Below are 288358 nucleotides of genomic sequence, written 5' to 3'. Positions count from 1 at the left end.
CAATTAACTTTGGAATTCGCACTCTGAGCGAGTACTTGTATTATAATCCCTCTGATTCCAAATATTGCCCTGAATGGTGATCCAGGAGCATCAAAAGCAGGTTTTGACCTCTTACTCAGTAGTGTGGCCCATAATATCTGACCTCAGCTCCCCTGATCAAAGAGGTTCTGTCTCATCATGGAGGGATCGCAAACAAATTCAAAGTTCATTATTATTGCTCTTTCAGAGCTATTTCAGCCTCCAGGCTAATTTCTCCTTCTCTTCTTGCTTTTCCAAGAGCACCAACTGTAAGCAAGAAGTCCCTTCAGATGCTATGAGAACCTTTTTCTTGTCCTACTAAACCAAATGTAGATTCTTTATTCCTGACTAAGTTAACATTAATTAATGTTATTTAATTAATTATGTTAGTTATGTTAATTAATTCCATACTTCCCACTTAGGCTTGAAATTTGAATAAGCTCACCTCCTAATTCTCCCCACCAGATCATCTCTTTTCCATCTTCCTTTAAGAAAGCTGGGATGGGCCATGCCAATTAACTTTGGAATTGATTTTAGAAAACATTGGAAAATCAAGAGGTGGGGATGGGAGAGTTGAGTATAGGGTATGGAGGCTCCCAAGGCAATTACCTGTGAGGGAACAATACTGCAAAATGATAGGGAATAGTACGATAAAGGTTATCTAATATATTCTAAGTTTCATGGTATAGACTCTTCTGTAGGCAGTCAAAGTAAACAAAGATCAGTGATGGTGGAAGCGATTAGGAAAAAGATGAAGTAGCCCTTTGGCCTGGCATCCCCCAAAATGAAATAGAATTGTGGGGCAGCTAGCTGACACAGTGGATAGAGGGCTAGCCCTGAAGTTGGGAGGACCAGAATTGGTCTCAGACTTCTGACGTGACCTGTGTGACCCTTGGCTAGTCACTTAACCCTAATTGTCTCAAAAAAAGAGCCAACTAAATAGGATTGGGATAAATGGTAGAAGGGAGAAATCAGACGAAGGATAAACATATCTCAGTTCAGTCAATCTCAACTTTGTTCTAGTTCCAAATCCCTCCCAGTTATCACCATCTCTTGGCTTTTGGAGTCTCCTTACAATAGAAAGCACATTGGCTGTGGAGTTAGAGGAGAGTGAATCCCAAGAGATTAGAAGGAAATTTCTTTTCTTACTTTTCTTGTATTTTTTTTCTTACTATATCTTTGAAATGAATATCTTATAGTAAAAACTAATTGATATTATTTGCTTAAACAGAATTGTCTCTAATTATTGTTGACTAAGAGTGTAATGATTGGGGGGTGAGGCTCACAAGGCATCTGAAATAGAGACTCAGGCCAAATACCCCAACCTCTCAGAGGTTCACCCGTCAGAGGGGTGAAGTAGCCAGCCTAGCTCTGGAATACCAAACCCAGAGCATATTAACAATAAAACAAACTACTAAGAGCCATAGTTTTATGAAACACCACAAGGAACTATTTGAACTGGTAAAATTTGGGACTAATTGACTTCCAGTTCTTTCTTGGATAACTTTATTATTTTACCTGGAAAAAAGCCAAAAGAAAGTCAAATTCTGTCTCATGAAATGGCCCCGCTTATGCCTCCTTTCCTCAGAGTGGTAGGGAACTAGAAGTCTGGGGCATTGCGTCCTCTGGCAGACAGGCTCACTATGTCCATTGGGTTTGTGATACTGCTTTTCTTTGTTACTAAGTGATGTTATAGGAGGGATTATATCTGGAAATGATGTAGAAATAAATAAGGTGGAGAAGAGAGAAGGGGAAGGGAGGAAGGGTAGGAGAGTAAGACATAGATCTGTACAGTTACCAGAGGAAGAGAACATATGAATTTTTATTTGTAATTATAGCAGTAATATTTAGTCAATCTAAGCTTTGATGACAGGGCCTCTAGATTCATCACCGTCTTCTTCCCTATTTTACGGGAGTTATCAAAGTCCTTCCACCTTTACCACACACATGTCCCAGCCTCTTCCCATTCCCCTTTCAAAATCCCCTTTATATAAGCTCCTTGTGGGCAGGAATTTCATTACTTGTGTTTGTGTCTCTAAATCTTAGCACAACACCTGGCATATAGTAAGTAATAATTTTCTCTTCTTTCCTTCATTCCCTTCCTTCTCTCCTTTCCCTAGAAACCTGCAGGAATCTAATGGAAGGGTGGAACAATGGGGGTACAAGGTCTATAGAGCCAGCTGTATCCATGATACTATCATTCCCTTTCACAAAGGTCCCATGATACTAAGAGGTCTGATACCATAAAAATTACCGTATTGGAAATGACCTTAGAAGTCTTGCAGTCCAACTTTCTATCCAAAGCAGAAATCTTTCAAGCAAAATAAAGCAGCTACTCCTTGTACTTCAGTAGCTTGTTTTTATTTAGATAGCATGTACAGGGTGTACAAAAGCAGCAAGAAGTTTATTTAAGGTTGTCCTTGGTTACTGCTTTCATTTCATAATGCATGCCTGCAACCAATACTGAATTTACAGCTCCTTACTGTTTACGGTTTAGAAATAGATAAGATTTATTCTTAATCAAAACAGTGTTACAAAATACAGTGTGAAATCTTGATTTTTACAACAGCTTTCTGCATAGTTCACATTATAATTATCTATCCAGAGAGTGGAAGGAGAATTTAGCTGGAAACTTGGACAGGGGCCAGTAGCCTAAGAGTGCTCCCAGACCTGTGGGTGGCAGTCTTGGAAAAGATGTATGAGAAGTAAAGTGATCCCATTTATCCATCTGATGCTAGATTAAATAGGGTGCAAAGAAACAGATTGAGAAATGATAGGTGATGTCTACAGCAGATAACCTTGCTGCTGTACAAATTTGAAGGTAGCCTACAGATCTTTGCTTCTATGTAAGTAGGGACTGCTTTTCAGAGAGGGAGATGCATTCCTTAGTGCAATAAACCACTTTTAAAAAATAATAATATCTAATTTTATCCTCTCAACCACCCGGGAAAGTAGCCGCTATTATTATCCCTGTCTGATAGATAAGGAAACTGAGACGGAGTGACTTGCCTAGGGTAACACAGCTGATTAATGTATGAGCTAATTACTGTGACTCCAGCCAGGTCCAGCACCTATCCATTTAGTTGCTATCAATAGTTCCCTCAAGGCCAATCAGTATGACCGAAAGGAAAGCATCAATTGTCTTAGTCAGATTATCTGAGTTTGAATGCTACACTAGCTCTGTGACCCTAGCCAAATTATTTGTTTCTCTAAATTGAAGTTTCCTTATCTGTAAAATGGGAATATTAAAACTTCCATTACCTATTTCCTGAAACACCTGGTAAGGAAAAGTGTTATATAAATTTAAACTATTATTACTATGTCTTATATAGTTTTTTTATGCCTTTATTGGGTGGCTTGTTCTCAAAATCTGACTCTATAAGGTGATGGCACATTGTTGAAAAGTGAAAAGTGTAGACCTTTCCTCACTTCTTTATGATAGCCATACCCCAGGGGATTGACTCTCCTTGGCAAATGGGAGATAAACTATAAAGTATTTCATTGCATGTATTAAGAACTGGACACAACAATAGAAAGTCAGTTATATGATTAACCTTCATTCTAAAAGCCAGTTGGCTCAGCTTCCAGCATACAGGTATATATAGGTTAGTAACTGAAAAGTTTAGCTGGCAGTTTTACATACACAAGTGCATACACAGACAATTCAATTAAATTCAACTAGCATTTATTAATGCCAGAAGCCCTACATCTTGGGCTGTGGAGAGCAAACATGAAATGAAACATCCTCCACTCCTGGGGAATTTATATTCTATTTGGCAGGGGGAAAGAGGAACAATAAATACACAATAAAACATATCCACAATTGAACTCATTATCTTTCCCTCCAAACTCTCTCTTCCTCCTTAATTCCCTATTACTATCAAGGGCACCATTATCTTTCCACTCACCCAGGCTCTCAACCTGTGCATCATCATGGACTCTTTATCATAGATTCTGCAGTCTCTCTTTTTCTCCACACTTAATCTGCTATCAAATCCTCTTGTTTCCATCTTGCCAATCTCTCTCTTTTTAATTTTTTTCTATTTTAATAGTTTTTATTTACCACATATATGCATGGGTAATTTTACAACATTGACAATTGCCAAACCTTTTGTTCTAATTTTTCCCCTCCTTCCTCCCTTCTCCCCCAGAGCAACTTCTTCCCTCTGGATGCTGACACCACTCTGATGCAGCCCCTAATTACCCTGGTCCTTTCAGTTATCTGTTTGGTCTTCCTGCCTTGAGTATCTCCCTACTCAGATGGCAGGTCTGAGAATGTCACTTCCTTATTTAATAAACTCAACTTGTTTCCGGTCACCTCCAGCATCAACTAAAGAATCCTATGCTTATTAAAGCCCAAATTAAATTTGACTCCTTCCTACCTTCCCTGTCTCCTTCCTTCCCTTTTGGGGCAACTAGCCAGCATGGTGGATAAAGAGCACTGTGCTTGGAATCAGGATGACTCATATTTCTTAGTCCAAATCTGGGCTCAGATATTTACTAACTGTATGATGTTGGGCAAGTCAGTTAACCCTGTTTGCCTCAGTTTCCTCTTCTGTAAAATGATCTGGAGAAGAAAATGACAAATATCTCTAGCATCTTTGCCAAGAAAACCCCAAATGGGGTCACAAAGAATTGGACTTGTCTGTGAACAACACAATACTCCCTTCTACTTACCCTACAATCCTGTGATATTGACTTCCATTGATGTTCCCTACACAAGTCTCGATCTCTGAGTGTTTTCATGGCTGTTCCCCATGACAAGATTCTTCTCCTCTGCTTTTCCATCCCCTGTCTTTCCCTTCTTCTTTCAAATCTCTGCTAAAATTTTACCTTCTAAAACTGAATCAAATTTATAAAAAATAAGTACCATTCTCTAATTAATAAATATAATCTATATTCAAAGGACAATAAATTCACACATATTCTTTGAACTAACAATAAGCATGAATACCAAAAGAGAATTTTTTAAAAAGGAAAAGTACTCTTCTCGGGACAAAAAGTTGGAAATTAAGAGGCTGCCCATCAATTGGGGAATGATTGAATAAATTGTGATATGTTTGTGATGAAATATTATTGTTCTGTGGGGATTGATGAGCAGGATGCTCTCAGAAAAAAACCTGGAATATCCTCCATGAACTCAAGCAAAGTGAAATATATTGTATACAAAATTTTTTAAAAAGTAACTGGGGGAAACTGTTAAATAAATAAATTTTAAGAAAATCTCGCCCTCTACAAGATTTTCATGATCCCTGTTAATGTTTGTACCTTTTCTCTGAGATGACCTTCAATTTATCCTATATATCTTGTGTGTACACAACTTATTTTTACATATATGTTGTCTCCCTTTAGCATAGGAACTCTCTGAGTGTTGGGATAACTTTTTCTTCCTTTGCATCTCCAGCACTTAGCATAAGGCCTGGCATATGGAAGGATTTAATAAATGCTTGTTGGCTTGACATGTTATTTCTAGCACAAGGCTAATATGTTTGTGAACAATAGAATAAGGGTTTCAGAGGGCACAGTGGAGGGGAAAATGACAAGAATGGATTGGGAACAATGGAGATATGACTGAAACAGATAAATATTAAGGAGTAGGGAGTGTTCAGAGAAGGTAGTTTCTCTCTATGCCTCAGAATTATAGAGATTCTAGTTAGAACCATATCATGGTAAAATGTCACACCTTTCATAGCAAACATAGTGCTGTTTGACTATTAATTCCCCTAAAAGAAACACAATCTTACCTCATTTTCTTGTGCTTTGCTTTATTGTGCTTCACAGATATTATGGGGGTTTTTCTTTTGTTTTTTACAAAGTGAAAGTTTGTGGCAACTTTGCATCAAGCAAGTCTTTTGGTGCCATTTTTCCAACATCATGTGCTCACATCATGTCTTTGTTCCACATTTTGGTAATTCTCTCAATATTTTGAATTTTTCCATTATGATTTTTATCTATTATGGTGATCAATAATCTTTGATGTTACTATTATAATTATTTTGGGATGCCATAAACCACACCCACATAAGATGGAGAACTTAAATGATAAACGTTGTGCATGTCCTAACTGCCCTCCAGCCTGCTTTTCCCATCACTCTCCCTCTTCTGGGACCTTCCCATTTCATGAGACACAGCAATATTGAAATCAGGCCAATTAATAGCCCTACAATGGCCTTTAAATATTCAAGTGATAAACTTCATTGTTGCCTTATTTTGAGAAATTTTCACAGCCACCCCAATCTTCCTCAGCTACTGACAACATGTTCAGTCAGCAGCCATCAACACTGAGGCAAGACCATTCATCAGTAAAAAGATTATGACTCACTGATGGTTCACATGATAGCAATTTTTAGCAATATAGTATTTTTAATTACGTTCATTTTTAGACATACTATTGCACACTTAATAGACTACAGTATAGTGTAAGCATAACTTTTATATGTACTGTGAAACCTAAAATACGTGACTTGTCTTATTTTGATATTCATTTCATTATGGTGGTCTGGAACAGAACCTGAAATATTTCTGAAGTTTGCCTGTAAAAGTGAAGGGAGACGGGATATGTGGATGGGAGTATGACAAACATCCAATTTCTTCCTGTAATTTTTGCTGAAAGCAAAAGTCAGTGGAAATCTGAGGTCACACTGGTTATGGATGTGAGGTATGTTTGAGGTCATCTCCAGACACATATATACATATTATTCATTACCAACTACTTCAGAAGCTCCACAAATATGAATGTCTTGGTCTGAAAGATTCATTCATATGACTAATCTTTAAAAATTCATCTTAGGAATGAAAGGGTATATCAGAAAAGTGCAGACACATCTGAGTAATCAGTAGATAAATCAATTCCTACCAGATGAGCTATCTACTCATTATCTTGCAGTCTTATTTTATCCCAATGGATTTGTCCATATCTTGTTAAGGACTACAAAAACCCACAGTTCTCTTTTATTATCCTGACTCAGTCCCACCTAGGTTTCCCTGCTTCTTAGTTCTGCCAAACCTCTCCGGCCTCTTTATCAGAATACTTGATAAGGATACAAGATCTTATGTTTTGGAATATCGGAATGCTTCTCCCCATCCCAAGCTATCCTATTGTCCGATGCCTCTCCCCATGTTGGGGTACCTCCTCCTGATTATGGCATCTTATCTCCGGAGGCTCGCCCCACCCTGTCAGAGTCGGTTCCCTCTCTCCGCCCCCTGAGTCCGCCCCGCCTCAGTTTATCCCCAGGGTCTGAGCCAAGTGCATATATGTCATTGAGAACTCTGATTGCTGGATTCTTGGAGCCCTGGGACCAAACCATGGATCCACTTTGGTCCCAGCAAATTTCTTCATTTGATAAATTATTAAATACTCTCTAATCTCTATCTTGCTCAGTTTCTCTGGCATTATAGTACATAGTCCCGAACTGACAACATCTCATTTTCCTTTCTTCTACCCTGTTTTCAAACAATTTATAACCTAAAACCAGATAAGAGTGGGAAGTGAATTATTACACCTCATTTTACCATCGCAGAAACAGACCAGTTTCCAGAGAGATTGAGAGACTTGTCCAAAGTCACACAGGTAGAAAGAAGCAGAGCTGAGATTTGAGCCCAAGTCTTCTCCCTCTCATTGCAGTTCTTATTTTACTTGACTGCCTGCCTCTGATTTTTTGTCATTCCAGTTCCTCATAGTAACAGTAGGTAATGTTTATGTAGCTCTTAGAGTCTGCAAAGCAAACTTTGAAAGCTTTTGAAAAATCTCACCAACCCTTTGAGGTTAGGCGCTAAACCCATTTTACACTTGGGAAAACTTCCCCAAGGTCACACAGTCAAGTATCAACAGCAGAATTTGAACCCCAAGTCTCCTACCTCTAATCATTATTCTAGGCTGCCATCCAATGCAACTTGTCCTTAGAACTAATCGCCCCTGCCTGGTTTTACAAAATAACCTGAAGAAACAAGTCCACTGGAGAGAAAAGCAAAAGCAGATGAGAGGTAGGGTTTTTTTTTTGTTTTTTTTAAACCTCTCACTCTGAGTGCCTGGGACTACATCAGTATTTTTAGCTGCTTTGAGATAATGTAATCTAACTCTATCCCTCTATTGTGAACTAATAGTATACTAACTTCTCTCCCTCCATGGAGTTAAAAAATTTGTGTTATTTCATAGGGGTCAAGATCCGAGTATTGGGTTTTAATACAATTGGGAGAGATGACCTCAATTAATTTATTTTTGCATATGGGGGAGTTAGAAGCACTTTAATTTGGTATGTAAATTTATGCAAACAGAATGCAAATCAGACCACTCTCAGATTAACAGAAGAAAAAAATCTGGTAGCCTTAGTATACACCATCTGTTCCCTTCCCATTCTCTTCCCACCATTCCCTTCACACTCCTTCCCTCCCTTCCCCAATCAACTTTGAGGCTTGTTTCCAGGGACTAAGGAAAAGGAGTCTTTTAAATGAAGAAAACACACCTCTAGGGTTTTTGTTGTTACAATCAAATGCATTTATTCTTCACGGGGACCAGACTAAAAGTAGGGAAGATAACAAAAGGTGGTAGCAGTGCTCATATTATACTCAGTATCTGAATATGGGAACGCCTGTGATGAGACATAATGAAGGCAGAGAAAAAGCTGTGAGTCTCGGTTGCTTATGGGAAATCCTTTCCCTAGGTCTTCCTAAGAGGCAAGGTAGAATAGTGCCGTGGTTTCCAACCTGAGGGCTACTGAACCGAGCCGAACACAGAGTTACTGTGAAAGGGTCCCAAAGCATCCATATGTAAATCTATCAGTAAGCAAACAATTTCTGTAGCCTGAACGTCTCTCCAGTAAATTTATTACTCTTTTTTTAAATGCATCTATGTTTCAATATGTAAAATGAAAATTCATTTTAAAGCACTATTCAATTCACTCTTATTTTTTAATATTTGTTTTCTCAATCCACCTAAACCCATAGGAGGAATCTGAAATATTCTTATATTAAATAAGAGTCCTTATTCTCAAATGAAGTAGAAAAGTAGAAAGAATTGGAATCGGAAAATCAGGTTCAAGTACTGATTCATCTCCTCCCCATGTGATGCTGGACATGAATTCAAACTCTCTGAGCCTCAAGTATTAGGGAGAACCTAGTGTTTGAATCAATCTATGGGCTTTTATTTGTCTGCCTCTGTGCCAAGAACTGTTCTGGGTATTGCACGTGCATAGATAAGAGGAAGATAAATCTTTATTTCCACAGAACTTATCTTCTAATGGAAGGAGAGACATACAACTTGCTTTACCCTCTAGTCTTACATTCAGAGGGAACTGAGGGCACTTGATGTGAATTTTAAAAGTTCAAGAGAGATAGTTTCTGGGTAATTTAATCATTTTATTAATCGGGCCGGCATGTTTATTGATAAAAAAAAAAAAAGAGGTCTGTAATGTCAGAAAAACTGAGACAAGATAGAAATTAAAGAGTTTTTTTAATATTTTATTTGAGAGGGAGAAATTGTGCTGAGGGCATGTTGTCCCAAGATTGATGTCTCAGAGCATCCAGCATCAAATGTGAATCTCAATGACATATATAAGGCTCTAAGCTCAGGTAGATAGACTAAGGCAGGGGTGGGTGGGTGGGTGGAGTCCAAACTCTGGTGAATGGGAATCTCCATCAATCCAGCTCTGACAGGTTGGGGGTAGGACCATCAATTCTTACAAATTGGGAGTTAAGGAGGTGTTCAGCTAGAGCCAGAAAGTCTGAAACTTAGAGATATAGACAATGCCAATTAGGTGTTTGAGATAGGACATCTGGAGTCTTATCTTTTGGAATGCCAGATCTCCACAGCCCTGATTATCTTAGTTCTAATAAGCAGAAAAGGGGAATTGCAACCAGGGGATTGAGGCAGAACAATTGGGGAAACTGAGGCAGAACAGTTTAGGGAAACTGAAACAGGACAATAAAAGGGAACTGTGGCAGGACAATAAAAGGGACATCTCGAATACTAAAAATCTTTCTAGGTAGTAGACTCACAGTTTATATGCTCTTGGAAAAGTAGGTGTTCCTGAGGGCAGCAATCAATTCTGATTAACAATTAATGGATGACTGAATGAATATTACACTTAGAGGCTGGACTGTATCCAGGGAAGGTCTTGGGGTGTGTGACTTGGATCACCCAAGTCTAGGTCAAAGAGACATCAATTTCTATATCTCCTTCCTGACAAAAGGGAGAATCACTATTTCCCCAGACCTCTCTGAGTGAATGTAACAAGCAGGAATCTACTCACTAAACTAAATTTAGAATTTCTTTTGCTGTCCAATTAGATCTTAGCCTGGGTAAGTCTTTGCCCTAGATTTCCCACATTGATTGATTTCTGGGTGAGAAAATAGAATAGAAAACCCATAGTCCTGATTTCATAATTAGTTCTAATACAAGAAAAAAAATTATCGTTTCTCTCAATGAGTCGTAGTACCAAAGCTGATGGCATCTTGAAGGATGAAGAGTTTCCTGATAGAGAGAATTACTGAGGGGCAGTCTAGAATGGTACATTGGAACCAGGTTATTAGGGCCTTTAAATGTTAAACAAAAGTGGTATTTTTTTTTCTTAAAAGTCTAGGGAACCCTTCCAGCTTCTCTGTTGTCACCTGTGTGAAGCACAGATAAAGAGGGAGGAGAGTGAAGGTACAAAGACCAATTGGGAGGCAAGTGGAATAGTCTAGGTCAGGACTTCTTAAACTTTTCCCATTTACAACCCTAGGTATATAGATATATAAAATAGGTATGAAAATCAAACATTTACTGATAATAAATCATCAAGACCCATACATTCAGTTATAAGACCCATGCCCAAAGAAGCTTTGGTCAAGGTGAAAATCACGACCTGATTTCGGATGATTTTGATGTGAGTGGAGAGAGAACAGGTGTAAGAAATCTTGAAATGGTCAAATAATTTGCCTCATTTTCTACTGAAAGGCTGAGCCAGTGGAAAGCTATTTCTGATTTGTCCTACCAGGCTGGAAGAGGTTAGCTAATTTTGGCCCCCAGGAGGGTTTTTATTTGTTTTCTTGTTTGTTTTTAAAGTCATAGCAACTCCTGAAGGTCCAGAGAAATTGTAAAGCACTACTGGTGAAGGGATTTACTTTGTGATCGATACCTACCTAATAGGATTAGTGTAAGAATGGTATGTCAGAGTGATTCCAGTAAAGTGACTTTAATCTTAGAGCACAGGTAGTTTTATGTGCATTATGCTAGGGAAAAACTGAATTACCTTATATATGTTGTTACCACAATCTGGGAAACAATGAAGTTGATTAGAACAGCTGCTGCAGATTGTCCTAATGAGGGCCTGAATCTCCTTCTCTCTCCCTCACCATAAAGCTGCTCATACAGACAGGCAGCATATAAAACCAGGGAGAGACTCTGAGATGGCCTTTTTTAAAGGCTTTCTGATGATGTCTTTTAATTCCTGGAAGTGAGAACACAAAAAGACAATTGAAATGTCTTTGTAGTAAAGCAGCCAGGCACACAGCTCAGGGGATTTGGGTTTTATAAGGTGGGTTTTTTTCCTGTTTTTTTGAGAATAGAAGTCAGATCTCTTTCCAACAATAAGATGATTCAGGCCAGTTCCAATGATCTTGTGACAAAGAGAGCCATCTACACGCAGAGAGAGGACTCTGAGAACTGAATGTGGATCACAACAGAACATTCTCACTCTTTTTGTTGTTCACTTGCGTTTTGTTTTCTTACTCGTTTACTTTTCTTTTTGATCTGATTTTTCTTGTGCAACAAGAAGATTGTATAAATGTTTATACATTAGATATAAAATTTTAACATGTATAACTTATATTAGATTGCTTGCCATCTAGGGGAGGGGGTGGGGGAAGGAAGGAGAAATCTGAAACACAAGGCTATGCAACGGTCAATGTTGAAAAAGTATCCACTCTATCTTTGACAAAGAGAAGATCTAATTCAGTTCCAATTGATCAATGATGGACAGAATCAGCTACACCCAGAGAAGGAACACTGAGAAATGAGTGTGAACTGTTTGCTTTTTTGTTTTTCTTCTCAGGTTATTTTTACTTTCTGAATCCAATTCTTCTTGTGTAACAAGAGGACTGTACGGTTCTGTACACAAATAATGTATCTAGGATATACCATAACATATTTAACATGTATAAGACTGCTGCCATCTAGAGGAGGGGGTAGAGGGAGGGAACGGAAAAGTGGGAACAGAAATGCAAGCAATAATGTTGTAAAAAATTACTCATGCATATGTACTGTCAATAAAAAAAGTTATAAAATAAAAAAGAAAAAAAAAAAGAAAAAATTATCCACCCATATGTTTTGAAAATAAAAAGCTTAAAAATAATATTTTTTTAAAAAAGGGAATAGAAGTCAGATAACATGGAAATATGTTTTGCATGATTACATATATATAACCAATATAAAATTGCTTACCATCTCAGGGAGAGGGAAAAGGGAGGGAGGGAGAAAATTTGAAACTCAACATTTTAAAAAAAGTTAAATTGTCTTTATACATGATTGTATAATATATACACATATTAATGTGTGTGTATCTATGTATACATATATATTATTTTAAAAAAGGAAAAAAGAATAAAAGTCACAAGTTGTTGGACCCTTGTAGCCCTTGGCTATAGGGCTATGACACTGTGCTTTATAAGGATGCTTCAATTGGAGCATTCCCTTAAAGCATGATTTTTGGTAGGATGTCCTAATTCAGGCAAAGCAGAGATGGATGCTCTCATGCCCAACATGGTTGTTGGCACTAAACTGCTACTCTCTTTCTGACTCCAGGGCCGGCACTCCATCCACTGCCCCATCTAGTTTATCCCTTCCTAAATGTCTTTCTCTTTCCCATGCCCTCCCTCTGTTTCTTCTGCCTTTTTTTATACCCACTTGCCTACGCCTATAACTGGTCAGTGCTGGTCAGAAGTACATGTAAATGCTTCTTGAAGCACTAGGGGATGAGAGCCTTGATTTCTGTGTTACAGCTGGAGGGAGCAGAGTCTTGTTTTTCATCATTCAATTCAAAGCATTTTCAAGCACCTGCATTATAACAAGGACTGTGCCAAGGTGCCTGGGATACATGGATGGAAATGAAAAAGACTCTGCTATGGAGTATGCTCCCTATTGGGGAAGTAGCAAAAGAAACATGTTCAAAAAGAAGTAAATGTAAAATAGATACCAAATAAACACTGTTTCAGAGAAGGAGTACTCACACCTCGAGGAATCATAGAAAGCCTAGTTTAGGAAGTGATATTTTAGCTGGACCTTAAAGAAAAATGGGATTCTAAGAGGCCAATGAGGAGGAAAAGCATTTTAGCCAGTCACGGAGATGAGACATATAATGTTCTATGTGGAAATCGTTAATTGCATCAGTTGGCTGGTGTACTGAGGGTATGAGGAGGAAGATATCTTGGAAAGATGCTATAAAACTGTATACCATTTGATCCAACAGGATCTCTACTGGATTTGTATCCCAAGAGGAACACTCAAGAGTAAAAAGGATCCACATGTGGAAATGTTTGTGCAGCCCTTTTTGTAAGGGCAAGGAACTGGAAACTAAGCCCATCGGTTGGGGAATGGCTGAATAAGTTTTGGTATATAAATGTAACGGAATATTATTGTTGTATGGCATTAGTCTGGTTTCAGAAAAGCTGGAAAGGTTTGCATGAACTGATGCTGAGTGAAATAAGCAGAACCACGAGAACACTGTGTGCAGTATAAACAGCAAGATTATATGATGATCAACTCTAATGGATTGGCTCTTCTCAACAATGTGATTTAAGGCAATTCCAATAGACTTGGGATGGGAAATGCCATTTGTATCCAGAGAGAACCATGGGGACTGAATGTGGATTTAAGCATGATATTTTCACCTATTTTTTTTTGTTTTGTTTCTTTTCCCTTTTTGTCTCTTTTGCACAACATGACAAATATGGAAATGTGTTTAAAAGGATTAGACATCATTTAACCTATAATCTAAGATTGCTTGTTGTCTTGGGGGGGGGGAGATAAGGGAAGAAGGGACAAATTTGGAAGTCTTACAAAAACGAATTTTGAAAGCTATCTTTACATGTATTTGGAAAAAATAAAATACTATTATGAAGAAAAAGGTGTTTGAGTCAATACTGTAAAGGCCTTTAAACCCTAAACCAAGAAGTTTCTATTTGATCCCAGAGGCACTAGAATAAGGGTTCTTAAATTGGCATTTGAACTTAAATATGTATATGTGTGTGTGGGGGGGTTCTTTGGGGATCACAGATTTAGAGTTAATGAGACATTTAATCCATCCAGGTCATAACTAATAAGTACCATAATCCCATATGTAGCCAAATAAGTTTCCCATAATTAGTGTCTAAATTTTACAGTTTATCCGGATTCTTAGCCTTAGCATAGATAAACCCTAGAGACAAACGTGGTTTTTTTCTTTTCCCTCTCCTTTCCCCAGATCCTCCTGAAATTAAACGGATTAAATTCCCTTTCCAAATTTCTATGATCTGTGATCATCCATCACACCATATGATTTAGAAGCGGGCTGGGGAAGAGAGAAGCGAATAGATTCATAAGCTGTGATAATTGCAAGATATGAAGGAGTGTTTGTAAAGAAACAGTTGCCTGCTATGGGTAATTGAATCAGCTTCTTTACTTCCTCCCCTTTTTCTTTGGGAGAAGGCCAGAAAAAAATCCTGGGCCAACTCCTAAAATAGGAGCTTTGAGCTAAATACCCTTTAACAAGCAAGGGCAGGGTAGGGTGGTAGAGAGAAGGGGAAAAGCAAAGATCTCATGTTCTGGTTCTCCTACAATCTCATCGTACTCCATCCATCCCTGGTGTGGGACAAGACATTCCCTAGCTTTCTAACCCCTATTGGGAAAAGCTCATGAGGGTTGTGGAAAAGGAGAAAGGGGGACCTAGACTTCTAGAAATTGGAAGAAAAGCTTACCTGGCCCATTTTGCTTCCTTTCTTGGGTGGTGAGAAAGATGAAAGATCTCATTTAAGAAGTCAATGAACACCAAAGTCAAAAAGATCACTCAAGTGAAAGCGAGGACAAACTATTTACCATTTCCTAACCTGTCATATTCCAGTGGAACTGAGCAGCCTAAATGCCAAATACCCTCTAGAATTGGAATCCTCCTCCTCCATGAATTCCTGGCACCTTACAACAGGCTCAAATTGTGTACATGGCTATGTGTTGGATAATCTTAGATTATCACAAAATGTAACAGTGAGATGAGACTTCCAACCTATTATGGTCCCCTTACAATATTTTTAACAAGTGGTAATCTAGTCTCCTTTTAAAGAGTTGTAGTGGGAGAGATATAAGATGTACTCCCAAGATAATCCCTTTTACTTTTGGACAACTCTGATTGTTTGAGAACTCTGATTCTTTCCTTACCTTAAGCCTGAATCTGTTTCTCTGTAACATCTACCCATTGCTTTTTGTCATATCTTCTGAAATAAAGCAAAATAAATCTAAACTCTGTACCTCAAATGATGAACAGATGGGATTTCAGAAAAACCTGGAAAGACTTATGTGAACTGATGCTAAGTGAGCAGAACCAGAACACTAAATAGAAACAGCAACATTGTGTTGGCAGTAATTAGTAATAGTAGTAATTAGTAGTAAATAGTAATTGCTATTACTATTTATAGCAACATTGTGTGATAATCAGCTTTAAAAGACTTTGCTTTTCTCAACAATCTAAGACAATTCCAAAAGACCCATGATAGAAAATGCTATCCATATCCAGAGAAAGAACTATGGAGCCTGAATGCAGATTGAACCAAACTATTTTTTACTTATTTTTCCCCTCTCATGGTTTTTCCCTTTTGTTGTGATTATTCTTTCATAACATGACTAATGTGGAAATGTGTTTAATAAGACTACACATGCATAATTTAGGTTGCTTATCATCTTGGGGAGGGGATAGAAAAGAGAGAAAAAAATTAGGAACTCAAAATCTTATAAAAGTAAATGTTAAAAAACTATCTTTACATGAAATTGGAAAAAAATCAAATCTATTAAGTGGAGAAAAATCTAATCTTTCTTTTGAATGACACCTAAGTCTACTCTAGTCTAGATATCTTCAGTTCTTCCACTCACTCCTTGTCATGGGATGGTCTCCAATCCAAATGTCATTTCCCACCATCTTCTGTATGTACTCCTATTTATCTGTATCTTTTCTAAAAAGTGTCTAGAATTGAACACAGTAGTCCACATATGGTCTCATAAGGACAGGACTATCACCTTAGGTTATTCTAGATACTCTGTTTTAATGCAACTTAGAAAATGAATTAACTTTTTTGGCCTCTATACACATTATTGGTGCACATTGAGTTTATAGTTCAATAGAATCATAGATTGTTTTTTCCCCCACATGAACTATTGTCTAGCCCTCTCTCCTCAATCCTGTAGTTGGGAAATTGTTTTTTGCTTTTAAGCTCAAATAAATCTATTGATACTTTCTCATATTTAAATTTCATGTTATGAAATTTGGTACCTCATTCCAATATGTTGAAATTACATATCATAGCTTTAGCATAGCAAAGGACTTTAAAGACTAGTTAGTTCACTCACATACACACACATTTTATAGATAAGAAATTGAGGCCTAAAACAGTTAAGTAACTGAGCCAAAGCCAGATTTCTGGGGTTTCTGACTCAGTCTCGGTTATCCCTTGCCACTTTGTGTCATCTGCAAAGTTGGCAGGCATGTTATCTATGCCTTCATCTAAGCAATTGATAAAAAAAAAAAAATGGAATAGTAAAGCACCATGGGCAGATTCTGGAGTGCTCCACTTTAGAACTCTCTCCAAGTTGACATTGGCCAATTGGCTGATGACTTCTCATTGGATCTAGTCATTCAACTAATTCCAAATCCATGTAACTGTACTATGTGTCATCTCATATCACTCTACTTTATCCAAAAGACTAAAAAAAAAAAAAGACTGTTAAATTGTGGAATACTTTTAAAGTTAAAAAAAATTGAACATTTACTTGGCAGTAAGGAGCCAATAAAGATGGTTGCACAAAAATGTGATATTAAACTATACAGAAGGAAGATTAGTCTGGCATTGATCAGAAGGATGGAAAAGTGATTCTAAAGGCTTCTCGGAGACTATTGCAATAACCTTGGCAAGAAATTAGTCTGTGTTTGCATTGTGGCAATGGAGATAAAGTAGAGGGAATGAATACGCAAAGTAGCACAGTTCCATAAGGTTTTTACCTAGTGTACAAAATAACAGGAGTAGGTGAGGTAAAATCAATCCCTTGATTTTCTAAGAGTAAATGAATGATTAAAAAATAATTTATTAAGCACTTACCATGTGTGAAGTACTGTGTTAAGCACTGGGGATACAAATAAAACAGCCCCAGCAGTCAGTGAGTGAAAAAACAAATAATGATTGTGGGTAGAAGTGGGCAGAAAGAGTTTCGGAGGCATAGACTAGGGTCTGTGAGAAAAAGGAGAAATTCTTGCAGTATAGCATTTATTAGGCAGAGGGACTCAATCTGCTTTTTTCATGAGAAATTTCCTGATGAAGCTAGATAGCTGATGTATTGGTATTATTCTAATCTGTGACTAAAACTTGATAGGGAAGACTTTTTCCTTTGGATTCTGGAGCAGATGCCTATTGACTTTCTATACACCAAGAAATGTCTACTTGGGAGTCACAGAATCCTGTCACTTCAGAACCGGAAAAAAATCTTTGATATAATTTAATCCAACTTTTTCTTTTTTATGGATGAAAAAACTGAGGCCCAGAGGAGGTCCTACAATTGTCATTCCTAAAGATACAGATTGGTTGAAACTAGCATTACTCAGTGGAAGCCACAGAATCAGGAAGAGCAGAAGCTGGGCTTCTCTGAGCTATCTTGGTTTGAGTTAGCAAAGTTATGACGTGAAACGCTGATGTGGGGGTTCATTTCCAGCTCTTGAGCAGATTTAGTTTGTCAATTTGATTGTATCCATTCTCTGTTCAGACGCCCCCATTTATAGAAGGCTAGAGCTTCTAGGCCCAAGAGGACTTATGATTAGGGAGAGAAGGATGATAGAGTTGTAGATTCAGAGCTGGAAGGAACAGAGACAAGCTACATTTTATATAGATAAGAAACCAAGAAAGAGAGACTTACTTGCTCGTGTCCCTATAATGAGTGTCATTGGCAATATTTGAACAGATTTTCCTGATTAAACCTGTTCTCTTCATGAAGGTGAAATTGGTAAAGAATCAGTGATCTTGAGGGAGACTGACAAATATAAAAGGTGTTATGGAGAGAGAATTTGTGCAAAGTGACACATACCCTTTGCAAGGGAAAAGTGGCCTGCCAGATAGGCTGGATGGACTTTTTCTGATATGCAAAGATACTTTAGCCCAGTCTTATTTCAAAAAGTCATCAGGTCACAGATATTATTATATTTGCCTTGAAAAGTCTGCCTCTCTTCCATCTATATTTGCTAATGGCATCATCCTTTAAGCTTCCTTTTCCTACTCTTTCCCAGATGATAGTATTTGAATTATAGGAAAACCAGTTATCCCAACAGATAGAATGCTGGACTTGGAATCAGGAAGACTCATCTTTCTAAGTTTAAATCCAGCCCCAGACACTTACTAACCGCATGATTCTGGGCAAGTCACTTAACTTTGCCTCAGTTTCCTCTTATGTAAAATGAGCTGGAGAAAGAAATGGCAAACCACTCTAGAATCTTTGCAAGAAACCCCAGATGGGATCACAAAGCGTTAGACGTGACTGAACAACAAGAACAAGAAGATTAAGATTTAAAAAGATCTTTAGAGGTCACCAGTTTAACTTGTTCTTATTTACATTTGAGGAAACTGAGGTCCTGAGAAATGAAATAATATATTGCCAAGGTCACATAGGTAGTAAGTGGCTGAATTCAAACTCAGAGCCTCCAAATACTTTTCCCTATACCATGCTATGCTGACCTTTCAGAAGAGAGAGCTGGTGTCATGAAATAAAGGTGGAGGAGTGTGTGTCAGGCCTTATTTATGGGGGTAGGAATTTGGGGAATTGGGCTGACAGAGGTAAAAATGCTAGCTTGGGAAAACATAATGGTTTCCCTGAGTCTAATATAACCAAAATTTCTTCAGAATCCACTAAAATCCAAAGCAAGAGCTAGAGCTTTTAACTAACATGATTTTTACTCCTGTGGCAAGCTTTATAACAATACTCCTTATGGCTAGCAGCACAAACAGGGTCCATAAATCACAGGCACATGTGGACAGAGTCCTGAATTCTATTAAGATGAGAGGAGTGCTCCTGGGTGGGGAGAGGGGAGGGAAGTAAAATGGTATCTTCTTATTTTAACTAATTCTCAAAAACTAGGTATTTAAAAATTAGGTTTAGTTTTTGTACTGTTGACAGAGTACAAATGTTAGTAGCATGTGTCTCCTCCACACATGCCAAATTTTAACAACTTGGAGCAAAGCCCTGGTCTTTTAGCCTTAGTTATAGTGCTGCTTAGAGATGACAAAGAAAGAAAGTAGTTTTTCCTTAGTTTGTTGCCTTAGGTTTTTTGTTTGTTTGTTTTGTTTTGGGGGGATTTAGGGCCTGGACACACAAACCAACTTGCCAACTTTTGGAATTGTTTCATGTACCTTGTAATGGATTAGGGAAAGAAGTGGCCCCAGGAGTTAAAAGCTGGACCATCCGCCCTGCATGGGTGACTCTTTTGCCTGCCTGGGTTACTGCCAGACTGCATGAGGAATTAGATTTTTCTAGTTTATTCTGTTGAATCACTGCCTGGTTATACTTCAGAAAACCAGTCCAGCTGGGCTGGTAACCTCCCCCTCAATAGGAGAGAGGCGTGTCTGGACAGGGCTGCTGTCAGTAACTTTTGCTCCCTTCTGCAGCTCTCCACACTGACTTTCCCAACTATAGCTCCATTGTCTGCCCTGGACAGGATGGACCAGGGCTGCCCAGAGCCTAGCCCTGGGAGAGCATATGCTGATACCCAGCCACAAAGCCCCACTTTGTTCCCAGAATGAGATGGCTTGTCATTAGCTGCGGCACTGGTCCCTGGCAGATCCTAGCATGTGGTTGGCGGAGAACTCTGGGGATGGATCCCAGTGTCTCAGGCTGCTGGCTCGACAGCCCCCATGTTCAGCTTTCTGCCTTGAGTGGAAAGGATGGCCTTTCATGATGTCCCTTGGGAATGTTGTCTCTCCATCCACAAATCTGACAGGTCATCAATCGATCCATATGTTAACTGAGAAGAACTCATTAAGCACCTACTATATGCCAGTCACCATACTAGGTGCTGGTGATAATGGGACAAAAATGTCCCCAACTCGAATGGGTCCAGTGGCAAAATTAATCTCTACTCTTTGATCTTTTATAAGGTAGGTAGAATTCTGGAAACAGGAGTACCCTGTCCTCTGTGGGCCCTCTAATGGTCTCCCCTCATTGCAATTTGTTCTCTCTGAGACATTGTTGTTTGTCCATGGACCACCACATCAGGAAAGGGATTCTATGACATGCAAATGACTTGGATTTCAATGAGCAAGGGCTTTGCAAATCTCTTGCCTCTTCCCCCCCCCCCCCCAGCCATCTGGGTGCAATGGTGAGATATAGATCAGAATGACAGGAGATGGAAAGCCTTCCCTGCTTTTTGGAAGTTCTTGTAAACATAAGATTCCAAAGCCTGGAAAGCCAACTCATGGAGGGACCATTGTCTAACTCGTTATTAACTATAGTTCTCTGCATCTAAAGAATGGTGCAATATCGATAAGAACAGTGACAAGGGCAGTGGAGCACTAACTGGTCCAGAGGATTGGGATTCAAATCGTGCCTCCAATACTTTCTAGTTGTGTGACCCTTAGTAATTTCTGGCATCTCTCCATTCCTCAATTTCCTTATCAGCAAAATGTAGGGTCCCTCTACCATGGACCAGATGTTCTTGTTTTGTGCACATTTAGGGTGTGGTTCTGCAAGAGAGACTTTAATTGCTCTTGGGGAAAGGAAGTCATAGCTGGCATCTCTCTGACTTGTTGAACTAAACCTGGATTAGCGCTTGGACTTGATCAGGAAAGAACTGTTCTCAGCAGAGACAAAATAATAATAATAATAATAATAATAATAATAATAACAATAATAATAATAATGATAATAATTCTGCTATTCCTCAGTGAGAAAGGGTGAAAAGGAAAAGTGTGGATGGAGAGATAAATAGCTGTCCACAGGAAGAACTTCCCAAGAACCAAAGCAAGGGTGGGGCATAGCTTTATGTTTGTGCCTCCTTCCTGCATATGTCAGGCCCTAGATTTGGAATTTATGAGTTAATTCAAATCACATTTTTGTGCATTCTCCCTTTGGCCATCAGTTTCCTCATTTGCAAAAAAAGACACAGAAGGCTGACCAGTTGGATTCTTTGGTCCCTTCCAGCTGCAGATCTAGGATCCTGTGAGCTCTTTAAACTCAGTTTTATAAGAGCCTGTGATCCGGTCAGCTAGTACAGTGTCCTGCACTTAATAGGTATTTATTAAAGAGCAATTAGGCTCTCTCTTGCAGAACCACTGCACATACATATGTCAGAGAGCCAGGAATGTATCTAAGCCTAATAATATCAGCCTGAGCCAAGACTCACACCCTAAATGTTCACAAAGCAAGAACAGCTGGTGTCCGCTAGAGGGACCCACCATAAGGTTTGTTCTCAGCTTTCCAATGCGTCAGGGAGCAAAAATGCAAACCCTCCCTCTCTGAAATGGCCTTTTATGAAAATGAAACTCACTGGGGAGTTTCTTTCTTGCTCTCTTGTATTGCCTTCTGAGATTCTAGTCTTTTTTCCCTTTGCTCCAGAAACTCAATGGGGAGAGAAGGAAATTTAAAGCTGAAAAATCTTTTTTTTTTTTAATTTTTCAAGGAAGAAGCATGCTTAGGGGCAGTTGTTGAGTTCATGACTCTTTCACCCAAGTGGCTGTGGAGGAAGGAAAATCAGGCACCATTGTGGGGAGGACGGCTAGTCATGTGGAGGAAGGAAAGTTGGGCACCGTCTATAAGTGGGCATGAGCCGGGGAGGAAGGCTAGACGCCTCAGTTCTGCATATGAGATGCCCTTTCCATTCAGGCCCATAAAAATGCCTTCCAAATATTCCTTTGTCGCAAAGTTGCGTCTTAAAGAGAACACTCAATGCTCATGTGCACGAGTACACACAATGACTAGAGTACATGCCATTCTATATTTATCTTCAGTAGAATAAGGTTGCAAGCATCAGAGAAGTATTTGCACTTACCAGCTATAATGACAAATGTGCTATTCACAGCAGTGGACCCTTATAACTTATTGCCTGACTGAGAATACAGTAGTGGGTATTTACATGAATTAGAAGGGACTCCAGAGGCCAGAGTTCAATTCCTTCCTTTTATTTTTTAAATTTAAATTTAATTTATTTTTAATTTAATTTTCTTAAAAACCATTTCCTTTTATAGATGACAAAACTAATTAAGGTCATAGAACTAAGTGACTTTTCTAGGGTCATATGATTGACTAGTTATCTGAGAAAATATTCAAACCAAGGTCATGTTGACTCAATGTTTGATGATCTAACCACTATAATATGTGTGGAAATTGGTGGCACTGGAGAAACTATTTATTTATTTATTTTTAACATTTTTTTTTAAATTTTAAGACCAAATTCCATCTTTCCCTCTCATTTCTTCACCCCTGGAGAAGGCAAGCAAAATAAATTATACATGTGAAATCATGCAAAACATATTTCCATTTTAGTCACATTGTCCTGAGAGAGAGACTGTTATATATAATTCAATATACTCAGAGTTCATTGCTTCCCTCTCTGAAAGTGGATCTCAAGTCTGAGCACTGTGTTGATGAGAGTAGTCATGCCTTTCACTGTTGATCATTATTACAATATTGCTGTTACTGCACACAATGACATCTAGATTCATTTGTCACTTCACTTTGTATCAGTTCATATGTCCTCCTAATGTTTTTCAGAAACCATCCCCATCATCTTTCTTCTTAAAAAAAAATTTCCCCCAATTACATGTTAAAAACAAATTTTAAGTTTTAAATTCTATCCCTTCCTCTCTTCCCTATCCTTCCCCTGGGACAGTAAGGAATCTGATATAGATCATACATGTGCAATCATATAAAACATTTCCATATTAGTCATTTTATACAAGGGAAAAAAATCGAAGAAAGTGAAAAGTAGTAAACTTCAGTGTATATTCAGACAATATCAGATTGGGTTTTTTCCCTCTGGAGGTAGATGCTGATTATCTTGCATCACTGTATTGCTGAGAATGGTCAAGTCATTCACAGTTCTTCATTATATCATATTGCTGTTGTTACAGTGTATAACTTTCCCCTGGTTCTGCTCACTTCACTTTGTATCAGTTCATGTAAGTCTTTTTTGCTTATCATTTCTTATAGCACAATAATAAATAGTCCACCACAATCATATATTACAACTTACTTAGTCATTCTCTAACTGATTCTTCTTAATTTTTAATTCTTTGCCACCACAAAAAAAGAGCTGCTATAAATATTTTTGTAGCTATAGGCTCTTTTAAAAAATCTCTTTGGGGCAAAGAGTTGTTGTCTTCATGGATGTTGGAATAAATTGTTCTCATTTTCCCATTCAGTTGTAAAGGCAGTTGAAGCAGACACTGGAGCACTCAGAATTTGATCAGACTTTGAAGACTCTACCAAGGTCATTCACTACATCTTGAGACAGCTTGGTCACTTAGAAGATGCCACAGTAATCCCCAGAAGCTCTCAGTCTAATAACTCAGCTCAAATCTAGTTTGTGCCTAAGTCAACAGACATCCCCTATCCTATTACCAGGGATGTACACTTGGATGATGAGGTTGATGCATGCATTGCCATAGCTAGCTCAGTGTTTGGGAGGCTCCAAAGGAAAGTACAGAAGAGAAGAGGTAGCACTGCCTATCAAATTAAAGTTCCCTAGAGCTACTGTGTTGATTGTTGCATACTCATTATTACATGCTTGTAAAACCTGGATAGTATGCCAGTGATATATCAGGAAACAGAATTGCTTCCATTTGAATTGTCTTAGGAAAATCCCCCAAAGTGTTGTATATTACACCTGTGGAGCTTCCCCCTTCCATGAAGGGGTGAATTGGTAGTGTCTGCTCGTATTTCTTCATTTGAATAATGTGGGATACTTATAATTTTGTTGCATTAACTTTTCTTTTCTTTTCTTTTCTTTTTTTTTTTTTTTTGTTGAGGCAATTAGGGTTAAGTGATTTGCCCAGGGTCACATAGGTAGGCAGTGTTAAGTGTCTGAGGTCACATTTGAACTCAGCTCCTCCTGATTTCAGCGCTGGTGCTCTATCCACTGTGCCACCTAGCTGCCCCATCTACTTTATTTCTTTAAATGTGTCATCTCCTGTGCTCATCTTAGGCTGGGGTGTTGGCTTCCTAATTTTTAAAAATGCATATTCAGTTCATTATCCACTCTTTGGTTTTGTTAAGATATGTTTGTAGAGAGATAATTTTCCTTCAAGGACAGAATTAGTTGCATCCCCAAAAATCTCATGCTGTTTTATCATTATAATTTTCTTTCACATACTTAGTATTTCTATAATTTATTTTTGATCTACTTGTAATTTGAGATTTCATTATTAAGTATACTTGGGGTCTGTGTTTTTTATGGTTCTTGAATCAGTGACTGTTTTTAATGCATTATGGTCTGCAAAAGATTTCTTTATCATTTCTGCCTCTTCCTGTTTACAATATCTTTGTGCTCTTATGCATGCTTAATTTTTGTAAAAGTTCTTTTTGGTGATGAAAAAATGCATATTCTATTTTGATCCCATTTAGAAGATGCCATTTTTATCTCTAGCTTCTACAGCAATTTGTTCAGTTCCATATTTTCCTTTATCTGTTAGACTTATCCAAAATTGAAGGAGGAATATTGAATTCTCTTATCAAGAATGTGTTACTGTCCATGTCTTCTTGTACCTTACTGTTAATGTTTCCATTATGAATTTGGACTTAACATGTTTGAAGCATATCAGTATATTATTGATATTGGTTTGTTGCCCTTTCAGCCCAATGTAGTTTTCTTATTTATTGATTTCATTTTTGAATTTTTGTTTTTGTTTATCAGATAATGTTGTTTATCAAATTATTGCAATTCCTGGATTTCTAAATTTATTTCTCCACCCCCATCGCTTCAGTGTTATTTTATTTGACTTTTAAAAATGTATTTGTTGTAAGCAGCAGTTTGTAGGATTTTGTTTTTTAATCTAATCTTTCAGTTTTTTATTACTTTGTTGGACTACTCAATTTGTTCACATTTGAAGTTTTGTATAAATAAAATCAATACATGTAAAATTTTAATGAAAGCAAGAAAGATAAGGAGAAAATTTATAGCAAATTTCTCCAAAAAAAAGTTTCATTTCTCAAATATTTAGGGAACTGAGCCAAATTTATAAATACACCAGTCATCTCCCAATTGATATAAATGGTAAAGGGATATGAACAGGTAGTTTTCAGAAGAAATCAAAATTATCTATGATTATATGAAAAAATGCCCTAAATCACTATTAGAAAAATGCAAATTAAAACAACTCTAAGTACCACCTCACATGCATTAGATTGAATAAAATGTCAGAAAAGAAAAATAATAAATGCTGGAAGGAATGGGGGGGAGAAGATTTGCTAATATACTAATAGAACTCTTCTGGAGAACAATTTGGAACTATACCCAGAGGGTAATAAAACTGCTTATCCTTTTGATGAGAGTTAGGAAAGGGGTAACCCCTTTTGGTTCGGTGCAAGGATACATAGTTAAATGCAGTCTGGTGATGGCACAGAGTCCCCTGTAAAGGAATTTATAGGCCCCAAAACCTAGATTAATAAAAGAGGTTTATTTGGGGTTTGGAAGGAAGGGTAAAGGTAGAAAGATGCCAGGGCCAGAGTTGGTCGCCGGGTAGACAGGAACTCTTGGCATGGCTGATGTAAGAATGCCATGTTTGGGTTCCTGCAAAGAATAGGCTTCAGAGTTGCCCCTTTTTATAATGGGGGCTCTTGGTGATCTTGAAGGTGGGTGGAGTCCCAGGCTCCTGCCTGGTTTCCACCAGGGTTAGTATTAAATAGAATTCAATGGGTTTTTAGATAAGGAAGAAACTGGTTGTGGGGACTGGGGAAACCTGAGCAGATAGTGGGGGGGCTGGGAAAACCCAAATTAGCTCAGATCCGGTTGGGGCTGGGAAAGCCCGATATCATTGGAATTCAAAAGGGTGCTTTTTGATCAGGATTTGTGAATCTAAGATCCTAACTTCTTCAGCCATGGGGGTAGGGTGGGTTGGGAATCAAAAAGGAATCTTAAAGTGACCTCAACCCACATCACTTTGACTCAAAAATACTGATGAGGTTGGAGTAGGAATTCCTAATTCAAAAAAACAAAAACAAAAACATGACAAATTCACAATGGCCATTCTCTTTGGCAAAAGGTAGATTTATTTATGGAAAGAAGTTACAGATTTAATGAAGAGATATAAATAAACACCAGGAATGGTAAATATGAAATAGAATTGGAAGAGCATATAGTTAGAAAGGAAAGAAATTTAGAAGAAGCCATTAAAGAAATATGCCATGAGACCCAGGCATCCTATTGGCTGGGAGGCTAGATCCACAGAAGAGTTTAGCAGAGTAACAAAAAGAAAGAAGAGTAACAAGCCAGAGTTAGGAGAAAGGCACCATAGAAGGCCTATGAGGAAGGAGACAGTAACCTGACCTTAGTCTAGAAAAGAATTTAGCAAAGATCTTCATCATAAGCAGATCTTTTATAGGGGAAATACAACCTTGGAGGTTTTTCTTGGGGAGAGCAGAGTAGCAAAGGCAGGACTGCAGAGGGAGGGGGTCAGAAGCCCCATGGCAACTCAGAAAGAGGGATCAGGAGCCAGAAGGAATGCACCTGGCAGACCAAGTCCCAGACCTGTCTAAAGATATGCTAATCAATATCTCAAAAGGTTGTTTGAAGATACCTGAAGGTTGTGAGATGAACTATGAGGTTGATAAAGAGTTCCTTTCTAGATAGTCTGGAAATTATCTGATAATAGAATTATCTGATAATAGTTTTTTCTTGATGGGGGAGGGAGGAAAGAGAGTAAGTCAAATCATTAGCATTATTAGGTTTGTACCCTAGAGATAAAAAAATAAAAAAGAAAAAAAGAAAAGAAAAAAGAAAGAAAGAAAAAGGGCCCATATATATGAAAATGTTTTTTGTGCAGGCAAAGAATGGGAAATTGAGGGGCTGCCAATCAGTTGGAGATTGCTGAATAAATTGTGGTATATGATGTGATGGAAAACTATTGTGCTGTAAAAAATGACAAGCAGAATGGTTTCAGAAAAACCTGGGGAGACTTATATGAATTCATGCAAAGTGAAATGATAAGAACTGAAACACTGTACTTAGTAACAGCAATATTGTAACAATAATTAACTGTGAAAGAAATGACTACTCTGATCAATATGATTCACAATTCTAAACAATTTATGATGAAAAAAATCTACCTCCAGAGAGAGAACTGATGCATTTTGAATGCTGATTGCAGCACATTTTTTTCCTGCTCTCTATGTTTTTGGTATTTTTTTCTCCCCTGCAACATGGTCAATGTGGAAATATATTTTGCATGACTTCATATATAAGTGGGAATCATATTTCTTGCCTTCTCAGTGGATCTAGGAGAGGATTGACAGGAGACAATTTGGAAGTAAAAATTAAAATTAAAAAATAAAGTTATGAAAGTTAGGTTTATATTTTCTTCCACTTAACACTTTTTTTTTTTCAAATTAAGATTCCCCCCCCCCCTTTCCATTATAAACGCAGTACTATGTTTCTTCAGTTATTTTAGTTTAATTTTTTTTAGGGTAGCCCTATTCTTACTGATTCTTTCCCTCCATCCTTTGATGTTTATTCTTTTTGAGATTTTTTTAATTATTAATTTCTTTTTTCTTTCCTGCATTCATGTGGTTATTTAATTCTTCCTTTTTTTAAACCTTAGTCAAGTAGATTCCTATTTATTCCCTTCCTTTTCAAACTCCACTTTATTAATTTTTTTAAAAAATTCATTTGTTTTGTATCCCATTCCAAAGAGAATTTTTTTCTCTCTTCATTATCCATTCTCTCTGTCTACTCTAGACTGTCATTCTCTGGTTCATGACTCTTATTATTATATAATCTCTCTCTATTTTCTTTCTTATATAATCAAAACTTCTGAGATATGGGCCTGAGAGGTAGGTAGATGGGGCCTGGATATAGGCTTTTGCAGGTGTTCCCCTCTCCCAGCTTCATCCCTGCCACACCCGCTAAAATAACGACTTTTACCAATCAATGTGATTCCTAACCTCTTCAGCATCTCCATCTTGTACTACTTCCTCTTCTCCAAGGTGATGAGGGAAGAGCCAGGAAGGACTCTGGAGGAGTACAAAGATGCTTCTTCTTTGTGCTCCCTCCCTATCTGCCATCTGCCTGTTTGTCCATCCTCAGCTTTCCAGTGACATACCCAGCCCTTCCAAATAAGAACATCTTCTGTGAAAAGCCAGTATAATGCTCTTTATGTTTTAAACTACTGCTATCTCTTCCCCATCTCAACCCCACACTTAATTTTGTTTTTACTTTGCAATATAATAGGGATGATCCTGATATAATACAGCTTCTAGGGGAGACAGCAATAATTTTGGGGTTCCTTGATTTTAGGGGGCTCTGTTCTAACAATAAGCCAGTGATTCTCTGGCTTTGGAATCTGACCCTGGGGACCCCCACATCCGATGTAACAATACTATTATTCTAACAATCTATCTGATTCTAAAGTCTTCTGGCCTCAGGATGGTCCCACAGATCAAACTCCTGAGACAATAGAGAATAGACCCCCTCCTTGGTTCATTTCTGACTGTCAGATCTGGCGGTCAGTGATAGCCAAACTCCAGAGAGCACTCCTTGGTTCTACTTCTGGGCCATAAAATGAGCATATACATAACACGAAGAACTGGACAAATGTGTCTTTCTTGCTTCTGTTTCTTTGCTAAATTCTTTTGGAATTTAGCTCACTTCAGTTGGCGTTACAATTACAATAAACTTTGTCCCTTGACTTGGAGATGGGATCAAGCCTGCAAATTCTTCTGAGACATTTGGCCACCCATCTGTGACCCCCAATCTTTTGGGGTTCTTTCCCAACCTCACCAATCCCATGTATTGTGATATTTAAGCAAATCACAAAGCAGTAGAAATGGGTATTAAAGAAACAAACCTGAAAACAAAACAAAAACCTGTAGTGAGTGCTGCACAGGACCAAGAGAGAGAGTTTTTGAATGGATATCCCTTTTAAAAAATTTTTTAAAGAAAAAATTAAATGAAGAGATTAAATGAAGAAATTTGGGAGAACAAAGACAAAACTCCTGAGGTCTCAATTCTGGATTCTCTCCTATAACCAATTTCTACCACTTTCTTAGAGAGCCTGCCTTTAGATCCACTCCCCCTCCCCTTTCCATTGTGCCCGTCCTGGAAAGCCACTTCGTGCAGGTGACAGAATTCACTGCCCCAAAGTTGGACCTTCTCACCCACCCATTAAACTACACTAAAATCTTCACCCTGGAGCTAGTACTGCCACTCCCCCAGGTCCCAGTTGCCTCCAGGACTTACAATTTTTCCCACCCCCTCCAAAAATAGGATGAATGGTCTTTTCCTGAATGAAGTATTTCTCAATATTGAGACTGTCACATGATCCCTATTCACAGATCTTGAACCCTGGGTTGCAGGGAGCCACATAGTCTCTGAAGTTCAGACACTCATGAAGTGACATGACCCACAAGAAGCAGACAGCATTGGTCAAGGATGGTTATGTCTTTTTAATGTATCCAATGAAAAGGCTTGGGTCTTTTCCTATTTAACTGGCTGTTCTATTTCCTGCTGATCAGGTTCCAGGAGCACATGACAGGAATTGGGATGGTTCCCTGGTGTGCTTGGATCTCTCCTTGCAAGGATCAAATAAATGCTTTCTCTTTGTACCTGAAGATGTGTCTGATTAGTTAATTTGGGAAAGGGGGTCTAGCACCCGTCCCACATAAAACTCCTACTATTCTCAAAGCAAGGCCTCCTTCATTCACTTTTCAATTCTCTTTTTCCCTTCTCCTCCTCTTCTTCCCTGCATGTTCTTTTCTTCCTGAGAGATCACAGAGTTACCTTCATTGCTAGTCCTCAATATAACTCATGCATCTCACATACTTTCTTTTTCTCCATCCTCTCTTTCACATACTGTCCTACTTGGTAATATAGTCTCCCTCCCTTTCCTTCCTTCTCCTTCTCTTTCTCCCTCCCTCCTTCTCTCTCCATTTCTCCCTCCCCCCTCTCTGTCTCTCTCTCTCTCTCTCCCTCTCTTCATTCTTACCCCTCTTTCCCTCCTCCCTTCCCCGGCCTCACCATCTGTCTCTGTCTCTCCCCTTCTCCCACTTTTCCTCCATCCTTCTCTGTCCCACCTGTCTCCATCTTTGTGTGTGTGTGTGTGTCTGTCTGTCTGTCTCTCTCTCTCCTTAATGTAGGTTGTGGTCCTTTAAGACCACAGATTGATTTATTCCTTTCTGATTCCCAGCCCCTACTAGCTGACACATTATCAATTCAAGAAGCTAGGACCTTTGATTCACAAATCCTGGTCAAAAGCACCTTTTGAATTCCAATAGGAGATATTCAGGCTTTCAAAACCCCCATCAGATCTAAGACAACTTGGGCTGTCCCAGACCCCATTCTAATGATCTGCTCAGGTTTCCCAATCCCCACCAAGCAAATTCGTGCCCTCACTGAAACCCAGCAAGGAACCAACTTGGGACTCCATCCACAGGCCCCTTTAGCTAAATCTTTCATTATAAAAGAGTCAAGCTCTCTTTACAGAGGTCCCAAACATGGCACCTTTACACCTGTCATACCAAAGGATCTCTGCCCACTGGAACCCTGGTTCCAGTGCCCTCCTTTCTTTACCTGACACCTTTTAACCTTACTTCCAAACCCAACAATAAACCTCTTTTATCAATCTAGTTTTTTGGGTCTGTAAATTCCTTTACAGGAGACTCTTGCGCTGCTACTAGACCTCATTTAACTCTGTATCCTTGCACTGAATCCAAAGGGGTTACAGGAGAACTCTATTTGACTCCCTGTACCCCAAATCTGCTACTAGACCTCAATTAAACCCTAATTTCATTTGGGGACTCTACTTCTAAACCTCATCATCCTCTCTGTCTCTCTCTCTCTCTTTCCCTCTTTCTTCCTACCCCTCTTTTTCCCCTTCCTCTCCCTGCCTCACCATCTGTCTCTGTCTTTCTCTCCCCTTCTCCCATTCTTCCCCCACCCCTCTCTGCCCCACTTGTCTCCATTTGTGTGTGTGTGTGTGTGTGTGTGTGTGTGTGTGTGTGTGTGTGTGTGTGTGTGGTTGTCTCTTTTTCTGTCTCTCTCTGTCTCCTCTGAGTGAATGTATGTGTCTCTCTCACCTTCCTCCATCTCTTCCTCTTTCTTTGGCTTTGTTTACATGTTGAAGTCTCTTTTCCTTTTCTCTGTTGTTATTCCATTGATGAATTTAACTGCTGCATTCATTCATACTGCTTTCATTTTTTATATTTGTCATGTTTGAGAAGCAAACATTTTTTTCTTTTTTTTCTTTTAAGAATGTTTCAGATGCCTTTTTATTATTGAAGGTCCATCTTTTTTCATTGGTAGTTAAGCCAGATTTTCAAGGTAGTTCACCCTGGGCTTCCTCTTGAACTGTACTGCATATTATTTTATTTCTTGCTGCATTTTTTGTTGACTGCAGAAATAGGTTTAGTTTATTCAAATTTCCTTTCTTTTGCATTTAAAGGCCTTTGCCCAAGTTAACCACAGAACTTGCAGTTTCTGAATTGAAGTGTTAAATTCAAATACTATACATTTTGGAGTTTGCAGTTTGGGGTTTTTCTTGGAGTTGATCTGTAAATTCTTTCAGTTGATATTTTATAGTCTATGTTCAGAAGTTCTGGACAGTTTATTCTTGCTTTTTGGTATTTTGGTTTTTTAGCTTGTCATATTCTTCTGGGAGACCTATATTCCTTAGGCAATCCTGAAGTGTCCTATTTCTAGATTAATATATTTTGGAACCTGATGTTCCCTTTTAGTGTTATTGGGTTTTGCTTCTCTTCTTCCAGATTGTTCTTCCTTTCTACATATTTGCATTCCCAATCTGTTACACTCTCTTTTGTTTCCTTAATGAGAATTTCCATTGCAGATTCCAGTAATCCTATTATGCCATTATTTTTGCTGTGTAGGCCATAAATTCTGCTCTCCTAATATTTATTTTTCTTTTAAATCGTTTAGGAAGTGTGTTGTATTTCCTTGTTTCCTCAAATTCTACAAAGTCTTCTGTGTCAAGTGTTGAATTATTTTTTTGTTTTGCAGCATTTTTTCCATAGACACCTGAACTTGTTTACTAGATTTAGAGTCCATATTTCCTTGTATTGTTACTGTTTTCTCTATTGATTTTTATGCTCAGATCTAAGGTTTTTGAGTTACCTTCTTCTGAGCTCTTTAGTGATTTCAGAAGTGGGGTTTTTTTAAACTGTCTTTCTTTCCCTCAGTCATTCAAAATTTTGACTCCTCCCTCTTTGACTATGTTTTTTCTGAAAATCAAAGCTTCTTAGCCTACTCCCACATTGGATAAGACTGGATCCCTGTCCCAAGTAACTTTTAGGTAACCCAGCCAGGATGTCGGATTCTTTACCCAAAAAGCTTTAAGTGTGCCAGCCACCAAGGAATCCTGCCTTGGAAATAGGGAAACAAGGAAGGGGAAATGGGAATGTAGGGCTGGATTTCTTTGCTGATTTGTGGGTGGGTCTGTAGGTCAGTTTGTGTAGCCCCACTGCCAGTATTATAGCATAGTGGGCAGAAGGGGAGGGAGTGCTACATGTTCAGAGTACATTTCAATTCATGGTTTTGTTTTGTTTTTTAACCTTTTGGGGGGTTTCTGGGTGTCCTAGACCATGAACACAGCTGAAAGTTGCTTTTTCTCTTTGGTACATAATTTCTATTTTGGACAGATCTGACAGGCCTGTCTTGTTGGTCTAGTAACCTGGAAGTGGCCGAGTATTTTTAATGTCTTTCTCCCATGCCTAGAATACTCTTCTTCCTCATCTCCACCCTCTGGCTTCCTTTAAGTTCCAGCTAAAATAATATCTTTTACAGAGTCCTTTCTCTTCCCTTTTAATTCTGGTGTCTTCCTTCTATTGATTATCTCCTATTTCTCCTGTATATATCTTATTTGTACATAGCTGTTTACATATTGTCTCCATTATTAGAATATAAGCTCCTTGACAGCGGATATTTTTGTCTTTGTGAACTGAGGGCTTAGTGCCTTAGTACCAGCACAAAGTTGCTCAATAAATACTTATTGACTGGCTGTCCAATGAGATGTTTGCAGGAATGTTGTACTAAGAGAAATTGTAATAGGGTAAATCTAAATGTAAATAATTGGAGCAGGTCCAGATGTTGGGTGTACATATATTGTCCTACTTTTCTGTCAGGAAGTGCTTTCTTTTACCTAACCCCCAGTAAGATTGAAAATTCTCTCATAAATGCCCAGTTTTAAAGAAATTCCATCTACCCTTTAAAAGTTAAAATTTTTGGAAGAGGAGTCTTTTTATGGCATTGCCCAAAGTTCCTTGTGGAATGCTGTGAGGAAACTGGGAAGGCTTCAAATGTACCTCCAGGGGATTCATAGAACTAGTCATTGATTCCATTTTTGTAGTCCTAATTTTTAAAAAAAATTTTTATCTTAGTGGCCATTTTCTATTAAGACATATCTAGCCAGGACATATATTTTTTCTCTGTCTCATTCTTCCTAACTTCCCACCTCTCTCAATCCTCAATTTAAAGGGTTTAAGTATATATATATATATATATATATATATATATATATATATATATATATATATATATATATATTTTTTTTTTTTTTTTTTTTTTTTTTTTGGTTTTTTGTTTTGGCCTACATGTACCTTCTTACCTCCCATCTACCCCATCCCCATTAGAAGAAAACAAAATCCATTACAAATAAATATAGTCAATCAAAATAAATTTCTACATTGGTCATATCCAAAAATGTCTTATTGCATTTTGATTCCATGGCCTCTTTCTCATAGCATGTTTCATCACAGAAATCCTCTTTAATCATTAAATGCAGATGTCTTTTTACTGTTATCGTTGAAGGTTTTTTGTTTCTTCTTAGACCCTTTCAAAACTGTCCCCATTTAACTGCTAACAAATCAGCTGTGCCTTAACAAATCCACTAAATTGTCATATACATTTATCAAGTGCCTACTGTGCTCAAGGCCTTTTATTAAGCACTGATGGTTCAAAGGAAAATACTAAACAGAAACAATCCTTGCATCAGAAGCCTCCATTCCACATTTTATGAATTGTGAGTGGAATGGGGGGAGAAGAGAACAGTATGTCAAGAACAATTCTATGTAGGCTCATTTCTGGAGAGATCAGGAAAGGTTACCCATTAAAGAAGGCAAATAATCTGAGCTTTGACAGTAGCTAAGAATCAATCAGAGAAGAAGGGTTGTTCTTTGGTGAAGAAACAGCAAGTTAGTTGGGCTACAACATATAGCATTGTAGTATGCAATCAGTCCAAGAAGATAGCCAGTGGCTCCATAGTGAGGGGGTTTTTGAGTTGAAGGGGTTTGTTGGTCTTATGTTTTAGGAAGATTACTTTGATTTACAGAACTGATGCTGAGTGAAAGAAGCAGAACCAGGAATAATACATTGTACACGAAAATAGCAAGAATGTGTGATGATCAACTAGGAAAGGCTTGGGAGTTCAGTAATCCAAAGCAATCCCAATAGACTTTGGACAGAAAATATCATCTGCATCCAGAAAACTAAGTAAGGAGATTGAATGTAAATCAGCACATGCTATATTCACTTTTTTTTCTGGTTTTTTTTTTTTAATCTCTCCCATGGTTTTTCCCTTTTGCTCTGATTTTTTTCTCTCCCAACATGATTTATAAAACAATGTGTATTAAAAAAAAAAAAAAAAAAAAAAAGAAGATTACTTTGTTAGCTGAGGAAGGAGGAAAATAGTCCCTGGAAAGCCAGGAGAAATCCTTGCCTGGTGAAGCTGTCAAAAGACCAGAGCCTTGAAAAGAATGCTAATATGGAATATTTTTTATTCCTTTGATGTGCCTGCCTATCTCAGTTTCAGAAAGGACTTGATGGTAATAATTGCTTTATTCCCATGCTACTATATACTACTCCAGTTGGGATGCTGTGGGGGACAGCAATGGAATTCAAAGTAGAGAAGAGGAAGGAATGATTCATGTTTCAGGGAAGGGAATTAATGAGCTGAAGAAAATGCGAAAAGCCCATCCTGATCCTCCTTAATGCTAGAGCTTTCTCTTTGTTGATTATCTCCCTTTTATCCCAAATGTATCTTATTTGTACGTAGTTGTTAGCATATTATCTTCTCCAGTGGACTGTGACTTTTTTGGAAGCAGGGGCTGTTTTTTTGCCTTTTTTTGTATCTCTAGAGCTGAACACAGTGTCTAACAAATACCAAACATTCAATAAAAACACGTTGACTGATCGACAGAAGTCCAGAATCAATTTGTTGTTGTCAAGTTGTTTCAGTCGTGCTCAGTTCTCCATGACCCCATTTGGGGTTTTCTTGGCAAATATATGGGATCAACTTGCTATTTCTTTCTCTAGTTCATTTTCTGATAAAGAATTTAGGTTTTTAGGGGGTTAAGTGATTTGTCCAGGGTCATATGGGTTACCAAGTATCTGATGCCAGATTTAAACTCATCCTTCGGACTCCAGACCCAGGGCTCTATCCACCACATCATCCAGCTGCCCAATCCAGGATCTATAAAAGGCATTAACAAAGATTTCTCCATGGCAACCACCTCCTTCAGGGGCTTGGCTGAAAGAGACTCTTTAATGGGCTCATCAATCATTCAAAAGATATTTATTGAGGGCCTGCCTCCTACTGTTCCTAGACATTATTAAGACCTCAAAAAAAGTTTTAGAACATGGTTCCTGCCCTCAAATAGCTTATCCAAGATGAGAATATTTGACTAATGTATTTGAGACAATAGCAAACTATACAAAATTTTGAATGCTGGATGCTAAAATACATGGGGCAGACAAAAGTGCCCTAGGAATATAGAAGAGGGAGATAATAAGAAAGACCAGAGTGATAAAAAAAAAAAAGGCTTTCGTGAAAAGAAAGGCCTGGAACTGGGCTTAAACTGATGGGTGAAATTTAATGAGTTGCATATGTCCTTTTTTCTCTATTCAATGCTGGCAGTCCCTTGGTTAAATCCTCACCCATCACCTACCTGGACTATTATAAGAGTTTCCTAATTGTTGCAACCCTTGGTCTCTCCCCTCCCTATTCAATGTTCTCTTTGGGTGCCCAAACAATCTTAAAGCCTGACCATAACACTTCAGAAACTATGAATGACTATAATGAATATAATAAGAATCTTGAGCTTGGTCCTCCCCAGTCTGGCTCCACCTTAATTCTTCCATCTCTGTTTCTCCTTCCCTTCATTCTTCCTGTTTTCCTAACTAATCCCCACCCAGAACAGAGCCTCTTCCACCTGTGTGCATCCTCAGACTGCGTCCCATTCTGGAATGCATTCCCCTACCTAGCTCTAAGGATCATCTCTGATGTTACCTCCATCACGGGGCTTTTCCTGATAATTTCAAATGAAAATGTTCCCTCTGGGAATGTAAATTGTTAGCACTAATATCTGTCTGCCCAGGTTACATGTACCTTCGGATTCTAATGTTTATTGTGCAACAAGAAAATGATATTCACACACATGTATTGTACCTAGACTATATGTCTATGTAAAATGTATGGTATTGCCTGTCGTCGGGGGGAGGGAATAGAGGGAGGGGGGGTAATTTGGAAAAATGAATACAAGGGATAATATTATAAAAAAAAAAAAAAAAATATATATATATAATAAAAAAAAAAAAGAAAATGTTCCCTCTGTCCTCATGGGAGGCAATGCAGCCTGGGGGAGAAAGAGCCAAATCTAGACTCAGATGACCTGAATTAAAATCTCAGCTCTCCCACTAGTATATGATCGGGAGGTGGTCATTTAAAATTTTGGGGTCTCAGTTTCTTGGACTGATTAAATATTTACTTTAAGAGGGTTGAGAGGAGAATGGAAGCCACTCCAGGGGATGAGAACAATAGGAGGCAGTGGCCAGAGGTTTGGCACAAGCTGGACTTTGCTAATGTCCACAGTGAGATTAGCTTGACTATAGTAGATTTTAAAAGATAAGTGACTCACAGTTTATCTCATAGTACTGTAGCATCAGGAGTAAGAAGGAGCCTTAGGAACTTGGTAGAACCCTCTGACTTTATGGAAAAACTAGTTAACTCCCAAGGAACTGCCGATTTGCCCTCAGGTCATTCAGGTGGACTAAGGTCCCATCCAGCCCAAACAGCTCTGCCCCCAAAGCAGTTTCCTGATGGTTTTGCCATCTCTCCATTGTTTCCAAGGGAGCTTGGCAAGGGTCTGGACATAATTAGCTTGTTCAGCAACTTCTTCTGATTGTTTCTTGTTAACCTGACCTTGACTGTGAATAAGCTAGTTCTAGATAAACTCTGCTTGCCACTTCTCCTCTGGGACTCCAGCTGGCAATTTAGAATCTTTGATTTTCTATGAACTGATGTTGAGCAAAAAGCAGAACCAGGAATACATTGTACACAATAACACCAAGAATGTGAAATGATCAGCTCTGAAAGACTAGGTTCTTCTCAGTGGTTCAGTGATCCAAAACAATCTCAATAGACTTTGGACAGAAAATGCCAGGCTTCAGTCTGCTCTGTCAGAATTTTAAAAAAAAAAATTTCTAGAGAACTGAAGAAAAACATGAAATGAAGCAAAATTACATACAGAAACATCATTGTCAGATTACAAGTTACATCACCATTCTCCGGCTTAACTCTAACTCCAGGGTGCTCTTCTTTCTCCTAACCCATTCTCTATTTATCTAGTAGCCTAAGATTGCCCCACTGATAGACACCTAAAACAAGCTTTTGCAAGTACCATGTGCCAAGAATTGTGCTAATCAATAGGGGTAGAAATGAAAAGAGGGGTGGGGGAGCAGTAAAGGGAGGGTCTGAGGGTAAGGTATGGAGAATTCCAGAGATTGAACTAAACCTGGAATGAAAGGAGCATTGATGGGACCCTTGATAGAAAGTCAGACTGAGCTAGATATCCACCAATCAGGAGAGATGTCAAAATTTGAGGGTAGGGATTTTTCTCCAATGTCTGAATGGGACTGTATAGTTCAACCTCATTTTGCAGAAAAATAAGCTGTAGCTCAAAGCTAGAAGTAATTATAACTAATAAACTGTTGGTGGAGTGTTGAAGTGATCCAACCATTCTAGAATACAGTTATGGGCCAAAGGGCTTAAAAAACTATGATCTAATTTCCACTACTAGGTCTGTACCTCAAAGAGAACAAAGAAAAAGGATTTATATGTACAAAAATATTTATAGTAATTCTTTATGGTGTCAAAAAATTTAGAAATTAAGGAATGTCCATCAATTAGGGAATGATTGAAGAAGTGCATATGATTGTATATATGTAACAATATATTATTGTTTTATAAGAAATGATGAGCAGGATGGTTTCAGAAAAAGTTTATAGCATTAGGTTGAATTGAATTGGATAGACACTATATAGTTCATCCCTCATTTTGCAGAAAAAGAAACTGAGTCTCAAAGTTTATAGAATTAAATTGAATTGAATTGGGCAGACATATATAGAATATGAGAAGGAAGAAAGTCCTAACAAGAAAGGGGATTAGGGAAGACTTGCTGTGGAAGATGAGCTGAACCTGGAATGAAGTCAGAGATTCTAAGGGGAGAAGAGCTTATATTCCTGTCATGGGGAACCATCTGTATAAAGATCTCATGGAAAGGGGGAGATGAAGTGGGGAATTAGGGAAACAACATATAAACAACAAGAAATGAATATATAAACAATATATTGTATATAGTTTGGCTGGAATTTTATTGCCTGGAAAAGTCAGCTGTGACCCAATTAGGAGAGCTTAAACAATCCAAGGGGCAGCAGATAGTAGGGGAATGGCATGGGACTAAATACAGTGGAGGAAGATTAATTTGGCAGCTGTGAGGAGGATGGTTTGGACAGGGAAGAGGCTGGAGCCTATAATTAGGGATCTTTTATAATATAATAATTAATAATCTAAGAGGAGTCGAAATAGGTTGCAAGGGGTTGAGAAATTAGAAAGAAGAAGGAAATATTGACAATGAGTTTAGGACTATACCTGGAAAGGGAGGAGAATTACAGACTAGTCTGAATAAATGGAAGGGTCAAGTAAAGATTTTTTTCTCTTGTTCTTTGAGCATAAAGCATGTTTAAGGAAACAGGAGATGAATCATTGAAAGTAAAGATATTGAATATTAGGGGCACGGCTGAGGATGAAATTCAGGGCACAAGTAGAAAATCTGATGATGTAAGAAAGATGACCTTTAAATCAGCCTGGAGCTAAGGAGGAGAGAATAGGAGATAACATTGAGGAGTTCTGAGAAGAGGAACTTTGTTTTGCAAGGCCTTTTTTGTGGATGAAGAGAGACTCTACATTTATAAGAAAGATTCTAAAGTTAGGATCAGTCATGATAGGGGCATTGATAAGAGTCAACTAGGAAAGAAAAAAAAAAAGAATATTATACAACAGTGAGATTAGATAACAAATTTGTGGTGAACCCACAATATTGTCCAGCTGTGTGATATTCTCCTATTTCCCTGTAGCATAAGTAGGAGCAGAAAAGGCAAATGGGAGGAAGGGGGTAAACCTGGATTTGGGGATTTGTCAATGTGTCATCTGGCAATAGGACAAAAGATCAATTTGAGAAGTGAGGAAAGTGTGGAGTGGAATTGGTTAATTTATGGTCAAAATTAGGAAGGGAGTAAAATGAGGGTGATGGTTAAATCAAGGACATAACCATCCCTATGTGATAAATAAAGTACAGTGGAGGGGCATGCTAATGAGGAAGTTCATTACTGGGAAGCTAGGATGTTTGAAGTGACATCAACATATAAACTGAAGACCTCCAGTATTAGTGCAGAAGCGGGAGTAGAGGGGGAAAAGATGAGTCAGGTTCTAAAATCCATGAGAAAGATGAGGAAATTATCCAACTATCATTACTGGGTCTGTACCTCAAAGAGAACGAAGAAAAATAACTTATATGTACAAAAATATTTATAGCAGTTCTTTATGGTGGCAAAAAAATTTTAGAAATTAAGGATGTCCATCACTTAGGGAGTGATTGAAGAAGTTTTGGTATATGATTGTATTAGAATACTATTGCTCTATAAAAAATGATGAGCAGGATGGTTTCAGAAAAAAAGTTTATAGGATTAGATTGAATTGAATTGGATAGACACTATGTAGTTCATCTCTCATTTTTCAGAAAAAGAAACTGAGGCTCAAAGTTTATTTTTTTATTTGTATTTTTTATTTTTATAATTATAAAATTTTGACAGTATATATGCATGAATAATTTTTTTATAACATTATCCCTTGTATTCACTTTTCCAAATTTTCCCCTCCTTCCCTCTACTCCCTCCCCTAGATGACAGGCAATCCCATACATTTTACATGTGTTACAGTATAACCTAGATACAATATATGTATGTAAATCCCATTTTCTTGTTGCACGTTAAGTAACCTGGGTAGAAAGACAGTAGTGCTAACAATTTACATTCACTTCCCAGTGTTCCTTCTCTGGGTGTAGTTGTTTCTGTCCATCATTGATCAACTGGAAGTGAGTTGGATCTTCTTTATGTTGAAGATATCCACTTCCATCAGAATACCTCTTCATACAGCATTGAAGTGTACAGTGATCTTCTGGTTCTGCTTATTTCACTCAGCATCAGTTGATGTAAGTCTCTCCAAGCCTCTCTGTATTCCTCCTGCTGGTCATTTCTTACAGAGCAATAATATCCCATAACCTTCATATACCATAATTTACCCAACCATTCTCCAACTGATGGGCATCCATTCAACTTCCAGTTTCTAGCCACTACGAAAAGAGCTGCCACAAACATTTTGGCACATACAGGTCCCTTTCCGCTCTTTAGTATTTCTTTGGGATATAAGCCCAATAGCAGCAATGCTGGGTCAAAGGGTATGCACAGTTTGATAACTTTTTGGGCATAATTCCAGATTGCTCTCCAGAATGGCTGGATTCTTTCACAACTGCACCAACAATATATTAGTGACCCAGTTTTCCCACATCCCCTCCAACATTCATCATTATTTGTTCCTGTCATCTTAGCCAATCTGACAGGTGGGTAGTGGTATCTCAGAGTTGTCTTAATTTGCATTTCTCTGATCAGTAGTGATTTGGAACACTCTTTCATATGAGTGGAAATAGTTTCAATTTCTTCCTCTGAGAATTGTCTGTTCATCTCCTTTGACTATTTATCAATTGGAGAATGGTTTGATTTCTTATAAATTAGGGTCAGTTCTCTATATATTTTGGAAATGAGACCTTTATCAGAACCTTTACTTTTAAAAATATTTTCCCAATTTGTTACTTCCCTTCTAATCTTGTTTACATTAATATTGTTTGTACAGAAACTTTTTAGTTTGATGTAATCAAAATCTTCTATTTTGTGATCAATAATGATCTCTAGTTCTCCTCTGGTCATAAATTCCTTCCTCCTCCACAGGTCTGAGAGGTAGACTATCCTCTGTTCCTCTAATCTATTTATTATCTCATTCTTTATGCCTAAATCATGGACCCATTTTGATCTTATCTTGGTATATGGTGTTAAGTATGGATCCATATCTAATTTCTGCCATACTAATTTCCAGTTTTCCCAACAGTTTTTTTCAAATAATGAATTTTTATCCCAAATGTTGGTATCTTTGGGTTTGTCAAAGATTAGATTACTATACATGTACCCTTTTTTGTCCTTTGTACCTAATCTGTTCCACTGATCGATTGGTCTATTTCTTAGCCAATACCAAATGGTTCTGGTGATTGCTGCTATATAATATAGCTTTAGATCAGATACACTTAGACCAACTTCATCTGACTTTTTTTTTTTTCATTAGTTCCCTTGAAATTCTCGACCTTTTATTCTTCCATATGAATTTTGTTGTTATTTTTTCTAGGTCATTGAAATAGTTTCTTGGGAGTCTGATTGGTATAGCACTAAATAAATAGATTAGTTTGGGGAGTATTGTCATCTTTATTATATTTGCTTGTCCTATCCAAGAGCACTGAGTGTCTTTCCAATTATTTAAATCTGACTTTATTTTTGTGGCAAGTGTTTTGTAATGTTGCTCATATAATTCCTGACTTTTCTTTGGTAGATGGATTCCCAAATATTTTATACTCTCAACATTTGTTTGGAATGGAATTTCTCTTTGTATCTCTTGCTGTTGCATTTTGTTGGTGATGTATAAAAATGCCGAGGATTTATGTGGATTTATTTTGTATCCAGCAACTTTGCTAAAATTGTGAATTATTTCTAATAGCTTTTTATTAGAATCTCTTGGGTTTTCTAAATATACCATCATATCATCTGAAAAGAGTGACAGTTTGATTTCCTCATTACTTACTCTTATTCCTTTAATCTCTTTCTCGGCTCTTATTGCCGAGGCTAGCATTTCTAATACAATATTGAATAGTAATGGTGATAGTGGGCAACCTTGTTTCACTCCTGATCTTACTGGGAAAGGTTCCAATTTATCTCCATTACCTATTATGCTTACTGATGGTCGTAAATATATGCTCCTGATTATTCTAAAGAATAGTCCATTTATTCCTATACTCTCAAGCGTTTCTAGTAGGAATGGATGTTGGATTTTATCAAATGCTTTTTCTGCATCTATTGAGATGATCATATGGTTTTTATTAATTTGATTATTAATATGATCAATTATACTAATAGTTTTCCTAATATTAAACCAGCCCTGCATTCCTGGTATAAATCCTACTTGATCATAGTGTATTATCCTGGGGATGATTTTCTGAAGTCTTTTTGCTAATATCTTATTTAAGATTTTAGCATCAATATTCATTAAGGAAATTGTGAGGCTCAAAGTTTATAGAATTAGATGGAATTGAATTGGGTAGGCATATATAGAATATGAGAAGGAAGGAAGTCCTAACAATGAAGGGGACTGCCAATTACTGCCAATAAGGTCCAGATAGGTTGATATATGGGAATAGAGTGAACCTTAAAGTTCAGGAAGTTACTAAATGATGGTGAAAGAGGGAAAGTTTGGGTAAGAGCCAGGGGAGCATGAGCACAGTTAGTAATAGAGGGATCAACCAGGAAGACAAGGGAGGAGAGATGAGGACTGGTAGAAATTACGACAAGAAAAGGTCCAAGATAAATAGAAATCTGTTAACAAGCAAACAAGGGCACCAGAGGGCACACTGGAAAGGACAGTCAACACACTGTTGGTGTAGTTGAGAACTGATCCAACCATTCTAGAGAGCAAGTATGGCCCAAAGGGCTAAAAATCTATGACCAAATTACCACTCCTAGGTCTGTATCTCAACCAGAGCAAATAAAAAGGACTTATATGTACAAAGATGTTTTTAGCAGTTCTTTGTGGTGGCAAAGAATTAGAAATTAAGGAATGTTCATCAATTAGGGAATGACTGAATTAGTTGTGGTATATGACTGTGTTAGAATACTATTGTTCTTTAAGAAATAATGAGCAGGACATCCAGTGAAAGAACTCTGGGAGATGACTATGAACCACTACATAGAATTTCCAATCCCTCTAATTTTGTCCACCTGCATTTTTTTATTTCCTCCACAGGCTAATTGTACACTGTTTCAAAGTCTGATTTTTTTTGTACAGCAACTGTTTGGACATGTACACATATACTTTAATATATAAATATGGAAAAATTAGAACAAAAGGTTTGGCAATTGTCAATGTTGTAAAATTACCCATGCATATATCTGGTAAAGAAAAACTATAAAAAAGAAGAAAAAGAAAAAGAAATAATGAGCAAGATGGTTTCAGAAAAACATGGGAAAATTTGAATGAACTGATGCAAGATTAAAGTGAATAGAGAGAGCCAGGAAGAATATTTTACACAGTAACCGCAATATTATACAATGATCAACTATGAATGACTTAGTGCTTTTTGGCAGTATAATGATCTAAAACAGTTCCAAAGAACTTATAATGGGAAAATGCTATTTACCTTCAGAGAAAGAATTGATAGAGTCGGAATGCAGAGAAAAGCATACTTTGTTTAATGTCAGTATTTTCTTGTACAACATGAATATTATGAAAATGTTTTGTGTGACTGCACAGCAATTATTTATTCAACTTGCTTTCTCAAGGAAGGGCAAAGGGAGGGAGGAAGAAAATGTGGAACTCAATATTTTAAAAAATGTTAAAAATATTTAAATGCAACTGAGATAAGAAATGTTGTAAAAAAAAATGATAAGGCAGTCAATGGCAGAAAACAGCTAAGGATAAGCAGGGCTGAAGTGTATAGTCATGGGAGATGGAAAGTGTTCTGGGGGAAAGATTTTTGCTTAGGTAGCCAGGTGAATATGGCCCAATAAATAACATGAATTAGGAAAGAAGTTTGCTGTTCATCATTAGTTCTCTATGAAGACCAACAATATCAGGAGGGTGATGTCTTAGCTTTTAAGAGAAGTGGATTTAAGTGAGGTAGGGCTCTGCAAAGTCACCAGTCTTACTCTCTCTCAGTAGTCTGAGTCCAATGGCAAGACACAGGTCAAGAAGACTGGAGACGGCCATGGATATAGTAGGAAACAGCTTTTTAAAATTAAGATCTTTCCCAGGTCTCAGTTTGTCTGAGATTCATGTCCCTTCAGTAATTAAAGGATAAGAACTGAGGCAAAATATGGTCTTATTTGCCTTCACAAAATAATCAATCTGGGAAAGAAAGACCCTCAGAGTTTCTGGCCAGAACAGAAAAAATTACTATTAACAATCTCTTTCAGACATCAAAACCCAAATCACTGCAGGGGAAAGGAAAAGAGGAAAGAAAGAGAGAAGGTGTTTCGGAAGCAAGGAGGGGAGAATGGAAAAGAATTGGGAGAGAGGAAAGAAGGATGAGAAATATGAAAAGAAATGGGGAAAGACTATTATGAAGGAGTCAAAGATGAAGAAAGGCGAGATGGTAGGAGTCCAATGGTTAGCCCTCATTCTCCTGGCCTTCAGCTTGCATCCACTCAGTCCTGCTTAGATGGAAGGCCATCCTGTCCCTTGCCATTGGTAGCAATGATAGCAAAATAGAATGCCAGGTTTGCAAGCCAGGAATCTTTCTGAGTTAGAATCTGGCCTAAGGGCACTCACTAGATGTGTTTGCTCAATTTCCTCATCTGTAAAATGAGCTGGAGAAATAGCAAACCATTCCAATGTATTTGCCAAGAAAACCCCAAATAGGGTCATGAAGAGTTAGACATGACTGAAATGGCTGAACTACTCAGGGAAGAACAAGAAGAATGCAGTTTAACAATAAGGGTCCAGTTAAGATTATATAACAGAGATCTGTAATGGATTCAATTGAAACATTTCCACATTTTTTCCAGTAGAGAATACAAATAATGGTATAAGTCCTAGAACAAGGTTCAGTAAGACATGACTGGAAATAGGACAGTGGGTCAAGAAATTAATAGAGAATATGGTGATACATATATAAATATATACATATATATGTGTGTATATATGTGAATAACTCAATAAAATGTTTAGAAATATAAAAGAACATGTTTCTACCTTATTAAATTTGATATATTATTTTGAAATTATACATAAGTTCATAGTTTCTTATATAATTTCTCTTATATGTTGACTGTTAATTCTTAAATTTACACACAAACAACAAGAAGAAAAAATAGAAAACAGTGCAAACACAGGGTGAAGGCTGAAAGGAGCAAAATGATGTAAGAATGGAGAGTTTAGAGCAGTAATATACAAACTGAACTTGTGTTCTAGAAATGAGCCTTGACAACATCTTCTCAAGAGGAGTAAGGCAGACATGTGATCAGAGAACAAATTTAGCGTTTTGAATCGTGGCAGTACAAAATGGTTGATGTGATAGCAAGGACCAAACTTTTGGGTGATTCAAATTGTGAACCTGAAAGATCTATTATTATTTTTTAAAAAAAACTATCCTGAAATGCTTTTGACCTGCTCAGAACTTAAGTTTTACATGGATGAGGATTTTGGTTTTTATTATTTAAAAAATAATATTGGTAATACAAAGGCATGTTATATAGGCCAGCCAAAGTTCCTTCTCTCATTCTGTGACTGCACTGCTTTCCCCCTTATGCCTGGAATGTAAGTACCTTGAGAACAAAGGTATTCTATTTTTTAATTTATATTTCCAGCATCGAGCACAATACATTGCACAAAATAGGCACTCCCACCTGCTCCATGGGTGACTAAATCTTGTTCCAAGTTGTCATCTTTAGAAGTATTGACATCAGAATTCTGATCTTAAAAAGGTTAGGATTGGGAGGTGTAGGGGTGACATAGGATCATAGATCTGCAGCCGAAATGGACCTTCATTTTACAAATGAAGAAATGGGCTCTGAGGTTGACTTTCCTGACATGTAACAAGTATGGATTTGAACCTTGGTCTCCTGGATCCCAATCTCTCTCTTTCCACTGAAATCATGATACTGGAAGATCTGTATCACTCTACTGGAAAGCAAAATGGAGATCTTTTTCTCCAAACTGACCAGGACAGTTACATAGCTCCAGAGGTCCGGCCCATTGTAGTGGATTGCTAGTCTGACGATCTACAGATTGTTATCACAATCCCTGGAGTGCTAGCAAAAGTGACCGAGATCACCTTGAGCAAATTATTTAAATTCTCTGAACTTCATTTTCTTTATGCTAAATGAGGTGGGATTAGATTAAATGGCCTCTGAAGTCCCTTCTAGATTGAAAGCTATGAGCCTATGACCCCCAGAAAAATCCCAGATGAAAAGTAGGCTCATGATAAATGTGGAAATATGTTTAAAAGAATTGTACGTGTTTAATATATATCGGATTGCTTGCTGTCTAGGGGAGGAGAGATGGAGAAAAATTTGGAACATAAGGTGTTGCAAGCGTGAATGTTGAAAATTATCTTTGCATGTATTTTGAAAAATAAATAAGAGATTGCTAAATCATCATAGATCCAGAAATGAGGATCAGAGTACTGAATGGTAGGAAGATTTTCCGTGTCTAAAACAAACTAGGAAAGGTTAAGTGGTTGCAAGTACAAGAAACAGATGTAGTTCCTTTAGTGAGTACAGGTCCCCAAGTTCATCCTCCCATTCACTTCTGGCACCACCTGCCACAACTTGGCAGGTATTCTAGCACAGTGAGCCAACTTGTTTATCAGTGGGTTACCTTTCCTTAATGCTAGCAAGAGACAGAAAGATATAGTCATAATATTGATGCATGGCCAGCTCCAAAGCAGTCAAGAACTGTCTTAGTGCAGAAAGCATGGCCTTACTATAGAGCAAGGCTTCTCAAATCTTTTCCACTTACGACCCCTTATTGCCTGAGAAATTTTTACATGATCCCAGGTATATATTTGCTGATAAAACATAATTTTGCAGTCCCTGAATTCAATCCCAGAAGACACGGAAGTTCATCTGGAGGGTCACTCCAGTGCACTTGCACAGGACATGGGAGAGACCTTCTGGTTTTAGTGTTATTTCTTGCTGCTCCTGCTCAGGCAGGTTGTTTTGGGGTTCATGTGAAAGGAGAGGAGTAAAATGATAGAGCTCCAAGTTTTAAGAAATAGCAACTTCAAGCCTTGGAATGGAAATAGCAGTCAAATGCTCCTTATTCAATCTCCTTTAAAATATTAGTCAAGACAAGGTAAACTGGACAATTTGGAACTTTTCACTACTTATACATGACAGATTCTCAGCCACCAGAAGTTTTACTGGGTAGGGAAGGGATAGGCCAGCCTTAAAGTGTGGTGCTAGTTTTTTTCCTCTACCTTCAGGGCAAACCTAAACTCTCAAATAGCTTTGACTAGCTCTAAAGAAACCCTGGTTTACATGCCCAAGAGGCTATCACACTGTGCACCCTTCATCCAATCGTGCCTATACTGGGCCTGTATCCTAAAAGATCATAAAAAAAGGGAAAGGGACCCACATGTGCAAAAATGTTTGTGGCAGCCCTCTTTGTAGTGGCCAGAAACTGGAAACTTAGTGGATGCCCATCAACTGGAGAATGGCTGAATAAGTTATGGGATATGAATGTTATGGAATATTATTATTCTAGACAAAACAATCAGCAGGATGATTTCAGAGAGACCTGGGGAGACTTACATGAATACCGATGCTGAGTGAAGTGAGCAGAACCAAGAGAGCATTAAGACACAGCCAACAAGATTATAAAATGATTCTGATGGACGTGGATTTTTTCAACAGCAATGCGATTCAAACTGATTCCAATAGTCTTGTGAGGGAGAGAGCCATCTACACCCAGAGAAAGGCCTGTGGGAACTAAGTGTGGACCACAACATAGCGCTTTCACTTTTTTTTGTTTGCTAGGTTTTTTTCTCTCATTTTTTTCCTTGATCTGACTTTTCTTGTGCAGCATGGTAATGGAAGCATTGAATGTTTAACATACACTGTATTACTTGTCCTCTAAGGGAGAAAAAATTTATAAGTTTTTGTAAAGGTGAATGTTGAAAATTATCTCTCCATCTATTTTGAAAAAAAAAAGTTTAAAAATATAAAAAAAAAGCTAATTGGTTTAATAAACTTCCCTTGTTTCAATGGAAACATATTGAAATAAAATGTTAATTATGAATACTACCAGATTCAGTAGGAGCCAAAGCTTCAGAGTAAGTATTCTGGAGCCACAGGAAGTTTATTTTACTTTTCAATGTTTAGCAAATCTTATTTTAAAAATTGTATTACTTTGAACATTAATATTCCCAATAGAGCATTTCCATCCATAAACTGAACATGAATTCCATCTCTGATTGCTTTTAAATGTGAATATAATACACATTTATATAATTTTATATATACATGAGAATTTTATACATATGCCTACATCTATGTATTTATAAAAAAAGTTGTTACTTTCAAAACTGTCCTGTGCTTCCTTCTATTCTTAACTATGTACTTTAAAAAAATATTTCAGTCCTCCCTTTTTTTGATGTTACTATTGCTAATGCTCTTCAAAAACTCAATCTGCATGGCAACCACGGGCAAAAAGTCACTTTTTGTCCATAACTCCTCTACCAGGAAGTGGAGAATGTACTCCATCATCAGTCCTCTGGAAACATGGTCAGCCATTTTTCCAATAAAGTTTTTAAGATGTTTTTGGAGGGTTGCTCTTGCATACGTTATTCTGTTCATTAAACTTGTCAGTTCACAATATACAGAATTCTCTGACATATCTGGTTTTTTTTACAGGGTAGAAAAGGGAACATATGAAAACACTAATGGTCATTTCAAGCTTCCATCTTTGACCTTTCATGTAATTAGGGCAATCAGTTGGATAAGACATCTTGCCTTCTGTTAATCACCAAAAAAGGTAAACCTGTGTAATGAATGGTATTTTAAAAATTAGAACTGATGAGCTGGGAGGGAGCTGTAGGAATAATGTGCAAGAAAATATAAGATATTGTCTTTTGCATTCAAGTTGACAAGTAAACTGGTCATACTATGGCTATTAAATAGGATCCTTTATCCCCCAATTGATGGGTAAGGACCAGGAGCAAAAAGTCCATAGTTCTTATCATTGGAAAACAAATTTTACAGATTGCTGGGAAAAGTAGCAGACCAAAATGAAGCTACAGATCTTAGTGTTTTAAACTTTCCTTATATGACACTTTGAAAAATAAGCATATAGCATTTTCTACCATCCTCCCAGAAAGAAAACACTAAACACACATGCATGCACACCCACCCGCAGAAAGTTATAGAGACTGCCAATGGTTGCCTAACCTTTAGATCTAGGACTCAATTTTAAAAATCTGAATTCATCAAGTTGATTGCATTTCTAAAAAAATTCTTTAGTTTCCAAATTCTTTGTTCTCTTAAGAGGAGGTAAGGTGGGTCACTAATTGCACAGAACTACTAAAATATTCTCATAGCATTTGGATACTCTGTGTATTTTCATTCTATGCAATTCTTACCCATGAACTCCAGAATCCCCAACATCTATCCAAATGAACCAGGGACATTTAAGCATTTTAATATTTTCCAGGTACCAGTAAGGTTGCTCATCTTCTATTTCTTGTCTCCTGAAGTTCAGTCCCCCATTACCAACTGCATATTTAAAACTGGATGTCTTAGATCTCAAAATCCAACTTGTCTAAAACTAAACTCTTTTCTTTCAAACCCTCTCTCCTCTAAATATCCCTACTTTTGTCAAAGGTTAGTACCTAGGTTTGAACTAGGTTTGAAGTCTGAGTACTTTCTTTCTCTTCGTTCAGAATGCAACTTAAGACATTAACCAGAAGCCTTTCGTTCTTGGTGCCTTCTCTCCCAAACTAATACTTTGTGTTGAGCTCCTTTTTCTTCATCTGTAAAGTGATGCTTTAGAAATTATAATTCCCCCCAAAAGAAATCAACTATAATTTTGAAAGTCTTTTGTAACTCTTAACTAGGTTATTAAGAGTGCATCTGAGCGGGCAGCTAGGTGGCGCAGTGGATAGAGAACCAGCCCTGAATTCAGGAGGATCCGAGTTCAAATTTGGCCTCAAACATTGAACACTTCCTATCTGTGTGACCCTGGGCAAGTCACTTAACCCTAGCCTCAGGGAAAAAAAAAATGAGAGTGCATCTGAGGTGAGACTTAAAACAAGGACTCTGAGAAGCATCAGAAGGAGTGTATACTCAGAATGTTACTCAGATTGAGAGCTGTAATTGGACCTTGAAGTTTCATTGTATAGATGAGGAAACTGGGATCCAAAGTGAACTAACTAAAGTAAAAGGCACAGCAACAATTTGAACTCATTTTCTGAACCCCAATTTGATGTTCTGGCCATGGCATGCTATTCTTTGCAGAACAAGAGGTAGGAAATGAAGTGCAATAGCTAATAATTTGGTCAGACTACAAGTTTAATATTACTAAGGCTGTAAAGATAGGTGAGAACCAGACCAGTGAGCTTTAAAAACCGGGTTAAGGATTTTCTATTTTATAATGGGAAGGAAGTAAAGATTTTTGAACAAAATCTGTGACCTAACCTTTATTTTCTCAATAGAGTAGGAGTTATGCATATTGGCTAAATAGGGAAGATAGTGATGTAAAGCCTCTGAAGGTGTTTGGGATGCAGTTTAAAGTCAATCAAAGAAAAAAAAGATTAATGAATTTCAGTAGCATAAAAGTAAAAGGCAGAAAAAATTGTAAACACAGACAAGATAAAAGGAAAGAAGCCACTATGTAACTGAACTAGGTGAAAACAAGGTATAATGATTCAAAGAAAAGGGATGGAGAAGAGGTTATGGTTTAAAAAAAAAAACAAAAACAAAAACAAAACTACTAATTTTAGAAGGAATGAGGTAGAAGACCCAGGATGACGAAAAAATTTTAATTGAAAAGAGACTAAGTTATAAATCATGGACCAAAATTTTAATTGAAAAGAGACTAAGTTATAAATCATGGACATGATAGTGACAATGAAGCCAGTGTCATCAATGTGGGTAGTTGAGGTTTTGGTTCATGAGAGCTGAAAATGTCCAATTATGAGCCCACAAATATTTGAATGGAAATACTTGAGTCTCTTCTAAGTAAAGAGGCAGGAGGAACCAGTATAGACTATGTATTAAGTATTTCTTGAAGTTTTTTTCTTTAAAGTGTCTTTTCCATATCATTTTTTTGGCTTCAGTAACAAGATGCAGCTTTTATTTATGTTCATTGTATGTCCCCCTTCAATCCTTTTGGGTCACTTGAAATCCTGATCCTTCAGATGTTATGGTGTTCCATGATTTATTTATATCTATATAGCATCACCGATAATGGTAATAACTTAATTTGAAAATATCACTAAATGTTCAATATTCAAATGTAACTGAAGTCTTATTTCTTCATTCAATTCTGAGTCAAGTGAATTGTCTATCACCAGTGACCGTTTAAGAGAAACCAGCTATATACGGGGATTCAAAATCTACGCCATCATCAATTTTCTTCTGCGACTGGATTTCATTGAAGAGCTGTAGTATTCTAGGTTTTGATGCAATCAATATAATACTATTTACATACAATATCTGGAGGACTTCATTATCTGTAGGTAATTTCTCTTCCCTTTGGACACCTTCAAAAATAGCCAAGTATCTGAAAATCACTGCAATATCAGTACATTATCACTGAACAAAATTCTAACTGCAAGTTTTATGACTTTAACATTACATGAAACCAATCATATAACTAGTGACACATTAGGGCTGTTTCTGCTCTTCAGAACAGATTTTTTAAAAATTGACAATGTAAATACCAGGATCAGTTTACATTCTCAACTGGAATCTTAACTGAAGCTCTGGTTTGCTGAAGAAAATCATTTGGAAAGGTCTGGTGTCATTGTAAGACATTTATATTAAAGATACCCTTTCTATATATATAGACCATTTTCATGAAGACTAAGATTAGAGAGTATATAGATTGATACACATCCATTAGTATCTATTATTTCCCCTCATCATTTCATAGGAAATGTTGACAGTAGGAATCAGATAATTTTCTTTTCCATTTGCATTACTTACTTGAATAGATCAGGTTGGAACTTTTACAAATGGTATCATCTAATATGATACTGAGCCTGACCTGCTCTAATCAAACAATCCGCACAGAAATTTCTGAAATAGTAACTTTCATAATTTCCCATCTGGTAAGACAATTTCATTTTTCTGAGATATCTGGTATGTGTCATATTTAGTGCACCTTCTGACTCTTAATATTTATAACATATATATGCTTCTTTGGCAGTTTTTTTGTATTCACATTCAAATTAAAGTCACTGAGTAGTAACAAAATATGGCTGAGGTTAGAATTTTTCTCCATGCTAATTTTGAGTACTAACATAAGAAGACTTAAATGTCCATTCTTCTGTTTGGTTACACAGTGAATCCAACTCTTTAACTCCTTTAATTGTAATTTCCTCCTACCTTGGTTTCATTAACAGTAAATATTACTATGTCTCATCAACAGTTCTCTTCATGTTCATTTAAAAACCTATGTCTTAACAGCTAAGTTACCATTCATTATGAAAAATCTGAGTTTTGGAATGCTGCTTACTATCAATGCAAAAAGGACTATAACAACATGAATGATTTAGGAATATTTTGGGTTTTTATAAATCATGATTTGCCAAATGAAATACTATCATTTGGTGACCAACTTAGTGATAATGATTCTCCCTACTTAGTTAAACAACATATTTCTAGGTCCATACCTAAAATCTTGTTTGAGAATAGCAGCTGAACCCAATGATTATATAATATTTAATGGATACAAAAACCTTTTAAATATGTATTATTTCTCAACAATCTTGTCAACTAGGTACTTCATGTGTTATTTCCATTTGGTAGATTAGGGAACTCAAGATTAGGGCTCAAGAGGGATGTAATGACTTTTCATGCTCTGAAAGCTAAACAAATAAAAGCCTGAATCTGATTCAAACTCAGAATTTCTTCATTCTAACTCCAATGTTCTTTTTGCTATACCAAATAGCATGTGTTCCAAGGACACACTATCTTCCAGAATTCAGGGACACCTTTATGTGGGTCAAGTTCTTATGTGCCTTTATCTATAAAAAGCAGAAATGAATCTTTACAATGGTACTGGGAAAGAGCATGGAATTATACTATACATGAAGACTTTACCAACTCTGTGCTGACTTTATTCCCTGCCAAAATATTTGATGAAATCAGTTTCAATTAGTTCCCCTTATGCCTAACAACATAAAATATTTTATGTAAGTACATACTAAGTTACTTATTGTAAAAATCAATTCACTCATTTTGCAACTTTTTTTTATTATTAAGTTGGCTGCATAAAAGACATACATTTCTCACATGGACAATTCTTGTCATGAATAAAGGCAACAAAAATGTGGCAACAGTGAGTTGTGCTTCACAAAGTAACAATTTGGAAGAAAAAAAATCTGAATTTCTGTACAATGCAACTATATAGATTAGCAAATAATATGAATGACTTATGCATACTCAGGATACAACCAAATATGTGTACAAAGAAACAGGCACCCATTAATTATGTAGCTCGCTCACTTGTGTTCCTTTGTTTACGACACATACATAATTTTAAAAATCATCCATTTATGTAGCAAGAATGAGAACATTAAGAAAAATGAAATTTGGATCTCGTTTCTTATTTTCATAATATCAGTGCTGAGTTTCCAATAGCAACTTCATTGACTCAACATTTAAATGCATTTTAAAAGTAAAAAAACAAAATTTCTTTTCTCCTCTGAATGGGTTTAAAAAAAAAAAAAAAAAAAAAAAAAAAAAGGAAAAAAAATTCTCCCTATACTTGGATTATCCCATTCTGAAACCAAGTAGCATGAGTAATAGAGGACAAATATTAATAAGACTATGCCTGAAGTTTTCAAAGTGTCTAGGTGAACCATATTTAGAGTATACTTAGTCTATACTTAGTCTATGAAACCAACCAGCATAATGTAAACACTTTGAATTGTAGAATTACCATATTAACTGTATCAAAGAACATTTATACACACTTGAAATTTCCAATCCCCATCCTCAAAACAAATTTTGTACAACTATTAAGTATTGAAGGTTATTTATTTTAAAACCCATCTCTGTATTCAGGAATTTTTGTTTAACATGAACAGTATTTAGATTTAAATTCTGAACTAAACATTTTTTTTGCTATGCTATTTATAATGCAATAAGCCTTTTTTAGACAAAGACAGGTCTTAAGGCATACAAACTGTACAAACTTACAGTAGTGTGTAATTCAAATGCAGTTTCTTTTGAAAAATAGGATAAAACATCCCCTTCCTGAATAAAGATACATATGTTAAAGCTTAAGGGGTAAACACTTTTGCTAGACAAAAAAATTTAGTGAAGAAACTCCACATTTTTATGTATATAATCTCATAATAAAGCCCTAGATCTTTGAGTCTACAAATTGAAACATTTACATCCAGAATTTGTATCTAAGGCACATATTTCATGTAAAAACTAGCAAAATTTTTAATCCATCAATTTATTGCAAACACCATTACTTTTATTAGAAACAAATTGCATTGTCTCTAAAGATGCTGGCAATATGTTGTAGAATAGATTCTTCACACAGTGTAGTTCTCTCCTTTAATTACATTCCTGAAGGAGATGCAACTGTTCCTGCGCCATGGGTAGAAACATTTGATTGACCGTGCAAGCTGGTCTCCTTATATACAAACCAAGCATTTCCTCCCCATAGTATCATGTTCAGAAAACCAAAGATCTATGGGAGAAGAAAAAAAAAAAAAAAAGAATTTAAAATCTCTCCCACCCTCTAAATCCAAGTTAGTTTTCCATGACATTTTAGAGGAATATATCTATTTCCCCACAAAATTCCAAAATACTAGAAATTTAATGTATTTCACAGTGAAGTAAAATTTGACCCCTGAACTCTCTTGAACATATGATTTAAGGAGATAAGCAACTAAAAATCTAGCTCTACATAGAGGAGTATAAGTCTTATGTACCTGGTGAGAAAAGGGGAATCGTGCTGTCAAGTCTTCTTTTCATAGCTATTTTATTTCCGAGTTTTTCTTAGAAAACCTCTTCTTCTTTGTTAATTCTGCCCTCATCTTTTTCCTCTTTCCCATCTACCCAAATATCCAAACTTACATCCAATCTTCAAACCTTGCTTCACTACCTAATTCTAAGGAAAAGTATATTCCCTCCCCCAAAATGTGTCAGAAGCAAATGTGTATTCACATAACTTAATTATCTGAATTAAATATTAAGACTTTAAAAGCGGCTACTCTTCTTAGTTATCTGGTAAACATTTCTAAAAAACATAACACCACCTCTGGAAAAACTATACATACCACAGATACATTCAGAGATCCCATACTGGTTACAGAGTCAAAGTAGCAATGTATTCCCTTTTCACTGCAAAAATCAATCTGACCAATAATATTTTCACCAGTGGTCATCTTAATGTCTGTCAGAGCTTTAGCCCAGGCCGAAGTGCTCACCAACCATAAGAAAGTAGCAATAAGAGTAATAAGGAAGTCCTAAAGAAAAAAAAAAAAATTACTTATATACATAATACATCAGTTAACTCTAATCACACTTTATTTTTTTAAGATCCCATTAAGCAAAGATACTCAGACTTGTCTAAGACAGTTTAAGAACAAAGCTGATCAACCCTATTATTCTCTTAAAATTTGTATATATAATTTCTTATACTTTCAACAGCCTATCAACTAGTATCTGTATTAACTAGCATTTTACTAGATCTTACCTTACCCACTCCCCATCAAATTTTTTCTTAAACAAAGCTCCTTTTCCAAAATTTTGATGATCTCTTCTTAATCCTCATCATTCTCCAACTATCTGCAACATGTGACACTCTTAACCATTCTTACTTCCTCTCTCCTGGTTTAACTCATCATCTCAATCTCTTTACTGGTTCATCAACCACATCACACCCTGGAAATGTGGGTATTCCTTAAGATTGTGTTCTGCTCTTCTCAGTTAAAAATCTTCTTGGTTGTATTAGATATCAACTGCAGATGACTCAATATTTATATATTCAGCCTCAGTTTCTCTGCTGAATTTTAAGTCCTATATGACCAAATACTTACTGGGCTTTTCAAACTAGAATGTCTCAATTCAAACTCATTATGTCTAAAAATAACTTTTGTCCCCCCATCCCAAGTTTTTCTCCCTCCTCCCTAATGCAACTGAAGATGTCTCTATCCTCCTTGTCTCCCTAATTTGTAACCTTGACATGAACTCCTTACTGTCCCTCACCATACATAGCCAAGGAAATCCTGTCATTAATTCTACCTACCTTTACAATATGTTTTGCATCTTGACTACTTCTACTAACACAACTACCAGCTTAGTTCAGATTTTCACTCTCTTCCCACTCCAATCTAACCTATATACTGCTAAAATAATTTTCATTAAATATAGACCCAACTATATGACTCTTATTCAATCAACTCTAGCGCTTTCTAGTGTCTCCTTGACAAAATTTATACTTTTCTGTTTAGCTTTTAAAAATCTACTAAACCTGGCTTCCCCCTTATCTTTTCAGCATCTGTAAATCACTTTGCCTCTGTTCCTCATAGGACATTCCTTATCTCCTCACAGTTCAGTGACTTTGCATTAGCCCTCCCACATACTTGGAATATATTCCCTCCTTACCTCTACTTCAGAGTTCCTCTCTTCCTGTAAGATGCAGCTCAAGTAAAATCTTCTATATGAATCCTTTCATGATTCCCAACTTGCTAGAGTTCTCCTCTCAAATTTCCTTGTATTTAAACTACATTATACCTATTTATAAACTTTATTATTTATGCTGTAAATGCCTTCATTTGTACTTGCAGTTACCCTATTAAAATGTAAGTTCCTTGTACTTGTTTCTTTTTTTTATTTATATATTCTTAAGTCCTAATATTAGTAGAAGTTTAATAAATACTTGCAGTTTAACAGATCAATGACCTTGAGGCACTGCAGGATTTTGAAAAGTCCCCATATCAAAGGATTATGTAACCTCATTATCAAATTAAATTATTTTCAGTGTAATTTTATAATTTGTACTTTATAGTTATTAATGTATGGCAGAATTCTTTTAACTTAAGAAAGTAAAAGAAACATTAGTTTTCAAGAAGAAATTTTACTAAAAGCATGAATAGAATGGTCATGACAATTACAAACCAGGCTTAGAAATAGCCCACAGATGCTACAAAGACTATTTAGAGAATTCTAATTTGCAGTTGCTAGCAAATAAGTACTTAACAAACTTTCTCCTAAATTCTACTTAAGATACAGAAGAATTTTTTAAAATAAGGTAACAGTACATGTGCAAAGATTCTAATGAAATCAGCAAATTGAAGTGACAAAAATATTTTACTTACCATGTGTTTTCTTGTTAGCCATGCAGCAAAAATAAAAATAAAAAATTTTACTGCTTGTTTAACCAACTGCTTCTGTTTTAGCAATTCCAATACCTCCACCTTTTTAAATTCTCTTTTTAAAAAAGGGAGTTTGAAATACTTTCTTTAAATTTAGAATTCCTGAAAGTATCACAGTGTATCACAGGTGGAAGGGGCCTTGGCCTGAAGAGGACATTTAGTCTAACCTATCTATAATGATTTCTGGCCTGTAAAGTTCCTTTCCAGTTCTAAATTTATAGCCAGATAAAACAGATCTTTGCTATAAGATCTCTATAAAGGGACAATTAACTCATGACTTCATGAGATATAGTCCATTCATTTTTGAAAAGTATTTTAATGATTTTATCAAGCCTGCCTCTTAAAGCCAAGTTCCAAAAGGTAAAACATGGATCTCACCAAGTCTCAGTAAAACTTGAGGTTACATTTACCTACCTAGAATATAGAATCTTTAGTTTATCTTCTACATTACAAATATTCCTTATTTAGCTTAAAATTTATTTGTAATATTTTTACACATCGTTTCTTGTTTTAGGGGCATGGGTAGATTGACTTGAAAGGGTGTTGTTCTCTAAGAATCGTAAAAAATATTGTATAGCCGGCAGCATAAAAGCACTTTCTGTTCTCCACTCCCAGAAACTCAGGGCAAATACTATTTTAGGACCTAAGACTAATTTTGGAGTTTGTCAGAAATGCATTTTCTTCCCTTTCTTTTGTGAGCCTATTCTACCTTTTATTCCAACAGATGAGTAAGTCAAGTTTACAGGGTACAATATTTCGGCTTACAGAGCTTTCTTCAGGATATTTAATTTTCTCATAAACGCGGAATTATTCCCTTATACACATTTTTCCTTCTTGACATTTGAAGTTCTTTATCCTGGCCATTTGCAAAATTTTCTAACAATGTAGTGGGGTTTTTCCCCCCTCCTTGAGACAATGTGTGAATTCTGTAAATATACTGTGTATGTTCATAAATTCTAAACAGTTTATATCTTTGTTATTTACTGTTTTAGAGCATTTTCTGGGAGCTCCCTGATCCTTAATTTTTTTTTTCTTCAGCCATATATTCTTCTTTAATTCTATGCTAAAAAGCTAATATCTGAGCTAAACTAATTCCTAATTTCTTTAATAAATTTTCTTGTTTTACTTGTGCTAGAGCTTATTAAGATTTTTCTCTTTCTACCTTTGGTGTTTTAGCTTTCTTTTGTCTATGCCATGGTAAACATTTTATAAGAACTAATAATCTCTGTAGTATGCAGTTGCCCTTCCTGCCCCCATCTAGGGGGCAGATAGACTGTCTCCTCTATGAATCACAATATTTCATGGAAGTTTAAGATACCATGCAAAAACCAACAGTCTCAGTACTGGATGCCATGGTTTTATGAACATATCAAAAAATTCTAATTTATGAAGAGCAAATTATAGATATTCTACATATGGGAGAGATCTACCTAAGTTTGCTATTAGGAAGGACTGGGATCTACTTTTGGGGCTATAGAATTAAGTTTTTTGGTCATGCTTCAAAGTCAAATCCAAATACTTTTGTAGCATCACAAACTTAGAAATATTCATAGATATCATATTAAAAATGTCTGGTAAGACTCCAAAGTTGGGAATTCAAAGATAGATTATCAAAGTCTTAGATGTAATAGAACTACAGGAAAAGTGGGATAGACAGGGAAAAATAGAACTATAAATGCTGCTAAATTTTGACATTCTTGGTATTTAAGCATTAAAAGTATACTATTTTAATAGCCTATTTTTTCTACCTAATAGACCAGGAGTTCTTAAACTATGGCTCGTGGGCCAGATGTGGTGGGCTGAGGACGTTTATGCTGCCAGTTGGGTTATGGCAAATGGGCTGAGGGGCGGAGACACAGTGTGAGTTTTTGTTTTTACTATAGTCCAGTCCTCCCACTGTCGCTCCCTATTTAAAAAGTTTGAGGACCACTGCAATATTTAAAATAAAAGAACTAAAATCTCTCCCTTTGGAATTGAATTATGTTTGCTGTACAGAAAACTGTTCAAAATATTAAGAGTAATCTGGTTACATAATGCAATTTCTAACCTAGTAGAATTTTTATATTGAAAAATTTAAGCTAAATATGTATCAGAGTTTGACTTATACTCCATGATATTTATAAAACAGGAGTCTTAAATATTCCATAAATGAGAACCTATATTTCAAGTCGAATAAACACATTTAGCAATTTTTTTTTACTTTTCTATAAAAAATAATAATAATAATAATAATATTAATGTGAAAATAACTTACGATAAGAGGAATTTTTCGACTATCCCGATATCGGTTCATATAACCAATATAAAGAACAAGTGCACCAATGCAGTATAGGAAGACCAAGACTGCAAATGTAACATAGAACTGGGCAGAAGAAGAGAAATCTCCTATAAGAACATAATCATTCCAAGTTTTATTACACAGAGTGTCATGAGTTGCATGAAGTGAAACCAGATTCAACCTAAAAACAAACAAAAATCATTTAAAAATAATTAGATTCATGTTCATTCATCAAAGGGGGAAGAAGGGAAGGGCTTTAAACACATTTTAATAGGAAGATGTAAAGACAAGAAAAATGCAGGCATACATTGAGGTAACAGCCCAAGCACCTTGTTTGAATATGCATCAATGTTTAATCTAATTCATATCACAGGATCACAAAATGCTAAAGTTAAAAGGGACCTTAAAAATTATCTAATTCAGTCTTATAAACTTTACAGAAGAAGCAACTAAAGAGGGGTGTGACTTGCCAAAAGATGGTCAGTGGCAAGGATGGAACTAAAATTCAGCTCCCCTAGACTGGTGTTCTTTCTTCACCAGAGTATCAGATAAACAAAATAACATTTTTATATGTGGCATATTGAAATAAAATTAGTTGGTAAAAATTTAGTTTAATTAAAGATATATAAGGGAAAGAAATATAGTTTATTTCACACTAATGATAATAAGTTCTGTAATCTATCCTTTTGGGAAATTTTATTTTTCATTTGTTCACTTAAAATAAGACAATTTAACTTCCCAAAGTACAAAGAATATTTGAATCTCAAAGCATTAATTAAAGAGCTAGTAGGTACTAGACACCATACATATAAACACAAAAATGAAGCAAATTTGTAACTGAAAATCTTGTAACTAACATAACCCCCCCCCACCCTCCCCACCACAGGCAGCAAAATATTTTTAAAGAAAATTGAAGATGAAGAAGAGAGAACGGATTAACACATTTACCTGAACGGATAGGCAAAGGCAGCTTCAACTGTCTCATTTTTAAAACCCTGACAGGAAACCAGGAAACTTGTTTTGCCTTTAAAACCTCCACAAGTGGCAAAAGAGAAAATGGAAGCTACCTACATGAAATGAGGACAAAACAAAGAGTTTATTCTTTTAACCTTGAAATCTTAACTATCAGAATAACGGACTAAAGAAAAAAAAATTGGATATGATTATGCCCTGTCATTTCCTAGTTGTGTGACTGAACAAGTCACTTAGCCTTTCCTAAATCTCAGTTTTCTCATATATATAAAATGGACACAGTACATGAACCTTACATTAATAGAAGTTTTGAAGAAAGTCTTTAAAAATTAAGTGACTTGGAAACTAGAGAAAATGGAATGCTTTAAGAGGTTTAAAATGCATATAAGAATTCCCAAATATGAAAAACATTGCAGAGACATTTTAAATCCAACTAATTATTAATACAGTAATCTTTTACAATACTTTGAATTAACAGTGTGCAGAGGTGATTCCTAAACATTTTGTGAAGTCGTAATAAAATCACATGAAAAATTAAATCATAGATCATAGAAGCAAAGGTCATCCAATAAGTAGTAGAATAAGGTCCCCTTATCTCCAAATCCAGCAATCTTTCCAATGCACCATAAGGATTCAAAAGCAATATTGCAACATCAATCTACCTTAACATTCTCCTTGGATGCCTCATTCTGGTATGGAGGTGATGTGAGTGAAGAACACGCCAGTGAGGCACAAGCTCTGGGCTGTCCTACTTGGCCTTTCATAACCTAGACCTTGCCAACCTTTTCCACTCTTCTTACACCTTGCTCCCCACTGTAACTCTTCAATCCAGCGATTGAAATGGCTGTTCTTTAAATCTGTATCTCTCAACTCTGGGCAATTTTTACTGGTGTCCTCCCCCACCTTGACTGGAATGTGCTCCTCATTTTGGTTTACTGACTGATTTTAAGTCCCAGCTACTATGCCATCTACAGGAAGTGTTTCCCAACCCTCTCCTAATTCTAGTGTCGTCCCTCTCAATTATTTCTTATTTATCTGGCAAATAGCTTGTTTGCTTGTCATCTTTCCCTCCCCGCCACTTATAAACTCCTTGAGCTTGTGGATGATCCTCTTTTATCTCCTCTTATATCACCAATGCTTTCATACATGTGTCTAGTGTGCAGTAGATGTTTAATAAAGGTTTACTGACAGGAGCACAGTGAATCTACTATGGATAGTTAAGTCACAGACTTTAGCACAATAATGGTTTCCCCCCAAAGATATGTTTTTTGCTACAAATCAAAAAACCATCTAGTAAGACTGGGAAGGCAAATTATTTGTGTCTACTTAAATAAAGAATAACATATACAGAATAAATCACAGATCTTTTAAAGTTATAACAATAATATAAAAGGGTAGAGGTAAGCAACAAGCATAGCTAAGGTATGGTGCTGAGATTACAAGAAATAGAATTCCTGTCATTCAGTGGCTTACTATCCAATTTGTGAGTTAAGACATATAGGCTTATTATACACATCTATGTAAACAAATGTACATATACATGGTAGCACATTTCAAATGATTACCAGGCCAGTGATCTTCAAACTACTATGATCATGTATTTCCAATACAAGTACAAATGGCAAAGATGTACAATGGCAAAGGATGGCAAAAGACAACAAAAAAGGAAAAAGGCAATTGTAGGAGGGGAGTTACCTTGGTAGAACCAGTTTGTGTGTGTGTGTGTGTGTGTGTGTGTGTGTGTGTGTGTGTGTGTGTGTGTGTGTGTGTCTTCTAACCCAATAATACCACTATTATAATAATAAACACACATGTCCAAAAGAACTAACTTTTAATTGTAAACATGTGGATGTCCACATTAATGTACTATTTGGTGGACCTGTGAACTGGTCCAGACATTCTGAAAAGCAATTTGGAACTATGGTCACAAAAATTATTAAACTATACAGAATCTCTGACCCAGTGATACCACTGCTGGGTATATAACCCAAAGAAATTAAAGAAGAAAAGGACTAAATGGACTAAAAATATTTGCAGAAGAAAGTTATAGTACATGAATGTGAAGGAATATTTCTGTGTCCTAAAAAATTACTTGGGAGAATGATTTTAGAGAAACATAGCAAAAAAGGCCAACAATTCTGAGACTTAAGAACTTTTATCAATGCAGTGAACCAACTACTATTCCAAAGGACTTACAATGCAACAATGCTACTCAATTCCTTTCAAAATTTATAGATATACTTTTTTTGTACATAGCCAATATGGGAATTGGTTCTGCTTGATGTGTATTATTTGTTATAATAGTTCTGGTTTTCTCTTTTCCCAATGGAAGAGGTAGAGAAGGAAATAAATGCTAACTGGGATATGGGTGCTGGGGGAATAGGGAAGGGAAGGTTAAGTGTCATAATTGGGGAACTCACTTATGTCAACCCCCATCCAATAAAAACTACAAAAACGACTATGAGGAAGATCATCTCAAATGAAAGGTACTGGGTAGGGGAAGGGATGCAGTATACCAGGAAATGCTTCTTGAAGAAAGTAGATTAAGAGTCTGATCTTGAAGGAAACCAGGAGACAGAACAGAAGTGGGTGGTAGTGAGATAGAAAGCATTCCACAGATGGAGGCCAGTCAGTAATCAGGTGTTGCTGAATTATAAAGTAGGTAGAAAGGACAAGCACAGTTCTAGGAGAGAATGCTAAGCCCTGGAGTCAGGAAGACATGTTCCTGAGTTCAAATCAGGCCTCCGGCATTTATTAGTTGTGTGCTTCTGAACAAGTCACTTTTTGCGTCAGTTCCTCATCTGTAAAATGAGCTGGAGAAGAAAATGGTAAACCGCTGCATTATCTTTGCCAAGAAAACATCAAAAGAAGCCACAAAGTATTAGACAAGACTGAAAGATGACTGAACAATAGAAAGAAAAGAAATGTAGAATTATATTTGTTTTTAAGAGGTCAAAAGGAGACAGTGGAGTTTATGGAGTAAGGTTAATAGTGAGAAGGTCAGAACTGCCCTTCAAGGAATTTTCTAGGGCTGTGTGGAAGAAGGATCATTGATCTCCCTGCCTCAGATCTTTTTATCTATCAGAACTTATCTCAATTGTCTAAGACAAAGGTAATGAAAGTGGCGGCTACATGTGGTTGGAGAAAAGGGCAAATGCATGAGAAATGTTTTATGAAGGTTGAAATGACAAGACACATCAATAGACTGAGTATGGGGAATATGAGAGGATTATAAGGATTACAAGTAAAGTGAAATGAACAGAACTATTTATAAATTATCTACAACATTAGAAATGAAAACAATTTTTAAAGACTTAAGACCTTGAGCAAAAAATCTTAGTAAATCATGACTCAAAGACAGATGAAAAAGACTACCTCCTAAAACTCAATGGACTGTAGGTACAAAATGAGACTTTTAAATAACCAATACAGATTTGTTGCGCTTAACAATGTTAGGAGAAGGGAAGAGCTCTGTAATATTTTTTTTTGGAAGCAAGAAAAGGACTGTCAATGAAACATTTAAAAAATACACAGAAGAAAGAACTAAGTTGAAGGGGATAAACTGACAGGAAGGACAATATTGGCACTAAATATGTTAAATCAGATATAATAGATGGGAAGGAGATCAAATAAGTAACTAGAAGAGCAGGCACAGGTAAGGTTTCTCTGAGAATAGAACAGAGAGAAAAAAATGGGAGATGAATCAAAGAATTTGGAACAAAAAACTTGTTTTCAAGGAATATGCTTTGTAAATTTATCAACTGTGTTAAATCAAAATTTATCAATAAGATAAACTTTAAAAAGTGGGTACAATGGTACAGTCTAAAGAAAATTAGTTCCCTTATGAATAGAAGTAGAGCATATATATATATATATCACAAAAAATTGAAGTTTACTAGACAGATAGTTTGGGGTCCCTTTTAAATAAGTAACATGCATATAAAGAGGCAAAGGTTAAGAGAAGAAAAACTAAGAAACCCAAGCCCAGTAGATTATAGAAATAAGGATGAGACACAAAGGAAGGGTTTGGAAAGCATATCAAGATATAAAACAAAGAAGCATCACCACTAAGTAAATATTAAGAAAAACATCTTGGGTTTGTTAAGATGGTAGTATGTTAATTAGACATTTAAGGTAAGGGGACTTTGTTAATAATTAGGTAGAAGCTGTTCCAGAGGGCATAGAGGAATAGGGAAAAGGAGAAAAGGAACTGAAAGAACAGGGTTGAATTTGAATTGGCATGAAATTTAGAATTTATATTAGGCTAATGGCAAAAAATAAAGATCTTTGTCTTTTTAAAAGGAATGTGTGTTAATGTTGTTTGTTTCTATTATTTTGCTTTTAAATTTTCTAGCATTTTTAGTCCAAAATTGTTTTAAATGAACTTTTGTACATTTCCAAATTAAGCAACTGTTTTGTTTCTAACACTGTTAGAAATATATTACAAAGGTGAAAGACTAGAGTGTGAATACTATTGCACTGTCAAACTGAAATGGAACTATTTCTCCTCCCCCGCCCCTAGCCAACTTTCTTTCTTATAAAGGGTGATATTTAGAGGGTGGGATGGAGTTACGTGGGAACATGAGGTAGTGTTTTTTGAAAAAGAGTAATAAAAATTGTTTTTAAAAGTATATTTTTCTTCTCTAATTGTTTTTCCTGAAAAAAAAATCAACAATAGATTTTAAATCCATTCATACATATACTTTTCTCCTTTATTCAGCCAGAAATTATTTAATGCTCATTATATTCCATGCACTATGAAAGGATTAAAGAAGGCTATAATCAAATAGCTCTAATTTGTCAGGAAGAGAAAACTAACATACACATTAAAAAAGTACAAGTCACACAAATCTTGTTCTTAATAGTAACCTAAAGTCCTGCTCAAAAGCTGATCCACGAAAACTGATCCAAAGTTCTCATACTTTACCATCAGTTCGTAAGATCTAGCAAGAAGTGATTACCAAGGGGAAAGTTTTGCACATAATCCCCAGGAATAGACTACCCTTTGTAATGAAGGTTAAGCACAAATTCTCATAGCTAGTGGAGGCTACTATATGAAACAAGGCAATCCATAAAACAAAGGAAAACACTTATCATATGCATGCTCTTGACTTTATTCCATCCCTGCTTCCTTTAAATCTTGCCTGACCATAGTTACCCACTATTTCCCAGTTATCTCCACAGCAAGCTTCCCTGCTCTCCAGCTTCTACCTCTCATCCAGACTCAGGTTTTCATTCAATGTGATATAGATCTCTGAGCCATGAACATTAATTTTATTTTTCTAGTGTCTAGAATATAACTTTCCATCTCTGTGCCATGTTTTACCTTTTCTTTTCTCAAACTCTAAGAATATTTCTGGAAAGGTTCAAGGCCTGCCTTTTGCCTTTCTTTGTATCCCTATTGCTTAGGACATAATAGGTGCTTAATAAACACTAGATGACTAATTCTGATTACCTATTCTCAGATTTCCTATTCAAAAACATCCCTCTTTAGTCAACCCCTCTTTTAAGTGTTGGCTTCCTCAATTAGAAGATGAGTATTGCTACCATCTTCTTAGCTTCTGAGTTTCAATTCCTTCCTTTCCTCATCTGTAAACAAAAACACAACTCCCCAGGTTTTTTTTTTTTTGTTTGTTTGTTTTTTTTGTTTTTTTTGTCAAGGAATAGGAAATTGAAGGGATGCCCAGCAATTTGGGAATGGCTGAATAACATAGTTTATACTACTATTCTACAAGAAATGATGAGAAGATTAGATTTCAAAAAACCTGGAAAGACAATGAACTGATGCAGAGTGAAGTGAGCAGACCAGGAGAACATTGTGCACACTAAAGGCAAAATTATGTGATGATCAACTAAGGCAGATTTAGCTCTTCTCAGTAATACAGTGATCCAAAACAATTCAAATATACTTATAATGGAAAATGTCATCCACATCCAAGAAAAGAACTATGGAAACTGAATGAAGATCAAAACATACTAGTTTCATTTTTAAATTTTTTCTTTCTCATGGTTTTCCCCTTTTATCCTGACTTTTCTTTCACATCACGGCTATTGTGGAAATATATTTAAAATGATTGTACATTATAACCTATATTACGATTGTTTGATGCTTTGGGGAGAGGGGGAAGTGAGAGGGAGGAAAAAAACATTTGGAACTCAAAATCTTACAAAAATAAATGCTGAAAATTATCTTTACATGTAATTGGAAAAAATGCTATTCATTCAATTGGGAAAATGCCATTAAATGGAAATAAAATAAATCCTTAGCTCTCTCCTAATGTCAAATACTCTCAACCCCATCATCTTGAAGCTCTTTCTTCCTTTCAAAACTGCTAAACATCTACGAAAAATTGCCCACAGTCAATTTTCACTGCCTTGCCAGTTAGTCCAGTGATCTGGATTCTGTTCCTATTATTACAATGAAACTGTTCTTTCTTTTTAACTACAAACCTGAAATTCCAATTACCTACTGTATACATCAAACAAATGTTCCACTAGAACCTTAAAATCAGCATAACCAAAATCCACAGCATTGACTCTTAAATTATGTTCCTCCTCTTCCTGACTTCTTACATCTGTCCATCATATCATTATTCTTCTGGCCAATCAGTAGCAAAATCACAATCATCTGATTCTTCTCCCTCCTTCACATGTGATACTTGGTTAAATATCACATCTTTATAATTTAGTCTATATACTATTATTATATATTTTAATTAAATACTATTTGCATTATTTCATATTTCTTGCCATCATCCCTATTCAGGACTTCATTACCTCTCACCTATAATACTGCATCTTTACAGAGACAGATCTTCAAATGATTTTGGACTCTGGGGATGCGCCTTTGTACTGTGACAAGCATTTTACTACCCATGCAGAAATCTCCAAGTGCCTACTAACAACACAGAAGACTGCTTTTGGGGGAAGATGACAAAATAACAAGATTTACTAGATATAACCTTCTATATATGATCAAACAATGGATACATATGACTGTAATCTATGTAAATTGTCTAGCAATACCTAGTATATAATTTATAAAGGTTAAAAAAATAACCAGATAGAATGGTAATAAACTTTTAAAATCCCCCTCCTCCCTTGGCAAAGTAGCCCTAAATGACAGATTATTATCTGGCTCAAATGCTCTAGAGAAAGATAGAAAGTGGAAAGACAAGCTAAAAGAGTGAAAACATCTAAAATATTCAGTGGAAGGTGTTAACTGAATGGGGGAGATACCTCCTAAATGCTGGAAGAGGAAAGGAGAGACAATAAAATGGAAAGAAACGTGGTTTCTAAGCTAGAGTATAAAAGTTCAAATCCTTTTATTGTTCAGTTATTTCAGTCATGTGCAATTGGAGATTTTTTTCCCACAGGTACAAAGTGGTTTGCCATTTCCTTCTCCAGCTCACTTTACAGATGAAAAACTTGAGTCAAAAAGGGTTAAGTGATTTGCCTATTAAGTGTCTGTGGTCATATCTGAATTCAAAATCCTCTCTCTGATAATTATTACTGTGTTCATCTTGGACAGATCATTTAAAAATCTAAGAATAAATTCCTATTACTTAGCATTGTGTGTCCTGAGGAAAGGAGTTTTGTAAATCTTAGCTACAATATAAATAATCACTCTCATTTCAAAACTTCTATTCACTTCCCACACTAGCCCCCCCCCCCTTTTTGACTGGACACCTATCAATTCTATTATGACCTGCCAGTAAATAAACTTCCTTTATACCACAATGCAAGTCAGCCCTGCTCTGCAACTAAGCCTGACACAGTATTGGGAAAGTTACTGAAAAAGATTAAGTTGACTTGACCAGAGTTCTGTGAATTATCTATATAATACAGAGACAAGAAGGCCAAGTATTCCTTAACTGAGGCTGGAATTCTATCACACAAAATTGCCTCTCCTTTTTTTTCTAATAACTCTCTTATCCCCTAATTCATAAACCTTAAATCCCTTACCCTTGAATTAAGTACTTCCAGGATCCAGCCACAGCTTAGCCTTTCCAGTTTTATCTCACACTGCTTCTTCTTCACATACTTTTTATCATAGCCATACTTTCTTTCTTTCTTTCTTTCTTTCTTTCTTTCTTTCTTTCTTTCTTTCTTTCTTAGGCAATTGGGGTTAAGTGACTTGCCCAGGGTCACACAGCCAGGAAGTGTTAAGTGTCTGAGACCACATTTGAACTCGGGTCCTCCTGACTTCAGGGCTGGTGCTCTATTCATTGCGCCACCTGGCTGCCCCCACAGCCAGACTTCAGTACTCATTGTTCCTTAAACACTTCCTTAACTTGCTAAGTTTAAGAAATGCTGTGAGTCAAGGCAGAGTTAAAAATGCTCTATCCTCACTCTTCTTATTCCAGCCAGTTCATCCTAACTCAAATGCCACCACTTCTTTGAGTCCTCTAATCATCCTGATTACTTTCCCCTCCCAAGTCAGAGGTGACAGCTTCTAGTGTAGAACTCTTCGAACTTTCACCTAATTTGAATCACAATTTATTATTACATCTTTCTCATTCTTCCCCATTCCAATGAAGTTAATTGACAAAGGGACAGTATTCAATAAATATAAGTTCAATTTAATAGAATTCATTCTCTCAAGTTACATATTATTATACTCCAGTATAATTGGATACTCCCCCTTCAAAGATGAAGGTTGTATTCAGCCCATCCAAGTCTGCCTATCCCCATTCTATACCAAGGTCCCCAAAAGGAGTCTGGTAGTCTTCTCCATATTTATCAGTAGATCACTTTTAAAGATATGTGATTAGAAAAAAAAAACTACAAATACTCAAATATTAAACTAGTATCTTTATTTAATTATATGTACTACGTTAAGTTTTGTGAGATACAAAAAATAAAATAAAATCATAAGGTAAAGCCTCTATTAAATTATTATCTATTTGAGAAAACTAGGCATCAAAAGTTAAACATAATCATATGATAGCCCTCATTAAGATGGCATACAAATTATCAAATGAGCACCAGATGGTGTTGAAGAGTATTTATAAAGATTTACAAAGTACTTTTCTCTACAAACTAGTAAGGGATATAATTGTCCCGAAGTAAAGATGAAAACAAATATAGACAGTCCTGGTCCATTACAGTTTGCAACTAAAAAGATAGGAATAGGAAATGACAAAAGGACAAGACAAGTACATTTGAATTAGACACAGTGGGCCTATCCTGGACTGAAACTGAGTATAGCTTGGAGTCCCTCCCAAGGTAAAAACAAAACTTCTAAGGATTAACAATTATTTACTAAATTATGAATGGGATGAATTATGGAATCAGAGTGAGAAAACCAGAAATCATTGACAGTGTGATGAATTAGAATATTTTAAGGGAAAGGGAGAGAAGGGTCTAAGCAAGATACTCCTAGGAAGCTGAGGTGGGAGCATTAGGTCTTTTATGGGGAATGGGAGTAATCTGTAACAAGAGATCAGGGAAAAAGAAGCATCTGAATTGAGCAAAAAAGGAAAAGGATTTCAATAGGTGTCAATATAGAAGTCCATTCCAAAATGATGGATTCCAAATTCAAGTGAAATTAGTTCATATTTGTTTGTTTTTTGACATTGCTTAAGAAGAATAAAGTAAAATGGTATGGAAAAACATGTGAAAGGCCTAAGTCCTGGTTCAGGTGAAATGTTTGGCATTTTTACAAGTAATATCTCAACTGCTAAAGGATGTTTGAGCTGAAGAATATACCTAAGAAATATTTTGTGATTGAATGAAGATTATGGGAAGGAGAGACAACAGAGGAGGACAATTATAATCATCCAGACAAGAAGAAATCAAAGCCCAAACTAGAATGCTAACTGTGAATGAAGAGGTGAATAGATTTAAACAGAAAGACTAATGATTCTAAGAAGGTCTACAAAAGAGTGAGGAATGTTACAGAAAAAGGGATGCAAACTAATAACATACATTAGTTATTAGGGTTTCAAGGAGCAAAATAAAATTCCAGATTTCAAAATCTAGTATTTATTTGTCTCAAATGATAATTTATATAAAATTCTTCAGAGATTTTTTTAAAAACACCTAGGAAATGCAATACAATTCTCTCTTCCACATCACCAGGGTTAAGGGTGGTGTCCCCTGTATCTAGAAAATCATGTAAAAAATTTTGGCCCTCTACTAGAGAAGTTTTAAATATTATAGTAAAAGATAAACTATGTTGATATTATATACTACTATACATATGTTTTTGTATTTCTGAGTTCTTAAACTTTTTCTCTGTCTATTGGCCTTCCTGTATTGTCTGCAGCTTCTGCAAAACGCCCACAAATTCCCATTTAATTTCTTATGCTGACCCATAATATAGCAAACTGCAATGGGGAAAATTGAAATGTATAAAGGACCTATAGAAAGATTTTTTTTATTTATGTCATACTGGACATAAATGTGACCTTGGAGAGAAAATGATAGCAGTTTCTTTGACTTAATATGTATGGCTTAAATAAAGGCATGGATTTCATACTTTTCAAATTTTCAGAAGGCAATGCTAAAGATAGCTAACACACTGATTATAATCAAAATCTCAAAGATCTCCAGACCAGAACATTAAAAAAGGAAAAAAAAAAAAAAAATGTCAAGTAAGATTAACTGAAACTACTGAAAAAATATAAAGCTATACTCTGGTGCTTCTTTTGTGACAGCACAATTATCCTAGAACTAGATTCTCAAGGAAGCACAGGCTGTGAAAAACAAAGTAGAAAGGACAATAAATTCTGACTGTTTTTGGAGAAACAACCCAGCTAATTCACAAGGAGGCTTATCACCATTAGAATGTCCAGTAAGTAGGTGAATTCCTTGGCCATGGCAATGCATTTAAATAAATCTGAAATATCCCATAGGTCCTAAGGACCCTTTTTTGAATCTACAATGACAATGTAGAATAACATGTGCTAAGATGTAGTTTTTGAATATTAACAACTGATAGGCACTTAACATGGGATCTTTGTTTAGTGATACATGGACATACAACAAAAAGAACAGATCAATCTGGGTATTTTCATTACAAATAGAACTAGAAAACAAATGAAGTTATAAAATATCAAGCGATGGCTCACTAATTCTCCTCAGATAGGACAAATAAAGGAGATAGCATTTAGTTTCAGAAATATTTCATAAGTGTAAGCACTCATATCACCTTGTAGATTCACTGCATGAAGACAAGAAATTTTATGAAGAATTCTAAATTAAATCCATTTATATATGTGTGCATATATACACTTTAATTATCAATGACATAAGCAAAAGTAATCATGAGGTAGGGTCAACAAAATTGATAGAAAAAAAATGCAAGATTACACTTGAAGAGAAAAGATGTCAAACACAGTTATAGACTGCACAGGACTGACATAACCAGTTAAGACCAGATGCAGATTAGAGAGTAATGGAGCAATATTTAACAAATCAAATATACAATAAAATAATAATAATAATAAATATGTGGTTTTCTAAGACTGCAGGGATCTTATATTCAGTTTAGCGACTTATTTCTATTTCTGAATGACACTTAGCAGAAGCAGTATAAAATTCAAAGCTAGCCAAACTCAAGTGCTAAATTTAACTCCAAATTTAAAAACTAAAAGAATTATTAGGGAGATTTAAAAATGGGAAATGGTCTTGTTTTCACTTTTTCATTTGTTGGATTGTTTATTCTATTCTCTCTCTTTTTAAAGCTTTTTATTTTCAAAACATGCACGGGTAATTTTTCAACAATGACCCTTACACAGCCTTGAGTTTCAGATTTTCCCCTCTGCTACATGGCAAGCAATCCAATATATGTTATAGATCTTAAAATATGTTATATCCAGTATGTGTAAACCTATTTATACAATTTTCTTGCTGCACAAGAAAAATCAGATCAAGAAGGAAAGTAAATGAGTAAGAAAACAAAATGCAAGCTAACAACAAAAAACGAGAATGTTATGCTGTAATCCACACTCAGTTCTCATAGTCTCTCTCTGGGTTGTAGATGGTTCTCTTCGTCACAAGATCATTGGAACTGGCATCAATCATCTCATTGTTGAAGAGAGCCATGTCTATCAGAATTTGCCATGTGTAATGATCTCCTGGTTCTGCTCATTTCACTTAGAATCAGTTCATGTTAAGACTTAACCAGGCCTCTCTGAAATCATCCTGCTGATTGTTTCTTATAGAACAATAATATTCCATAGCATTCATATACCATACTTATTCAGCCATTCTCCAATTGATGGGCATCCACTCAGTTTCTAGTTTCTTGCCACAAACATTTTTGCACGTATGGGTCCTTTCCCCTTTTTTAATGATCTTTAGGATACAGACCCAGTAAAGACACTGATGGATCAAAGGGTATGTACAGTGTGATAGCTCTTTGAGTTTAGTTCCAAATAGCTCTCCAGAATGGCTGGATCCGTTTCACAGTTCCACCAACAATGTATTAATGTCCCAGTGGGAAATGGTTTTGTAAATAAACCATAAATAAATACTATCATCATTTCCTTAGGAAATTTATTATTAGCCAAAAATTGAAGTTCTTTTGGAGAATGGCTAAACAAGTTTCTGAGTATGAACATAGTGGAATATTATGCCATTAGAAATTTTAAAATGGACAATTTCAGAGGAAGTTGGGAAAATCTTTATGAACTGATTCAAAGTGAACAAGGGCTAGGTGCAAAATTTATATATTGGCATTAAAGAAAAAAAACTTTAGAACCCTGATCAATGTAATGTCCAAAACAAGTCACTTTCCTCTTGACATAAGGGCTAATGAATTTTAAGAGAGACATACTTTGGGAGATGGCTAATACAGAACTGTTTTGCTTTTTAGAATTTGCACAATGGAGATGAAGAGACATTAACAGGAGATGAATAATAATTTTAAAATAATTTCTTGAAAACTTTTTGCCTTCAATTCAGTTTCTTGAATTTCTTAATAGGGAACCTGATAAGAATTTCGAAATGACTAAAAGCTTTTTAAATAAAAATCTTCAACTATTATTTACCAAAGTAGTAAAAGTATAGCTTTTAAGTTTGAAGAATATTAGTCTGGCAGCAAAATATAGAATGGATTCAGAAAGACAACTGAAGAAGATCAATTCAGAAATTTCGGAAAATGTAGGTCCAAATGATGAGGATATAGGTATATTAGCAGGGAAATGGAGGGTGATTCATAAAAGACATCTATTAAATACCTCTTGTTATTGTATTTTGTGCCAGATGTTATATGATCAATATAGAAAATTGATTGCATCTAAAAATTGAGATCCCATGGAAGGAAATTCTTATTACATATCTGCCTAATATGTTACATATTTTAAAAACCTTCAGAAATAATACCTCAAATTTTCTTGAAAGTAAATATAAATTTTCTTGAAACTAAATATATTTCCTTAGGGCAGAAGTTCTTAACCATTTTTTTTTCTGTCATGGACCTATAGTCTAGTGAAGCCTATATCTCAAAATGTTTTTAAATGCACAAAATAAAATACATAGAATTACAAAGAAAACCAAATGTTGAAATAGTTATAACTTTCTCTGAACATCAAGTTCCCTATTCCCTGGTTAAGAACCTCTTGCCTTTAGGTGTTCTAAGATTCTCCCCAGTACACATTTTATATCATGCTTCTTAAATTTACCCCTAAACTGAGTTAACTAATATGGTATAGCAGAAAGATTTTGGCATTTGAAAAAAGTGAACTAAAATTAAAATTCCCATCTTTTACACTAGCTGTAATACTGAAAACAAAACAAAACAAAACAAAACATTTACTCTTGTCTCTGGGTTCCCCTCATACAAAAATGGAGATAACTTGTTTTACTACCCGTGTCATAATGTGTTTATGATTAAATGAGAATACATTGAGAGAACTCTGGAAACCTTAAAGCCCCATGTAAATGTAAACTATGATTATTTTACTTGAATTTCTGGATTAATAGTGACAATAACAGTGCTAAAACATTAGCAATTATAATGCAAAATCTTCCAAAGGTCTTCTCTCCAAATGCTGTTGGCAATTTTCTTTTTAAGCCGGTTTGTGTGTTTTTGCGTGGCTACATGTTTTTTTGGAAGTGATTTTTAATGTCAGACTAATAATAAGCTGGGTATATAGTACTAGTTTTTGTCATAATGCCCACAGATTTGCTTTATTTGTCCCCTATTTCCTGAGAGGATTTGGGAACTCTTGAATCTGGGACATACTATTTAGATGGGAGTTTAGTAGTTATACTATGAAATATAACATGGCAATTAATAGCTATATTTTGAAGATGATAATTTTCTATTTACTATTACTGTCCAAAAGTGCGGATGATTCCTCAATTTCTATATCCAATGGACTTTTCTCAGGCACTCTTTTCTCTTTCTATTGTCTTTCATTTGGGAAAATCTGGGACTTGAGTTGTGTTTTCATTTATGATTTCTTCAAAGTATAGTTCTGAAAAAAAGTTGGTTTAAAATAAAATGATTCAAAGATGGGCTCTCCAGATCATCCCAGTGTTTCCAACAGAACTATTTAACTAAGCCTTTAAATCCAAATCATTGGCTTTCATGGCTAAAGAGAGTCCCCAGTCTTAAAACTCCAAAGCTCAGAGTTTAGGAATCTAAGGCTGAGTGAGTGTAAATAGCAATTGCTTTCAGTTCTGGCCAGCAAGTTTTCAGGTTCTTAAAAAGATATTTTTTGTGATAGTAAATTAGGCCATCTTCAGTATCTAGTCCTCGGTAATAGAATGGGTTTGGTCTTATGGGAGCTGAAACCTGGCAAAGACCTTAAATTACAAAGGCCAAGGTCATCCACTACATTCCAGGCCAAGGCCAGTAGTCCTGAATTTTGTCTGGCCACTGGACTTCTATGACTAAAGATGGGAGTGAGATTGAAGATTACATAGCTATGTCTCACTTAAAAGCAAGTCAAGGAAACTAATCTTAAAGATGTCACTGGTCCTCTATGAGAGCAAAGGATAAGCAATAAACTCAAACTATGGGGGTTGGATTAGATGACTTCCATTTTAAAAAAATCTTTACACCTCTAACTCTAAGATCTTATTATCTAATCAGCAAGAAAAAGATTTAGAAAATACCTCAGCAGAAATGTTTTTGAAATATAATAACTGGTTTTTAATAAAAACTGAATTCACACATATATTCAGAAAGTAAAACTCCCTAGCATTTCTGGTACCCAAAGTCACTATAAGCATTTTCATATTCTTTTAATATATTACAAATAGATTATGAGGATTGTCTCCAAAGAGTGAGTTTTTAGAAATACTAAAGCTTTATAACCTGTCTTTTAATCTTAATTTTAAAAAATGAAAATGGAAAAGCACAACATTTAATTATTACTATGGGAAAATCTACCCATTTCTAGTTATTATCAAAAATAAAGGCTAAAAATCACAATCTCAACTTTTATTTCTGAGGGGAAATATTTCAAATGTCAATGGTCAGTTATACTGGTTTGAGTCTAAGTGACCTAAAAACAAATTCCCACCTTTTTTTAGTTCTTTGTGCACCTCCCTCTTTTTCCCAGCTGTCTAAAAATCTAAATTGTGCAGTTAAAATACAAAAGATATTTAATATTTCAATCTATTTGTATATACTAACTCAAAAACTGGATCCTCTTCTAGACAACTGTCTTTTAGAAAATAAAAATAGTACAACTGTTTCCAAATCCCAAATTTATGAAGAGGCAAGTCTGAGAGTTTTATATAAAAATGATCCTAATGAAAAATTGGCTAATTACACAAAATGGTTAGAAGTCTTATTTTCAATCTGATAAAAACACTTAGGAAGCTGTATAAAAAAAGTCTCTTATGCTGAAATTTGGCCCTTCAAAAGCTTAAAGACACTGAACAAATTAAAATAATGCTCTTAAGGCTGCCAATATTTTGTGGAATACTAAATTATAGAATATCAGTAGTAGTTTATTGTCCATCTCCAAAAATATTAAACACATTTTAGCTTTATCATAACACAAGATGAAAAAACAATAGGACTCCATTTACATATTATGATCTAATACCTTGTTTTAAGAGCTCACTTAACCTCTTCAAATTTCAGATTCCTAATTTGAAACAGTGAAATATTATACATGCCTCAGATATATGTTGCAAAACACTAAAGAACTACACATTTAAAAAAATATATGCACACACATATACAAACATAGTTATTCATATTCATTATCCTAGAGATACTATAAAGTACAGCAAAATTTTCTAACAAAGGGAGGTGGGTCAAGATAGGAAGTTGTATACTGTATTTGTTCAGTCAGACACAAAAGTTCTAGGTGCTTGGGATAAAGGAGTTGTATGACAGCTCAAATAGAGTACTACCTAAGCATTAAGCTTAATAATAATAAACACTCTTGAAGGGGTATGTGCAAAACGGCTGCTTTTATTACTTTGCAATTGAAAGCACATCTCTATCTCCCCAAAGCAATAGGCATTTGAAAGGGACTGGCAAATAATTAAACAGTGTATTAAATAATAAAAAAAAAAACAGTCTTCCCATAAAAATTCAAACAGTTGTAATAAAATTCTTCTAAGGATTTCATCCACTTAGGTAACTTGAGAAAGATTGTTTCCACTGACAATAATACAGCCAACCCAAAGCATACTTAAAGAAGCAGTGGAGTGGAGTCAATTCTAGTCAACAGTGAAAGAATCCAAACTTGAATCCTGGCTTTGCCATTTACATCTAAGTGACCTATACCAAGTCACAACTTCTTTGGGTCTCTTGCTCCTCTCTTCCACAAAATTAGGGAGAGGGCGAGTTTGGAATATAAGACTCCCTGCCCCCAGCACTTTCAAGCACTTAATTTATATATGACCTTACTTACTATTGGTCCTACAATAGGTACTCTAAAATTGTTCATTTTACAAATTATAATGCTTATAAAACTTCTAGGAATCATGATTTTAGTAATTACTAATAAGTCTAAGTACAAATAATAACAGCTATTTCCTTATCTGTAAAACCTAGAAATGATTTGGAGCAAATTGATTCTATTTAGTATAACCATTATTTAACAGGTTAATCAAAAAAGGCAGTGTGGTATAATGAGAAAAACATCAAACTTGGAAGTCTGAAGCATTTCTTCTAATATCAAAAATTAAATATGTAACCTTGGCCAAGTCATTTCATTTCTCTGGGTATTTCCTCATCTGTAAAACCAAAGAATTTGAAGAAAATCTGTAAGGTCCCTTTTAGCTTAAAAAAAAAAAAAAAGTACTGTAGGTTTTTTTTGTTTTTTGTTTTTTAATTTTACATTAGATAAGCCTACTTAATTAACAGTCTGTGAGATTTTCCCCTTTTATTTTGGTATCAAGTGCTCTTCCCCCACCCCACCCCCCCTCCAAAAGCTGAGTTCAGTATTAAACACTAGGGGCAACCACATGGCCCGGCCTAGGAACATGGATCAAAGGAGTTCAAACTTGACTTCACACCGGCTAGCAGCGTGACCTCGGGGCAAGTCACTTACAACCTTCACCGAACACCAAAAAACCAAAGCGCTAACCACAACGTCAAAAGGCCAGCTCCCCAACGCTCACATCTTGTTTTCAAATTTCCTGAAAAACTCACTTTCACTAGCCTTTATACTTAAGTTTTTGTTTTGGAAAAAAAGAAAAATAATTTGGTGGATTACTTAAAAACAGCAAACATCTGCAGTAATCTATGATCTTCCTTCCTCTCGGTTTCATAGACAAATAGCTTTTCCAAACCAGCGCCGTTCTTAGTATTTTAGAAGCCCAATGACAGTAAATCGTTCAACGTGAACTCAAAACGCTGTGTTTCTTGGCATAATTTTAGTTTTCCTAACACTCACAAAAGCACTCAGATAGTGGAGGCAGCGCTCCTCAGTGCTCATCACCTTAGACCACAATAACACAAAGAATTGTTATGTAAACGTTATCTACACCACACTTATCCCACTGGTTACAAGAAGATGCTATCTGTAAATCAGCCTTGAAAAAAAAAAATCACACATTATTCCCAACTTTCTTTGGTGTCCAGCAATCTTCTTGCGTGTCAGGAAATTTGCAACGTCAAAACAGGGCAGTCTAAAAAATGAAAGCCGGAGGGAGTCCGAAAAGGCGGAGAAAAGCCGCGGTACTCCACACACACACACACACGCACACACACACACTCGATCAGCTCATCTAAGTAGTAATAAATCACAAGTCCTAGAGAAGCATAAAAGCGCACTTAGACCAAAACTTATTATTTCAAGTTTTCAGCTTTAATGGTTCAATATTGCACTATGGGGCACTCAGAATGATCCCCAAATTCTTAATGAAGTGCTTTATTAAATGCGGGGTGCATTTGTTAAAAAATACAAGGTATTTCAAAGTCTTAATGCAATAATTAAAAAGAAAAACCCTGTGTTTAGAACATCGCCTCTATGAAAACTAATGTAAGATTTCACAAACAATGGAAAGTGAATGGGCTCCGTCACTTTTGTGTTTGCTTCACGAAAGAATTTATTTCCAAGGCTAGTTCGGCTCCACTCTAGAGCGGCTTATCAAAAAAAAGAAGTTTGGTTCCGCCCCCTCCCCCCAAACCGCCAAACTTTTAGGCGCTTAACAAGTTCTTCGGACCTTGAAGCAGGTTTCTTAAGCTCGAGTTCTACCTGGATTCATAATTTCCGGGCGGTTGGGGAGTGGGGGATTCGGGAATGGAAGTATAAAGGATAGGGGCTTTCGGTTAGACCACGAAAGGTAGCATTCTCTTTCCCCTCCAAACGCCGCCCCCGGCCCTCAGGTGAAGTTCTGGGGCTCGGGAAGGGAAGGTACGTGGGCAAAGAGGGGCGCTCCTCGGTGCGGGGCTCATGGGGCCGCGCTCGGGCGCCGCCACACAGCGCAGCCGCCTCGTGAGGCCCTTTGACAGCCGCATCCGCCCCAGTCCCGGGGGCCCCGGAGGCCTTTTCCTGCTCCCCCCACCCCCTTCCCCCGCACCTCCAGCTCTGCTCTGCAGCAGGGGCGGGGCACCGGCCGGGCCTGCCAGGCCAGACACGGGCGGCCGAAGCCTCTCCACTCCGCCCCCACCCTCCTCCCCTAGGCCTCCAAAGCGGCAGGGTCGGGCCGGCGGGCCTTCTCTCCAGCCTCCCTCCCTCCATCTCAGTCTCCCCGCCCGAGGTGGGGGGGTGGGGAGCCGACGGCGACCACCAGCCCCCGGGGCTGGGCCCACAGTTCCCACTCACCCACTGGAGAATCTTGATGAAGCCGAGTGGCTCCTTAAGCGGGTTGAAATTAATCTGGAGGCCCGACATCCTCTGAGGGAAGGAGGGAAAGAGGGCGAGAGTCAGGGCGGCCGGTCGGCAAGGGTCGGAGCCAGACCCAGGCGGCCCAGCGCTGGAGGGAAGGAAGGAGGGAGGGCAGGAGGGAGGGTCGGGCGGGCCGAGCGAGTCTCCGGGAGGCGGGGAAGGGCAGGGCGGGGACGCCCTGAGGTGGGGCCTGGGAGACGGTTAAGCCGGGCTAAGCCCGGAGAGGAGGCGGGGCAAGGGCGGGGAGAAGGGAAGGGAAGGAGGAGGAACGGCTCCTCCTCGGCTCTGCACCTGGCCGAGCCGGCTGATCCTCTGGCGAACCCTATAGCTCATATCCGAGGCCATCTTGAGTGTACTAACCCCCCCTCCCCCTCCCCAATCCTGCCCCCTAAACGAGCCGCCCGAACCGGGCTCCCGCCCTGGGTCCGCGCGCGCCCTGCTCTGCCTCCAGCGCCGCGCGCCCAGCACTCTCCCTTCCGGCGGCGCTGCGCGGCTCACAAAGGCCTGGCGGGGGCGGGGGCGCGCGGCGCGGGGGGGAGGGGGCGGGGAGGAAAGGCATCGGGTGGGGGAGGGGTGGCACCTGTTCTCCCCGGTCTCGGAGGGGTTCCGTGCGCTCCGCCTAGCTGCTTAAGCTCCTCGGGAATAGGATCCCGGCCAGTCGATCGAGCGGCCACTACGGGTGCGAACGTGCTTCCTGTGCGCCGACCTGCCCCTCTTAAGTTTCACCGAACACACGAACTCTGCCCTTCACCCTCCAACACCCATACATACACACGTGTCTTAAATCGGCGCGACCCTCCCCTCTCTTCTGGGCTTGCCTAGGGGCGACCCGACTTCCGCAGCATTTGTGCTCCATATGTTCGGAGTCAGATCTGCACATTTAAAATTAGAATCGCGTTAGGGCATGTGCTAAAGTAAGCATGGAAAATGTTTGCTCACCCTATGATAGGTAAACATTTATTAATCACCTATTGTATGCGATATATAGTATATATGTATTTAATAAATGCTTGTGGACAGATTGATTAAAAAACTCCGAGTTATGTCTAATGGATAAGTGATGAGCAAAACCTCGGGGGTTAATCGTGGGTCGTTTCAGTTCATGAGCCGGATTTACCAAAAAACAAAAACCAAAAAAAACCTTTTAAAAAAGGAATTTGGTTCTAGAGCTTAGCATAGTACTTGGCACATAGGAGATTAATAAATGCTTATGTAATGATCATTTACCGGGTCAAAGTAGTCTCTCCTTACATAGATATCCTGCATATAATAATATTGAGGACAAGGACTACCTAACTTATTTCCCCGCCCCCTGCTGCCAGTTTCTGTACACAATATATCATTAATAAATGTGTTGTGTAAGAATTCTATTTAAGCACTTTATCAAACGTGGTAGGGGAGCAGCATACATTTGCTCTATTGCGGCCATCCAATAACTTCTTGAAAATAATTTAATTTCTTTTATGACAATTTTTTTTTGTTTTTTCTTTCCATTTAACAATTACCAGTAATTTCTATGATGAGTTTCTTGTCAGAGTTCATCTTTTTTTAGATTTCATTTTTGAGTAATTTTATTTTTTCCAATTATACATAAAAACAATTTTAACATTCTTGTAAATCAGTAAGAATATTTTTTTTTCTGTAGAACTAGCACCTGTGTCCTTACAACTTGAATCCATTGTTCCTAATTATAAGGATCCAAAAAAGAACAAATCTAATCTTTCTTTTAAATGCTCACCTGTCACTAATGCCCAGACTCAGAAAAGAGACAATAGGAATAACAGGGTGCAGGGATTCATCCTAGGGGTGAGCTGACCAAAGAGCCAGATCTCACTGTCAGGAGAAATCTCCAAAACAAAGTTTAGGGTAAGGCTGATGAGTAAAGATTTTCCTGAAGGGAAAGAAAAAAAAAAAAAAGTGGTACACAAAGTGGATATCAAGTATAGAATACCTGTTTTTTCCATTCAGTGTCAGGGAAATGTATAAACCCAGAAGACTCATATTAACAGCAGCTATGCCTTCTTGAAAGGTAAAGACCACTCAGAATTGCTGAACAGGTGTTTAACCATCACTTGGGATCTACATCATGTGAACTATTGAAGTTCCTTCAAGTTCAGGATTATCAGTGGTTAATCTAAGAGTAATTACCGGAATGCCTCCTGCTGGGCAGTAAACACAGATTCAGCTACCTAAGAATTTTCACAAGTGGCTGTTGCTAAGCTTAGAGGGAAAGAAAAGAAAAGCAGAAGAGGCAGCGGGGAACTTAAATCCAGTCTCAGGCTCCTCTAGGTTACACATCTTCTCGCTGCAATATGACAGCCATTGCTAGTGCAAGAGGAGGTGGTGGGAAAAAAGATTCCCTCCTTGCTGGAAACTCACAGCACAGCTGGGGATGGATGTGTCCTAAGAAGGAGCAGCTTGAAAGAGAAAAGGGAGTTCTGCCTCTGATGAGAGGTTTTCCCCGCTACAGTTTGTCTTGAAAGGTACTTTGTGACTGGACACAACACCCCGTCAGTCAGTCATTTATTAAGCACCTACTATGTGCCACAGAAACCAATCAGAAGTTCTCTCTTCTCTACTAGGTGAAGTGCCTGTATCTCAGCAAGAGACCAATGTGTGGTGAATTCTCCAACTGCTGACCTCCCTGGCTTCCTTTTAAGTCCTAACTAATAAAATCTAATCTTCTATAGGTCTAGCCCCTCTTAATTCCAGTGCCTTCCCTCTTTTAATTATTTCCACTTTATTCAGCATATCATTTGCTTTATATATATCTATTTTCTCGTCAGCTCCTCCCCCAGACTGTAAACTCCTTGAGGGCAGGATTTGGTTTTTGCCTCTCTTTGGATCCCCAGTTCTTAGAAGAACATCTAGCACATAGTGGATGCTTAACGTGATGGACTGAAGTGCTTGTTCATCCTCCTGGAGCCAGAGCCCATGGGATCACCCTGGCCACACGGGGCTCTTTGTCTAGGCTAAAGTGTAACACGTTGTTTAATTGATCCTCCACTTCATATTTGCTGTCATTTGCTAAGTTTCTAAATTTCTACCATCTCAGCCATCTCTTCTCTCACCTCATAGTCACTACCTTAGAAAAGTCCCTCTTCCTTTATTGCAATGGCCTCATTAGTGTCCCTTTCTCATCTCTCCTAATTCCAGTCCATCTCTATACTGCTGTCCAAGTAATTCTACTTGAGATTACCCACATCACTTCCCTACTCAATAAATTCCATGGAGACTCTATTGTCTGCCTCTAAGATAAAATGGATGTTCCCTATTTAGCTTTTAAAGCCCTACACAGCTTGGCTTTGACCAGCCTTTCCAGCTTTGATGTCTATTGCTCCATCTCCTGCATTGGAAGCCAGAAAAACTCTCCCTTTTTTTCCTCCCTGTTTCTCATATATGACAGTCCATCTTTCCTCTCTGCCTGAAATACATCACCTTTGAATCTCCTTCTTAGAGAGACTTCTCTTTGTCTGTGGTGTGGCTCACCCATTACGTTTTACATGTAGCCTTTCAGTATATGCTTCCTTAAGTATTTTAGTCTTCTCCATTAGACTGGAAATACCTTGAAGGTAGAGATTTATTCATTCATTATTTTTGTATCCTTACTGCTTAGCATAATGTCTAAAGTAGGAGTTAAATATAGGTGTATATATAGATATAGATATAGATATAAATATATGTACTATATATATATACATATGTATATTTGTACATATGGGTATTCTGATGTTTGTATATATTTTGATGTATATATATATATATAAATATATAGATATAGATATACTTTATAAATATATAAAGATATATAAATATTGCCTATTAAGCTAATGTTCCAAAGTTTAGCATTAGCTAATCTGCCACAGCAACAGAGTAGACTTGATGAGGGATGATGGGTGTGTCTTTGGAATGAAACTCACCAGAAATCACACTTTTAAAATTTTAACATTATAAAATACATATTATGGGATGATGAAGATACCAATTATCTATAAATCAACCAAAAACATCGATTAAACCAAGCACTGTCTTAGATTTTGAGAATGCAAAATCAAAACATGAAACAGTCCTGCTCTCAAGGAGTTTATATTCTATCAGATTAAAAAAACTTTTATGTGAAATACAAACAAAACATTAAAAAGTAAATTGGGGGAGGACTAAATGCTGAGAGGCTCAGTGAAGGATTGATGTAGAAAGTAGCATTTCAGAAGTGTTTTTTAAAAGGAAATCAGGGATTCTGAGATGCTGCAGTGGTAAGGATGGAGGTTCCAGGCATGGGAGTACAGAACCTATTATCTCCTTGGCAGCTGTATGAAAGAAGGATGAATCTCAACTCATCAATCAACTGAAATTGTATTCTCCAAAGTTATCAGTAATGTCTTAGTGGCCAGATCTAATGACCTCATCCTTCTTGATAGACTTGCAGCATTGCTGTTGGATTTCTCACTCCTCCTTTTAAGTCTCTTATTGGACTTTCACTCGGGTCCCACCCACTCACATGAGTGTCCCCCAAGCCTCTGTCCTGGCCAGATCCTCTTCTTCATTCCATTTCACTTGATCATCTTGGCTCCCATGGATTCAATTATATTTCTATGTTCATGATTTTAAATCTTCTTATCTAATTAATCTAATCATTCTTACCTCCAACTTCACCTTCCCAACTGCCTATTGAACATTTTGACTGAATATATGATAGACATCTTCATTTCATCATGTCCAAAAACCAATCATTTACCCTGACTGCCCCTTTCAGCTTTTCTTTCTTCCTAACTTTCCTATTATCAAAGCACCACCACTGTCCCAGTTATTAAATGTCTAGTAGGCATTTGGAGCTCAGGAGAGAAATGGGCTGAATATATTTGTCTAAGAAGTCTGTGGATTAATATCCATAGTAATGAAAAACTGTAAGAAGTTTCTACAAGGCAGTAATCTTTGGCACTGATGTCAACACTTTATATTTACCTATTTTTTTAATATTTATTCTGTATATTTATATATATATATATATATATATATATATATATATATATATTAGCATTCTTTTTCCTGATAGGATGTAAACTGCTTGAGAGAAGGGATTGTTTCATTTCTTGTATTTATATCTTCTGTACCTAGCATAGTATCTTACATATGATTAATAATTGCATATTGATTGAATATTGACAAGAATTTAGTGTAGGAGATGACAATGTGTAAATTGTATCAAAATATGAATGAAAATAATTGCACCAAGTATATGGGAAATAATAGTAGCCATATTCTAAATTTAGTGTTTTAAATTCAGATTCTGAGATTCTAATTAAAAATTTGCAAGCAGGCAACTCTTTCACAATATTCCCATAACAGAGATCTCTTCAAACAGATATTTTTGATTCTATAACTTCTAGTTTCTTGCTATGCCATCCTGGAGAACCCCATCTTTTTCTGAGTCCTCATGTGGGGCAAGAATTTGGCTAATTAGTAATTGCATCTGCATACAAATCTGCTTAGGGAATCTACCAAATATTAGCTAATAATAACCAACACCATATTCTCTGTTTACTACACAGAAGAAAGACATGTCTTCTATTCTCCCTTTATAACTAATGTGTAAACATTATTCCAATTCATGTACACTCTTCTTGCCAAGCTAGACTTCTGGTTGTTTGGTATTTGCATTTCATCTCCTCCTTGTGCACTTGCATAAATATGAAATGGAGTCCTTCCTCATCTCTGATTTTATCATCTTAATCATTCTTCAAAAATCAACTGAAGACCCACCTCTTCCATGAATTTTTTTCTGATTTCTTATCTGATGCCTTCAAGTCATCTGGTATTTGTATAGTTATTGCATCCTTGAAAGGAAGTTAGCTCCTTGAGGGCAAGTGCATTTGTATTTTTGTTTGGCTAGAGTACTTTACACTCTTGATAATGTTTGGCAAAGTGCAACGATCTACCAAAGTGTAGGAACTCTGTGGTACTGATGCTACTAACTAGGATCCACAGCAAAGCTATTGGCAGCACTGATCACTCATTGTTCCCTGCTCATTCTAGCCATGTGATGTGGAATATGCATTGTGTTTTCCTTATGAGGAGCTGGAGACAGATCCTAATATATAATCAGAGGTGCTGCACAGGACCTTAAAGACCAATTTTTTTTACTTTCTCTTAAGAACAGTGTCTAAATCATGTTTCTTACATAACATTATAGTCCAGAAAGCAGGACTTGAAGGATGTTCATTTCACTATCACATAGATCACTGCATTGATTATTCACAGATTTTTTTTCTGATAGTTCAGCCCCAAACTTGCAGCATATTATGTTCCCACCCCATACCACTGGGGGTTGTTGCTAACAATATTGTTTATAATGTGAAATTATCTTGTTATATCTTAGAATTATGGTAGTATTGTGGTTGTTGAGTCATTACAATTATTTCCCTTTTCATATTTGCCAACTCACAATATCTATAATCTAGGAATGTACTGTAGTTCTTAAGATATATTATCAGGAAGTCTGCTAGTAGAGATCTGTTTGCTTCAGTTCACCTTTCCTAGTGGGAAAAAGATTTTCCAATTATTTTATTAGGAAAGTGAGAACTTGACACCGGAAACTTTGAATTACCTCCTCCCACATTAGAAAATGTTAATACTTTAATACTGATTTCAAAACCTGGGCTCCAGCTCTATGTTCCACCAAACCAGTTCTCCAATTTTGCTGAACTTACCAGTTTAATAAAATTGATTCATTTTATCACTCATTCACTATATTTTTCATGGACTTGACCAATGGATTGTCTTAACTGTCCTTTAGTTCAATTGATTTAACTGACTAGTTAGTTAAGTCAATTCCCTGAAATTTGGTTTTGGGCCAAGATTAAGTCAAATTTATTATTATTTTTTAAAGTAACAAAATATAAGTATTTCATTTAAAGAGCAGTTAGGTGGCACAGTAGAGACAGTGTTGAGCCTGGGCTCAGAAAGATCTGAGTTCAAATTTAGATTCAGACACTTACTAGCTGTGTTACTTAATTCTATTTTGTCTCAATTTCCTCATCTATAAAATGAGTTGGAGAAAGAAATGGTAAAGCACTTCAATATCTTTGCCAAGAAAACCGCAAATGGGGTCACGAGTGAAACAACAAACCAACATCTTGTTTAAGCATATAGGGTAATTAAACAGTAGAAATTTAGAGCTTTATCCAAGTGATTTAAGGAAATGTTCAGAATGTACAAATGAAGGATATGTGTGTGTGTGTGTGTGTGTGTGTGTGTGTGTGTGTGTGTGTCTCCCTCTGTGTGTATGTAGATAGGTGGTAACTCCACTTTGGAGAAGATCCAAAGTTTTGCTGAACTTAAATCCAGAACAAAAACTGATGGCATAAAGATAACCAGCCCAAAGAGGAGAAAAATTAAATTTGTGAATGGAATACGGGCATATGAGAGAAGTATAATTCTGCAAAATAGGAAAGTTACTGCTATAATTTCCATTCATTTTCAATTTATCTTTAATTAAGTAATTAGTTTCTCTACAAAAGATTTGTGGGAAAACATATATAAGAATGCTCAGAATACAAAGATAAAAGAATTGAGTTCAAATTCTGCCTCAAACACTTATTAGCTATATAACTCTGGGAAAGTTACTTAGTGTCCTCTGGCCCTCAGTTTATCAGTGAAATAAAGGGGTTGGAGTCCATGACTTTTAAGGAATATTTTCAGCTCCCAATTTATGATCATATATGTAGGATTTATAACCTGTATTAAGAGAGGGATTGCCCAGAAGATGATAGATATTCCATAGGACCAAGGAAAACAAGAAAAAGTTTCTCAGAGTAGACAATAGCATTATGATCATCTCATGTATTTAGGCTGAAAAAATTCTTACAAATTTGGAGGAGGATTAAATTTTTAAAAAGCAAACCCTTTTTTTTTTTTTTTAATAAAGGGAATGGAGCTGATTACATCTTAATTACCTAGATTTGTACCTTTAATGGGATTGAGGACTTGTATTGTGTAAAGTACAATGGCTTGGATAGAAGAGTTGAGTTCTATGTATGGCTCCATAATTTACTAGTCGCATTACCTTGGGAAGTTACTAAATACTAGCTATGAAATGGAAATAATTATAATAAGCTTAAAGATGCTAGAAACTTTAAAGTCCAATAATGGAACCCCTAACCTTTTCAGTGAGAAAATTTAAATAAATTAAGTAAAGTAAGGAAATTAAGTAAAATATAAACAAAGAGAGATCGATATTTATCCATGGTCATACAGGTAGTAAGAGGCAAAAACCACAATTCAAATTCAGATTTTCCAATTCCAAATCTCACCATGAGATGTGGAAAACACTTCTGAAATAGAAAAGTGCTGTAAAAATTTAAGGTATTATTATTTATTCCCAATGACAGGGCATTTCTGGATTGCAAAAAAGTAAAGTGATAAAGTGAGTAATTGTTTTGTCTTTTTCTCTTTTTTTTCATTAGATTGTAAGCTTCTTGAGGTCAGGATTGTACATCTGGTGTTTAACACACCGTCTAACACATAGTAGGTACTTAATGTTTATAATTAATTCTCGGTCAGATTCTGTATATTTAGAATATATGAGAATATGTGGTTACCACTGTTGTGGTACCTCCCAAGTTTGAATTGAGGTACTTAGAAAGAACACAACTCTCCAGGATCACAATGCAGGCAGTTTATTAACCTTCATACACTTCAGTGTAATTACTGAATGGTGGTCAAGGTTCGAGGTATGTTTCAGAGAACTTTGAGTCTCCACCTTCATCTCAGATTGTTGTTATTGGGCAGATTCACAGGGACCATGTGGGCAGGGGACCTCAGTATAGTAGCTTGCCCCTTATTAATCACCAGGGCATTGTAGTTAGGAAAGTTCACTAACTTTGCATACCTGGATCAGATGGCGTTTGCCAAACTAATTATAATCAGAAGAGCCTTTCATTAATTACCTAAATGAAGCTAACAACCAGTTATTAGACCCATAAATGGGTCAATCAGTGGCCAAACATGAACTCTCTTTTTTTTTAAATAAAGCTTTTTATTTTTAAAACATATGCACGGATAATTTGACATTGACCCTTGCATAGCCTTGTGTTTCAGATTTTCTCATCCTCTTCCCCACCTCCTCCCCTATATGGCAAGCCATCCAATATATGTTAAACATGTTAAATATATGTTAAATCTAACATGTGTAGATATATTTATACAATTCTCTTGCTGCACAAGAAAAATCAGATAAAAAAAAAAAAGTAAATGGAACTTTCTTTTCTTAGCTGGGGCCTAGCAATAGTCCAGCCCTTTTAATTACCAGCATGGTGATAGTGAGCAACTTCAGGGAAGTATATATACTAACTTGTCTAGGGACTCTCCAGCTTCACTTTAACAAAAATATATGTTCCAGAGAAGAAAACTTACTAGTTCTTCCTCTTGTTAATTCTAATGTTGCAAGTGAGCTAAAGAATTTTCTTGGTCAAGAAATTTAAAACCCCTTGTGCCCTTCTGCTATAAAATGGAGCTAATAACATGGTAAGCATATTGCATATATATGTTAATGAGCAATAGCAAATGATTGGAAAGCAACAAGTGAATGATGCTATGTAAAAATATATCATTAGTTCTTGGACTTTTTACATCTCTCTGAATATCTCAAAACACTTCTTGGATATTTATTCTCAAGGGCTCATTTCAAGGCGGATATACTTTTATTATATAAGACACTATCAAATAATCACAGAATACAAGTTCTCAAAGGTAGAAGTGGCCATTTAGTTCACCCTATACTTATATGAACATTTTTACAACACCCCCAAGAGGTTCTCCATCCTCCACTTCAAGATTTTTGGTTAAGAGGGACCTACTATCTCTCAAGGAAACACATTTCATTGGAAGATAGTTGTTTTTTTTTTTCTTAGTGGAAGCAAAATTATCAATATTTTAATTTCTGCCTTTGGCTTTTAGTTCAGTATTGTGGAAACAAGTTGAGCCCAACTTTCTTTGAGCTAGATCAGAGAAATAATGGCTTATATCTGCATAGAACTTTAAAATATACAGAGGTACATAACCCAAATATAGCTGTTCTTATTTTATAGATAAGGAAATTGACATTCACATGTGACTCAGGGATATGATTTACATGTTGCACTATTCAAAGATCTTCCACAATTCCTTTACTGTCTCCCAGAAAAAAAGCAGCTAGGTGGCACAGTGCCAGGCCTAGGGTCAGGAAGACTCATCTTCCTGAGTTCGAGTCTGGCTGTAGAGACTTACTAGCCATGTGGCACTGGGCAAATCACTTCACCCTGTTTGCCTCAATTTCCTCATCTGGAAAATAAGATGGAGAAGGAAACGGCAAATGTAACTTTGCCAAGAAAACCCCAGAGGGGTTCATAAAGACCCCTACGTGACTGAAACAACTGAACAAGAACTCCCGGTAAAGGATAAAAATCCAAATATCTGGGCATAGGCTTCATGCTTAATAATAATAGGTAAGGGAATTAATAAAAGAAAATGCAAACAAAGGTGACCTAGTTGTACCAGACCTAAAACTGTATTCAAAACCATTTAATACTAGCTAAGAAATAGGGTGGTTGATCAGTGAAATAAATTAGGTTCACAAGACAAAATAGTCAATGACTATAGTAATCTAGTGTTTGACAAGCCCAAAGACTCAAGTTTTGGGGATAAGAATTCACCATTTGACAAAAACTTCAGGGAAAATTGGAAAATAAAATGACAAAACTAGGCATTGACCAACACTTAACACCTTATACCAAGATAAGGTCAAACTGTGTTCATTAATTAAACATAAAGAGTGATATTATAAGCAAATTAGGAGAACAAGAAATGGTCTACTCCTCATATCTGTGGAGAAGGAAGGAACATATGGCCAAAGAAGAACTAGAGAACATGATGAAATGCAAAATGATAATTTTGATTACATTAAAAAGTTTTTGTACAAACAAAACCAAAGCAGACAAGATTAGAAGAGAAGCAGAAAACTGGGGAAAACATTTTACATCTAAAGGTTCAGATCAAGGCTTCATTTCTAAAATTATAGAGAATATCCTTGAATTTATAAGAATATAAGCCATTCTTCAATTGATAAATGGTCAAATAATATGAACAATTTTCAGATGAAGAAAAGGGAGGGAGAAAATTTTGAAACACAAGGTTTTGCAAGGGTGAATATTGAAAACTATCTTTGCATATATTTTGAAAATAAAAAGGAAGATTTATCATTCTTTATATGATTATAAAAAGCGTTGATTACTTTGAAAGCTGCCTGCTTTTCAGGTCCTTTGACCATTTATCAGTTGGGGAATAGCTCTTATTTTTAATCTTAGTTTCTTCATATGTAAAATGGGAATGATAATCTAAGTGATCTACAAGATTTCTTCCATACTCAGATTCTAGGGTCTAACTTGAATATTGTTGAATCGCTCTGTCATGTCCAATTCTTTGTGATCTCATTTGGGATTTTCCTGCAAAGATAACAGTGATTTGCCATTTCTTTCTCCAGCTCATTTTCCATTAGGAAACTGAGACAAATGGGGTTAAGTGACTTGCCCAGAGTCATACAGCTCATAAGTTTCTGAGGCAAGATTTGAACTTAGGAAAATGAGTCTTCCTGCCTCCAGGTCTGGCATTTTATCCACTGTGCTACCTGGGTATTCTGATTTGGGTAATGTTATATAAACTGAGAACAGGTCACTGTGCATAATTTTCAGCAGTGAAACAGCTAGGTGGCCTAGTGGATAAAGTAACAGACCTCCAATCAGTAATAATTCAAATGAATTCAAATCCTGGCTCACAGACATTCATTATTTGAATCTAAGCAAGTCACTTAATCTCTTTTTGCAGTTTTTTGCAGCTGTAAAATGTGGGTGATAATAGCAATGCTTTCCAAGAATTGTTATGTGACTCAAATGAGATAATATTGGAAAAGTGCTTTGCAAACCTTAAAAGGGTATATAAATGCTAGCTCTTATTAGCAATCTTTTAGCTACATCCCTTTATAAGAGAGCATATATCCTATCTAATGCAAAAACAAATTCTTGAAACTTCAGGAGGAAGAATGTATGTAATGTAAATATTTGAGTTAGAGGGAGAAGTGGGAATAATCATTATATAATACCTAGTGAGTTAGGCATTTTTTATAAATAATACCTCATTTGATTCTCATAACAATCCTACCTGCCTTTAACCTGGTCAGGACAATTAACTCCTTGCTAATGAAATGTAGCAACACATATTTAATTAGAATAGCTGAAGCAGAACCTTATCTTTAATTCCTCTGAAAATCAAGGGAGAAATCATGTAATTAGCATGTGTTCACTTTAGACAACAGCCACATACTTGAAAAATTATATGGCATGGTAGGATAGTTCCCTGTGGATTTAGGGTCAAGATGGGTGACCTTAGACACCCTCTCTGGCCCTCAATTCATTTGTAAAAGGAGGTGGTTGAGACTGTATGACTTCTAAGGTCCCCTTCAGCTCTTAATTAATGATCCCATGGAATCTAACTTTTGTAAATAGATTTATGTGCTTAATTCACAGAATCATAGCAGAAGGGACCTCAAGAGATCATCCATCTTTTTCTCTTTGAGGTTCCTTTCAGTGTCTATTTTGAAGATGAAATGAGCCAGGGAGAGTCACAAAGTTAATAATAGCTGGGAGGAGCACTCACTGTGTAAAGGCACCCTTCAGGGAACTCTTTTGTAAAATCTTTGTAGCCACCTAACATAGCTATTTTATGTATGAATTTTTTAAAACAGGGAACATCTTATTGATAAATAAATTGATTTCAGGTTTCTAAAATAATTTATCTAATAATTCTTGATGAAGAACTAAACTGTTCTTTAGAACAATTGTTCATTAGAAACCTAAAACAATTTTAGTAGTTCTTCATCAAGAACTTCTTGATGAAGAACTACTAAATAAATTGTTTTAGAAACCTAATGCCAATTTGAAGGGGGGAATGTCTTGTTGCCAACAAAAACTCGTATTATCCCTTTATTTTTGCTGACATCCTGTAATGTCAAGATTAGCCAGGACCCTGAAGATCCACCCCTAACTTTGACACCATAGAACATCAGGATATTGAGGAAGTGGAAAAGATCTGCCTACTTTTATCATCTCTGTGCTAAATCCTATCTCTTCCTCTCTCTCTCTGCCTCTGCTTTTTTCATCTCTATCTCTGTTTATACAGAGGCATATCTCCTAAAATCATGCTACCAGTTTCCACTATTAAAACAGTTTCTTAGATCTGATGGGCAAAATTTTTAAAAGTAGAAATATCTCCCAGAAGAACTATTACATTAAGCGGTTCATGGTTACTGATACTTTAGAGTGATTTTTTTAAAAATCAGATTGTTTTGCCCCTGTCAGTTAGCAGAAATTCTAACATGAAGGAGATATCCTGCCCTAAGGGAACAGGAGTGCTAATGTTTGCCAGAATGATGAGCCACTGCTCAGGGAAGGTTGGCCTGAGGGAGAGAGAGTCCATCCAGTGGGCAGAGGGTTACAAGGGATGAGAGAGGTATAAAGAAAAGGGAAGTCTCATTGAACCAAATACACATTTCATAGTTCTGCCTGGCAAATAACAAACAAACTTTAATCTGTTATTTGAGATTAGGACAAGTCTGGGCGATTGATACCTAGGCAGTTTGATTATGTTTTCCCTCTTCTGTTTTTGATACTTTTACCTCTCCTTGTGATATTCATGTCAAAGCACTGAGATATTACAAGTACCACTTCATACTGGGAAATAACCGCAAGGGACCATTTGGGAACCCAAGACTCCAGCTAGAAAATCCTTTTCCTCCTCGTTATACTCCCTCCTCCCAGAATTCATATTTATGTTTTTCCTAGGAACGATTTCTGGTGCCCCAGCTGTACAAATTCTCACATTAGATTTTGACTCACATCCATTGCACACGAATGGTAATCGCCAAGCCCATACATGAAGACTTTCCGGTTTGGCAGAACCTGCCAAGGCTTGTGCTCTTCTGGTACAGCCTTTGTGAACCTAAAATCACCTCCACACCACAAGGCAGCCAAATAGGATTTTAATGGATGCATATCAAAGAAATTTTAATGTCAGCATTGTGATAATGGCACATACAGAAATAATATCTGTTAAATATCACTGCACAGTCCTGTTCTAGGTACAGAGGGGAATGCCAAGTTGCAAAAAATAAGTTATTCAGCTAGGTGGTAAGGTACATGGAATGGTAGACTAAAGAGTCAGGAAGATCCAAGTTCAAATCCTGCTTTTAATTATTAGCTATATGACTCTGGACAAGTTTGATACTTTTAGCCTTAGTTTTCTCATCTATAAAATGGGGCTTATAATAGCACTCACCTCCCAAAGTAATTGTGAGAAGCAAATAAAATAATAAATGTAAAGTGCTTTGCAAGCCTTGAAGTGTGAGAAATGCTATGAAAATTGAATTAGAAAACCGAAACCCACAAGGACATCAAAGAATAATCAAAGGTGGAGGTTACCTTCCCCCTTCTAGAATGTAAGCCCCTTTGGGGCAGGGGCTGGCTATGTAATGAGGGATAGAGATTCACATTGTGTAATTTCTGTAATATTCAATTAAGGGGAAATCAGGAGAGGGACTTGTGCTTCAGGAGAGAAAATAAAATGCTGCTTTTGGAGTTTCAAAGATGTGTCTACTCCTCTAGGTACCCATTCTTGCAAGAATGTAAAATAAATCTTCCCTGCATTCCTCAGTGGAGTTCTTGGTAGATATTTCGTTTCTTACAAATGGAGGCTCGTCCTGGATGCAGGCATTATGAGTTGGAGATGGCCCCAGCTGAAACAGGAGGAGATGGGTCTGGTTGATTTCAATGGCCTTGTGGCTCGACTCTGGGTCTCCCACTCATAGTCTGTCCAAGATGCCAGGTAGGTAAGACCTCTGATGAATCCAGGAAATCAGGAAGGGAATCAGAGTGGGTCCTGCAGTAACCAGGCAGCTCTGTGCACAGACCAAAGGTAAGAATATTGCTCCTACTCCTGGGATGTACCTCTCAAATAGTCCTGGAAAAGAGGGGATGCCAGGAAATCTAGAGCTGAGAAAATATTAGTGATCTGGGATCACTGGAGTGTGGAGATCTCCATGCTGGGAGCCTCTCCAAAGAATGGTAGTGATGAGGTATAAATGATGAGGTCAGTGGTGGTAGTGAGGAGGTACAAGAATTGGGTGGGAGATCCCCTCTGGTCAGAAGTGCAGGTCCCATGGAAAGAATTTGCAAACCCAAAATCTGTGTGGCAAGAAGGGATTTCTTGCACTGAGCAGCCAGCTTGCTGGAAGACAGACTTCTTAGCGGGCAAAAAGGTCCTGTTAGGAAGATAGCAAAAGTTAACACTGAGAAGATAATATCTTCACCAGTGGACAAAGTCCTGGTAGGATAGCTTGCTAAGAAGACACCTTTCTTGGCAAGCATAATCCTGTTTAGGACTTAGGCAAAGTTATCTGGGCCTGTAGCCCTAGATATATTGGGGCTTACTTTATCTTTGGCCTGGAGATAGGGGCCAACTCCTGAGAGACTGATTTTTAATTCAATTTAAAATTGAATGAGTTAGAAATAATTCAGAATTTTAGCAAAGTTGCAGGATACAAAATAAATCCACATAAATCCTCAGCATTTTTATACATTACCAACACAATCCAACAGCAAGAGATACAAAGAGAAATCCCATTCAAAATAACGCTCAAGAGTATAAAATATTTGGGAATATATATACCAAAGGAAAGTCAGAATTATATGAGCAAAATTGCAAAACACTTGCCACAAAAATAAAGTCAGATTTAAATAATTGGAAAGACATTGAGTGCTCTTGGATAGGCCGAGTGAATATAATTAAGATGACAATACTCCCTAAACTAATCTATTTATTTAGTGCTATACCAATCAGACTCCCAAGAAACTATTTTAATGACCTAAAAAAAATAACAACAGAATTCATATGGAAGAACAAAAGGTCGAGAATTTCGAGGGAAGTAATGAAAAAAAAAATTAAGTGAAGGTGGCCTCACTGTACCTGATCTAGAACTATATTATAAAGCAACAGTCACCAAAACCATTTGGTATTGGCTAAGAAATAGACTAGTTGATCAGTGGCATAGGTTAGGTTCACAGGGCAAGATAGTGAATAAAAATAGCAATCTAGTGTTTGACAAACCCAAAGATCCCAAATTTTGGGATAAGAATTCATTATTTGACAAAATCTGCTGGGAAAACTGGAAATTAGTATGGCAGAAACTAGGCATGGACCCACATTTAACACCACATACTAAGATTAGATCAAAATGGGTCCAAGATTTAGGCATAAAGAACGAAATCATAAATAAATTGGAGGAACAGGGGATAGTCTACCTCTCAGACTTGTGGAGGAGGAATGAGTTTGTGTCCAAGGGAGAACTAGAGATCATTATTGATCACAAAATAGAAAATTTTGATTATACCAAATTAAAAAGTTTCTGCACAAACAAAAGTAATGCAAACAAGATTAGAAGGGAAGTAACAAATTGGGAAAACATTTTTACAATTAAAGGTTCTGATAAAGGCCTCATCTCCAAAATATACAGAGAATTGACTTTAATTTATAAGAAATCAAGCCATTCTCCAATTGATAAATGGTCAAAGGATATGAACAGACAATTTTCAGATGATGAAATTAAAACTATTTCCACTCATATGAGTGTTCCAAATCACTATTGATCAGAGAAATGCAAATTAAGACAACTCTGAGGTATCATTACACACCTGTCAGATTGGCTAAAATGACAGGAACTAATAACGATGAATGTTGGAGGGGCTGTGGGGAAACTGGGACACTGATGCATTGTTGGTGGAGTTGTGAAAGAATCCAACCATTCTGGAGAGCAATCTGGAATTATGCCCAAAAAGTTATCAAAATGTGCATACCCTTTGACCCAGCCGTACTACTACTGGGCTTATATCCCAAGGAAGTACTAAAGAAGGGAAAGGGACCTGTATATGCCAAAATGTTTGTGGCAGCCCTTTTCATAGTGGCTAGAAACTGGAAAATGAATGGATGTCCATCAATTGGAGAATGGTTGGGTAAATCATGGTATATGAATGTTATGGAATATTATTGCTCTGTAAGAAATGACCAGCAGGAGGAATACAGAGAGGCTTGGATACACGTACATCAACTGATGCTGAGTGAAATGAGCAGAACTAGGAGATCATTATACACCTCAACAATGATACCGTATGAAGATGTATTCTGATGGAAGTGGATATCTTCAACATAGAGAAGAGCTAATCCAATTCCAATTGATTAATGATGGACAGAATCAGCTACATCCAGAAAAGGAACACTGGGAAATGAATGTAAACTGTTATTTTTACCTTCTGAATCCAATTATTCCTGTGCAACAAGAAATTCGGTTCTACACACATATATTGTATCTAGAATATACTGTAATATATTTAACATATATAAGACTGCTTGCCATCTGGGGGAGGGGGTTGGGGGAGGAAGGGAAAAAATCTGAACAGAAGTAAGTGCGAGGGATAATGTTGTAAAAAATTACCCATGCATATGTACTGTCAAAAAAAAGTTATAATTATAAAATAAAATAAAAATTAAATAAACAAAAAAAATTGAATGAGATTACTTAACTAGGAGTTTGAGACACTCAAGAGTTGTTTGTGGCAATTCATTGGAGGGTCATTGACCAAGATCTCCAATTGAATTAAACCACTTAACTCGGAGTTTGCAGGCTCTTCCCAGGATGTGGGAGTTTACATCCGGGGGCCCCCCAAGAGGTCTCAGTTTATGTCAGTAGGTTCCTCCAAAACTCCATACTCGAGTCAGTTTCTCTCTAGATGGGTCCCTATGTTCCTCAAATACCCTTACCAGAGTCCCAAAACTTTCAGAGGACTCTGGGTTCTGAAAAAAGGATGTGACCCATGTCCACATGGCTTGGAGAAATCTAGGGAAATGTACTTTACATGCTAAAATCCTCCCCCCCTTCTTAATGCAGCAGACCACATAAAGAAGAGTACAAATAGGAAGCATTCCCATTTTGCTCCTAGGATCCTGTGTCTCCTTCTCAGGTCTTAATAGTTTACTGCCATCTCAAAGATTTCAGGCAGTCTAGGAGAATGGAGTTTTTGAGGAGGAAGAGAAGTTTTCTCCCAAAAATGTGGCCTAAATTGCTATGTTTAAATTTTAATGGTATATGATAGAATTACTTTCAATTGATGACTTTGGAGAATAAGGTTTTAGAAATATGTGTGCATTAATACTGAAGTATTGCTATATTTGATTTGAAGTTTTATAAATGGGTATTAAAACAGTCCTCTGGTAACTAACTAAAGAGGTCACATGTTTATATCTCCTAATTAGATGAAATATAATAAAGGTACTATGTTGTTTGTTAAATTGTACATTGGGCAATTTATAACAATTATATGAGCTTTAAAATTTTGTCACCTCTGCTGGACATAAAGTATAAATTTTGTGAAATTTGGTCTAAAGTTATTTAGATATTACCTATATTCTGAATCTTAAGGTTTATCTTGCTTTCTCCAAAGTGTAGAATTTTTAAAATTTTTATAGAACATTTTTAAAAGATGGTTTTAAGAATAATAAATAATATTTAGGGGGAAATGTAGTGGGCATATCAGAAAGATTGGAACCTGGAAGGGAACAGACCAATTGTGTCTCTGAAGGGAGGGACGCGCCAAACTGACAAATATAAAGCTTCTCCCACTTCTGGGCCTAGGGCTCCCACTTCCCGAAGAGGAGCAGAGCCCGCTACTGGTCCGGAGTGTTAAGATGATTCCTTAAGATTCTTCTTGAATAAATTTCCCTCCATATCTGATTTCCAGTGTCTGGAGTGTATTTCTAACATGTTGAAACCTAAAATTGATAAGTACTCTTGATGTGGATTATGATGTGTGGGATGTTGGGCTGCCACCAAATGATGAGGTTCGGAGAGCCAAAAATCATGTGGGTTATGTAAACACCAGGAATGGTAAATATGAAATAGAGTGGGAGAGCACAGAAAGGGGTTTTAATAATGATGGAAAGGACAAGGTCCTTAATGGAACAGCGGAGTTTCGCGGCAGACAGACCCAAAGAAGGGCAGCAGCTGTGAGATGGCCCACAGGTAGATTTTATAGGGACAGGACTGGGATTCTCCCGTGGCAAGGTAAAACTGCTGAAGACCCCTACAAGGGGTGGGTCTCAGGGGTTTAACATAACTTGGATTTCAAGCTGAACCACCTCCCCAAAGTGGGGGCCATAGAGTTAAACTGATCTCTATTAGAGCCTTCTCCCTGCCTGCCTCAGGGACTCTAAGGGGGGTTGGACTGGCAGGGGAGGTAGACTCAGCCCCTGTTCTGGGCTCCATTTCCCTGGTTTGTGAATCTGTTGGGTTTGAAAAACTCTTGGTTCTGGGTGTAGGAGTTCCAGTCTCTTCACCTTTAGGTTTCTGAAGGGTTTTTTTTCTTTTTTATTAAAGCTTTTTATTTTCAAAACATATGCATGGATAATGTTTCAACATTGACTCTTACAAAACCTTCTGTTCCAAATTTTCCCCTTCTCTCCCCCCACTCCTTCCCTTAGATGACAAGTAATCCAATGTATGTTAAACATGTTAAAATATATGTTAAACCCAATATATGTATACATATTTATACAATAATCTTGCTGCACAAGAAAAATCAAATCAAAAAGGAAAAAATGAGAAAAAAAATGTAAGCGAACAACAAAAATAGTGAAAATGCTACATTGTGGTCCACATTTAGTTCCCATAGTCCTTTCTCTGGGTGCAGATGGCTCTCTTCATCCCCAGATCATTGGAACTCCTCAGTCACCTCATTGTTGGAAAGAGCCACTTCCATCAGAGTTATTCTTCTGAAGGTTTTTGATTGGAATTTTTGTTAATCTGAAATTTAGGATGGAAAACTGTATACTAGTTATTTGTATGATCTGATGGCTTGGGAAGGTGAAGGGCTTACTTAGTCCATCCTTCCCTCATTGAGTGTGGTTGCTCCTTAGAAATGAGGAAACAAACCCACTTACTGGTGCTCACCCTCCCAACCTCTGCCCCGGCCCCTGTTAAATAAAATTCCTTTGCCATTAATTGCTGCTATTGTTTAAAGGAATAGCTTATGTTTACACAGTGCTAATAACTTCATATTTGTTTTTATTTTTCAAGTCTGTGGTTGTTTTAAGCCAAAGTCATTTGTGATGCGGTAGCAAAGGTTCTACTGCTCAACATTGCAAGGAATTTTAAATGAAATTTGTTAGAGAATTCTCTGAAAATGATTACTCCTACTAAGGTCTCCATCTGTCTTCAGCAGAATTATTTAGCACTTATTTAAATGCATTCTGGTCTCAGTTAAGGAATATGATAACAAATATGATCTGTAGCTTTCTTGAAGTACCTAGAACAAAAATTCAAACCACTCAATTTTGGGCTGTGATCTGCAGGTACATGGGACAAATAGTTTAAGATCTAAAACCTCTGATTAGTGAAACTTGCTATTGAGATGGAATCTCTTGGGATTATAACTGATACTATTTTGAGTCTTGAATTTGGGAATGATTATGGAATCTCTTGGGATTATAATCGATACTATTTTGAGTCTTGAATTTGGGAATGATTATGGAATCTCTTGGGATTATAACTGATACTGTTTTGAGTCTTGAATTTGGGAATGATTGTGGAATCTCTTGGGATTATAACTGATACTGTTTTGAATCTTGAGTTTGGGAATGATTGTGGAATCTCTTGGGATTATAACTGATACTGTTTTGAGTCTTGAGTTTGGGAATGATTGTGGAATCTCTTGGGATTATAATTGATACTGTTTTGAGTCTTGAATTTGGGAATGATTGTGGAATCTCTTGGGATTATAATTGATACTGTTTTGAGTCTTGAATTTGGGAATGATTGTGGAATCTCTTGGGATTATAACTGATACTGTTTTGAGTCTTGAATTTGGGAATGATTGTGGAATCTCTTGGGATTATAACTGATACTGTTTTGAGTCTTGAATTTGGGAATGATTGTGGAATCTCTTGGGATTATAATTGATACTGTTTTGAGTCTTGAATTTGGGAATGATTGTGGAATCTCTTGGGATTATAACTGATACTGTTTTGAGTCTTGAATTTGGGAATGATTATCTGATACATTAAGTTAGAAACATCATTTGAGAGTTGAGTTGGCTAGAAGGTGGGATGGTCACTCCATATTTGGTTCGCTGCTGTGACTTATCGACGTCAGGCTGAGGCCCTGAAGGATCAGTTTTGATGCTATTATAATCATGCCCCTGCTTTTTCTTTTGAATAATTTATATGAAAACACCTGTGAAGGAAACACCTTATTCTGATGGGATTCCCCTTTCTCAAAATTGCTTTTGTGTTATAATGTAGTCCTTATTAGAAGAGATGATGCTTAACCAGCTATTTTCAGAATTTTCAGGGAAGAGATGAGCACAAGTCTCAAGAATTAGGGTCTGCACTTAGTGCTCTCTCACGCTATCTCTCGTTATCTTCCTCTAGGCTTTGAGCAATCCCCTTCAGATGTTTAGCACTAGGCAGCTTCAGAGGTCCCTTAGCTTTGGAGTTTGTCTCTCATGAGAGGGTGAAAGATTCCCAGACCTAGGGATCATAATGGCATGTACCTGAGTCTGAAAGCTCTGGCCATTTCTCAGGCCGCACTCTCAAACCTACTGTGTCTGGGAACCGAGTGAGCATCTGGGCACCGATCCAACTGGCTATGCTCTTTATCCTGGCATTTGATGAAGAAGATAAGACTGAATCAGGAAGAATTAAGTCAAGGACGTAACCGATGAATTGAAGGCTAGGATTCTAGTTAGTTCTGGATTTGGGTCATTTCTACTCTGGGGATAAATAGTATTGGATGTGTTCACCAGAGAGGCAGGGAAAGGAACAGCATAAGCAGTTAGCTGCCACCAAAAGAATAAATAGCATGAGAAAACAGAAGGATTCTAAAAAGGTTGTCCCAAAAAGGAGGAAGTGGTAGTTTTACTCCTGGTACAGCCCTGTCAGAAGAATTAGCAGAGAAATCAAAGATTAATTATCCATCCTATTGAATGAAGTGAATGGTGAAAGCTGTCTCACAAGATGGAGACGGTGCTCTCAAGATTGGATGAGGGGCAGCCAGGTGGCGCAGTGGTTAGAGTCCCAGCCCCTGAAGTCAGGAGTTCAAATCTGGCCTCAGACACTTAACAAATCTGGGCAAGTCACTTAATCCCAATTACCTTAGCAAAAAAAAAAAAAAAAAAAAAAAGATTGAATGAAGGTCGGTTGTGTCCCAGGCCCAGGTCTCTTTCTCCAGAGATCGCATGGTTTACAAGGAATAGGATCGTATTCTTTGTGAGATTAAGCTGGGTGGCATTGAAACTCCCAAATAAGGTAATGTAGTAATCCTAAAGATGAGGTTGGGTTAGAAGTTTTTCCTCATTTATGACTTAGAATGTGAGGTCATTTGTCCTGGCTAATCAGGAAAAATTCTTGTCTGTTAACTGGGCCCCGCCTCTCCTTGTCTGACTGCTTGTTGGGAGGGGGTCGCCCTTTCTCACAAGATCATAATAAAATTCCTTTGTGTTTTTACCTCGAGAAAGCTCCTTGATTTAATTTGAGCCGGTGTCTTACACAGTCTATGGGGGCTTGTCCAGGATCACGTGACTGATGAGTGGATGGGGTCTCCGGTGTTAGTAGGATGGTGCTCTGCCTTGCTTTCAAGCAGCCTTCCAACTTCTGAGACCTTTTCTTGCTTCCAAGGTCAAGTGACCCCAAGAGGAGAGACTCAGGGCAAAACGAAAGTCAGTAAATCTGCAGCAAATCCCCGGTGGTTGGGATTGGATGTCAGGCAGGCAGGCAACATGGGGTACCAAACAGTGAGTGACCTGTGAGGCCCTTGAGTGGAGGGTCACAGACTGGGGAGGGGGCTCTGACCAGAATAGGCCTTTGGGGCTGGAGGGAATCCTGCTGAATTGAATGTGGGAGAGCGAAAAGTCTCCACAAAGATTCAGAATAGGAGGGCTCAGCCAAAGCTTCCCTGGGGAAGATAGAAGGGCAAAAAGCAAAGTGAGTAAATAGTGTTGCTCTGTATGGGGAGGATGCTCCAGGGGCTGACTGAGTAGGCCCAACTATATGTAAATAGATTTGTGTGGGTCTGCTTTGCATTCTGTGTTTTCTGTTAAAAATGAGCAACCTGAGTGAGAGTTAAGGATGCTCAAAAATAAAAGAGCCACATAGCTAAGGTGGGAAGTAGGATCTGAACTAATCTCTTAATTCCACATTTTTCTTTTTACACCATCAGGCTAGGTTGCCTTTCCATTCTTATTAGATTTCTATGGATAGAGCAGGAACTTACCATGCATTGGTGAGTCAATCTCCTTTGAGGTGAGGCTTGTGTTGCTGCTCTGGTAAAGATAAGGCTGAATGGGAATGATAAGATCTTTGACTGATGAAGATGGAAATAGTGAGAAAGTTTAAGTATGAATGAGAAGAGCATAGATTGAAAGCCATTGAGAAAATGGAAAAACCATGTGCTACCACCTTAAAAAATGAAGGAAATGAAAAATGACATTTCTGTGGACTCAGAACTGGCCAATTTGAGTCTGCAGAAATAAAGTTATAGAAGTGTTTAAAAAAAATATATTTTAGCAGATTCTGGGGTTTCTGAGGATGGCACTATCAACTAAATTGAGTTGGTCCATTGTGTTTTTAAATAAGCCTAATTTACATAATTAAAAACTTTCTGAGGGAAACTGCAGAAGAAAAAATAAAAACAAAAACAAACTGCTCTTTGGGTTTTTCCAAGCTTTTCAAGTTCGTGGAATCTATCTTGGCAAGGGGGTTATCCCTGGCAGACCTGAGTTCTTCTGGGGTTTGCACAGTACCTCAACATCTTTGACATGGGCCCCCTCCCCAGCATTGCTGGCATAGAGAGTGAGACAGCCACTGGGCCACAGACCTGTAGCCAGACACCTGGGTTCAAATTCCTCCGACCCTCTCCCCCCCCAGGGGTCTTAGAGTATGTTAATTTTTTAAGGCCCTGTGGTCGGACTTGGAAGGGCAGTTCTTTGCTATCTTAAGTTTGGGGCTGTGTATGTGTGTGCTTAAACTGGAATTCTGATTCTGAAATTGTAGGGGAAATTACTATTAATTCATTTGTGCTAAAATTGTGAGCTTGTTGATTCTGGTACCAGCATTTAGAAATGTGTGCATTGATAATGAAATATTGTTCCTAGGAATTTAGATTTAGATCTGTATTTGATTTGATTTTAAGTTAAAAATTTTGTTTTCTGATAACTTACCCTAAAAAGGTCACATGTTGTATCTCCTAATTAGATGAAATATATTTAAACTACTATATTGCTTGCTAAAGAGAAGATAGAGTAATTTGTAAAAAATTGTATGAGCTGTGCTTTAACATTTTGTAGGCCTCGCTGGATATGTGGCATAAATTTTGTGAAATTTGATCAAGGCTATTTAGAATATTAATCTTGAGATCTGTCTTGCTTTCTTCTTGTAACAAAGAAGTAAAAGCAAGAGAATTTGGGGTATGGGGATGTGTGTAATTGCAGAACAATTGGTATCTGAAAGGTGGGTAACGTGTCTAAAAATAAATAAGAAAGTATTGAGGAGGTGTTCCCTGGAGAGAAAGGGAGCCAGGCCCCAGCCTATTTAGGGTAGGTTTTCATGAAATGACACCAGTGGGGAAACTGAGATATAGGAGCATGGGTAAAAGCTCTCCCCTGAGATCTGATGATTTAAGAGAAATTAGTGGAATAACATTGGAACAAATTGTACCTAATTATGGATTGGTAGAGATTATTGAGTCTGATAAAGGGACATATTTTACTTTTAAGGTTTTTATAAGAAATAATGGGGAAGGATTTCAAATTAAGTAGCAATTCCATACACCTGGGCATCTTCCCTCCCTGGAGGGCCTCAGGGTCAGCCAGAGTCAGGATAAATCAAAGATCTTGGTCTTTAGGGGGAGGAGTGAAGGAGGCAGGCAAACTGCCACAGGGCTTGCCAAAGATGTATCCTGGATCCTGGAGTCGGGAGTCTCCAGCCTCTCTCCTCCCAGTCCTGCAGCCAAGTGACCCTGATTTCTCTCCCTCAGCCCTCCAATCCTTGCCTATGATTACCTCACCACCAAGCCTTCTGCAAACCCCAATCATGAGGAGAGCCATCATCCAAATATATGCTTATAGAGCAATTATCTCACATAGAATAGGTGATTAGCCTTAAGTGCTCTCTTGTCTGATTCCAGCGGTACCTTTTCCAGAGTTTAAGCCCTCTACAGGAATTATATACTAGCAGTGTCTTCATCCCCTTTTAGCTCTTAGGAAACAAGGATCGCTGACCAGACAACACTTCTGTAGTTTGCAGTTTTCAAGAAATTGGGCCCTTACTAAATTCTGGAAGAAGCAGAGTAGGAAGAACCTTACCAGAAGTTAGAGATGACTAAGACTGCTGTCTGAAGATTGCAGAACACCAGACTTACAGGACCTGTGGAGAACTTCAAAAATGGGATATTAAGGACAATTTGTAATCTTCAAAATTGACTTTGCAATTGGGAATGTTTTGGTGGGAGATGGGAATGTTTGTGCTTAGAGGAATTTTAACAATACTGGTAATGTAGTTGTTATTTATATTTCCCCCCCAAAAAAAAGTTTAAAGGGACTCCTCAATTGGAGGAACTTGAATTAACATTTTTTTTAGGATGAAGGAATTATTAATGTTAATTCTGATAAGGTTCTTTTGTGTGAAATTAGGATATTCTATATTCTGTATAAGTTCTAATTGGTTGTATGGAGTCATCTTAAAGTTGTACTCATTATTTAAAGGGACTGAGAATAATAGTTTTTGCCTTTGTCCCTTTGAATATGTTTCTATTAGACAATGTGCAATTTAGAATTTCTCTATCGAGCATTTTAAAAGCAAAATGATTTGTGTAATACTGAACTCAAAACCATCTACTTGCATATGAACAATAAGCTGTGGACCTTCTAGGATGAATCTCTAATTGTTATAAATGTAAGGTCATAATACCTATTTAGAATATACCTGAGAGCTAAATTCACCTGAAGCTTTAATTGATGAGATTTGATATTGGAGATAAAATCTCTTGGGACTGTCGCTGATATTATTTGAAGTTTTAAATTCAGGTATGATCGTCTGATGCATCATCAAGCCAGTGATCCACCAGTTGAAAGAAATATGCCACAAGCTACTCAGAAGAATGTGATTCTGAATTGTTACAGGTGGAAGTTAGTATTTGGGCAAGAGTTGTGAGGATGATCTTGGCTTCCGATTAAGGTGGGATCCCTTTGACTCGGTTTCTCAATGGTGTTCTTTTGAATAAGAAGGACTTGTTTTTGGGACACTGATACATTGTTGGTGGAGTGAAAGAATCCAGCCATTCTGGAGAGCAATTTGGAACTATGCCCAAAAAGCTATCAAACTGTGCATACCCTTTGACCCAGCAGCGCTACTACTGGGCTTATATCCCAAAGAAATACTAAAGAGCGGAAAGAGTCATATATGTGCCAAAATGTTTGTGGCAGCTCTTTTTGTTGTAGCTAGAAACTGGAAGATGAATGGATGTCCATCAGTTGGAGAATGGTTGGGTAAATTGTGGTATATGAAGGTTATGGAATATTATTGCTCTGTAAGAAATGACCAGCAGGAGGAATACAGAGAGGCTTGGAGAGATTTAAATCAACTGATGCTGAGTGAAATGAGCAGAACCAGAAGATCGCTGTACACTTCAACAACAATACTGTATGAGGATGTATTCTGATGGAAGTGGAAATCTTCAACATAAAGAAAAGCCAACTCACTTCCAGTTGATCAATGATGGACAGAAATAACTACACCCAGAGAAGGAACACTGGGAAGTGAATGTAAATTGTTAGCACTACTGTCTATCTACCCAGGTTACTTATACCTGCGGAAGCTAATAATTAATGTGCAACAAGAAAATGGTATTTACACACATATATTGTATCTAGGTTATATTGTAACACATGTAAAATGTATGGGATTACCTGTCATGGGGGGAGGGAGTGGAGGGAGGGAGGGGATAATTTGGAAAAATGAATTAAAAAAAAAAAAAAAAAGGACTTGTTTTGATGCTATTATAATCATGTCCCTGCTTTTTTTTCTTTTATGGAAAGTTTTTATAATCAGAGCAAATAGTGAGTAGAAGCCATGAGCACAATTTTCCCCCTTTCCTCCCAAAATGTAATCATTATATCCTAAAGTATTTAAGTGAGTATTTGGTCTAGTCATCTGTCTGATGCTAGATGCATATGTTTGTCTATTTATTTTAGCATTTCTTTTGTTGCTGACTCTTGTGGTAGGCATCTTTATTTGTGAGGGACATAACTGGTTGGGATGATAGGTGGCCCCACTACCTGAGCCCAAGAAGAAAACGCCAATCAATAAGATGTCTGTGGAAGGCTATCCTCATAGCACTTGGTAAGATCCTCCTATTTCCAATCTGTATTATCCAAAATGATTAGAATGAAGGACCAGGAAGGGAGGAAATTATCTGGGTGATCTCATAGTTAATATTCCCATGAGAAAAGACTATGCTTCCAGGAGAAAATATTGACTATTGTCTTGGTAAAAAAAGATAATCAAAGGCATCAGAAAATTAGCACATGTTCTGATTCAAACTTGGACCTCCCCTTTTAACACCTCTTGGTGGGCTTGGTTTGGAGGAGCCTGTTGGAGACAGGCTTTATGGTTCCTCCTGATAGCTCTCAATGGAGTTATGTTCCCCATGTATGATGCAACTTATTGCCAATATGGTTCAGAAAACTGCAAAATCATTAGATAAAAGGTATAGTCATGGGATTAGCACCATCAATGGCGCTCAAGAGCCAAAGTGTGGGAACCCAGGCCTGGGAGGATAGGTCCGATCCTGAAAATGAAGTCAATCAGGGAGTTGAAGACATGTATAATCTTTGGTGTGAGAAGCTTTCAACTGATGAAAGAGAGGGGGGAATTGAATGAAGTGAGCTGTGAAAGCCATCTCACCAGAAGGAGACTGTTGTAAAACTTGAGTGAAGGCCGGCTGTGCCTCAGGGCCAGGTTTCTTTCTCCAGAGACCACATGGTTTAAAAGGAGTGGGACCACATAGCCCTTCTATTGTGAGACTAAGTTGGGGCCATCGTAACATCGAAACTCCCCTATAATTAATTTAGTAACCCTAAAGACGTGGTTGGCTTAGAAGTTTTTCCTCATTTCTGACTCAGAATGCGAGGGCATTTGTCCTGGCTAATCAGGGCCAAGATCCAGCCTATAGAGAGTGTTAGTCCAGACCCCCATATAACTCTTGTCTGTTAACTGGGCCTGTCTCTCCTAGTCTGACTGCTTGTGGGAAGGAAGATGCCCTTCCTCACGAGATCACAATAAAAGTCCTTTCTGCTTTTACCTTGAGAAATCTCCTTGATTTATTTGAGCCAGTGGTCCTTGTCCCATTTACTGTGTAAGAGATCTGTGCAGGAGGTTAATAGACTGTTATAAAGCGGGATGTAAAAAAATATTAGCCAAACTTGAGGGGTTAAAAAAGGATGTGGTGAACTGATGCTGAGTGAAATGAGCAGGACCAGGAGATCCTTGTATACTTCAACAACAATACTATATGATGATCAGTTCTGATGGACGCGGCCTCTCCAACAATGAGATGAACCAAATCAGTTCCAAAGAACTCTGGGAGATGACTATGAACCACTACATAGAATTCCTAATCCCTCTATTGTCTGCCTGAATTTTTTATTTCCTTCACAGACTAATTGTACAGTATTTCAAAGTCCAATTCTTTTTGTACAGCAAGACAACTGCTTGGACTTGTATACGTATATTGTATTTAATTTATACTTTAACATATTTAACATGTATTGGACAACCTGCCATCTGGGGGAAGGGGTGGGGGGAAGGAGGCAAAAAACTGGAACAAAAGGTTTTGCAACTGTCAATGCTGAAAAATTACCCATTCATATATCTTGTAAATTAAAAAGCTATAATAAAAAAAATAAAAAAGGCTGTGGAAAACTAAATTATTAAAAAAGAAAGGTGGATTTGGTTTCTACAGTTATGAAAATTACATTGGAAAAATGAAACTTAAATTAGAAACCCCCAATGACATCAAAGAATAATTGAGGGTAAAGGCTAGTTATCTTCCCCTCAAAGAGAGCATGCTCTTTGGGGGCAGGAACTGTCTTTTATAATCAATGGCCTGAGATTTGAAAAGAAGCTTTTGTTCTTTGCCCTTAGTTCCACCTCTGTTACCTTCCCCCTTCTAAAAAATAAAAAGGAGCCTAAAATGAAGGCTCCTTTGGGACAGGGACTGGCTAGGTAATAAGGTGTGGAAATTCATATTGTGTAACTTGTGTAATATCCAATTAATAGGGAGTCAGGAGAGGGACTTGTGCTTCAGAATAGGAAATAAAATGCTGCCTTTGGATTTCAAAGGTGTGCGTACTCACCTAGGCACCCATACTTGCAAGGATGTAAAATCTTCCCTGCAATCATCAGTGAGTCAGTGGAGTTCTTGCTAGGATATTTTATTTGTTACAGAAGTGTTCTATAAATGCTTATTATTTTATTCGTCCTGTCCTCGTGGAGCTTACAGTCTGATGCGAAAATGAAGGAACAATCATTTTGGAATTTAATTTTAAAATAGAATTTAAAAATTTAAAAATAATTTTTAAAAAAATTTTTAAAATACAATTTTAAATTTAAATCATTTTGGAGTGTAGAAGGGTGCTCCGGAAGGTCAGGCCTACAGAGAATCCGGTTACAATGCTAGTAAGGGACAGTGCCAAGAAAAGGAAGAAAGAATAAACTAGGCCTTCCTCCCACCACGGCCTAGGCTATAAAGATATATGTTTTATTTAAGCAAACTCTTGTGTGTTCAGCATGTTTAAAAAGGAGGGTATCTTCTAAGCAAAAGTGTTGCTGAACTTCATTTTGACCATCCAATTCCCAGAATTCCCCCCCTCAAAAAAAGGAAACATTTCAAACAGGCATTTCCTTATTTACTTACCAGATAGTCTCAACTCTGCATTTCCTTTGCAACACACCCACAGGATCTTGTATTTGGCTATTTATCAGAGAACAAAATCAAGGAAAAGGACCATTTTAGAAGTTGAATCACCAGTTGTATGTGACAGCTTTCTTTTAAACTCTTTAATCTATATTTAAAAAAGAAACAGACTTGTGGCTTCCTTAGGATAGTAGAAGTAGGGTAGGAGTAGAAAGGGAATTCCTCTCACTCTAAAAGCTCTGACTTACAGCGTTTGAACTTTGCCTGGAACTCCAGAGCTTAAACAAATTGCTCGAGGTCTTAGAGCTAGTCTGGGTCATAAGAGGCATTTGAACTTGGGCCTTCCTGGTCTCTCTAGGCCAGCTCTCCATTAGGGCAGGTTGCCTCTCTTAAACTGATTTACTCTGACATTATGAGGTGACCTGACCCATTCTCTGAGACGCCCAAGTGAGTGACCCTGGGCCAAGGTTTCATCATTGGAGCACCCATCCAACCCACTGGAAAGGTTCCACATTGTCTGAGGGTCAAGTGATCTGAGCTCAAAAGGCCTCATCCTCAGTCCCCACAGCTGGTGAGACTGTCTGCTGAGGGTTTTGCAGTCACAGAGTAGTCATGTGGATGAAATTAGGACTCTGAGGCACTGACTCTTGCTCATTTGTGTTTTTGCAACTCGCTGGACAAGCTTTAGGATTAGTCAAAGGGCTTACATGTGGTCAGCTTCCTATTTAATGTTACTACATTTTTGATAGCATAGCAGGAAACTTGGATTCTAGGAAACCAGGAAACCAGCATCGTTTTAAGCAAGTGTGAGTATTCTGTTCCTCTAGTTTATATTCTTTCCCCTTTTGCTGGCCTAGGTCCCTAGAGTCATGTAGAAAGTCCTGCGGTAGTGGAATTCGTTCTCCTGCCCTCCTCCTCCAGCCCACCCTACTACCACACATTCACAATATACCTTCTGAAGACTACTACAGCCTCTTTCTGGTTTGAGAAGCTGGTGGTGAATTCTGCAAGTTACATAGTCAAAATGAAGCCCAGCAACAACCAATTTCTGCATCTTTTGCTTAGGAAATAGTCTTCCTTCTTTGACTTTTTTTTTTTTTCTGAAGCCGTGGGGGTTAAGTGACTTGCCCAGGGTCACACAGCTAGGAAGTGTCTGAGACCAGATTTGAACTCAGGTCCTCCTGAATTCAGGGCTGATGCTCTATCCACTGCAGCACCTAGCTGCCCTGATACCCTTCCTTCTTAAATATCCTGAACATACAGAGTTTGTTTAAATAAAAACATCTATGTTTATAGCTTAGACAGTGATGGGAGGAAGCTTGAGTTTATTGTCTTCCTTTTCTTGGCACTGTCACCGGATCCTCTGTAGTCCTGTCCTTTCTACACTATCATTCTACACTCCAAAATGATTGTTCTTTCCTTTTCACATCAGACTTGTTTCCTTGTATTAATGATGTAAAACATTCCCCCCAAATATAAAGCAAATAGGAAAAAGGGAGAGTGCAGAACTAGACAAGGGATGGAACGGATCATACAAGATAAATGTATAATTTGGATTTTGCAAAATTTAAAAATTTGTACAAATCGAACACAATGTAAGTCTAATATGAAGGTAGTTCGATGATATAGGAGATAGAGGGCTGGCTCTGGAGTCAAGAAAGCTCATCTACCTGAGTTAAAATCTGGATGTAGACACTTATTAAGAAAACCTCAAATGGGGTCATGAGGAATTGGACAATACTGAAGAATGACTGAACAGCAACAATAATGTAGTAAAAATCAGAAAAGAAAGAGATTAACTTGGGAAAGAAATCTTTACAACATGTTTCTCTGATAAAAGCCTCTTTTCCAAGATTAAGAAACGGATTAAAATTTATGAGACTGAGAGTCATTCTTCAACAGATAAATGATCAGTTTTCTGAAGAACAAGGAGCAATTTTCTGAAGAAATCTAAGCTATCAACAATCATATGGAAAAATGCAATTACAGAAATATAAATTAAAGCAACCTTAAGGTTCTACTTTATAACTCTCAGAGTGACAAAGATGACAAAAAAAACCCCTAAATGATGAATGGTGGAGGGGCTGTGAGAATACAGATGCATTATGGTACAAAGCTTCTTAAACTGTGGGCTGCAACACCTCATGGGGTCACAAAACTGAATGTGGGGGTTGCAAAAGTTTTGGCAACAATGTATCAAATAATCTGCCAAGATTTAATTCTTTATATAAAAATTTAAAAGTACATCTATTTCATTAGCATGCAAATTTGTTTTGTATTTAATAAATGGTAAAATTATATGTATACCAAAGAATTATTTTAATATAAATTTCTTTATGACTTTTATCAGTAAATGTTAGACTTATATACCTATTTTATAGACCTAATACTTGGAATTATGTAATAATTTCTCAGGCAAAAAGGGGTCATGAGTGGAAAAAGTTTAAGAAGCCCCATAGTACACTGCAGGTGGAGCTGTGAATTGGTCCAGTTATTTTGGAAAACAATTGGAGTTATGCTTAGAAAGTTACTGTTCCTACCATTGTATCAAGAAAGAAGAAAATGATGTATCTGAATAGAAATCTGAACTCTTTTTGACAGCCAAAAGTTGGAAATTAAGAACTCCTGTTGGAGAATGGCTAAACAAATTATGATATAAATTTGTATATGTAATATAAAATGTAATATATGTGATATAATGTGACATAAAATATAATATAAAATTAGTGTATCATGAGAAATTATGAAATGGACAATTTTAGAAAAAAAATGGAAGATTTTTATGAATTGATGCAAAGTGAAAGGAATAGAACTAGGAGAACAACCTATACAACAAAACTATTAGAAAGAAAAACAACTTTGGAAGACTTTAGAACTCTGATCAATACAAAAGATAAACCACAAGACTAAATGAATGAAGACAAAATACACCCCTCTCCTGATAGAGAGGTAATTAACTTAAAAGATACAGGAGGAGACATACTTTTTTAAACCTGGATAATGTAGGAAATTTTTTTTTACTGAATTATATAGATATGTATTAAAGTATATTTTTTATTTGCTCAGTGGAATGGGGCTAGTTGAGGGACAGGTTTATAAAAAAAGAGAGAGAACAGAGGGCAGTTTAGAAGGACTCTCAGACAAGCATTAGAGTTTTGAAATGTATATTTTTAAAAGTAGAAACAACTGGTAGAAATTCACAGTTCCATACAATTCTATTTATATGGAAAAACTCCCTTTCTCTTTTTTGGGGGGTGGTATTTAGGTCCAAGATAAAAAAAAAATTTTGAAAAAGCAATAGCATTTATTAAGTATCTTTTATGTGCAAAGCCCTATATCCTAGCATAGGAGATAGATCTTTTAGGCTAGTCTTGTGGTCTGAGTATTCTTATAAAATTATTTTTTTTGACTACTTTCAGGATATTTCTGTTACCTGATAGTACCTGATTGCTGGTGCATCAATGTCTACTTTATGTTTTTGGTTTACAGTTTTGATTCTTTTTAATTTAACAATTTTTTAAAAATCACCTAATCTATATCTTTCTCTTTGTTTCTTTCTGCCTCTCCCTTCACTTCATCCATATATATATATATATATATACATATTCCATCCATCCAAATATGTGTGTATATGTGTATATATACATATATGTATGTATGTATAATGTTCCATTCATAGTCATCGCTTTTGCAAATAAAAGAAGCAAGTGCCTTCTTGTCTCTCTTTTTTGGGGTCAAACTTGGCTATTACAATTTCTTGGGCGTTTTGATTTGTTTACATTGTAGTAATAATCATTGTGTATTTTGTTTTCCTGGTTCTGCTCATTTCACTTTGCATCAGCTTATATAAGTCTTCTCATGCATCTCCATATTTTCAGACTTTGATTCTCATTAAAATGGAGACATCTTTGGGAAAGTCAATATTTTACATTAGCAGTTATTTGTGCCCAAGAGGAAACAGTTTAAAATGCCAGCAGGTAATAGGCTGAGTGACTCTGAATAACTATCATGACCCTTATGTGCCTCAGGAAACCTCTGAGGATTTATCTACAGGGTCATTGATAAGTTACCATCACTGTTAGGGGATTAGGAAGAGAATCCCTGCACTGGGAGTTCCCTCTTTATATATCCTAACTGTATTTTTTTTTAATCTATTTATTAATGTCTTTCTGGGAGAGCAGATTTTGATAGAAAGGAAACAGGAGAGAACCTTAGAATAGTGGACATTTAAGACAGGTGAAATAAGGTATCCTTGAGTGGGAGAAGGGAGACGGTGCAAGAAAGCTAAAGTTTACATCACAATTTTGAAGGCATTTGGTCCTGCTTATACTTTTTAAGAGAGCCTCCTTATTAAGGACAGGGTCCTTCCTTCTCTAGCATGATGTTCAGTTGTATGACCCCATCTAGGATTTTTTTGGGGGGAGAGTAATTTGCCATATCTTTCTCTAACTAATTTTACAGATGAAGAAACTGAGGTAAATAGGGTTAAAGGTTTGCTCAGGCCCACACAACCAGTGTCTGAGACCAGATTTGAACTTATTTCTTTCTGCTTTCAAGCTGAGTGCTCTAACCACTCCACTACCTAGCTGCTCATTTCCTAGCATAGTTTCCCCTATTTCTTTTGAAAGAGGGATATTGAGTTAGAATAACAGTGCAAACTAGAGTAGGAAAAAGCCTAATAGAGTGGAAAAACCATAGAAGAGTAATACAACAAATAATGTCAATAACTCATTTTTCTAGGACTTGTAGTTTAAATGTGATTCCTTCCCAGAAACTCTATAGACAAAGGTATTACAAATATTATTATTATTATATCTGTTTTATAGATGTGGAAACTGAAAGTCAGAGGAACTACTCATGATTAATAGCTAGGAGATGAACCCAGGTCACAGAAACAGAACCACAGGATCTGTATGGAAAGGACCTAAGAAGGCCATTGTGTATCTGAAGAAGGTTCCTCTTTGCATTTATCCCACAAAAGGAAACATTTTTCAATCAATCGATAAACATTTAATAAGGACCCACTGTATGCCAGGTATTTTGTACTATCCTAAGCACTTTACAAATATGATCTCATTTGATCCTCACACACCTCTCAGAAGTAAGTATTATTATTATCCCAATTTTACAATGGAAGAAATTGAGGTAAAGTGACTTGCCCAGAATTACACAACTACTACATGTTTGGGGAGAGATTTGAATTCCAATCTTCTTAATTGCAATTTGAGCACCTTATATCCACTGTGTCACCAATCTAGAGGAACAACAAACTACTTCTCAAAGCAATTCACACCAATTTTGAATTGATCTCATTGGTAAAATGTTTTATTTTCCCTTTTGTCAAGACAAAACTTACCTCTTTGCATCTTCTACCGACAGCTCCTAGCTCTGTCCTACTTTTCTGATTCCACTATAGGTAAGATGCTATCTTTCCTAATAAATAACTGAAAAATCTTCCCCCAAAAATAAGACAAGAAAATGAGAAAAGGGAGTAAAAAAGAAGGTACAATACAGCAAAAGCAACCTGGCTTTCCTTTACTTTTTTCCCCTTCCCCTCTCTTTTGCTGATGACTAGAAACTTTCTTGAAAAACTGACTTGCCATGATTATACGATGTTCAATTCTGAGGGACATGGCTATTTTCAACAGTGAGATGATTCAGGCCAGTTCCGGTGATCTTGTGATGGAGAGAGTCATCTGCACCCAGAGAGAGGATTGTGGGAACTAAGTGTGGATCACAAGATAGCATTTTCACTTTTTTTTGTTGTTTTCTGCTTGCATTTTGTTTTCTTTCTCATTGTTTTCCTTTCTGGTCTGATTTTTCTTGTGTAACATGATAATTGTGGAAATAATGTATAGAAAAATTGCACATATTTAACATTTTGGATTACTTGCTGTCTAGGAGACGGGATGAGGGGAAGAAAAGGAAAGAACATTTGGAAAATTAAATGATTTTGCAAAGGGGAATGTTGAAAATTATGCATGTTTTGAAATAAACAGCTTTAATCAAAAAAGAGAGAGAAGAAAGAAAGAAAGAAAGAAAGAAAGAAAGAAAGAAAGAAAGAAAGAAAGAAGAAGAAGAAGAAAGAAAGAAGAAAGAAAGGAAGGAAGGAAGGAAGGAAGGAAGGAAGGAAGGAAGGAAGGAAGGAAGGAAGGAAGGAAGGAAGGAAGGAAGGAAGGAAGGAAGAAGGAAGGAAGGAAGGAAGGAAGGAAAGGAAGGAAAGAAAGAAGAAGAAAGAAAAGAAAGAAAGAAAGAAAGAAAGAAAGAAAGAAAGAAAGAAAGAAAGAAAGAAAGAAAGAAAGAAAGGAAGGAAGGAAAGGAAGGAAGGAAGGAAGGAAGGAAGGAAGGAAGGAAGGAAGGAAGGAAGGAAGAAGGAAGAAGGAAGGAAGGAAGGAGGAAGGAAGAAGGAAGGAAGAAGGAAGGAAAGAAAGAAAGAAAGAAAGAAAGAAAGAAAGAAAAGAAAGAAAGAAAGAAAGAAAGAAAGAAAGAAAGAAAGAAAGAAAGGAAGGAAGGAAGGAAGGAAGGAAGGAAGGAAGGAAGGAAGGAAGGAAGGAAGGAAGGAAGGAAGGAAGGAAGGAAGGAAGGAAGGAAGGAAGGAAGGAAGGAAGGAAGGAAGGAAGGAAGGAAGGAAGGAAGGAAGGAAGGAAGGAAGGAAGGAAGGAAGGAAGGAAGGAAGGAAGGAAGAAAGAAAGAAAGAAAGAAAGAAAGAAAGAAAGAAAGAAAGAAAGAAAGAAAGAAAGAAGAAAGAAAGAAAGAAAGAAAGAAAGAAAGAAAGAAAGAAAGAAAGAAAGAAAGAAGAAGAAAGAAAGAAAGAAAGAAAGAAAGAAAGAAAGAAAGAAAGAAAGAAAGAAAGAAAGAAAGAAACCCCAAAAAACCTTGACTGTTGGAAGTATTCCAGAATGCTGAGGCTTTTTATAGTTATAGGCAGGAAAAGTAAATAGGAAAGCAATCGACTAAAACAAAAGAAGGAATCCCTTAAGTACATAAATAGCAACACACTCCCAGAACAGCTACATTTCCGTGCTCCTTGGCTTGCACTTGCTTTGGCCACTTTTCCACTGAACTGCGTGCTAAACTTGAAATTGTCCTACTGGGTTCATTCTCTTCTACCCCTAAACATATAGAATATGTTTGCTCTTATTATTATTTCCAGGAAATTGCCAACCATCTGCCATCCCCAGCATTCATTTCCCATCCTCCACAGTTCCTACCTATAACTACTCTAGGGCACCTTGCCTTCCCTATAAAGGAGAGGAAATGATAAATAAGCACTAGCATGTTAGTTATTAATAAGAAATTGTCTTTAAATAAATACTTCTTTATAGCTGATTTTATTTTTTGAGACTGGGTCTTTCTATTTCAATCAGTTTGGAAGTTCAGCAGCCACTCCTGGCCCTACCCCCACTCTAACTCAATGGGGGTATTTTGATCTGTTTCTGTTTCTGACTGTTTCTGATTATTAGCCCCTTCTTATACTCCCCTTCACCTTCCATTCCTACTGCCATATTAGTACTAGGCACTCAATTAATAGCCCACCAGCCTCAGTCTTCTCTAGTAGTAGGATTACAATATGCAGTCACCATACCTGGCATTCCTTGTATTTAAAAGATGACCATAGACCAAGATCATGAACTCGGTTAGTTGGAAGGATAGTAGTGCCCTGGATAGAAAAAGAAATTAGAAGAATGGAAGAACTGAACAATGATCAACTGATCCAACACAATTTTGAAGGACTTATGATGAAAAATCTAAATGTAAAATGGAGTATATATTTTTTTAAGTTTCTTTATTATTTTCTTTTACTTTACTATTCTTGTTTTGTTGTTTTGGCTTGTGTTTTCTTTTGTAATATGGTTATTATGGAAATGTTTTTCATGACTGTACATGTATATCAAATTGCTTGTCTTCTCAAGGAGGGGGAGAAAGAGAATTTAGAAGTCAAAAAAAAATTTAAATATGTTAAAATTTTTGTTTACATGTAATACGAAAACGAAAACATTTTTTTTTAATTGGGTCCTTTCTCAGGCCTGTCAAACATATGTTGCTGCTTTGCATTCTATCTTATATATCTATTAAATTGGGCATTAATGAAATTAAGGAATCCTGATTGATCAAAAATGCATTTATGGGAAAATTGTAAAAGATAAAATTCTTTCTTAAGCTTTTTATTTTCAAAATATATGCACAAATAGTTTTCAACATTCACCCTTGCAAAACTTGTGTTCCAATTTTTTTTCTCCCTCCCTTCCTCCCGCCCCTCCCTTAGACTGCAAGTAATCCAATATGTTAAACATGTGCAATTCTTCTATACATATTTCCACAATTATGTTAAACAAGAAAAACCAGATCAAAAAGGAAAAAAAAAAAGAAAAAGAAAACAAAAAGCAAGTAAACAACAACAACAAAAAAAGGTGAAACTACTATGTGGTAATCCACACTCAGTCCCCACAGTCATCTCTCTCTAGATAGGCAGATGGCTTTCTGAATCACTTCTCAGTTGAAAAGAGTCAAGTCCGGGCAGCTAGGGGGTATGGTAGATGGAACCCCAGCCCTGTAGTCAGGAGGACCTGAGTTCAAATCTGGTCTCAGACACTTAACACTTCCTAGCTGTGTGACCCTGGGCAAGTCACTTCACCCCAGCCTCAGGGGGAGGGGGGGAAAGAAAGAAAAGAGCCAAGTCTGTCAGAATTGATCATCAAATAATCATCTTAATGCTATGTACAATGTCCTCCTGTTTCTACTTCATTCAGCATCAGTTCATGTTAGCCTCTCCAGGCCTTTCTGAAATCATCCTGCTTGTCATTTCTTACAGAATAATAATATTCCATAACATTCATATTCCACAACTTATTTAGCTAGCTATTCTTCAATTGATGGGCATCCACTCAGTTTCCAGGTCCTTGCCACCTCAAAAAGGGCTGCCACAAACATTTTTTTACATAAACTTTTTTTGATCTCTTTAGGATACAGGCACAGTAGACACACTGCGGAATCAAGAGGTATGCACACTTTGATAACTCTTTACACATAGTTCCAAATTGCTCTGCAGAATGGTTGGATCAGTTCACAATTCCACCAATAATGTATCAGTGTCCCAGTTTTCCTACATTCCCTCTAACATTTGTCATTATCTTTTCCTGTCAGAAAGATCAAATTCTTAAAGGAAAATTTCATAGTTATAATACTTGTGGGACAGTGGTGTTGCATAGATATCAGGATACTTGATGGGTATTCCATCCCACCCAGGTGGGTATTTGAACCTTAAGGTGCTCAGGAGCAATAGCTGCCCATAACTATCTTGTATCTTATTTCTGCAAATCTACAGAAAAACAGGGCATTACTTCATAAAACAATTATCAAGATATTAGGAGGTACTCTGTTTCCCAGAAGTAAGGCCTAGCAAGCATATCCTGAACTTGACATAACAATCCTTAGGGCTCTGGAGGATCTCTCCCTCTGGCAAAGTATATTGCTTTGACTAGTACCAAGTGTCCCCTGAGGGATTATGATTTTTCATGTTACTCAATAACTATTTAGATTTGTTGAAGCTCCCCTTATTTCCCAGGGACCTGAGAATATTTCAAATGCTGCAGCCTAAAGTCATCCATCACATCTCCCAATATGCTCACAATCCCTGATTTTTGTAATTGCCAAGTGAGCCGAACTAGATGCTACTCAATTATTCCCACTACGCTAACTCTAGTTCTTTACTCCATTGAATTATCATAAGACTCGACCTTTAAGACTTCAGACCATGTTTTTCTTATGTAGCATGATGAATGTGGAAATATGCATAGAAGAATTGCACATGTTTAACATATTAGATTACTTGCTATCTAGGGGAGGAAGGTAGGGGAAAGGGAGGGAGAAAATTTTAGAACACAAGGTTTTGCAAGGGTGAATGTTGAAAACTACCTTTGCATGTATTTTGAAAATAAAAAGCTATTATTAAAAACAAAACAAAACAAAACAAAACAAAAAAAAACACCAAAAGAAAGAAAGAAAGAAGAAAGACTTGAGAATGAACTTGGGAACTATTCCCATAGGCCTGCATGGGAATTATTTACTCAAGACTTAAGAATGATTGTATTGTGGTCCAACTCCTTTGTGGTTTTCATGAATAAAAGTCCTACCCCTGCCTCTGCAATTTAAGCCCTCCCACTCTGTACTTATGCTTGCAAGTGTTTTATTCACTTTGAACTTAAACTTCTGTTTGATTTCTGACTTGCCTGTCTCTAGCCTGCTTTGCTTGGCTCCAGCCACTCACAGGTCAGGGGCCAGTTCGGGTCCAATTGACATAATTTCCCAGTTTGATGATATATTATATATATTTTTCCTATGGAAACTCAAATGTCCATTTTCCAATTTTCAGACTTTTATTTTTTAATGTCTCTTTGATGTGTCCTAGCCATTCTCTTTGTACATAATTTCTCTCTCTGTCCCCTGAGCCCCCATTTAATTTAGATAGTGTACCTTGAAATTCTCATACTTTTTAGAATGAAAGCTTTGTGAATAAATGTGGACAAATCCTCATTAAAGTCAATAGCAATAAATTTAAATCAATGTGACCTTTGGCATTTAAATACCTGTAGCTTATCATTATCGGGCCTTTTCAACACTCTTTCAACTATTTACAATCCATTTAGAAGCCAGAGACTCATAACCTTGAGTAGGACTTTTCCCTCTGAATCTGGTCACTTAACGGTGCATTTATTTATGTATCCTGTTTTAACTAGGTCACCTCAGTTCTTGATTTAGTCATTTGCTTTCAGGGCCCTGATGGCCATGGTGTTCTGACAAAAGTGTGGTAAGTGACTGGGGCAGGTGTTTAGTAGCCCAGGGACAGCTCCACGAGCCTCGCCTGCCTTCTGTATAACACAAGATTTCTGGCTACTTTAAACTGCGTGCTTGATGTGTTAGATGGAGTCACATTTTTCAGACACCACCTTGTGTGGGCTCTAGCGTTTGCTAGCTTGCTAAAGTAAACTGTGACAATTCCCAGCTGTGAGTCATGAAAACCCCATGGCTAACAAAACAGCATGTTTGCTTACTAGAAGATAGGCTTTCGGCTGTGTTGAATCACTGTACAGTGCTACCTGATGAGACAATTTTTTCTTGCATCTTTGATCGAGGTCTCTCATCTTGTCTCTAGCTTAATCACAGGAATGATCCTTTTCTTTTTGGTGTCGAGAGGGGTTTGGGTGAGGAAGATAAAACTTGAAACAAGTCTTGAGGAGAAATCAGTAAATGGCCAAGGGGGATGTTTGTTCTCTCTCTGCAGGCCCAAGCAAAAGAAGGACTGTTCTTTGGATCAAGGGCATCTGGCTGAGAAACTCTCCAGCGTGTGTATTCCAGCTGAGCCATTCCTTTAAGTTTCAGCACTTCCTGCCACTTGGTTTTCATGTGATTTTCTTGGGTAATCACAGACAAGTGACTCTTATGTGATCATCAATTGGTTGGAGATTTTCTTTTCTCCTTTCAAAGGAATGTAAGTTAGTCCCAAGAAGAGCAGGGCTAAGGCTAGATTAGATGGAGAGAAAATTTCTCCTTTCAAGCACTTGTTGCTTCCTCTCCTCTTACTCTGTGAACACTAAGCAGGTATCATTTAGACCTTCTAAAGTTCATCAACCACAACCTCTTCATTTGAAAATTAGTGAAACTGGGAACCAGAGAAAGTATAGGATTTGCTCAATGTCACAGAGGTAATAAGTGGCAGTCCTGGGTTTTAAATTATCATGCACTGATTTCAAATCCAATACTCTTCCTACTATCTCATTTAGTGTGGAAACCATTCTAGGGTGTGGGGGAATTTCTTCTTCCTTACTTTTTCCTGATAGTCCAAGTGTCTTGTGCATATTAAAGTGAGGAGGATATAGAAATGATAGCAGTAGGTTTCCCTGCATCTTTAAACCTCCACTATAGTACTTCCTGCATACCAGGGAGCAGGGATTGGCCAAAATTTGGAGTTATTTCCATTATATAGTGTATCAAGCAAAGAGAAAAGAGCCCCAGCTTTCCACAATTCTATTAGATATGGGTTGGAATGGCTTAGGACCTTCCTTCCCTTCCTTAGTGGTTCCCTAACCACTCCCTTAGTAGAAGGTAGGATTGGAGAAGGGATGGACCAAAAGTGGTACCCAGGTGTCTGACTGACATGGTGCAGGACCAGAAGGATGTTCATTGGATATCACAGACCTCACCCCTGTAATGCAGCCTCACAATAATGTTATTAAGTCTCTTTCCTCTCCCTTAACCTCAAGCAGGATGTACCACTTGCTGGACAGAAACAACCTCTCTAACCTGCTTAAGGTTCTAACCTTTTTCCTTCATAATCCTTATCCCCCACCCCCAACAGGGCCTTCCTAAAGAGTGAGGGGAAAGTTATGTCCCTTCTTTGCACCCAGACTGCTTCTGTTGGAAGGATTTCTGCTACCCACATATGGTGACAGTGAGGCAATGTGGGAAACCATCTGTTCCTGTCTAGTTGGGTCAGGTCTTCACATCTTAGAGGAAGACCTTTGTCACTCTCCGGCCCCCACCAAAGACCGAGTATCACTCACCACCAGACTTATGTCCAAGAATGTGACTAGTGTTAAAAGAGAAAGAGGAGGGAGAGGGCTTGAAGGGTATTGTACTCTGACATCTGCTTTTGGGGAGAGGGGAGTTGAGAGGAGACTATGGCCCTGACACATGTGGCCTAATTAGCAGATAGCTGACAGAAGTAATTGTTTAATTAGGCAGAGTAAACAAAAGCTGATCATATACTACACATATGATGATTATAATGATGTTAATGTTGGACTAGCGCCTGAACTTGTGATGGCATTGGTAGAAGGAGGGACAAGTGGGCACCTTCTTTGTAGCTCATAGTCTTAGAAAGCAATGTGGAGACCTGAGAGCATGAATGACATTTGACTCAGGATTACACAGCCAGTGTACATCAGAAACAGGATTTCTTCCTGGACACCTTATATAACCCCTTGCCTTTCTATGCAACACAACTATAAAGAACACTGAAAGAAAGCCAACCTTTGAATAATTTTAATAACTAATCTTGATTCTGGAGGAATTACAATATTATTTTATTAAATTAAATATACTTTTGCCCCCCAGCAGAGAAGTGAGTGGCTACAGAGTTAGAGTGTTACATACAGTATCAAACTTTGCCACTCAGTCCATTCTTTCTGCTTAACTTCTTTTCTTTTATACAAAGGAGAGTTTCAGAGTGGGGGGGAGGAGAAAGGCAAAATATGTACTGAAATGGCTTATTTAGAAACAAAAGGCATCATTCATTTTTTTTTTAAATCGGAAAAAAATAATTGGAATGGATGTTATCAGATTATCAACAGAGGTACCTCACTCCTCCTCTATAACATAATTTTACAAGAGTATTTCTACTCTTCAACCCTTCCCTTACACTGAGGGCACTTTTTTTGCCCCTTGCCCTTGGTGCCAACATTGTACCTACTCCCTGTTGGAAGAACCATACATTGACCTGAATTCTCTACCACTTTCTGAGAACTGCATGAGTTACAAAGGTTCTGCTTTTTTCTAGGTGGCTCAAATAATTCAAGTAGTTAGCATTGTGAGGTCTGTGTGTTTTTGCGTAAAGGTCTTATATTTGTTGCCTTTTGATGTTGAGGTATTTTGTTTGAGGTTTGGGGTAAGAGGAAAGGGAGCTGAAAATGGTTTCCTCCCACAAGTCCTGACCATACCTTCCAAATGTGATGATACCTTCCAAAAGTGGCCATAATGTACTACTTGCTGATGCTTTAGTTCTTGGAGAAAAGATGAATAGAGGGAGAGAAAGAGGAATCTGGAGAGCAAAACAAGAAAGGTGTGGTCTAGGTCACTTAGTTTATTTTATAGGGTATAGAAAGAGAAGAGTTAAGGGGAAAGATAGGGAAAAGGAAGTAATAATTATTATTGCAAAAGAAAAAGAAAAGGGATAGTTGAGAAGGGAAGGGGAAGCTAGAGTGATGCATTAATATAAATTAGATATCAGCAAGAGAATGGTGGAAATGTAGGAGACTTGTGCATGTGTTTATGTGTGTTTTGCCTGAGTGTGTGTGTGAGAGAGGGAAGGGATAGGAAGGAGGGGAGAGAGAATACAATAATACAGTTCAAAATTGTTGCTTATCATTCACTGCTCAGAAATAAACATCCAAAAAGGGGGAATTATCATTTTAGAGCACTTACTGTGTGCCAATGAGGTGCAGGATGTGTTCAGGGAAGTCTGGTGTGAGTAGCTGTGAAAAAGAGCTGCTTTCGGCCCTTGGTGTCCATCTGATCCACCTAATTTACTTGTGGGACTATACTATAGCAAACCACTTTGGCACGTGAGCTAAACTAGAGTGAGGGTAACTTGTGGCTGAGTTAGGAAGGTATCTAGCCCAAGCATGTGAGAGGTGGAGAGGCTAAGGAGAACAATTTGTTCCAAGGCCAGAAAGGCATCGAAGCTGGCAAAGGTAGGCCAGCTTACTCAGGTTAGAGCTGGATATGCCTTTTTCTAGAGTGGTCACAATGAAGGGGAGCATCATGAAATTGATATAGGTTTTGCAATTAGAGCTAATCCAGGCAACAAACCTGAATGCCTATCCAAAAAGTGCATGACAGGCTCATAACAGTGTGGTTGCCACTTGCAGGAAAATGCCATTCCACCATCATCACTGTGTACTCCCACCATGAGAATTCCTTATGAGGTCAAAGAAGAATGTTAGGAAGATCTGGAGACCCTTATCATCAAAGTGCCAAAAGAAGGCATGCTTATACTTTGGAGTGGCTTTAATGCTCAGATTACCAGACAGGTAATCTGACAGAGAGCCAGGGAGTCCTTAGAAGGAATGGAGTAGGAAGCAGCAACCACTGAAGGCTTGGGCATCTCATGACCTCTCATCACCAACACTGTCTTCTATTTACCTAACTGCAATAAAACTTCGTGGGTGCACCCTTGCAGCAAACATTGGCATTTATTAGACTATGTGATTGTAAGCAGAAGAGACAAACAGGATGGGAGAGCACGAAAGGCAAGGTGGGGGATAGAGTGCTAGACTTATCACAGACATCCTCTCCAAGCTAAATATTTGCATTCAACAAAAGCAATGACCCCAAGGCAAAAAGACTACTGGAAGACTTAATGACAACAGATTAGAATCCTCCTTTGAGTGGAAGTTGCTAACTTGGAAGGAAAGTTGAGCCACTATGGAGCAGAAAAGGAGTGGACAGCTTTCAGAGATTTGATGTACAGCATTACATTTGCTCCTCTGAATAAGAGCACATACAAACATCAAGACTAGTTTGATGAAAAGGATGGGGAAATTCAGGAACTGCTAAATGAAAAAAAAAGAGGATTCTGCATAGAGTACCAGCAGGATAGTTCATCTGTCTCTAAGAGGGCAGCATTTGATTTCATCAAAAGTAAAAGAGCCAGTTTGGTTTCAGGAAGGGTCAAGAACAGTGGATAGTGTTGCTGCCTGACAACTCCAGGAGAAATGCCAGGAGCAGATCAGAGGTCTGTATACAACATTGATATATCTGACCAGAACCTTTAATACTGTCAGTAGCTAGAGCTTATAAAAATTATATCAAATATTGGTTGTCCAGAAAAGTTTATTACTATTATACATAAATTTCACAATAGCGTTGCTGCCCAGGGTTCTGAACAATGATTGCTGCTCTTATGCTTTCCCAGTCACTAATGAAACAAAGTTGGGTGCTTGCTCCAGTACTTTTTAGCATGATGTTTTCAGCCATATTATCAAAACCTTCAGTGAGGGTGAACACAACATCAAGGTCAGCTGCTGCACTGATGGTAAATTCTTCAATTTGAAAGGACTACAAGCCAAGACTAAAGTGGAGGGAATATTGATACATGAGATTTTGTTTGCAGATGATGTGCTCTGTGCACTCTGAAGCTCAGATGCAACAAAATATGGATCAATTCTCTGCTGTTTGTGCTAATTTTGTCTTAACAATTAACACTAAGAAAACACAGGTGCTCCACCAGCCAGCACTATACCTTCCATATGTGGAACCATCAGTTATAGCAAATGGAAAAGGTTTGAATGCTGTGGATAAATTCACTTACCTTGGTAGCACACAGTCCTAGGGATTGGATCCCAGCATTGATGATGCATGTATTGCCAAAACTGGCTCATTGATTGGAAAGCTCTGAATGAAAGTGTGGAAGAGAAGAGATATTAGACTGACTACCAAGCTGAGCATCTACACAGCTCTTGTGCTGAGCTCATTGTTGTACACCTGTGAAACCTGGACAGCATACCAGCGCCATGCCAGGAAACTGAATCGCTTCCACCTGAATTGTCTTAGGAAGATTCTGGAGATCACCTGGCAGGATGAGGTGAGGTCCTTTCTTGCACTAAACTGCCAAGCATTTAAACTTGTTTCAGAGAGCACATCTCTGTTGGGCTGGCCACATTGTTTGAGTGCCAAATGTTCACTTGTCAAAGACCAGTTTATGGAGCTGGTGGTGTGAAATCTGATCCCGGGGTATATTTGTGATGGAGCATCCCATGGTTTATTGCATGCTGGAAGAGAATGGAACCAGATCAGTCGTTGAGTATGGGTAGGAATAAAAGTAAAATACTAGGGAACAACTGCGAGGGAGAATGGACATCTAAGTATGATCATTCAGAGCTGATGAGTTCATAATACTAGTAGTCATCTCTAGAGTGCTTTTTCTGAATATTGTTTGTGAGCAATTTAATCTTATAGAATGTCTCATTTGATCCTCACAACAACCCTGGGAGGCAGATGCTATTATTATTCCCATTTTGTAGATGAGGAAACTGAGGGTCTGACAGCAAGGGGATCAGACTGTATTTGAACTCAGTTCTTCCTGACTATAGGTCCAGCGTCCCATTCACAATACCATCTGGCTGGCACAGAATTCAGAGTACTCTTGAAATATGGATGTTAAATTATGGATGTCTAAGAATAGTGGTTTTTAGAACTGGGAAAAGATAGGGGTCTCTTGCCCATGTACCTAGATGAAGGATTAGGCAGTCCTAGGGTTGATCCCTAGAATGATTTCAGTAGTTTGGGAGATGTGGTGAGAGGGCACTTACAGATTTTATTTACCTCAATGTCATAATCCTGAATTCCTGGTGCTTTCATACAAGAAAAACTAATGATTAGGAGAAATCTACAACCCAGAGCATGAGTGTGAATGTAATTGGTGGGAACATGGTGAAGCCCTTTTGTAAATGGGATTTATAAAATTAGCGTTAACTATCTGATGGTGTATTTTTTTTTTCTATTTAAAGTGGAGTTTTTCTGCCCTCTAGTGGCATGAAGACTCACCTATAAGAACTTCTGACAAACAATGAGTATTATATTTATTTCTCTTGGCATTCTAAATGTGAGGAGACTTAGATATTTATAGAGACTTATTACCCAAATTGTATGGATAAGCAATAGAAGATAAAGGGAGAGATGGTTGGTCTGTGTCACAGAGAAAGTCACCTAGCCTCCTTTGTTTAGATTCCCCAGAAGACAAAGAGTTGAACGAGAAAGACTCAAAGAAATAGACAGGAAAAAAAAAATAATGGTTATATCATAGGGTCTTATGCTAGACTTTCACAGTTAATAGATTTATGATTTCATTAATGTGAGCACTTTAATGCCTCTTAACCCAATCCGAGAGCCTCCCCTCCACCATACAGTAAACTGACCAGAACTAGTTATGGAATGCCTGCATATGCTCTACCATCTCTCTGAGGCATCTCCTTTGAGAAATTTTCTTTAAGAGGTCCATGCCCTCTCATTTTGCACAATTCTTTTTTTTACATATTATTGGCATTCTTTTTTTTTTTTAATGTTGTTTGAACATATCTGTTTTCCTTAGTAGAAGAATTACCTAGGGAAGAACTTCATCTCAAAACAAATCTACACTTTTTCCACAATTTAGTCTTAGCAACTTTGGACACTGACAAGTTAAGTAGGTTGAGTGGAAGGTTGGGTTGAAGGATACTTTGGAACCAGTGGCTTGAATTTAGGTGTTCTTGATTCTCAGATCACATCTTTATCTAACACCCCATGATTCCTCTGAGGCTCATGCTCATTTTTGTACATATCCCTCTCTATTCTTCATTTCCTTCCAGGGCCCAGACTGTTCATGATAATTACCCAATGAGCTATTTCATTTTATTGCTCTTTCTGTGTCCATTGATCAAGTTGTTGTGTTGATTGTTTTATTGGTCCTAATTACTTTCCTCTTCTTCAGTTCTTATAAATCTTACTATATTCCTCTTGATTCTTTATGCCTCATTTCCTCCAGCCTCTTGTGCAATTCTTGTCCATTATGTCTTCCTATAAATCCTTCATGAAGGCTCTAAATAATCAACAAGCATTGGTTAATATATATTGTATTCCAGGCAGGCCTTAAGGATTAGAATATAAAAGAATATTTCAGATTTAGCTCCAAAGTTCTTTTTAGCAATACATACTCAATGGGTCCATATTTCCTTCTTTACTTTCATATTGGGTGATAGAAGGCTGTTGTCTCTGTGAACCCCAACAGCTTGTTCCCTAAATGTATTTTTTCCACATGGAGGATGTTAGGGAGCTTTCTGATGAGAGACACTTTTCATTTATTATTTTCCCTTATAGTTGGAGGGAGGGGAGCTGCTCTGATGTTTTGTGGACATGGTGGGCTTAAGGCTCCAGCTGGGTCTTTCAGGTAGCTCAGCATCCTTGCCCTCAGCAGCAAAGAACGATCTGGATCCAAGCAGTGAAAGTTGAGATGAAGATTCATCCAGCAGTCATGTCACATGGGCCATGAACTTAGTAGGATCGATGTTTCATAGGAACTGAACTAAGTATTAAGTCCAGCCCCCCAGATTTAGGTGGTAAAGGGGAAGATGTGACCTAGAGGCATTGGGGAAAAAACTTGTATGCTTGTTCTTATCTTAGAAGTGAACATAAATTTGTAAAGGCAAATTGATGTTAAATGATTAAATGAAACTCGGGCCTACTTATTATCCCTTAAAAATGGAGGAAACCCAACTGGTAGAGTAGGGGGCTGAGAAAACTGTGGCAGAGAGAAATGAAGGACACACGACTAGTTAATATATGTGAATCCAATGAAGTATCAAGGCATGATATTTCCCCTTTTATCCTTAAGGAACTTCCCTTCTAAGTCCTGGGGAACAGTCAATAATGTACAATGAATTACTGTACAGAGAGAAAGGATGGGAATAAACATGTATATGATACCTACTAAGTTCCAGGCAATGTGCTAAGTGTTTTGAAAATATTATTTCATGTGATACTCACAAAAATTTTTCAAGCTAGGTGCTATTATTATGCCTATTTTATAACTGAGGAAACCAAAGCAAAATAATTCTGAGATCAGATTAAAATTCAGATTTTCCTAACTCCAGTCCCATTGCTCTATTCACTGAGTCACTAAGCTCTGCCACAAATTTATCCACTTAATTTCCCAGCTACTTCATTGGATTCACATATATTAACTAGTCGTGTGTCCTTCATTTCTCTCTGCCACAGTTTTCTCATTTGTAAAATGCAGAGACTGGGCTCTGGCCCCTAAAGTCCTTTTCCGTTTTCAATCTGTAATGCTATAACATATTCTGGTCTTATCAAAAGGAAGTCAAGAAAGGATTCTTGTCATACAGCACCTAACCTTTCTTTCCTTGTAAGTGCTAAAATTTTGTGCACTCCTGAGTTTTGATTGTTGGCTCCTCTCCAGAGTCTTCTTCCTTTATTGACCCCAAAATTCCAGAAGATAAGGAATTGAGTGGACTCATAGATAAGAAAAGTGAACTAGGCCCCTGTTCTAAATGTACTATATTAAAAAACCACTTCCGCTATGGCCAAATGGCATTCACTCTGTGCATACCCTTTGATCCAGCATTGTCTCTACTGGGCTTGTATCCCAAAGAGACTATATGGGAGGGAAAAGAACCCACATGTGCAATAATGTTTGTGGCAACCGTTTTCATAGTGGCAAGAAACTGGAAACTGAGTGGATGCCCATCAATTGCTTAGTAAATGCTTGTTGACTTGACTTGATAATATGCTGTCCACAAGTCCAATGAGTTGTCCTGATCATCATTAGTAGAGTTAAATTGCATTCCTGTCATTTAGATAATGAAATAAACCAAACTTTTAAGATCTTTTAATTTTATGAAATACAACTCTTACCTACTCCACCTTCTTGATTTTCCCTTTTAAGTACTGCAGCCATTCTCTGAAAGCTCTAGCTACTTAAAAAGCAGCATTTCAAATGGGAAGAGAGGTTATTTTGGATCTTGCAATCTTCTGCAAAGAGTACATCTAGTTCCTTTACTTAAATTACTGCAGTAGCAGGGATTTAGAGAGCCTGCTGGGTCAGGTCCATGGAGAAGTGCTGCTGTGCCATCTAGAGGAAAACTGTGGTACTGTGGGAAACAGCCCTATTTTCAAAGTACTGACTTGTTCCTTTTATTTAAATCATCTTTATAATCCTATGTTTCTAGAGGGAGGGTCTGGTCCCCGGGTTTCAAGAAAAGGAAAGTTAAAAATTTGATCAGTAGTTTCCTCCGTGAGAGAATATAGGAAGTAATAAAAGGAGGGCTCTTTTTTCTTTTATTTTTGTCTGTACTCAATAAAGTTCAAACCATAAACAACTCTTGGAAAGCTAAGTGTCTGTCTTCCATGATGCAATATAAACTTTAAAGCAATTATAAGAACCTTCTAAAAATGTCACAAGCCAGAATGTGTCACAGGTGTTGATTTAAAACTAGGTCTTTGTTCCAAGGAAAGCTTTCTATCTACTACTACTTTATGTCTGTCTTACATAAATGGAAGAGAATATTATTGTATCATAAGAAATCATAGGAGTATAGATTTAGGCTAGAAGAAATCTTACGGGTCTCCTAGTCCATCCCTGTTCATTTTTCTCATGAGGAAATTCAAATTTATACATGTAAATAAGAGATAGATTTGCAGATACAGAAATCATCAGAGACAGGATTTGAATTTAGGTCCTGACTTTAAATCTAAGATTTTTGAACTGATACAGAATGAATTTAGCAGTACCAAGAAAAAACTATACACATTTATGTATATGTATAAACACACATACACAAACATACACACTTACATCTATATATTGAATATAATAGTGTAAACAAAAAATAGTTAAACAAATACATATGACTCTTTTAGCTAGAGAGGTAGGAAACTATAAAGATGTAGAATGTTGCATACCTAGTCAGCCAGGAGTAAATACTTTCTGTTTGGTTTTAGTTTGTAACAAGGCAAGACTCAGTGGGCAAGTTATCAGTGGGGCATATCCAGAAATGACAATGAAGTAAACATAAAATGCAGAAATACAACTTTTTAAAAAATAAATTTGGAAAATTAGGATATAAACACAAAATCATAGAATCTTACAGCTGGAATAGATCTCAGAAAAAATCTAGTCCAGCTGTATCAAACTCATAAAGAGATACCAATAAATCATACATGAGGATCCCCACATGTTAGCTTAAGTTAATATCACCTATGTTTTATTGCATTTTCATTCATTTTAATAAATATTTCCCAATTATATTTTAATCTGCTTGGAGCTGCATTTTAGTGCTATCAAGTCTATGGGTCTTACATCTGATACTTCTGATCTTGTATGATCCTAAAATATTCTCCACAACATACCCAACAAATAATTTTCTGGATTTTGTTTGAAATGGGAAACATTTCATAGAAAATGAAGCATTGGACCTGGAATCAGGAAGATCTGAGTTCAAATTTGACTTCATATACTTTCTAACTCTGTGACCCAGGGATAAACACTCAATCCTTTAGTTCTCTCATCTGTAAAATGAGAACCATAATAACAGCATTTATCTTTACAAGGTTGTTGTGAGGATCAAATTACATATATGTATGTGTATTGTGTGTATATATATGTACATATATATACATATATGTGTGTGCATATACACACACATAACTCACACATGTGTATATATATACATATGTATATATAATCTACAAATCTTAAAATGACATAAATGCAAGTCATTAACATCACCCCCACCACCACTATCATCATTATCATCATCTACAAAAGAATCTCATTCCACTTTTAGATAGCTTTGTTAGGATATTTTTACTATACAATTTCCATTTTAAAAATTCCCTCATTCCTTTTTTTATTGCTAATATTTCCCAATTCTGTATTCCCGATAAAAATTTCTCTTGTAACAAAGTGTAGTCAAGCAAAACAACAACAATAACAGGAACAAACATTGTTCATGTCTGCTAGTACATAACTCATTATATATCTCATATATATCTCACCAGTAATCTTCTACCTCTGAAATTGATTGGTCAATATATTGACCTATGTTTTGATATTTTTAGTAATGTTTTCTTTTATGTTATTGTTTTGCCCATTTCTCTTGCCTTTGGGATCAAGATGAAGAAGTTTCATTTCTTTTACACATGACATTTCTTCAAATTACTTGAAGATAGCTATCATAACTAAGTTTTCTCCTCTCTAGACCAAATGTCTCCAATTTCTTCAACCAGTTCTCATTTGATATAATTTTATCGTCTTTTATCATGTTGGTTACAACCTCCTTAGATTGCTCATTAGGATAAATAAAAGAAACAAATTATATTTCAATTGGAGTTTTAAATACTGTAGAACCCCATTAATACTAATTAATAATTAATTAGGTAGCTATATATAATTGTCTCATTCTGAATGGTTTTTGTTTGCTTTTTGCATTAGAATTTTAAAAAGATGGGCATTAAAAGACTTGTATTTGAAAATGCCATTCACATCCAGAGAAAGAACAATGTAGTCTGAGTGCAAATTGAAGCATACTATTTTCACTTTAAAAAAATTTTTTTTCTTGTGGTTTTTCCTTTTGTTCTGGGTTCTTCTTCACAATGACAAATATAGAAATATGTTCAACATGATTGTACGTATATAATCTATATTGGATTGCTTGCTGTCTTGGAGAAGAGGGAAGGAAGAGAAAAAAGGAAGAAAAATTTGGAACTCGAAATCTTACAAAAGCCAATGTTGGAAACTATCTTTACATGTAATTGGAAAAAATAAATAAGTAAAATACTGTTACATGAAAAAAGAGGTTAAATTTAAAAGAGTAAGTATTTTTCTTATGTGAAGTTAATGAGTTAATATGAATGATTTTTTAAATTTTAAAATTATTATATGATCATTATGTAATGTCACAAAAGGGAATTCTGTTTAGTTTGATCAGTTTGTTACCTAGAATTTACTTTGGCTGTGTACAAAAATCATTAACATCTGTGCTTTTACTAGATTTTAAACTCTATCACTATATAAACTGTGTGTTAAAATTTTAATCCAGAAGGAGAAAAGAAATAAAAGAAAAATATCAGAAAACCTTCTAGCAATGACAGAGAAAATAGACGTCAACCAGGAAAATGAGTGGTTTCTGTAAGTATGTTAAGCTTTATGGCTAGAATAGCCAGAAAAGAGAAAAAGAAGGAAGTTGAAAGAGAGGCATAGTGCTCCCTCAGATAAAACTACTCAAGAGAAGAGAGAAGTACTTTGGGATAAATGTTTTCAAATTTATTTTATCTTTGTATTTCTAATGCCCACTTATCATGAAGATTGGCACATAATAAGCTTTAATAAATGCTTTTTGAATTGAACTGATGAGTTTTAAAGAAAATATTTTCTGTAGTTCAGGAATAGGACAATAGGTTTAAAGTGGCTATCAAAAGAACAATTAATTATATTGAATGTAAGCTGCTGTATTCCCTGAAAGACAGGATCGCTCTTAACCACTAAACCCACAGAGAGACTGGAGGAGACCTGAGAAGGCTATAAATGGGATTTGGTAAGCTTTTCTGACGCCTGGCAGATGTATGACTCTGGAAGCATTACTGACAGGGATTGGACTCTACCATGGTGTATATAAAGGTCTTCAGCAGAAATAATGGAACAGAAAAGGCACAAGGAAGTATAGGTAACTTCTGGGGACAAGATCATGCTCTAAATATCAGTGGTATGTACACATTTTGGATAACAAACCAAACAGCAGCCTTAGGAGAACCTGCCAAAGGGACTGAGCAAACAAAGGGTCTAAATATAGAGAAACTGATTGTGTGTACAGATAATCCACTTGTCATTTAAGAGATGGATTGGAAATTGGAAGGAAAATGGCTGGAAAATGAGCTGAAATAGGAATACTGTTCACAGAGATTACTTTAGTCAAGCTGAATAATATGGAGAGTTATATTCCATGGCTATCTTTGGCTCTTTTTGATTCCCTTTTTTTTCCATGTACCTCCTTCCTAAAGAATATTAAAAAATAAGAATTGTTCACATTCACTAATAACCAGAGAAAAGCAGTTATTACTTCATCTATGTTAAGTCTAGCTAAACTCTGTCACAACACCTATCGTAGCCACCCAGAACCCATCTGGAGGTTTGGCTATTCACATCAATAATGGCTATTCAATCAATAATAAGCTATTCTAATAACATGGTTTTATTTAATGAATTTGTTAAGTCTTTGAAGAATTGTTAAAAGAATCCTATAATTCTATCCCTTCTGTTGAGAGGGAAGGCCCCCTCATCTTTACCATCTGTCTTGCTACCTACTGCCTCTAAGGTCTTCCTGCCCTTGCCATTTGCCTTTCCTGCATTGCCATCTTATGCACTCCATCAAAGGATGACTGGACCTTATCATCTAACCCCATTGTTGTTTTTTTAGAACTTCTCAGCTCTGCCAGCTTCCTTCCAGCAGAACTTTCTTTTATAGGTTGCCATCTCTGGAATATGAGATTGAGAATTGGGACAATCTTACTCTTTCTCTTTGTATCTCTAGCACTTGATACAGTTCTTGGCACTTAGTGTTTTGTTTTTTTTTTTCATTCATTTAAAAAGTTGCATATAAACTTCTGGAAGGGAGGGAATAGTTGAAGGGACAATCTTTGTATCAACAGTATATAGATTAATGCTTAACAATGTAAGATATTAATAAACGTAATAGGAAGTTAGGAAAATGCTGAACAAACTCAAATATAATGGAATTTGATAAATAGTGTGGTATAATGCAATGAGCACTTGATTAAGATTTAAAGGGCATGCATTCAAATTTTAGCTTGATTACTTATGTGAACATAGGCAAGCCACTCAACAGTTTACTTATCTACAAATTGAGGAGGTTTGGAGTAGGTTCATTCTATCTTTAGATTCTATTTTTTTCTTTCGTTTTTCTATTAAGTTCATTATGTAATGGGAGGACTAACCAGTGAACCATGTTATAAACATTTGCAGTCTTCCCTGAGGGTGTAATCTCCAAATGGACTTTAGAACATGCAAAGGTATTCTTTCTAGTCTGCTTAGCATATGAGCAAGAGGAGCCTCTTGGGTGATCAACTGCTGAGCTAGAATTGAGAGTATGTTTAAACACTTATCCAGCATGGTTTTTTTCTCTTTCCTTCCTTCTTGTTTTCAAGGGAGGAACAAACCTTCACTTGGGGAGAGAGACTGTGGTTCTTTAAATCTTCACCAGGTTCCTGCCAAGTGACTTATGAGAGCTTCCCCCATTGTGTCTGTTTCTATTGCATCTATTTTTTTTTCTTGCTCTTACATGAATATCATATAATCGGACTAAGATAAAAACTTTTAAAAAAATTATTCTAAACTTAAGAAGTAAAACAAGCATTTCTGTAACATGGTAGAATAGAAAAAAAAAAAGATGATTGTACATGAAACTTCAAATCTATTATGTACAACTTACTATTCCTTTTATATGTATAGTAAAGTTATCATATATATTTTCCCCTTATTTTCTCTCATCATCTTAGATACAAATATGTGTATACATATATATGTGTATAGTATCTATATATGTATGTATGTATAAATGGTTTTACAAGTATAATCTTCCCCCCCCCCCCTGAGGCTGGGGTTAAGTGACTTGCCCAGGGTCACACAGCAGGAAGTGTTAAGCATCTGAGACCAGATTTGAACTCGGGTCCTCCTGAATGTGTATAGTCTTTCTATACATATTTCCATTTATCCCTTTATACTCTGGATGCAGATAGCATATGCCTTCATACATCCCTTGTAATTAACTCAGGTACTTATAATAGTCAAGATGACTTAGTCACTCAATGTGGTTCTTAAAACGATATTGTTATTACTGTATACAATGTTCTTTTGGTTCTGTTCACTTTGCTCTTCCTTATTTAGTGCAAGTCTATCCAAGGTTTTCTAAGATCTTTGAGTTTATCATTTCTTAAAGCACAGTAGTATTCCATCACAATTATATACTACAGCTTATTCAGTCATTCTTCAATTGATGGGCATCCCCACAATTTCTAGTCCTACACCACCACAAAGAGAGCTGCTATAAATATTTTAGAACTCATAATGTCTTAAAGATTACAAAGCTATATTTAAGGATGCAAATTAAAAACAACCTTAATTTATAATGTTGTAAACTTCAAAAGGTTAAGAGAGGTAGCCCCCAGAGATCCTGGAACCAGACTGCTGACGAGGTTTGGCAGTCTACCAGCAGAGCCTTGAGAAGTAACTAGGAGCCCAGTACTTGGTTGACCTCAAAGCCAAGAGGCCAGGTCGTACAAGAGGAAGGAACTTGTCCGGCTATGCCTCATTTGGAAGTAAATTTGGTGGGCCAAATGCTTTATAGAAATCGTTTTGAGTTTGAGTCACCGTCTCCAGGTATTGAGTTGGTATGAGGTATAAAGAAGAAATGTTTGTACTTCTTGTATATTTTAGTAAATATTCTTTTGTAAAAGCAAAATGATGAAAATTGGTCAAATGATGTTGAAAAACTAATCAGTAGAGAATGATTATAAGGGAGTGGCAATCATTAACAGTTGATATTTTAACTAATTTATTTCACAAAAAAAATTGTATTTACTTATATATTTACTCAGAATTAAAATACTATTAGGATTTTTTTTCAAATACATGCAAAGATAATTTTCAATATTTATTTTTGTAGAACCTTGTGCTCTAAATTTTTCTTCCTCCTTCCCCCCTCCCCATATGCAGTCCTTTTAAACATATTTCCATGTTGTCATGAATCATAAAAAGAAAATGCAGACCAAAAGGGGAAAAAACTCACAAAGAAGAAAAAAGCAAATAAAAAGGTGAAAATACTATGCTTTAATCCACATTCAGTCTCCATAGTTTTCTCTCTGGATGTGATTGGTATTTTCTACCCCAAGTCTATTAGAATTTCCTTGAATCACCCCCTTGTTGAGAAGTCATGTATATCCCAGTTGATCATCACATAATCTTGTTACTGTGTACAATATTACTCAGATTCTGTCCCCTTCATTCAGCATCAGTTCATGTAGGTCTTTCCAGGTTTTTCTGAAGTCAGACTATTAGCAATTGATATGAAGAAGAATACACAAACTTTAGGTCTATAACCAACAGCATTAGATGATAATTACCAAGTCCCTTAGAGGTACCCCTACGACCCTCATCAGTATGAGTGCGAATTGGGATGAGGATGTTAGAGCATTAATAGGTGATGTTCATTAGTATATGAATATGATTCACAGGCTTTTAGTCACAAGGGACCTTATGAGTCATCTAGTGCACAACTGCCTCATTTTCTAGATTAGGAAAGTGTGCCCCCAAAAGTCATATGACATCCCCTTAGTCACACAGCTAGTTACTGGTGGAACAAAGCTTCCAATTCATGTCCTCTCCAAGTCCATTGTTCTTTAGACTTTACCAAGCTATGTCCTAGCAATTTAACTCACAGAAAACATATAAATATGTGTATATACATATATATGGGTTACTTAGAGAGCACAGTACATAGAGTCCTTGACTTGGACAAGATAAGACTAGGTAATTCATATCTAGTCATCTGGGTGATCCTGGGCAAGTCACATAATCCTGTTTGCCTTAGTTTCCTCATCTTTAAAATTAATCATAAAAATCATAAAAAATCATTTAAAAATCATAAAAGAAAATGGCAAACCATTCTAATATCTTTGCGGAGAAAACCTCAAATGAGGTCATGACGGGTTAAATACAACTGAAATGATTGCATAAACAATAGGTGTGTACTCACCTGTTAGCACAGATAACAGATCAAGATTATATTTCTGAGAAAAGTGGGATGTGGCAAATAATGGGGATGATGACAGAAAGCAAGACATCAGAAAGAAGAACATATCCATATATTTGCTTAGAACTACTAGTTTTGTGAAGTCCTGTATTTTCACTGGGTATAAATTTTGGCAGATAAATACCATACAGATAGGTTCAGAAAAGAAAATTCTGGACAGAATACTGAATCTTAGTGTAATAACCAGGTATTCCCCAAAACTACTATGTAGTCAGCAATGATCAAATGAAGTAGATAATAACAAAATGTCCTTTTCATTTCTACTGTGTAGATGTTGTCTTGGCATTCCAGATAGTATTGTATTATGGATGACCAATTTACCTCATTTTTCTTGTTTAACTGAGATTTTATTTTGATTTATATTTTTCATATTTGCCAATTTCCCTTCCTTTGCTTCCATAGCTGAGCATATTAATATGGCATTAGAGAAAAAAGATATATTTAATACTTGAAGGGTCCTGAGATGGAAAAGAGATTAGACCTGTACCACTTGTACCTTAAAGACAGAATTAGGAATGAATGAAATTTAGGTGGAGAAAACAGACTAATCATTAGAGCTGTCCTTTGTGTGAAATGGGCTACATTGGGCAAGTATTGGGTTCCCTCTTACTTGTAGGCTTTGAACAAAGCCTGAATGATCGGTTGTCAGGTTATGGAAGAGCATATTTTTCAGGGACAAGTTGCACTTCACAGCCTCTGAGGTTCTTTCCAGCTCTGAATTTCTGTGAGTCTGTGAAATCAAGCTCCTGCTGATCTGCTTGTTGTTATTTTTGGCAGCATAATCTGGGTTCTGCATGACTCCAGAATGGCAGAGGCATGTTAAATTAGCTGAAAAGAATCCCAGAATGTTAGGTCTTTTATAATCAGACAGAACTCCAAAAATAAACTGAAGGAAAACACAAAACATTGGAACAATGGACAATTATCATGGAAAAAATGGGAAACAATTGCAGTTGCAGTGTCGTATAACAAATATAGCCTACAAAACATGTGTAGTGATGTAAGTACTCCTACTCCTACTTTCACAGAGTAGTGGGGATGCAAGAAATTATAGGTATGCAACAGGGAATTTATTGGTTAAAGTTGAATGTGAGGACCTATCCCAGGCAGGTCCAAATTAGGAATTCTGTGCCAGAAGCAAGAAATCTGAATTCTCATATGAACTGATCCAAAGTGAAGTAAAAAGAACAAGGATAGAAGATCTAAAGCAAAAGTGGTATAAATGAAAAGAAGATAAAAATGAAATGGATCACAGTAATCATAATGATCCATCTTGGATCCAGAGAAGAGAAGGAAAGCTCTTCCTAATTTTGGTAGAAAGGTTGGGAAATAGTCATGAAAAGTTGCCTGCATTTTAGATGTGGTCATTGTTGTTGGCTGATTTTACTTTTTTTTGTTGTTGTTTGTTTTTTTGGTTACAAAGGAGGTTTGGTTATGGATTTGCTGGATATAAAAATCTTTCCTAACACAGATAGATCTCTAGTAGATGGGAACAATAAGAAACTTTGATTGAGGGGCAGTTAAGTGGTGCAGTGGATAGAAAGCTAAGCCAAATCAGAAAGATTTGAATTCAGATCTAGCATCAGACACTTAACTAAGGTCAGACTTACTGAGCAAGTCATTTAACTTTATTTGTCTCAGTTTTCTTATCTGTTAAAAAAAAAATAATAAAAAGGGTAATAATGACACTTACCTCCCAGTGTTGTTATGAGGATCAAATGAGGTAATAACTGTAAAGCTCTTACTATTGTACCTGGAACATAGTAGGCACCATATAAATGTTAGCTATTATTGTTAATACCTAGCAAAATGCTTTGAACATAATAGGTACTTGCTATATGAAAAATGAACAATTCCCACAAAGTGGTCCACTCTTCTACCTTTTCTATAAGATGTAATTGAAACAATGGATTAGATCTAATGGTAATGATAACCTGGGGGGGGGGGGAGGGAAGGTTTGTATCTCTCTTGCTCCTTAACTTGGTACTTTGCACATAGCAGGTGCTTAATAAATTGATTATTATTTAACATTGACCACAATGATTTCAATTATAGCTCAGCAATTTTTATACCTGTTGAGACATTTGAAAAATATTTTCACTTATTCTTCTCCCTTTTGGGGTTTGAAAAGTTGTGGATAGCCATCTAGGGGACAGAGGTAGGAGAAGGGGGGCGGGGAACTGGAATACAAGGTTTTGCAAAGGCTAATATTGTAGAATTATCTCTGAATATGTTTTTCAAAAATAAAAAACTTTAATAAAAAATAAAATAAAATAAAAAGTTGTGGATAAATAATTGAAATGGAAATGCTTGGTATGGGGTGGAGGGTAACTAACCTTGCCCTTATATACTGTTTTAAACTGTACTTTACAGACTTGGTTTTAGATCCAGATAGAATTGTGAACAAATTCTCCAGCTTCTCTGCTCTCTCTCTCCTTTGGTGACAGTCCCTTTTGATCTGCCCTCCTTTTTTGTGGGTAAGGGTAAGGAAGGTGTGGAGCTAGATCAGTTATTTCATTGGTGTAAGAAATAGCCAATGAAGAAACTCTCTTTGTGAATACAGATGGCAACTTTAAAATCCTGTTACTAGGAGAGAATGAAGCTGGTGGATGGTTTGAACTACACCTTTTCGAGCTGCAGGGAGCTAAAGCCAATACTAAAGTCAGTACTAAATCTGGCACCAATATGTTGAGGTGCTGAGAGCAAGGGGCCACCAGGCTGTCTCTAGAGGGGCCTCAAGATCCCTCAATTTAGTGGGGGAGACATGTGAAACACTTCACATATACAAGATATACATAGGATAAATTGGAGGTAATTATGTTGACAAATCAAAATAATCTAGCATATGTAAAATAAATACTAATGACATATTTATGCTTACAGAATAATTTTGTCATATTGAAAAAAATTCTAACAGGGCAAAATAATTGCAAGAATTATAAAAAATTAAGATTCAGTATGAGTAAACACTCATATGGGCCATTTTGAACAGTGGATAGAGTGCTGGGCCTGGAGTCACAAAGACTCATCTTCTCAAATCTTATTTCTGACACTTCTTAGCTGTGGGATCCTAGACAAGTTTAGATTAGTTTCCTCATCTGTTAAATGAGCTGGAGAAGGAAATGGCAAATCACTTCAGTATCTTTGCCAAGAAAATCCCAAATGGAGTCAAAAAGAGTCAGGCTTGACTGGACAACTAATACTCATATAGGATAAACATGTGAAGCTTCTTTTAAAATACTCTTATTCATCCCGCAGAAATGAATGTGCTTTGGGCTCTGGAGAAAGAAAACCTGAGTTCAAATCCAACTTCAGACTCTGACAAACTGTGCATCCCTTAGCAACTCACAACTGCTGCTTGCCTGAGATTCCTCATCTATAAAATGAGGATAATAGTAGCACCACTTCCCTTGGTTGTTGTAAAGATCAAAAATGCTTACTGAAACTCCTGGCATCTAGCTATAAATAAGCTATATAAATATTAGCCATTGTTATTTGTCATCATTGTTAAAACGAGACTTAAAATGTTAACATTGGCTTTTTATGAACCTCTAGTTTTAGAGAGTGAAAATGTTTAAAATAAAATTTTCCATATTCAAAGTGTCGCACTTGAGTTCTGTACCTCAGTTTTGTTCTCAGATCCTTTTTCCAGTGGGTCTATTTTAACTCTTGGTCTTTCCAAAAAGCTAGTTAAAAAATTTCATGCTTTTAGTAAAAAAAAAAAATATCCACAAAAGCACACTTAACATTTTCAGTTAAACAAGAGTGCCATCTAGGCAGACATGACAAGCCTGACTAAATTATGATAATGCTTTTAAGGGGAAGCATTAGAGTGTAAAATTGAGAATGAAGAACAGGCACAATAGTCAAGTTTGCACAGTTGTACTAGCTCTCTGAAAAAAAGGCTTTCCATTTTTAATTTGACTAAGTCAACTAGGAATTATGCCATTCAAGAGAATTTTGCTGTTCTCATTCCCTATTCTCATCAGATGACAGAACATGAGTCCCAAGTAGAAAAAAAAGCTGAAGTTTAAATTCTCCTTTTTAATATATCAAAATATTCATTTCTAAAAGGGCTTTTTAATATTTCCAAATATCAGTTTCCAAAAGGACTATTACATACAATCTAAAATAACCTTATCATTATTATAATTATTTTTTAAGAACCTTGATTCAGGTCTAGCTAGACATAAACACACACACACACACACACACACACACACACACAAGATTGTTAGGAGTTGATTCCTCTTCACCTTTAAATTATAAAGAGAGGCTTCTGTTTCATTGTCTATTTGTCCAAATTTAGAGTGTGTATGTGTTTCTCTACTGGTCCCATGAAGACACACCACTTATGTTCTCAGAGAGTATCTGCAGGATCTCTTTCTCTAGTTAGTGAAAGTGAAAGGCCTATAGGCACAAATCACCATAAGTATCATAGTAGCTAGTAAGATACTGAATATTATCTGGATATTATCCATGATTCTCCAGCAATATGACCTTATCATTCCTTGATGCCAGGGAAATAGGGAATTTAGGGCCTCTGCCAGCCCCAGTAGGAAGCAGTCCATCCAGAGCCCCAGCAGCAACCTCAGCTGCTATCCCTTCACCCATCTCTGTTGCATCCTGCTTGTTTCTTCTGCTTCTTTTTTTCTGGATGAATTTTTTTCCCTTAGCCTATGGGTTTTTTGGGGGAATAATTGGAATTTCAATACTTGAATTTCTGTGCCATTTAATTTTCCTTCATTAATGTAATGGCTAGCTTTGGGTTTAGGAACTTAAATTGTCCCAACATTTGAGACCTAGACTTTAGAAGTTCTAAGTAGAGCTTATTTTGAAATTGTATTGATCATTTTCCTCCCAAAAGACTTCAGTGTACCAAATTATCACCTAGAAGTTCTGTAAAATGGTTAGGCTTAAATCTAAATTTTCTTCCAACTCTAAAGCTTTTTAAGTATAGGAAACAATTGCTTATAGATTGTTGATCCTTATTCTGTCTCTGTCTCTCTGTCTCTGTCTATCCATCCATCCATCCATTCATTTATCTATCTTTGAGAATTAAAAAAAAAAAATCACATCTACATAATCTTTATATTTGTAAGTGGATTGATTTATTTTTTCTTCCTAGGCTTTTCCCTTTCAGAGTCAAGTCTGATTTATCTTTCAACATTCCTAAAATGATTTATTTTCGTATCTGATAGACCAACTAATGCATTAGGTACCTGCATATTGACCTTCCTAAGAGGAGTTAGACTTTGAAAGGGAAAAACAAATGCCTAATGCCTAGGAAATGGTGGCTAATGAAAGAACTTCAAACAGGATGATATATTTGAGTACAGAAAATTCCCTGGAGACCCTCAAATCACATTCCCATTGGCAATGCCTACTCTGCAATGCTGTTTTCTACCTATGATTATTCAATAAGTATTGAATCAGGCCTGTGCTGGGCGAAAAATCCTATGAGGTTTTAATTGATCACCACTTATATATGTCAAAATGTGATAGAACTACTAATAAAGCTAGTGTTGCATACACTTTAATAAAATATGCAGGACTTTGGGAAGATGATGGTATATTAGAACTTAGAGGAATTCAGATGCCCCCACAACACTCTAGTAAAGCTATTCAATTACCAGATTTAAAAGAAAATAAGTTATAAACTTTTCTACTTCTACAAGCCTGCACAAAAAAGACTTCCAGGATCTGTAGAACCTAAACAGAAATAAGGCAGGACTAATAGAAGATTTGCTGCAATGAGAATAGCCAAGTACCAGAAACAGGAAAAGAAAAGGGTGAAGAAGAAGAGTCCTGGGAAAGTTTCAGAGCAAGCCCAGCCAGGTATGGCCTAGGATTTCCATAACAATTGGAGAAAGGGAGCAGGAAGGTCCAGCTAGGGAGTGAATCCATCCATAGCCCATTTGGAGAAAGATCTGGAGAAAAACCTAGAGTCCCACACAAGCAGAGCCCTGGTCATAGAAGAAGAAAGTTTCTCTATCATCATGTAGGCAGCCTGGGTCTGAAGGATTCCAGCAGAAAACAAGGGAAAGCAATTTCTGCAGAAGATGATGCCTACTCTTAAGCACTGTACTCAAGGACAACCAAGTCTTCCAGACATCATCCAAGAATATAGAATTAGAATGTGATTCCTAAATAAAACAAAGTGCCAAGTACAATGAAGAAATGACTTGGAGAGAGAGATTCTCAAAGGATAACTATGAAAGAAAAGAAGCCAAATGAATCTAAAAGGAAAAAAAAAATTAAGTGACTCCAAAGTATCCCAGGATGACGCAAGGTAAAGGAGAGTCAATAAAGCAGATATGATTGTTTCATTTATAGATTACAAGTGTAAAGCAAACACTCTTTTACCTATTTTTTTTTTCATTTCTAAAGGGGGGGAATAGATACAAAGAGAAGAAAATGTACGAATATATGATGGAGGAAAATACAATTAATAAACCTAATTGTGAATGTGAATGGGATAAATTCATCCATCAAATGGAAGAATATAGTTGAATAAATTAGAAAGAATGAATTAGAAATTGTTTATAAGAAGTATATCTGAAAAGTAAATATTCATATAGAATTTAAAATGAAGGGTTGAAACAAAATCCATGCTTCAGCTGAATCAGAGAACAGTGATAGCAATCATGATCTCAGACAAAGCAGCAACACAAATAGACTTATAAAAGAGATAAAATAAAAAAGAATAAACAGAGATAAAGAGAGAAATGATTATGCTTAAAGGCACTATAAATAACAAATCAATGTCAATATTTATTATATATACACCAAAAAGAGTAGTATCTAAATATTCAGAAAAAAACCTCATCAAATTGCAGGGAGAAATATACAGCAAAATAATAATTGAGGGATTTAAATATATCCTTTTTTAGACTGAGACAAATATGAGTAAAATATAAATCAGAAAGCATTTAAGGACCCAAATACGACTTCAGGAAAATTAGAGGAGATAATCTCTGGTGCTTGTTAAATGTAAAAGAAAGGTATTTACATACTTTTTTAGACACGATCACTTTATAAGAATTGATACTATACTGTGGCATAAAGAACTCTTTGATGAGGTATGAGAATAAGGAGAGAAGTCTCCTTTGGTCCAGGCACAGGTCAGATGCGAAAGAATTCACAAACTCAAAATCTGTGTGGCAAAAAGGGATTTTTTTTTTTTTAAATCATTCATTAAGAAGGAAGCTTTCTTAGTGGGCAAAACTCTTGATTAGGAATTTGGCAAAGGTGGGTTAACAGACACCCTGATTATATATGTAAATCTTGGCCTGGGGCTGGGAGCTGTGTGGGCTAATCAATAGAGGTCCACCAGACAGAGATCTCCAATTGAATAACACCAAAAGGCTTTTCCTAGGGCCTGGGAACTTTCCCTAAGGGGATACAGTTTCCAGGCCCCCCAAAAGAACTGTTTATGCATCATTAAAAATTTTAGATAAGCAGAATGACTAAACACATAGTGAAAAAAGTGTAAAAGAAGAAGATCTACAAGTATCAAAACTCAAATTATTTAAATTATTATTATTTATTAATTAAAAACAGTAATCATAAAAATAATTTGGTATGATTTAAGAAATAAAGATGTTGGGGCAACTAGGTGGCGCAGTGGATAGAGCACCAGCCCTGAATTCAGGAGGACCCGAGTTCAAATCTGGTCTCAGACACTTAACACTTCCTAGCTGTGTGACCCTGGGCAAGTCACTTAACCCCAGCCTCAAAAAAAAAAAAAAGAAAAAGAAAAAAAGAAATAGAGATGTTGATCAATGGAACAGAAGAGGTTTATAACATCCAGAAGTGAACAAACAACAAGTATGGCATTGGATATATCCAAAGACCCTAATTATATGGATAAAGACTTACTAATTGACAAAGATTTCTGGGAAACTGGAAAGCAGTTTGGCAGAAATTATACCAAAGTAAGATTTGAATAGATATATGATTTTGACCTAAAAGATGATATCATAAGCAAAATAGAGGAAGAAGGAAGAATTTACTTTTCATATTTGAGGATAGAGGAACAGTTTATAATTAAACCAGAGATATAGAAAAATTTTTTAAATGCATTTTGATTATATAAAATTCAAAAGTTTTTCTGCAAACAAAACCAATGACATTAAAATTAAAAGAAAAAAAAAAAAAAAAGGAAAATGAGAAAAAAATCCCTGAAGCAAGTTTTTCTGATAAAAGTTTCCTGTCCTAGACATAGACCTGAATTCAAATTCTTCTCCAGAGATCTACTAGATGTATGACCTTGGGCATGTTCCTTTAAGACTGTTTCTGTCAATTTTCTCATCTGTAAAATGAACTGAGAAGAAAATAGCAAACCACTTCAATATCTTTGTCAAAAAGACCCCAAATGTAGTCATGAACACAAATGAAATTGACTGAACAACAACAACAAAATAGTTAAGTTGATCATTTGATAGCTTGGATCAGTTTGAATGAGACCAGATGAAGCTTTCTCAAAAAGTCTGTCTATGAGATAAACTAGGTCAGGCCTGAGGCCTGAGTCACATGGTCCCTATTCCCAGAAATCTGCAGAGCAGGAAGATCAGGTTTTGGGCTCAGATTGCAAGAAGTCACATGATCTCTAGGCCTAGAGGTCAGACCCTAAATCAGCCACAGGAAGCAGACAACATTGGTGACCATTGGTCAATGATGGTTACTTCCTTTTAGTTTATCCAATGCAAAGACTTGGGTCTTTTGCTATTTAACCAGCTTTACGGCTAATCAGGGCAGACACATGTTGGGAGCTGAGGTGCTTCCCAGGTGTGCTGGACCTCTCTCTGCAGGGATTAAATAAATGCTTTCTCTTTGTATCTGAAGATGTCTCTGATTAGTTAATTTGGGGAAGGGGGTCTAGCACTGTCCCACTCAAGATGAACAAATAAATCCATAGAAAATAAATTTGTTTAAGACTATTAGAGAGATGATTCTGGGAAGATGGGGAATAGAGCAGAAAATTCCCAGATCTCCCCCACGAAAAAGTGCTTTGGAACTAAAGTAGAATGCAAAAACAAATAAGAGTTAGGGCAGAGCAGTTGTCCTCCTGGGAAAACTGGAGAAGAGCTGAAAGAAGATACTAGGATTGAGGTTTGACCCCAATGAAATGTAAACACTTCTAAGCTAATTCCACTGAAAGGGCAACTAGTGAGCCCCAGGGACTAACTGGGTGTGGAAAGCAGCTCCCGCCCCAGCCACAGGAATTTTAAGTAGGGAGTCCTTATCTGAGTCCATAAGATCAGGGAATCTTCTGCTGATAAGGGTTCGGCTCAATTGTGCTCTATAGGCATGGTCCTGGGGAGGAAGAAAGTAGCACAATCCTGTGAGTGTAAAAACCCCTCTGGTAGGCCCAAAATCTGTGTGGCTAGAAAAGGAAATTTTATTGTTCATTAAGAAGGAAGCTTTCTTAGCAGACAAAACTCCTCATTAGGAGTTTGGCAAAGGTGGGTTAACAGACCCCTGGTTGTATGGGTAAATGTTGGCCTGGGGCTGGGAGCTGTCTGGGCCAATCAAGAGGACCATCAGACAGAGATCTCCAATTGAATAAAATCCCTTAACTTGGGAAGGGCTTGTCTGGGAAAGGTATACTTTTCCCAGAGTTTGAGAGTCACAGTTTACATCCAGCCCCCCCATCCCAAAGGTTACATCATTTTTTCCCAAAAAGATCTCAGTTTACATCAGAATGGTTACTTGCCTCAAAATATATATATATAACTGAAAAAACCTTTGAAAATCAAATGAGAGATAAGATGACAGGAAAAAATGATGAATGTTGGAGGGGATGTGGGAAAACTGGGACACTGATGCATTGTTGGTGGAGTTGTGAAAGAATCCAGCCATTCTGGAGAACAATCTGGAATTATGCCCCAAAATTTATCAAACTGTGCATACCTTTTGATCCAGCATTGCTGCTATTGGGCTTATATCCCAAAGAAATACTGAGGAGGGGAAAGGGACCTGTATGTGCCAAAATGTTTGTGGCAGCTCTTTTTGTAGTGGCTAGAAACTGGAAACTGAGTGGATGCTCATCAATTGGATAATGGTTGGGTAAACTATGGAATATGAATGTTATGGAATATTATTGTTCTGTAAGAAATGACCAGCAGGATGATTTCAGAGAGTCCTGGAGAGACTTACATCAACTGATGCTGAGTGAAATGAGCAGAACTAGGAGATCATTATACACGGCAATAATGATACTATATGAGGATGTATTCTGATGGAAGTGGATATCTTCGACAAAGAGAAGAGCTAATCCAATTCCAATTGATCAATGATGGACAGAATCAGCCACACCCAGAGAAGGAACACTGGGAAATGAGTGTAAACTATTAGCATTTTTTGTTTTTCTTCCCAGGTTATTTTTACCTTCTGAATCCAATTCTTCCTGTGCAACAAGATAACTGTTTGGTTCTGCACACATATATTGTATCTAGGATATACTATAACATATTTAACATGTATGAGACTGCTTGCTATCTAGGGAAGGAGGTGGAGGGAGGGAGGGGAAAAGTCGGAACAGATGTGAGTGCAAGCGATAATGTAAAAAATTACCCATGCATATGTTCTGCCAATAAAAAGTTATAATAAAAAAATAAATAAATAAAAGCAAGGGATATAAAAGAAAGAAAGAAAAAATCAAATGAGAGAGATTGAGGAAAAATTTAAAAAATTAAAGTGATCCAAGAAAAACAAGAAGATTATGAAAAGGAAAATTAACCAACTTGAAAAAGAGATCCAGAATCTTAAGAAGGAAAATGACTCCTTGAAAACTGGAATTTGGAAAGGAGAAGTCAGTGAAGTTATGAGACCAAGAAGTAGTAAAGCAAAATATAAAGGATGAAAAAATTAGAAGAGAATGTGAGACACTTTATAAGAACAATAACTGATCTGGAGAAGAAATCAAGAAGTGTAAACATATGAATAATAGGTCTACCTGAAAGCTGTGATTTAAAAAAAAATAAGAATTTTGATATAATAATATAAAAACTAACTAAAGAAAATTGTCATGAAGTGTTAGAACAAGAGGAGAAATTAGAAATAGAAAAAAAATCCACTGATCATCAGTGGATTCTGAAAGATACTCTATGAGGAAAACCCACAGCAAAGTCATAGCCAAATTCTGAAATTCCCATGTTAAGGAGAAAATATTTTGAACAAGAAGGGGAAAAAAGTTCAAATGTGGCAAAACAAAGTCACATTTGGAATCACACAAAACCTAACAGCAGCTCCATTAAAAGATCACAGGTCTTAGAACACTGTATCAAAGAGCACAATAACTGGGATTAAGGCAAAAATATCATGCCCAGCAAGATTAACCATAATCCATGAAATCCATGAAAAAAAGAAAGGATATTCAATGAATAGTCATATTTTTGGAATTTTGTTGTAAAAAGTCCTGAAGTTAATAGAAAATCTGATATAATAGACCCAAGAGAAATATCAAAGACTAATTACAAGGGGCTCAATGAAGACAAATAGTATACATTTTTTATGTGAAATTGTCAACTCTATGTCTACAAGTATCATTAGTAATTTGATAATTCAAAAGAAAGCTAGGATTATAGCTGAGTTCTATAAAGCAAAACCATAGGAAAGGAAACAGAGGAATTAAGAGGGCTGGAAATTCTGGAACCTTAATCTTATTGGGAATGTGTTAAAAAGGAAATGAAAAATATATATTTAGAAGGCAATAAAACTCTTCTACATTCAGAAAGAAATAAGATGGTAAGGGAATAGAGAAGGAGGAGAGGATAAGGGAGGAATTTTTAGAAGGAACCTTATTCACATTAGATCAGAGTTAAAGAGAGAACAGCATCAACATTTAGAAAAGCTTAAAAATCTTCTAAATTTATAAGGAAATAAGAGGGTGAGGTAATAGAATAGGGAGCAGTATAGAAGGGTGTGTAGATTAATGGGACAAGAGTTGGGGGAAAAGATAAAGAAAGAATCCTTGGTGAGGAGGATAAGTAATAGGAAGGTAAGGTACTGGAGGTAAAGGTAAAGCAGGGGAGTCAGAAGGGATAGAACAGGAGATACATACAAACATAGTAATCAAGATGAAGAATAGAATTTGTTAGGTTAAAAAAAAAGGAGTGGCAATGACTTCAGACAAAGTTAAAGCTAAAAAAGATTAATATTTTTTATATTATATTAATACTGTTTTAAACTAAAATAGATAGTATGAGGTTGGAATATTTCTATGGGACAGGAAATGATGAATTGACAGATATAGAAAAATATGAAAAGACTTGGACTTAAGAAGGAGAATATTATCCACTTCAGAAACAGGACAAACAATCTTAGTATAATTTTATATAGATACATATAAATGCATGTGCATATATATGCATTTGATTATAATACATACATAATAACATGTATTATATGTCTATATATATATAGATAGATAGATAGATATATAAAGCTATGTATATGCTTATGTATGTACATATATGTATTGTTTATATATGTGTACAAATGTGTGTACATACACGCATATATATGCTTAATTTAGCCTTCTTGGGGGAGGTAGAAAGAGAGAAGAAGGGAAAAAAAGAATAAAATCAAAAGTGTACAGCAGAGAATAAAAGAAACTTACAAAGAAGCAAGATGGACAGTTCTGAACACACTGTAATATTTATTATATAGGCTTTTTTGAAATGGAAATTTGTTTTATATTTTGAATCCTCATGTTCTACTGTGCATGACATTTTTTTTTCTTTTCTATTTTGCATTTAAGTTTTAAATTAATTAATTTTTAAAAGAGCATTAGTCTTTCAGCTCAATTGAAATCATATGCTTGTAGATAAATATTAGTATTTGGCAGTATCTGTGTGAAAAGATATTTTTGAAGATAAAACATGTAAAATCTCATTATAGAACATCAACAGATGAATATTTGTAGCCATTTTTGTTAATAAAGAAAAAAATCAATTCTTCTCATTAAAAGACCTGAATTTCACCTCCTCCTTGCCCCAGTAGTACTCAATTAGTATTACATTTTGAACTTCTTCACATGAAAATTTGTGGGAATTTGTTTTCTGTCTTATTACAAAAGTACTTATGTAATATCTTTGATTTTGCCTATTGGCTCACAAAACCTTAAATAATTACTTTGAATCTTTATAGAAAAAGATTCCCTAAGGGAAATAGATATTTTAATTGCCATTCTTAGAGAACTGAATTATTACATCAATGATTCCAGTGTTTTGGAAGTTTCTAGAGTTGTAGCTGTTGACTGAATTTTAATTAACAACTTATTTTTCCTTGACTTTGAAGAATGCACAGATGATTCTGGCTATGATCTTTTTAATATCCGATATATTGTTAAAATATTTTGTCCACATTTTTATTGTATTTGTTACAACCTTGATGGTCTAAGCCTATGAGTTTGGGATTTGAGACTGATAGAGGAGAAAAAGTGATGGGGCTCAGAACTGAGAATTATCATGAAAGATATTTTACTTTTAAAGTAATTTCTTAGGTGGTTCCAGATCACATTTTGAATCTGGTTAGTGAGTTAGCAAGATAATGGGTCGAATAGGTGACTGAAGAGCATGGAGTTCTGAGTTTGCCCCCAAGAGCACTAGAGAGATATTGTAACATACTTCTATGTCCATGGGATTGTTAAAAATAGTTTGGGGTGAGGGGTAGAGCCAAGATGGTGGAGAGTAGACAGGTCTTTGTCTGAGCTCTTCCTAGCTTCCCTCAAAATTAACAACTAGAAAAGCCTCTGAATGATTTTGGAGTAACAGAACCCACAAATATTTGGAGCAAAACAAATTTTCAGCAGAAGATATTTTGGGAGAAGTTCAGGACAGATCTGTCTCCATGGACCAGCAGGGGAGGCTACCTAGGATAGGGAAACCCAGAGTAGAACCAAGGGAATCTACTGGGAGCCTCTTAGCCAAAATATAGCAGTGTTGTCTACTCTGTCCTGGTTCAGAAACCAGTGGATCAGCAGACCAGCTGTAAGATCTCCAATGCAACTACTGAAGGCAATAGTGAGCCTCTGAATCTCAGCATAATAAGCCGGACTTGGTTACACCCACCTAGTTCAGGTAGGACACCCATAGCACCAGTTTCAGGATCGTGTGCAGCTGTAGTCAACCTGACTGTAGAGAAAGTTTGGGACAATCTTCCCTTTGCCCTAAAAGCAGACCTCATCCTATAAAAATGAACAAAAAAGTAAAAAGAGTTCTGAGTAGCTGTTATGCAGAAAAGGAAGAATAGACCTCAAACATTAAAGACACTAAAGGCAAAATTTCTTCAGAGGAAGTACCAAAGGGTGATATGAGTTGCTCTCCAACTCAAAAGGCTCTCTAGGAAGAATTCCAAAAGGGTATTAAAAAAAAGGCTCTCTAGGAAGAATTCCAAAAGGGTATTAAAAAAAGAGAAGAAAAAGCAGGGGTAGCTATCCTTATCTCAGATCAAGCAAAAGCAGAAGTAGATCTCGTTAAAAAAGATAAGGAAGGAAACTATATCCTGCTGAAAGGTAGCATAAATAATGAAGCCATATCAATACTAAACATATATGCACCAAGTGGTATAGCATCTAACTTTCTAAAGGAAAAGTTAAGAGAACTGCAAGAAGAAATAGACAGTAAAACTATAATAGTGGGAGATCTCAACCTTGCACTCTCAGATTTAGACAAATCAAACCACAAAACAAACAAGAAAGAAATTAAAAAAGTAAATAGAATATTAGAAAAACTAGGTATGATAGACCTTTGGAGAAAACTGAATGGCAATAGAAAGGAATATACTTTCTTCTCAGCAGTTCATGGATCATATACAAAAATTGACCATATATTAGGACATAAAGATCTCAAAATTAAATGTAGGAAGGCAGAAATAATAAATGCCTTCTTCTCAGATAACAATGCAATAAAAGCTACATTCAGTAAAAAGTTAGGGGTAAATAGACCAAAAAGTAATTGGAAACTGAATAATCTCATCTTAAAGAATGACTGGGTGAAAGAGCAAATTATAGAAACAATTAACAATTTCACCCAAGATAATGACAATGATGAGACATCATATCAAAATCTTTGGGATGCAGCTAAAGCAGTAATAAGGGGAAATTTTATATCTTTAGAGGCTTATTTGAAGAAAATTGAGAAAGAGAAGATTAACGAATTGGGCTTACAACTTAAAAGGCTAGAAAAAGACCAAATTATAAACCCCCAACCAAAAATAAAACTTGAAATACAAAAATTAAAAGGAGAAATCAATAAAATTGAAAGTAAAAAAACTATTGAATTAATAAATAAAACCAAGAGTTGGTTTTATGAAAAAGCCAATAAAATAGATAAACCTTTGGTAAATTTGATCAAAAAAAAGAAAGAGGAAAACCAAATTGATAGTCTTACAAATGAAAAGGGGGATCTTTCCACCAATGAAGAGGAAATTAGAGAAATAATAAGGAGTTACTTTGCCCAAATTTATGCCAATAAATTTGATAACTTAAGTGAAATGGATGACTTCCTCCAAAAATAAAGGCTCCCTAGATTAACAGAGGAGGAGATAAATTGCTTAAATAGTCCCATTTCAGAAAAAGAAATAGAACAAGCTATTAATCAACTCCCCAGGAAAAAATCCCCAGGGCCAGATGGATTCACATGTGAATTCTACCAAACATTTAAAGAACAATTAGCCCCAATGTTATATAAATTATTTGAAAAAATAGGGGATGAGGGAGTCCTACCAAACTCCTTTTATGACACAGACATGGTACTGATACCTAAACCAGGTAGATCGAAAACTGAGAAAGAAAATTATAGACCAATCTCCTTAATGAATATTGATGCTAAAATCTTAAATAAGATATTAGCAAAAAGACTTCAGAAAATCATCTCCAAGATAATACACTATGATCAAGTAGGATTTATTCCAGGAATGCAGGGCTGGTTTAATATTAGGAAAACTATTAATATAATTGACCATATTAATAATCAAATTAATAAGAACCATATGATCATCTCAATAGATGCAGAAAAAGCATTTGACAAAATCCAACATCCATTCCTACTAAAAACTCTTGAGAGTATAGGAATAAATGGACTATTCCTTAGAATAATCAGGAGCATATATTTAAGACCTTCAGTAAGCATAATATGCAATAGAAATAAACTGCAACCTTTCCCAGTAAGATCAGGAGTGAAACAAGGTTGCCCACTATCACCATTACTATTCAATATAGTACTAGAAACGCTAGCCTCGGCAATAAGAGCCGAGAAAGAGATTCAAGGAATTAGAGTAGGAAATGAGGAAATTAAACTATCACTTTTTGCAGATGACATGATGGTATACTTAGAGAACCCCAAAGACTCTGCTAAAAAGCTACTAGAAATAATTCAAAATTTCAGCAAAGTGGCAGGATACAAAATAAATCCACATAAATCCTCGGCATTTTTATATATCACTAACAAAATGCAACAGCAAGAGATACAAAGAGAAATTCCATTCCAAACAAATGTTGAGAGTATAAAATATTTGGGAATCCATCTACCAAAGAAAAGTCAGGAATTATATGAGAAAAATTACAAAACACTTGCCACAAAAATAAAATCAGATTTAAATAATTGGAAAGACATTCAGTGCTCTTGGATAGGCCGAGCGAATATAATAAAGATGACAATACTCCCCAAACTAATCTATTTATTTAGTGCTATACCAATCAGACTCCCAAGAAACTATTTCAATGACCTAGAAAAAATAACAACAAAATTCATATGGAAGAATAAAAGGTCGAGAATTGCAAGGGAACTAATGAAAAAAAACTCAGAGGAAGGTGGTCTAAGTGTACCTGATCTAAAGCTATATTATATAGCAGCAGTCACCAAAATCATTTGGTATTGGCTAAGAAATAGACCGGTAGATCAGTGGAACAGATTAGATACAAAGGACAAAAAAGGGTACATCTATAGCAATCTAATCTTTGACAAACCCAAAGATTCCAACATTAGGGATAAAAATTCATTATTCGGAAAAAACTGTTGGGAAAACTGGAAATTAATATGGCAGAAATTAGATATGGATCCACACTTAACACCATATACCAAGATAAGATCAAAATGGGTCCATGATTTAGGCATAAAGAGGGAGATAATAAATAGATTAGAGGAACAGAGGATAATCTACCTCTCAGACTTGTGGAGGAGGAAGGAATTTATGACCAGAGGAGAACTAGAGATCATTATTGATCACAAAATAGAAGATTTTGATTACATCAAACTAAAAAGTTTCTGTACAAATAATACTAATGCAAACAAGATTAGAAGGGAAGTAACAAATTGGGAAAATATTTTTAAAAACAAAGGTTCTGACAAAGGTCTCATTTCCAAAATATATAGAGAACTGACCATAATTTATAAGAAACCGAACCATTCTCCAATTGATAAATGGTCAAAGGATATGAACAGACAATTCTCAGAGGGAGAAATTGAAACTATATCCACTCACATGAAAGAGTGTTCCAAATCACTACTGATCAGAGAAATGCAAATTAAGACCACTCTGAGATACCACTACACACCTGTCAGATTGGCTAAGATGACAGGAACAAATAATGATAAATGTTGGAGGGGATGTGGGGAAATTGGGACACTAATACATTGCTGGTGGAGTTGCGAAAGAATCCAGCCATTCTGGAGAGCAATCTGGAATTATGCCCAAAAAGTTATCAAACTGTGTATAACCTTTGACCCAGCAGCGCTACTACTGGGATTATATCCCAAAGAAATACTAAAGAGCGGAAAGAGTCATATATGTGCCAAAATGTTTGTGGCAGCTCTTTTTGTTGTGGCTGGAAACTGGAAGATGAATGGATGTCCATCAGTTGGAGAATGGTTGGGTAAATTGTGGTATATGAAGGTTATGGAATATTATTGCTCTGTAAGAAATGACCAGCAGGAGGAATACAGAGAGGCCTGGAGAGACTTAAATCAACTGATGCTGAGTGAAATGAGCAGAACCAGAAGATCACTGTATACTTCAACAACAATACTGTATGAGGATGTATTCTGATGGAAGTGGAAATCTTCAACATAAAGAAGATCCAACTCACTTCCAGTTGATCAATGATGGACAGAAATAATTACACCCAGAGAAGAAACACTGGGAAGTGAATGTAAATTGTTAGCACTAATATCTGTCTGCCCAGGTTGCATGTACCTTCTGATTCTAATGTTTATTGTGCAACAAGAAAATGGTATTCACACACATGTATTGTACCTAGACTATATTGTAACACATGTAAAATGTATGGGATTGCCTGTCATCGGGGGGAGGGAGGGGGGGTAATTTGGAAAAATGAATACAAAAATAAAAAAAAAAATAAAAAATAAATAAAAAAGTAATTAAGCATAAAAAAAAAAGAGAAGAAAAATGGGAGCTTTGGAAAAAGAAACACAGAAAATGTCTGTAAAAAAAGTCTTAAAAAATAGTTTTGATGAAATGGAAAAAGAAGATAACTCCTTGAAAAACAGAATTGGTGAAATGGAAAAAAAAATCCAATGAACAAAACAATTCACTTAAAAATTATATTAGCCAGATGTAGAAGGAGGTAAAAAAGATAATTGAAGAAAATAATTCCTTAAGAATTAGAACTGAACAAATGAAAATTAATGACTCAATGAGACATTAAGAATCAGCCAAATAAAACAAACAAAAAATGATGAAAAAAATAGAAGAAAATGTAAAATATCTCATCAGAAAAACAACTGACCTGGAAAATAGATTCAGGAGAGACAATCTAGAATTATTGGACTACCTGATAATGAAGATGAAGAAAAGAGCCTAGACAATATGTTTCAAGGAATAATCAAGGAAAATTGCCCTGATGTCCTAGAACCAAAAGGTGAAATGGCCATTGAAAGAATCCACTGATCACCTCTTGAAAGAGATCCCAAAATAGAAACTGCAAAGACTAAATTCTGGAATTATCAGATCAAGGAGAAAATACTGCAAGCTGCCAAAAAGAAACAATTCAAATATTAAGGAGCCACAAATAGAATTGCCCAGGACCTGGAGGCTTCTACTTTAAATGATCAAAGAACCTGGAATATGATATTCCAGAGGGCAAAGGAGTTTGGACTGCAGCCAAGAATCAACTATCCAGCAAAAACTAAGTATTATCTTTCAAGAGGAAAAAAGATGGATATTCAATGAAATAGGGGATTTTCAATTATTTTTAATAAAAAGATCAGAGCTCACTAGAAAATTTGATCTTCAATTATGGTATGCAAGAGAAGAATAAAAAGGTAAAAAGAGAAGAAAAAAAACCTGTTTTTTAAAAGTTAAAATGTTTACATCCCAAATGGGAAAATGATAACTTTAACTCTTAAGAATTGTATCTCTGTTAGGGTATAGAGGGTGTAGGTATAATTTGATTTTATTGTGATGTTATAAAAAAGAAACTAGGGGTAGAAAAGGGAGTGAACTGGATGAAGAAGAAAAGGCAGGTAAAATGGAGTGAATTATATCTCATGAAGAGGCAAAAAAGACCTATTTCAGTTGAGGAAAAGCAGGGAAGGGGATGAGCTTGTTTGAACCTTAATCTCATTGGATTTGGCTCAAAGAGAAAATATCAGCCATATTTAGTTTGATATAGTAACTTGTCTTACCCTATAGGGAAGAGGAGGAAAAGAAAAGGAAAGGGGAAGCTAGTAAAAGGGAGAACAGAAGTAGAAGGGAAAAGAGAAAAGAAAAGGGGGGAGGGTCTGTAAAAGGATATACACAATACTGTGTTGTATATATCCTTTTACAGACCCTCCCCCCTTTTCCTTTCTGTGTCACAGATAAGAAAAGGGGGGAGGGTCTGTAAAAGGATATACACAATGTTGTGTATATCCTTTTACAGACCCTCCCCCCCTTTTCTGTGTCACAGATAAAAATGTTGAACAATAAATTGTCACATATATAGATAGACCTATTATACAATTAAATACACCAATAATAATAGCACAGCTCTCTTTTAATTATTCAAATTTCTTTGACTGTGGTTATTCAATCAGCTATAAATATACTTAGCTATACTATTATTTAACTTACATTTCTCCTTCTTGATTACTAGAACATTATGAAAGAATTTATCAATTGCCTCCTAAAATAAAATACACTATTCTGAGAATTCCATTCTTAAGTAAATAAGGTTAGTGTTCTTATAACTTATCATGGTCTTGTATATAGCAACTGAAAATGTTTGTTTTTTATAATCCATATTAGTTTTAACCACTAATTTATTTCTTAACTTTCAAAAACCAGTATTTTAATGTTCTGTACCTAAGTATGTGCTTCTTTAGGGAGGGAAATATGATTCGTTATTATTCTTCTGTAGCCAAGATTGGGTGTTACTTTTAAACTGAATTCTGATCTTTTTTAGTCTAATTTTTATTTCAGTTTTAGTCACAGGTTACTTGTACTTTTGGTTTTTCTTTACTCACTTCACCGAAGCTCACATTTTGCCTTGTAGAATCTCTCCTAAGCTACGAAATGCATATTTTGAATCCCCTAGTTTCTAGTAGTATCTCTCCTTTTGACTTCTTGGCTCAGGTTATGAACTTTATCTTTCTTGAAATTATTCTTATAGGCTGATGCTGCTGTTCAGGATTCATCCTTTTTTGTTTGTTTCATGTTTTGTCCATTTTCCTTTAACATCTATGTTGTTCATCATAGAGCTCCTTCTGCAACCACATTACTTAAGATACTTCTCTTTCCTTTTGCTTTGGTATCCTTTGTTGAAGGTCACTAGTTCAGTGACCTTGACATGGCCATTATATCTCAGACATGCTCTAGGATGATGGCACAATTCCAAATTAGCCATATTGGATCTATATATGACTAATTTTCAACCTCTTTTTGGAGAGTCACCAATTGCCATTAAATTTTTCTTCCTCCTGAGATTAGTAAGAGTTCTCACATTTACTAACTAATGCCTGTATCTTTTTTATTGGTATTGCTCCAGAAAACTCTGTATGCCATTTCTTCTTTAGCAGACTCCAGGATTATTTTTATACCATCTATTCATATCAATAGGCTTAGAAACGTGAGGAGGCAACATTTTGTATACAATAAAAGCTCATATTTACTTGGAAATTTAAGGCTTTTACAATGCTTTCTTCAAACAATCCTGTGAGATAGACAAATATTATGACCTCTACTTTATGAAGAAACTGAGACTCAGAGAGGTAAAGAATAACTTGCTTAAGATCAGAGCTGAGGCTTGAAGCCAAGTATCTTGAATCCATGGCTTTGGAGACTTGCCATTCTTATTATTTTTCTTGCCATTATTATGCCATTGGAAGAGAAAGTTTTCTGATCTTTGGATGGGCCAAATTCAAGGATAGGACAGTGATGAACCTCTGCATTGTCAGAACTGCTCTGCCTTATCTCAACTGGTGTAGTTGATAGAGAACTGGCCTCAAAGCTATGTAGTTCTGGGTTTGAATCCTATCTCTGTGACAAATATTGGCTCTAGGACCTTGGACAAGTAGTATCATCTCTTAATGCTCAAGATGACTTTCTAGAATTCTGATGCACTGTTTATTTGCATTGATATAGTTTCCTCATCCAGGAATTCTTATACCACTGACATCTCAGGTCCAGGTCCTACCCCTACGTCGAATATAAAGTAGTATTATGCCTGTCCCTAATTCGAATATAAAGTAGATATTATATCTACTTGTCCATTATTAAAGGCAATGCACTGACTAAGCACATTTTGACAATAAAAACTTCATTGTTTCTCTCGAAGCACAATTCTTTCTCTTAATATCTATTTTGTAAAATCCACTCATTTAAATAGTCAATCAATCAAAAATCATTTATTAACCACAGGTGTATGTACTGGTATTGCTTTATGGCAGTAGTTCCCAAAATTTTTTTGTTTCCTAAACCACTTTCAATTAAAAAAAAAAAAGGGGGGGGGGGGACTGAGACAAATGAAAAACCCAAAAGAGAGTTCCTGGGTAATTAATAATCAATTTGTTAATTAGGTTAGCTAATAATCAATTCATTGATGGTCAGTGGTTCCCTGGTAACCAAAGATACCTAATGGAGCTATTGAATGCCTTAAGTATTTTTCTTTTAAAAAGGGAATGCTCCTGAGAGAAGGAATCAACCCTGATTGGTGAACATTTAATGAGGAGGTGGGCTAACAGTCTTCAGTTCTCCTGCTGAGAATATGGCTTGGTCATGAGCCTCAATTGCCTTCAGCAATCTGGATAAAGGAATCCATCTCTACCTAGACCATGCTTGTTGGTTACCCTCTGCTCCAATGGAGTGCAAGTCCATGAATTTAATGCTTTGGGGATTAGATTAGATTCTTGTTACACTGTGCACAGAAATAAAGCCTCCTAGTTGCGTGGGGTCCTGCTCAAGATTGAGAAGCATGTTCCCAGAGGATTCCGGTAATCTCATTTATCAGCCATAACCTTCAGAGACTGGCTTACCAAGCTATAGGGGCTGGTTCCTGTATGAAAAAATTAAAAGCCTGGATTCTAATTAATAATAGGTTATTAAAATAATAGAAAATAATAATTTATCTCAGAGACTTTGTGGTAATTTAATTTAGGGTTAGCACTTTTAATTATAAAGTGTAAAATTTAATTATATGATATGTCTATAATTGTTTATTACTTAAGTTACTATTAAAGAATTTTTAGTGAGAACCCTTAGACTATTCTCTTTGGATTTTGTGAACCACTAAATGGAAAGTGTTGGTGATACAAAGAGCAAAAGTAAAATAGTCCCAGTATTAAGAGATTTACATTCTATTAAGGGAGAAAAATAGTTATACATTTAAGTATATGAATGGTAGATACAAGGTTCCCCAATATATAAAATAGTCAAAGGATATGAACAACAGTTTTAGAAGAATTGTGACTATTAACGATCAGATATTATCTCTAAATCACTAACAAACAATAAGGAAGGAACAAATTAAAAAGATTTCATACTTAGCAAACTGGCAAAAAAAATCAATAGATGGGAATAATCAATACAAGAAGAGTTGTGGAAAGATAGATTTAAGGTGTGTGTATGTCCTTGTAAGATATATCTATCTATATGGGATATTTAAACCTGTGTGTGTGTGTGTGTGTGTCTGTCTGTCTGTCTGTCTGTCTGTCTGTATAGACAGGTATCTCAAGGGGAGGCTCAATAGCTAATGCCTTGTTAGTGGAGCTGTGAATTGATATAACTATTTTGGAAAGAAGTTAGAATTATGCAAATAAGTAGACTAAAATATCCATACCTTTTGACCTAGAAATACAACTGCTAGTAATGATAAAATGAACCAAATTTTACTTGTACTTGTGATAGAAAGAACTAGAAACAATAGGTGGTCATTTATTGGAGATTTATGACTAAATAAAAAATTATGATACATGAATGTAATGGAATATTCCTGTGTGATAAGAAACAACGAACATGATAAATTTAGAGAAACATGGAAAGACTTCTATGAACTAATACAAAGTAAAGTAAGCAGAATCAAGAAAGAAAAAAGCACAATAACTATAACAATGTAGATGGAATGACAGCAGTGTAAAACAATTGAAACTGAATGTTGTAAAATTATGACTAAGCCAGAGCTCAGAGAGAAGATACAGGGAAACACTTTTTTCCTGGCTCCTTTGCAAAGGTGAGGGCTACAGGTATGGAACACTGCATATAATGTCAAACTCTTGGGCTAAGTTAATTGGTTTTTAACTTTTCTTTTGTTTATTGGAATGGCTCTCTCTATAAAAGAAGTGGGAGAGGAATTATAGGAGCAGTTGTAGGTTATGTAAAACAAAAAGGTATTTGTTTTTAAAAAATTCAGAGGTAATATGTTTGGGTGTTGGGTAACATACTAGTACCTTGGGAAATTAAGATAGTTTTTTAAATAGAAGGTACCACTCAAGCTGAGCTGTTTTTTTTTGTTGTTGTTGTTGTTTTTTAATTTAATTTAATTTTCAGTTCCAAATGTGAGCTAAGTCTTGAAGGAAACTAAGGATTCTAATAGTTAAAGGCAAGAAGTGGGTATATTCCCAGGCATGGGCAATGACCATTTTAGAAGCATGGAGACAGAGATGGAGCGTTATGTATGAGGAACATTAAGATGGATAATTTGGACTGGTAGAGTGGGAAGTAATGTGTAATAAAGCAAGGTAAGGTATAATTGGATTGTAAAGAATTTAGAAAGCCAAACAAAGGAGTCACCTCACCTATAGATGAAAGGACACACTTGGAACTGATTTGAGGCAGGTAGGTGGCCCTGAGGACATCTTTCTAAACTGGGAGTCAGAAAGACTTGAGTTCAAAACCTATGTCAAAATGCTTAACTTTTCTCACTTACCCTTTCTCAGCCTCAGTTTCCTTGACAATAAAATGAAGGTGATAATGGCACCCACTTCACAAGGTTGTTATGACGATCAAATAGGATGTAAAATGCTCTGCAAAACTTAAAACACTATACTAGCTATCATCAACATTATTGAGTAGGGAAATAATTTGGTCAGAACTTCATTTTATGAAAATCACTTATATTTATATGAATATCACTTATATTTTCCCCAATTATCCACCCATTATTTTTCTCATTAAAGCTAGACTTTATCAACTATTTATTCTTTATTTTAATTTTTACTTTTCCAATTAACCATCATTTATTTTCACCTTCTTCCATTTTTTCCACACTAGGAAAAAAAAAGAAAAACAAAGCTATTAACAAATAAACATAGTCAAGCAAAACAAATTCCCACATTGACCATCTCCAAAAATGTTGTTTGTCTTGGAATCACACGAGCAACAAGATGACAGACTAAACTTTCCCCCATCCCTTCCAAATCGCCATAACCACTCAAACCTCTCCAAAACAGAAATTATTCACCAAAGATTAAATTTCAGCTGTTGCCATGGCCTAGGATTCTCAAAATCCAAAAAGATGTAGAAAAGCAAACTCCAAATCCAGGTAGTGTTCACTGATTAAGCTCACTCAGTACTCTTCACTTGCTACTTTAGGAGCAGAAGTTACACTAGTAGATCCAAGGATATTACATAGGTTTACATCAAAATTCCTACACTCCAGTCCCCTCTTCCACTTTCTAATGTTGTGGAAGACCCCAGCTAGAGGCTATGGAAATTTGTTCAAGCTTCAAAAGCCAGGTTGGTCATCATCCAAGAGAGTAAAAGCTTTTGAAGGGGCTGAAACTCAGAATTACCAGTCCTACCTAGTGTTGAACTGGCGATATTTCAGAGAAAACAGACTCCCAACTGCAGAGAACTGGGAAACAGAGGGAGTAAGATGAGTCATTAGAAGAGGATTATTTTTTTTATCCTTCATCCTTGAAGAGGAATCAGGGAAGTGATTCTATTATATGTAAATGAGTTGGATTTAAGCAAAGGAGGGCTGTGCAAAACCAGTAGTCTCACTCACTCTCTTCTCCAGAGCCTTCTGGGTCCAGTGGCAAGATATGGATCAGGAGGACTACAAATGGCTGTGGATGCATCCTAGACCTTGGCCTTTTAAAGCTAAAGTCTTTAGCAGGTCTCATTTTGAGGGAGGCAACCACCTATTCAGTGATTAAGGCTGGGTAAGAAATGGGGCCTCAGGAACTGGAAACTGAGTGGATGCCCATCAATTGGAAAGTGGCTTAATAAATTATGGTTTATAAATGCTATGGAATATTATTGTTCTGTAAGAAACAATGAGCAGGCTGATTCCAGAGAGGCCTGGAGAGACTTACATGAACTGATCCTGAGTGAAATGAGCAGAACCAGGAGATCATTATATATGACAACAACAAGACTATACTGATGGACTGGCTCTTTCCAACAATGAGATGATTGAGGCCATTTCTAATGATATTGTGATGGAGAGAGCCATCTGCACCCAGAGAGAGGACTGTGGAGACTGACTGAGGATCACAACATAATATTTTCACCTTTTTTTGTTGTTGTTTGCTTTTTCTCTCTCTTTTTTTCTATTTGATCTGATTTTTCTTGTGCAGTATGATAATTGTGGAAATATGTATAGAAGAATTGCACGTTTAACATATATCAGATTACTTGCTATCTGAGGGAGGTGTGGGGGGGAAGGAAGGGAGGAAACATTTGGAACACAAGATTTTGCAAGGGTGAATGGTGAAAACTATCTATGTATATATTTTGAACATAAAAAGCCAGGGGCGGCTAGATGGTGCAGTGGATAGAGCATCAGCCCTGAAGTTAGAAGGACCCAAGTTCAAATGTGACCTCAGACACTTAACGCTTCCTCGCTGTGTGACTTTGGGCAAGTCACTTAACCCCAATTGCCTCAGCAAAAAAAATGAACAAACAAAAAATATGAAAAGCTAAAGGAAAAAGATTAAAAAAAATTTAAGAGATGAGGCCTCTTTTACCTAGTCAAAAAAAAAAAAAATCAATTTGGGAGGGGAAGACCCAAAACAGGAAAAAATGATATTCATATTTTCTGTGAGACATCAGGGTCCAAGTAGTGATCAAGTGGGGCTTGACCTGAGTCCTACTGTAGGTCAATCAAAAAGGGCCAGAGTGATTTGAGCACTGGGTGTAGGGGAGAAGGTGGGCAGCTTTCCATTAAGTCTGAGGAAAGAAGCACAACACCTAACTGGGGCTTACTCTAACCACCCAAAAGTCTTGTGAGGCAGAGACCTAGGCTAAAGAATTATTCAGTGTAAAAGGAGAATGTTGAGATATAGCCCCCTAAGGAAACTACCATTAGAGGGAAAGGCCTTAGGAAGTGAGTAATAAGGAAAATAAGGGAATAAAAGACTGAAAGTACTAAATATTTCAGGAAGAAGTCTCAAAGACCTTGAACCTATACTGAGATAAGCCAACAGGAATAACAGTAACAAAAGAAGGCAATGTGGCCTCCAGAGCTAGTAACAATGTCACGCATCTATGAATAAATACTGCAAAAAAACATGATCCAACACTTGATAAGACAGAGGATTTGAGAAGAATATGGAATCTCAACCTTCCTGAATGGTTTAAAAGAGAAATGAGAATTATGAAAGTAAAATTTATGTACTGCACAGCAAAAATATGAAACAGAGTAGAAAACTTTAATGTACAGAGGCATGCCTTGCCAAAAAAACCCAAAAAAACCAAGAGAGAAAAATAGATTGGGAATGCAAATATGTTGAAGTGAATTACAACTTAGAATAATAGAAGCAAAAAATATAGCATTAAAAGAAAATATCTTTACTATGAAAACATAACATGATCTTGAAGTCAGGATTCATAGAAACAACTAAGGATCACAGATCTTCCAAAATATGATGAGATAAAACCCCTTTAATTAAAAAAAAAAAATATTACAGCTTTTTAATTTTCGAAAGATATGCATAAATAATTTTTCAACATTAACCCTTGCAAAACCTTGAATTCCAATTTTTCCTCCCTCCTTCCTCCCACCCCTTCCCCTAGATAGAAAATAATCCAATGTATATTATATATATATATATGTATATATATTAACTCCAACATATGCATACATATTTATACAGTTATCTTGCTGGGGCAAAAATCTTTGACATCATAATGAAAGAAATAAGAGGACTGCTCAGAACTTCTAAACAGAAAATGAAATTCCAATTGAAAGGATTCACAGATCACTTCCAGAAAAAAAACCCAAAGCTTCAGAAACAAGTTCTATAAGCCACTAGAAGAAAATGGAGAGCAAAGAACATTTGAATAACACAAGTCTATTCTGTACTCACTTGAAAAAGGGGGAGGTAATGAAATGTATTCAGTAAAGCAAAGAAGTTTAGGAGGCAAATTTGAGATTAACTGTTCATACCCTTTGATCTGACAGTGTCTCCACTGGATTTGTATCCCAAAGAGATCATAAAAAAACATGCACAAAAATGTTTGTAGCAACTCTTTTTTATAGTAGCAAAGAACTGAAAATTAAGAGGATATCCATCAGTTGGGGAAAGCTGAATAAGTTATGGTACATGGATGTTATGGGATATTATTGTTCTAAAGAATCAGTCAGCAGGATGATTACAGAAAGTCCTGGAGAAACTTACATGAACTGATGTTAAGTGAAGTGAACAAGAGAACATTGTACAAAGCAATAAGAAGATTATGTGATGATCAACTGTGATAGACTTGGCTCTTTTCAATAATGAGATGATTCAGACCAATTCCAATGATCTTGTGATGGAGAGAGCCGTCTGTACCCAGAGAGAAGACTGTGGAAACTGAATGTGGATCATGACATAGTCTTTTTACCTTTTATTGTTGTTGTTTGCTTGCTTTTTTTTTCCTTTCTCTTTTTTTTTCTTTTTGATCTGATTGATCTGATTTTTCAGCATGATAAATGTGGAAATATCTTTACAAGAACTGTACGTGTTTAACCTATATCAGATTACTTGCTGCCTAGGGGAAGGATGTAGGGGAAGGGAGGGAGAAAAATCTGAAATATAAGCTTTTGCAAAGATGAATGTTAAAAACTCTCTTTGCATGGATTTTGAAAATAAAAAGCTATTATTAAAAAATAAAATAAAATGTTCATACCTTTGAACCAGAGAATCCATTATTGAGTGTATATACTCCAAAAAAGTCATTGACAAGAAGAAAGTGCCCATATACTCTAAAATATTTATAGTCTTTTTTTTTTTTTTTTATAGCTAGAAATGGAAAAAAAAAGTGAATGTTCATTAACTGACAATTTGCTAAATAAAATGTGGTACATGAATATAATGGAATATTACTGTTGATGAGGTCCTGAGTAACTGGGAGGGTTGGCAGGAAAGCCTGAAGTACTGATAAGATTACTCCTTGAGGCAAGCAGGGAAGGGCACTGATGGGGATCAGCTCAGTCTTAAAGTCCTGCCCCTGTGGAGGTCTTAGATAACTTTACTTTTACTGTATCCAATCAGAAAGCCAAGTTATGATTTCAATCCCCCAATATTAAATTTCCCCTATAAATCTGCTCATGGCCTACACCATCTTTTCTGACTCCCTTTTGGGTTAAGCCCATCACAGTGTTCTGCCTCATGATGTCTTTCTCATCCTTCTATCTAACTAACTCTTTTAGGATGCTAAATCTCTTTTTAGGATTTAGCCTGCCAGTTAATGGCATACTCCCACCTCCTGGGATATTCCCTTTCTCTTGGTTAGTTATGAGTTCCACTGAGGAACTTATCATTTCCACTTGGCCTGGGTGGCCAAGCCAAGATGGGTAGCCAAAAGAGGTAAGGGTTTTGGTAGTGAACACATGGGTCTTCTGACCAGGTGTTCACTAGGGAACCAACAAGTCAGAGCATCAGTTAGGGCATTATGTGAGTAGGTATAATAAAGGCTTTTAAGATTACACGTGGCTGTTCTTGAGTGCGCTACCGGTTATTAAGCTATAGATTCAAGAGATTGTGGCCAGAACCTTAGAAGGCCTCAGAGGAGGCAAGCCGGGTAGAGTTCACACTGCAAAGGACAGTGGTCAAAGGTACTCTGGTGGGTCTAGGACAGATAGTAATTGTAACTGCCAGGAGAGCACGTTACAAATGGAATCCAAGAGATATCTTCAAACTATCTCTTCATGGAGGTGGGGAGTGCACAGATATTACACTTTGTATATGTTTTAGAATTTTTTTAATGTATCGATCATTTATGCTGACCTTTTTTTCTCCCTAAAAAGACAATTATCATGTAGTGTAGCTCTCTGGGAAGGGAAGGACATTATAGTATATAACAATCAATAAAAATATAAAAAAAAACCCCAAAGTTATTTAGCGTTAAAATTTATTGTTTTATATAAATCATTCTTCTGGTTCAGTTCACATACTTCTTTCTAATTTTCTTTGAAACCTTCTTTTTTGGTCTTTTTATACCATTATATTCATATGCCATAATTTATCTATATATTCCCCAATTAACAAGAACCCCTTCAATTCTAGTTATTTGCTTCTATGAAAATAATTGCTATAAATAAAGTACATGCATATATTTTTTCTCTTTCTTTGATGTCTTCGGAACATAGACTTAGTAACAGTATTACTAGGTTGAAGAATATGCACAGTAGTGTTTTCTAGTAACTGTTCCAAATTGCTTTTTAGAGTGACCAGAATAATTTACAATTTTATTAACGCTACATTAATTTGACCTGTTTTCTTTCTCTTTCTTTCTTTCTTTCTTTCTTTCTTTCTTTCTTTCTTTCTTCTTTCTTCTCTCTCTCTCTCTCTTTTCTTTCTTTCTTTTTTCTTTCTTTCTTTTTTTTTTTTTTTTTTTGAGGGGGGGGTCAATTTTGCCAGTCTGCTGAATGTGAGATGTAACCTCAGAGTTGTTTTAATTTACAATCCCCTAATTAATTATAAGTGATTTGGAACATTTTTATATGAATTGATAGTTTGGAGTTCTTCTCTTGAAAACTGTTTATATCTTTTGACCATTTATCAGGTGCCCACCAACAGTCTTCTTTCCTCTGCCTCAGGGAAAGGTTTGCTACCTTTGATGCTAACACTGCCTTCTTTGCTATTGGCATCTCTATCAGGCCCTATGAAGCCAGGATGGTATAGAAATCAACTGGAACTGGTCAGGATTCATCAGGTTAGAATCAGGCTAGGAACTAAGAAGTTTGTCTGTTAAACTATTTTAAGCTTTGAAATGTGGTTAGATCTAATATTAATAATTAGTGTGATTATAAAGACTTAGATGGCTATTAGATATATTTGTAGTATTACTAATTTTTTCACATAAATTATTGATTATGAGTCCTATATTTTTCGATTCCAGACTTTAAAAATATCAGAGATCACCTAGCCCTATCTGATGTAAATTTTTTTTTTTTTTTTTTTTTTTACTATTGCCAGCAAGTGATCATTCAATTGTCCTTGAATACTTCTATTGAATTACAACTTAATACATTATAGTGGAATCTATTTCATTAAAAGACTTAATCTGTGGCTAAGAATGAGTGATTCTGAGCAGTTCTCACTGCCCAGAACAATTATAAATTGTCAAATAGTTGGAAATTGCATTGTTAGAGTTGTAAGCTTTTCATTGTGTTTTGTCTGGTATATTCTTTTCTAAATGACTTCTCTTTTTTCTGTTTGCTATTAGCTCATATAAACGGATTATTTTTTATTTGCCATACTTTGTGTAACGAACATTTGATGGGAAGGGGAGTCAAGACTTGGGCATATAATTTGGGACATTCATTCCCCATTAAGGGATAGCTATCAGGAGTGCAAATTAAATTTGAAAATTATTTGTCCTAGGTTAATAATATGAGGCTGATATAATTCTGTCCAAATACGTTTTCTCTGAAAGAGCATCTTCCTGGCAGTAACTAGTCTCCCTTAGAGAAGGATGAGCAGAGAAGATTGTATAGATATTTAATCATAGCACACTTCAAATTACAACTAAATAGATTCATATAAATATACATAACCTATATGCCCAATATATATATACACACAGAACATGTATATGCACACACACACACCCATTTTCTTAAAGTTCAATAAACCCCAAGGAGGTACTTAGAAACATTGGAGGAGTGGATCTGAGGTGGTGTCCTTTGCCTTGTGTTCTTGTTATGTCAGCAAAAGGTATTTGTCCCCTTATTTTTGTTAAGAGCTATTATTTTGCTAGATTTTAAAATATTTAAACATGATTTTAAATGAGGCATTGTAGCATTGTCTAATTAGCTAAGACTAAAGTGGAGTTGGTACATTATATTTTGTTTGCAGATAATTGTGCATTCAATGCAGCCTCTGAAGCTGAGATGCCACAAAAGTATGATCGATTCTCTCCTGTTCATGATAATTTTAGTATTAACAATTAATGCCAAGAAAACACAGGTGCTCCACCAGCCAGCATCACAACATCCATATGTGGAACCATCCGTTATAACAAATGGAGAAATTTTGAATATTGTGGATAAATTCACTAACCTTGGCAGTATACTTTCCAGGGATGTACACATTAATAATGAGATTGATGCACACATTGCCAGAACTGGCTCAGAGTTTGGGAGGCTCTGAAGGAAAGTGTGGGAGACAAAAGGTGTTAGACTGAACACCAAATTGAAGATCTAGATGTTAGTGAACATTTGTGAAACCTGGACAATATGCCATGCTAGGAAACCAAATTGCTTCCATTTGAATCGCTTTGAAAAGATTCTGAAGAACACTTGACAAAATAAAATTCCCGACACTGAGGTTCTTTCTGGAATTAAACTACCAAGTATTTAAACCACTACAGAGAGCACAATTCCAATGGGCTGGCCATATTGTTCAAATGCCAAATATATATACTTGTCTAAGAGACTATTTTACAGAGAACAACTCTGCTCACATGTTGGTCAGAAGAAGCAATAGAGGGACACTCTCATGGTCTCTTTGAAGAATTTTGGAATTGATTGTATGACTGCTGACAAAGAACTGCCCACTCTCATGTATCTGCATTAAAGAAGGAACTGTGCTCTATGAGCAAAGCAGAACTGAAGTAGTTTGAAAGAAGCATGAGATAAGCAAATTTAGAGAATCCTCTCCATATTTGTGACCAACTTGTAGTAGAGTCTTCCAAACTCATAATGATCTAATCATCTATAGTCAGACATACTGAAACATAGTGATGTCATTTTGGTTCTCTCTGAAAATGGAGGATTACAGTCAATTAACCAATCAATCAGCAGATAGTATATCGGACATGGAATAAGGAAGATGGGTTCAAATCCTACCTTTGATACATAAGGTCTTAGGTCATCAGAGGCATGCTTTGGAGCCTAAGTATTGTTTAAAACTTTAAATTATAGATTTTGTGATTTGTATCTATATCAGTGGAGGGAGTTCTCACATGGAAGAAATAATAGATTCTTAATATATTGATATATGATTTTAAGAATGGCATCCACTAGACAAATTGGATATGTATTATTTTCTCATTAGTCAAGAAAAATAACTGATAAATAATTCTGAGAGTACTCAGCCTAGTAATTTAACTATGTAAGACTCTCAAAGACAGAAGCACCAGGGCATTGTGGAAAGTTATTTTGCATAAGTCACTTAAATTCTCTGGAACTTAATTGCCTTACTTGTAAAAGAGATAAGATTTGATTGGATGATATCTAAGATCTCTTCTAAAATCCTCTTTTCAAAGCTTATGTCAGTTAGTCATTTAATAATCATTTATTAAATGCTTACTATGTGTCAGGAGCTATGCTTCATATTAAGAGCATTGTTTTTCTTTGATTTTCCCTTCTGCCTGTTCTATGGGAGAGAAGTCACTAAATAGCAAAATGTGGATGAAATTTATGAAAAAGAACAGCAAGGGATCTGAATAATGCAGATAAAAGACTATCCATCCATGACTGAGAGATTATCCCAAAAGGGCAGGTGGAGATGAGGTTCAGTGCAATGAGTTAGAAGGAGAAAGAATAATACTTCTGGAAATAAATAGGATGGCTGAACAAATTATGCTATATTATGTAATAGAATACTTATTGCATCATAAGAAATGATGAAAGACTCAGTTTCAGAGAAAGTTGAGAAAGCTTTTATGAGTTGATAAAGAGAGGAGTGCTGAGAATCAGGAGAACAATTTCTACAACAATAACAATGTAAAAACAAGCAATTTTGAAAGGCTTAAGAACTTTGAACAATTCAATAACCAATCATGATTTCAAAAGTTCTATGATGAATTATACTACCAAGCTCATGGTAGGAGAGTTGACAGATTTAAGATGCAGAATGAGAAATAGACAATGGAGAAATTTGTTTTGCTTGCCTATACATATTTATTATAAGATTTTCTTTTTCTTTACTTTTCTTTTTTCATTTGGAATTAGGAGGTCAAAAGAAAGAAAACAAATGCTTGTTACTTGAAATATTTTTTTTAAAGAAAACACCACTGGAGGGCAATATAGAGCTGTGCTGGCCTTCACTGGAAAGAGTTCTTTTTTTCTCTTGTAATTGTAAATTTGAAAAGAAGGAGAATTCTACTATTCATTCTGGGCCAGCAAAATTGTATATTTCCATTTCCACGATCTATAATTCCTCCCTCCTTTCTCCTTTAATTAATCATTTAATCTGTTTATGTTTTTTTTTTTTATTCTTAGTCTGAGCTTGCTATTAATTAAGATGTTATCCTATTATTTAGGCAATAGTTCCTAATCTAGAACACATCTTAGAAGTCTTGAGAAAAAAGATAAAGGATTCTTGAAGAGCCAGAAAAAAGGGTTTCTTATGGTGGAATGGAATTTTGGGGAGATTTTTTTCTTAGAGCTTATTTCTGCTTTCAGTAAATGTTTCAGTGAATCTGGAATTCCACTTGCTGGATGTGAGTTCAGACTACAAATCACACATACCTTCTCATTCTGCATAGATACTGTTCATAATTTTCCATAAAATGTCCATGTTCTACTCAAAGTAGATTTGAAAGTAATATATTATGTAAATTGAAGAATTTTATGGGCCTTTCTCCTTTCCTGAGTACTCTTGTCTTCTCTTGATCTGTTTCTTTCATGAATAATTGGATGAACTTCAGCTTGAATATCATGACTGTCTGAAATCCCTGCAGTGGGAAGGGGAACCCTTATCTTTGCAAGCCATAATTATGGTTCAGTCAGTCATATTTTTTCAGTTGAGTCCTACTTTTTATGATCCCATTTGGTGTTTTCTTGGCAAAGATACTGGAGTGGTTTGAACTCAAGAAGTTGAGTCTTCCTGACTCTTGGTCCAATACTCTTATCTATTACACCACCTAGCACAGAACATAGAATTGGAGACCTTGGACAACTCTCTGAAAGGGATTCTTAATATTTTCATGTGTCATAAAGTTCTCTAATAGTCTAGTGAAGCCAGGGATCCCTTTCTCAGAATGTTTTTAAATGTCTAAAATAAAACACATAGGATTACAACTAATTATATTGAAATAAAGATTTAATTTTTCTCCCTCCAGGGATCCATTAGGGTTCTGCAGACCCCAAGATAAGAACCTTTACTCTAAGACTTTAGATAGCAAACTCTTCCTACTTGGCTCTATTGATGAAGGCAGTTTCCATAATTAGCTATGAAATTCCAGTCCTCCCTCCATGCTCCCACCTCCACGAATTATTCCTTAAGTGAGGTTTTCCTCCTTTTTCTCTCTCACTTTTTATTCCTTTGCATTTTAGAATCCTTGTGTACATATAGGCAAGATTCATCAATGTGTACAATGGGATCATTTATAGTGTTTTACCAAATTTAAAGCCACAAAGTAGCACAAATTCATCCATCAGGATTTCTTGCTGGAAGCTAGATATTCTTTCCCCATTATTGGCTGGTCTACTACATAAAAGAAAATGGAAGTGCCTAGGTGGTAAAGTGGTTTGAACATTGTGCCTGGAATCAGAAGAGTTAGTTTCATGAGTTCAAGTTTGACTTTAGACACTTAATAGCTATGTGATAATTCTGGGCAAATCACTTAATCTTTTTTGCTTCAATTTCCTCTTCTGTAAAATGAGTTGGAGAAGGAAATGGCAAAACGCTCCAACATCTTTGACCCAAATGGGATCATGAAGAGTCAGGCATGATGTGACTGAACAATAATAAAAAAAAAGTGAAATCAGGTTAAATTGGAATATAAATAGCATCCAAGAAGGAGAGAAGTATCATGAAAATTAGCATCCACATGTAGACTTGGGAAAAAGGTTCAGGCTTTTGACTTGGTGAATCAGGAAAAATGGGTGAAGTTTGGGGGAAGGATTCTGTTGCTGTCTTGGAAAGAACTGGGTGTCCCTTTTAGTTCTGCCCAGAAGGATTGCTGCCTTATCTTCTCAATATCCTTCCCTGAGACTGTGTCAGTCTCTGAGTATTTTTTTCTGTCTGGAGGACCCAAGGTGTGAGCTGGAAAGGGAATTCTGTTCCCTTGACTCACAATCCTCTGAAGACTTTCCCATAACCCAGATGCTATTGTAGCTGCTTACTCTAGCCAAAGTAAGGGAGAAAAATTAATTCATGAAAATCTTTGGTTCTGGTTGTAGCTATAGCAGCAAGCGAGGACACAAAACACAACCATTGTTGTGGTGACACTATTTGGGGTTTTCTTGGCAAAGATCCTGGGGTGATTTGTCATTTCCTTTTTGGGCTGATTTACAGATGAGGAAATTAAGGCAGATAGGGTTAAATGATTTGTTCAGGGTCATACATCTACTAAGTGTCTAAGACCAGATTTGAACTCATAGTTTTCTGATTCCGGGGCTAGCACTATGTGACATCTAACTGCTAGACTTAGAGAGAAAGAACCCAGCTAGGAACCTTGATTCTGTCACTTATTAGCTTTTTGACCTTGATTAAATTATTTCATCCTCATGGTCCTCAGTTTCCTCATCAGTAAAATGAAAGCATTGTATCATTTGGCTTCTAATAACCCTTCCATGCTAAAGTTATGATCCTAAGATAAAAAGCTGTAAGAAGATGAATGTCCTGGGGGGAGGAGGGGAGAGAAGAAGAGAGGAAGAAAAAAGATGAGCAGGAGATGATCAGATGAAATTCTGAAGCCATTTTTCTAAGTATTTGGTACAGAATGAAAAGAGCTATCTGTGGGTACAGGAAAATCCATTTAATATTAACAGGCTAATTCCCTTGGTTCTCTCTTGAGCAGTCGATGGAGACCAGATGCTGAATTTTATGTGAATCCAAATGAAGCATGAACAGGCTATCCCCCTATGTCCCAATTCCTGACTGACCTATTTAAATCATTAATTTCCAAAGAAAAAAACCAAATAAATACAAAATTATAATTTCCAAAGCAAATACTTACATACATACATACTTACTTACATATATGTATACATATATATATATATATATATATATATATATATATATATATATATGTATAGCCATAGATCAAAAATTAGAACGCCATAGTAAGAAGGAATAAAGTCTTTAGAAATCATCTAGTACAATCACTCTTTTTAAAGATGAAGAAAGGGTAGCTTTGTCTATGACTGTCTTAAGGTCACACAACAGTTAGTTGCAGAGTTGGGTCTAAAACTCTGGTCTCCCAGTTCCCAGACAGATGACTTTTCCAGAGACTAGTTTCAACTCACACATGCACGTATGTACATATTTATTACCACAAAAAACAAGAGCTCCATATAAACTTCTTCTCTAATACACATGTGCACATGCCAGAAACAGCCTGTCTGTTTCATTTCTAATTTTTCTGTTTAAAAATTCATATTCCATTTTTTTTTCTGGAGTTATCCCATTTCTTACTTTTCTCAGGACATTGGATTTAAACCCTGTTTTCTTGGTCTCATTGGCCATGTTTTTGTTTGAAAAATCTCTTTTATTTTTCCTCATTTACTTCTTTCTTCTCCTACTATTGTGTATCATCATAGTGCCATGAAGGTAACCTTGGGGTGTGGTACAGATGAGAAAGCCACAAATATAGAACTAAAGGATCTGGGTGCAAATTTTGGTTCATGTCTCTCCTAAGAAGTTTAGAATTGATTGTATGATATGGGAGACTATATGATAATGGGGGAGGTACCTGAATGGGGATGACCTAATGGGGGGAGGCACCTAGGATAACAAGATGGAGGGAGGTACCGGAGAGGCTCCTGATATTCTAATGACATCTAAAATGGATAAAGACCTTTATCCCATCAAACATTAAGAGGGAATGTTTATAACCTGAGGCAGAATAACTGAATAGGACAATTAGGGAAACTGGGTCAGGACATTAAAAGGGAACTGTGGCACAACACAACCATAGTCAGAAATACTAACTTGACTTTAACTTAGTGATGTCATTTTGGAAGATGAAGGACAACAACCAGTAACATGAGCAGATATTATATGGGGGAAACATAACTTTCTGATTGCATACAATAAAGTGGGATTTCTAAAGACTTCCACCTGGGGTGGGACTGTAATCAAAATTCCATTTGAATAGTTAAGAACAAAAGGCTCACTTTAGGCTGAGAAGATCTTATCCGCCCTTTCCAGCTTGCCTCAGGGAATACTATCCTATCAGTGCTTCAAACTTTCTCTGATAAACCCATCCAGCTATCTAAGACCTCACCTTCCTAGACAAACCGCCCTGATCCATTCTATGCTAAGGGTTCTAAAAACAAAATACTCCACTGTCCCAGATGAACCCCCAAGATTTGTTGGCTTTCTTAAAAGGCATGTGGAACTTGAGGTTGGTGGTATCAACCCAAGTCCTTGTCACCAGATGAAAGAAATAATAATAACCATTTATTTCTCCCCTTTCCAAAAGTCCTCATTTCAAAAGCTCAGTCTCTGAAGGTTGAACTTTCTCCTCAATCCTGGTCAGATGCCATTCAAATTTAAAGAATTTAATCTAAGGTGAATTCCTGCCCATAGTGTTCCAGTCTGGCAAATTTGGGTGGAGGTAGGTCTTTTGTCTAGATTGCCCAAGAGTAGGGGTCATCGGGGTATAGAGAAAGTCTCTTTTTTCCTGCAATGAAGTGTGACACTCAGTGCCTCATTGAACTGATCACATTCTCTATGTAAAGTTCACCTTTCATTAATTGTTAACTAATTAATTAATTGCATTCTACTGGAACACCCACTTGTCCTAGGGCTGGTAAGCTGTAAGAAGTAGCCATGATTCCTAAGCTAATTCTTGTTAACAATTAGCCTTTTTTTGGTTAACCCTTTGTTAGCCCTGGTTGATAAAAATTAATTATAATTTTCCCCAAAACTTTGGTCTTTCAGATTTTTTTTTAACTCTTCACATAGACAAAAATAAAATCTTGGACTAGCTATCCTAATTTACTACATGATATAGCTAATAGTCTAGGTCCAAAAAGAGTCAAGAAAATATGTTTAACTTCCAAATTGTATTGGACTCTTTCAAAAAGTTAAAAAAAAATTCAGTCATACTGAATGAAACTCCATGATATAACCAATACCCTAGGACTCCTTTGTTTGAGTTATTGCTCCCTAATTGTTCTATGTTAGTTGACAAACCCCAATGTCAGAATTGGTTGAGAGTTGCTTCCACAGTTACAAAACTTAAATCAGAGAAATGTAGGGAAATGAAACTTGAATGAAAAGTGCCTATTCTATGGCATGTCCGCTGCTCCAGTTGTGCAATAAAATGGGACTTTTAACTTCATCCCTCCCAAGTCCAAGTCCAGTGGAGTTATTTCTCACACTAGGCAATCCTGTTTAGCCTGAATCATTACTGGGAGATTATATTAGTTCTAGATCCTCCCTAAGGATTCAGATAGATTCTAAATTCTTGTTTGTCCTTTGTTTTTGTATGGCATCAGGAAGGTGATGCTATGAGAGGCAAGTGACCTGCATTTTAGTGAGGGAGACTGTGCAAGGTCACCTGCCTCACTTTCTCCTCCAGAGCCATCTGAGTCCAGTGGCAAGAAATAGATCAGCAGTAAGATGATTTCAGAAAGGCCTGGAGAGACTTACATAAACTGATGCTGAATGAAGTGAATAGAACCAGTAGATCATCGTACACAGCAACAGCAAGGTTATCCAATAATCAACTCTGATGGACATGGCTCTTTTCAACAGCGAGGTGATTCAGGCCAGTTCCAATGGACTGGTGATGGAGAGAGCCATCTACACCCAAAGAAAGGACTGTGGGAACTGAGTGTGGATTACAACATAGCATCTTCACTCTTTTTGTTTTGTTTGCTTGCATTGTGTTTTCTTTCTCATTTTTTTCCTTTTTGATCTGATTTTTCTTGTGCAGCAAGATAATTGTGGAAATATGTATAGAAGAATTGATGTTTAACATATTTTGGCTTACTTGTATTCTAGGGGAGAGGGTGGGGAGAAGGGAGGAAAAAAATTTGTGATTTCCTATACAATCCTCCATTTTATTCTTCCAGAGAATAAAATTAAATACCCTGCAAATCATCTAAAATCATATACTACTTAAACATCTCTTTTAAAGTTCAAAAAAATAATCAGATGACCAAAATTAGATCTTTGAAAAGTACTTAGCACAGTGCCTGACACATAATCAATACTATATATTAGTTATTCCCAGATCTGGGAAAATTACCTGGTTTCCATGGGAAACTCCCACCTCCCATTGATCTGGGAATCCCTTTGGTCTGGGAAACAATCACCATCCTTGTTGATTTGAAAATTAGCCCCTTAATCAATCCCTAGCCCCAAACCCTAGAAAGCTAAATAAAATCAAGACTCTGTATCCCTAAGATCACCTGGCCTTGGGAGTGATGTAGTTAGAAATGATATATTTCTTCTCCTAAGTTATCCTGCCTCAGTTTATTCTATATTGCTGGTTGTCAGATAATAGTCTTTTGGTCAGTGATTAACAGAGTTTCTGAGACTAATGCTCAACAAAAATGAGCTGCTTAAAGTTAACACAGGTGCAGAACAAAATTGGGTGCTCTCCACTTAACCTAGTGACATTTCAGGCCTAAAACACATCTCCTGAATGTTCTCCTCTGGGAACTTTGTCCAGAGAATTAGGGGCACCATATCTGCACACAGTGAGTACCAGACCACAAAATTAGCAAAATCAGTGACATGAAAGACCTGGTTTCTCTAACTTTTTCCTATAAATTTACTTTCTTGCTCTTGGTCCTTTGCTAATTTCTTTTGAAAACTAGTCTGCTTTAATTGGCATCACAATTACAATAAATTTTGACTCTTGGCTGGAGATGGATATGAGCCTGCAAATTCTTTTGATACAGTTCCCAACACTGGTCTGAAACCCCAACATTTTAAGGGTCCCCTTAAATACCAATATTACTTATATTGCATAGAATCTAAAGGGAAGGAAGGAAGGAAGGAAGGAAGGAAGGAAGGAAGGAAGGAAGGAAGGAAGGAAGGAAGGAAGGAAGGAAGGAAGGAAGGAAGGAAGGAAGGAAGGAAGGAAGGAAGGAAGGAAGGAAGGAAGGAAGGGAAGGAGGGAGGGAAGAAGGGAGGGAGGAAGGAAGGAAGGGAGGGAGGGAGGGAGGGAGGAAGGAAGGGAGGGAGGGAGGGAGGAAGAGTTAAGTTTAACATTAACATTAACAAAGTTGAATCTGGTGAACAGTGAGATACACTATAGGCTTTGAGAAACCTTAGGGAGAGCCACCAATTACTTTTTGACATAAGCATTAGCCTGGGCTCCAGGGTAGCATGACTTGGTGGCTACAATATGAACTATACTCCTCCTAAATGGGCAATTAAATAGCTAATTAATTACAACACAGTCCACTGTTCTCTGTAGACTATAGAAAACAGGAGAATGAGTTAGGTGTGAAATGATATAGCTTTGCCATTCTCCAATTGATAAACAGTCAAAGGATATGAACAATTTTCAGATGAAGAAATTAAAACCATTTCCAGTCATATGAAAAAATGCTCTAAATCACTATTGATTAAAGAAATAAAAATTAAAATAATTCTGAGATACCACTACACACCTCTCAGATTGGCTAAAATGACAGGAAAAGATAATGATAAATATTGAAGGGGATGTGGGAAAACCAGGACACTAATAAATTGTTGGTGGAACTGTGAACTGATCCAACCATTCTGAAAAGCAATTAGGAACTATGCCCAAAGGGCTATAAAACTGTACATACACTTTGATATGTCTCTACTGGATCTGTTATCTCAAGAGATCTTAAAGAAAAGGAAAAATGTGTAAAATGTAATTGTAGTAGCCCTTTTTATAATAGCAAGGGACTGGAAAGTGAGTGGGTGCTCTTCAGTTGGGAAATGGCTAAATAAGTTATGATATGTGAATGTTATGGGATATTATTGATCTGTAAGAAATGACCAGCAGAATGATCAGAGAGGCCTGGCGAGACTTACATGAACTGATGCTGAGTGAGATGAGTAGAATGAAGAGAACATTGTAATGGCAACAAAATTATGCGATGATCAATTCTGATGGATGTGGCTCTTTTCAACAATGAGATGATTCAGGTCAATTCCAATGGACTTGTGATGAAGAGAGGCATTTGCATCCAGAGAGGACTGTGGGAATTGAATGTGGATCACAACATAGTATTTGTGCATTTTTGGTTATTATTTGCTGCTTTTTCTTCTTTCTTATTTTTTTTTTTTCTTTTTGATTTGATTTTTCTTGTGCAGTATGATAAATATGGAAATATGTATAGAATAATTGCACATGTTTAAACATATATTGGATTGCTTGCTGTCTAGGGGAAAGGGTGTGGGAAAGGGAGGGAGAAAAACTTGAAACAGTATTTTGCAATGATGAATGTTGAAAACTATCTTTGCATGTATTTTGAAAATTAAAAGCTTTTATTAAAAATAAAACAAAAACATGTTAAAAGTAATGATATGACTTTGGAAGCAATCCCACTTGCCCCTACTTATGTCACTTATGATAACTTGTGTTAGTGCTTTACTGGGGAAAGTCCATATATTGAGATTCCCAATTATATTGTAGAGTTACATACATGGCAATCATTCCAGTATCTTTGCCAAAATCAGAACATGGGGTCACAGAGCATTGAACACAACTGAAACAACATGACAACAAGAACAGTACTGACATTCATTTGTAGAATGGTCTGTTTCCTCTTCTCTTTAACCTATTTTACTGGTCTGCTTGGATAATGAGAAATCCTATTCATCATCTAAAATTCCTTGAAAGAGCAAAACAAATGTGAAATTAATTTTTTTTTTTTGTTTGTATAGGATGGGTGACTGTGATTTAACAGCAGTTGAACTGCCCAAGGCAAATAAAAGTTCTTTGACAATAGATTATGTCTCTCTTGATTAAATCTCATATTAAATCTCAAATCTGACATGAAAAGTGAGATGTCAATTCCAGAAACATTTCTAGCTCAAAAAGCTAGATCATTGCGAGAAGAATGATGTCTTGAAGGTCTTGAAGACCTTGAAGAAGTCACATTCATAGCTTTTCAAAAGAGAAAAGGCATTTCATTGGTTAACCAATGCTACCAACTTTCTCTGAGTTTGAGACCTTAGCAATCATACCACTCCTAGCTCTAGTCTCTGAAGAATACCAATAAATCATATCTCTCCTAGTCTCTAAGCATTTGTGTCTTTGTAAAGTGAATACTATCCAGTATAAGTTTATGGTCTCTGAGACAGCCTTCTTGTAGAGCTCCTATATAGCCTCATTGAGACTTACAAACCTGTATCTCTGGCTAAGTCAATTCTCCAGGGATAGCTTCACACAGGCCTCTTAACTGAACCAATGTAGAGTTAAATTCCTATAGGCCATGTTATACTTATTGGTCCTGAACTTTGCACTTTGATGCCGTTATATGCTTGGAGAAGATGCTTCTTAGGATACACCTGGCCAAAACAGTTGGGTAAGCTCCTGCTAGACTCTGGCTAATCAGAGGGAAGAATAGGTAAGTGGGATTCCCTTGTCTTTGTCAAGACTATTTGAATACTACCAGTGGGGTAACAAAAGAAAGTACAAGGTGTTCCAAAAATCTTGACTTAAATTTTAAAACTGTAAACTTTTTAAGTTTAAAACTACACTAAGACTTTTGTGATGCCCAGTATTCTCCAGTGACTATTGCTAACAAGTTTAATCTACCCAATACACATGGTAACAATTTTTAGTCATCTAATTACCAATGTTACTGCCATCTCTAAATGAGAAAGGGGAAAAAGAAAACTTGCTAATTTCCTGAGACTGAATTTTTATTTTCTTAAGTTATGAAAAATAATGATTTTTGGCTTGATAAGTTATAGTTTCCTTAGAGAGAAAAATGACAATCATGTTTGGGACTAGAAAAGAATGTGAATTATTTTATTTATTAAATTATAAATTAATGTAAATACTTGCTTCACACAATATGCTGATATATTTTAAAAATTAAAACAATAAGTCTTTCAGCTGTGCACCCTGATGGAAAATTGAGGAATAAGAAAAAAAAAAAAAAAAAAAAAAGAAGAGAAATTGAAAAGGAAACCTTACCAGAAGCAAATTTTGTCCCCTAAATGCCAGTGAGGAAATTTTTGAGCCAACAGACTCATTATCTGGCATTTCAGAGTTAAAGGAAAACACATTTCTTCATACACTGAAGCCCAGTTAGTTTCTCAACTAGCTGGGCATTTCTCCAAGACATGTGCTAATAAGCTAAGCTCCCTCTGATGAAGTTCTGTTCTAGTCAACCTCACCCTTAAGATACAGATCAATAGATTCATAGATTGCTAAAAACTGCAATGGATTTCAGTTTTGAATTTAGTTCCCTCTTACCTCTCTCCCCCACATTTTAGAAATAAACAAATGAAGAGATTAAGGGCCAGGAAAGCCAGAGAATTTGCACTGGGTGGTATATCCAGTGATTTGCAGTCTATTGCTCTTTCCATGACATTTAGAAACCATTTTGGTATTTATAGAGAAATCACTTTTCACCATTTAAAATTTGTGTTATCTTCTATTTAATTATTTTCTAAGCTTTTGGAGGTTAATAAAGACATCAATTCTTAAATTTTAGCTGCCTATTGAGAGCAAAAATTGGAGTGATTTAGAGACAAGTTCCCAAGGACCACTGATCAGAAAATCACCTCCATGGGTTTTTTGTATAGACCAGTGCTCCACACTTTGTGAAATGTTTTTTGCAATAAAGTAGAAAAGATACCAAGAAATCCTTGGATGGTCAATTAGGAATTGCAGGAAGATATGGAGGTCACATTTAGTGTTGAGTCAAGAAGAAGAAAGATGTAGAATTTGCTTGTGCCTCAACTCTTCCTAGTTAAATTAAATCCAATTAAAGATTGGAATACTATAGACTTAAGTCTAAAATTCAGAGCAAGTTGATACTATCCACCATCCCAGAATGCCCTCTCTCTGATAAATTATCTGACTTATATAATGGCTAAATAGAAAGTTCCTACAGGGGCTATATTGAAGTTTTAAAATAATAGAGCAATTATACAAGAAAGGGTTTCAGATATGTTAGAAGATTATTTCTACTTAATTCTATAGGAAGAATTAGGATTTGAATGTGTGGTGATTGATAATAGTTGAAGTTAAGGAAAAAGATGCCTAATTTTATATAGGTATTCATCCTGATGCTTTTGTCATCCTTTATACAAATTGTTTATATTATCATTTGTTTTGATGAAAAAAACCCAAACAAACAACTTTTTTTTTTTTTAAATGATAACGAGTGGCTCAAGGGAGTTCCCAAATCAATTTAATAAGATTACAGGATGGTGAATTTTTGTTTAGAATTGCTGCAAAGATTAATTATTTGATTCAGATTGTAGAGAGGATAGACTCTACCAGAAAAGTCATTTTTCAGTAGATCTGATCAGTCATTTTTGCTTCTAGTTTTCTACTAGACTAAGACTATACAAAGCATAGAAATATGGGATTTCCTTCTCAAATAGTAATGGTGACCTCAAGGCAATGGTTGAATATTGAGAATTTCTGGAGATGCACACAGCAGAAGTGTATGTGTGTTTGTTCATGTGATGAGAGAGGGGAATTCCTAGACAATTTACCCCAGAGAAGAATGGATATTCTGGGATCCTACAAATTCAAGAAGGCAAGAAGCAACAGATGTCAGGTTTGGCATTGAGTTAAGAAGGAGGGCAATACTTCCACTAGCCTAATTCCTCTAAGTTGAGTTATTTTAAAGATGAGAATAGTATAGATACCATGGTCTCAAATTAGAGCAAGTTGATAGTCTGCTAAATCAGCCTGGGATGCCTTTTCTATGACATTATAAGCAAGTAGTTAAAAGCTTCTTAAGATTAAAAAGAATAAAAGAAAAGAAAAGGACTCCTACAAGGACTCTAGGTGTCAAACTGTCCCTGAAGTCTTAAAAAGCTAGAGCAGTCTTATACTAGAAGGACTTTTATTCTAAGAAAGAATTAAAGTCCCAGCGAGAGAAACTTATCAGACTTATATAATGGCTAAATAGAAAGTTCCTACAGGGGCTATATTGAAGTTTTAAAATAATAGAGCAATTATACAAGAAAGGGTTTCAGATATGTTAGAAGATTATTTCTACTTAATTCTATAGGAAGAATTAGGATTTGAATGTGTGGTGATTGATAATAGTTGAAGGAAGAGATGGAGGTCACATTTAGTGTTGAGTCAAGAAGAAGAAAGATGTAGAATTTGCATATCCCTAGAAATACAAAGGGTCCAAGCTTATTCTATGTATTGAGTTACTTTCTTGTGTCTATAGACATTATCTCAAGTCCCCTCAACTATATTTTACTCACTTCACCTAGAATAGAGAAGAACAAAGAACAAACCAAGGATTTGATAGAATCACATTGTCTCAGAGGAGACAACTTCTCTTTATAGCATCATCTCTCATTGGACTCTATGAACAAAGGAGTCACCAAATGAAGCAAAAAGGAAGTAGTTAAAATTAATAGGCTTTTTTCAATAGCTTTGCAGCCAATTAAGCAGCATATGGTTGATTGGTTGACTGACCAGAATTAGTTATAGAATGTCTAGGAATAGTTCCTACTCTCTCCAAGGCACTCTCATTCTATGTCAGCATCCTTTCCCACACGCAAGCTCTCTAGCATCTTCAAATTCAGAAGTTTCCTTGTAGGTAATCTTAAATTTGAGAGTTTGGATTTCTAGCCTTTGATAAATAGAAGAGGAATATACTGGTATACTTAGGAAGTGCAGTGGATAGAGTTCAAATTTGGCCTCAGACACTTACTAGCTGTGTGACCCTGGGCAAGTCACTTAATCTTGTTTCCCTCAATTTTTCTTATCTATAAAATGAACCCAAAAAGGAAATGACAAACATATCTTTGCTAAGAAAACTCTAAATGAGGTCAAGAAGAGTTGGACACAACTGAAAAGTGACTGAACAACAAATATTGACCAGTATAACTTTTGTCAAGAGAAGCTAATTATATGTGACCTAAATGGTCTGAAGAGCAGTAGCAAGGTATCAACTCTATGTTGTGAAAATGCAAAGGACTGGAATTCACATTCAGCACTTAAAGTGAGTTATTTGTATAATATAAATTTAATGGAGAGAGGACTTAGCTTTTTAAAGAAGCTCAACATGTTTCTCCTCTGGGGGAAACCAAGATTTCAGAGCCTTAATTTAATGCTAAATGTCTATATGAGTCTGTGTGGAGTCCAAGAATGACTCACTAAAACACTGAGGTATTTCCTGAATAGGGGTAAAGGCTCTTTATAAGGAAATTGAGAGTTCTTGATATGTTTTCTGCATTTTTAAAACAGGTTCCTGTGAATCCTGTGTTCTTTCTTCATTTTTTTGTGGGTGAAATAAAGATTGATCTGCACACATTCGCATTGTTTGTTCAGGACTGAGGAGACTCTTCATTCACATCAGTGAAGACTCCGATTTCTTAATGTAAATTCTGGCTGGGGATATCCCCAAGATAGGAACAAGTCTACATCTGCCAAAAGGTTAAGAGTGCTAAGTCAAGGGTTACAAAATTAAAGAGCATGAAAATAAGACATGTCAATCTACACTCTCAGTTAATCATATTTATGGAAAGGATAGTTTTTGGAACCTCGAAGTCAATGTGCTATCTGTCTTTCCTTACCCAGAAGCAGATTATAGACATTATGAGCACAGTATTAAACAACCCTTTGCACTCTTAATCTTGTTAAGTGAAGCATGAAACATAAAGGCAAAGATCTCCCACTGAAAAGAAGCTTATGCTTTTCCTAGGAGGAGTTAATACTATGAAAAGGGATATGTAAGCTTGGGTCATGCTGCATCACTTGGGGAGAGAACATCTTTTCATGTCATACTTTCTGAACTCTAGAGAAATAACAAACAAGCAATAATACTTTTCCAGGAAAACTTAGGCAATGTTCCCGGTCCCCTTGAACTGAAAATTGTCATTCCTCCATCAGTTAAAAACATCTACTCATAGTCTTAACTCTTTGTTGCTTTTGGGGAAGACCAGTTGCAGAGATGGCCAAAGACATTATATTTTTTTGGTGAGTAAATCTTGGAAAATTTGAAGTTTTCTTCCTGGCACAATCATAGATCATTTTCATATTCCTTTGGTGACTCACTGGACTCTTCGCACTTTTATTTATTTATTTAAGCCAAAGCCCTTTATTTGGAGGATTTTTGCATTTGTCTCCGCCTCCCCACAAAAATTAATTCATACTTATATAATGGTGTAAGGTTGATAAAGGCACAAATTTTCATAGTTAGCTCTCTACTTCTATTTCCCTGGAAACCATACATTTGTACTTACTATCCCTCCCAGTGACTAAAAGTTACATTAATGTTGGCAGCAAAGCAGGGGTAGATAGCACGTGTGTGTTGTGTCTATGGTCATTGTAAACATGAAATCAAGCCAAGAGAATTCAGTAGAAGAGTGCTTCTCCTTGGGATTTTGTTTCTCTTGTCTAATGTAATATTTTCTATCACTGTTACTAATGCTATGTTCAATTTGCCTCTCTGTTTTTACTTAAGCTATTTTTCTCCTTTTTAGACCTCCTTTGGCATCCCCAACTGTCCAAGTCCAATTCAGCCTTCTAGGTCAAATAAATCCTGCATCCTCCACTGAAACCTACTTTGTTTGTGCCAGCCTATAATGATTTCTCCCTTCTCTAAATTACCACTGCTAGGCCCAATGGGAGGTAGCACTAAGCTCCAGATTGAGTGTATAGGGGAACAAAAGAATAATTTTATTTGAGCCTGAAGCTTAATTTGTGCTTCACATTTACTAGGGGGAGAATGATAAGCTAGGGCACCCACAGCTTTGGGGTGACACAGGGTAGTTTTGATCTTGAGGACCTTTCTCAAAAAGACATTCTCCTTAGATTATTATAGCCCCACAGTTTATTCAGGAAAAATATCCAAATATAGCTCATGTATAGGCTGCCACAAATGTGGACAAGTGAGTCACCAGGTTCCATGTAAACACTCAAAATGACAAATAAGGTCTTTATTTTATCCTTTAAAAAAATGCAGAAATCACAAAGGACTTACTAGAACATATAAAAAGATACAAAAAAAAAACAAAGTAAAAAAACCTCTACATAAAATGCTCACAGTAACATACAATCAATATACTTCTCCCTGTCTGATGGATACTATTTTTCTACTTGACAACTAAATTTTTTTTATTTTCAAATAGATAGATATTGTGTTATTCTTTGTATTGATAACTTGGTACCTTGGTAGGTACTCAACAAGTGATTGTTAATGGAGAACTCCTGATTCTATCTCCTCAAACCCAGCTGGGAAGGGGGGCTGTAAGGTGAATTGTACAAATTCAAACACTAGGATGGATTTGAACTCAATTTTTCTGACACCAGAGCCAAAGCTTCATGCTGTACCACATTGCCTCGTTAGGACTAATTCAATACTAGACTACTGTTTAGATTTCTCTCAGAAGGAAATGGAATTTAGGAGTTGCTTAAGGGGAAACATTCTGACATTTTGGTGACTCTATAGTTAGCTTTGTACACAATTCCTTCCAGTTTTGAGTGCCAACCTTGAAGTCTGAAATCCTGTTGGAAATTAAACACTGTGTGTGGTGATGGTGGGGAAATTATTCAACAGGCAACTTTTCCCTTCTCACCTGACCTGTCCTATTTAGTAATCTCATAATAATAGCAGGGAACAAAGTACAGATCTTGCACTTTTGATCCTTTAGTTATTCATGGGGGAAATTTAGGACTGGGTAAATTCTCTCTCTCTCTAAAGGTAGAATGCTTAGGCACTCCTTTTTTCCTCTGGAATTTGGGGTTGAGTCAATCCTGATGATCAACAGTGGTGAAGAAATCTCCTTTCTCTGACTAAAAGGTTAGATCCTGGGATTGCACCGCCTAGGAAAATCAATACCTCATATTCATATGCTGAGGTCCAATAGGATTACTCATAAACTCTGTGGCTAGGTGGGCCTACACATTTAGCTTTTATGCACTTCTCTAGGATACTCCATTTTTTCTGCCATCTCTTGGGCTGGAGAATCAGCTGCCAAGTCTCTGAATTTGACTTTAAAAACTGGGGGCAAACACATGGTGCCCATGTACTTCTACCCCAAAGTAGTTCATGAGGAAAAAACATGAGTATGTATAGTTTTCTTCCCTCCCATCCAGAACATAGGTCCTTCCTTAGATTTGTTGTTCTTTCAGGAGCATAAACCCAAGGTGAAAAAGGAGCCCCAAATGGCTAAACCATTCTGTTGGCACACTTTTATAGATTGGCAAAAAGGAATGGTTCCTCCCCCAACCATTCATCTTTTTATGAGACCCAGACAATCAATTTATCTTGGAAGTAGCCCCAGTCACTAACACTAACACCTATCCCTAGAAGATACCAATGGGTAAGTTCTTAAATCAGTCCAGTCTTGGTAGGTACAATCACTGAGATTTCATAAGTAGTTATCTTTTGTCTTCTTAATGATATGCCTCTTATAGGGCATATCCCTTGAAAAGGGGCTTTTGAAAATCAGGAAGAAAAATCCGTTTTTCTATAAACTCATCAATTGGCACCATCTCTCTGTGGACAATCTCATATCCAATTATTATACTTCAACCTCAGGGTAAGAATATTTAAATAATGTTTTTGTCATACTTAATACTAACTGTGACTTTGCATAAAAGCTAGATTTTCTCCTCAACATAGTTATTGTGGGGGAAAAGGGTTAGAAATTTTTTTTTAAATTAAGAAAAATTATGATTATGTCCCACTTTATTACAATCTTCTGTTTTAATATATTTTCATAGAATGTCAGAGCTAGGAAGAGACCTCAGAAATTACCTAATTCAAATCTTATCTGAAAAGGGATTTCCTCTATCACATCCTAAGGAATGACCATCACATTATATTTGAAGACCTCTAGATTACTACTTAAAGCAAGTGTGAAAGTGATAATTTTATACTACACTAAGTAGTAATTTTATTAAACAATTATGGGTTATGGAACATGACAATCTTAAAAAGAAGTGACATTGTGACTAATCCAGGGGACAATAGAGAAGTGTATGGTGGGCACAAGGGAGCTGTAGTATACATCTCAAAATATTTAATGGGAAAAAAAAGTTTCTGAGAAGCATTATTTAGAAAATGTGTAATTAGAAGACAACGGACAGGCATCCCCAGTGCTGAGCTGGTACCCACAGAATCTCTTTCTCTCTCTTTTTTAAAAGTTTATTTACTTTTAATACACCTTGCTTTATGAATCATGTTGTGAGAGAAAAATTCGAGCAAAAGGGAAAAACCATGGGAGAGATTTAAAAAACAGAAAAAAGAAGTGAACACAGCATGGGTTGATTTATATTCAGTCTCCTTGGATCTTTTTCAGGATGCAAATGGCATTTTCTATCCAGAGTCTATTGGGATTATTTCAGATCACTGAATTACTGAGAAGAACCAAGACTTTCATAGTTGATTATCACATATTCTTGCTATTATTATGTACAATGTATTTCTGGTTCTGTTTATTTCTCTCAGCATCAGTTCATGTAAATCTTTCTAGGCCTTTCTATAACTAGCTTGTTTGTCATTTTTTTATAGAACAATAATATTCCATTACCTTCACGCACCACAGCAATTGAAGGACATCCTTCAGGTTTTTATGCTCTAATACATGGTCAATTTTTTTGTAGATGCCATGCATGTATCGCTGAGAAAAAGGTGTATTCCTTTCTGTCCCTATTCAACTTTCTCCAGTGATTTATTATATCTAAGGTTTGTAGAATCCTGTTAACCTCTCCAGTTTCTTTTTTGTTTATTTTTGGGTTAGAGTTGTCTGATTCTGACAGGGGAAGGTTGAGGTCCTTTTAGAGTTTTGTATTTTCCCTTCTTATCTCTTTTAATAAGATCTATTTTTACTTTTGCTTTATCTGAGATCAGAATTGCTACCCCTGTATTTTTTTGCTTTAGCTGAAGCATAATAAATTCTGTCCCAGGCTTTTATCTTTACTCTGTATGTATCTCTTTGTGTCAGTTGTGTTTCTTGTAAACAAAATATTGTAGGATTGTTTTTTAATCCACTCTGCTATTTGCTTCTATTTTATAGGAGAGTTCATTCCATTCACATTCACAGTTATGATTACCAGCTTTGTATATTCCTTCATTCTATTTTCTTCCCTATATATACTTTTGTTCTCCCTTTCCACTCTGTACTTAGTGGTGGTTTTTTTTTAACCTAAACCTATCCTACCCACTACCTTATCTTCTATCACCCCTACTCCTTCTTTTTAGTAATGTTTTTCTTAAATTCACATCATCCACTCCCTTGTCTTCTATTAATCCTCTGCTTTCCTCTTGTTTTTTTTTCCTAGTAGTTCTGCCCTTCCCTCTATTCTATCCTTCCTTTTCCTTTTCTTCTTTCTCTTCCTACTTCTTTATAGTATTAAATAAATTTCTATATCCCACTGAATGACTAAGTTATTCCCTCTTAGAGCCCAAACTGATGAGATCAAGCTTCAGATAATGTTCATCCCTCTCCCTTTCCCCCCCTCCATTGTAATAGGTCTTTTTAACCTCTTGGTGTGAACTAATTATCCCATTATACCTTCCCTTTTCTCTTTTTCCAGTATAGACCTTTTTCCATTCTTTAATATCTTTTTCTTTGATGTTATCACATCAAAGTCCATTCAAAACCACACACTCAGTCCATGTGATGCCCCCTTTGTCTGCCCAAGTGTCAGATATAGTTCTCAAGAGATACAGATATTGTTTTCCCATCTAGGGATATAAACAGTTTAACCTTTAAATATATATTTTCCCCCTATTTACCTTTCTATGGTTCTCTTGAATCCTGTGTAGATTAAATTTTCTGTTTAATTCTGTTTTTTTTTTTTTTTCAGTAGAAATGATTGAAAATCTCTTACTTCATTGAAGCTCCCTCTCCTCCCCTGAAAGATAATACTGAGTCTCTCTGGGTGGTTAATTCTTGGCTGTAACCCCAGGTCCTTTGTCTTCCAGAATATGACATTCCAGGTTCTCCAATCCTTTATTGTATAAGGTGCCAGATCCTGGGAAATCTTGACTGTTGCTTCTTGATATAGGAATTGTTTTTTGTCTGGCAGCTTGCAGTAATTTTTCCTTGAGATGATAGTTTTGGAGTTTTGCAGCAATGTTCCTTGGGGTTTTCCTTGTGGGATCTCTTTCTAGAGGTGATTGATAAATTCTTTTAATGAGTATTTCCCCCTCTGTTTCTAGAATATTGGGGCAGTTTTCCTTAATGACCTCTTGTAGAATGCTATCCAGGCTCCTTTTTTTGGTCATGGCTTTCAGGTAGGCCAATACTTTTTAAATTGTCTTTTCTGGATCTTTTTTCCAGAATGGGTGTTTTGCCAATGAGATATTTAACAGTTTCTTCCATTTTTTTTTTCATTCTTTTTAGTTTGTTTGACTGATTCTTGCTGCTCAAAAAGCCATTAGCTTCCATGTGCCATGTTCTATTTTTAATGTGTGATTTTCTTCAGTTACCTTTTGTATCTCTTTTTCTATTTGGTTTATTCTACTGTTTAAGTAATTGTTTCCTTTAGACATTTTTTTCTCTTCCTTTTCCAAATTGTCGACTCTCTCATACATACTTCTCATTTCTTTTCTCATTTTTTCTTCTACTTCTCTCATTTGCCTTTTGAAGTTTTTTATGAGCATTTCCAAGAAGCGTCTTTAGGCTTGAGACCAACTTATTTCACTCTTTGAGATTTCTTCTGAGGACATTCTGCCCTCATTTGAGTTTATGTTTTGGTCTGCCCTGTCACCATAGTAGCTTTCTATGGTCAAGGTTCTTTTCTGTTTCTTGCTTATTTTCTTTCATTTTCTTTTGGTACTTCCTCTCTTTTTATTTTTAAGATAGACCTCTGCTCTTGGGGTAAAGGTGGGGCTATCCCAAGCTTTCTGTGCAGCTCCAAGCCTTGGCTTTGGGCACAAGGGCCCTTTGTGTTTATAGTGGGTAGCTTTGCCTGCTCTTTTCAGGAAACAGCCTGCTTTCCCAGAGTTTGCCTTCTGAGTTGTAACTGGAAGCTGCTCCCCTGATTTGCTCCTCTACTGAGCCAGGACTGAGGGTCTTAGATGCTGATTTGCTGTGATTAAGACCCTCTTACCGGCTTTCCCAGAGTCTCTTTCCTGGGCTGAACACCTTTTCACCCCAGTGAGACGAACTTTTCTTGAAGTTTTTTCAGTCTATCTTGAGCTGGAGAGTGGTGTCAGACTGTTCAGAGGCTTGGTTTCATGTGGTTTTCGAGGGAAACTGGGACAGCTTGAGCAGCTTCCTGACTTTATTCTGCCATCTTGGTTCTACCTCCAGAACTCCAAAGAATCTCAATAGACCTAGAGCAGTGATTCTTAAGCCTATGAATTTGTTTTTAAATTAAAATTTTCCAGCATAATTGGTTTCTTTTGCAATCCTGATGAGGTTCTGGGTCTCTGGACTTGACAGAGAAAGCCTGAAGTACTGATAAAATTAATATAATGTAGCTTCTAGGGAGAAGGTAGCAATAAACCTGAGGCTATCTGTCCTTAATCCTAAAGCCACCTGGCCTGAAGAGTGCTATGATTCTGCAAACAATGCTGGCTGTCAGATAATAATCTGTGAATCCACATAAATGTTAGCTAGTATTATTGGGAAACTACATTTTAGGAATGGCTGGAATGTCCAGAGGATGCCAACCAAGATAAGAAAGGGCCTGAAATCATACCATATGAAAATTAGTTGAAGGAATTGATAGTATGTATCCTAGACCTGTGATGAGGTCCTATGTAATTAAGTGGGGTTGGTAGAGAAGGGCAGTGATGGGGATCATTTCAACCTTATAATCCCACTCTGTGAAAGTCTTGGGTAGCATCATCTTGCTGTGTCCAGTCAGAAATCCAAGTTATATCAAACCCCTGAGGTTGAATTTCCCCTATAAATCAGCCTACAACTCACACCATCTTTGTTGAATCCCTCTTGGATTAACCCACCTTTTTTAGCCCACTGTCTTTTTCCTTACCTCTACTCCCTTGTCTCATGTTGTTTCCTCTCACAGTTCTCCCATGCCTCGTGATGTCTTTCTCTTTCTTATAGCTGTCTAACTCTTTTAAGGTGCTAAATCTCTTTTAGGATTTAGCCTGCCAGTCAATGGCATAAATTATACTTTATGACATATTCCTTTAATAGGTTCTTCCACACACCTTTCCTTGGTAACCCTATTGCTCTCCCAAATCTATTTTCGTATACACCATTCTATTGCACTTCTTCATTTTGTCTGTAACTTCTTCTCCTAAATAAACCTATATTTTGCTTAAAAGATTGGCCATTGTGAACCTGTCACATGACTGAGCCCTAGCATTTAGTGCCAATTTGCCTCTTAAATCTCATCATTTGGTGCTGAATCCCAAACACATTATCTGTATTGGAGTATTTGAAGGTCTGCTCCAAAGGAAAGGAATTAGAATTGTTCTGTTCTGTTCCAGAAGATAAAACTAGCAGCCTCGGCTGCCAATTGCAAATTTATTTAAAATGGAATGGTCTTTCTCAGAAGATAATGTAGATTTTTTTCTCAATAAGGTCTTCTAGAAAAGTCTGAATGACCACTTGTAGTTATGTCATAGAGAGGACTCTAGTCCCAGTAGGAGTTGGACTAAATAACAACAAAGGGGCCTCAAGACTCATATCAGGAATTCTAATCTCCACTTCATTGCCCTTCTTTCTCCAGTGCTATGCAAACAACGGGCACTCAGGATAGCCAAAGAGCTAAGAATGGGTTGGGGTGAGGAGATATGGTTTGAATTCTGACTCAGTTGGGTACTAGGTGATTTTTGGACAAGTCAGTTAATTAATTCAATTTCTTAGCAGTTACATGAAGGAATTGGATTAAATGATCTCTATGGGTCCCTTGTAGCTCTAAATCCTATGGTAACCTAATGTTGAGGGAATCCTGGAAAGGCTAATTGGGTGGAAGGGAACTTGATTACGTGGTTTCTACATCCCATCATGCTAGTCTCTCACCTGTTCATATTTATTCTCATTCACATTTAAGACAGAAGTTGAGGTGGAAACTCATTCTGGAAACCAAATCAGCTTATCTATAGCTCAGAGGTTGACAACCACTTTCATAGCATACAATTTGGGATGTAATCACGGGAGTGTGGGTACCTACATTCTGGGAATCTCTTGGCTGCTTTATCCAATGTTTGGCATTAGCCAGCTGTAGCACCAATTCCCCTAAGTACTCAAGCTCAGAAGGCATCAAATGTAAAACAGATTTTATTTGAATAGTTAAGGAAGCTGAAAGGACTTGCATTTGAGGGCAGAGAGGGGTGTGCCTATAGTCTCCTTTAGTGTAGCCCTACCTCTTGGCTTGGTGCTTTCCTCTGCTGGCTTCTCTCCTCTGCATCCTGCTGTTTGCCTCTCTTTCTACAGATGCTCACTGGTAATTATTGCCTCTTCCTAGGAACTGGTGCCATCTCTCAAACAGTTGAACCATGAAGGACTTACCTAGAATCCCAATCTGTAGTGTTACATGCCTTTCACAGATGCCTCATCCTCTGGGCCAGAATGACTCCAGGCTATTTATTCCTTCTGTTGTCTTCCACCTGGTCCCAAGATTCCACTGAAAAAACAAAGGGGCTTTTCTGTTACTGTGTGAATCAACTTTTACTCATTTATGATAGTTGTTATATTTCCCCATTCCTCGCATTGTTAGAATGAATCAATTCCATTTATCTCTTTCTTCCCCCTGCACCATGGCATTTCAACTGCATGTTGGCATCTCTCACTGGTTCTTGGGGAGTTCAGAAGGGTATGTTAGCTCCTCTTGCATTGATCTTCCATTTCACTGATGTCTTCCTCTAGGAGATTTGGAATAGATCCTGCCAATTACTTTGGGACTGCTTAAAAAAGGAGGAGAAAAAGAGGCAACCCTATATCTGAGGAAGTTAGCATTCTTATCCCTGCTACATAAATTTAAATTTCTTATGTTGTAGATTACTTGGTTGAAGCATTTGAAATTATAGGAAGTGCAAATTAAATTCCTCCCTTCTCCAAAGATCTGATGGTTAACTATCCCTTACTCTCCTAATTTGCTTATAGTATCACCCTTTATACCTAAATCATGTACATACTTGGACCCTATTTTGGTATGTGTATGACCTGTTAATTCTGATGTAGTATTTTTCAGTTTTCCCAGCAGATTTTGTGAAATAGTGAGTTCTTATCTCAGAAGCTGGAGTTTGCAGATTTACCAAACATTAGATTACTATAGTCATTATTGTTGTGTCATGTGTATCTAACCTATTCCACTGATCCATCACTCTTATTTTTTTGTCTGACTCTATGGTTTTGATGACTGCTGCTTTATAATAGAATTTTAGGTCTTTGCATTTTTTCTTAGTTCCCTTTATATTCTTGATCTTTTGTTCTTCCAGATAAATTTTGTTATTATTTTTTCTAGCTCTATAAAATAATTTTTGGGAGTTTGATTGCTATGGCACTGAACAAGTAGACTAAATTAGAAAGAATTGTCATTTTTATTATATTAACTCAGCCTACCTACCTATGAGCAATTGATATTTTTCCAATTGTTTAAATCTGATTTTATTTGTGTGAAAAGTGTTTTGTCTTAGCAGGTAGACACCCAAATATTTTATTCTGTCTACAATAATTTCAAAGGGAATTTCCCTTTTTTATTTCTTGTTGCTGGGCTTCATTAGTAATGTATAGAAATGATTATGATTTATGAGTTTATTTTATATTCTGCAATTTTGTTAAATCTGTTAATTGTTTCAAGTAGGTGATTATCTGGGATTCTCTAAATATATCATCATATCATTTGCAAATGATATGATATGATTTCTTAGTCTAACTCCTTTAATTTCTTTTTTCTTTTCTTATTACTAGAGCCAACATTTCTAGTACAATATTAAATAATAGTGGTGATAATGGACATCCTTGTTTCATCCCTGATCTTATTGGGAATGTGTCTAGCTTCTCCCCATTTTAATACTTGCTGATGGTTTAGATAGATGTGACTTATCATTTTAAAGAAAACTCCATTTAACCTCTGTTCTCTAGTGTTTTTAATAGGAATGGGTGCTGCATTTTGTCAAAACATTTTTTGCATCTATTGAGATTATTATACAATTTATCTTAGTTTGGTTATTGAGATGGTCAATTATGCCAATGTTTTTTTTTATTTTGAACCAGCCCTGCATTCGTGGTACAAATTCCATTTGGTCATAAATGCATTATCTTGCTGATAAGTTGCTGTAATCTCTTTACTAATATATTATTTAAATTTTTTGCATCAATATTCATTAGGGAGACTAATCTGTAGGTTTTTTTTCTCTGTTTTGACTCTTCCAGATTTAGGTGTCTGCACCATAATTGTATCATAGAAGGAATTTGGCCAGACTTCTTTGCCTATTTTTCTGAATAGTTTACATGATATTGGAGTTAATTGTTCCTTAAATATTTAGTAGCATTTACTTATGAATCCAACTGGCCTGGAGATTTTTCTTAAGGAGTTCATTGATAGCTTGTTCAATTTCTTTTTCTAAAATGGGGTTAAATAATTTATTTTCTCTTCTATTAATCTAGGAGGAATTATGGCCAAATGAAATGCAAAATGGACAACTTGGATTACATTAAATTAAAAAGGTTATTCACAAACAAAACCAATGCAATCAAGATTGGAAGGGAAGGAAAAAGGTGAGAAAATTTTTTTACAGCCAGTGTTTCTGATAAAGACTTCATTTCTTTTTTTTCTCCTCTCTCTCTCTCTCTCTCTCTCTCTCTCTCTCTCTCTCTCTCTCTCTCTCTCTCTCTCTTTCTCTCTCTTTAAATTAAAGCTTTTAATTTTCAAAACATATGCATGGATAATTTTTCAACATTGACCCTTGCAAAACTTTGTGTTTCAAATTTTCTCCTATCCCCTACCCCCTCTCCTAGATGGCAAGTAATCCAATATATGTTAAATGTGTTAAAATATATGTTAAATCCAATATCTGTATACATATTTATACAATTATCTTGCTGTACAAGAAAAATCAGATCAAAAAGGAAAAAAATAAGAAAGAAAACAAAATGCAAGCAAACAGCAACAAAAAAAGTAAAAATGTTATGTTGTGTTCCACACTCAATTCCCACACTCTTTGAGTGTAGATGGCTCTCTTCATCACTAAACAATAGAACTGGTTTGAATCATCTCATTGTTGAAGAGAGCCATGTCCATCAGAATTGATCATCGTATAATCTTGTTGCCATATACAACAATCTCCTGGTTCTGCTTATTTCACTCAGCATCAGTTCTTGTAGGTCTCTCCAGGCCTTTCTGAAATCATCCTGTTGGTCATTTCTTACAGAACAATAATATTCCGTAATATTCATATACCACAATTTAATCAGCCATTCTCCAATTGATGGGCATCTACTCAGTTTCTAGTTTCTGGCCACTGCAAAGAGGGCTGCCACAAACATTCTGCACATACAGATCCCTTTCCCTTCTTTAAATCTCTTTGGGATATAAGCCCAGTAGTAACACTGCTGGGTCAAAGGGTATGCACAGTTTGATAACTTTTTGAGCATAGTTCAAAATTCCTTTCCAGAATGGTTGAATTGATTCACAGTTCTACCAACAATGTATCATTGTCTTAGTTTTCCCATATCCCCTCCAACATTCATCCTTGTTTTTTCCTATCATTTTTGCCAATCTGACAGGTGTGTAGTAGTATCTCAGAGTTGTCTTAATTTGCATTTACTTGAATTCTTATAAATTTGAGTGAATTCTCCACATATTTTAGAAAAAGGCCTCATTTCTAAAATATATTAAGAATGAGTCAAATTTATAAGAATACAAGTCATTCTCCAATTGATAAATTCCCCAAAGGTTGTGAACAATTTTCAGATAAATAAATTAAAACCATTTCTAGTCATATGAAAAAATGCTCTAAATCACTATTGGTTTGAGAAATGTAAATCAAAACAACTTTGAGGTACCACTACATACCTGTCAGATTGGCTAAGATGACAGGAAAAGATAATGATGAATGTTGGAGGGGATGTAGGAAAACTGGGACACTCATACATTGGTAATGAAGTTATGAAATGATCTAGCAAAATGGAGAGCAATTTGGAACTATACCCAATGGGCTATCAAACTGTGCACACTCTTTAATTTAGCAGTGCCACTATTGGGATTATATCCCAAAGAAATTAAAAAGAGGGAAAAGGACCACGTGTACAGAAATGTTTGTAGCAGCTCTTTTTGTGGTGGCAAAGAATTGGAAAACAAGTAAATAGATGCCCATCAATTGGGGAATGGCTGAATAAGTTATGGTATATGAATGTAATGGAACATTATTATTCTATTAAAAAAATTGGACAGGCTGATTTTTAAAAGGCCTGGAAGATTTACTTGAATTAATCCTGAGCAAAACAAGGAGAACCAAAAAAAATTATACATAGCAACAGTGAAATTATGCCATGATCAACTATGACAGACTTATTTCTTCTCAGTGGTTCAGGGATCCAAAGCAATTCCACTAAGCTTTGATTGGAAAACTCCATCCGCATCCAAAGAGAGAACTATGGAGACTGAATGCAAATCAATACAAGCTATGTTCACTTTTTTTTCCTTTTTCTTCTTCTTTTTTTTTCTCTTATGGCTTTTCCCTTTTGTTCTGATTTTTCTCTCCCAACATAATTCATAAGAAAATATGTAAAAAAAAATGAATGTACATGTATGATTTAGGAAAAAAAAAAGTTGGTTCTATATGTAACTGGGGAAAATAAAAATTAAAAAAAAAGGAAGTGCAATGATTAACATGTTTGTAAAAAGAATAATTAAAAATGTTTAAACTAGTTTGGAAAAATTGTACTTAGATTTATATTTTATGAAGTCTTTGGGAACAAAATCTTTTGGTTTGGAGACCAGATGATTGATTTATAAAATATTCTTGATGTTGATTTCAGTGAATTGAAGAGATGGATAATATAGGAGAGCTCCCAAATATTGGAAGAATTGTGAAATATACCTTGAAATAATAATAGTAATTTACATCTACACAGTGCTTAAAGATTTTATACTTTCATTTAATAGTATGAGTGTATTTTATTAATAATTTATTGTAATATTTTTCTCTCTTATTCTGACCAAAGGAAAAAAAGAAAAAAGGTGAAGCCTCTAGAAAAAATTTGTAGAAGGAGAGAAAGAAGGTGAGACTGTAAGGGAATGAGGAATAGGAGGAAGACCTCTGTGCTCCAGAGGAGACAGGTAAGAGTAAGTATCCTCTCTGGTTCAGGAATAGGAAAAAGAAAGAATGAGTTTTAATTTCCTTCATTTCTCTTCAGTATTGCCTATCTTGATTTCTTCTATAGGATTTGCTTCCAAATTCTTGACTCCAAAGTGAATGGAATGCTTCCAGGAAAGGCTCAAGCTAGAGCAGCAGATGATGTCAATGCTGTGATGGATTTCTTATAATTGTAGACTTTTAGACTTCATTTTTTTTTTAGCTCTTCCTGTCTCCCCATTATCAGGAAGAGGCAAAGAATAATTATATGAGTCTGAAACACTCTGTTTCATTATTGAATTGTGATTAACACACACAGTAATTGCAGTGAAAGAGAAGAAAGGGAGGCAATATGATGTATATAATAGAAAAGAGTATATGTTCAGAAGAATTAGATACATGAATCACTGGGATTAGACTAAAAGGGAATAAGTATAGTGTAGCCAACCAGGAAGTCAAACTGTTGATATTTAGAAGTTAAACTCCAAAATATTGTTGGGATTCTGGGCCAGTTTCACGATATGTTCTCAAAAGAATTAGTAGTCTTAAGCCATCTTTAGTTCAAGAGACAAAGATTTTATTATTACACTGTTAGCAGTGGGCTAGATTCTGAAAGAGAAAATAGCAAAGTAGTGGGAAATAAACAGTGTATTTATAGAGGTAGTTTTCTGGTTTAGGGGTTTGTTTAGATTAGGGTACTAACTTTGGGTTTAGTTTCAAAGAAAGCCTTTGATTTGTTAATTTTATGAAGGCTACTGATATGCTGAAGGCTCAGTTCCAGGATTCTACTGATATGCTAATTGTATGGCTTAGAGGTTAGTTTAGAGTTAGAGCTAGTCTTTTCCCTTCCAGAGCCATAAACTAAATCCATAAAAACCAACATTCTTTTGTAGTTAAACTAATACAGTGTTCTTAAGGCAGACATCTTGGAGTCAAAAAGTATACACTTAATTGATAGCCATGGTACAGGATTACAATCACATCAAAACCACATTATAAAATTAATGAAAATAAATCTGAAAACCAAAACACAACCTGATTGGGAAAGAGGTTACCCAAAAAGTTACAGAAAAAATAGAAAAGGTAATATTTCATTCATTTATTTATCTAAATAATCCATTAAGTCCTTACTATGTATAAGACACCATGCTAAATTGGTGGGAAGACAAAGAAGAAAAATAATATTTATACTATCATATATCCAGAGCTTGAAGAGAATCAGATGGTCATCCAGTTCAATTTCCTTATTTTATAGATGATAAAACTGAGAACCAGAGAAGTTAAATTATCTGTTCAACGTCACATAAGTAGCCATACATGGCAGAGATGGAGTAGTAAGGGAATAAAATATTTATATAAATAAATATTGCAAATCAGAATGAGAAAGGTAGGTACAAGAGAAACCACCATTTCATAATATGCCAAGGCCATCCACGGTCACTTTTCTCTTACCTGTATTTTTTGACCTGTTCCCTAACTGAACCCTTTAGGCCTCTTTCCCATTTTCATCTCTCTTTTAAGATATTCTCCTTTAAAATATAAATTCCTTAAGATAAGGATTGAATTAAATATTGCATCTGTCTGTCTATCTATCTATCTATCTATCTATCTATCTATCTATCTATCTATCTACTTACCTATGTATCTATTCATTTATCCTCAATCTATCAGAGGCCAAATGCAAGCATGAGTCATTTGGGAAGGATCTCATTCAACTGTAAGGGATCTTGGAAGGTTACATGGAGGAGGAAGTATTTTGAACTAGGCTCAGAAGAAAGGGAGGGATTTCAATAGATGGAGATACAGACATACATGCTATAGATGGGAAGAAAGAAAGGATGTGTGGAAAGGGAATAAGAGATGGGGGAAACAGCCAATTGTCCACTATGACAAAAAAGACAGAAAGCAAAGAGCAAAGTTGGAGTCAAAGCATGGTGGACTTTGTGGGAGGATTCTGTGTTTTATATTGGGAGGCTACTAAGGAGGATAGTGATATATGATCACACTTGGAAATTGTTCAGTCATTTTCAATTGCATTTGACTCTTCACGATCCTATTTGGGGGTTTCTTTTTTTTTTTTTTTTTTTTCCCCTGAGGCTGGGGTTAAGTGACTTGCCCAGGGTCACACAGCTAGGAAGTGTTAAGTGTCTGAGACCACATTTGAACTTGGGTCCTCCTGAATTCAAGGCTGGTGCTCTATCCACTGCACCACCTAGCTGCCCCCTCATTTGGGGGTTTCTTGGTAAAGACACTGGAATAATTTGCCATTTCCTTCTCCAACTCATTTTATAGATGGGGAAATGAGGCAAACAGAGTTAAGTGACTTTAAGTGACTTGTTCAAGGTCATATAGCTAGGAAGTACATAAGGCTCAATTTGAAATCAAGAAGGGGAAGACAGAGTCTAGAGGCATAAAGATTACAAATAAGAATGAGAAATATCCAAAAGAAATAGCCATTTTATAAAGTGCCCAGGCTGAGCATAGTCACTACTCTCTTGATGCTCTGAACTGTTCTTCCCAACAGAATCCTTATGTCTCTCCTTTCCCTAGAGGCAGATCTACTGGTCCAGAGGCTTTTACAATGAGAAAAAAGGAGGATTGGTGACAGAATAGAAAATAGATAAGAATATAGATATTTTAGGGAAATAATCAACAGGACTTAGAAATTGATTGTGACATGTATTTTTGAGCCTGGGTAATTGGGAGAATGCAGTATGAGCAACAAAGAAATTAGAAGAGGTAGATTTTTTTTTTTGGTGTGGGAGGTATCAGTAAGATATCCTAAATGAAGACATCTGATAGGTATAATATATTCTAAGAATGGTGCTAAGGGAGGGGGAAGGGAACAAGTATTTATATGGTTTGAGCTTTATATACCAGGAGCTTTACAAATATGGTATCCCATAAGTCAGTGCAGTTTAAAACTAAAAGTTAAGGCTTAAAACTAAGCTAAGACTTGTGGGACACCATATGTGTGTGTGTGTGTGTGTGTGTGTGTGTGTACATGTGACTCCTCACCCTGTAGCTAATGTAATTACAGAAATGGGAGAATAACAGAGATAATACCTTTTTTTCAGGTTTTAATATGATAACAAAGGAATAATAATATTTTTATAGCTCTCTCTAAGATTTCCAGTGTTTTATAAATATTATTTCATTTTATCCTTGTAATAACCCAGGTAGGTAGATGCTATTATTATCCTTCTTTTATAGTACCTGAGGCAGATAGAGTTTAAATGACTTCTCTAGAATCACAAAATGGGATTTGAACTCAGGCCTTTCTGACTACAGGTCTAACACAGTACCCCTTAGCTGCTCTGGTGCAAAAAAAAATGTCTAACTTAGTTTAGCATAGTGACTGGTATGTAAGTGCTTAATAAATGCTCTCTCTACTTATCTATGTATACCTATTACCTTATATGAAAGAGTTGTCTGATTGAATAGGAAGGGCAATTATCATCTCTCTCTCAAATCTCTCATTCAATAGGCACAATTAATTCAAAGGCAAAGTATTTTGTAAGAAGAGTGTCTACACAATATTGTCCCCTATAAATCTAGTGGACATTCTCCTACAATAATTGAATTGGAAGAAAAGGAAAAGATTATTTACACTCTTGGAGCTCTTTAAGGGCTCCAAGCTTGGAGACAGTCCAATTGTTTGAAAATGTGAAAATGATCTCTGAACCTTTACCAGAGGACAGGAGGGCAATATAGGAGATTTTCTCCCCTTCCCTCTATTGGCCATGCTTTCTTGTGGGTAGGAGACACCATATCTAGCAGTCTGAGAGAATCAGCAAGAAACAGAGACACCCATACTCTCTATGGAGACACCAATACCAAGAAAAACAACATTTTTAGCAGGAAGTAGCTTCAATAAACATGATTTCTGGAAGCAGAGCCAACTATAGATATTAGACAGAACTAATTCTGATAATGGGGAGCTGAGGTATGGTGAAGAGAAGAGCCAAAAAGAAAAATTGAGTGACCTTTCCAAAGATATGCTGCCCCAAGAGAGGAGCAACCTTAAGACACCAAAAGAGAAAAGGCTTTAGGGTTTTGTGGTGCTGGAGAACTGAGTTTCCTTGACCATATATTTTCCCCACTAGCACTAGTTTATAATTTGTGCCTGTTCTCCCCATGTATGCCATGTGTATTTGTAGGAGAACGTCTGCTAGGTTTATAGGAAAGAATATTTTGTAGATACTGTTCTTCCTCTGCCATCTTAGTAAATGCTATTGCTTTGAGTTAATTGTGCCTACTGAATGACAGATTTGAAAGACAGATGATAAGTTAGATAGATAAAACATTTATTCAGCCATTTACAAGATGCCAGACACTGTGCTAAATTCTGCGGACACAAATACAAGTAAACAAGATAATTTTTACCCTCAGAGAGCTAATATTTAAATGGCAGGAGACTGAGCATACAGAGGGGAGAGGGAAGAAAGAGTGCTAGGAAAGGAGAAGAGGTACCCATCCTTCCCATGCTCTCATCCCATCTGGCTCATCTCCATCCTTTCATCCCTGGTACCTTTCCATCTTTTGATCTCCCTTGCTTCTAGCAACTCTTAACATTTTCAAATTTCCCATTATTCTAGGTCCTTTCTCTTCATTTCTCCAATTAACAACATTCATTTTCTCTCCCTTCTACCACACTCCTCAAAACTCAAAACAACTCAAGAAAAATCAAAACTCTATGGAAAATATGTAAAGTTAGCCCCCCAAAAAGTTAGCAAAGCAAAAACAAGTTAACCACCTTATCTACATCTTAAAATGTATGTCTTGTCTTTTGAATCCACCACCTTGATTTAGGAGATGGTTAGCATAGTTTATCCTCATTCTTCTATAGGCAATTGTAATCACTGTATTGGTCAGAGTTTAGTTTTTCAATATTTTTTTCACACGATTTTGTTATCCTATAACTTGTAGAGACTTTAGATGTGACATAGGAATGGATCAATGAAAAAGCATTTATTAAGAACTTACTACATGTAAAGCACTGAGCTCAATGCTGGTGATGTTGTATAGTAATGTCCAACACTCTGGTCTTTTTTTTTTTTTTTCTTCTCTCTGGTTTTCCATTCAAAGTTTATTGGGATTTCCTTGAATCATTGGATTGTTGAGAAGAACTAAGTCTATCATAATTGATCATCACACAATCTTTAAATTTTTTTTTCCAAATACATGCAAAAGATAGTTTTCAACATTTACCTTTGCAAAATGTTGTGCTCCAAAGTTTTCTCCCTCTCACCCTGCCACCTCCCTCTCCAAGACAGCAAGCACTCTGAGACAGGTTAAACATGTCATCACACAATGTTGCTGATGTCCAACACTTTGTGACCCCGTTTGCGGTTTCTTGGCAAAGATACTGGAATAGTTTTCCAACCCTTTCTCCAGCTCATTTTACAGATGAGAAAAGTGAAGCATATACATTTAAATGACTTGCCTAGGATCCCACCGCTAGTAGGTACAGCTGGGTTTGAACTCAAGGCTTCTTGACTCCAGGCTCTGAATTGTACCCACTCTACCACTTAGCTGCCTAAGTTCTGGTTTTACAAATTAAAAATCAGAGACAGCCCCTATTCTTAAGATGTTTACGTACTAATGAAAGAGAAAACACATTTTAAGAGGTTTCACTTGCAAGTCACTTGGAAAAGATCCATTGTATTCAGGGTTTACTGTAAAAGCAGGTTGTAATCTTTCTTTTTTGATGTCATTTCACCAGTAGAACCATATCTATTTCTAATGTTGAACCATTTGATAATAGCAATGATTTTAGCAGTGAAAACTTTCCCTTTTCAGCTTTGAATGACTGTGGTGTGGATGATGGGCTCCTTCTCCAAAGGGTTGTTTCCCTGGCTATTGATGTTGAAGTCTGACCTGGAATCAGGGATGGTTATCTGTTGGGGACCTGGAACATCGCTATTCCCAGGACTCTTGATTTCAGGGATCTTTCAGGGTTTGAGGGGAGGTGATAGTCAAGGTAGTATCAATGGTTTGACTCCTTTTGGGCATGTATTGCCTCCTGTCTCTTCCTCAGAGTGCCTTATTGCTTTAACTAGTCTAGTTAAGATCATTGAATGTTAGAGATAAAGGGATCTTGAGTAAAAAACAAAACAAAACAAAACAAAAAAACCTTTATGGACAGAAATAGGCATTTATTCAGCAGTTACTATATGGCAGGTGCTGTGTTAAATCCTTTACCAATATTATCTTATTTGATCTTCACAACAGCCCTAGAAGATAGGTAGGTGATATTAATATCCATTTTATAGCTGAGGGATCTTAAACAACCAGAGGTGAAGTGACTTAAGAAATCAAGACAGTAAGTCTCCAGGGTCAATTTGAATTCAGGTCTTTCTGACTAGGTCCAGTTTTCTATCCCCTGCACCAATATCTTCAAAAATCAATGGAAATTTAATATGACATTCAAATTTAGTTTTGTTTTAGTTGGAACCTTAGTTTTCTTCTTTTTGTAAAAAAAAGTTTAAATTTGTGTTCTTTAATTTTATGTAATAAAGCATTTCTAAAACATATTATAATAAAAGAGATGACTGCACAAAAAACTGCAAATTCACTAGGTATAACTTGCTCTTTCTTTTACCTACACAACAAAGTTATTTTGTAAATTCCCTATCCCATCCTTATTTTTCCCCTCCATCAGTTGAGGGATGGCTGAACAAGTTATAGTTTATATATTTGCAATGAAATACTACTATGCTATGATGATGATGATGAATTAATGATCTTAGAAAAACATGGAAAGATTTGCATGAAATAATGAAGAACAAAATGAACAGAACCAAAAGAACACTGGTTACAGTAACAGTAAAATTGTTTTTAAGAATGACTTTGAGAAAATAAGTTATTTTGATTATCATAACTATTCGAATATAAAGGACATATAAAGAAATACTATCTACATGCAGAGAAAGAACTGATAAATAGAAGTATGTATAGAATAATTTTACATATGTGTATGTATATATATTATGTATGCATGCATATATACATATACATATGTATGTATGTATATTTGTGTGTAATGGTCACAATCTAGGTAGGAGAAAGGTGAGAGGGGAAAAAAAGGGCTGGGAATTTAGCTTTCTTTGGCCTAAGGAAAATTCCTACTATGGAAATTCCTTTCACTAGTACATATCAACTGATTCAAACTCATTGTCTTAGAGTTGCTCAAGCAGAGTTAATGATTTGCTTGTGATTATATTGCTAATGAATGTCAGAGACAAGACTTTCAATATCCAAGCCAGTCCTTTATTCACTTTTATGCCCTGTCACTCATCCCTGGGTTAAGATCTGGATGAAGTTTGGCAAGTTTACATCTAGTCTATTCCAATCTTTCCTTGGTGATTCTTCCTAATTTAAGTTTCAATGACATCTTTGATATTGTTTTCAAATTCTGAGTGTACCCTGATTGAAACTTGTACTGACTCAATAGTCACTTCTGATTTATTTTCTTCAAGGAACAAATCCTGAAAAGAAAAAAGAAGTGAATTGAATTATTGAGTGTTTATTATGTGCTGAACAGTGTACTAAACACAAGGGTTAGAAATAAAAAAAAAAAATCTAAGTGCCTGCTCTTAAGAAGCCTCCATTCTAAAGGGAAGATACAATCATCGCAAATATATACCATAATTTTTTCAGCCATTACTCAATTGATGAAGGGGAAAAATAAGGATAGGATAGGAAATTTACTAAATAACTTTGTTATGTAGGTAAAAGGAATAGCAAGTTATGCCTAGTGAATTTGCAGTTTTGTGTGTAGTCATTTTTTTATTATACTATGTTTTAGAAATGCTTTACTAAATAAATTAAAGAAAACAAATAAATAAATTTAAACTTTTTTTTTAAAAAAGGGAGAAAAATTTGGAACACAAGGTTTTGCAAGAGTGTATGTTGAAAACTATCATTGCATGTATTTTGAAAAATAAAAAGCTATTATTATTTTTTTAAAAATTAAAAAAAAATTATATGCTGAATAGCAAGTTCATATCAGCATCAGCACCTTGCTAAGATTCCTACATCAATGGAACCACAAGTACAAACCTGTGCTTATAGACTCATCCATCTAGAACTGCAGAGGACCTTAGAGACCATGTAGTCCAATAGTTCCATTTTACAGATGGGGAAATTGAGAACTTTCCCAACATTATAAAGATAGTGTCAATATTTGTCAAGAGGGAGGTATGGGGAGAAGAATTGTTGAGAAGTGATGATATATTATTTTTAAAAATTATTAATTATATTTATTAATATTTTGGATTTCTATTTAATAAAATGATTTTAAAATGAGCCTAAAACTTCTTTCCATTCCCTGATCCAGGCTGTTGACTAGGTTGATCCATTTTCCATTTCTGCTTTGGTATGATGTAAGAGGCCAATTGAGGCTTTGGAATTCACCAATATAGGAAAACTCTTTGTGCAAAATTCCAGAATCAACTGTGGCTAAAAAAGACAGTGAGGGTTCAATTTTCAAGCCTTTAATCCCAAACTCTGAAAGTTGTTCCCAAGTTAACGCTTACATGAGGACCTCTTTGTCTATAGTGCAGGTTTGAATGACCTTAAATTATCATGGGTAGCTCCCACTCATTGGCTGTTTTGAGCTCTGTGCTGTCAAAATCTATTCCTTCAGTGGGTAACTGTGGCAAAAGAGGTTGGCAGATCTTTCTCCCTCCAGGCTGAGTTCTTGAGATAGAAAATGAATTCAAAAAATAACTTTCATTGGAATGTCACATCAGGCTTCCAGGAAGGTGTGTGTTTGTGTGTTAGGCAGGGGGGTGGGGAGGAAGAAGGGGGAGGACGTGGAGAGGATACTTTAAAAAAAAATTCTTTTTTTTTTTCCAAGTTGTGTATTAAATTTTGATCCCAGGCCAATGCTTAGCTGTCTGGGAGATGACCAAAACCAATTCTCAGAAAAACACCTTAGAGAGAGGTGACTTCTCTGTTTTAGTTTGAAAAATGAACAAGGAAAACAAACACTTGGTCCTTTTAATCCACCAAGCAGGTGTTTCCCCCAAGGATAATTTCTTTTCTTCCCCTTCCCAGAGTTCCTTCTCCATTGCAAATAAACTGGTAGTCTGTACAGAGAAGGTTGCAACCCTAAAATAGATCAAAATCAAGAACTGGCTTCTTTCTTATGCCAAAAATTTTAACAAAGAAAAATATTTTTTCTTTCTTTCTTTTTTTTTGAAGTGGGAATTAGATTTAAACAAACCATAATATAGTTCAAAGAGTAATGGGCTTGAAGTCAGGACATTAAGGTTGTAGTCTGTTTGGGCAAGTCTCTCAAATTTCCTGGACTTGGTTTCCTCATCTGCCAAATGATAGTGTTGGATCCAGGGTAAATGATTTTCAAAACAATGTATGGTGTACATATTTTTTAAATTTAATATGCATTATTGACATTTTCTTCATCACTTTCTTAAGCCTAGACAATCAACAAAGCAATAAATCAGACATGATTTGTAACATCTGATTATTGCTGAGGTATAAATGTTCATCATGAAAACTTTACAATGGCTCAAGAGCCCTTTTGAGATGATTCCAGCATATTTCTCTTGGATTGATTGTTTTGCCAGCTTCCTAAGGTTACTTCAGGCTCTAAAATTTTACAAACGATAAACTTCTTTCTAGCCAGCTTCTCATCCCCTGATAACATTTCACCTACCATTACTCCAGAAAGCAAAGAGTTTTGGCAGAGAAACAGCATGCTAATTCCTTTATTCCTTGACTGAAAAATGAAGGTAGTCCTGTTATGTCTCAGTTCAGGGAAAAGAAATGGGCAGTCTATATTCACACCCTTGTAAGGAAAATTAATGGAAGGATCACAACATGTGGAATGGACTTTTTTGGGAGGGGTTTATACAAAGTATGGACAAGGAGGTCATAGGATAAGGTATGGATGCGTTGCGATCTGCATGGATCTTCATGGATCACTTAAAGTAATGAAGTTATATGTGTGTATGGGTATATAGGAGTGCATAGATAGAAAGATAGATTCAAAGATAAATGGATGGTTAGATGGATAGATAGATAAGTAGAAGTGGCTCCTACATGTATAGACAGGCTCACACACAGCAAAGCTCATATATGGCTTGAAGAGAGGTAGAAGACATTTCTAGCTTCTTTCCAAGGGAGACTTTTATTTCTGCCAGGAGAAGCAGGAGACTGGGGCTAGAGTCACCACTCTGCCCTTCAGAGAGATGGGTACAAGAAGAAATTGTGATAACAAGCCATGATACTCAAGGTATTGCACTATAACTGGGTAGATGTATAAATTGAGAACTTGGAACTTCCATCAGACATCATGTCAAGTATATAAGTAAATTTTCTGACATTAAATCTAACTTCCTTGCTGTGGTTGTCCGTGGATGACTGGAACTGAGAACAGGTAGCTGGTGAAGAACAAAGAGAAGTAATAGAAACTTCAAAGCAGAGTAATGATCCTATTCATCTGAAGGTCCAGAGAGCAGAAGGCACCTTACTTCTGAGGCAATGGCAGACAATGGAGCCATGCAATAGAGTGCTGATCACAAAAGGGAACCAGGAGGCAGCTGGTGCTACTCAAAGCATATTGCTTAAGAGTTCTGAATGCCTTGTATGAAGATTTTTGGACATATGGATCAGGAAAGGACCTTGGAGCTGGCAGAAGATCTGTAACACAAACAAAGAATCCTTGAAATGCCAGAGTGTGATCTTCAACCAAAAGTGTAGTTTTATTGAGAAATTAGCATTCAAGGGACTCACAATTTAGCAGGCTGATGGAAAGCACCCATACAAAGAAATTGAGAAACTTGGCAACTTGTCTTTTTTATAAAATAGCCCCAGAGAATAGGGGTACCCTAATGGAACTCCTAGGACACATATTTAACCCACAAAGTTTGAACATATTGATAATGAACCTGACATAGCTGCCAGCCCAGGTGTACACATGCAAGTCTAGCATGATCCTGACAATTAGCCCATACCAACTACTGGCTCTGGTACAGGAATAGAGAAATCAATCAGTGCTAGGAGAACTAGATAATAGCCTAAGTGATAATATTATAGGTAAACCTGAAGATGCTATTATATACTTCTTTGGGGCTGCTAAGTAGTGCAGTGAACAGAGTGCCAGACCAGAATAATGAATACCAGAGTGCAAATCTAAGCTGTGTGACGCTAGACAAGTGACTTAATTGTGTTTATCTCAGTTTCCTCATTTGTAAAATGAGCTAGAGAAGGAAATAATGGCAAATCACTCCAGCATCTTTGTCAAGAAAACTCCAAATGGGCTAAGTAACTAAGCAATAGTGCTAGAAATTGCTCATGTGAAAACTGCCTTGTAAGTAATTACATACATTGACTACTGTACATATAAATTTCCGCAGATTTGAATTGCTTATTTTTTTACTGTTATGCTTCTTGGCTATACTCATGTTATAACGATGTCTGTTTATTGTTTTGCATATATGCTGCAAACAATTCTTGTTCTTTAATATATAGGCTTATTTCTAGTGTTATTGTTGTAACTAGCTAGATTTCCTTTGTTAGTTAGCCAAGCTTATTGCTTTTGATGATTCCCGTGTGCCATGGATTTGCACGTACTTTTTGCATGTGTTATATCCTGTACATAGTTAGACATACTGTCACTATTTTATTCTTGGAGATGATATTCTTTATCCGTGTCTATTGTACATATTGTCAAAATTTATTTGTTTCATTTCAGTTTCAACAATTGAAAGGTTGGCTGCCTATGACACAAGGGAAATCATCCTTGTTATTTTATGTTTGGGTTTATATCATATATTTCCAATTTGGGATCTGTTCCAGATGATCTTTGCAAGGGACTAAAAAAATTTTCAGCCCATGAGGGAGGAATATAAACCTCTTTCCCAAGTCCACTTGTACTTGTACACTCTCTCTCTCTCTCTCTCTCTCTCTCTCTCTCTCTCTCTCTCTCTCTCTCTCTCTCTCTCTCTCCTTTCATCCCTTCCTTCAAGTAGTCCCTCAGGGATTTGTAATTTTTCCTAATTTCAATAAGGAAGGGGAACTAAGAATTAAAATTAGCTCCCAAAGGAGAGGAAAAAGGGGAAGAAGGGGAGGCAGGGGAGTGTAGAGGTTGCACAACTTCCAGAGAATTTGGAGGTACTACCCACAGCTCCCTTCTGCAAGACCAAGAGAATGGACAAGCAAGAAACTATGTGACAATGTGTGTTTTATTGTCTCCTAGTAGCAGAACTGTCACTCAGCCAGCTGAGAAAGAAAAAAAAAGACTTGTCTTACCCTACTCCAGCTTTATTTCTGCCCATGTTTTTAAAGAATACATTTGCTAGATTTAATATTATTTCTCAAAATACCTCTGGTTGGCCCTATCTTTACATTGCTGGTTTTTCTTTTGTTTGAAGAATGTGGGCTCAATGGGAGCCAGGGAGGAGAGATGGATCTTTCTTAATGTTGGTTTAGAGTTCCATTCCTAGCTTATTGTTAGAGTTTTCTCTTTAATTGGGGGCACAACCACAAGTTACTTCATAACTACCTTTCAAGCAGAATAACTGAATTTGGGCATAAATCTATCTCTTATATATGAGTCAAGTTGGAGCTAAATATTTATTTATACACATATATGTTTGTATTAATATAGAGGTACACATATGTACACACATATAAATATACATATATATGTGTATATGTGGATATTTTCTTGCTTTAAAAAACCCACCATTTCTTTCATAGGCCCTGCCAGTCTTGCTTTCCTTAGAGCGCTCACAGTTCCCAGAATAAGCTCAGAATTCTTTAAAAATCCCATATGCTAGTTTCATTTTCATTTTTAAACATCTCAAAAAGATCTTACCACTTGAACATATTATAATATATTGCATAAAATTTGTCTTTCCAGTACAGTTACTAATTTAGACTGAAATAAAAATAAACCACCTGCCTTCTCATTTTATTATATGAAACAATTTTTTCATTCTACTGATGGCAAATAAATTGATTCAGAATAAATGAAAATTTGAATGTTGTTGCCCAATATGTAGAAACCAATTTGCAGAAAGACAAGCAATAACATGCTCTGAAAGAGAGCTATTACCATCACTGGCATGTCAAGTTACTCCTGAATTGTGATAAGTTGGGAAAAAAAACAAACAAAGAACCCTTTCATTATGTCTGTGAGACATTTCTGTTTTGAGAAATTTACTTGGATATCTGTGAAGCAGTGGGGTATGATATTTAATCCTTGTAACTCGAGTCAGAGATAATAGTCCTAATGATTTTGAATAATTTTAACAACAGTCTTTATTGGGTCAAAATATAAGTTTTTCTTGCTCTATAGTGAGAGATCCATGTACTCAAAAGCAACATGTTTCCTGTAAAGAATAGCTTTTTTTTTTTTTTTTTTTTTTTTTTAAACCCAAGCTTTTATTTCATAGTCAAGACGGAAAGGAGAAAGTTCTGGGTAAAATTGCTTTGTTTTGTTTGACTGGATATAATTTCCTACATGTGGAGAACTCTCTGGTGTGAAAACATCCTCCACTGGTATAGATTTGAAATTCATCTCCAGAGTCTAATCTTTGCTCAGGTTGCCCCTCCACAGCTGGAATGTCCTCCCACTTATTTTCTTTCTCTTTTAAGGCTCCCCTTGAATGCCATCTTCTATCCAACTACTTACAGGATCCCTCCACCACCATGACCTTTTTTTTTTTTATATTTACATTGTATATATTTTAAATCTTTCTTTATCCATTTTATTTGCCATAAAGTGAATCTATAGTACTTTTTTATGAGATACATCCTACTTATCCTCTCCAACATGCATCCACAGGTTGGGGGGGGTGTCTCCTGGGAGATGACTACCTCCATTTCTAGGTTCTCTGGGAATATTAGAACTCTTAAAACTGTAGCTTATGAGTTTGCAACGATATTTTTTGTCTCTGGTTAACAAAGGACACAATTAGTTCCAAGCAAAAGCATTCATTGCAATAACTCATTAAGAAGTGTAGTAACTAAAAACTTCCCCCGTAAACCTAGGGTATACTTTTCTGCACCAATAAACAAAGTGTCAAAGAGAAGAATGGATTTAAAGAATTCACAATAAAAAAGAACCTTAGCAGAGAATAAATAGAGTCAAGGTAACATATCCTTTTAGCTGTCTCTGGATCCTGATGTCTTTTCATTGGTTCCACAATATTACTTGTGGGGTGCAGTATCTCTTCGGGGCACAGTATGTTGCTGTGCCCCCTTTGGTTTGCTCCTGGGCAAAGCACGTGGGTGGTTCTGATGGATAGCTGGGGTTTTCATTCACTACAATTTGGGGCTCAGTTGAAATCCTGGCCTCAAGTATTGCTATGTATTTAATTTAAATACCAAAACCCACTTTCTAGAACTAGTAGGAGACTAAGCTCCAGGCTCTGTCATCTCTGATTGGAATTCCAGCTCAAGATGCCAGACTCTTCTCTCCTAAACTTTTTTGGTACTCATTTGGACTCTGAAGCTGGCCTTCTGTTTTGGCACACCATTGCTGATGAGTCAAATGAGAGATCTCCGTTGCTGCACTCTCCAGGAGTCACAAGAAAAAAGATCAGGTGTTCACTGCCCATACCTGAGTCCCTTGCAGACTCTATTCTCAATTGATACAAAAACTCAAGTGCTACTACAATTGATTCCTTTGATTTTAAAATCTCTATTCTTCCGGTTTACCCCTATAAGTAAGTCCATTGTCTTCACCAATTGTCAGTGTGTAGCCAAGCGCTATTTTCATTTTTGTCATCTTGTATCTTAGATAATTAATAACCTAGAGTTCTGAGTTATTAAGTGATTTGTACTTTTAGTATGTGTCACAGACATGATTTAAATCCAGTTTCTCCAGACTGTGAAGGTTAATTAACAATAACTGGGAAAAGAATCTGAGTTATACAATTTATTAGCAAAACAGGTATAATAAATGGGTTAACGGTCTTTCCTATCGGTCCAAAGATCCTGAAAACAGAGTGTATTAATAAATCAGTCAAATAAAATCACTTAATTATAAGAAAACAATTAACCAGGTGAGAAAATTAAGTGATCTCATTTGTAATTGGAGGAAAGATTGGGGACTTTTTGAATTGGGAATACATTTTAATGAGTTGGGAAGGGGTGACCAAGTAAGATTTAGAGTTTTTCTTTTCCCAGAATTAAGGGATGCTGATTAATTGTATCTGCCTATACTTATAGAACAGTAGATGGCTTATATTATTTAATTTTCCGTGGATAATTTGCAGAAAAACAAGGTGTGAAAACATATGATGAAGTCAACATCCATGAGAGATTCTAATTGGTTCTCTTGATTCCCACATCAAAGCAATTTCATTTTATAGTTGGCCTTAACCCCAACTCAATCATGAGTCCACGAGAGGCCTTCTATTCACTACCTCTCAAAACCTCACAGGAAATTGTTATGAATCCCCAAACTAGTAAGCTTTGAAGATTTTGAAATAAGATCTTGTCCCTGAATGTACTAAAGAGACTACCCCATAGTCACATAACTCTAAGAAATCAGAACAAAGGTTACTGCCATCATTCAGTGTCATTTCAGGTTCAGGGAAATATATTTCAAGTATAGGGTGACAATCAAAGCAAAAAAATTGTGTGATCCTTCCTTTAGTTTGGAAGTACTTCCTTATATCAACTAAACCCTCAAACTTCCTCATACCAAGTGGCTATGTAGTACGGACTAGTGGATAGTCAGGTTCAAGACCCCTCTCAGAGTGTCTATGTAAATCATTTATAACTTTTCAAGACTCCAGGAAATTCTCTAAGACTATAAATAATGTGTTGATTGACATTTGTAGAAGAATCCCTTTCCTGGGAACCTCCAAGTTTATACTAATACTCCTGAGGTGGCTTGGTAGTTGAGAAATATGATTATGGGAGAGGGGGCAAACTGGAGTTCTCATGTACCTATCTAATATACATACTCTTAATACCACTACATTCTTGTGGTACGAAGCAATGGTTCCATATATACATCAATCCATGGGGTGAGGGTAGAAGAAAGATATTATATCAAGACCAGATATCATTATTATTTGGTTTCAATTCTCTAGCTAGTCCATAGTCTATATGCAATGATAAGATGATGTCTTCTGCACATATCACATGGAATCCTTCTTTCTGGCTCCCTTCCCCACCTTTTCTTTCTGATTTATGACTATTCTCAGAAAAACAGCAAAGCTACTTACTAAGGACTGTTGTGTCCTGTGGGTTTATTAAGAATATAATAAATGTCCCTTTTAGAGACCAGGCCTCCTATTCAGTGTTTGCTTGATTCAAAGTCCTTAAGTATTAAAAAATAGTGAACCAATATGTGTAATTTCCTTTCAAGACTATTGGCAATGAGGTTTCTTTCTTTCTTTCATGCTTTCTTTTCTTTCCTTCCTTTCTACGATGATACATATTTTTCAATTGACTTTCTTGTTTAATTTATCTTGGCCTCAAGTACTTGGGAAAAACAGTTGGTATTCCAAGTACAAGTAACTAAAAAAAGTTGCAAAAGCTCTAAACATACTCCCACAACTGGTGAATCAGATTCACCAGAAACTGAAGTCATGAGCATCCAAAATGGCAAGATGAAGGGTAAAATTTATTGAAAGCCAACTCAGTAGGACAATAGAAATAGAAGACATTTGGGAAAGTGACAATCTAGTCAGGAAGACAGAATATATAGATGTATACATACACAGAATGAAGCATATGAGACCAAAAATATCAAAAGAGATCAGTTACCAAAAATTGTCTATATAATGATAATAACTTTATGGAAAAGAATAAAGTTGAAAGATATTAAGAGTTATGATCATTGTAATGATAAAACCAAAGATGAATCATGCCCCTCGCCTCTTGCCAGAGAGGTGATGGACTTCGATCAATGAGACATGAATTTTCAGGCATGGACAATATGGGGATTGGTTTTGCTGGACTATAAATTTATGAGTTTTTTCCTTTTTTGTTCATTGAGGGAGAATGGGAAACATTCTCTTAATACTTAGAAATAGACTAACTTAATTTTTAAAAATTATTGTGTGCTAACTGAATGAATGATGACATTTTAGTGAGAATATCTGGATTGATCCATTCAAATCCTGACTCTGATGACTTCTACCTCTGTGATATTGGGCAAGTCACATCATTTCTCTGGCATTCAATTTTCTTACCTGTAAAAAGAGAGTTGTGGTATCAGATCTGATGATTTCTAAGGTTCCCTTCAATTCAACATCTGTGAATACCATTGAATATTTAAACATCAGTGTCACCAAGTAAGGCATTGGTTGGGCATTGATGGGCAAACGAGGGCCAGAGAGCCAAATCCTCTGCTTTGCCTATTTTTGTATCAATGAGCTAAGAATAATTTTTGTGTTTCAAAAATCAAGTTTTATCACATTTTAAAATTTAAAAGCCATTCTTAGATGGGTGCATACAAAAAGAAATGTGGGCCAAATGAAGGAATGATGGGTCACCAAATTAGGTTTAGTCAAGTGAAACCTTATTTGAAAACCTTACATTAACATTATGGCCTTATCTATCTAGAGTAAATAGTAAACATTTATCAACTGGCTCTCCAGGCCAAAAAAAGGTATGCTTGATAAACTTTTAAGTTTAATCTATCCTATTACCATTTTCTCTATCACTTATTTAAGTCTAGACAATCAACAAAACAAATCAATTCTTCATTTACAGTGTTTGCCAATTTCTAAGGTGTAAATGCTCACACTGAAAATTTAATTACAACTTTTGAGAGTTGGTATGAGCTGGCTGGCTCTAGCACAATCCTGAACAAAATCTACATTAATTACTGTAGGGCAGCAAATCCTATATATATCATGACCATGTGTAGAAAAGCACAAGATTCCCCACCCATAAGAGATATTAGAGGCAACTCCAAATGCATAGATTATGAACAACCCAAGTAAGTCTGGTCATGCCCAGGATTGACTTGTTTTTCCTTCCAGGGTTTATCTTACCTCTAGAAGTTTGTCTATAAAATTAGAACACTCTGCTTATAGGATCTCCTACTTATGGAAATTTGTACAAACTAGGAGTATGATATTAATACATCTCTCTTCCATGTAAAACTTCTAACTGGGATCAGAGGCTGTTTCTTCCCCTCCTGAACTTCAGCCCACACTGAAGCAGATATGTCTCTCATCTTTTTAAATGGATAGAATCCTCTTCCCAGATCTCCCTAGCATCGGTCATACCCGACAAAGATTTGGCAATCTCTGGATTTTCTTTTGTTCTTAATCAGACATAGAACACACAGTCCAGTTCTGTGTATGTTTGGGGATTCTGATCAGAAGGCAAATCACATAAAGGAAATTTGGCTTTAGCCAAATGTTAATGGTATGGCAAATCAGCCTTTAGGTTTTTCTGTTTCCTCCTCAAAATGAGCAAAAAGCAGGTAGAGGAAATAGCAAGCATCTCACTGTTAATGAGAGTCACAAATCTACTTACATATCTAGCTAAAACTCTGGAGGAAAGCAACTAGGGAGCCAGAATGATGTGGCTTGACCCTGCCAGTGGTATTCTCTCCGACATGGTAAAGAATGTGTGTCTCATATTCCATCTTTCTCTGTATTAGAAGCTTCCAAGGTCATAAAGGATGTTACCAAATTTCTGAAATCGCAGATAGTATCTTTCATCTCCATAGCAATACCATCCCAGTGGGAGCTCTAGAACTCAGGGTTACAACCCAATTTCAGTCATAAATGTAAATTAAACTTCATCCCCTATGTGCCTTTGATGTATTTTTTTTTTAATCCAACTATGAATTCTCTCCACACATCACTCCTTTATTTTTTATTCTCATTGTTAGCACTGAAAAGCTGGGCCTCATTATTTCATGTCTGGATTACTGGTAGCTTTCTAAGTTTCCCTGCCTTCCATCCTCTCATTTAAACCAACTTGCACACTTTTACAAGATTAGCCTTGTTAAAACACAGCTTTTATCTTTTCATATACCTGTTCAAAAGCATTCAGTGGAGTGCCACTGCTGCCAAGAAGTCTATATCAGGGTCTTTCTATCTTAAAAATAAAACTCAGTGGCAAGAAATAGAAATAGAAATTCCATTTAAAATAACTACAGATAGCATAAAATATTTAACAATTTACCTTCTAAGACATACACAGGAACTCAACACAATTACAAAACACTCTTTACAAAAAGAAAGACGGAACAGAGAAATATTAATTGCTCATGGGTAGACAGAGCCAACATAATAAAAGTGACAATACTACCTAAATTAATTCACTTGGTGTCATAATCACTCAAACTACCAAAGAGTTCCTTAATAAATTTCAAAATCAAAATTCATCTGGAACACCAAAAGTCAAGAACATCAAGGTAGTTAATGTAAAAAAATAAAAGGAAGGAGGCCTCGTAGTACCAGAGCTCAAATCACACTTCACAAATGTAATAATCAAAACAATTAGTCACTGGTTAAGAAATAGAGAAGTTGATCACTAGAACAGATTAAACATATAATATATAGAAGGAAATGAGCACAACAATTCAATGTTTAATAAACTCAAAGGTCCTAGCTACTGGGGCAAGAAATCATTATTTGACAAAATTGTTGAGAAAACTAGGAAGCAGTGTGGCAGAAATTAGGCATAAATCAGCATCTCACATTATATGTCAATTAATCATCAGTGAACATATATTAAACACATAAGTTAAACACAAATATATTAAATATATACACATAAACATTGGGGATACAAAAAAGTGGCAAAAGATAGTCCCTACCATGATGTCAAGGACTCATGATAAACTTATTTTTCTTCTTTCCTCCCCTCTTTCCTTCCTTCCTTTTTTTTAATATGATTAATGCAAAAATTTATTTTAAATGACTTTCCATATTGGTAATAAGTTCTATTTTTTCTTGCCTCTTTAATAAATTAGGTGGATGTGCAGATGGGAAAAAAATTAGAACTGAAGAAAAAAGAATAAAAGTCTCTATGCTTTAAAAATAAATGAAAAATTCAAAAAGAGACAAAAGTTAAAAAAATAAAAAGAATAAGTCTAAGTACCTTAGTTTAAAATTTAGGGTTCATGTTATCCTTTGTTAATGCTATTCTCCTCCCTGGAATGTATTGCTTAATTCTCTTTGCTTTCCCTATTTCTTCCTTCTTATCCAAGTGTTTCAGGGAATGGATAATACCCTGTCTCTTCCATGAAACTGTTTATGATACAGTGGAATGAGCATAGGCTCTGCAATCAGAAGATATGGTTTTAAATCCTACTCGATGTTTACTAGCTATATATATAATTTTGGGCAAATCACTTAACCTCCCTTAGTTTAAATCTTCTCATCTGTAAAATGGAGGAGTAAGATCTAGACCAGATGGGCTCCTTCATCCCTTTTTTGTGTTTGTAAAAAATGTTTATTATTTTCCCACATTCCAATTGACAATTTATTTTAAATGTAATATAATGTAATATAACATAACAGAATAAGTATGTATGTCCAAACATGTATGGCTCATTCTGTATTTACAATCCATCCCCCAGTAGAAGATGGTTAATGTGATTCATCTTTGGTTTTTAGGAATTATGGTTTGTTCAAAGATCTCAAGTCTTTTGAATTTTTTAAAAATAAAATTCTGTTATAGTACTACTTGTTCTCCTAATTCTGCTCTTTTCATTCTGTATCAATTCATAGAATTCTTGTTAGATTCCTTTGAAACTATCCATTTCATCATTTATTATGACGTAAAAATATTCCATTAACTTATATTGCCATGATCTTGTTTATTTCTAAATTAGTGGACATTCTTTGAAATAGAGTGGGAGACCTGTTTGTAATGTGCATGTGACAAAATCACAGAGGTGTTCTCTTAGCCAGAAGATACCTTTTATTCATGTGAAAACATCTCAGACAAAATCTAAAAATAATTTTGCAATGTGCTTTTGGAGGGGAATGTTTAATAGCTTGGAGGGAAAGGGGGGGGAAGTAAGGGCAGGATCTAAGAATGTGGGACAAGTTTGGGAGGAGTTAAGGAGGGTCAAACTCTCATCTGCTCTGTATCTACATGAGTGGTTGCATGGTGAGTGACAAGATATGTAACAAAGTGGTTGAGATGGTCTTAATTAAACTAACAAGAGAGTCTGGGAAAACTGACTTCATTTTGTGTTCAATTATTGTTGATAATCGGAACAAGATGGGATCCTTTTAGCATTTCCTAACAAGGGGAACAGAATGAGCTGGTTTAAGGTTCACATCACCTTTCACCTTTACTTTTCTAAGTTTAATAATTATTTGGTAATTTATTTAATACAACACTAAGCAAATTAGTTATTATATGTGGTTTCATCATTATTATTATTATTATTTTTTAAATTAAAGCTTTTTATTTTTAAAACATATGTATAGATAATTTTTTTTAACATTGACCCTTGCAAAACTTTGTATTCTAAATTTTCTCCTCCCCTCCACCCCCTTTCCTAGATGGCAGGTAATCTATGTTAAACAGGTTAAAATATAAGTTAAATCCAATATATGTATACACATTTATACAATTATCTTGCTGCACAAGAAGAATCATATCAAAAAGGAAAAAATGAGAAAGAAAACAAAATGCAAGTAAACAACAACAAAAGGAGTAAAAATTCTATGTTGTAATCCCCCCTCAGTTCCCACAATCCTCTCTTGGTGTAGATGTCTCTCTTCATCACAAGATCATTGGAACTGGCCTCAATTATCTCATTGTTGGAAAGAGTCACATCCATGAAAGTTGATCATCGAATAATCTTGTTATTACCGTTCTGCTCATTTCACTTAGCATCAATACAGGTAAGTCTCTCCAGGCCTCTCTGAAATCATCCTGCTGATCATTTTTTATAGCATTTATAGACCATAATTTATCCAGCCATTCTGCAACTGGTGGATATTCACTCAGTTTCTAGTTTCTTGCCTCAAATATTTTTGCACACATCATTTTTATTATATTGGTATTTCCTTCTATGAATATCTAAAGTACAATAAAAGCAGGTCAGGTCAGGTCAGGTACCCTCCCTCAGGATTCTAGGGATGATCCTCAGGAGTAATAATTCTAATATTTCTAGTCATGTACCCCCAGCGGGTCCCCTCTCTCCTGACCAGTTAACATTTCAATAAATTTGTTCAGCTAATTTCTCTTTCATATCAATTCAAATGACTTAATTAACATTAAGCTTTTTGTAAAAGGTTATTGTAAAGGAATGGACAGTGGAAAAGTATAGCAAGGGCAGAATTACAAAAATATTTCCCCTCCTCCAATCAGGGCACACTATTACCTGCATATACCTATTCTTACACTGGGAGACTGAAATCAAATAATGTGATTACCAAATCCTCCACCTAGATTGCTTTTGGGTGTGGTGTGGCTGATGGACAAGTTGCTCTCTTGTATGCATTATTAACTGTGCCTTAGCTATTTGGCTAATTCCCTGCTGGGCTAGGTCAAACAGGTTCCTTCCTGGAGCTTTCACTAGACTTGGCTATTATGGCTGTCTTGACTCCCACGTTATGGACTTCTGATGATTTTTCTGAACTTTTAAAGTCTTCAAATTTGTAACCTTGTTCATTCTGTTTCTGACACTGATTTACCTAAGAGGCAACAATAAACATAGAGACAAGTAGAAAGAGTGATGCAAGGTACTCCTGGTCACATAGTGGCCCAAGGGGAGGTGGAGGGATGATTTAGGTAGCAGTGCTTGTTTCTTTTTCTTCCCCAGAAGCTTCCAGAGAAGCTTTATTCTGTTCAAATCTTTTGTATACAAGTTCATTTTCAGTATAGCAGTCAATTAAATGGCTTTTTTTCTCACCACATGGTAAGCCAACAGGGTACCAGCTCATGCTCTGAAGTAGGAAGAAGAAGAGTATCTTTATCACTCTTTCCATAAAGAAGGTCAATAAATCTGGATGTGAGTTGACACTAGGCAGAGCATATGGTATATGCTCTAAGGAACGAGCCTTCATTAGTCAGTCCCCTTAGATACTTTAGCATTTTATCATGTGCTATTATATTATCTGTTCCATGTGTGTATGTGTATATATATATATATATATATATATATATATATATATATATATATATATATATATGTAATTTTTAAAAACTCTTACCAAACTATTAAAAAAATAGTAATTAAGGAAGCATTTATTATCTATTATGTATCAAATACTGTGGTAGGCACAAATTAAATAGTCCTTTGTCCTCAAAAACTTATATTCTTCTGGGGAAAATTTATACTTTCTGAAAAGTAAAACTCCCCTTTTCCTACTCCCTTCCTCATATAAATCATCTTTGTCTCTAGAGATGGGGAAGGAATTAGGTTCATCACTTCTTATCTCAGTTCCCATGAAAACAGTCCTTGTTCCAAATCTAGAACTATTCTTAGACTTGAGTCCCAGGCATTCTGGTTTTTCAGAGTTTCCTTAATGGACAGGCTACTTGCAACTTCTCACTTAGAATTACGCCTACAAGGTTGTCATAACTCCAAATCCCAGGGGTTGGTTAAGGTGGGGTGTGGAGGCAGGATCACTACTTATACCTAGAAACAGAGGACAAATAAAACAGAACAGAAACTAACAGCCTTTTGGCTCCCTAAAATAAGAAAAAAAAATCTGTATCCTTTCTGATTGTGGCTACATAGATTTGTTTCTGCATAGACTTTTAAATTTTATATTATAAAAATAGTTCTTTTTGTCTTTTCCAACTCTTTCTATTTCATTAGGAATTTTTTCTTCACAGTTATGGAAAATAAAACCTTCCATATTTCCTAATTTTTTCATGGTGTCATTTATTCATTTGAAAATTGCCTTTATATATGATGTAAAATCCTTGTTTACCCCCTTCCCATATTTAATCCCAATTGCCTCAGCAAAACAAACAAACAAACAAAAACTAAATACAGATAGATGTATGTATGTGTGAAATTTTAATACTTGGAAAGCTGAAGAATAAAAATGTCTAGGAAAGGGACTCCCTAACCAATGAAGACTTTCAGGAAAACTAAATATGGGGAAGGGAGTAAAATGGAACATTACACCTGGTGATCAAAACCTATTTGCAAGAAATTCTTCTTGTTGATGATGCTTAATTACTCAATCTTCTATGTCTTCTCCAGGGCTGGAGTTAACAATAGCTTAGGAAAGAAGAGATACTAGAATTCTGATTCCTAGAGAGCTTCAAGAAAGAATGCATATGGTTTCTGATTGTCTTCAGGGAGAAAATGACTTTGGTAAGTAGCAAAGGTGTAACAGCATCTCAGTTATATCATTATCTCCAGCTAAGAGAAACGGAGGGATTTTCCATTGGGTAGAATCTAGAATTCTTTTTCTCTTGAGTTAAGATATATAGATCCCAGTGGCAGAACTTACTTTGTGTTTTATCTAATATAGCTTCATTGGCATAACTTTGATTTTTCTTTGTTATAAGCTTGGAGAAATGGGTTTTTGCATGGTCTTTGTATAACCAGCATTTTAGTGGGAATCAGGTCTTTAGGTATATAAATTGGGCTACTTCTTTGGCATTAAGGGAAAATGATCAAGAACAAAACTTAATCTAAAAATTATTTTTCTAGCAAAACTTAGGGGTGGGATGCAGAGATAAGTTAGTTTTAGCTAGCATCATTTATCAAAGAGAGTAGAGTATCTAGCTTCATGCCTCCAATCTCTTGCTCTTCTCTTGGTAAGGATCAAAGTCTCCAGTAGATGAAGGAGACTCTAAAGAAGCCTCCCTATGAACCATATCTAGACAGATCCATGTCTATCATTAATAATGACACAAAAACATGTTTTATGATTATATATGACCTATGACACCAATAATTATTGCCTTATAATATATTTTCAAGATCTGTAGTACTAAATCCCCTTCTTCCTACTTTTTTCTTTATTTCCTTTGATATTGGTCATCTCTTATTTCTTCATGTAAATTGCTCATTTTATATAATTCTATAAAAATATTCATCTGAAGAATAATGACAATGTTGAAGGAGATATGGGAAAACTGGAACACTAATGCATTGCTGGTGGTGTTGTAAACAGATCCAACCATTCTGGAGAGCAATCTGGAACTATGCTCAAAAAGTTATCAAACTGTACATACCCTTTGATCCAGGAGTTTTTCTACTGGGCTTATATACCAAAGAGATCTTAAAGGAGGGAAAGGGGAGCTGTATGTGCAAGAATGTTTGTGGCAGCTCTTTTGTAGTAGATATAAACTGGAAACTGAGTGAATGCTCATCAGTTGGGGAATGGCTGAATAAGTAATGGAATATTATTGTTCTGTAAGAAAGGATCAGTAATTTGATTTCAGAAAGGCCTGGAGAGACTTACATGAACTGATACTGAGTGAAATGAACAGGACCAGGAGATCATGATACACTTCAACAACAAGACTATACAATAATCAATTCTGATGGATATGGCTCTTTCCAACAGTGAGGTGACTCAGTCCAGTTCTAATTGTCTTGTGAGGAAGAGAGTCATTTACACCCAGAGAGAGGACAATTTGTTTTCTTTCTCATTTTTTTTCCCTTTTTTGATCTGATTTTTCTAGTGCAGCATGATATTTGTAGAAATATATATAGAAGAATTACACATTGTTTAACATATATTGGATCACTTGCCATTTAGGGGAGAGGTTGGGGCAAGGGAGGGGAAAAACATAGAACACAAGGTTATGCAAGGATGGATGTTAAATTATCCATGTATATATTTTAAAAATAAAAGGCTTTAATAAAAAAGAGAGAGAGAGAGAGAGAGAGAGAGAGAGAGAGAGAGAGAGAGAGAGAACAATACCAATACACTGGTAATTTTAATGCTATAAAATAAAAATCTGTGGAGTAATTTGGGTAGTATTATTATATTTATTTCAATGGTATGGCCCAGACATGAACATTTGATATCTTTCTGATTATTTTTTTTTCTATGAAAGTTTTTTGTAATTGCATTATATTTGTATAAACCTTGCCAATATGATAACTTCCAGATATTTAATGCATTTTGTTGTTATTTTATATAGAATTTCTATTCCTATCTCTCTTTTTTTGGATTTTGTTAATAATATATGGAAAAACCATAGACTTGTAGATATCCAGATGCTTCTTTCCTATGTATCATGCATAATTTCTTCAAGAAGAAATTAAAGTAGTAGACATGACAAATACCAAATGTTGCAAAACTGACTTTATTCTAATAGGAAGTAAATGTGTCAGTGATTTTTGAATCATCTTTCTGTATAGTCAGCCTATCAACTTCAAAGATAAATATTAGTACCAAATGAGAACAAAACTAAGATATGACATGCAAATGAAATAACTACAACCTAATCTATTTAACCAAATTGTTAGTGCTGAAAAAGTGCAAAATGGATAAAAGAACAGACAATGACATAAACTATCACCATGACCTGAGTTTAATTGATATAAATCAATCAGTACCACAAGGACACCAAAAGGGTCAAGAAACCATGTTAATCAGCACACATAATCTTTAAGAGGAAAGACATGACAGTTAAGGATGAGAGCAGTTTAGAACGTTTTATCTTAATCTCATGAAGACAATTGGTAGAAATTTATAGGAAGTGTCAGTTCATAAAATAACAAACAAAAGATATAGAGTGAAAAACATATAGTCATTTACTGTCCTATTCAGGTTCCTAGAACTTGTTCTGATTTGCCATCTATGTACTTCCCTGAACTGTCAAAAGTAATCATATTTCCTCCAAGTAATAATACTGCCCATTTAAAAAACAATAATATCCTAAACTTCTCTGGAATATAGCTTCTGAGACTTCTTGGCTCCAATCCATACTGGGTTTATCAGTCAGTTATCTTATGGTAGTAGAATAGGAAAAATACCATGCTTTGGCAACTTTGAGCTCCAGAACCTCAAGGTCTGAAGGTGTCACCTCTCAGCACTAGATCTATAAAGCTACAATGCGATCTTTTTGTGATTAGACCATCTGGATTTTCTCAGGTTAGGAACTTCAGCTAGAAGGATATCTATAGTCTTTGCTTCCTGGAATGGAAGAGGGATTGCTTCCTTTCACTTTGGCAGGAGTTGATATAGCTGCAGGGCAGCTTTTAAGACTCTTCTTTCTTCTGATAATCTGTTTGAATTGCATTCATTTTCTATCTCTTTTAAGAATCTATACTCAGTCTACCACTAGGTATCCTGCAAACATTCCTGTCCAGCCAGAATACAGGTTAGAATAATATTCTCACCTGTTATATTCCACACGGACTTGTGGAAGATATAGTTCTCAATAGTAACATGTTTCACTAACATCTTAATAAAACAAAAACAAAAATCAAATTGCTTTTTAAATAGCAATGACATAAAACCACATTTTATTTATGTCCTTTGTTTAAACTGATTAGGTTTAGACTAGCATCTCATACCTTTTATCATAATAGTCACGAAATAAATAAGTGACTTAAATGTAGAAGATTAAATTACAAAATAATTAAAAGTGAATATAAGGCAGTTGGTATGGAGTCATTTTCAGTTATGTCCAACTCTTCCTAATCCCATTTGGGATTTTCTTAAGTTGTTTATTTCCTCCCAAGTCAATTGGGGTTAAATGACTTGCTCAGGATCACACAGAAGTGTTTAGTGGCTTAGGTCACATTTGAATTTTCAGGTCCTTCTGACTTTAGGACTGGTACTCTTTATCTACTGCACCATCCAGATATCCCATTTGGGGTTTTCTTAGAAAAGATTCTGGAGTGGCTTGCCATTTCCTTCTCTAGCTCATTTTACAGATGAGGAAACTGAGTCACTTAACAGAGTGATTTGCCCAAGGTCATACAGCCAGTAAATAAATGTCTGAGGCTGGATTTGAGCTCTCTGGTCTTCCTGACTCAGGGCTGAGTACTCTATCCACTGTATCATTAAACTGCTCCAGTTAGCATTTATATAACACTTATTGACAAATTAGTCACATAATTCTAAGCTAAGTACATAGTAACAAATCAGGTTTTCCTAACTTGAGGCATGACACTATTTTTGCATCGCCTAGTTTCTCACATAATACATAAAAGTTATAATACCACCTATTGCGTACTGTAAATCCCATGCATGGATTTCATTTAAAACAACATGTAGCTTAACATTTAGATGATATACAAAGATCATAAAAAAGAATCAGAAAACATGGATATTTAGCAATAGTATACAGAACAAAGATGAATAAGATCCATATTATGGCATAGCCAGTCAATAAGCATTTACTAATATCTGAGAGTCTTTGAAATAACGTTTGCTCTCTTTGTGGTGGTAAAGAATTGGAAATTAAGGGGATGCCCATCATGGGTGAATGACTGAACAAATTGTGTTATATGAATGTAATGAAATACTATTGTTCTCTAAAAATAACAAGTAGGTAGATTTCAGAAAAAATTTGTAAAGACTTAAATGAAATGATGCTCAGTGAAGTGAGCAGAGTCAGAACATTGTACATAGTAACAACAGTGTGCAGTAATCAATTATGATAAACTTAACTCTTCTCAGCAATACAATGATCTAAGACAATTCCAAGAGACTCATGACAGAAAATGCTATTTACAGAGAAAGAACTGTGGAGTCTGAATATAAATCAAAGTATATTATTTTTACTTTTTTTTTTTTGTCTTGTAGTTTTTCCTTTTTGTTCTGATTCTCCTTTATAACTTGATTAATGTAGAAATGTTTTTTAATATGGTTGTACATATATAATCTATATTAGCTTGTTTGCTGTCATGGGGAGGGAGAAAAGAAAAATGGAAATCAAAATCTTATAAAAATAAATATTGAAAACTATCTTTATGTATAAATGGGAAAAAATACTATTAAGTGAAAAAGGAAACAAAAAACAAAAAACAGAATAGCAATGCTTCTAGACATAGCCATTACCATGGGAAGCAATCCTTGAGGGAGATAGCATGGCAATAGTTCCTGTAGGTATTAGAGTCTCATCTTTTAAAGACCCTCCCAAAAGTAGGATCTTGTCACCAAAGTTCTTGGTACTGGTTACATGGTTTAAAGTAGTCAATTTGATTACAGTAAATTAAAAGGCTGTGTACAAGAATCAGAAAGACATGATTTTATCAGTGAAAATGACATTTAAAAAACATTATTGTCTGAGTTTTGTTTTGGTGGTGGGTTTTTTTTTTTTTGGGTGCACACCAAAGTTCAATGGACCAGGTCCCCCTTCTCCCTGACATATTAGGCTTAAGTTATCTGGCAGATTTGTTGGCTCAGGAGGCTAATTTTAAGGTAAAGCTATTCCTTCCTGGACAGGATTCCTGGTAATCCCAGGCTACCAACAAACTATTAGCATATTGAACTTCCTTGTAACCTAAAGGCATATGAAATGTCTACCACTCTGGAGTCAGATCCCTTCAGAATTGCCAGATGCCAAGGACTACAGGAGTCACCATATCACAGACTACTCCACCCTGCTAACCAGGCGCATTTCTATATAGATATGAGGATGGCAGTGTCTATTTAAGATGAGTGCTGAAGGATCTTTGTTGAATATTCTTTTTATGTTATGAATAAGGAAACTTCCTTTGGTGAATTGTTGAATGTTCTCCCAGTGTTTTATTAATTTAAACTAATAGAGAACTGGTCTCAATTGTGCTTGCCAACTTTAGGAGCTGATGGGTAAGGATACTACTATTCATGTAGTCTGGCGGTGATTGCTTTTGTGTTTGGACAAGGATGACTCACAAATCACTGGTCACAGATTTAGCATTAGAAAAGACCTTAGTCATATTGAAAAATGTTCTAAATCATTATTGATAAGAAAAAAATGCAAATTAAAACAACCTTGAGATATAATTTTATATCATCAGATTGGTTAGCATGATTAAAAGGGAAAGCAATAAATGTTGGAAGGGATGTGGAAAAATTAGGATATTAATTCATTGTTGGTGGGACTGTGAACTGATCCAATCATTTTGGACAACAATCTTTGAATTATGCCCAGGGAGTTATTAAAGTGCCTATATAACCTTTTAATAAGCATTTTTTTAAATAAGATTGTTTCTGAAGATGATAAGGAAAAAAGACAAACCTACATGTTCTAAAATATTTATAGCAACTCTCTAAGTGGTGGCAAAGAATTGGAAATTACAGAGACGCCTGTCAATTGGGGAATGGATGAACAAGTTGTTTTATATGACAGTGAGGGAATACTGTCCTATAAGAATTGATGAGCTTGATGATCTTAAAAACACATGGAAAGATTTACATGAAATAATGAAGGGGAAAATGAGCAGAACTAAGAGAGCAATATTGTTTTTAAAATGATTTTGAGCAAAGAAGTTATTTTGTCTATCATAAAAACTCAAACTAAATATAAAGGACATATGAAGAAAGACAGTATTTGCAGCCAAAGAAAGAAGTGATAAGTAGAAGTATGTATGGAATACTTATCTATCTATCTATCTATCTATCTATCTATCTATCTATCTATCTATCTATCATCTATCATAGTAGCCATCCCTAGAGTGAAGGAAAGGAGGTAAGAAAAAAAAAAAGAAATTTACATGATAATTTTATCATATATTTTGAAGAAATAGAAAGTTGCATACAGTAGATTTGCAGTTTCATGTATAATCATCCTTTTTATTGTACATTAGGGAAATGCTTGCTTTATTTCATAAATTATGTGTCTAATGGTATGTGTGTATACATGTACACATATATATACACATATACATATAGGATGGTGGGAAAGGGAAGAAAAAAGAAAAAGTTCATTTATTAATTTAACTATTATATATTTAAAGATAATAACAAGTTTTACATAATAAATTTGCAGATTCATGTGCAATCATCTTCCCTTCTTCCCCATTCTACTATGTTATGGAAATGCTTGTTTTATTTCTCAAGTTTAGAATAAAAATTTAAAAATAAGAAGAGACCCTAGAAATGCATATAGGATCTATATGAACATAATTATAAAACATTTTTCATCTAAATAAATTAAGAAATAGTAATTCCTCATGGGTAGGCAGAATAAATATGATAAATATGATTACACTACCTAATTTACTTAGAGTCAGTGCCATACTAATAAAACTATCAAAGAATTATTCTATGGTGCCAAAAAAAAAAAAAAAAAAAAAAAAAAAACCCAAACAAAAAAACCCAACCCAAAATTAATCTGGAGAAACAAAAAGTCATGAATATTAAGCAAGTTAATTAAAATAAAACAAAACAAAACAGAGGAAAACAGCCTAGGACCCTTAGGAGTACTAGATCTCAAACTATAATCAAAACATTTTGCTACTAGAGTGATTGATTAATGGAATACATTAGGTTTAAAATATATAGAAGTAAATGGCCAGAGTAATCTAGTGTTTGAAAATCTAAAGAATCCAAGATATTAGGACAACTCTCAGTATGTAACATAAACTGGAGAGCAACCTAGCAGAAACTAGGTATAGACTAACATCTCACACCATATCTGAAGATAAGCTCAAAAAGGACACATGATTTAAACATAAAGAAGGATATCATATGCATATTAAGGGAAAATGGAAAAAAAAATCAGATCTGAATGTCAAATCTATGGATAAGAAAAGAATTTATGAGCAAACAAGGGATAAAGAAGATCATGGGATATTAAATGAATAATTATGATTACATTAAAAGTTTTTTATGAAAGCAAAATCAATTCAACCAATAAAAGGATTTTTTGTATTTCTTACCTTCTCAAAAGGAAGAATGGGGGTGGGGGGAGGAAGAGAATTTGGATTTGAAAATAAAATAAAATTTTAAAAAGAATCTCAAAAAGAGAAGGGAATTAGAGGCCATCAAGTTCAACCATAACATTTTATATATGACAAAACTGAGGCTTAGAGAGGTTAAGTAACTTGTTAATAATCACACAGTTATTAAGTGTCACAGGCAGAGGCTCATGTCCTGAACCTAAAGCCAATCCTCTATCCACTAAACCCTATTATATCTGATTAGAAATGTCAAAACAAGTATTAGAATTCATATTCTCTGACCCTAAAATCAGTATTCTTTCCATTGCACCATTTTCATCTTAGATAATAAATTATATGTAATATTGACTGAATGCAAGTATAATGTGTAATAGTTTAGTATGTGTAGTTACATATGAATTATCTATGTGGTCCACTGTGTGAAATTCTACAATAGGATATTAAAGTACAATCAGTATTTTGCATGTAATCATACTATGTATAGTTTGAGGTATACCTTTAAACTATACCTACATAGTACCTGCAAATTCTTTAACAAATATGTACAAAAGTGAGTAGCAGTCAGCCAAATTCTTTTCTCTTTTTCACTTCCTTTCTCTCCCATTGGGGGATAAGAAAAGGCAGCAAGATGACATATATTGATGGGAAAAGGTCTTATTTCATTATAATGTCAAAGACAGAGATATATGTACAAAGAAAAAGAGCAAGGAGTTTTGGGGAATAGGTATTCCTATGAAGATAAATGAGGAAGAAAAAAAAAAGTTTCCCAGAGAGTTTACCATTAAATCTGGTAAACTGCAAACATGAATGTAGTCTAAGCATGATTTGGTAGAGCAATAGGACTGCTGAAAGATGGAGGCTGTTGCAAACCATAAAAACAATGCCTGAGGACTCCAGGGAGAAGAATCTAAGTGACAATCAGGAATGTAGAACTTGTATTTGTCACAGAACCCATACATCTAGTACACTGTCTCCTGGAATATTTTTTTGGTTTTGAGTTTTACTTGTTTTAACATTTTTTTATATTTTGACATAAGACAACTTTCTAGTAAATAGCCATATCCTCAGTACTACAAAATATTGCCCTCGAAAAGAGTTGAATTGAACTGTTTAAAAAATTGATTGCAAAGAAATATGTTATTATTATCATGATTTTTTACTACTGAAGGTGACCAGTTGATAACAGAATTATTTAATATTTATGTTATGAAAATAAGTATTTATTTAGCAGGATAACAAACTATATTCACTTAGAAGTGGGGTACAGACATTATCCTTTTGTAAAAAAGATTAGCATAATAGTCACTTCTACATCAATGACTGTCCTGAATATTCTATACTTAAATGTGCAAATTTTTTTTGAGGCAATTGGGGTTAAGTGACTTGACCAAGATTATATAGTGATGTGCACTGTTAGTTTGTCAAAAACAGCACTGTGTAAGGAAGAATTAAGATGAGCCAGATTCTAATACATTCAGAGAAGAGATTCTGAAGTTGAGGTCATAAGTCTAAAAGAGTATTAAATTATTGAAAATCCCTTCAAATTTAACTTGGGGCTATTTAAGCTTCAATTATGGGCAACGGTTATAACTTCACACAATTATCAAAAAATTTTTTTTTTGTTCAGTCACATCCAATGTTTTGTGACCTCCTTTGGGATTTTCTTGGCTAAGATATTAGAATGGTTTACCATTTTCCTCTTCAGCTCATTTTATAGATGAGGAAACTGAGGCAAACAGGGTGAAGTGAGACTTACCTAGGGTCACATAGTCAGTTCGTTCACAAGGCTGGATTTGAACTCAGAAAGATGACTCTTCCTAACTCAAGGGTCCACACACTACACATTGTGTTGTAACTGCCCTCCAAGAGTGTTGTTGTACTTGCAGTCAAAAAGTTCTGGAGTTTCCTATGTCCATCATTTATTAGTGTGACTGTGCAAGCTGCTTAACTTCTGTGTACTTCAAGCAACTTCCTAGGACTTAGCTACTAAACTCTTTAGATGAGTTGTCCATTTATGTTGGGGGGGGGAGTTCTTATATGAGGAGTTACTCATGCTTATAAAGCCACACACAGCTCCTTCATGTGTAAAATCTATTAGGATTAAAAAAAATAATAATACAATAAATAATGCAAAAACAATAGCTTTTTGCTCCTTACTATCACTCCCCCTTACCATGTTTCAACACATACCTCCTACTGATTCTAATTGATATATACATACGCAAGTGCTGCCAGGCATTTTGCACTCTGTGTCCAAGGTCACCCAAACTTGGGTGAGCTTCCCACTAGTTCAGAGTTTGACCTCTGAATAAAAATATCACTATTTGAATGCAATATTATTTAATGTGTTTGTCCATGGAGAGCAGTTCACTTTTTGTTTAGTAAGAGGACTCACCTAAAATTTATTAACTTTCCTTCCTTGATTTCGAATGCAGAAGAGTTATTTCTTTTGATAGAAGTTTGAGACTAGATTCTCTAACCTTTATGAAAAAAGAATTAGTCAATAGATTTAATATAAACTCTGTCTCATGAATGGGCTATGAAATTGTATCTGATTAATTCTGGATCTTCTGTTAATTGTTATCAGAGCAAACTTTCCTGAGCCTAAAATAAAACAACTCTCTGCTGCCATTGAGCAGTTTAAAATGTTCTAATTACAGGGATGTAGTGGAAAGATCTTTGAAACCAGAGTCAAAGAATGTAAGTTATCTCTGCCATTTACTAACTTCATGACCTTGGGTAAATGAGTGTACCATTCTGGCTCTTGATTTCCTAATCCTTAAGATGATTCAGCTCATAACCTATGATACTGGGATAACAACAAACAATGTACATTTATAGAGCACTGTACTTTTACCAGCACCAAAAACCAAACCCTCAAATAAACAAGGCCAAACTCTGTTTGATAGAGCAAATAGCTATTGTACCTAGTTTATAGATGAAAAACTGAGGCTCAGAAAAGTTACATGACATGTTTCATGGTATCTTCTAGAAAGTATCAAAAGCTGTGTTCATACTTTGGACCTCCTGAATTTAAGCCATTTCGTGGCTTATATTGTATGACAATGCCTTTCTTGATATTTTATTATTAATTTTTTGCATTTCTTATTACAAAGTTTTTACTTTCCTTTTTTATGGAGGGTAAGAGATGGGGAAAGAAAACATATTTTTGTTCATTAAACAAAAATAAGTTAAAATAATAATTAATATGAAGCTGCTTTTAAAAAAATTATTTTTCATGGATAAAATCTATTTTCCCTTATTTCCAATTCACTCTTACAATTAAAAAAAAAAGGAAAAGAAAGTCCTTAACAGCAAGTATACATAGGCAGGCAAAGCAATTCCCTACAATGGCAGTGTTTACTTTGAGTATATCACTTCTCTTTGTCAAGAAGTGGCTAGCATGCTTCACTATCTAAACTCTGGAATTCTAATTGGTCTTTGCATTTATCAGAGTTCTTAAATCTTTCAGGTATTTTTACTTAAAAAAATAAATTTTTGACTTCTGAGGGTGGAACTAAGATGGTAGAGTAGAGGAAATACTAATCTGAGCTCTCCCAACATTCCTCACCAAACAAATTTAATTCTGGAGTGGCAACAGAAAATCAGGGTGAGACATTTTTGTGCTCTAATTCAACTTAGAAACTTGGAAAAGGAGATCTGTGACATAAGGGTGGAGGCTGGCCTGGAATGAACATGGATGAAACACTAGTGGTGGGAGTAGGTGATGGTAACAGAATCAGCAGCAGCTTTGTGAACTCTCAGTGAAGGGATCTGGCCAGAAAGAGATAACAGGAGACCTCATGAGACTAAATCCTGAAAGGAATTTAGTGCCCTAAGAGAGTTAAAGGAGACTGGAATTGAGAAGCCAGTAGGGTTAAGGGAGACTTGGTGTGCCCTCTTCTCCCCCAACCCTGCAGCACAGCTGAGTCTGGGGTTCCTAATCAGCAGAGGTCATTCAGTATTCCCAGCCTCAGACCCCAACTTCACAAAGGATCTGTAAGTGAAAGTCTCTATGATGCCTGCTGCGACTTGAGCCAAACCCAGCTCACTCCAGGGCTTTCTACTTGATGTTTCTGTAGAGCTAGCTGGAAGATGTTTGCACTTTATACAGGTTAATCCCTAGATTGGGGTCTTCCTTCAAGTCTTCTTCAGTTGTACCCAAGAGGGACCCCTTTTCTGTCCCAAGTCTTCTGGATTCTTCACCAGTCTATGTTTGCCCTGAGACACAAATTTGTTCTATTTGTGGGGGAAATCTGGAAAGCTTGAAATGTATCAACCTACTCTGCCATCTTCCTAGAATCTTCCTTCTCTTTGCAATTTCTAGTGGTAGTGAGTTACTAGGAAGCACTGAGAGGAGTTTTCCCAGGGTCACAAGTCAGTATGTAGCAAAGGCTGGATTTGAAACCAGGTCTTCCTGATTCCAAGATTGACTCTTTGTCTACTATTCTAGAGAGATCAAATTCAGCCAGCAAAAAGTACCTGCTGGAACCAAATTAAAATGTAATTAGAAAATGTTAATCTGTGGTTTTCTAAATCAATATGTAGCAGGGATCCATTTCTTTCTTTTTGTTTTCTACCCAAAGTTTATTGGAATTGCCTTGAGTCATTAAACTGTTGAGAAGAATCAAGTTTTTCATAGTTGATCATCACACAATATTGTTGTTACTGTGTACAATGTATTCTTGGTTCTGCTTGTTTTGCTCAGCATCAGTTTGTGTCATTCCAGGCTTTTCTAAAATCAGCTTGCTCATCATTTTTTTTATAGAATAATATTCCATATTTTTCTATAAGAAATGATAAGCAGTGGGAAAACTGGGACAGTGATACATTGTTGGTGGAATTGTGAATACATCCAGCCATTCTGGAGAGCAATTTGGAACTATGCTCAAAAAGTTATCAAACTGTGCATACCCTTTGTTGAAGCAGACTTCAACAACACTACATGATGATCAATTCTGATGGACGTGGCCCTCTCCAACAATGAGATGAACCAAATCAGTTCCAATAGAGCAGTAATGAATTGAACCAGCTACACCCAGCGAAATAACTCTGGGAGATAATTATGAATCACTACATAGAATTCCCAATCACTCTATTTTTGTCTGCCTACATTTTTAATTTCCTTCACAGGCTAATTGTACACTATTTCAAAGTCTGATTCTTTTTGTACAGCAAAATAACTGTATGCACATGTATACATATATTGTATTTAACTTATACTTTAACATATGTAACATGTATTGCTCAACCTGCCATCTGGGGGAAGGGGTAAGGGGAAAGAGGGGAAAAGTTGAAACAAAAGGTTTTGCAACTGTCAATGCTGGAAAATTACCTATGCATAAAATTTTTGTAAAAATTAATTAAATTAATGAATGAATTAAAAAAAAAAAAAAGAAAGAAATGATAAGCAGGATGATTTCAGAGAGGCCTGGAGAGACTTACATGAACTGATGCTAAGTGAAATGACCAGAACCAGGAGATCATTACATACAGCAACAAGAAGACTATAGGACGATCAATTCTGATGGATGTGACTCTTTGCAATAATGAGATGATTGAGGCCAGTTCCAATGATCTTGTGCTGAAGAGAGCCATCTACACCCAGAGAGAGGACTGTGGGAACTGAGTGTGGACCACAACATAGCATTTCCACTTTTTTTTTGTTGTTTGCTTGCATTTTGTTTTCTTTCTCATTTTTTCTCTTTTTGATCTGATTTTTCCTGTACAGCAAGATAATTGTATAAATATGTATACATATATTGGATTACTTGCCATCTAAGGGAGGGGTCGGAGGGAAGGAGAGGAAAATTTGGAACACGAGGTTTTGCAAGAGTCAATGTTGAAAAAACTATCCATGCATATGTTTTGAAAATAAAAAGCTTTAATTATACCATAACTTATTTGGCCATTCCCCAATTGACGGGCACCTATTCATTTGCAGGGATCCATTTCTATTTTAATTTGACATCACAGTACCTCTCAAGGTGTTATATGTACAGGACCTATATATTTTCACTTGTCCCTATTTTTCTAGTCTTCTTATACTTGAGTCTCTTCCATTTTCTATAATCCAACTACACTCATCTTTTTGTTCTTAGTTGAAAATGACACTTTTATCCCCTAACATTGTGCCTTTGCACTATATCACATATCTGGAATGTCCTCCTTCCCAATTTTGACTGCTAGTTTTCTTGGTTTCCTTCAAAACTCAGCTCAAATTCTACCTATTGCAGGCCTTTCTTATTCTCCTTTCCCTTCCTAAAGCTTTTCCTCTGGAGATTATCTCTTACTTAAGTTGTTTTTAAAATCTTGTTTGTATAATTGTTTCCCTGTCTCCCTCATTAGAATGACTTTTAATAGTGGATATGTGATTCCATGAATGAAACATTTTAAGAGAAACTATTTTGTGAAAAGTGCCATATGCTAAGCCCTGGGGATACAAAAATATAGTCACAGCCTTCAAAGAACTCACATTCTAAAAAATAAGACCAACACAAATGGAAGATTTTAGCAGCATAACAAATTGGAGGACTTTATAGTCCCTTAGGGGTACAGAAGCAAAGCAGAGGATAATGCCCTATTTATCAAGCTATTTATACTCTCTGATCTACCTAGGGTCACATAGCTAGTGGTTGAGGCTATATTTTAACACTATCTACTATGCCTATACTAACTGTCCCAATGACTTTTAATGTTATTTCCACTGATAATTGCAATATTCTTCTCCAAAATGTAATATTCTCTTGTTGGGGATTTTCTTGGGGTTCTCTGGGAGAAGCCTTCGTTTCAGTTCAGAGTAATCACAAGTGCAGCCAGGAGTTAAAGTCCAAATCCTTTATTGTCTCTTTCCAAGTCTTGTCTCCTTTCCTGCTGCCCAGTTAGCTTTCTTATAGTCCAGATCCTTTATTATCTCCTTCCTGGGGCTGGGCAGCTTTCTGGAGAGCATTTCAGTCTGGCCTTGGTTCCAAGAGCTTGAGCTCCCGCCTGCCTTGTCTGGCTTCTGAATTGCCCCGACTTCCAAGGGTTTGTGCTTCAGCCTCCAGCCACAACAAAAGTAGAAGATGGAATGAATCTGTCTCAGCCTCCAAGAACTTCTGATGCGCTTGTCTTTCTGGCCCTGGGAGCTTCTAACTTATATGCATCACATTGAGTATATACCAATCATTATATCACTAGGAAACTAGGATTAAATTAATGCTAAACTAGATTTAACCACTGTCTCAATTCCACTTAGTATATTGTTTCAAGTTCTGGCCCATAACATCTCCTTGTAGGATTAAATCAATCATACTGAACCATGCTAAATTAGATAACTATTGTCTCTATCAATTCCACTGACTTAGTACCTTGCAAGAATCCTTTGTTTCAAATTCAGAGTTCTGGCCCACAACAGATAAAAATATCGTTTTCTGATGTTGAACCACTGATAGTGACAAGAATTTTATGAAGTCTTCAAATGACATGATTCTAGTACCTGCAGATAGCTCAATGACTGGCAGATAAAGAAACGATTTATGGAAGGGGGTTGAAATACAACAAGACAAAAGTATAGAGAGCAATCAATACAAGTGGTGGGGCTTTTGTTTTGGCAAATGGAAGGGGTAGGAGGTTGATTTGTTTGCTGTTTTTAATCCATAAGATTGGAAAACTACCAATTAATTGAGGTACTCAATTTCTACAGCTTAAAGTAAGGGAGGATGAGGTTGGTAAGAGAATCCTCTCTATATGTCAGGTGGAACCAATGGATGGTTCTGGATAGGTTTTTGAGCCAGTAAATACTTGGGAGAATAGGTTGTCAGGAGTCAGACTGAAGTCATACACCTCTAGTGGAGGTTCAGATTAAGATAAAATGAGAGAAGCAGCACTCTCAGAAGATAACCTCCACATTGAGGTACACTAAACTCTTGGATGAGCTTAGTGTCTGTTTAACTTTATTTCACAATCTGGTTCCAACCTATGTTTTTACTTCTAACTCATATTACTCCATCTACTACATTTCAGCCAAGTGGGCCAGAATTTCACATGCTAGCTTGCATAATAATACATTAATATTAGCCTATCCTATTGATAGGACTACATGTATATTTCATCTATGTCTTTCAGACTTCTTTATTTTATTCAGGGCTTTACTAAGATAGATGTGGCTTTCCCACATTTCCAGGTGGATATGTGATTCCATGAATGAATAAAACATTTTTAAAAGAATTTATTTTGTGAGAAGTCTAAGCCCTGGGGATATAAAAAGATAGCTATACCCTTCCAGGAACTCACATTCTAAAGGATAAGACCTTTTTGTCCCTCTTTAAATTTTCTTATATTGTCCAGATTTCTCCTTTACTTCCTACCTTGCATTATGATCTGTGTAATGGCTCCTATATTACCATAAACCTATTCCCCATAGAATGTCAGAATAATTGGTTCTTCAGATGAAATAGGCTGGGTTGTTGGCCCAAACTATGGGGAATTAGATTTAGAATTGTTTGAGGAATGAGATAAGGAGAGTCAAGGTAAGAGTCAAGATTGTTAAATCTGTAGTGGGAAAAGACAGCTCTATTTTATGATTTTCTCTGCAAGTATTAGCTGGTTCTTGAGCAAGTGAAAAAAAATCAGATAGTTGGGATTACTCTGAGATAGAGAATCAAACTTTGTTTGCAAAGTGCCAGTTTCTTTTTACAACCTATGGCCAATCAAAGTATTGAGTCTTAAGTTCTCTGCTTCTCAGATCAATTCCAGAGACTATGCTAGTCTACATTATGCTAGTCTACATTACAAAGTTTAGAAGAAAATAAAAAAGATTAATAACTGTTTTCAAGAACTGTATTGTGATGGGGATATAAATACAAATAGTTGCTACTCTTAGTGATCATTCTTGGAAGTAGAAAGGCCCTCAGAAGTCACATAATAAACCTGTTACATGTATGACAAGTAATTGTCCGGTTTTTGCCTCTGCTATGATAAGCTGTAAATGTAGAGTTTTTCATTACTTTGATCCTAAATTTAGCTCAGCAGCTTCCTCCCATTACCTCTTCCTCTTGCCTTAGGTAGAATATGTCCAATTCCCCTTTACATACTTGGAGAGCTACTAAATTTCTGCTAAATCATTTCTTATCTGGGCTAAATATCCCTTATTCCTTTGAGTAATCTTGAGGCTCTTCATCCAGGTTGGTCCTCTTGGATGCTTACTGGCTTATCATCATTCTTCCATTTATTGTTCTTAAGATGTGGTATAAAACAATACTTCAGATATGATCCAATCAGGATCACAGTATGATGTGACTATCATTTTCCCCATTCTGGACATTGTTCCTCTCACTGTATTATAAAATCATATTAGTTTTTTTTGGCTGACAGAGCATGTTGGCTCATACTGAGCTCATACTCTACTAAAGCTCTCAAGTCTTTAATTAATTATCCTGTATCCCTCCACTGCACCCACAAGGTTAGCATGAGAGGTTGTAGTAATGTAAGGGACAATGTTAGACTAAGGACACTAGAATTAGGAAGATCTGGTTTATGATATCCCAACTCAACACATCATCTGTATGACCATGGGTAAATAACTTAACCAAGTCTTGATTCACTTATACAATTACTCTATACAGTAGTATTTACTGCAAATAATTTTTATGGGGTTCAAATAAAGATACGTTGTAAATATTAAAGCACTCAGCGCCAGATACTGGCAAACAATACCTACCTACCAGTATTCCTCTGATTTACCAGTTCAGCAGAACTATAATAAACATATAGAAAAAGATGTTTATCTTTCTATTCTTTTCAAGGATTAAACTTTAAGAAATGAAGTTTTCTGGCATTACCTATTATTGACAAGGCTATGCTCAGTATCTGAAATTGCTACTTCCTCTTCTAGATGTTTAATAATAATCCCCTCAGATGACAACACAGGGATACTCTAAGAATTTCTAGATAATTCTTGGGAAACCACTTCAGCTTAAGAACTTATCCTATGCTCTTTAAAGTGCTAAAAGTGGCTTTTGGGTGACAGTCACCTGTTTGCATTGAATCAGAAAGGTATGGGTACAGTATTATCTATATGAAAGCTTACCTGCCCCAAAATGTCTCCCTCATCAACATCACTCCTTTAGAATGGAGGAATTACCTCCAGAAGATATTAATGTATAGATCTGCAAGGGTTAATATAAACAAAACACTACAGATACACAGTCTTGAGTGATATTAGATTATGATACTGCTGCCCACCTTTCACTATGGTGGAAGTAATCCAATTACATGTAATGGGATACAATTGAAAAAAGATATGTCACTAAGTTATATAATGTTATTAGTTAAAGCACACAGTCATATTAATGTTTCACTAACATAACTAAACTTTATTTCCATGTTTATTACAGGTTTGTCTTTGAAGCTGAATACATATTAAGATTGCTTTAACATATGATTTAGGAGAAGTGTTACCTTTCTCCACTGAATGGGTTAAAGAAGGAATGTAAAACTACAAAAAACTTTAGTTCTGAATTTTGGCAAACAGAACAATAAATAACTTTCTATTTTTTCCCCCTTCGGATCGTCCATGATGGATTTCTTTACAAAAAAGATTTTATATCAATTTCATAATAATTCATTTCAGGAAAAGAAATAATGAATACTCATAAAAGCCATTTTACAAATAAATTAAGTCAACACAAAAATCTCTCAACTCCTATTTGAATATAAATATTTTATGATATTATTAAATGGGGGGAATTAAAATATATCACTAACTACAAATCTAATGATTTTAAGCAAACCCAAACATGCTGTTTGCCTGTTAGGAAGAATTAGAATATATCAAGGTTCAAGCACAGCAGTAAGGGTTCTATATTTGACCTGGATATTAATCACTAGTGCCCAGGACGGGGATTGCCAAACACTAAGCACTTAGTGTCAGAAGTTCAGGGCTAAATTAGTTTTAAGTACTTAAATACTAACTTAAGAATAATAATTTTCAGGAAAATCGACATGTACATTGATGAACAGCTTTGAGCATTCATAGAAACTCTTAAAATAAAATCCAAGTCTAAATATACGAAAACAAAAAACACTTCTAATTCATGGTACACAAGAGAAAATAGTGCATTCATAGCATATCCCCAGTGTTTAATCAAATATAAAAATATCAATTATGGGTAGTCAAGTTATCAAAAATTGTTATTGGTACAGAATTTAATGCAGTTTTTTTTCTTTTTTTTTTCTTTTTTTCTTCAAACTCAACAGGACAAAATTCTCTAGTACATTTTGTGGAGAAACACAAGCTTTTTTCTGTACTACTGAACTTGGATACATTTATTAGTTCAGTTTAAAACATTTTCTGGCCTAAAGTTGCAGGAGTAAGGCTTTCCCTGGAAGTGAGAAATGCTTACAATTCTCATTTAAAGTATTACTATCTAAAGCAGTCCAGAAGCTAGTGTTTAGAGCATTCAAAAAAAGAAAAAAAATTCTTGACATCACCCTCAAAAGTCAATTAATTTTAGAATCCACTACCTAATTAATAATCTTTGTGATACAACATTTTGTTACATGGCTCTTTGACAAGACAAACAAGTTATGGCTTTTTCAGTATTAGAAATTTCATAATTATAGTATCTTGTTAAAGATTTTCTAAACTAGTCTCCCATATGTCAGCTTTCTAATGAGATAAAAATTGAAATTAAGGAAAACCCAAGCCTGATAGTTCTTCCAAAATGAATGAAAATTCCAATATGAACATTAGTCTTTCCCTCTTCCCTAAAATTCAAGGCACATTCCTTTAAACAGGAGACTAGTCTAACATAGTACAACAACATGGAAAGATTCTGTAAGTTCTTTAGATCCACTGGCCATCTCATTGTCTAGCAGCCATTCAGTCTAGTATATGCTGAGGGTGAACTCAATTTAAATCAAGCCCAAAGTACTTTTTAAACATATTAACTTTTGCCATTAGTAACGATTTCATTCTGCCAATATCTGTTATCTTATATTTTCACAGGGTAATCTGCTTTCAGATAAGAGTATGCTTGTATGACATTTTATTGAAGTGTTGTTTATTTCTTTTAAAAGTTGATAAAATATATTTGTACAATTTAACATTCATTTTGACAAAAGGAAGAAAAATCCTAATGAGAAATATAAAAGTAAAAATGAAAACAAAATAGTGCACTACCCAGTCCAGTATTTCACTCTGAAATCATATTTATCTATAGAATATGAAAAATAAATCCAGAAGTGTAATTACTTTAAAATACACCACTTCCACATCTGTCAATATTTTACATATATGTATATATTCTACAGTGGAAGAGGAATTTTCTTAAAAACATTATCTCTTTAAAATCTTGAGGTGCATATTAGATCCATAGGCAATATCTGACATACAAATTGCAATACTGTCTCCTCTCTAATTTGGCATTTCACTTTTATACCTTATACCATTAGGAAGGTATGGACTCTGCATATAGTGCCTAAACATTCCAGTAAAAACAATAATTTTCTTTAATGTAGAATGGTTCATAAATTCTACACGGGGCAGTGAGGTCAGTAATTCTAAAGGGTACAGTCCTGATTCAATTTTCAAATGGTACAATAACACAAACAACTTTGTTAAGGCCATGTTTTATTTGCTGATTAATGGACAAAAGGCAATGAAATTTATCTTCAAGTATTTTCTTGAAAGTCTGTGCTCATAAAAATCATGAAAAGTTGGAAAGACGGTTAAATCACTGAAACTTTAAATATATCTTACACAATATTGTTTGTACAAAAATACAAGTTAAATATAAACATAAAGCAATCATGATAATTTTATGTAAATCTGTTTTATGTGATATTGTTATATATAAAAAAGTTTTTCAGTTCTCTGTTATTTGTGAAAAGATCAATACCAGATTGAATCACTATCTATTGGCAAAGGGCCCTAAAAAGCTTACTTCAGCATTAAATCTTTTACACAGTTAAGTGCCATTTCCTAATTTGAGATCTTCTAAAGACTGGCAGAAAATAAAATAAAATAAAATAAAATAGGGCAGTATGTCCATAAACCAACAAATAATTTGGCTGTAATGTATCATAAAACACATAAACCCCACACACAGATCTGTACAATATTATCTATGCATCACACACTCACACACGCAGGCTCGCACACACAGAGAACAAAGCTTAATGAGGTGCCGCTTCCAGTTCACTACTTAATTGGGCATTTTTCCGTACTTCATCAAATGAATAGCTTTTTGTCACCTTTCCATTCTTGAAGACAGTATGGAGAAGATCCTGTACAAACAGACCAATTTAATAATTTAGTGATGGGAATCAGAAGAACCATAGGTTGTTAAGCATTACTAAAGCCCTTTAATGTCACCTAGTTTATCCCCTAATTTTACATTTACTAACCTAAAGATACTGACAGAGAGCTAAGTGTACTACAAATTCCTACTCCAGTACTTTTGCCATTATAATATATTGACATTTAAAAGGCTTCAAGAGAAAAGTAGATGAATGATTTAAGAACTACATGATTTGATTAATTTAGGAATCTTTTGGTAAGAAGTTCTATTCTAATGCTTTATGGTACGGAAGTGACCCCAGAAAGTTCTGGCAGTTTCTAATGAAGCCAAAAAAGCATCATGTACAAGCATAATAAAGGACTATATCTATTGTTTAGCGATCAGTCTAAGTAATAACCATGATAGTAAAAAACACTTGCCAAACCCTATCTCATTTAACACTATGAGCCTATCTATCTAGCTCATTTTCTTCATCCATTTTTATTTCTGTCTACAATATACTGTCCATCTACATGCAACGCCTGTTCCAAACACTGTATGGATGTACTAGAGCTCCATAAACTGGCCATTGAAAAACATGTCATAATTATTATCTCTGTTTTACATATGAGGAAACCAAAAATCTATAGAGAGAGATGAAAGCATTTGCCTAAGGTCACATAGTAGTCTGAAGTGGTATTCAAACTCCTATCTCCTTGCCTTGATCACCAGAATACAGCTCTGGGCATATCTTCTAGGGAAGATTTATGAACTACATGGATAGTAGTGATTTGTGCCAGTGAATGGACTACCCACACTAACAAGATTATGGATGCAAGTGTAGTATTTAGGAATTGATAGCTTTCTCAAGACTGAGCACTCAATTAGTTTTATCCTTCAAACAATCTTCTCTTTGTTCTGCCAACTTTTAGGCAGAAAAACAGATTTTTATATATTGATCAACATTTTTTACCAACATATGATGATCTTAATAAATTAATTTTCAATCTACTTATCTTACACATTTAGATGGAAAAAAAAAATTGGGTAACACTAATTTATATTTATTAATTTCATTAACTTTCTTTAACTCAGTCTCATGAGATAGTGAAAATAAATTTTCTATTGTACAAGTTAAGAAATTTAAGTTTAGACAAGTTAAACTACCTGTCTAGGGGCACATAGCTTGTAAGTATCCAAGCTGAGTCTAAAACTTTGTTTTCAAAACCCAGGGTTTTTTTCAAGAAGCCAACTATAATTTAGATTGGCCTCCATAATTACTGTAAATTATGAAACATTTTACTGTCAAATCAATTCTAACAATTATCTATGAAAAAAACTTTCAAAAATTTCCCCTTTCACGGATCTTTCAAAGCTAGTATTGATGATTCATTTCTTATAATGATTGGAGACCCAGTGATAAATAACTTTGGGTATTCATTTTTCTTTACATTGCTGAATGTCTTGTATTTAAGTAGATGTTTGTTTCTTGTCTGCAACATCTAGCTGCACAAGCCACTGTATTTTACACAAAATATTTTTGCTCTTCATCATCTGTGTGTATGTCAACAATAGGGGATATGTGGGAGAGGGAAGAGACCCTTTTTACTTAGTATGGAGAAATCATTATAAAGACATACATGACCACATTCTTCAAGATCTCCTTTTCCTTCCTCAAGGGTAAGAAAATTTCCAGTAGGTGTCCTATGTAGAGATAGTCGGCCCTTTTTTGACCTTTTGTTTGGATCAGCAACTGGGTCCTTAAAGACATTAATCTGAAATCCAAAGTCAGAAAATTAGTAAAACCCTAGATATAGATTTTTGTATTATCCTACTCCCCTACTCATCCCTTAAAATTTTACATATACATACACATTTTACAAAATAGGTACAAAGCCCAAAGCACCCCACTTCTACTTTTTAGAATCCTTTGTAAAAGAACATCTATTTCAAATTAAAAAGTCCCTAGAAATCATAACTATTAGGAACATATCCATCCCTCAAGAGTGTATGAACATTTCTGAGATGGATTCTCTACTTGTGGGGCAAAAATAAACAAAAATCCATGTAAAGCCATGGAAGATTTTTTTCTGTTACTTTATTTTGAATAATGGGTAGATAGATATTTCCCCCTCATATAATACTGTTATATAATTACCAAGTTGGATGATCCCATCCAAAATTCTTAAGAGCAGAAATTTTTATATTCTCAATCGTGTTTACATACAGTAGATGCATAATAAGGAGTTGACAATTGGCCTACAGGTACAATAAATTTTCCTAGTTTTCTAGTGGTCACTGCTGAGTAGTTTCTTAGGTTTTGGTTATTTTGCTTTTAAGGAATGTGTTTGTACTGATTCTACCATATAAAACGTGTGAATCTGATCAAATAAATCAAAGTGGGAAGTATTTAGAGAGAAATTAGCTAATTTTAAAGAATTTTCTATTGCCCAAACCTGTAGCTATCATGTTTTTGATAAGTGATAGTTTGACTGTGTGACATTCATATTAAAAATCATTAATATACCAACTAATCTAAATAGTTGAGAAAACTCTAAGGACCTCTCTATCAGTCCAACTTCTCTATCTCTGCTCTCACCAAATTTTCTTCTTTTTGTTTCTTGTTCTTTTTCCCTTCCCTTCTCAATCTTTTCGAGTTTCTTTTCTTCCTTTGATTTGCCTGGGTCAAGGTCAGAGTAATTATATCAGTTATAGTACATCATCTTTTACTTGATTTTTGTGCTCCAGTATGGTGAGTTTAAGAGGATTATGCTGAGAATCATTTTAAGGTTCAAATTCTAGTTTTGACACTGACCATGGACAAGTCATTTAATCTCTTTGAAACTCATTAATAAAATGGGGACAACACTTGCAGCTACCTTCGAAGAGGACTTTATAAAGAAAGTGCTCAAATTTAGCTATTATAGTTACAACTACCATTTTCTGCCTAATTTCTCCACAAAGATGTTATCAACATGAAGAATGAAAAAATAACATGGGACATACTCCAAGGCCATTGGTAACCACATAACTGCATTTAAAGGAACAATTCAAAAGATCTCTTGTTAACTTCTGTAACAAAGCTCCACCGGAACCAAAGGAAATATTTTCAATACTCCATTTTTTTTTCTTCATGCCTTCAACAATCTATGGGACAGAAAAACAGATATACAAAAGTGATCTCTCATAGGCAAATTCAAATAGTTAAAGACAAAAGTAAAATAAATGCAAATGGAAAGAACAACAAAAAAATGAAACTGAATGATGTATAAAGATATCAATCAAGTGTGGTCTCTGAGAAGAATTGAGGAATTGCACCCTACTACCCTTACTTCCTTGAAAAGATTAAGTACATGGTTGTCCAACACTGCATATACTGTCTTACTCTAGGTAATAATATGTTGATTAGTTTTATGATTTACCTTTTTTCCCATTTCCATTTTTATTCTTTCATGACAAAGAATGGCTTACAGATTACAGAAGTATATATTTAAAAACAAAATGATATAGGAATAAGAAAATTTCCAAGTCTAATCAATTAGGCTGTAGTCTATCAGAATCTAACTCAAGGGTAGTCAAGTCGACTAAATCATGTTATGTACTCCCCTTCTGTACTGTACACACTGGCATAGTCTAACAGGCATATGAATAAGGCAAGAAGTTTTGCTTTGCCTAGGGGGGGGAAGGGATAACATGACTAATCAGAAAAGTATTTCATTTTTAGCACCAGCTAGCTGCTATAACAGAAGGAATACAGGACCAATGAGTAAAAAGAAATGGGTTAATTAGAAGGCACTTACTTGTCACATGACTTTGGCCATGTCCCACAGTAGTGTATTTCAACAAGAAAAAAAAGGGGGGGGGGAAGGAAGGGCAGGACAGGGATGGATGATAGACATAGAGCTAAAAGGTACCTTAGAGCCACCTAGTTCAATCCTCTCATTTTGCAGATGAGAAAACTTAGAGCCTAATTGACTTTTCCAAGATCATAGAAAAATATTAGAGAAAAGGCTGGGTTTCTGGAGATGAATCTTATTCAGGCTACTCTATAAAAGAGCATCTACCATTATGACCCAGGTAAATAGATCTCTCTTTCTTTGGAGGATATGAGTTGGGGGAGAAGGAAGGTGAAATGAGCATAGGAGAAAGAGAGATCAAGGAAAAGCAGAATGAGGCTTTCTCACTGTTGCTGCTAGCAGTAAAAAGCCTTTCAAAACCCAAAGAAGGTTCTGAGCTTGGCTCCAGATAGAGGAACAAAGAACCTCTAAGGAGGCATTCTACTTCATGGTAGACCTGAAGGAGAAACGCCAGGTTAGAAGCAATTAGCAGAAGTGTAAAAGAGGATATCGGAGGCATCAAGTTCCAAGTATTTATTAAGTTAGTGCTTTCTATAATAGGTTTCGAGGAGGAAAATACAAAGAATATTAATAATTCTTATTACTTATAGTCTAATGAGGAAAATAAGTAAATAGACAGTATAGACAGAATGAAGGTAAGGAGAATAAAAATAAATAAAATACCAGATAGTTTAAGAAGGAGGGAGACACTAGCAATTAGAAGGTTCAGAAAGATCTCATAAAGTGAGATATTAACTGCGGTTTGAAAGAAGAAAAGGCTTCTATGAAGAGCAACATAGGAGGAGGACATTTCAGGCAAAAGACACAGAAATAGGAGGTAGAATTTTTTGGAAGAGGGAATATGTCTAACACTGCTAGAAACTTAGGCTGGAACCAAGTTGGCTTTTAAAAGCTAAGCAAAGGAGACATCTCTATGACATCTACCTTGGTATTGCCCAAAAGAAAGATGTTGTATAAGGCATAATATGCATATTTGTGTCATCTGTCTAGATAAACAAACACATGGGAATTGATGAGGTCACCAAGAAAAGGGTATTAAAAAACCCCCAAGACAATGAAGAGTTAGGGAAACACCACTTTTGCAGGGTATTATATGGATAATAAGCTACTGAAGGGGACTAAGAAAGAGCAGTCAGACAAGCAGAAGATGAACCTGAAGGGGTAGCACAAAAACCCAAAGAGAAGACAAATGTCCAGAAGGAAGGAATGGCCAAAAGTGTCAAATGTAGCAGAGGATGACTCAAACAAATAGTCAATTAAGAAAATCATTGATAACTATACAAAGCAGAGATGAAAAAGTAAGAGGAAGGCAAATAGAGGCAATGAATGTAAGTTGTGGACTACATATATTGCAATAGAGCCAAAAACTTGTTCTTCAAGCAGAAAATCATTTGACTATTGATTTGTATCTCTTGAGTATTGTGTATATTCTCGATATAAATTTTCTATACTAAAATACTGTTTAAATGCTCTAGCTTGGTTAATTCTGAACTGAATGAATCTAAGGGAAGCAATAAGGTTTTAAAACAATTACGATATGGTTTTAAATTATATTAAAATATAATTTTAGGGATTAATATTTAAAGATAATTACATAGGCAAACTTTTAGGATTTTAGTGAATAAGTAGACTCATGATACTCATACTTACTATTCAATCAGTATTGCTTTCAAAGAAGCCTCCCTATTTACTTACTATTAATTACTGACAAACCATTATATATATATGATCTGATAAAAAGCATCTGATAAAAGCAGAGTTACGGTTAATGATGAGTTAGCAAAGTAATCTCTACTTCATGAAATCTGAGATTAGGGCAGTGCCAGAATTTCCTTCATATTAAAAAAAAAAAATCAATCTGAGAAATACTTTTCCTTGCTTAGTATCTTTGTTTATGTAATAAGACAATAATTATAATAATAAGACCATAATAAGACTTCTCCAGTTCTATTTCCAGAGTGGTAAAGTAGGTAGAGGAAGAGAAAAGTTAGTGCCATTTACTATTACTATAAACTTAAAGACATGGACATTCTAGGAGTCATAATTAATTTCCTGGTGTTGTTACCAAGCTAGTTAGATCTATGCAAAAGCCTAATTATTTTGTAATATATTGTTAGGAAATTTTGGATGTGACAAATACCTCTTGTAAAGTATTGATGTCAACTCCATCTCCCTGAATAACTCTGAGATAAGGTGGCAACAATTTATAGCCTTTTGAATTTTCAGTAACTGGAAACTTCTTACCCAGAATGTCCAAAACCTGTGAGGAAATAAAATTAGAAGAAGTAATTGTTTTCTAATTTAAAAAGATATTTTACTGCCATATATAGCATAATCACTATAGTTAAATAATTTTGATCACCTCAAATAATGTGCAATTTTAAAATTAGTTCTAAATAACTGTTGTCTTTATTTCTGCTCATAAATCACACTCAAAATAGCTCAAAAATACTATTTTTCATTATATCTCTCATAAAAGGTTGAAACTCCCAACATAATCCAATGTATAAACAACATTTCTATAGCTCTGTTATTTGGGTTTTAGTGAATTTTTACAAAGTACTTTATTTGGTTTTATTTAAACAATATGTTTAATCTTATTGATATGACAAAACTGACTAAAATAACATCTGCCATCACAAACCTTTAGGCATGAAGTAAAACAGGTAGTTCCTACTTATTCCCTTTCTACTTAGAATGGGAAACATTACATAAAGACTTGGTTAGACATATAAAAGGTCTATAAAGAATTGATTCTCTAGAAAATGGTAAGGGAAAGGATACAGAGGAAAATTTGGACAATGTAAAAATATAAGATGCTAATACAGCTTTAAAAATAAACTATAAATATGAATATTTATAAAAATATAAATCTACCAGATTGATAGATTTTCTTTTCTGAAAGAAAAAGTAAATATTTAAAGTGGAAAGGGATCTTAAAAATTTATCTAGCCAGGGCAGCTAGATGGTGCAGTGGATAGAGCACTAGCTCTGAAGTCAGGAAGACCTCAGTTTAAATGTGACCTCAGATACTTAACACATCCTAGTTGTGTGACATTGGGCAAGTCACCAATTGCCTCAGCAAAAAAAAAAAAAAAAAAAAAATTATCTAATCTATTTGCTTCATTTTGTAGATAAGGAAATGGAAGGTGGTCAGGAAAGTACAGTTACTTGTTCAAAGTCTCCCTTACAATAAATAGCATAGCCAGTATTTGCCTATAGATTTCCTATATCCAAAACCAGGTGGCTCTTTCATTCTGAGTATTAGGGAGTGAATTATTAGTAGATGGTGAGCAACTAAACCAGCTAAATAAAACACATTATAAAAGCTATGCCTTTTCAAGTAAATGAAAAACAATCTAATTTCTGATTTGATCTGTTACAACTTGAAGAAATCATCCTTAGATCTTAGATACTTGTGTGAGTTTAAAGGCATAAATTTTAAAATTTTAGGTATTTTAAAATTTTGTTGCCAAAGAGCTTACTTAAGGTGTCAACTTTCTTAGTCACCTACTAGAGTTTTACTAGTTACTAGTACTTTTTATTTCTCTAAGAGGTCTTTAGAATATAAAATTTCTTTAGTTTAAGAAGAATAAGTGCCTAAAACTTATCTTCAAATTATTTTTATGCCACATGCGATGGACCAAAAAATATCAATAATTTGTGCTAAGTGATAGAAATGAAGCACATAGAATTCTACCACTAAATCATTTAATTTGATCAGTGTTTGAATGAAAGTGGCACAAAAACTTCAGATCATTTAAAATCATTGCATATTAGATAGAAAACTGTCTTTGGAATTGAAAAAATATTAATTTAAGTCCTACTCTGACACACACACCAGCTATATGACATTAGAAATTATTAAAGTTAATCTCTCAGGCAAGTCTTCTAAGATTATAATTGCTATGAAATGTCCATTTGTATTCCTGGAAATTCTCACATTATAAGTTCCTCCACTAAAAAAAGAAAAAGTTTAATTTTAAAAAACATCCAATCTTGAAAGATAACCAAATGCAAAAAGCATAAGCTTGAAAACAATTTTTAGATTTAAAATTTAAAAACAGAAAAGAGCCAAAGTAAGTTATTTCAAATAGACAACATAAAGACATTTTTATATTTAAATAAAATAATTTTAAATTTACCTTTAATACAGTGTCAAGAGGATTTCCAGAATCTGGTCTAATTATTAGTGGTGCTTCTGCACTCCTTGATACAATTAAATGTCTTAAATCTTCACCCCAGATTTTCTCACATGCATTATAAATGTCATAACTGTCACTGACCACAGACACAGGCACTGATGAAAACTGTGTTACTATATGTTCAAAAGCATCCTTTTCGTGATCTTTGCCCCAGGCTGTTATGGTACTAGGGGAAAAAAAAAAATCCCACTGAGAATTAATTTACTTAAGCAATTATAATTGCACTATTATTCTATCCTGGAGAAACTCCCACTATTACACAATACTTGTTGTCTCACACATTAAGACACACAAAAGAAGCAGAGCAATTTAAATTAATGTACATCGTATTGTGAACTGAATCTATAGACTAAAATCAATTATCCAATTTGTTTCAAAAATGGCATAAACAACATAATTCCTGTTTTGACTTATCAAGTTAGAAGGAAACCACCTTTAACTTTTTAAATTAGATTTTATTATCTTCCTGACTTCATCAACTGACAATTATTATAGAATGCCTGATATACACAGAGGATTATGCTTCAGTATATATTAGTTTCACTATTTTGTTAGCACTATATTATATAGTCAGCTGCATAAGACATTATTTTCTAAGACAGAGAGATGGTAAAGTAAACTCATTTATTTTTGAAAATTATTTCATTTTTTTTTGGTTCTGTTATAAGAATTTACAATTTATCTCCATTCTAAGGCATCTGTTAACAATGAAATAAATCGGGGCAGCTAGGTGGCACAGCGGATAGAGCATCAGCCCTGAAGTCAGGAGGATCAGAGTTCAAATCTGACCTTAACATGTCCTAGCTGTGTGACCCTGGGCAAGTCACTTATCCCCAATTGCCTTAGCAAAAAAACAAACAAAAAAAAAAACACTCCAAAACAATGAAATAAATTAAACAAAATTAATAATACAGTGACTTCATTTAAAATAACATACAACATTCCAAGTTCTAGTACTTCCCCCACCTTTCTTTTAAAATTGCTTCCCACCCCCCTGATCCAATGGGAAAGAAACCACACATAAAAAAAAATTCTTGGTAATAAATAGGCATAAAGGAAAATAAATTCTCTCATTGTCAAATTTCATTCTGCATCCTGAATCCATTGCCTCTTTATTAGAAGGTGGATAGCATGTTCCCTCACTGATTCACTGAAATCATGGATAGTTATTATTCTGATCATTTAGTGTTTGTTTTTATATGTTATTAATATGTAAATTATTATTCTTTGTCTACTCATTTCATTTTTCATCACATTATATATAAATAATTTGGTCTAATTGATAGCAAATCTCTAAGATTATAATTGCTATAAATCTGCCCATCTGAATTCTTGGAAATTCTCACACTATTGATTTCCCCCACTGGTAAAATAAAAAGTTTAGTTTTAAAAAACATCTAAACTTAGAAGATGACCAAATGCAAAAGGCATAAGCTTGAACACAATTTTTATATTTAAAATTAAAAACTAGGAAATAGCTAAATATAAGTTGTTTCAAATAGATAATATAGACATTTTCATATTTAAACATCATTCATCTTTATGATGATTTTTGTAACTCACTTGTAAAACAGATTACTGGCAAAGTACTTGAGAAAACTATCCCAAAAAGACATTCACATTACTTTGGGATTCTTTACATTACTTTGTAATTACTCATAATACTACTTGTATTCTATTTATGCTTCAAGTAATTTGAGTAACATCACATCCATGAAATCTTTCCTGATAATCCAGTTAGAAAAAATCTTTCATTCCTCAGATTTAATATTATCTCAAAATAATATAATTAGGAAAAGTAAGTGTGAAAGCTTTTTGTTGTCTTAAAAGAATTCTAAAGTATTTTCCACAAAAAAAATATATATATAGCAGCTCTTTTTATAGTGGCAAAAAACTGGAAAAAAAGAAAACTGATGTGCAGGGAGTAGAACCAGGAGAATAATTTACACAACAACAACAATATCATTTTAAAGATAAAGTTTAAAAAATTTAAGAACTTTGGTCAATGCGACAAACAAAGCCAGAGAGGACTAAAGATGAACAGAACGACTCATCTCTTGACAGAGAGGTGATAGATAGATCTCATGATGCAGAACAGGACATATTTTTGAACATGGGCAATTTGGGAAATTGTTTTAACTATATTTATGAAAAAAAATTTTCCTTCTTTCTTTTCAAATGAAAAGGGATATATATAGGAGGGAGAAAATAAATGTCTGTTAATTGAAAAAAGCAAAATGTAAAGAATAATAAATAAATTTACAAAAAAAAAGTTTATAAATTTATAAATTATCTAGGCTACTGTTCCTTTTACCTTCTCACAAAAATAACAGCTATTGTAATTTTGGCACTGACCTTAATAATTGAAATAAGAAGTATAATGAATAGTTTACTTTTATCCATAATGTAAAAATTCATTAACACATGATACATCTCAGTCAAATTCTAATGCATTGGACAGACTCATTTTCCCATGCTTTTCTTTAGAATACCAAAAATACCCTCCTTATCAAACTCTTGAAGAACTGTTAGATACTTTCAAGATTCTATCACACTTCTCAGTTCTTCCAGTCAAACAAAAATTGAGGCAATCATGTTGTAATGAAACGTAATGGAAAGTATACTTAGGTAGTAAGTTAGATATTGCCATCAACTATTCCTTAAAAAAATCCAACAAATTATGACCCTTTCACCTAGGGAAAGGTTGCTTTGAAGTTTTATCCAATAAAAATAAGGACCTCTCTTGTTAAATATAAGATAGGACTGTCAGGAGGGTGGAGAGGTTTAATAAGTTTTTTTATGGATGAGAGATTTTTTCCACCTACACAGATATCTATCAGATACCTACACAGATATCTTACCGACATCTCCTTATCTGTGAGAGAAGATTAAAGTTACATCCACTTGGCAAAGAGCAAATAATCCTAAATAAGCTGGCAGTTTTCAGAAAGCAAATACTCAGGTAGACATAAACTGACTAAAACACAAAATAAATAGAGGGATATTCTCCTTTTCATATGCAAACCAATTCAGCAATGACTTAATTGTGCACCTATTAGGAGCATTATGTTAAGGTGTTGAAATACAAAGACAAAAATTAAAACAGTTACTGCTCTCAAGGTTACATTCTATTGGGAGAAAACAGCTCATACTTATACATCTTGGTAAATACTCGAATATACATAAAGTACACACATTTAGGAAGAGTTACTATTATTACATTATTATATTCCTGGATCAAAAGGGAGGTTCTCACATTCAAGGAAATGAACATATTCTTTAAGGTGGTTTCACTTAGCTATAGGTTAAGTATGCTACTAGCTAGAAGTAAGCTGTTTATCATTACATTATAACTAGTAATTTTTAATTCCAAATATATCTAGGCTCAATATAAAGTGTCAACATTTTCATGATACTTTTCCAAAGTTTATTTTGACATAAAATTATATTACTAAACTCCATATTCATAGGCACATGTGTATACACACACACACACACATACACACACAAATCTTAAATACCAAAAATATTCTAGATTCAGTTCTTTGCCTACAAGAGTTGGAATTTTACAATCAAAGAATCTCAGTTCATATCCTTTTCATAGGTTTCTCATTTGTCTTTTATGTTCCTATGAGGTTAAGATATGTAAATCTATAAATATTAGATAGATGTAATCTATTACACTGAGCAACAATCACCTCTATAATGTTTTCTACAAGTCATTATTCAGTCTCCAACTACTTTCAGAAGCCATATTATATGTAAAAATTCTTGTCAAACTAAAAAAAAAGTTTAACGATTCATTTTTATATCACTTTCTAATATTTCTGTGTATCATTCCTCCACAACCCTAAATTTCAATCCTCTTGTCACTATTAAAAAATTAAACAAAATTAACTAAATAAGTATATATGATTGCATTTGCTTCACACCTTAATCAAAATGGTTTGTTGTACTAGCTTTTCATCAAAAAATGAATGTTTTTTTCATTTTTATCTGAAACTAAAATTGCTCATTGCGATTAATTTGTTCAAATGCAGTTTATTTATTTATTTTTAAAATCTACAATATTATAGCCATTTACGTACATTATTTTCCTGAATCTCTTTATTTGGCTCTTCAAGTCTTTACATGTTCATCTTATATTCTTTATTCATTGTATTTGTCTACCACAATTTGTTTAGCCATTATTCTACTGATGGATACCCACTTTGTTCCTGGTTTTTTGCTACCACAAAAAAGAATTGGTTACATATGAGACCTTTGTATCTCAGTGCATTCACCAGGTTAAAGTACATGGATAAATCACATTTTAAAAAATGATAATTCCAAATTTTTTTCATAATGTTGGATTCAATTTAAAGTTCTATCAACAATAACCAGGTTTTAATCAGAACATATAAAGCTAAAACTCAATTCCCATTAACTGCCAACCTTTGATCTTTAGGGCCAAACAGGAAAGTCAAATCTGAAGTGATATTCTACCATGTCTAAATATGGCTAGACATCCACAGTTTCTTCAATTGGACACGATATAGAATAGCTTTTCATCCAAATATTTTTTAGCCTTTTAATAACTCTCTTAATAATAGGGCACTCAGAAATGAACACAAAACTCCATATGTAGTCTGATATAAGTAGATAACAGAATTAAAACCTCTTGGATTAAAAAAAAATTTTTTTTTTAAATATATGTACAATGTGGTTCTCTGGCATCTGGGTTGGTCTGGAAGTCAGAAAAACAGGCCATCATTTAGGCCTACTATTCAGATTTATCATTGTTAAATTGAATCTTTTTAAGATCTGTCTTATCAATATACTCAGTATTTCATACCCTTAGTCCCTCTATCTACCCAAAGGTGTGAGGTTTATTTTCAATTCAACTAATCTCAGAGATCAAACTTTATCATTATATGAGACATTCAGTTTGTTTTTTCATTTCTGTAAAGATAAAGTATCAATAGAAAATATTTGATTCTAACTAATGTGTAAATCATAACTCAGCAGAATTCTCTTTTACAAGGGATATTTGATGCAAAATGTTTTCTCTAGTTGAAACTTGCCTTTCTTATGGAAGCTGACTTAATTTTATTCATGCAAAAGCCCCTTTCTCTTTTGTGACCACTTCTAATCCTTGTCTGGTTAAGAATTTTACCCCTAGTAATTGCTGGAAAAGTTAACAGATTCTGATTTTCATTTTTCTCTCTTTCCCTTCCCCCCACATTTAAAAACCTCATGTACCCATTTTGAGCTTATTGTGCTATATGATACAAAATGTTGGTCTAAACCTAATCTCTATCAAACTGCTTTCTAGTTTTTTTCAGCAATTCCTGTGAGAAAGCAAATTCTTCCCCAAGTAATTTGTGTTCTTGAGTTTTATCAAGCAGAGTTATTGAATTCAATTGTTTCTGATCTGTCTTTATCTAGTCTACTTAACTGCTCTGCTTTCCTATTTCTCAACCATTATCAAAGACTTTTTGATTACTGCTTTATAATAAAACTAGGTTTAAAATCGGCCATTTCCCCTTATTTCCTAATTCTTCTTTCCTCCCGTTCATTATTTCCTTTGAGATGTTTAGAACTTTTGCAATTCCAATGACTTAAAATTTTTTTTTCTATATGATGACTTAATGATAACAGCTTCCTTTTCTAAATGTTTATAATACTTTATGGACATAAGATTCAATGTGGATATTCCCATCCATAGATGCAGATCACAAAATCTTCATATTTTAGAAGGTGATTTGAGTCTTATAGATTCCTTTGCTTAAAAATTTATCTAATGATGAGCCTCTCCAAACTTATATATATTGGTCCTGGAGCAATGAGCAATAAACAAATCCTTGGACAATATGGGCTGTAGAATTTTTATAGGAATCAAAGCTGATTTCAGTAGTTTCAAGTATAATGGTTCTACCTTCTCATTCTTGAAAATTGGGACATTTGCTCATTTTAGTCTTTTGAAAAATCTCCAGGAATTTCTAAGAGAGAATTTATAGTGGATTGACAATCAAATCTATCAAAGTTTTTTTTTTTTTTTTTTGAACCCTGGTGTCTTGAAGTTACTGAAGGCAACTAGGTACTCTTCTATCTCATCCATACTGAGTTTTAAATTCTTAGTCATTTTTTTCATCTTTTTAATCCCAAAGATCAAATGTGAGAGAAGCAAATTAAAGACCTAAGTATTTCTATGTAATCTATTATTACTGTACTCTTTTCGAACGTGGTTTATTTTTGCTCTTCCTCCCATCTTCATAGATAAAAGTTCTTTTAGTTATTCTTGAAACTTATGGAAAATCTCATATCATTATCAAGTTTTGCATTGCTGACAAGTCTCACAACACTATGCCATTCTTTTGTACTCACTCTTTACTATCTTTGCTTTCACCTTTTTTATTTCTTAAAGTCTAAATAAATAAATTAATTTCTGTGCACCTGGTTCTTTGGTTCATCCTTAAAAAAAAAAAAAAAAAGTTCATCAGGATTCTTTTTTTTTGTAGACAATTGGAATTACATGACTTGCCCACGGTTACATAGCTAGAAAGTATTAAGTGTCTGAGGCTGGTTTTGAACTCAGGTGTCTTTCTGACTCCGGAGCCAGTGCTCTACACACTGCACCATTTAGCTGCCTCGGGATTTCTTTAAGAGCTTCCCATTCTGATTGGATTGACTTTCCTTTGTAATGTTTAGTCAATGTTATATAGCCTTGTTTACAATGGTATGAGATATTAAGTTTAAAGCAACAATAAAACATTTTTTTTTAAAAGAAATAATGATGGGATGGTGTAGTTTTCTCTGACAAATACAGCAGTTAATAATTTTTTTCCAGCAAATTCTTCCTGAAAAAAGATAACTGAAAAACTTTTGCAATTGCTACCTGAATGAGTAACTTAAGCCTCCATTGCTTATTGATTTATAATTTTTTAGTCCAAAAAATTAATCAATGAACTATAAAAAATAACAAATAAGGAAAATTTCATTTACACTATCTCTAATAAGACTTCTTGGACCTCTGAAATGAAGCTATGTCTATATGGCTATGAGGGCAATAAGCATAAGGTTATCCAAGTACTAAGTGGCAGCTTCAAATTTAATACTGTATTATATCATATGGCATGATCACTGTATTTCTAACCAGGAATTTTTGTCCTGTAATTCAAATAACTTTTGTCTGGTGATGTCTGTTACTATATAGTATTTAGGGTAAAATATTTTCAAAACACAGTACAACTTTCACTGAATTTTGTTTAAAGTGGAGAGAAAGTTTTAAAAGAAGAAAAATTTGCTTCTTCCTTGTTAGGCAAAGACAATGCTCTACTACTAAAATAAGTAAAGAGGAAGAAAAAATAAGCGATTAATTCAATTGAAACTAAAAAAGTGAGTTAAATTCTAGTATGATTTCCTTCCCCTCATCTCAAAACTTAAAAGCAATTAAAGAACTCCCTTTTTTCCATCACAGAAGTGTACTTACTTTATAACTCTTTCTAAAAAGTCTTCAAAAAGAATGTTTGCTATTCTTGATAACTACTGTAGTAAAGCAACACATAGATGAACAAAATTGAAAGGGAAGAGATCTTGAAATATATACCCACATATATATCTTACCCTGATTTTATAAATAAGTACATATCTGTGTATGTAGCTATATAGAAATAATGAGAGAAAATGAATACTTTTAAACACTAAAGAAAGAATAATAAGACTTTTAAAGGCTTGTTTTAAGACAGAGGTGGTTAGTTTATAATTTGTCATTATTTATCTCCATAAAATAAAGATGACATCTTCAAAGAGTTTTTGCTAAAATAGGTAAGTGTCTTTTTGAAATCTTTTTTAAATCCAACATTTCTATTCAAATAAGGCAAAAGTAAAATGCAATCTAGTCCATTATATAAAATGCAAAATTAGCACAGTCCAAATTAATGGTCCAAATTAATTGTAGTACTAAATTATGGTCACACAAAATATAATTGGATGACAATAAAAACAAAATAAAAATCTATTAATTTTGACAATAACTTTAAGAGATCAGAGCATGAAAAAATAGAATTTTTACCTATGTTCTGCAGCTGGAACAGAATATCCAGGCACAGGGTCTTTTGTTCCATAATATTTCTTAATTAAAGCAATTCCTGCTACGGTATCAGTTCCCTTGAAGTTAACCAAATGAGCAGATGCTCCTATACCAGCAGTCTGAAAACATACATAAATACATAATACATATGTGTGTATTTATAATACATTCTTATAAATATACAAGGCAAAAACCAAAAAATAAGATTAGTAAAGCCATATATATATATATATATGTATATATATATATAAAACATGCTATAATTACTTATGTATTACTTTACTTTTTCTAAATACTTAAGAGGTTTTAATGATCAGTATCTATTATTTTTAAGTTTTAGAGAAGTAATCTAAAAGATTGTTTTAAAATTTATCAAAGGTCAAGCCATAAACATTAACTACTAAATCCCTGAAAAAAAAAAAAACTTACTAAAATGTAGCTTAAGTATAGAGGATGTTGAGGTTAATTTTGGTTTCCTGATTAAATCTGGGGTGTTGGCAGTGGTATTAAAATAAACCCCTTGAAAATACTCCTGGATCTCAAACAGTAAGCAAGATCACCTAAAAAAGAAGAGTTGATCTTCTAGGTCTCTTTTGGCTCTATACTTAAGATTCATGTTGCCATCTAATCCAGATTATAGTCAGTTGAGTCCTTGCCAGGGAGACTGGGCAGAAGAACTTAAACACACTTAAATGTATTAAAAGGTCTAATGAGTTTCTTGCTTTGAGTGAATAGAGGAAATGGCCCAACTAATGTACAAATGGGAAAGAAATCTGTATCTTGGACTTGCTATCCTTAGTCTCCTGATACTACTTCTATCTGTGATAAAGATTATAGTAATAAAATGAGTGAACAACATCTTAATGATAGAGCAAGAAATTCTAGTGAACAAAACTCCTCTTTTGGGAAATGTACCTTTCTGAACATCCTCCCTGGAATTTCACTAATATAATTAATTAGAACCAGTGCAATCAACAACCTCCCAGTTCTCCCTCCTCCCCCCATCACAAATCTGCATTAAAACTCATTTTACTCTGTTCACAAAATTACTAATTATGACATACTTCTTGTGAAGAGACTCCTCTGTAGCCAAAATCATGTAATTTGTACTCCAGGCCGTCTAGGTTACCAGATGTTTCCATCAAATACTTTGCCAAAATTTTCTTTTGCTCTCTGGAATTTGTAGCTACTGTAATTGGATACCAGGACTGAACAAGGATAGTCTATATATGTATAAGATAAAACAAAACAAAATCACACATATGGATGCATGAAAACTTTTAAGAAAAAAAAATTATGCTTGGTATTGCTTAGATAATTATATTGTCTTGGGCAAGGATTCTTAATTTTGTGTCTATAATATAATTGATTTCTTTGTAATCCCAAGTATTTTATATATTTCAACGATCTTATTATGAAACAAGGGTTCATCCGTTGGCTTCACCAGATGGCCAAAGGGATCCATAACAAAAAATGATTAAGGACCCTAGATATAAGGAAAAATGAGAAAAAGAACTAAAATCTGAACACTTATTTTTGCTTATAAAAAGAAAAACATCTTTCCTCTTAGAAATTTTGAAACAAGAAATAAAAGAAAAGGTAATTTTTGGCATTATTTTCATATCACAGGAAAATCACCAGAATCTTAAAAACAATCTGTCATTAATAGCTCATTAAGAACATTAAGTTTGGATTTATTCAAGATTTTATGAATAGTCTCTGTTGAAAAATTTTCTAGGGGTCAACTAGGTGGTAGCCCTGAAGTCAGGAGGACCTGAGTTCAAATCTGGTCTCAGACACTTAACACTTCCTAGCTGTGTGACCCTGGGCAAGTCACTTAACCCCCAATTGCCTAAGTTAAAAAATGCTATCTACTAGGATCACATTTATAGCTTAACACCAAGACCAAAACAAAGTGAAGCCAAATGCTGCTAAAATACTAATTCTAAGGAACATGAAAATTCCACCTAAGAAGTATTGCAATAAGATTATTGGAAGTTGTTAAATTCAAACTTACTATCTTCTAAGCAGTGCTAACTAAGTGCTGGATATACAAGCAGAAAAGCAAGAGAAGTGAGGGATTGTTACAAGGAGTCTCATATAAATATAGAAAAAAAATAACACTTAAGGGGAAAATTTGGGAAGACCACCATTATGGTAAAGGGAACAGTTGATCTGATATGTACTTTCTAGGAATAATGACTGTTATTGATTTAATAGTTTCAGAGCTAGAAAGTTAAGGGAAAAAGAGTATTCACAGCATAGAGTTCTAAAGCTGTAATAATAAGTAAGGATGCAAATGGTGGCCAGTGAAGATACATTTTCTACTTCCTTTTAAAGCCTGCCACCACTAAACCCTCTGCTCTTAATTCACAGAAAACAAAACAGCACAAAAGACACAATAACTTTAGGCAATATAGTTCCAAATTTCTCCACCAGGAAGCATTGATACTTATTTGCTCAAATTGTATGCACTGTGATATTTTTAACAAGTGAACTATCTTTTCCTTTGTAATGGGTTATAACTTCCTTACCTCCAAGAAAAAAAAATGTTTAAAATTTTATGAGCTAATAATATAAGTTAAATTAGACTACAAAATACTATCTGAGATTATAAATAACTATAGGATAACAAAAAAAAGCTCCTTGAGGACAGAAACTGTTTCTTTTTTTTATCCCCAGTGCTTAACACAATGTCTAACATACAGCAGACATTTAATATATATTTGGATCATTGAGTAATAAATAATATGATCTGTATATTTATAATTCTCTTTAAATTACAACAAATTCTTGATGAAGTGTATCAAAATAAGTAAAAATATGAAATTTGCAGTTTGTGAGGAAATGTTAATGGAATTACTAGTTATTTAGATTATGGAAGAAAAAGTTGAAGGGTTTAATTTTCTATCTTCAAATACATAAAGGAAAGCAGGATGCTGAACAATTACTTTCTAGTTCCAGAGTCCAAATGGAGTTAAGTTAAATTAAAAAAAAAAAAAAAAAGGGGGGGGGGGCCTAAAAATTTACACACACACAGTCCCCAGAACTACAAAAATAAAAATGTTATAACTTGCAATTCAATGGACCCAAAACATAAAAATATAACCTTATCATGAGAAAAAAAAATTTTTTTAAGACACATATGGGCACTAGATTATCAACAATTGCAATTGCTGAAGGGGCAGAGTCAAGATAGCAGAGTAAGAGATAACATTTACATTTCAGTTTCTCCACTAAAACATAGAAAGTATGCTAGACTGAATTCTAAGCAGGTAATTCAAGAAAATGTCACAGTGGTCATTTTTTTTCAGGCCTGGGTATCTTAGGAAGACAGAGAAATTATGTAGACCCTGGGGCAAGCTGGCCAGAAGCACAGCAGAAAAAGATATCAGGGGACCTCTGCCAGGGCACTAGCACAGGGAACAGGAACAAATGCTATCTGACAACTCTGTCCCATTACCCAATTGGTCACAGATTCAGGATTACCAATAGTGGTCTCAAGAGAGCAGAAACCGTACTTGTTTTAGAAGCAAGGAACAAATTCCAGAAACATAGCTATGTGACTTTGAGCCCAAGAGCAGAGTAGGAATTCTAATGCTTAGGCCTACAATAGAATAAATCAGGGCAGAAGACCTCCCTAAATCACACCATACTGGAAACATCAAAAACTTGTAATCCCCAGAGTGAGCTATGAAAGCACAAAAGGATCTAAAGAGACAAAAGCTCAGCTCAAACATCCCTTCCAAAAATGAATAGGACCTAACATTAATAAAGTCCAAAAGCAAAAATAAGTCTAGAAAAATGAACAAACAAAAAAAGAAATAGTCCCATAAAAAGCCACTTTGGTGACAAGGAAACTCAAATTACAAATTACAGAAATATCTGAAAGCAAAGCTATAAAGAAAAATGCAGATTAGGCATAAATAAGCCCAGTAAGAATTCTTGGAAAAGTTAGGGCAAAAAAAGGTAAGCAAGGTAAAAATAATTTAAGAAAAATTGGTTAAAGAAATAAGAACTTTGTTATTATGGAAATTATGGGAAGAGAATAAAAAAGTTGTTTTAAAAGGTACAAAACATAATGAAGAAAAAATAACTCATTTAAATCATTGGGCTACTTAAAAGTGATGAACAAAAAAAGAGCCTAGCAATCATATTTCAGGAATTTATATATAATTATGTGGATATCTTAGAACCAGAAGTCAAAGGAAAAACTGAAATACACTGGTGATCCCCCTCAAAAAAATCCCAAAACAAAAACTCCCAAGAATATTACAACCAAAATCTAGAACTCTCAGGTTGAAGAGAAAATACTATCAAGAAGCTATAAATAAAATATTTAAAAACTATGGAATCACAGGCAAGACCACAGAAAATTTAGCAACTACTACTATAAAGGAATAGAAGGCTTAGAATATGATATTATAAAAGGCAAAGGAACTAGGATTACAGCCAAAAATAACCTATTCAGTAAAACTGAGTTTAAACTGACAGGGGGGAAATGGGTATTAATGAAAAGAGGACCTCCAACCATTTCTAAGGAAAGACCAAAGCTGAAAAGAAAATGTAGTTTTCAATCTTCTGTTATAATTTTGCAAATATAAAATAATTATAAATATAAACATAAAAAATGAGTAACAAACAGGCCAATACATTAGGGTTATTTGGTAGAGGGAGAAAATAAAGGGATATAAATCAAATTTCAAATAGAAGATTTTCCATTTATCACCTAAACACCTAGATTAAACAATTAGTATTTCTCAAATTAATTAAGAGTAGAGATTCTCAACATCCTTTCTATGTCATGGAAATGTTTGGCAATCTGGTGAAGTTTACACTTTCTCAGAATAAGTTCTTAAATGCATAGTCATAAAAGAAAGCAATTAATAAAATCCAGTCATAAAATATCTTTAAGAAAATTCAGACCCAAATTAATAACTTCTGTTCTAAGTAATCTCTTATGTAGAAGTCTTTAAATGAAACTATTAGAAGGTTTAGATTTATCAGGTAAATATCAAAATATCATTGTTCCAAGTGTAATTGTGAGAAAGTTGATAATATAGATTTGAAATCTAACTCATGACTCATAATTTGAATCCCCAAATTCACAAAGCATTTAGTTCAAGCTACCCATTTTACAGATGAAAAAACAGAAATCCAGAGAATAACTTGCCTGAAGTCACAAAGGTCTCTAATGGGATAATTTGGGTTGATTATCTAACTGTATCTCTCAGTTTATAGGCCTTTTCTTGATATCATTCTCATTAAAATCAATGAAACTCACAAATAAAAATTCACCTCAATCCAATTGGTAAGCCAGTAGCATTCCGGATCTGTGTTTTCCACTGTGAAGAGAACATTTCCTCTGGGAATGACAGAACCCTCAGGAACTGCTTTTACTTCTATGGGAAGATGGCCATCATATTTCTGTTAGGAAATAACAACTGATTTATTCATTCAAAAATATACTGAACATCAACTAAATAAGAAGTTTTACTTTACTATTACCTACATGGTTCTTTCACTAAATGCAAAAACCTTCACAATAGGACATATGCCATTAGTTTCTTTTATCATATGAATGATTATACTTTATCACATCAAAATAAATATATCATTTCAAAATTACAATAATATGTGGCATAGAAATAAATTCTTTAATATTCTGTGGAAAAATATTTTAGAGTAATGTTGCTGGAATGTGCAGCTAGTAACAAATTCACGTAAAAAACCTATTAGTTGCTCCTTTAATTTTAAGGTAAAAACAAAGAACTTAAATTGTGACATTTCCAAAAATATATCCTTTCCTGCCATATATGATATAAATATAAAATGACCACAGGTAGGTTGTACTACAAAGAAAAATAAAGTAATTTCTTCTGAAGATGGGAAAAGATCATCTTAAACACTTTCTTTTGTTGAGAGAAAGAAGCTAATTATGTTTTGCTTTTTAATCTTTTAATAACAGATGAAAGAACTTATAGGAAAGGAAATTACCATTAACTCACAGAACTGGAAGGCCATTCAGTACAACAAAGAGCTCTTCTATATACTCCAATATACTCCAAGTCATCCATATATTGCTAGAAAATTTTCCTTTAGTGAAAGGTAACGTATCCCAAGTCACCCCTTCTACTTATGAATAACTCCTAAGTAGTAACAAGTTTTATTTGCTTCTGTAATTCTACCTACTGCTTTTAGTTTTGCCCTCTTAGGTCCTGTAGAACTTAAAAGACTCTCTCCCTTAAATATACTCTTCTTCAACCTAAACCTCACAAGTTGCTGTAATTGAGTCCTCATTTGGTATGATAGCGAAGCCCCTTTGCCATCCTCGTAACTTTCCTCCTGCTAATCAATGTCCTTCCTGAAATTACTACTCAGAACAAAATATAATATTCATTATATGGTCTTATAAGGTAAGGAGAGATTAGTATTATCCCCTCTCTAGTTCTAAAGCAATTTAAGACTGCATTACCTTTTTTTTTTTTTTTGGGGGGGGGGGGTTGAGGCTTGCCCAGGGTCACACAGCTAGGAACTGTTAAGTGTCTGAGGCCAGATTTGAACTCAGGTCCTCCTGACTTCTGAGCTGGTACTCTAGCCATTGCACCATCTAACTTTTTTGTCTTTTTTAATCACACTGACAAATTTTGCAATCCACTAAAACTCACAGATCTTTTTCTGATAACCTAGTCTGATAGCCTTCTGCCTAGTCTTGCCTTCCCAATATATTATCTACGAAAGTTGATTAATAAAACAAATAAAAAACAAAACCTTAAATAAAAACAAGAATTGAGTATTCAAGGCAAATGGGACTGTTATCACCCTTATCCTGAATAACATAACTCTTATAAAAGTACTCTAATATCATCTTAACTTTAATTAGCAGGCCTTTGCCAATTGGCAAGCTTGTAATCTACTAAAACCCAGTAAATCTACTAAATCTACTAAAACACACATATACAGCCAAACAAAAAAAATCATACCATTTAGTGATGTCTCAACATCTTGTACTTTGGTTTTAAAAAATCAACTGCTAAAGCAGCAGTTCCAAATCTGGCTACACATACGAATTTAATTTTTAAAAAAGGACAACAACAATAACAACAAAAACTATTACTAGTCTATTAAATTCCATCTCATTAGAGTTAGCCTCTTGTTCTACCAAGTTTTTTCTGAATACCTAAGTGGTTAGCTGGCTCTCTCAACGACATGTAATTTTAAATTTGAAAAGCCTATTATTTTTTAATGGGCATTCTAGTCTTTCCTAGAGAGCAAGACATAGACCCAGGTTTGACCTAATTGAATTTCTTGACTCTTTGTAGTTCTTCTCTCCTAAGCCTTTGACTTTAAGATTCATTAAGCTATCTGACATGTATTTTTCCAAACTTTATGCAGATAAAACTAAATTAATGATAAATCAAGAAAAATTTTAGAAGTCTGAAATATGTGTTTTGATGAGTCAGAGCAAGATGGTTAATAAAAGTAAATGATAAGTAGGTATGAAAAAATATATTACAAAAAATAAGTATATATAATTAGAGAATGCAGGAAATTATCAGACCATTTTCATACAATAAACAGAATATCATTTAGGAAATGGTTGTTATGCTATCCCTATATACAAGTTACATTGGAAACATATATATTTATGACACATAACTATATACAAATGCATAGGTATGCACACATATCTATGAAGAAAATCAATAGAGCAAATAAAATTCTCATTATTTACTTTCAGAAAAAAATCACTTTGAAAAAAATTAAGTGTTATACAGATGAAATAGTACATTCTTCTAAGCTCTTAGAGCTTCAAGTAATAGATTCATTCATATATTAAAAGCTAGTAACCATTATAGAGAAAATAAAATACAGCAAAAACTTCACCCAACTTTAGCCCATCCCAAAAGAAACTGATGTGCTATGAATTTTAAATAGTAAAAAACCCATCATGTTAATAAAAATGAAAGTTGCAGATAACCCAAAGGTTAACAAATATACATGTTGTCCACATCTAAGTTGCAGAATATGATGACAACAATTCATGTGTAAGAAATAGCCTTAGAAATATCATTAAAAAAAAAAAAAGTTTAGTTGATTATGTAGCAAGAGTAAAGGATAACAACTTTTAAGTGTTGCAGTAGTATCCACAAAATCACAAAACATAAAAAATACTAAAAGGCCTCCAGCATGATGAACAGACATTTTGAAAAAATGTAGACAAAAATCTTTACTGCAATCTTTACTAACAGAGAAAATAACTTATACTGTTATACTTTGATAATAAGAAATCTACTGAACTATTTTAAAATTATGTTCACCATAACCACTTTTCCCATAGCTTTTGGATTCAAGACACAAAATAATCATGAATCTAAGAATTATCTTTTCATTCTAAGTCCCTCTGTGAGAGTCCTTGAATTAAAAAAACAACAACAACAACAACAACACAATTTTTACCTCAAGAATATAACTCCATCCCTTTTCATTAAAGACATCATCTTGAAAATGCTCTCTGTAGACCTCTTTGGCTTCCTGGATTTTTTCTTTGGTCACTACTTTGCCTAAAAATAATAAACAACTCCTGTTTATGTTGCTAAAAGGATTTCATGTGCTACTTTTGCCTAAAATGTCTGTTCTGGGGTTAACCTCTGAAATATTGTCCCCATTTTACAGACAGAAGAAACAAGAACTGAGAATTTAAATTACTCATCCAGAGCCAATGGCAGAGCTGGAAAAGGAACTCAGAACTTCCAACTTCTAGTCTCTTGCTCTCTGCATAAAAGATAAATCTTTATTTTAATAGGGGATACTGTATATATGTACATACACACACACATATATATTTATATGCTCTTTTGTTATTTAACTATATACCATGCTTTTTACAAAAACTAAATTTGGGAGAATGATACAGCTGATATGCAATCTAATACATATCCCCAGGTGAACCTCTCCACCCTCAACCTCCCATTTTATTTGAGAAGAGTGGAGAGAGAATTGGATTACTTTAGGAACTGGCAACAGATTAACTATTTAGGTCACCAATTCTTATACAACCCATGTCACAGGAGACTGAAAGGCATTACCATCTGATGATGTTTGGTGGTCTATATGAAGTGAGTTGTTGGATTCAGTCCTGTTCTTGGTGGACAGATGTCCACAACAAAGCCATAACACCACCTGGCAACCTTGGTTGGCACTTAGCAGAGAAGCCAAGGATTGACTGTGATCTCTCCCAAACAGTGGTGAGGTACATTGGCAGGGCGGTGTGGGGAAAACTTGCACTGCTATCTGTGATGTACCTGCCCTGGGGTTAAAATAAAGGATTTCAGTCTCCAGGACTGGCAATCCAGTGACTTTCACAAATACTAATTTACCCAAATAATATAAATTTTTAAAAAATCTCTATTTTAAAGACACATTTATTTTGAAGAATTTAATCAAATGCCCTCTCAGTCTTTGGCAATTTCCAGTATGCAAGACAGTATCTGACTCATTAAAAATATTTGGGCTGGGGCAGTAATTGTTAATGATTTTAAACCTTTAAATTTTATTTAGGTCTGTTGTTAGTATGTTCTGAGTTGTCTAGTTTTAAACAACAATTCTAAGGAAATGAGACTATTATTTGCAAAGAATTTAGTATCAGAATTTATACTCAAGTCAGAAGATATTTTCATATTAGAGGATTATAAAACCTGAGATTTTCTGAGATGTGTGAATATCTTGGCAAAGAAATGTTAGTTCCTTTGAGGAACATTTAAATATTGTGAGACAAAGGACAGGGTGAGAAGGATAGTGAGTTGTATGAATGTGGGAGTGTGGAATAAAAAAGATAATGGGAAGGGATAAAAGGGAGTGAGGTGAGGAGAGGGCGATTTTATAAGTTTTATATTATTAGAATAATAATAACCATCAATGCTTAAATTCAAAAGCTTTAATTTTAAGATAAAGAATATAAAGTAGTCATTATAAATTATATTAGGTACTTATAATTTAAACATTTCCAGGCTAAAAATAAACTCATTGATATGAATTTATGTATTAGAAGAACATTAACATGACCATAATTTTTTTCTCCAAATTATAACTGAATTTTAAATTTTACAATATAAGGACTAAGTACCTTCAAAAGTTTGCTTTTGATATCAGAATAATAGTTATACAAAAAAATTTTCATAAAATGAAATATATAGAGTTAAGCTGGGGCTCTTTAACTTTTTTTGTATGTTTTATGGACTCCCCTTTAATATTTTGGTGAAGCCTATGGACCCCACTCAGAAGAAAGTTTTTAAATAAATAAAACAAAATAAACAGCATTACAATTTCAGATATAGGTTAGTGAAAATGGAGATTTAAAATTCTTCCCATTCAAGTCCATGGATCTCCTGAAATATATTTTTATATATCCAGGGCCTCCAAATAAATAACTTCTTGTTAAAAGGAAGATATAGTCAATATAGTAATAGTCAAAGAGTGAATAAAAGAAGCTTGAATTGTAAAGTTTAACTACTTTATAATACATATTTCTCATTCTTTTTTTTTTTCTTTCTCTGAGGCTGGGTTTAAGTGACTTGCCCAGGGTCACACTGCTAGGAAGTGTTAAGTATCTGAGACTAGATTTGAACTTGGGTCCTCCTGAATTCAAGGCTGGTGCTCTATCCATTGCGCCACCTGGCTGCCCCTTTTCTCATTCTAAAAAAAGTCAGCTGGAGAAAATTAATTTAGTAAACATCAAAAGTCAGACTGCTCAGAAAATGATTTTAACTATCAGAATTCAGCAAGATTGGAGAAAGAATTATGAAGGTTTATGTTAAGGGAGTGGCTTAAAAAAACATACTGGGAAAATAATAAATAATACCTTTTAAGTACTTATTAAGAATGTACTGCAACCCGTAAAATACAGTTTCCTCATATTTCACCTTCCTTACTTTGGAGTTTTCAGTCTTCTTTTCACGGCATTCAAAGTAGGAATAAACTTTGCTTGTGTTGGGTGGATATTGCTTATAGTGAGTAACCTATATAAAGAGAAGTATATTAGTAAAAAAGACACAATGACTAACATAAACAATTTTATAACAAAAAATTTAAAAGTATGAAATATTTCAAAGCTTGAAAAGAGAAAGCAAGATGAAGCAGTGGAAAGAATGATGTATTTGAATTTAGTCCTCTGCTAATTAGTATCTGTATGACCTCAGACAAATCACAATCTTATTCGCCTTAGTTTCCTCATCTGTAAAATGAGGGGGATGGAATAAGTAGATGAATTCTGAGGTAACTTACAGTTCTAAATCTACTACCCTAAAGAATTAAATTTGGTACAACTCCTTACTGACTCTTGATCAATCTGAATATTATGTTGAAGGCTACTATATGAAATTCATACATTAGGGGGAAAAAGTTTACATAAGAATTCAGTCCCTAATCTTGGCAGCTGGGTGGTACAATAGATAGGTCTTGAACTTAGGTCTTCCTGACTCCAGGTCCAGCAGTCTAAGTTCAAATATGGCCTTAGACACTTACTAGCTGTATGACAGGGAGCAAATCACTTAATCCTATTTGGCCCAGTTTCTTAATCTATAAAATGATCTGGAGAAGAAAATGTCAAGCTATCCCAGTAACTTTGCTAAGAAAACCCCAAATACTGTCACAGAATCAGTCATGACTGAAAACGACTAAACAATCAGTCCCTAATATAGAACACACCACCATTTAACTTTATAAATTTACTTAGAACAAACTTTTAAGTGCTTGTCCAAAAACTAAGATCTTATTAGAATTAAAAAAAAAAGGGGGGGGGCAGCTAGGTAGCGCAGTGGATAGAGCACCAGCCTTGAATTCAGGAGGACCTGAGTTCAAATGTGTCTCAGACACTTAACACTTCCTAGCTGTGTGACCCTGGGCAAGTCACTTAACCCCAGCTTCGGGGGGCGGGGGGGGGGGGGAGATTAAAAAAAAAAACAACTTTATGTTTCAAGAATTTAGGTGACAGAACAAGATTTTTCTGCTTTTGTTTCATAAAAAAATTGTAAGTGGTAACTAGACTAATTTTAAATAGAATTTTCAGTGCCCAAATATGCTTTGTCATATTAATAGTACCATTTCACCAATACAAAAAAATGGAAATTATATTCATTTTCACAGCAGTAAAGTAAGAATATACTAACTTGCTGCCTAACAAATTAGATAGTTAGATTTTTTTTTTTTTTTTGGCTGAGGCAGTTGGGGTTAAGTGACTTGCCTAGGATTATACAGCTAGGAAGCATTAAGTGTCTGTCTGAGGCCGAATTTGAACTCAGGTCCTCCTGACTTTGGGGCTGGTGTTCTATCCATTGCACCACCTAGCTATCCCTGGCAGAAAGGACTTTCAAAAATAAATGAAAAGAACAATACTATAAGCCTAAAATTTCCATATAGCTAAAGAGAATATCATGCAACAATTCTGATCAATACATTTTTAAAATTGTGAAAATAAACATTTCCAAAGATAATAGGAAAAAACATACTCTCCAATTGTGTGTTCTTTTTTCCCTGAGTTGAAGTGGGAAAAATTTCATCACCTGGTGACTAACTTCTGGCCACCGGTTTATGAAAGAGTATAGTTATATGAAGCTAGGACAACATTACCCCTAAAGAATTGGATTTGAGGGGTAAGAGTCAGTACAGTTGGACCAAAGTTCTAGCTTTGCTACACAGTATCTAACCTTTCTGAATGTCAGCTTCTTTACCTTAGAAGCTAGTTAACACTTTCATTTCTTCACAGAAATGTTGCAAGAAATAAATAAGAATATTTATAAAGCACAACATATTCACATTTGTATATGACACCTTGTAGATATCTATATCTATATAAGAAGACAACCCTGTTAGTTCATTGGTATCAGTAATTCCCAGGGAAAGAAATCCTCTATCCTAATGTAAATAAATATCTGCTCTTCAATTTAGTCTTAGCTTTGCCTGGGGTATCAAGAATACAAGTGACTTGCCCACAATAACATAACCAGTAGATCAGATATTTTATTTGAGACCAGGTTTAACTGACTCTAAGGCCAACTCTGTATCCAAGACATAATGCTGCCTCTTAATGTATATGAAGATACTTTAAAAAAAAAAAAAAATTATTTGGGAGCAAGTAGAAAAGAAACAGGGAAAGAAAAAATATCTTTAATATAATGAAATTATTAAAAAAAAAACTCCTGATATGAAGAAAAATCTTGTGAAAATGATTAGAATTTTGAAGTTAACTCAAATACACACACTCACACACACTGATATACTGATAAAGGGCTAGATATTTTGTGGATAATGTATTCATCAGTAGAAGGAAAGTATTATGGACAAAGTAAGGATTGTTTATTTTATATCCTAGATTCTGGACCAGATAGAATAGGTAGCATACAAGCATCCGTTGGGACAAACTTGGGAGTACCATGGAGGTCACTTCTCCCTGAGTTCAAATGTGGCTTCAGGAACTTGCTAGCTGTGATGATAGGCAATTCAATTAGTGCTATATGCCTCAGTTTCCTCAACTGGAAATGGCAAACCATTTCACTGTCTTTGCCAAGAAAATCCCAGATGGGTCACAAAGAGTTGAACACAACTGAAGTGATTTTAAAATAAAACAATTATGCTTTTCATGATTCTAAAACTCTATATGGTATTTAAAAGAAAACTCTCTAGTGATATTTTATAAAACAAATAAAATTTTACAAAACATTCATAAGAATGCTGCTTAGTCAAATTGTCTTGTCTATAAATTAAATAGCATTTAGAAAAATACAATACTGATCATACTCAAATGTTTGAACAAGAATTCTGAAATAAACTGAGGGCAAAGCCAATTTTTTTTAACCTGTGTCTAACATAATGCTAAGTATCTAGCAGTTACTTAATGACTGCTGAACAAGTGAATCCAATTTTTAAAAAATTAAGCCCTTTGTAATGATTTAAAAAAAAAAAATCAGTCAAGTAGACTGGACAATGACTTTGAGCACAACACATTTAACAACTTGGCATGGATCAGCTAACTTCCCAACCAGAAGTTTACATAGCAGCAAAATGGTATTTGTGTCTATATGTAAACCTGTATCTGATGGTGTCTAAAAAGATTTTTCTCTTTCTTTCTTAGTTAGAAACTGGGCACATCTTGTGTAGATGTACTCACAGTGCAGAGATCTGCCATACCATGTAGATGATCTAGTATATGTAACTTATGAATTAAGAGTTACTTTGGAATACTGAAAGGTTAAGTGATTTGGCAGCAAGATGGAGTAGTGGATAGACCTGGGCCTGAAGGCAGGAAGACCTGCTTTTATAATTAGCCTTGGATACTTACCGGATTTATAACCCTGGGTAAGTCACTCAAAATCTGTTTGTCTCAGTTTCCTCAATTGTAAAATGGAGATAAGGGATTGTCCTGAAGATCAAATAAGATATTTGTAAAGTGTTTAATGTGCCTGGCACATAGTAGGTACTATATAAGCATTTGTTATCTTCCCTTCTCTTCCTCTTTGGCCCATAAGGACCTGAATCCAAGTCTTTCTGATGACAAGACTGGCTCTCCATTCACAATGTTTCATTGCTTGTCACTGCTTTTTAAAAGCCAAAAATAGCTTATTTTCTAAGTTATGATGCATAAAAGCAGGAACTTAGTACAAATTGTTCTAACATACAACTTAAGAGATGATTAGCTAGTTTTTCTAGATCCCTGGCTTAATCCCTTTCTTTTCATCAATTAGGCCACAGGTTCAAGGGAAATTCATACAAATCAATTTTGCAAATTTCTAAGTAGTACCTGAAAAATATGAGAGCTAGGAGATTATCAAAATCAACCCAATAATTTTATAGACCAGAAACCTTGAAAGGTTAGCTTAAGGTCACAAAGCTAGGATCTAGAACAAGCAATTGAATCCAGACTCATTCTAAATCCAATTATCTGTGCGCCATGTTACATGGTTCTTGAAAAAGGGGTGAAAGGACAAGATTATTATTGTTCACTTGTGTCTAAATCTTCATGAACCCATTTGGGGTTTTCCTGGCAAAGATGCTGGAGTGTTTGGCCATTTCCTTCTCCAGCTTATTTTACATATGACAAAAATGAAGCAAATAGGGTTAAGTGACTTACCCAGGGTCACAGAAAGGAAAAAAAAGTTAACACAAATAGTGGAAATTTATAGATTATTCCCCCTAAGGTCCTAGTTTGATACCTCAGAGTGATATAGAGGTGACCTGACATAGTCAGGGTTCTCAAAGGCTATGCAATAGTACTTCCAACTAGTCTTATTATATAGGAAAAGCTTCAAATACAACCCCCATGACAGAACTGTGTATCCACCATACTGGAATCAGTTTAAGTTTGGAGGCTCTTTGCCAGACTACCAAATTAATTGTATATAAATGTTTGTGTTTGCATGTGTTTAAGTGTGCATGAAACCCAGAGAAAACCTATTTGTTAAAGCACAGGATGGGGTAAACTATATTAGAAGATTACCAGTAGTTAAGAAATCAGATATCTTTTAAATATGTTAATATATGATAATGACCATAACAAGAGAATAATCACACAATGGAAGGAAGCACTGATAAAGAAAATAGAAAAATCTTTCCCAAGGAAGGACATCCCTAGGAATGGCTCTATATCACTCTAGATAGACAAGTTTTAATCTATATATACCTGTAACAAAAAGCATAACCTATACTTGTTTCTCCATATGTTAACATAGAATTATGGCCAGAGAAGAGCTGGACACATACATACAGCTTGGTGTAGGAAAGTACTTTAACAACAGGGAAACAATCAAGGCTTGAAAATGGTAGTGATGGTTAAATGGGAGGATAATACTCTGTCTTATTGAGGGAGAGGAAGTAATTGCAAGCAAAAATAACTTCCTGATTGTGAAGGATTAATTGAGGGGTTGAAAGGGGAGAAGAGAGAAGGTCGAAAAGGGAGTAGTGGAAAGGAGAGAAAGAATCTTAAGGAGGTGTTTGAGGTGTCTCAAATTGCCTAGAAGGCAATTTGAAGAATCAGTTGTGAGTTGTGGTACATGAATGCAATACAATTATTTTTAGGCAATGACAATTTCAAGAAATATTCAGGAGCATGAACTGATACACAGTGAAGTGAGGAGGACCAAGAGAACAATTTTTATAAAGATACTAATACACTATAAGACTCTGGATGAAGGATATTATCTATCTCCTGACAAAGAGAGATGATGGATACAAGGTACAGAAAAAGATATGTTTAGACATGGTCCCGGTCTAGATTCAGTTTTGCTTGATAATGCTTACTCATTTTGTGTTGAGTTTTTTTTTCTCTTGGTTTTTTATTAAGTAGGGGTTGAGGGTAAAGATGGAAGGTTAGCATAGTAAAGCAAAAAAAAAAAAAAAAAAAAAGCCATTGTGTTACATTAAATACACACACACACACACACACACACACACACACACACACACACACACACACACACACACACACTCTCTCTCTCTCTCACTCACTCTAAAGAGTGGATGTCCTGAAGAAGCATAGATAAGCATGACAGTTTTGAAAATAATGTACAGACTTTAATATTCTTAAAAAGAATAAGTGGCATGAAATGAAAATTTGTGATTTCATGCACAGCAGTTTAATTTCTACTGTGTTTGTATGGAAATACTCATTTTAAGTTTTTAAGTTCAGAGTAAAAAACTACTTTTAAAAACAGTATATGACTTACTCCAGGAAAAGATGGACTATTATAGAAATTACCTCTGGTATAAGATGTAGTCCTTCAAATAATTCTGGTTCCCTATTACAAATTAGTCTTGTTGTTGTTCAGTCATTTTAATCACATCTGATTCTTTGTGATCCCATTTGAGGTTTTCTTGGCAAAGATGCTGGTAGTGCTTTGTCATTTTCTTATCCAGGTCATTTTACAGAGGAGGAAACGGAGGTAAACAGAGTTAAGTGACTTGCTCAGGGTCACATACTAAGAATTGTCTGGGCCACATTTGAACTCAGGAAGATAAATTTAGTCTTCTTGACTCCAGGCCTGGCACTCTAGCCACTACATTACACTACCTAGCTGCCATTATATATCAGTACAAGGGTAATATTTTATCACATCTAGGTAGCATCAGTGCTATACTCTTTTGCATACTGTAAAATTTCTAGTCCAAATCTACAAAGAGAGTTTTCTTAATTATGAAGAATTACCCAAACAATTCAACAGTGAAGAGCAATAAAAGCACTGTACCCCAGAAGCTAGGTATGCTTTGATCCTCTTCTGAATTACATTTCAATTTCAAAACCACCTTATAAATATTTAAACTATATTAGCATATTTCTATGAAATCAAAGTCCAATTTTCTCAAAAGTATTTTTAAGGTTATCCCTAATTCAGACCATCACCTAATCAACAGCTTTCCTAGTATTATGGGAGTATATGGACAAAAGTTATTGTCATTCTATTCTATCTTTCCTACTTGACTTACCACTCAACAATTATATGCTAGGAAATATTTAGAGTCCATGATTTTATATCCCTAATCAATAGCAAAATACTCATTTTGTAAATATGTACATAACAGCATCTAAGTTTACCTACAGAAACATTAAGTGATGGCGTTCTAAATCATTATATAATACCGTTCTTCTCTGAAAGGTAATAGAAACTGGATTATTCAAACTTGGCTTTAGTACTATAAATAACCAAAAGAATTCTACTTAAGACTAGACTCTACAAAAAAAGAAATCATTGCAATCGGTTTTATTATGATAATTATTTCAAAAAACATTGAATGTATATTTGAAAGCCTTTAAGTTTAAAGCAATTTTATTTATTTGCTGAGGGAATTGGGATTAAGTGACTTGTCCAGGATCACATAGCCAATAAGTGTTAAGTGCCTGAAATCAAATTTGAACTCAGGTCCTCCTGACTGCAGGGCTAGTGCCCTATCTACTTGCACTAACTAGCTGTCCCCAGTTTATAGCAATTTAGTATCTGGATACATAGCTCTCCTTGTGCACTAGAATCATCTCATGACCAGCTGGGTGATTTGGAACAAATCATTTAAACTCTCTGGTCTTCAGATTTCTTAAAGAATAACATAAAAGAAAGATGGACTAGTTCACTGGATAATAGTCTTTTCAAATAGAAGAAACCCTTTTTAATGCATAAAAGTTTCACACTCTTAAGATAGCAATTTTACTATTAGTACATTGACTGATAAAAGAGAATAAGGCTAATATGAATTTATAAATGCTTTTAAATAAGTTTTTACTTTGTTACTTATACCTACATAATTAGAAAAATAATAATACATGCATTACTAGATACTGATTACACTTCAGAAATGTTTGCTTATTTGTTACACTAAGTTATAATAGGGGGTGGGGGAGAGGGTGTGGAAACTAAGGTTTGAAATGCCAATGCTAGGTGCACAAGAGCTACTGAGAAACTGAGGCTTGGCTAGCGTCACATAGTAACAGAGTCAGATTTTCGGTCTTTCTGATGTCAAATATAACATTGTAGCTAATATGCTATATGGGGCTTGTTATGAAGAAATTATTTTGTTAATATAAGGTTCAGTCTGAAACAGAATAAAGTAGGAAATGGGAGAAAAAAAGCTCTCATTCACCTGTTCCTTGATTCTAAATAAATCAGGCATTTTGATCAGGAGCTCCATTCATTTGTTAGCATTGAATTATGAGGGTCACACATAATAATAATGATTGCTAATGTTATTACATATTTTAGAAAAAGCTTTATTTACATTATTTCACTTAATGGTAAAACCTATCCTATGAGGTAGACATTGTAAGTATGTATTATGTAAAACTTTCAAGGAATATAGCTATTTAGCAGAAACAGACAAATAGTCAAAGCAGTACCAACTGCCAGTCATTTGGGAAGAAGAAAATGAAAAAAACCAGATTCTTTCTGAGGAAAAAGGGAAGAATCTTAATGGGGTTGGGAGTAAATTCCTGGCAGGACTAGCTTGCATGCCTACATAGAATTCCCATTCCTACCCCAATCCCCATCTCCAAAGATATTGCTTCCTTTATACTATCTTCTACTTTATTTTGTTATTGTCTGAATTTCACTAATTCTAAAGTTGATTTAGTCAGCATCCTCCTTTAAGAATTTAGAAATCCTAAGAAACTAACATCTGGCTATAACAGTGTTTCTATGAAAAACCAAATTCCAAGTTGTAAAAAAACAACAACAACAACAACAACAATTTAATAAATTACTTTTTTATAACCTAAATTAAAGACAAACTGTACTTGACATGAGATTTAAGTTACAAAGCTGTTTAAAACTGTATACTGACTCAGTACGGTTTTTAAGCAATATACAGACTGCTGTCTGATCTTGGGGGGGGGGTTAAAAAAAAAAAAAAACCCAACAACCTAATCAGTGTATGTAAGAAGATTCAAGTAAGATTTAGCTACTTCCAGCTAAATCTTTTTACTTTTATCTATTAGATTCTTTCCACTAGTGGAAAGTCATAAACCTGAACAGTATGTTGAAGTCTGGGTTCAAGACACTTAGATAAACCATTAAGAAAAAAAGTTTGATGTTCATATCTTAGGGAGGAATAAAGTTTGTTCATTTTCAAGATTCCCCAATCCCAAGATGATACACCATAAGCATGTTCCCACTAAACATTACTGCCTGGTCTAGCAAACTGTGAATATGCTCAAGTGAGTTATTCATTCCTTTTCCATTTTGGTATGATGATAGGAGTTAAGACAAGCAGTTCTATTTTATGACTGGTTCCTTAAGATTCTTGGGAGAAAAATAGATATCTTATACATCAATGTATATCTTAGACACAAGAATAATGATGAAAAAGAGACAAAAATGCAGTAACAGGATCAACAGGTAAACAGGTTACAGAAATACACATACTCATGTAGCACAAAATTCCTGTTTTAATCGTGGATCAATTGCTCTAAAATCTTACATATTGAAGAAAATTTTAGCTAGTGGTCTCCACTAAAATTAACTCAGGATAATGTATATCTCTATATGCAAATCATGGTCACATACCACTTTCAGGCAATCTCAAAATTAAATTGTTCATTATTCCCATCTGAAAAAGGAAGCAACATTTTAGAGAGAGGGCTTTTCCTCTATATAACTTTTGAAACATTGTCTCTCAACTGCTAGGAAAAACAGTCAAGTTGAAAATCAGCAAAGGAGACCACCAGAAATGATCACAAACTATTAGTCATCACAGTTTAAAAAAACTATACCTACACATCATTAGATCAAAAGTTGTTTGTAAAATTTTAAAAAATATTCAGTTTTACACCAATATTTAGTTAGGCTTATAAAGTCCAATAATGAAGAGCAGCAATTCATGGTGGGTAGCAAAGTAGGTTTTGAGTCAGAATAGGGGTACAAATTTCACCTGAGACATTTACTTGGTATGTAACTGTAGGCCTCAATTAATCTCCCTAAACTTCAGTTTCCCTATCTGTAAAATGGGGGGGGGAAATAGCACCTACCTGACAAGATTGTTATAAATATCAAATGGACTGTGATTGTGCAAAGCACTTTGTAAACCATAAATCTCTATATAAATGTTAGCTATTATTATAGAAAACCAAAATTTTAACCTATGAGATGATATGAAATTTGTTTCATAACCTTTCACTTGTCTTGTTTAGCACAAAACAGGCCTATTATCTCAAATGAAAAACATGTTAGATCATGTAAAGGAAAAAGACCAGAATATAAAATAATTGTTAATGGACATTTTACATAGTGTTTTATGTATATTATTTTATTTAAGCCAAATGAGTTTACATTTGCTACAGCTGTAGAAAGAAGTTTAAATGTTAAAGTACTAAGATACAGGAAAATAAACTGCTTAAAAAAAAAAAAAAGTAGCATACTAGAAAGTTATGGCTTGATTTGAAAGATACCTGAATAAAGAACCTTATAGAAACCAAGGGTGTGGATAAAGCTCTAGATCAGTAGTCTGATGTCAACATCAATATTTTCTAATCCTATCTCTACAACACATTCATTATTTAGCTGTGAAATCTTAGGCAAATGATTTCTCATAAGCAGAAAGAGTTGGTTATGAAATGGTTATGAACTCTTAGGGTCTTGTCGCAAATACTGGTATAATTCTTGTTTTAAGTAATACAGTATAAATCTGCCTTGTTAGGAGATTAGAAAATATTAGTTTAATATAGTTTATAATTGTGCTAAAAATAATGTGAAACTACATTAAGTCACCATAAAAATGCATTATTGCCATATTTAGCTTTTATTAGAAGGCACTAAAGGAAAAAAAATAAAATATTAAGTGTTAAATCAATCTCTTTCATTTTTTTTAATGAAAGCAACATACTACATTTCCCTTATTATTAAAATGTATGTATTTTACAAGCTGAGTTAAGAAATAAATTCTTTTCTAATCTAAGCACTAAAATGTAACAATAGCTAACATTTACATAGAACTTTAAGGCTTGCAAAGTTATTTACATCTTATCTCATTTAAGCCCCACAACAACTCATTTAATAAATGAGGAAACTAAGGCCAGCTAAGTGTTTGAAGCAAGATTCAAATTCAGGTCTTTCTTAGACTCTTTCCACTGGTGGAAACTTAGATAACATTTAGCTGCCTTAATATGAATATACCTTCAGACAGCTAAGATAGTATAGTGGATAGAGTGCCAAGCTTAAAGTCAGAAAGACTCATCCACTTCTCTGAGTTCAAATGACTCATTGACTTTCTAGCTGCAAGACTCTGGGCAAGTTTGCCTCAGTTTCCTCATTTGTAAAATGAGCTAGAAAAAGAAATGGCAAATCATTCCAGTATCTTTACCAAGAAAACTCCAAATGGGGTCACCAAGATTTGGACAACTGAACAATAAGATGACTAATAACCACTTAATACACCTAAACATCACCATTAATCCAATGGAGCTATACTGATCTAACAACAATCTGATAATTTGTTCTAGAGTAGTGAGATACTTACTTTTAGCATTGAACAGCATGGATGGACTTTGAAATCGGAATTCTAACTTACTTCTACTAGATTTGGATCACAATTTCTGTTTTCTCAGGGGGCTGGACCAGATTACTTCTCAAGTCCTTTTCTGCTCTACATCTATGATCCTAGATCTCCTGGTAATGAAAAGCAGTACTATTCAAAACTTCACAGGCCTTACTGTGACCACTAAAACTACCTATGATTTTAGGTCTCGGAACATTTAAGTTTCTGAATTAGAAAACGTATGAAAATAACCTTGTCTAAGCCTCTGTCAGATTAAGGGAAAACACAAAATAAACAGCAGAATGATTTATATTAAGTAAAATATAATTCTTAATTATTAATTAGCTCTAATGTTCCAGTTGCTATATGAAGGGAATTATAGTTCAATTAAATATACTTAAGTCACCATTTATGTTAAAAACCTATATTTCTCAAGTCCAACGAACACACGAGTTTTTGTCCAAATAATATTGCATGTCTTTGAAGCGTCAGCCTAATAAAGCAGAACATGTACAATAATTTATGCTAAATTTACTTATTAGACATCCCTCTATTTTTGAAAGCACAAGTAATGGGGCAGCGTCAGTACACGTGTTTAATAAGTAATATTCAACTAAGCTGTGTCCTCTAGTATTAACTCCACAACCGTGAGGACTCCACTAGTTTCACTTTCTTTTCCTAACTTCTTTTTCCTAAAAGTTCAAACGAAACTTTCTGCCTCTTTAGAGGGCAAAGGACACTCCTCATGATGACAGACTGAAGTCAAACAGGGAAGAGTTCAGTGCACTGGAGCAAGGGATGAGAAGAAAGCAATAGCAACTTAGAGGGAGACACGCACTGGACTGAACAGACAATATCTCCTTATGCTCCTTTTAAATTTTTTTAAACCACATTCCTCCTCCTATTTCCTCCACCACCTCCCCATAACTTCTTTCAAGAGGGAGGTTATACCTGCTGATTACAAATTACTGCCTGAGAACAGAAACATTTTTTTTGCTCTGGTTCTTTTAAAGAGAGGAAAGTACAGGAAAGGAAAAATAAAAGTGGCTGAATTCCCCGAAGGGAAGGTCTGGAGAGTAAGGTAACTCCTTCCTTTCTCCGAAGCCAGGTGCGCCCGAGCTTCCCCCCCACCCCCGGACTGACCCGGGGAGGGGGGCAGCGGCGTAGGCAGACCCGGGGCCTCCCCCCGCCGCCGGCGCTGCAGCCGTTACCTAACTGACCCGCTTCCCCAGCAGGATGCCCGCCCTTCCTCCCTCCCTAGCTCGCTCGTTCGCTCGCACCCCAGGCCGGGCCTGGAGAGAAAGGGACGCGTTCCTGGGGAGGCCGGGGCGCGGGTCGGCGGAGGTGCGCATCCGTGCGCGGTCCCCTCCTCCTCGTCGCCCGGCCTCCCACGCCCCCTCCCCGCACCCCGCGCCGCCCCAACATCCCCTCCCCTCCCGCAGGCCCCGCCTCCTCCCCATCCATCGCAGTCAGGGAGCCCCGACCTCACCTGCCCCACTCGGGCGACAGCGGCCTCCCAGGGCCCCGGCTCTGGCCTCGGCCCGGGCCCCGAGCCGGCTCACCTGCCCCGGGCCCCCCGCTGCAGCGCAGCCTGCCCCCTCCCCCCCACTTCCCGGCCGCAGCTTCTCCACTCCGTCCGTCCACCCGCGTCTCCCGACCCTCCTCTCTTCGACCGTCACCTGCCCCCACCCCGAGCCCCAGTACCTTGTAAGAATCAGTGGCGAGAAGGATGTTGAACTCGGCTTCAGCCGCACAATTCATCTCGGGGCGGAGGGCGTGTGGGGGGAGGCGAGCCGCGGGCTCGTCGGCGCTGCGAGGAAGGGGAAAAATGGGCTTCGCCGCGCTCCGTTGCTTAAGTCACTGCACGGACCGAGGGGGGGGAGGGGGCGGAGAAGGAGGAGGGGAGGAGGTGGGGTGCAGGAGACGAAGCGGGAGTGGGAGCAGGAGCAGGAGGAGGGGTCGAGGGAGGGAGGGCGGGCCGGGATTGGGGAGGGGAAGAGCCGTGACGCCAGAGGAGGCGGCGGTCCGCGCGGCTCCCGAGCCGGAGCATTCGGCTCCTCCCCGCCCCATCTCTCCACCCCACCCCCCAGGGCGGGGAGCGCCGCGGAGGGCGGGGAGGACATGGCAAGGGGGTGAGAGGCGGAGCCGAGCGCACGCGATAGGATTCGGAGGTCAGGAGGAGGAAGCGGGGGACGGGCTGGACGTGAGGCACGCGCTTTTCCGCAGGGATGGCTGCCTCCCGCCCTCCCTCGGGGGCGCACGGTGTCCGCAGATAACCGGGGCAGCGGTCCCGGCACGTGACTCCTGAGAGACGCGCGAGCGCCCGCCTCCCCTTGTCTAGCGCAGGCTCCTGGGGGGGAGGGGGAGAAAAGGTTAGGGGAGGGGCTTCAAGCCTCGCCCGGTCTCCGAGCTGCCTTTTGGGTGGGGCGGGGCGGCTTGGGTAAGACTGTCCCTTGCCCTTTTTTCTTGCACCTCCTCAAATCACGCCACCGGGGTTGGGTGCTGAGCAGCAGCTAATCCTCCTTCTTCCTCCCCTCCCCCGCCCCCATTCTCCCCGGCTCTATGGTCCAAAGGATGCTGGAGGGGAGAGATTCATTCCTTATCTTTGTCTTTGACTCTGAAGGAATCCGTGCTCTTCCCTCCCCCCGCCCCCCATTTGTCTTCCAGCCAACGCATTTCCAAATTCTGAAGAGCCAGGAGGAAAGATAGCATGGCCACGCGGGACTCTTAAACCCAGAGCATCAAATGCTCTTTGCTCGAGCTCTTTGGAGAGCCGAGCTCGTCCAGCTCTCTCCGGGCTCTTTGGGACGGCTTTACCCGTCCGAGAAAATGCCTGGAACGCTCCTTGGTCCTGAAATGGAGAGATATTGAACGCTTTTCGAAGCCACGCTAATAAGTGAAGGAAGCGAGCTTAAATCTAGTTACGTCTGGAAACAAAAGACAAGGATCAAACAGTTATCCCGGTGCACCACTGAGAGACCCGGGGGTCTTCAGACTCATTCCACTAAGGGAATAAATAATTTGTCCTTTCGGTAAACAGTTCCTTCCGTATATTTGTATTATCCTCCCCCCAATATATTTCTTCCAGTCACCTGCATAATAACGGTTTCCACTTTTAAAAGCTTAACCTTCATCTGATTGGGGAAGTAACTTAGGAAAAATAAATGCAATAAACCACTTAATTAACCTCAATTCGCTAGGTAGATGGCTCAGTAGATGGAGTAGCATAAAGTGAAGATCTGGATTCACTTTTTCCCTGAGATGTTTACTAGCTATGTGATCTGGATTCAAATCTTACCTAGTTGTGTGATCCTGGGCAAGTCACTCCCTCTGGTTACCTCACTTTCGTCATCTATAAAATTAGAAGAATGTTAATGGAAGTACCTACCCTCTCGGAGTAGTTGTGAGGAAAAAAGTGAGATATTTGTAAGATGCTTTGTAAATCTTGAGATGCTATCTAAATACTAGTACTATCATGTCTCTAGATTCTCTTTTCTCAAGAATTGATAAATATCTAGAAAACAAACCCATAGTGAGGAATTTGTTTAGGGAAGGTAGGAAACGAGACATCCAACAATTCTTTGATCAATGCAAGTTCTGGAAAATTTCCTGTAAATCTCACCTCAAGAAAGATCCTGACAAGTTCCTCATGTAGTCAAACGTTTAAAATTTTTAATTTGAGAAAATGAGAACTTCTTGTTTATTTCAAACTGAAACATCTCAAGCTCACCTGTCCTAAAATGAGCCCAATATCCTTTTTCCGCTCTTCCAAACTTCCCCGCATCTGTTGAAGGCATAACCTTCCTGTCGTTCAGTTGTATCCCTATATACCACACTGGGGTGTTCTTGGTAAAAATACTGAAATAGTTTGCCATTTCCTTCCACATTAAGGCAAACACTTCCCCAGGGTTACACAGGTTTTTCTAATTCTAAGTCCAGTACTCCAGTACTAAGCCATCTAACTGCCCCTAGCAAACAGCCAGTCTCTTTATTATGTGTACTTGATACCATCAACTCCTGTCTGTCATCTCCAGCAAATTGCACCCTCAATTCAGGGGTGACTCTGCTATGTCAACTATTATTCCCTGTCTCACCACTCTAGTGCATCCTCCATATATCTGCCAAAATGATTTTCTGTAAACAGAAATCTGATCATGTCATTCCTCTATTCAATAAACTATAGTGATTTAATGTAGTTTACAGTATAAATTCCTCTACCTCAACCTATCTTTCTGGTCTAATTGGATGTTGTTGTCTCCCTACACTCAGCAATCCATCCACATTGATTTTTCACACAAGCAACTTATCTCCTATCTCCATGTTTTTGCATCAATTTCCTAAATGCCTGAAATCCTAGTCTTCACCTCCATTTCAGAAAATCCTATTCTTTCTAGACTTTGTTCAAGTACTTTTTTTCTCTTCCTAAGAACTTTGGGTACATTTATATTTCTTCTATGTACTTGTATACCTATCTGTTGTCTCCTTCATTAGAATTCCTACTTTTTGTGAACAGGAATTATTCATTTTTTGTGTTGATTCCTCAAGTACAGCGCTATACTGACAAGTAAATCCTTAATAATCCTCCAATCTAAATGTTCCATCTTTCCTTAATCTTTATTTCTCCAAGTTTCCACATGGTTACATAAGAAAAAGGCAAAGAATATCTCTATATACTTCAAGTATTGCACTTTCTCTCCCAACCTTCCTCTTCTAATTACAGGCTAGCCCTACTTAATTTACTTATTGCATAATCTAGGTCAGTGGTCCTCAGACTTTTTAAATAAGGGGCCAGTTCACTGTCCCTCAGACTGTTGGAGGGCCAGACTATAGTAAAAACAAAACCTCACACTCTCGGCCCCTTAGCCCATTTGTCATAACCGGCAGGCCACATAAACGTCCTCAGCCCCCAGCATCTGGCCCGCAGGCTGTAATTTGAGAACCCCTGGATGGGGTCTTAAGTTTTTTGGTTTCAGAACCCCTTTAAAATTTTAAAAATATTGAAGGCCTGAAAGGGTTTTTGTTTATGTGGGTTATATTCATCATATTAGAAATTAAAACTGATAATTTTAAAAATTGTTTATTTAATAATTTAAAACCAATAATAAACCTATTTTATTT

The 288358-nt window shown here is 35.7% G+C and overlaps 3 protein-coding genes across 21 annotated transcripts; all 3 read right to left on the bottom strand.

Moving 5' to 3' along the window:
- Positions 1-54024: 54024 nt before the first annotated feature.
- Positions 54025-81458, bottom strand: SYPL1 (synaptophysin like 1). 2 transcript variants are annotated; one of them, XM_074268373.1, is made up of 6 exons: positions 81276-81458; positions 80633-80704; positions 61416-61534; positions 60444-60648; positions 56090-56278; positions 54025-55497 (listed from the first exon to the last, which is right to left on the bottom strand). In XM_074268373.1, the coding sequence occupies exons 2-6, from the start codon at positions 80699-80701 to the stop codon at positions 55366-55368; spliced, it is 714 nt and encodes a 237-aa protein (XP_074124474.1). In that variant the 5' UTR covers positions 80702-80704; positions 81276-81458; the 3' UTR covers positions 54025-55365. The 2 variants fall into 2 exon arrangements, with proteins under 2 accessions (XP_074124474.1, XP_074124473.1); XM_074268372.1 differs by lacking the exon at positions 81276-81458 and adding an exon at positions 80987-81185.
- Positions 81459-94744: 13286 nt separating this feature from the next.
- LOC141543321 (uncharacterized) lies at positions 94745-233864 on the bottom strand. Of its 17 annotated transcripts, XM_074268370.1 has the most exons (12): positions 233600-233864; positions 195307-195421; positions 170878-170963; positions 140640-140699; positions 127140-127339; positions 126880-126962; positions 118378-118452; positions 110793-110849; positions 106183-106243; positions 104094-104157; positions 103329-103522; positions 94745-96038 (listed from the first exon to the last, which is right to left on the bottom strand). In XM_074268370.1, exons 7-12 carry the CDS (start codon positions 118382-118384, stop codon positions 95795-95797), a joined length of 627 nt encoding a protein of 208 aa, XP_074124471.1. In that variant the 5' UTR covers positions 118385-118452; positions 126880-126962; positions 127140-127339; positions 140640-140699; positions 170878-170963; positions 195307-195421; positions 233600-233864; the 3' UTR covers positions 94745-95794. The 17 variants fall into 17 exon arrangements, 13 of the variants coding, with proteins under 13 accessions (XP_074124471.1, XP_074124469.1, XP_074124460.1 ...); XR_012482407.1 differs by lacking the exon at positions 118378-118452 and having other exon boundaries at positions 103329-103775; XM_074268368.1 differs by lacking the exon at positions 118378-118452 and having other exon boundaries at positions 127075-127339.
- An 8307-nt stretch (positions 233865-242171) lies between these two features.
- NAMPT (nicotinamide phosphoribosyltransferase) lies at positions 242172-285176 on the bottom strand. Of its 2 annotated transcripts, none has more exons than XM_074268357.1 (11): positions 284945-285176; positions 272100-272256; positions 269699-269802; positions 266537-266665; positions 262303-262461; positions 261221-261357; positions 253108-253333; positions 251103-251222; positions 248112-248252; positions 246746-246880; positions 242172-245112 (listed from the first exon to the last, which is right to left on the bottom strand). In XM_074268357.1, the coding sequence occupies exons 1-11, from the start codon at positions 284999-285001 to the stop codon at positions 245002-245004; spliced, it is 1476 nt and encodes a 491-aa protein (XP_074124458.1). In that variant the 5' UTR covers positions 285002-285176; the 3' UTR covers positions 242172-245001. The 2 variants fall into 2 exon arrangements, with proteins under 2 accessions (XP_074124458.1, XP_074124459.1); XM_074268358.1 differs by lacking the exon at positions 284945-285176 and adding an exon at positions 283223-283246.
- Positions 285177-288358: the final 3182 nt, after the last annotated feature.

Source organism: Sminthopsis crassicaudata, chromosome 5, assembly GCF_048593235.1.
Source record: "Sminthopsis crassicaudata isolate SCR6 chromosome 5, ASM4859323v1, whole genome shotgun sequence".
In the NCBI taxonomy this organism is placed as follows: domain Eukaryota; kingdom Metazoa; phylum Chordata; class Mammalia; order Dasyuromorphia; family Dasyuridae; genus Sminthopsis; species Sminthopsis crassicaudata.
The sequence above is the reverse complement of the archived record's forward strand: the minus strand, read 5'-3'. Positions and strand labels throughout refer to the sequence as shown.

What these genes read in the sequence shown, in the direction of transcription:
- SYPL1 (XM_074268372.1), bottom strand. Translation starts at nt 81,040, where the DNA reads ATGGCCTCGGATATGAGCTATAGGGTTCGCCAGAGGATCAGCCGGCTC. An exon ending in GCCTTTGCCTATCCGTTCAG is followed by an intron (nt 60,649 to 61,415) that starts GTAAATGTGTTA and finishes GTTTGTTTTTAG; the next exon opens with GTTGAATCTGGTTTCACTTC. An exon ending in GTCGAAAAATTCCTCTTATC is followed by an intron (nt 56,279 to 60,443) that starts GTAAGTTATTTT and finishes TTTTTTCTTTAG; the next exon opens with GACTTCCTTATTACTCTTAT.
- LOC141543321 (XM_074268359.1), bottom strand. Translation starts at nt 127,186, where the DNA reads ATGCTTGGCAGTTTAGTGCAAGAAAGGACCTCACCTCATCCTGCCAG. An exon ending in TTAGTCATCTCTAACTTCTG is followed by an intron (nt 104,158 to 106,182) that starts GTAAGGTTCTTC and finishes ATTCCCATTCAG; the next exon opens with CCTTATCTTTACCAGAGCAG. An exon ending in AATCAAGGAGCTTTCTCGAG is followed by an intron (nt 96,039 to 103,328) that starts GTAAAAACACAA and finishes TCTTCCTAACAG; the next exon opens with GACCTTTTTGCCCGCTAAGA.
- NAMPT (XM_074268357.1), bottom strand. Translation starts at nt 285,001, where the DNA reads ATGAATTGTGCGGCTGAAGCCGAGTTCAACATCCTTCTCGCCACTGAT. An exon ending in TCTTAATAAGTACTTAAAAG is followed by an intron (nt 269,803 to 272,099) that starts GTATTATTTATT and finishes TATTATTTTTAG; the next exon opens with GCAAAGTAGTGACCAAAGAA. An exon ending in GATGGAGTTATATTCTTGAG is followed by an intron (nt 266,666 to 269,698) that starts GTAAAAATTGTG and finishes ATTTCCTAACAG; the next exon opens with AAATATGATGGCCATCTTCC.